Raw genomic sequence first — 236,468 nt, forward strand, 5'->3', positions numbered from 1 at the left:
ACTGTATTGCTACAGTGCTGAAAGTTCCCTGTTCAGAATTCCAGCTATTCCTTTCAATCTCCCATTCCCTGTCCCTCCCCCCTCAATTTCTATTTTGAGGACACTGGGAAGAGAGGTGTATGGACACACAGGTGCCCAATGAGTAGAACTTACTTTCCAGTAATCATGCTCAGGATCAGTCCTGATCATCATTTCCTAGCCTGTTAACATGACCTGCCATCCTGTTTGCAAACTCAAAGCAAACTGAGGGGTTTTCCAAAAGATCAGGCTTGCTTCCTCTCCAGGATCACCTTCCCGGGAACTGGCGGAAACTCACGTAGGCCTACAAATAGCTGCCTTGTCTGGAAGTCATTCTGTGTACTGCAAACTGTTCGCCATGAAGCAAGGGGTCAGGGAAATTTACCACTGTGCTAGACTTTCTATCACATCTGATTCATTTTAGATGGCAAAGGGGCGGGGGGGATTCAGTTTGATCCTTGATATGGCTCCTTGGACATAAGTCCCACTGAGTTCAGGAGCACATCTCAAGTGCACGGAATTAGATTATTCAAAAGGGCTTGCTTCTAAGTACATGTGCCTAGGATTGATTGCACTGTGAAAGTCTTGGTATGGGGGGGGGGCTCCCTCTAATTCTTGATCAGGAACAAGACAGATCACCAATGACTTTCCTTTAGCTGACTTGTGCCTCCTTGGTATCATCCAACCTTCAGCAGTTGAGAATATCAGACAGGCTGCCCACTTAATATTAATTAATACGTAACTTCTTTGCAAAAAATGTGTGTGTGTGTGTTTCGATGTGCAAGGGCATGAAAGCCATCTCTTTTGGCCTTTAGAATAAGTACAGGGATGTGTCTATAGCAACTGATGAGTCTCAATGCTGGATCTCAAATCTTTGGGGAGGAGGGGAAGTTACAATCAAATGGTGTATAAATTTTATGAAGTGAAATGAAGCTAACTCCTAGAGGATGAGTTTATTTGTTTTGAACAGTTTACCCCACTCTCCCATTAAACAGGGTTTGAGTTGTTGTTTGCTTATGTTTTTGCTCCATCTTCTCTCCAAGGAGCTCAGGGCAGCATATAAGGTCTCCTCCCTTGCAAATCCTATACCCACAAAAACCCACCCAGCGAGATAAATTAAGATTGCAGGCGGTGGCATGCGCTTCATGAGTGAGTGAGTGAGGTTTGAACCAAGGTCTCCCCACTCCTAGGCTAACACTCTGACCACAAGCCCCCACAATACACATGTGTATATCCCACAATGTTGTTGTTCAGTCGTTCAGTCGTGTCCGACTCTTCGTGACCCCATGGACCAGAGCACGCCAGGCACGCCTATCTTTCACTGCCTCCCGCAGTTTCCCACAATAGGGAATAATAATTTAGATTAATAGAATGGTAGAATTGGATGATCCAGCCCCCTTCAATGCAGGAATCTCAGCTAGATCCTCCTTGACAGACAGCCACCCAACCTCTGCTTATAAACCTTCAAGGAAGGAAAGTTCATTGCCTCTTGTGGAAGTCTGTTTTACTGTCAAACAGCTCTTACTGTCAGAAAGTTCTTCCTGATGTTTAGTCAGAATCTCCTTCCTTGTAACTTGAAGCCATCGATTCGAGACCTACCCCCCAGAGCAGGAGAAAACAATCTTGTTCCCTTTTCCATGTGACAGCCCTTGAGATATTTGAAAATGGCTATCATATCTTCTCTCAGTCTCCTTTTTTTCCAGGCTAAACATGCCTAGCTTCTTCAACTGTTCCTCATAAGGCTTGGTTTCCAGACCCTTGATCTTCTTAGTTGCCCTCCTCTGCACACGTTCCAGCTTGTCAACATTCTTCTTAAGGATGAGGGAGTTCTCTTCCTGTGCATGCCATTGTTCCTTCCCACACTCATATTCCAATCATTTAAGAACTCACTTCACATAATGCCCACATTGATCTGACCAACAGCATACAGTACAAATCAATATAGCTAACTTGACCCAGTGATATCTCCCCCCCCCCCATGCAAACAAAATACACGCAAACAAAACTTACTGCAGTATACTGAAGGCAAACAACCATGCTCTGGGCCCACAACCTCTCTCACTGGCAATAACTAATAAATGAATAGAAAGAGAAGCTACCCACATTACTGCAACACAAAAACTTGCACATACACCATGTAAAAGAATGAATGTTTACTACCCCCCTCCCCCTGCTCTCTCTCCCCACCTCTCTTCTCCCCCAACCTTATACTGCATACATTAATGTCTCGCATTGAATATAGCAGATATGTTGAAAGGACTTTATGAGCTGAAAATAGAGACAATGTCTGTGCTTTTGTAACCCAAGAAAATCTTTAATAAAAACATTTTTTAAAAAAATCATGATGCCCACATTAGTTATACATTGTTTTCAGTCAGTGGGGCAGGACTTTGGGGCAGAGGTCAAGGTGACCCCACTGAATGAACCAGAGGGCCCTCAAATGCATTAAGGCTGGTTTACCACCTTTTGAAGTGATACATATTCCCATCTGAAGAGCATCCCTGTAAGACCACTGGAATTAAGTGAAATAATACACAATACGATTGATTCTAAGGAGAAAGTCCCACAAGCCCAGCATCTAAAATTACCTAACTGCGCCAGTGTTTTCAGGAGATGAAAGTAAGGTTATGTTGATGGTATCTGCTACACTCTCTCCCCACTTTTTGGACCCCTGGGCCCAAAATTCAAAACATTTCGTTTCAGTCCTGCAACATTCAAAAGGTCTTTTTGCAAAGGTTCCATCCCAGAAGTGAAATTCTCCTTAGGGAATCAAAAGGGTCCTTTTCGTTCAGTTTGTTTGGTGTGGTTTTTTTTCCTCTCAGCCAGTTAAAGGTCTTCAAAGAAGATGTAGTCGTAGTTATATTCCCAGGAGGGTAAAAAAAAAAAAAAGATCACTGTACAAATCTATTAACAAGCACAGGCTCTTTCCTGTCATTTCAAAGTAAAAAGATCTGCCTCATTTTTCAGGTGATTGTCTCAACAAAAACACTGACTTAGAGTTATATTTCCCCTCCTCATTTTTGTCAAGCCAACTCCTCTTAAAGTGCAAGCAGAGGGAAAGTCCGTCCTCAAGGGGACCACTACTGATGAGAACTATTGAAATAGCCCTTGTCACCTTCAATGTCCACCTCTTGGTCTGAATCATCCGAGATGTCAGTATCCAGCTCTTCCTGAGAGGCTGGTGATGGGGTGTACCGTGGTCTCCCTGGAGAAGTCTCCTTATTGTGGTCGGGACTCAGACAGTCCTCTTGTCTTGGATCCTGGTGATTGTCCCCACTTTCAGTTTCCTCTTTTTTGCTGGCTTGAGGGTTCTCCTGAAAAGGTCAGGGAGAAAATTTACAATGAAGGATCCCAGGTGAAGGAAACACTGGGGTGGTCAAGTAGGAGGGAAGGGAGGCAAGGATAGAGGTGTTTATTTATAGATACTATTTTTAACCCTTCCACTATCTCACAGAGATACCAACCAATTAAAATCACAACTATTTTCCTTCTCACAAGTACAGAGGTGGGAGGGTGTGTCTGTGTCTGTGTGTCTGTGTCTGTGTGTCTGTGTGTTTAGGTAAAAACCCTAGGATCACTTACTTGGTTGCAAGCCCAATGGAACATGGTGGAATTTACATCTAAATCCATGATGATCAGAAGGGTTACAGGATTAGGCTGCAATTCTATAGAATACTTGCTTACTAGGAAGCAAGTTCCATCCATCTCAATGGGGTTTACTTCTGAGTAAACATGCATAGGACTGGGCTGCATAGTGTCTGTTTTGGATTGTGGCTGACCATGCCAAAAACTTCGTGGTACTGCATTAGAGATATTTGTTTTTGACTTTCATTAACAGATTGTGGAGTTTGTTCAGAGGATGTTGTGTTTTTTTTACTCTTTCCTTCCTTAAAGCAAAGAATGCAGCCTGCCATTTTTGCATATAAGCTATGTTCACAGCTCCAGGGAGCATGTTCTATTTCCAGCATTGCAGGGGGTTGAAGCAGATGACCCGGGGGGGGGTCCCTTCCAACTCTATGATTATATCTTAGCACTTCTAAGGGCCACTTTGTCATCTGAATCAGAGCCCCACTGGGTTTGTCAGTGGGAAATGACGCTTATGCATACTGAACCTCAAGAAAGCAATGAGCCCATTGACTTGGGCTGCATCACTGGTGTGATCCTAAAGCCGGTTATGATGGTGAAGGAGTTCTGCCTATTTCACTGGGGATGCTCAGAAATAAATGACTGGAGGATCACACTCGTTTTCCTAACACATTCAGTTCATGGGTCAAAGCCAGACGATCAGTTCCTCAGGGACAAGACAGGACTAAGTTCTCTATCCCTCTCAACCTCCAGAGAGCTGTTGCACTCAGATCCTACTTGTGTGCTTTCCATATGAAAATAGGATACTGGAATAGGAGGGCCACTGGCCTGATCCAGCAGGGATCTTCTTATGACTCAGAGTGGCTCCTTTTCCTTTTGATGTGGCCATGTATTTTTCTAGGGCTCCCAAAATAAGTAACACAATCGGCACCCATTGCAAAGACAGAAAGCAGAGCCAATTTTGGGGTGCGGCAGGGGGAGGAATAAGGTTCATGCTAAACAGCAACTCAGAGATCCCAACGGGACTGTTGGTCATCTTAAGTGTAGTCCTGCCCAGAGTAGCTGGGGCAACCCAGTTAGATGGTTGGGGTACAAATAAAATAAAATAATAATAATAATAATAATAATAATAATAATAATAATAATAATAATAGCTGAAGAGGGTAAACAGCCTCCTCAGGACTCTGTGTGTGTGTGTGTGTAAAATGAGGAGTTGATTTCTTATAGGAATAGAAGCATCTCTCTTACCTGCTTTAGACGCCGCCATTTAGCCCGACGATTCTGAAACCAAGTTTTAACCTAAGCAATCCAACAACAGCAAAAAGAGAGAAAAGGGGACATTAAAGAGAGACCGATGAAAAGACTACAGTCCTCAATACACCCACAGTGCAATGGCAATCATGCCTACTCAAGAAGTAGGACCCACTGAGTTGACTAGAGAGCTTATTTCCAATAAAGTTTATACAGGATTACAGCTTTAATTCCACCCCTTCACAGTGGGACTCGAGACTGCAATCCTATTCCATGGGCTCCTGTTGGGAGGAAAAGCATGATAAAAAAACCTATGCACACTTGCATGGGAGTAAGACCCGCCGAAATCAATGAATATTGTTTCCAAGTACAGCAGGCATGTGTTTGTACTCTTGCTTCAGAAAGAAATTCGGAGAGGCCAGACTGCATATTGGGTGTAAAGTCTACTCCCTACTTCAAGAAATTGCTCCAGATCTTCCTTTATTGTGATATCAGGTTTTGTTTTGTTTTTAAAGGGAGACATTTATTGGAATTTAGCCTAATTCGAACCAGTTAATCGTTAGCTGCCAATGTAAGGTGGCCAGGTTAAAAAAAAAAACTGTTCCTAAAAACTAAGGTATGTCAATAATATAATATAATATAATATAATATAATATAATATAATATAATATAATATAATATAATATAATATAATATAATATAATATAATATAATATAATATAATATAATATAATATAATATAATATAATATAATATAATATAATATAATATAATATAATATAATATAATATAATATAATATAAACCGATCGGGCACGATCACTAAGGAGGTGAAGGGAAAGTTACTGAAATTTAGTCGGAATCCGTCTGGGAAGGGTCATCCCCAATTGCCTCCCTCGCGTCGCCTCACCTGCCTCTCGCTCAGCTGCAGCATCTTGGCCAGTCGCTTCCTCTCCGGCGGAGAGAGGTACTTCTGCGTCTCGAACTTCTTCTCCAGCTCGATGGTCTGGTCGTTGGAGAAGCGCACCTGGCCCCCTTTCCGCTTGTGCAGCGGCCTCTGCATGAAGGGGCTCCACAGCAGCGGCTTGCCTGCGGGAGATGGAGAGACGGTCGCGCTGTTAATATTGCATTGCAAGGGTGGGGGCAGGCATCTCGGCGCCCGTGGGGCCTCCGGAGCGCAAAGCTTCCCACATCCCCATTTATGCCAAGATCGCAATCCCCTCTTCGCCGAAATTGATGCCCTGCAGCTACAATTCCTACCTGTAGTCCGCGACATCTGGAAGGCGCCCTCTGTGGCGAAGCCTGATTTAATCCGAATTTACCTCTACTTGGTTCAAGCCCATGGAACGTCCAGTTTACCCCACACGACGTTCAGTTCACCGGATGGAACGTTGACTTCACTCAATAGAACGCTCAGTTGGTTCAAAACTCCAGGGATATTTAATTTGGAATAATTTCCAGCTCTCTCCCACCACCGCCGCCCGCAAAACCGTAGTGCCCTTTCTGCTCGGGACTTTGGAACAGAAGTCCAGAGGCGGGTTCAGCAGAATGCGCAGAAGGGCACCCTAAGCGCAGCAGGGCTAGCTCACCGTATTTTGACAAGTAATGTGCATTGCCAACTAAAGAGACAGAGAGAGAGAGTTGAGCGGGGAGGTGTACCCCATAAAACCAGAATCTGAAAATACCTAGAAATAAATTCCCACGGAGCTAACTTGTACTGAAATGCCCATTTGATACATAGGCAGGTGAAGGAAAAGTGCGAAAAACCTTAGTCACCTTTTCTTCACTCTATTTTATTATTTTGGAAATCCGTGCAAACGGCATACATCGAATGAATTCTCCCAAGAAGGTTCCGAAGCCAACACATGCTACAATTTTTTATCTTTTATTTTATTTTAATTTTTATTTTATAACTTCAGCGTGAGCCTCTTCGACACTACGGTGTGAAGCGGTCTATCAACCGCTGAAATGAATGAATGGACGAATGAGCAAGATTCGTAAAAAGACGCTTAAGAGGGGCCTGAAGCTGCAATGCCTATTGAACTCCGTTGAGCTCAATGAGGCTGAGTTCCCAGCAGGTGCAGAATGGATCATTTCTTCGCAAAGGCTAATAAATACACCGTCGTTGTTAGCAAACGGGTCCCACTTTTCGTCCTTCCTTTCACACGAACGTCGTTCGTTCACTTTTGCCGAAAGAGAGAGCTACGTTCCCATACTTTAACCCTCTCACTCCATTCAGGCGCCACTCCGATTTCTGGGTCCGCTCGCCCAAGGAACATTTACACGAGCAGCGCAGGCCGACGCAAGGAGCAGCCGCTGGAGACCCCGCCGACTCTTTCCTGTTCCAAGGACTGTAGTCCCTCCAGCGATGCCGACTCAGATAAAATAAAAAGGGATCTTGCCTTGCCTGGGTTGTAAAAGAGTTTCTCACCGCTTTCTAGATCCATGGTCCCGGTCACTTCGACTGAAGCCCGGGACATATCGAGGAAAGGGCGGCGTTTTCAGATTGGGCCAGCTCAAACACCTCTTTTCCTGCACCCAGCCTAATCGAACTGGCATGAATTGCCCCAAAGTAATCCTCCATCCTATGATTAGGACCTGCCTTTTGCGACGCAGCTAGTGTTTAGTTGACTCCCTAACGATGAAATACTTTTGCGGTGCTACCACTATCCAAAAACAAATTTAAATCGGAGTCAGCCCCATTGAGTGCAGCCGGACTTTCTGCTGAGTGAAAATGTTCAGGATCGCACCGTCAATTAAATAATCTAATTGATCAATTCATTAAGAAACTTAAAAGGGGAATGAGCCACCACTGAGTTCTTTCGGAATTCCTGCTGAGTGCAAACATTATCCATCAGCAATTAATAAATCACCGGTCTAGGAGACGATACCGCAATACAGTGCCTTTTTGAGACATTGAAGGAAGTTCAAAACAGCTGACATGTTAAGAAACAAAAGTCATCATCACTTATTATCAGAAGAAGAAGAAAACACCTTCTGTGTTTCATTCCCTGTTACGGTGACATACCTGAACCAACATTTTCTAGATTGATTCAGGTGTTACTGTAGGAGGGAATGAAAAAAATACACCTGTACATTGCTTCATATGCACACACTCATACATTTGTATGTGTTTGTACATACATATATGTGTACACAAACACACACACACACACACACACACAAATAAACGCAGACTTCCTATACACTATACCTTTAAAGTGCATTCAAACCACATTACCACCACCACCATCCAAAAAAGAATCACGGGAACTGTAGTACCCCCAGCTACAATTCCTAGCACCCTTCGCTTCCCAGAATTCCGGTCGGAGTGAGTTTATGTATTTGTGTGCTTTAAAGGTATATAGCGTGTACATACACTCACAACAAAAGCATCCAGAAATCGATTGCCAAGGGGCTAGTAAATGCCTTTTGGGATTCAAATAGCCCTCTGAGGTTGAAACCCACCGGGATGTGGGTCCTTGACTGAAATCTGGGGGCGGGCAAAGTGAGTCACAAGAGAGCCAGTGTGGTGTAGTGGTTAAGAGTGGTAGACTCGTAATCTGGGGAACCGGGTTCGTGTCTCCACTCCTCCACATGCACCTTGGGCTAGTCACACTTCTCTGAAGTCTCTCAGCCCCACTCACCTCACAGAGTGTTTGTTGTGGGGGAGGAAGGGAAAGGAGAATGTTAGCCGCTTTGAGACTCCTTCGGGTAGTGAAAAGCGGGATATCAAATCCAAGCTCTTCTCTTCTTCCAAACCGGAGTCACTAATCCGGGGCGGCTAATCCGCGGATGTGAGGTCGGCGCTGCTGCGCCCGGAGCCGCCTGGGGTTCCTCGCGGCTTCACTTTCCGCTCGAGCCTCCCCCGATTTGTCACATCAGCCAGAGGGCAGTTTAAGCCGCTCTCCGCAATGGGCTGATGGCAACATTTCCGCCAATGTGTTTCCTGTTGGTCTCTCTTGCTCAGAAGAAGAAACACCCAAGGCTTCCTCTCGGCTCTCTCGCGCCCAAGGAAGCCGCCTCCGAAGGCAAATCAAGGCTCCCCGTAAGCTGAGCGCGACCAGCGCAGCGCAGCGCAGGCCGGAGCCGGAGACGCGCAGACCTGGAGGCGGCGCGCCCACCCCTAGCCAGCCAGCCTGGAAGCCGGACTGCCCGGGCCGCGGGGGGGTGAAACCCCGAGGCTTTCCTCTCTGCTCCGTCCCTATCAGAGAGGTCTCGGAGACTTCCGAACGCGAAGTTTCCATTTAGCGACCGCATTTAATAGCTGTCCGCCATTGCTTAGTAAACACCATTTTTAGTTGATTAATTCGATGTTTTATTATTACACGGACACATGGGCGCACCCGCCTTTCTTCCAAGGGACTCAAGGCGGTGCACACGTTCTGTTTGCCCCATCCCCGTTCTGACCCTCACAACAACCCTGTGAGGTAGGTTAGGCTGAGGCGGTGGTTGGCCCAAGGTTACCCAGTGAGCTACAGTGACTGAGTATGGATTGGCCCGCTGGTCTCCGAAGGTCCTAGTTCAACGCTCTAACCACTACACCATATTGGCTTTTTATTTTATTTTATTGTAGATCGCAGCTAAGATGGGGGCATCTAAACCCCTTCGAAAGTCATCTGAAATGATCTGCATTTCTTGTAACATTTCGCACAGTTAATTATACCTCGTGTGCACTTTTTTTCTGCAGTTCTTAATCCAGGTGAAGGGAACCTTTCGAGCTCCAGATATTGCTGGACTACAACTCACGAGTTCTGTATACATGAAGAAAAAATTATGTTCACACGCTTAGAAAATTGGCATCATCTTCTTGATGGTCTTTTTCTCGGTGTTTATTTTATTTTATTTTATTTTATTTTATTTTATTTTATTTTATTTTATTTTATTTTATTAACAAGCTACTCCTTTATCCTACTCTTTCATCGACTGCATTAAAAAAAAGGTTCCTGAAGCAACTTGAAGAATAACGAGTTTATTATCAAAACTCACACGAAAGCTCATACCAAGAACAAACTTAGTTGGCCTCTAAGGTGCTACTGGAAAGAATTTTTAAAATTTTGTTTTGACTATGGCAGACCAACACGGCTACCCACCTGTAACTGAGTTTATTATAGTTATCCGTGGATTTAAATCCAGTTCCTCAGATGCATGCAGTCAGCTACATAAAGGAAAAAATTGTAAGGTGGGAGCTGAATGGCAATTAGATGCGAACATTACAGTCCGTTATAATCACAGCTTGAATGTACAGTATATTTAAACATCTTTTACAGCAGGCATGGCCAAACTTGGCCCTCCAGATGTTTTGGGACTACAATTCCCATAATCCCTGACCACTGGTCCTGTTAGCTAGGGATGATAAGAGTTGTAGCCCCAAAACATCTGGAGGGCCACGTCTCTGTTTTACAGAAACAGATTGGTGATCATGTGCTCAGCACATAATCATATCAACACCCTAGTGGGGGTCTGGGAACCATTCGCAAGGAACGGCAATAGGTAGCACAGATACCCGGGCAGATGGATAAGCCTAATTAACACATGTAGTGTGGTTTAACAACAACAACAACAACAACAACAAATCCTTCGTTTCAGTTTTCACCCACAAGAGGACTGAAGGACGGTCCCGTAGGTATTCCAGATCAACAGCACAATCCTGGGCGCTTACTAAACAGGCAAAGCTGCAATCCACTGCACACGAATGTGGGAATAAGCCACAGACGTGTTAGAGAATTGCACTGCCAATGCAAACATTGTTTAAGCCGGACACTTAAACGTTGGTGTGTTTTTTGGGTGGGGGAAGTCAACATTCTAGCTGTTTGGTCTGGTCAAAGCATTTTGCTGCTGTCATTGGGGATTGCTTTGTGGATTTTTAAAGGAATCCGTATATCTATATCATCTATCTCTGTATCTAGATTTTTCAAAACTGATGCTTATGCTCATAAAAATGGTTTTAAGTAGCTCTGAGCTACTTACGTGTGTGAAACTCATAAATAAATTCAAGATAAGTAATAAGAGCATTTTTAAAGTGGTGCTTGTACAATGCGAGGGAAAGGAAGGGTAGAATATGCTTTGCTTCCATGGAGCGCGCTCGCTTGCATTTAGACTTGGTGCCACAAATCCTGATGTGCACGCGCTTAGTCGGGGGAGGGGGCCCCACGGGCCTTTGCCACTAGAGCACGTCATAAATTTGCCCTGCAAGGACGGGGAGTCCTTATTGCTTTAACGGAACCCCGGGTCTTTAACGGCCAAGCCCGATTCGCCTAGGCAGGAATGAATGCGCGCTTGAACGGCGTCCTGACGAGCTCAGCGATGGGAAGAGGCAGTTTTCGGTGTCAAGGGATCCGAGGCACCTGATACGAGCGACGGCAGATTCTCTTGAAATCGCTTGAAATGTCCAACCACGTAAAAGCTAGACCGGGGCGCTTAGTCAAATGTAAATTTCATTTTAGCTGGTGGGCTTTCCCACCATCTAAATGAGCTACAAGGCCGAAACCTTGAATGAGAAGGAATTTGCTTCCCGATTCTAAACTCATTGACCTGGATCTCATTTTCAGCTTTAAGTTCCGCAAAAACAACGTGATAAACATAGAACCAGAGGGATTCCTTTCCAAACAATGAAGATCGAAATAACAAGAATAATCATTCCTAGCTAGCTAGCTATTATACAACGTTTTCAGCGTGCAAAGTCATATGTATTATCATGGGCGTAGCCAATATTTTTGTTAGGGGGAGCAGGCCTTTTGTTGGGGGGCAGAACCTCAGTTAGCTATGTATTTTTATTGATTTAGGGGGATCAGCTGCCCCTCCCTGCCCCCCTTGGCTACGCCCATGGGTATTATATATAGGACATCCGTGCAACGAACCTATAGACTTCCATGAACTGGTTGGTTGGTTTGAGTGGGAAGGTGAGACGAATTATTAAAAATATGGTATCACGCAAAAATCCAAATACTTTGGTTTGTTGAACGAGATGTAAACCAGTTTAAGTGGAAGCACGGGAACTCCGCCCACGGAGCCCGTGGCATGCCCTGTCCCCAAATCTTAATGAAGGCACCTCCGTTCAGTTTCCTCTGGATTAAATTCGAGGTGACTTCGATTCTGGTGCACAACAACACCCCATTTTTTAAAAGATTTTTTTTTAACCTGGTTTTTAGGCAGTGCAATTCTGTACAGGGTCTACTCAGAAAGTAGACTTACTCCCAAGGAAGCGTGTGCAGGACTGCAGCCTAGTCTCGTTTAATTCAATGGAATTGACTTCCACGTGGTTTAGGGCTGCTGCTGCTGCTGCTGCCTCGCGGAAGCGGAGGCCAAGAACTGTGTAAGAGGAAGCAGAGAAGAGCCTTTAGTTCAGCATCTGCTGCCAAGCGAGCATGGGGGCAAAACTCCCGTTGAAACACATGGATTTGTTTTCGTCCCCACGCAAACTGATTTGTTTTTTGTTTTGTTTTTTACTGTGGCAGGGTGGTGCAATGGTTAGAGCACTTGACTAGAACCCGAGTGACCAGGGTTCAAATCAGCCATGAAGCTCACCGGGTGAGTGACCCTGCCCATGTCTCTCAGCCTAACCTACTATACAGGGTTGTTAAGAGGATAAAATAGGGAGAATCATATCTCTGCGGGGGGGGGGGGAAGCAGGATAAAAATTGTAGCAATTAATTGCTACATTTAATTAATTGGTACGTTCTGCATCATATCGAATAATACCAAAAAAAAAAGTTTGTGCGTGTATAAAAAGAGAGAAAGCATGGGCCTTCAGAAACAGCAGCAGTTTCCCCGTTAGTATAACGGGAAATCACTATTTTCTGAGGTGGGCTCCTTATTCCAGTGTTGCAGCAAGAATATTATTTGACACTGACTCTTTTAAAAAAATTTCCACGAAATTAAGAGCGCACTAGTGGCCGTGTTGAATCAGACCAAAGAAAGTTCCACCTAGAGCTGCGGATCTGGGGCCTTTACAAGTGCCGCATAATTAGCCCATCAGCAGCAGAGCCTACACTGTGGAACTCCCTGCCGATTGAAAGAAGGCAGGCTCCTTCGCTGTTTTCAGCGCCTGCTAAAAACTTTTTTTTTCTTTTTTGTTCCAGCAAGCCTGCTCGGGCATGTGATTTCAGTAGGCATAAGGTGTTTTTTTAATTACCGATTTGTATTTAATTTTTTAAAAATATAACTTACTTCATTTCATTTTTAAGTAGCATTTTTAAGGTATATTTTAGACTTGTACACCGCGCAGAGGTCTTTCGTTCTACTAAGCTGTCTATAAATTTTGCTCGATAAGAAAGTTAGAACAACCGTTCCATCCTCAGCAGTGGTCAGACTTCCGAGAAGCAGGACCTCGCCTTGGTTTGTTGCTGGACCCCAGCATCCCCATAACCAGCTTCGGTGCATCAAGGGCAGCCATACTGATGGCCTCCCGGATGTTGAGGACTACAACTTCCATCAGCCCCACCCAGCATGGTCTAGAACGATGGGAGTTGTAGTCCTAAAAAAAATCTGGCGGGCACCATGTTGGGTGCTCTTGCAATCTATGGCCACCCTCACAAGCAACCCTGCAGGTAGGCTGCTTGTTCCATTGCTGACCATTTCTACGGTGCTGTTTTCCGTGCATGGCTTCTGTGGGATTTATCGGCTGCATAAGATCGCAGCCCGGAAACAATTACAGAGCAATCCTTTGCATGATCACTGGAAAGAAGCTCTATACATAATCCACTCGGATGTCTATAATCCACTCGGAAATCGGAGCCACGCAGACTAACCCGGTGGGGTTTCCCTTAAATATATTTATATTTATATATATAATTCATGTCTAGCGCGATCCTAACGACGTTTACGGAAATCAGTGTAATCTACCATTGCTACTGTGCAGTTTAGGATTGCAGCATAAGGACGGAGCAATGGAAACGGGAGGTGGGAAGTTTATCTATAACTTATTGGACTGCGCGCACAATATACATTTAAAGTGCATTTAAAGCACATTACTTTTCCCCAAAGAATCATGGGAACCGTAGTTTAAGGGTGCTGGGAAGTGTAGCTCGGGGGCAAACAAACCACAGTTTCCGTGATTCGGGAACGGAATCTATGTGACTTAAAAGTACGCAAGCTAGTAAGGTCATGAAATACATCACTTCAGAAGGCGACTGCCCCTTAAGACACAGAAGGCTTACTTTCAAGTAAACAGGCCCCGCATCGGGAGTTTATCCTACGCCATAGTAAGGAGAGCGGGCGCCCGAGTTTCAAAGGGCCCCACACCCTCTCACCCTGTCGGTCGGTGTTTGTGTTTCTGTCTGGCCGAAGCCTTTGAAAAATGCAAAAAAAAAACATTGTTATTCAAGATTTCTTTTGCGTCAGGCCTTAGTAATTCTGGTGAAAACAGGCTTCTTTTTTCTGCGTGTGCTGATTTTTTTTTTTTAAGGAAGCAACGAGTTATTTTAGCTGTCATAAAGCCCCATCCCACACAGAGGAAATGAACAATATCAGAAAAACGGATCCAGGCTATCAGAAGCCGAGTGTTTCCTGAATTTGTCTGTATTGAGGATGTCGATAAAATAATCAGCAGTGTGCACGACTCCCGGGGAAGAGTCTGCTCCGGGCGGCCAGGAAAACACTTAACAGCTTCTGAACCCAGATTTACTCCTATCAAGAGCTCAAGATATCCTGTATGAACGGAAAGGGTCAGCCAACCCGCTCTCAGACAGCACGAACTCGAGCCAATCCTGCAAATCTTAGACGTTGCAAGGTCTGCTGGCGGCCTGCGGTGACAGGGGGGCGGGAGGGGGGGAGGGAGAGAGAATCGGGGCCCTCGCAAGCTTCAGTTTTACACCATATGGAGCACAACCTCCCCTCTTCCGGTTCGAAAGAGAAACAAGCGCAAATATAGATAAATAATCGAGAAATCGTAAATCCGTTTCGCCTCCGGAGCGACTCCGCTTTTGCGTCAGGCCGGCCTGTATCTGAAGCCGACAGTGTTACCGGCAAACCACCTGAACTTCAACCCGGTAGGCTGGATCCCTGCTTGGAGGAAAGCTTTTTTTGAAGTCGATGGCACTTAAATTAGCCATGACTAAGGTAGGTCAGTCCCATTCATTTCAGCAAGAAACGAATCTGGAGCAAGACTAAAAGCCCGGAGGATCCCGCGCCTGTAAAACGGGACGAAGCGAGCAAATCCACCAGCGCGAGAGAGATCGCAGCGGACTACCCGCGCACAACCCAGCTTCAGATCCGAATTAAAACCTAGAGAAATGCTTTTGAGTCGAATCGGTGCCCATAAGGAAGAAGCAGCGTTCGGCCTGCGCGCTCCCTCGTCCTAAGACCCATCCGACGCCGCGGAGCTGACTTCCGAGTAAGCGCGCCTCGGCGAAGGAGGAGTGACAAGATTCGACGTTTTTAAAAGCACGTACTTAATTCCCAGCAAATCCTCCTGCACTGCAGATCGGATCGTGGAAGAGAATAGCGCGGACACACCCTGCGCGGGGCTGGCTGCTGCAGCTGAGCGCCACCCAGTCCCGGCTGCAGCGGTGGGGCGCCTAAGCTCGCTCTTTCACTGCCCCGCCACAAACCATAGTTTCTCCTTTGCAGCCTCGTTAATCAGTTGCAGGTAAGGGGGGGGACTTAAAAGGTTTAGTACGACGATGACCCCTTAGAGATCAAGGCTGCAAAGTCCTCGGAGCCCCCAGGAGAAAGCCACGGGGACTATGAGTCAACATGCACAAGCTTGCACGCTTCGAGCAAAAGCAAGAGACCAGCTGGGGCTTCATGCTTCGTCCACTTCCCTGGGTTCTCTGGCCCACGAAAGCTGGTGCTGCAAAACCCGGGTCCTTTAAGGGTCCACAAGCACCCGCATCGATTTCAAAGGCCCTCCAAAGGCCACGGAAGAAGTGGAGCGTGTCTTGTCACATTTGCTGTGGAGACGCTCGATTCCTCTCGGGAGGCCTAAGGCCCAGGAGCTGATTTTTCCTTTTCCTCCGGAATCGTTTGCACCCTTCAGTGCAACTTCTATGATGCCCAACCTACTCAGAAACGTTTGGGGTCCAATAGTCACTGGCTCGTTCCTCGGTTATTTTAATATATAAAATCCTGGTGAGGGGAGCGGGCTTCCGAGTTGGAAACTTTCTTGGTTGTCAAAGAAGGACCAAGCTAAGTTTAAATAGTCCCATTCGGAAGCCCGCTGCCCTTACCAGGATCTCAATCATTCCTCTGGATTTCTGGGAGGGCCGGCTTAAAAGGCGCGTGGTAAGTGGGTCAACTGACCGCGGGGTAAGGGGACCAGGAGGTTAGGGGGCTGGGGAGAGGACCCCATACCTTCCCCAATCCTCCTCCCCCCCATTATTGGTCTATAAATCCCATCCCTTTTGACCATGAGCCAGCGGATCTGGGAGCGCAACCAATATGGAAACCCCCCCCTTCTTATCCCGGGATTGCGAGCGTCCCCTCCCTGCACTCCCCACCCTTCCCTTGGCCTGTGCTGCTTACCCAGCTGGTCGTGGCGGATGAGGGCGTGCGCGTAGTCGCTGACGGCGCGGGGGAACGGGTAGAGCGGGGCTCCGGCGGGCGCGCCGTAGGGGCCCGCCCCGTATGTGGCAGCAGCGGCCAGGTGGTGCGAGAAGGCCGGGTGGATCGGGGTGGGCTCGTAGATCGGGGTCCGGTAGGAGGCCCCCGCCACCAGGCTGGTGAAGGACGAGTTGGGTGACGGCAGCGTGGGCGGCGGAGGCGGAGGCGGAGGCGGCGGAGCGGGGTGAGGTAGCCCCCCAGGGGCGCCCCTGCCCAGGATGTCCTCGATGTAGAAGGGCGTGGGGTGCACGGGCTGCAGCAGCGGGGTGGGCGCGTACAGGGCGGGCAGCGAGGCCGGGCCGGGCGGCTGGTACTGCATGGTCGCGATCCGGGTCCCGATCCTGGCACCTCACTCTCCCGCCAGCCCTGCTGCCCCAGGCGCAGGGAAGTTTCCTCTGAATCTTCCCTGCGGGCCGCAGGTTTCAATCGGAGGGGGCGGGGCCGCCTCATGTCAGGCCGCCGGCTAGCCAATGAGGGCGCCGGGCAAGAGGATAAGCCACGCCCACCGCCTGTGGCCAATTCTCCCCCACCCTCCCCTTCTCCAATCTACAACAGCTGATGGAGCGGCCGCCGGGCGAATCCACAAGGGAACGTGGGGCGGGGGGGGGGGGTGTTGCCCGAAGGATCTGCTCGAGGCCCCCGCTGCGCTCCTAAGTGGTTCTTGACAGCAAGTGAAGGCGAAGACCCGCTGGCGAAGCTTCTGAGACTCGGAAGTTTCTGAGACTGGGTGGGTGTTGTTGTTGTTGTTTGGTGGGGGGGGGGGGAGAAATAGTGACTGGCTTTGCTCAGCTTGGCCTCCAAACCAGCCGGTGGGCTCCTTCCCAGGGCTCGCTTCTGGGGTGTGAGGAACGCGGACCCAGAGCAGCCGGCTTCTCTGAGGATGTATATACAGTGCCACGCCGATGAGGGACAACGCTTCCCAGTATTATGGGGGTGATCCAGGCTCCGAAGGCAAATGGGCGGTTTTCCTGAGCCCGGGCATCTCCCCTTTCATTTGATCACGGGCTTCGAATCCCGTTTTAATCGCCGGGGACATTTGAACCCTTGAAGGCGACAGCGCCTCTGAGCATAGGCAAAGCGCCGTTCTGTTTGCACGCAACCAATAACCACAGCAAACCCCTTCCCCGCTTGGATGATCTAGCTGGATGATCCTGCCCGCGACAGCCTTTTTGAAGGGCTTCCCTCCGCCTCCTCTGCCTTCTTTCTACCACCAAGCTTTGCCCGGATCCTGTGTGCTCATAGAGGTTGGTTCAATGCCACCTGTCACCTGAACAGTCAGAATGGATGCATTTTGACCTGGGAGGTATTCTAGCTGAGTTCAATGGGACTCCTAAGTAAAGGTGTACAAAATTCCAGTTGGATTTTGGCAGCACGGTTTGGGAACCAAACCTTCCCCCGGGGGTTCCCTTCTTTTGCACCTCTTCAGTAACAACCTCGAGAGGGGAGGGAAAATATGTGTCCGAGACACATTCTCTTGCCTTGGAAGCCGCTTCATCCTCTAAAGCAGCTTACTCCGATTACCGTAGCAACGCGGGAAAGGCGCTCTGCAGTCGCGCAGGGGAACGCTTGCCTTCCCGCTCTTTTCACAGCTCATCCCGAATATTGCAGAACAGGCTCCGGGACTGAGCACAGGTTGGGAAAGTATTAGACTCCGTTGTCCAACGGGCCCTTGTTCGTTCTCTCTTTCTTGCAGATGAGTTTGTTTAAAACAGTTTCTCCTACTCTCCCACTAAACAGCGTTCGAGTTGTTGGTTGCTTATGGGTTTTTTCATCCCATATTTTCTCCGAGGAGTTCAGGGTGGTCTTCTCCCTCCCGAATCTTATCCCCACAAACACGCACCCAGGGAGGTTGATTAAGCCTGGAGGTGGTGACCGGAATACACTTCAGGAGTGTGTGATGATTTGAACTCGGGTCTCCACACCTCATAGGCTAACACTCTGACCATATGTGTATAATCTTCGTGCAATATGGAGGAACAATTTAGAATCATAGAATGGCCGAGCTGCAATGCAGAAATCTCAGCTAGACCATCCATGACAGGTGTGGCCACCCGACCTCTGCTTAAAAACCTCCAAGGAAGGAGAACCCGCCACCACCTCTCGTGGGAGTCTGTTCCACTGTCGAACAGCTCTCGCTGTCTTCCTTATCGTTTCCTCTCTCGCTCTCCTGCAACTTCTTCTCTGCCTATTAATTATTCCGTTCGTTCGCCTGCCTTTAATCCGACAGATCATTGTTTGAAGTTGTCGGCTCCTCCTTCCAATTTAGGAAGAAGCTGCGGATGTCTTTAAACTAAGATAGGCTCGTTCCTCCCCACTTATCTCCTGGCTGGGTGCTAACTGAGCCGCGAGGACCTTTCACCTCCTGCTCCTCCTTGCACCCGGGCCTTCCGGAGCTGGCGGGGGGCGTCAGACACGGATCCATACACCTGGGATCTCCGCTATGCCAAGCGCAGAAGTCACCGTCAGATCCACGCGGGGGTGTATTGACTAGCAGCAGGATAAGACCAGGCGCGAGACAAGTTGGATCAAACGGGAATGCCAGGGACCGCAGTTACCTTCCTCCCTTTGCTCCCCAGGTGTTCGTTCTAAGTATATTTTTTTTATTTTAATCCCCGGAATATTCTCCAGGTCCAGCGTCCTCCTTCCTGCATTAAAAAAAAAATCACTATCCCAAAAAGATGTTACAGATGTCAGGGGCGTCAACTGCCCGATCACACGCAGGCTTCTTTTGGAGTTAAAAATCCCTTTATTTGGGAGACCTTCGCTTTCAAGTGAAATAGCCCTGAAATAGCAAGATGTCCTGACTGCGAAAGGATTCTTTCTGAAGTCCATTCTGGCTTGCTTTTGGTCAGTTGCAGGCAGACGAAACCTCGGCCAGTGAAGTCGCCTGGTTCGTTTCCAGTTTGCGCATCTAATAGAGGGTGGGTGGGGGGTAAGGAAACGCAAAGAAACGTTGCCTTTCATGCTGGGCCAACTTCATTCAGAGAAAGGAAGGCTCCTTCTCCTGTTCCCCACCCTCTCCAACACGCCACGGTTTTGCTGGTTTGTAAACCAATTTCCTCCTCCAGCCGAGAAGGAAAACACGCCCTTTTCGTTGACTCAGAAGACTTTTCCCGCTGCTGATCGTTGGGAAACTGACTTTTCTCGGCTATGAACATTTAGGGCTGGATGTGGGGCGAAATGAATCCTGCTTTATTCCCATTGCAATCAATGGGACTCGCTGGGCCCATAGATTTCGATGGAGTGTGCTCAACTCGCGAGCCCAACCAGGGCTATTCAGAAGTAAGTCCCGCTGAATTCAGTGGGGCTTAAGCTCCTAGGAAAGTGGGGCTAGGATTGCCGCGTCCAAGCCCATAGTTTCTTTTCTTGCCGCCACCCCCATTCTGCCAAGACTTGGCTAACTTGAAGTATCATGGGGAGAGGGGGCATTTCCTTCCCTTGGCTTCATTCATGAATATATGAACATCTATCTAATCTATCTATCTATATCTATCTATCTCTTCATCAGAAGACAAGCAAGGGCAGCTGCTCCGTTTGTAGTTCTTCTGCGTGGCTCCTATATTAAATCCAAGAGGCTCATGACAAGAGAGCAAGCGAAGAACCTACAAACCGAGATGCAGAACGATCAGAAATCGTTGCGTTTACAGAAGCCCCATTGAGTTGTATGGAGCCAGCGAGGCTTCATCACGCGCGAGAGCATCCCCCCACTGCGTTTGCCAGGGTCTTATAAAAATCTGGCATAGGGAACCGAATCCCTTTATTTGATGACTTTTTTCTGCCTACCTTAGCGAGCCCTCAAGGTCTTGCCTTGTTGCCCACCCCAAGCGAACTGGCTAATATTTTCACCTGGAAGCATTGGATTTGCAAATTTAGTTTCCTTAAGACGCGGGCCGTAAAAGAAAAAGAAAAAATAGCATCCAGCCACTCACCCCAACCTTGCTGCCCTTTGGGGATAAACAAACAAACGACGGGTATGATCGGATGAGAACTAATCCAGCGTCAGCCCCCCTCGATATTTTTACAAGCCACCCAGTTTTTTTAAAAAAAATAAGGCGAGAGACCTCAAGATTGAAAGAGATTCAAGCTCAGGTTTGTTGTACTTCTAGTGGTGGGAAGCAAATAAAGAGCGAAGTACGGGGGTGGGGAGATTATTCTTCGCTGACTTTTATACAGGCAATAGGCCTTGTTAAAAGGAAGTTTCAATAGCCAAGTTATTGCATTCCTGGGCTGCTGCATAAGCCCTAGCAAGAGAAGTAGGAGTGGGGGGGGGGGGGAAATCGGCACTTAATTTTTAGTGCCCCCCCCCAAAACCCACCACCATCTCCGTTCGCGATCCCAGCGCCCTTTTTCTAGAGGCTGAAAGCGATTAAGCCCAACTCTCCACAAAACGCCGCATTTATGGAGCTACATAATTTTTAATATCACCCTCGCAGGTTTTTATAGTCGATTGTATTATGTTTTTACGGCCATTCGGGGCTCCAAAAACCCTGCTCTCCCCACCCGGCTCCCTTCCTCCCTCTAAAACTGTCCCCGTCCGTTCTTTTCACACACTCAGAACTCATAAAATGGAACAGTTGTGACTTTTTAATGCAAGAGGTCTTGAAGTTTCAATATTTCCACTCTGCTGGATACTCGAAGCAATAAAAAATACAGGAGATTTTAATTATTTTCTGGATAAAATAAAACTTCCTCCCTCCCTCTCTTCCCCTCTCTTTTAAACAAAAAAGAAGAAGAAAAGAAAAGAAAAAGTATGGGGGAACATATGTTTGGTTCTGTCGTGGTTGGGAAGGAAATTTGCAACGCCTCCTCAGGCGGCCGCCGAGCGGTGCAGGAAAAGAGGCTGCAGCCCAGCGCGCAGAGCCAACGTCGCGCGAGGCGGGTCTCTAACCCCTGGGAGGCTAATCCCCTAAGTGAAAGCGCAACACAGACGCTCCCCCGCGTGGTAGCCAACCAGTGTACAGTCTCCCGGTCCCCTCGTTATCGGCATTCATCGCCTCAGTCTGCAATCAGAAGCAATAGCCACTGATTACCTAGAATTTGGCTACCGGGCCCCGAGAAGGCTGGCTCTCTTTGAGCAGAAGGGGCCTGGACTCCTCAGAGTAAAACTCAATGCTTCAGGATGGGTAGATGAAAAGGAATGATCGAAACACCGTGGATTTTTGCAGGCATCGTGTTTGGGATGGGATATGTCACAAAAGCGTAGCCAGTTTTTTGCGGGGGGGCAGGCTTTTGTTAGGGGTGCAGACATTTGGGGGGACCAGAACCTCAGATTTGTATTGATTTAGGGGGCAGCTGCCCCCCTGCCCCCTGCCTACGCCCATGGGGTGGGGGTGGGGGGTGTTATTTTGCTTTTCAAGCAGACCACAACACAATCTGCACAGGAATTTCACACTCTTCACCACCACTTCCTTTTAGAACAATAAAATAGGTTTCAGGTTTTCCCCTTCCCCTTGCTGGTCTGAGCTTGTAGCCATTTTACAGACGTTGGGATCTGTAAGATAGTGAGAGGTGGGCAGGAGAGCAGAGTGAGCCTGTAGTGTTGTTGTTGTTGAATTTGTATGCTGCCCTATACTCGCAGGTCTGTAGTTACAGATAATAACAAATATGGGAAAGACAGATGATGCTGATTAATAATAATAATAATAATAATAATAATAATAATAATAATAATAATAATAATAATAATAATAGATATGGGAAAGACTAGTCCAGAAAGCAGTAGCAAATAATAAAATTGTTATTCTTAGTTATTGAGGGAGGGGGGAAATGAGAAATACCTGCTTCCAGTCAAGTAGGCAGCTAGTGAGCTAGCTGGACTAATGGTGTGCTTAAGGCAGCTTCTGATGATGAAACCATCCTTCCTAGCAGCCCTCTCTTCCCCACCATTGCCCCGCCTCTTTTCTTCTCATTTGTCCATCCTCCTTCATCACTTAAGTCGCTAATTTGGAAAATCCAATAAATTTTTACTAAAGAAGAAGAAGAAGAAGAAGAAGAAGAAGAAGAAGAAGAAGAAGAAGAAGAAGTCGCAAACAAGAGTATTGGATAAACCAGGGATGGGAAACTTAAAGATCTGGCACTCCAACCTGTGACACACCTTGGCCACTTATAGGGTGGCTCTGGGAAATGAAGATGCCCAGTGGCTGGGTCTCCCCAGCAGGGGGCCTTGCGGTGCACCCGACTGTCCTACATGCAAAGTTTTGCAAAGCAGAGAAGGGACCAATGGGGCCTCTTACAAAAGACTCATCACTCAGTGCCCCAGGCCCACTCCCTAACAATACCCCCACAATAAACCCATGTCCTGCACCCTGCGACTCAGTGTCAAAGGTTTTGCATGCTGCTTGGGTATTTAATTTAAATGTACAGCATCTTGCAAAGTTATCTATTTAAAAATAAGTAAAAGGTAACCAGGAATGGAAGAGGCAAGATAAGATTGCAGCCTGCCCATTTAATAAAACAATAGGCTATAAATCTAAAAGCATTTTAAAAAATTGATTTATTGATATATTGAATTTATATCCCGCCCTTCATCCCCCAAGGGACCAGAACGGCATGTCAATAGAGGGGCAAGTGGCCCTCTATGAACTTTTGGAAAGAAGGTGGACTAAATGAAAATCAAATCAATTAGCAATTGTTGAAAGCTGGTGTATTTCCACAGGTTTATTGAGCGGAATGTCCATTTATCTTCTCAGATCATTTTAGCTGCAGCAGGGGCTGTAGTCAAAAGGGAAACCTCTTATCTCCGCTGTTAGGGGCCTGTCTTGTCCAGAGAGACTGTCTCCCCTCCTCTCCAGTGCAAACAGTTCACCTGCCTGGGTGGTGCCATCTCACCTTGTTGACTTTCTCCTGTAATTGCCAGTTTATCAGCTTTGCCCCTTAAGCACCCAATCCGCCTGGAATTAAAAGCAACAAATAAACTAAGGCACAAGTGTGCACGCCAAGATAATAGAAGGTTGATATTGGCCATCTTTTGTTGGAATAAGCAGGTAATTCCTTCAGCAGGGGATTGCTTTTGAAGGTATCACCCAATGGAACAGGTCCCAGTTCTGAAATGTAGATAGGATTCCATTTTCCTTCTGCCATCTTTGTAACAGTAAGCTCCTGCACACTCCCAAGTTTCTGCAGGAATTTTCTTTGTGTTCCCAGTTGCTTTCTATTCCAAATAATAGGAACTAGAGTTTGTTCTTCAGCTCCTGCATATTAGTATCAAGCATGTCCCTGTCCCATGTGTATTTGTGAAGTGTTCAGAGGGGAAACATTAGTGACTGTCTTTCCCAACCTGGTGCCCTCCATATGTTTTGGAGTACAGTTGACAGCTAACTGGGGGCTGATGGGTAGGGCTATGCATGGATACCCAGCCAGATGGGTGGGGTATGTATAAACAAACATACATTATTATTATTATTATTATTATTATTATTATTATTATTATTATTCCCCCCCATCCACCCTGTGCCTTCCCTATGTCAACCCCAGAGGGCATCCACCCTATACTGAATGCATCCCTGAAGCAATTTAGGAAGCAGGGCTAAAGGTTTATTAACCCTATTTTACCATCAAGTTAAAATATGGTCTAGAAAATATCAGGGGTTGCACTGAGCAATAGATCTAGAACAAGCAGAAACCTATGAAACATCAGAGGACAGAGGTTGCACATGATTGTGGTAATGTCAGTTGCCCCTTGGCCAGAAGAAAGTTACTTTCACCTTGCAGGTGCTCCCTTATGAAGCTTTGCCTTTGCCTCCCAGGTGGATTGGGTGACCTCTTGTGGTGGGTTGAATTACCACGCCAAAGCCAAGAAGAATTAAATGGGGATGGGGCCCCAACATAGACAGAGCTACAGGCATACATGCACCATTCCGTTTATCATCTGGTGTCTGGAAACAACTAGAAATAATCTGGGTTTTGTCCGCTTTGAGTGCTATTTTTAGCAGATATCAGGCGAGGCGAGGACACTTTATATTCAGAATAATACCACAATGGGAGATCAGTTTCATAATCGATTACTCCCTGTGTATTTGGTAGATTCGTTTGAATTTCTTTACTTAAGCAATCCAATCTGGCTTTGTCCAAATTGGGTTATTCCTGGTAATTTCCCCTTTTATCCCTCTTAAAAAGAATAAAGACACAACAGTCTTCTTTAAAAGTAATAAGTTTACTCACGTTCAGTTCACAGTTGGTTCCTTGAAGGCAGGCTTAAGCTTGTAGCTACAGAACAGAGTTTGAGTTCATCCCATATGGGAATGAGCCCATGTGCTCAAAATACGTCAGTATCGGCATCAGAAGAACAACAACAAGGGAAGATGGCTGCATGACTGGCCTTTTGATCGGGTCTCCCAAGGTCACGCCCTTCTACCTGGTCACACGCAGGGGGAGGAAGCTCCAGACTAGGTGTGACAGGAAGTCCTTCTGGCTGGAGTAATACCCTCCCTGCGTGTCCACTCTGGGCAAATAGAAAGTGTTGTACTTGACTGCTTATGTTACATCTCACAAATTCCACCAAAGGCACAGCAAAAAGACTGACTATTAATCCCCTACCATTGTAAGCAAGGGCATTCACCATTCTTCTCCACAGGTGGTTACTACCTGGAATAGCAACTTTGGTCATTAAATTTATATCCTGCCCTTTATCTGAGGAGCTCATAGTTCTTCCACCTTTTTTTTCTTCTCACAACAAACTTGTGTGGTAGGCTAGTGACTGGCCGAAGGTCACTCACCGAGCTTTATGGTCAAATGGGCACTTGAAACTAGGACTCCTGGGACAGACAACCTTGCTGTGTATGATATTTGTCCTTCCCACTAATGGTGAACCTGGAGGCATTCAGAAACAAACCCCTTAAGTTATATCTACAGCTAGCACACACTGGGCTTTGCGGATATACCGGTATATATACACAGGTGTTATTTCACTACATCATATGTATGTCCTAGAACAGCACCAACTTTTTTCCTAGGTGACAGAGGTTAAAGAGCCTGAACTAAACTCTGGGCAAGATAATGAGAGAATAACTAACACAGACAATCAGCAGATCATTCAAATTAATTGATTCGGTTTTGTCTGGCGTCTTTTTCTCTGGCTAAAAGCAGCATGAAATCTGTAGAAGGGGCTGTTATCTGTCTGTCTCTTCCTGTTATCTGGACCCTGCAACATAAGAGAAGCAGAAGGAGGAGGCAGGGGAACACTGCCTTTGAACAGGATCCTGGCTGTTCACTTGAAGAGAGTACAAAATGGCATCTGAGCAATTAGAGACCATTACAAGGAGGATAACTGACAATTCAGTTAAAGTCAAGGACTAAGATTTAAATGCCAGCACCTTTTAAAGATTATGGGGCAGGTTAACCTGGGAGTACAAGGCAGTTAAAATATATATATACTAGGGCGCAAAAAAATTCTGCTTGCAAATCAGATGTGCATGATGCAAGTCAAGAGTGGTACATATTCTCTCCATAGCTGCATTCTTGTAATATTACAGACTTTCTACCAAACCATTTGTATCCTTGTAGTACATCTTTTTCATGTAGCCTTACCATCTTCATACTTAGGAGAGAGACTTATATTGCGGTATAGCAGCCAGACGACCTACAATATCATTATATATAACCTTCTGATGCCAATCCTTTTGGTGAGCAAAACATGTGTGCTGTACTAATTTGAGACTACAAAACCCATGATGCAGAGATTGCAAGCGAAATACATGCTCAAATATTTGATGATTTATCCTTAAAATGATATGTAGCTAATAGTGAAATCACTGATGGGCAAGCAGAACTCGGTGTCATTTAAACAGCAGCCTGATTTTCCGATAATTATCTGTTCAGCTTTACACCTATCCCAAAATATACTGCCTACGTCTCCCATACTTCAGTTTACTTCCTATCAGCTTGCTGTGCCTCTTGCCAAACCACCTTTCCTTTACAAACAGCAGAAAAACAAGCATCTCTTCCGCTGCTTAGTGGGACTGCTGAGAAGATTTGCTAGCTCAACAATTCTGGACTGTGCTCCACAACTCTTGCTTTTGAAAATGAGCAGGGCTGTCCCCAGTGCCCATCCCAGCTAAACAATGTTTCCTGCCACCGTGGGTGCATCTTCTTTTACCTCTCGGCATCCTTACTTCAGGCTTGGCTGTATCTGAGTGGAGTCAAGGATTTCCTGCGTTTCAATCTTTTGCCCAGCCGATGAACAGGCGTGTCTTCAAGTCAGAGGTGAGGAACCTGCAGACTATAACATTCATCATGTCTGACTACTGGTCATGCTGGCTGATGCTGATGGGAGTTGGAGTTGAATGACTTCTGATGGGCTACAGGTTCCCTACTTGGCTGAAAGCCTTTCATTATAGCCCCCCATTATATATTGCCACTGTCCAACCTCGTGGTCCATCTATCCAGGTCCTGATGCAAATGCATCCTGTCTGCCCTCAAGTAGTTATGCTGTAACATAGCCAAAGGATGGTCATTGTTAGAAGCCTTTAAGTTCCAGCCCATCAGCTGTTAAAATCAGCCAGTGTTTTTTTTACTTGGTAAAGTTTCCAGAAAAAAAAGAACCATTTGCAATCTTTTCTGCTCTGTACAAAATGATCCATAAGAGCAATTTCATGATCTGCAAGTACAATCTGTGTTTAACAAGCAAGGAGATGGAAAGTTGAGCCAATGACATCTCGGAAGAGTTCACCAGCCCAGTAAACCAAGCCTGAACAGTTTTATTAGAGCCACTAGTAGTCCAAAGTGTATACTTAGATCCTACAAAAATATATTGGGTAGAAAACACTAGCTAGAAAGCAACACACATCTCTCCAACCTGGACAGCTGAATCGTTTCTTTCCTTTGTACAATTTTGCAGTGGTGTAAAATGGCAAGACTCATTTTATTTAAAGAACAATGACAGTCCCTGAAGAAGAACAAGAGGGACAATCATGTATCAAAAATAAGTTTTAACAGGCACTGTAATAACCTGTGAAATCAGAGTCATGGCAGAGAAGCTCAGGGGCCATTAAATGTAATGAAAGCAGCTTTCACTTTCCACATTTCCACTCTTACAGCAGTTTTACGCAAGCATTTCACAGGCATAACATTTACAATAGCAACTCTATATAAAGCCAATTTAATTATCTTTATCAAATGGCAGATAATAAATTTCACTGTTCAACAATGAAAATCAATTGTCAACATAAGCTATGGATAACAGCTAATAAAATGACGTTCTGTAAACCTGGGATGAAAAAGACTGGCTTCCGCGTTAACAGATTTAATAAAATTTCCTTCCCTGCTTTCAGGCCACCTATTCAGATGCTAGCTTGCTGGCTTGAGTTACATTATAGATAGAACCTAATATGAACAAATATCTGAGCAAATGCTTAATATTTGTTGCTACAGATTACTGAATCAGTGCTAAATTTGGAAACTATTGGTGACCCTGGACCCGAGAAAGAAAGAATGAACTGAAAGGACACATGTAGCACCTTCCAATGCACGGTCAGAGTGCATAGTTGCAGAAAGATTGGTTGAAACCCCAATGAGATTTGATTGTGTGGGATGTGATACATAAGTAGCAGTCAAGTACAACGTTCCTTGTTTTCCTAGTGGACATGCGGGGGAATGTTTGATCCAGCCAGTCAAAAACTTCCTGTATCCTCCTGACCGGGACATACTTCCTTTGCATGTGACTAGAGGTGGGCGTGACCTTACCTGTCCAGGTAACAAAAGGACAAGGCATGCAGCACTCTTTTTGACTTCCTCCGTTGTTGGAGCAGTTTTTAGCTAGAGATGCTCTGTTGGCCAACAGAGGACACTGGGAGTATCCCCATATGGGATAGCTCCACTTGTATATACTTTGTAACTAAGTCTGCCTTCAGGGATCCAACTGTGAACTGAATGTGAGTAAACTGCAACCAGTTATCCGCTGTGCATTTAAAAGGGGAATGTGAAACTCTGCTAAGTAAAGGAACTTGCTAGCGCAAGCTAGGAAGAATATTAATAAACAATATATCCTCTCCTGCCTCCCTGAACATTCCCCCAGATTGGGTTTTCAGTATCAGGTAAACTTTATTCAACACCGATGTGCATTTTTAGCTAACAGCACTTTTTTTTGCCGATACTACTTGACTCAGTCATACCTAATGATTCCTGCACTACATTCCCAGCACATTGCACTAAATATGCTGGGGTATTTACAGATGTTTGGCTATCCAGCTTCGACTTACAAGTTCAGTATTCCTTTAAAAATAAAATGTTATGGTGGCTCACCATTCCATAGTGCATCAGTGGCACAATGCCAGCTTCTTTACTATCTTACAAAATATGGGTGATGAGAGCCCACTAATTTAAAAGTGATTGGAGCTTGATAATAAAGACAGGCAGCATACATGCTTTTAAATGTTTTTAATTGTTCTTAAATGTTCTAAATAGGTTAATACCATTGGAGAGTGTTTGCCTGACAGCAGGAGCATAGGAACAATTCTGTAAGAGCCACACCCATGCTCTGCTGTAGGAGGCAAATGTCCTGGCTTAGCTTCAGGTCTCAGTTGTGGAGAAGACTCACCTTCTTGTGCTATATAGAGTAAGCCTCATGAGACAGAGCTCCAGGGTTTGATGACTCTATATTCTGCTGCTAAGGACGAGTAGTGATGTCAACAATAGACCTCGAACTTTAACCCCAATGGAACGATAATAGTTAGCAGAGACCAATGAATTTAAATTTTAAACACTAAAAGGCTGAAATTTGGCTTGGGTGTGGGCGTCGGTTCCATGAACTGGCCCGCATTCCTGTTTTTGTTTGTGGCATAACACAACTTACACTACTATGTACACTACTATGTGGTTTTATAAATTGCTTTCTGGTCCTTGACCGTAATAAAGATTTTACTTACTACTGCTGCTAAGGAATCTAGGATCCTTAAGATACAATAGGGTTAGCCGAACATCTACTGGGGCTTTCTTCTGAAATGGAGATCTGTTGAGTTCATCCCCATACATCTTCACTTAATGAGTTATGTGTATGAGGATTGTATCCCTGAGTCTGGGAAAGCCCATCAGAGCAAAGGCCAATCCGGGGAGGAAGGCTTGATACTAGAAGTGCTTCTGGTCATTTGTTAGAGAAACTCAGGTTAATTCAATTTACAAATAAGGCACACGTGTTTGATATGTTCAAAAGGCCTGTTGATTCCTCTTGCAGAAAAATAAGCTTAACGATGCTGGACATTTCATGTATTTATTGGAGAACAAAGTTAAAAATTCAAAAATAGTGAGTTAAAGCATTTATTAAAAGACTGGTATTTTCAAACTCTCTTCACAGCTAATTTGGGACACCGACATTATAGCACTACATACAGCTGTGAAACATTGAAGAAACAAAGACAAATGCTGTACATCCTTAGTTCTGTACTCTAAATGGATATCTTGACTTTGAAAAATTTGGGTCTCCTTTATCTTCCTCCCTGGTCTTTTCCAGGATGAATGCAGATCTGTTCTCTTTATCCTTGATACTCCTTTTATGCTGTAGGGTTAAAGAGCTCAGCTGATCATTTATTCCACTTTATGTTTTAAAATTTATGATACGCACTACAGTACACAGTTCACTGACTGGCAAAACCACACAGAAGATGACACTGGAAATTTGGCTCTTTTGAAAGATAGACATCACAATTTTAGACTGGCCTAGCAACTTAGTGATGATTTAAACCTGGGTCAACAAATGCAAAATATAATAATAATAATAATAATAATAATAATAATAATAATAATAATAATAATATATTTATAATCCGCCCATCTGGCTGGGTTTCCCCAGCCACTCTGGGCGGCTTCCAACAGAGCATTAAAATGCAATAATCTATTAAACATTAAAAGCCTCCCTAAACAGGGCTGCCTTCAGATGTCTTCTAAAGGTCTGGTAGTTTCCCCCCCCTTTTGACATCTGGTGGGAGGGCGTTCCACAGGGCAGGTGCCACTACCGAGAAGGCCCTCTGCCTGGTTCCCTGTAACTTGGCTTCTTGTAGTGAGGGAACCGCCAGAAGGCCCTCGGCACTGGACCTAAGTGTCCGGGCAGAATGATGGGGGTGGAGACGCTCCTTCAGGTGTACTGAACCAAAGCCATTTACGGCTTTAAAGGTCAGCACCAACATTTTGAATTGTGCTCGGAAACGTACTGGGAGCCAATGTAGGTCTTTCAAGACCGCTGTTATGTGGTCTCGGCAGTCGCTCCCAGTCACCAGTCTAGCTGCCGCATTCTGGATTAGTTGTAGTTTCTGGGTCACCTTCAAAGGTAGCCCCACATAGAGCGCATTGCAGTAGTCCAAGCGAGAGATAATTAGAGCATGCACCACTCTGGCGAGACAGTCTGCGGGCAGGTAGGGCCTCAGCCTGTGTACCAGATGGAGCTGGTAGACTGCTGCCCTGGATACAGAATTAACCTGTGCCTCCATGGACAGCTGTGAGTCCAGAATGACTCCCAGGCTACGCTTCTAGTCCTTCAGAGGCACAGTTATCCCATTCAGGACCAGGGAGTCCTCCACACCTGCCCTCCTCCTGTCCCCCCCCCCAAAACAGTACTTCTGTCTTATCAGGATTCAACCTCAATCTGTTAGCCGCCATCCACCCTCCAACTGCCTCCAGACACTCATACAGGACCTTCACTGGTTCCAATTTGAAAGAGAGGTAGACCACTTTCGTTTTGGACAACTGCAAGTACACATTCAAGTTCGCTTTACCTCTTTGTGAGAAGCCAGACTTTCTACAGGACAGTCCTAGGCCTGTATACTCAGGAGTCAGTCCCAGTGAGTTCAAGGACTACATCCCTAATCTTCTACATTTCCAGTGTACCTGTTACACTGAACTATGCCTATCTCCTAGCTATTATTAGTCCTGACAGAGCTGTAGATTGTTACAACCTTGTAATTTTCTTGTTCTACAGAAAATACAGCAGTTACCTGGAAGAAAGGCACACCTCCACTGATACACACACTTGTCTCCAAGAAGGAATCTTCACTTAGCAGGCTCCCGTTTGTCTCTATTATTTCCTCCTCCTCCAAATCATCCTGGGAACACAACAGTAAGCCTGCTATACTAGTGAATACAGATAGAAGCCCCGTCCTAAAGTTAAATGCACAGCTGAATGTTGCAGGGGCACCCCTCTGTACAAAGTCAGTTTGCTCTATAGTAGGGATGCAGAAGCTCAGTCCTGGGGACCACATCGCTTGCAAGCTCTACTTTGCAGCCTCCTTGTATGTTTCTGCCTGTCTCAAACATGTCCCAGGACTCTTGCTTGCCTGGATGGAGCCGGAAGGAGGTGCTTATGTAGCAGGCTAGTTTCATGAGTACATGACAAATGAAAATTCCTTGCTCTGCGCACTTTTGCCTCCAGCCCTGCCCACCACTGGTATGTGGCCCTTAAAAAAAAGGTTTGCCCCCTTGCTCTACAGCTACTTATCAGCCCTAGACCTGCAGGTATAGGGCGGTATGTTAAATAAATAAATAAATAAATAAATAAATAAATAAATAAATAAATAAATAAATAAATAAATAAATATCTCACTTCTGTTTATGTACCTCTGTGTCCCTGCCATTAATTATTACACATTTGAAGAAGCGTCTTTCCTCCCTCCCTCCCCCCCCTCTAAGCTTCCACAAATACCTTTTTAGGAGCTTTGGGCGTAGCAGCCTCTTCTGTCTGCTTTTGCCTTAATCTTTCCAGCAGGACATCGCGAGGTTCTGTTTTCACAACTGTCACAGGGTACTGGTATCCTCTCCTTTTTGGGGTGGCTCCTTCAGGAGAAAAGTAAGTTTAAGTGACACCTAAAATAGCCGTCTTTTGGCACAGAAAAGCTGCTAAATTCCACACACTTTTGGATCTCTCCATGACTCATCGTTTCCCTCCAAATACCTGTCGGGACATCCACTTTAAGTTCCTCCCTCAGGAAGCCATTAATGCGGGTTGACCCATCCTCGGTTTCTTCAAGGAGTATCTCTTTCTGCTTCAGCAGCACATTCTTATCATTCCTCATCCTGTCAAGGAGCCTCTTCAGGGCTTCCGCTTCAGTATCTTTTTGTCCGGCAATATGGTCCGTGACCTTAGCAACTGACGTGCTGCAATTCTCATCTAAATCCTGAAAGCAAAATGCAAGTCTTAAAACACTCCAGAGTTGTAGCAACCGGTAAACCTTTTCATTTTTTTATCATATGGTTCCTAATAACCACTGTAATAAATCTAAACTCCACGCATACACATGGCACCCAAAACCCAGAAGTGGGAAGCATCCTGTAGAGTCCTTGTGGCTCCTGAGGAGACCCTCCCCAGAGCCAGAAGAAGACATCCTCTTCAGGGTCAGAGAAGCATCTCCTCCCGAATCACAAGGATTCTCCACTTAAACACATTTCACTTATGCATGGGGAGCCCGGAACGTAATCCCCACATAAGTGGAGTTGGCTGTAATCAATCAAATGGAAACCAAGGCACTCAGAGGGACATAACAGGTCTTTTTAAATGGCAGCTATTTTTTTTGCTAATGAATTCACAAAAACTCCTAGATGAGCTTAATACTAGGAACTTTCTTTACAAAATGTGGAATTAATAAATATAATGCTGGACAAAAAGGGCTTAAGCTTGGTTTCATACATACAAAGGTCCATGTTCTCAGAAAACCAAGTTAGCTTCCAGGTAGCAAAAATATTTAAGTCTTCTTTGCCAGTTCTCCTCTACAAAGGCTTCTAAAATTCTAGAAAACCACTAGTGGCACTGCCCAGACAGACATCTCCTGACTTCTTTGTCAAATTATAAGCAACAGTGTACAGCGTAGTAGTGAACAGACACAGAAATTGGGCTGGGGCAAAAGGGAGCCGCAGCAGGTGTGGGGAAGGAATGAAGCACTCCAGTTTCAGCAATGTGCCCCAGCATGCTGCGTGCTCACCCTGAACCACCTAGTTTGCTTTAACTATGCTTTAATGTATCATGTGAACCAGGTCCTGTTGCCTCGGCAGGAAGGTTGACTAGAAAAAGTTGGTCCAGAATCAGGCCAGAGGGTAAACATTTTCTAAAAGTGCTATATTGTGCTTGAAAGCACATTCCACTGCACACAGAAATGATCATTCCATTGTACATCCTGGCACAACCGGAGCTCAAAGCAAGGGTACTGCAACTTCATTTGCCTTCATCAATATCAGTTAGCCAAATCTGATATTGATGCCACTTGTGATCAAACTTTCAGAAGGCCTCATCTGTACTATACAGTTAAAGCAGCATTATACCACTTTCACCGCCATGGTTTCCCCCAAAGTTTGCTAAGGGTGCTGAGAGTTGTTAGGAGACCAGAGCTACAATTGCCAGTTTCCAGAGAAGAGAGATTAACTATTAAACCACCCTGAGAATTATAGCTCTGTGAGTGGAGTAGAGGGTCCAGCACCCTTAACTAGCTAACATTCCCCAGATTCATTGGGAGAAGGCATGGCTTTTTAAAATGGTGTAGTGCTGTTTTAAATGTATAGTGCAGAGGGAGCCAAAATGTGTTTGAATTCTTCCATGTAAAGATAGGCAACTCTCCCCAACCTTGGCCAAATACTGGATGTTGAATAGGTCCAGCTTTTCCAACTGTTCTCGATTGAGAATCAAGCAATTTTCATGCCCAAATGTTACCCAGTCCAAGATGTTTTATATATGCTAGCCACAGACCGGTCTTGTCTATCTAAAGCAAGAGTGGGCAACCTACAGTATTTGGCCTATTTTGTGGGTGGCAAGGGGTGGAGAAACAGGAAGGTACACAACAACAACAAGAAGAAAAAACAGGAGGCCCAGCACACCGCTGCCCCTGACCACCCAACGCATTACCCCCAAGAGATTCTTCACCCATGGCCTAAAGTGGTACAGTACTTTTAGGAAGTCTGTCATTAGGCTGTAAGATGCTAAGTAACCTTGTAGATTCTTTGTAGGTGTTCCTTTCTGGTGCTGAGGAAGGCTGCCTGTTGATCAACAATGCAGTCCATCTTTGTAGCTGCAGTTTCTGCCCAATTACTTGTTTCCTGGCACATGTCTTTCAGGAGTCTGTCCAGGTCCTTGCAGTGGCTGGCTGATTCCAGCAATATCTGAACGTTTTCATCGTTGGATTGCCTGATCTCTTGTGAAAAATCATTCAGAGGCAGCATTAATCTGCTGTGCTGGGAGGTTGTAGAGTTGACAAGGCCAGTAGTCTGCCTGTATTAACAGATTTAGTAATAGATTATTAAAACTTTTGATCCAAGTACAGTCGTACGTTGGTTTTCAAACAGCTTAGTTCTCAAATGTTTTGGCTCCCAAACCCCGAAGTGACAGTTCCAGTTTTCAAACGTTCTTTGCAAAGCCAAAAGTCCGACTGGGCTTCTGCAGCTTCCAATTGGCTGCAGGAGCTTCCTGCAGCCAATCAGAAGTGGTGCTCTGGTTTTCGAACAGACTTCCGGAACAGATTTTGTTCAACTTCTAAGGTATGACTGTACTTGCTTTTAATGGCACACAGCAGGGTTAATTGCGTTGGCTATCACTTCCTATGTGTTGAACAGGTCACATTATTACTGTGAATACTTTCCTGCATTTATATTGTGTTTGAGTGCTCAAAAGCACTGAGCTGCAGTCCTTTCTTGATAGTGACTAGTAATTTTGGGGGCACTCTGCAGGACAAAGCCTAATCATAAATACAGTGTTTCATTGTGACAGTATCAATGAGTATCCTTAAGGATAGCTGAAGAATGTAGCAAAAGAAACAACCTTCGGGAACTCTGTTACATGAAGTTTTATTTCAGTGTTTTTCAACCACTGTTCCGCGGCACACTAGTGTGCCGCGAGATGTTGCCTGGTGTGCCGTGGGAAAAATTGTGTTTGATTCCTATTCAAGAGAATTACTTTATATATAGTCAATATAGGCACAGAGTTAATTTTTTTAACATTTTCTAATGGTGGTGTGCCTCGTGATTTTTTTCATAAAACAAGTGTGCCCTTTCCCAAAAAAGGTTGAAAAACACTGTTTTATTTAATTCATCCAGCAGGCACACCACAGCTTACAACTACCAACAGCTCTCTGATTTTATGTTTTATTAAATATATAACCTTTGAACAAGTAACCACAAAAATAGGTCAGGCACCCACCTTGTTCAGAAACTAATTTAGACCATTTGATAATAGTTTGGAAGCAGTCCTAAACTTAAGTTTTATTCATGCAACTCCCACAATAATTACTCATTACTAAGTTCATAGCAGTCACAACTTATTAATGCAAGTCCCCAAAAAATGTACAATAAGTCAGTCAGTTATTACTAGGTGCTGCATTCAAGCATGCTTAGGTAAAGGTAAAGGGACCCCTGACCATCAGGTCCAGTTGTGTCCGACTCTGGGGTTGCGGCGCTCATCTCGTTCTATAGACCAAGGGAGCCGGCGTTTGTCCGCAGACAGCTTCCGGGTCATGTGGCCAGCATGACAAAGCCGCTTTCTGGCGAACCAGAGCAGCACACGGAAACGCCGTTTACTTTCCTGCCAGAGCGGTCCCTATTTATCTACTTGCACTTTGACGTGCTTTCAAACTGCTAGGTGGGCAGGAGCTGGGACCGAACAACAGGAGCTCACCCCGTCACAGGGATTCGAACCACCGACCTTCTGATCGGCAAGCCCTAGACTGATTTTTAGACTCAGACTTCTACATTTAGAAGGCTCACACATTTGAATTCTTACGTAGCCTACCTGCAAAATTATTGCAGGGTAAGCCTAAGGAACATGTGTGTAGCCTTTAAAAGACTTTTAAGTGATAAGCAAGTTGAAAAGCTTCCTTACAAGGATATGCTTTCTTGGGCAGCACTGATACTCTTCTTGACCATTTCACCTTTCTCTAGCACTTCACTTAGATTCTGCTGGGTTTCTTGCTCTAGCAGGCCCAGAGAAGCAAGAAGCTGGGAAGAGGCCTAGAACAAATGCAGAGAATTAAAACACAAATCTACTGGTTTTTAGAGCCACAGCATAAAAAGAAAGCCAGTGTACTTTTGATGAACATGGGAAAACATTTTAAATATTCTGCTGCATGGAACTTCAGGCCCTCGACAGGTGCTCGTGGATTAGGAATGGGGACAGTTACCTGCTGCACTATACAAGTTGTACATTAGGCCGACAAGCATATTCAAAAATAACATCAGTTCCTACAGATAATGGAACCTATATTTAAGTACACTGTTCTCCAGCACTTTTAATCTCCTTTTCGTTCAATATATGACCCCTCTTATGCATGCTAAAACCTCGTTGTTTCCGTCTCTCAGATGCACACTCAGGAGCGCAACACTCAACTCCTTCATCTACCTAAACAGGGTGCAGCCAGCTGGCACTCACCTGGTTTCACTGCACACTGCTGTGCAGGAAGGTATCAGTGGCAGCAGGCAGGCATGTTGAAATTCATGACACAGCAGCAGCTAGGCCATATTGCACAACACACTAACCCTGTTACAAATTGGGGGTGGGGCAGGACAGTGGTGCAGAGGGAACACAGCACACGAGAGTGAAGTGCACAGAAACAACCCCCCCCCCCCCAGGTGCAGGGTACACAAAAAAGTGTTTATTTCTTGAATGAACCCTATGAAACAACAGATAAACTTCCAGTTCCCATACAAAGAAATGTGGCTTGTATGCACTGCTCAACACAAAAAGGCCAAATATGCTGTGTTATATGCCCTTCTCCTGCATATTGCGGCATTTAAATGGAACCTGAAGTTGAGAGCTGCAACTTGACTTTCCCCACCTCTACAGGATGGCAAATGCACAACTTCAAACATAAGACAAAGGGCACCAGAACCAGCAACCCTCACCAGTCCAGTCTGCCTATCAACCATAGTCACAGTTCTGCCTGCCTCTGTCTGATTGCATTGAGGACCTGCAGAGACTAACTTGGCCTATACCTTATTGTGCTGCAAAAAGCAGAGATACCTTTTTAAGGGCCACCTTAGACAACACCACTTCTTCCTGTAAGCTCTCGCAATCATGTTGAAGTTGAGCCAACTTCTGGGAAACGTCGTCCTGTAGTTTACTCAAAGCAAGAGAATGGTCTTGGAAGAATATAGTCATTTCCTCTCTATAACCTGTCATCTATAAACAAGAAAACGATAGATCAAAGTTCAGAAATACACCAATGTTAGGGCTTTTAGTAGGGTTTTAAAAAATTACTTCAGCTACACAATCTCTGTACACATCCACACACAATGCAAGATCAATTCACAACGCCAAAGCATGGGACATTTCACTACCTGGCTTAGATACTTTCTTAAAATATTATTGATGTGGCTGTTATATATATTTTATATCAAAGAAACTTTCGCACACACTTGAGTACAATAGTTCAGGATATTGCAGAAGCTGTTCAAAAATTACCTTTTCAGCCAGGGATGAATATTTATGCAAATTATCATGAACTTGAGAGTTCAGGTTCAGAACAAATTTCAACACAGGTGACAGACTCCTCAAAGCTTGGTCCAATCCTGATGTGTGCTCTTCCTAGAACCAAGAGTAGATTGTGGGGTATAAGACGACAGTTCTTCTACTTTAAATCATTTGAGTTCAGTAAGAAAACTGATTGTTGTGGAAAGTGGAAAAAGAAATGTTACAGCTCAAAACCACCTATGGCTTCTTGTTAAAAAGCCATGTCAGCTCAAAAATTAAGGTGAGGGCAGTTGTAATCTGGCTCCAGAAAATGGCTACTATACTACTGTCTGGTAGAATGGTCAAGGATGTACAGAAGGGTGGCAGCTGATTGAGCAAGACCAGGGGTCAGCAAACTTTTTCAGCAGGGGGCCAGTCCACTGTCCCTCAGAACTTGGGGGGGGGGGTTTGAACCAATTCCTATGCCCCACAAATAATCCAGAGATGCATTTTAAATAAAAGGACACATTCTACTCATGTAAAAACAAACTGATTCCCGGACCGTGCACAGGCCGGATTTAGAAAGTGATTGGGCCAGATCTGGCCCCTGGGCCTTTGTTTGCCTACCCATGAGCAAGACTTTGCTTGAGAGCTAAGGCAACTCTCAAGATGCCCAATGACCAAGTACCTCAACTGTCGCAATGAAGTAGATAGGTCATTTCAGCTGATCAATTGCTGTATGACTATTATTTGTTTTCTGTTACAGCTGAGAAGCATTTTCCCTACAGCCGCTGGCTATATTCTTTCCTAGCTTCTTCCCTCAGGCCACTCTGCCAAGGAACAGGGAATGGCTAGGGAGACGGTTAATGAGGCTAAACGAGAACCATTCAAAATATCAGTAAGTGGCTTCTACACGTCATCTCTTTTGCTGACTGCAGAGCCCCTCCTTTTCTGGTTCAGAGAGCCATTATCAGTTACATTTCCACATAGCTATGCATTTCAAGCAATCACGATATTTTACAGAAACAATTCAATAATTATTTAGAAGTGTTACTGCCAACGGCACTTATACTTACTAAGAGTTTCCGGAGATCATTTTTATTTTGAGATGTCAGTGACTCCTGATTCAGTATCTTTTCAGAAGCTAGAGAAACTTCAGTGGAAACCATCTCCTGCAGAGAGCCGAACGCTGAAATTATAGCTGATGCAGTAACTCCAAAAGCTGAAGAATTGGCAGACAGAAGATCACCTACCAAGAGAGAGACAGGTGCCACAGTTTGAGTGAGTCACTTCTCAACAGGACAGTCTTCCCCATGATTTCAGGAACAAGTCTGACTACAAATTCAGTTTCAGGGGAAGGGAGGTCTTCTGAATGACTGCTGCACAGAAAGATGAACTGAGGCACTTACCAACCGAAGAAGTGTAAGAGTCCAGCATTTGTTGGTGTTTCCAACAGTTCTCATTGATGGAGTTCTTCATATCACAGAAGAAGGCATTCATGTGGTCTGCAAATGTCTTTTGGACCTCCACATTATGCTGTTCGACTGCTTTTTTACGATCCAATTTTGCATGCAGACCCGAAACATCTGTGGTTGTTTCTTTAACAGCACTAAGCAGCTAAGGCAGAAAGGTTTTGACAGCTTTCAGTTCACATCACGCTGATTACAAAATCAGTACAGATTAAGTGATGTTAAGCCACCTTCAAATCAAACAAGGAATTATTCCAAATTGTAGTAGATAGCATCTAGTATGAGCACTCAAAGGAAAACCTGTGTATGGACAGTTGCTCACACACGGCTTCCATGCAGTCAGGACTCTCGCACAATTGTGTTCTCGGTCATATTAAACCCCTACGTTTAAGCAGTTTAGTGTTTGGGAATCAGGGGCAGACTCTGTAGTGCAGTCTCACACTCAGTTTTTAATCTAGTGCCAACATGCAACACAAAAAAAGCTAGTGCTGTAACTAGAGGTGGCCCAAACTGCATGGAAATCTGGGCTCCAGAAGTGAAAGTTGAAGAGAGCTACTGAGTTCAGATAGCTTGCTGGGGAACACACTATTTCCTAGCAACTTCAAAGCTTCATTCCAAGGCAACCCTGTGCCTTTTGCTGCGGGGCATGGTGCTAAAACACACTTGTTGCATAAACAGCAGCAAACAAAATAAAAGGAGAGATAGAAGGGGTGGGATGTTGAAGCTTCAGTCACTATGTCAATGGCTAGTTTCTATGCCCAAGGTTCAAGCTACTTCAGTGAGGAAAAGACAAAGCTGAGAGGGTAAAAGGCTCTACAAGCCTTGCCTGAACACATGAACAGTGCATGCCACTGCCCTCTGGATTCCCTTCATGAGAGAAGTAGACCATTCTCTCCCACTTCTATCCCAAATCATGAACAGATCATTCTTATGGTCTGGTATGCACTTCAAGATTTTGAAGGCGGCCTGAAAACATATGCAGCGCTGTCAGCGTAAGTTATAATCATGACGTTGTAAACGTATTGCCCATTCAAGTGCTAGTGGGGGTGGGACACCTTGGAGTGAATTTTGCTAACCTTAATTGCAGTGCCATGAAGTTTTTCTTCTGTGTTCTCCAAAGCTGATGCTATATACACTTCTTCCTCAAGAAGTACCTTGGTTGTTTCCAAGTGCTTCTGTGTGTCTTCCAGCTCTTTTTCCCTAACCTGCAGGTTTGTCTTGCACTTCTCCATTTCACTTTTATGAACTGTGAATAACTCAGTAACCTGCATTGAAAGTAATCCAAAACAGTTAAAATACCCTTGAAAGAAATACTATGATCTGTTAGAGCAGGAGTGGGGAACGTCTTTGACCCAACTCTTTATTTCTCCCCATCTATGGGTGAACTTTGTCAGGTGGGCAGGATCACCTGTGAAGGAAGGGAGCCAGGGAAGGAAAAGCTTGCTGCTAATGATTATCAGAACAAGCCATGGTTTGTTGTTGCATATGAATGGAGATATTGTCAGACTGCTTTGTTATAGGAAACCAGAGTTATTTGTTACACTAGCTTCAACAAATTTAATTTGCATCTCATGGAAAAGCTTTCACATGAACAAAAGTTGACAATGCTTTAAATATATTGCATCAAGTGAGTAAAGTACATTATTGTCTCCTTTTTCTTACCAACATTGTCCATTCCTGTATATGCTGAACGCTGTTGGTTAGATGGGAACATGCTTTATTTTCATCTAGATATTCTAAAACTTTTTCAGAATGTAAACGCATTACCCCTCCTTACTCCTCCCAAAAGGAGCCACGTAGAGTAATAACAGTCTACCAACTTACTCTTTTCAGTTCTTCCTCCATTGCTCCAATTTTCTCAATATATTCTGCAATTTGTTCCTCTTGAACTGTCAACTTCCCATTAAGAGCACTAAAATTAAAAATAAATCATGTATGGTGAACACTGAACAAGTTAACTGCCTGTGCAAGACAATTAAATATTTGTAAGAGCAAGGAAAGAAAGACATATCTGGAAATTCCCTGTTTAAACGCTATTATGATTTTGAATTTCTTCTATCACTCATTATCGATACAGATTTCTTTTTAAGATATAGGAGCAGCCTGTTTACAATGAAGTCTCTGAGATTAAACAAGTGCAAGTGGCCTGTAACTTATACAATGGTACCTGTAGTTACGAACTTAATTCATTCCGTAAGTCCGTTTTTGACCTGAAACCGTTCTTAACCTGAGGTACCAACTTTAGCTAATGGGGCCTACCGCTGCTGCCAACACGCAATTTCTGTTCTCATCCTGAGGTAAAGTTCTTAACCCGGGGTAGTACTTCCAGGTTAGCGGAGTCTGTAACCCGAAGTGTTTGTAACCCAAAGTACCACTGTACTTTAGGCATTCTAATATATAGATAGGAGTGTGGTACTTTAAAAACAAAATAATTATGTAGAGAAACGTTGCCTGCACAACATATTAGACAAGCAGAACCTGCAACAAAACATTGTAAATGTATGACCCACACGCTCCTTCAAGATGGTACTAACTGCAAAGGGGTTCATGGTGGTCGATTCACACTCCCCCCACCCTTCCTTTTCCAACTGACACTCAGCAATCTGTGGCTGTCAAAGGCCACGGAACACGTTCGGTCATCATTGCATTGCTGTCATTTTGGGGAATTTTTAAAGAAGAGTTTTGCTCTTCTGCACACTTCGGGTTTCACCAGACCGTGCGGATGCCTCAATGGCACTGTTGCAGCTCCAACCCTGTTGGCACTCAATAACCTGAGTTCATTAATAGAGGATATAAGCAGCACCTGAAACAAAGCATCTTAAGGTATATTCACCTTCTACCATTAGTGCTCTTTACTCACAGTTCTAGTTAGCTGTGCCCTCCTCAAAAATATTCCATTTCATTCCTTCCCACGTGTTCCTATTTCTTCTTTTCTAACCAATGCTCAATATCCATTAGCTACTGAGCATGGCCTGTTCTCACTGGGCTATTGGGGGGGGGGGTGCTCTTAATTTTTTTTAAAAAATAGATTGGATTTGTATAAAATCCTCTCATGTTGAAGCCTCCCTCTTGGCTTTTGGCACCAGTCCTATTATCACTAACCATCTGAGTTCACGATTAGAGGAAGAAGCGAAGATGCCATGCTGATCCGCAGTGGCCAAGCTTTGCTGTTTTCAAAGTACCAGTACTCACTCATAGTTTTCCACAGAAATGTAGACACCATTTTTCTCTCGTGCAGAAGTAAGATCTCGTTTCAAACGTTCAATCTCTTCTGTATATTCCTGTTAAAACATCAGTACAGTGTTGATACGTATCCTCCAAGCTGACTGGCCTTTGCAAACCCCAATCTCAAGAGATCTTGCACTGCAACAAATTGAACTAGATCTGCCCTGCAATGCAGTAGGTAAGATCTGAAGAGAACTTATACATAATGAAAGTATACTGAACCTTAATGAGTGCCCGTTTCGTGAGTTTCTGGTTCACTTCAGGCTTATTCATGATATTTTTAGCCCTGTGGGCATATTCAAGAGTACTCAGAGTTTCCTGTTGTACAAAAGATATAAAAGTGACAGATAAGTGTTTTCTGTTTCAGCAAGAGCAGGCCTATAAATATATAATCAATCTCCACTAGTCAATCCCAATGGGGAAAGTTGAATTTCTGTATAGAGAAATGGCATCTTACTCTGTGATCTGCTGTGCATCCTACCAACTTTAATCAGTCCTGTCTACACCAGGCTCCAGGGCTGTAACTTGATTTAAAATAAATCATGGTTGACCAAACATTTGAGTTTTAAAGTTGACAAAATCTGCACATTTGTATATGTCTTAAAAACATGCATTTTAAAGAAAATTGGTATACAGATGACACAGTGCAGCAACCACCAACTCAGAAGAAAAAGGAGACTTGTGGCACCATTTAAAAAAAACAACTTTATTATGAAATTTGTTAGCCTTTAAGGTGCCATGTGACTCTGTTGTTTTTGCTTTAACAGGCTAACTTTCTCGAAATCCTCTTGGAGGAGGCATTCCTGCTTGTGTCAGAGAGAAGGTGGTAGAAATCGTTAGTATTTTCTAATACAATGATACAATTCTGTGATAGTTAATTTTTTTGTATTTTTTTTAAAGCCTGCTGCTCAATAGAGACGGAATCTTACTTAATTGAGAATTTTCAAATTAATGTAGCTCGTTAATTAACTAAACACTGTAGGTTTACCAGCATCCTATCTCTTATCATCCACAGGAATCTGTATGTTCTCAGCCACTTTTACAATGCTTTAGGAAGGCTTAGATTAGCACCCTGCAGCATACACAGAGTTTCCCTAGATTAGGTTAGGAGTCCAGTGATGAAGTCTTGGAAGGCCACCCAATCACCCAAGTTATCTTTGAAACAAGGTTCTTTTCAGCCACTAACAGAGTCTGAAGGCAAGCACCTTACCTCCAGATTGCTCGATGCTGGAGAAACGGTAGCAATTATGGAAGTTTTTGTGCGCCCTCCAAGGGAGTCCTGCAGGATTCTAGTGAGCTTAGATTCTCTGTATGGAATGTGAGGGGTTCTTTCAACAAGTGCAGTAATGACTCTTCCCAGAGTCAATAGGGACTGGTTGATAGTTCCAGCTTCACGAGCTCTTTTGTCAACTGCTCCAGAACGACCAATATTCTCACTTCCTGCCAAATCAACCTGGAAGAAATACCGTGTCTAGGTTAATAAGCTGTTACAATCATAGGTGAGACCTTACTTTCAAATTGTATAATAAGCCAACACAAGTAGGTAAAGTGTGGCCTACTTTTTGCAATGAGCCAAACTCTCCTGTGCTACATGCCTATCTGCTAGGGGTGCGTGCAGATCCCTGATCTGCCTTCTGCTGCCCTGGGGGGTCACCCACCCTGGAGCTGCTCCCAAAACAATTCCAGGGGCAGGACTAATGGTTTTAAGACCCAATTTTAACACAAATTTAAAATAGGTTTCAAACTAGAGACAGGGGATGCAAAGGCAACACGCAAGATCAAATCCTGCTGCTTACCAGCTGACACATTCAATTCTGTGTGGCATCCACATGCCACAAGATTGATACTGCTGCTCCAACAGCTGTGTGGCATGGATCCTCAGGGGTGTCAGGCAGGAGAGCTGCGGCATTCCTTTTGTTTCATACCTTCTCCCATGAAGATGCAGCCACTGATCAGAGAAGTCTTGGCTCTTTCCCCATGGTTTTTCCACCTTGCTTGCCTCTCCTTTCTGCCTGATGTCCTGCCCATTCCTTGACACCCACAGATAATTCTGGGCCCATCCAACCAAACTTGCAGTGATCAGTGGTTTTTGTGCCCGACTTATCTGAGGCCCTCTTAATATGCTCCATTGGGCTCTGGATTCAGGCCTTGGGCAAGTCTGGTGCATTGCCTTAGCACCTATGGTCTCTTAAGACATGCATTTTAAGATCACTTTGTCAAAACATTCAGTAAGAGTTTTCATGGTTTTCAAAACAGCACTGTGTCCCCCACCCCACCCCATATTTTTTGTTGCTCCTATATATAATCTCTTCTTGGGCTAATCCAAAGTATGGGCACCTACCAAGTTTAGCTTCCCAATTTTAACAAGCTCTTCACCATCTGTTGTTGTTTCTTTCATGTGTAGCGTGACAGAGAACACCGAATGGGAGCGACTGCAAATGGAGTGAAGTATTTCAGATAAATATTCCAGTGGACATTCAAAACACTCTCACACACACAGGTCCAGCATATTCACTTACATCAAGTCAACTCAAAGTACTGTAGAAGCTAAATTGGCTCATTTTACAGATTTTCTTCAACTTAGAATATGTGCTGCCACAAACAGCAGGACAGAACTGTTCTACCACTGCATTTTCCAAGCTCTGCAAATATCCCAGCTACAGTACAGCACCTTCTCTTTCACAAAGCTTCATTAATAAAGCCTTTTGTTTCTTATTGCAAGTAGGACTGCAGGAAGTATTCTGTGTTGGTGGCTCTGGCGCCACCTGCTGGCTTCCTGCCTCCAATGCATTCTTCCATATAAGTGGGCAGAAGGCCTGATTCAAACTGTTAGATGGGACTCTTCTGGGGGCATAGAACCTGGAAAGGGAGAAGGCTTATGGGTGATGGGGAAACAGCATCTAAGGGCAGCTTAAACCTTCTTTCCCCACTAGCCAAAACCTGGGTGGCTAGTAGCGGACTCCCACTGATCCACACTGGATTTGTGAGGGTGAAATGAGCTTGTGTTGTCGCCTCAATTCAAATGCAGTTTTCAAAGAAGAGAGTTCAGAAGGAGTTCTTATGCTTCCTTGTGAGAAAACAAAGAAACATGACAACCAAACTGTCGTGAAAATGAAGGACTGTAAGCTCAATAGTATATAGTACATACTTAATGCAAATGCTCCCAGGTTTAGTCCTTGGTATAGCCTGTCTAAAAACCCCACAGAACTGTTTCCTTGCACTGAGCTAGATGGACCAGTGGTCTGATTCTACATAACGCAACTTCCTATATTATTTTCTACAAAAACTCAACCAAATAAGACAGATGTAACACTAAGTAGTGGAGTACTTGATTGTTCTGCCTGCTGTAGCAACTGCAATGCACTATGCTAAATGCCCTATGATTTTTAACTGTATTTTTATTGCTTCTTTTATTTCTTATGCGGAATTTTATTGTGTTATAATTTGCATTCCACAGAATTCAATATCAAATATATTTTCCTTGGAGGACAAGGGAGTACATAAACATACAAAATAAAAATGAATAAAATAAATAACTATATGTTATATTGTTGTAACCTGCCCTGGGTGCTTATGGTAAACCTTATAAATGAATAACCTCCAAAGGTGGAGGTAACTGGAGCAATGTGTTTAATGAAACCTGCAGCAGACAAGGACCTCATAATCCAAAACATCTGGGGGGGGCTTGCCTAAGGGAACTATTGGATATAATTCTTACATATTAGAATCATAGAATTGTAGAGTTGGAAGGGACCTGAGGATCATCTAGTCCTGCAATGCAGGAATATGCAGCTGTCCCATACCAAGATCAAACCTGGCATTATCAGAATTATGCTCTAACCAACTGAGCTAGCTAGGTGTTTTTCTTTTTTTATTTACCAATACTATGAACGAACAAGACTTCTCATCGAGAGAGAAAGACATGTTTCTTACCTGGAATACTGGTTCATTAAAGTAGCTGCAGTGGTTCTTTTTGCTGCTCCCCTTTCTAAAATCTGATAAACTTCATCCTTGTTATGTACTGTTATCTCTTCCAAACCCTTGATTATGACACCTCTCTGTCACAACAAAATGCTAGGTTAGCAAGTAATTTAAAATCCCACAGCCTTCAGGAGAAGCCAAATCAGTGTTTGGGGTTTTTTTTTTACCTTGTTACGTGGGTCATCAAACATTTGCAGCTTTTCCCCAACATCTGGAGAGGGATTCAATAGATCAAAGAGCTCCTCGTTGTAGATTTCCAACAGAGATACTTTCACAGAAAATTCTGTACCACTTTCAGCAAGCTTTTCAAATATTTGATGCAGTGTACGGGGAATTATGCCAGCTAATGGATCCTATAATTGAAAGTAAAGAAATAAAGCATACTAGCATTAACTAGTTTTCTAGTTTAGGAATCTGACACTAGAATGCTAGCATGAGCATACATCTTTAAAATGCAAGTGTGTCTAATACAATCCATTACAGTGGTGCCTCGCTAGACGAAAATAATTCGTTCTGCGAGTGCTGTCGTATAGCGAATTTTTCGTCTTGCGAAGCACCAACGAGAGAATAGCGGTTTGACGAAAAAAAGAAAAAAAAAATCGGAAATTTTTTCGTCTTGCGAGGCAAGCCCATTGAAAAATTCGTCTTGCGAGAAAGCCTTCCGCTAGCGAATGCCTTTCGTCTAGCGAGTTTTTCGTCTAGCGAGGCATTCGTCTAGCGGGGTACCACTGTATATATAGTTTTATGCTGGAGACACTGAAAATGTTATGATTTTGAGGTGGTTAGGCTATAATCCTGAGCCCCACATCCAATTCCTGGATCCATCACAGTTCAATTAGCCAGGCCAGGCTGGTAATGGCCTGCTAAGTATGAGCTGTTAAGGGAACAAAGGGAGTGGCTGTGTCAGAGGGCAAATGTGTGTGCCTCCTTCCCTGGATACCAGTAATTAGAAAGACAAAAGGCCTGAGTTTAGAGTTGAATTGCAGTGATGTGATCTAGACCTAAAGCAGCAAGATGGAGAGAGAGTCAGAGCAATGTTTGATTTTTTGTTGGAATCCAAAACTGTGGCTATGAGAGAAGCAAGACTTTATTTGGGTGGTAATGCTAGGAAGCCCCTCAGGTTCCTATATGTGTACGGTAAATAAACCATATATCAGAGTCTCCACTATGCCTCATTCCAAAAGGAAACATAAGTGCCTAGAATCTTGCACCACTCAGAGAAGGGTTTGTGCGTATTTTCCAGGAAGACTTCCTTCCAAATAAACATGCATAGGATTCTGCTGTTTGTTAATTCCTCATATTTTACCTCTTCCCATGTGTATTCTTCATTAGGTGATCTCTCCCCTTCCATAGTGAAGGTCTTTCCTGTTCCTGTTTGACCATAGCTGTATAAAGGAATTTGGAATGTTAACTTCAGGAACAGATATAGATGGAGTTAGAAGAAAAATAAATATGATACTCACGCAAACACTGTACAGTTGTAACCCAAAAGAACTTCATTCAAAATCGGGCACACTACACTCCGGTACACGTCAATTTGTTTAGCCTGAGCTCCAAAAACCTGCAGAGTTCATACAAGGCATCATTGCTACACGTTTTTCAGTTATGAAACAGGAACTCTCCAACTTGCCACATAATTTCACCAGTGTCAGAATTATATTCTGATTTAGCTACAGATTCTCATCTCCCAGTCTGTCATCTCATGCCATTTGCACCTGCTTCCCCCCAAGAAGAGTGGTAGAAGTTCCAATTGTTTTCCAATCAAGGGAAATTTTTGTGGTGTAGTACAGTCAGTGTAGTGGTGTAGTAGTTAGTGTTGAACAAGCACCTGGAAGACCAGGATTAAAATTCCCACTCTGCCATAAAACCCACTGGTTGACATTGGGCTACTCACAACCTTGAGTTACCTGAAGAAAAGATGTGAAAAGAAAGTAATAAAAGGAACTTTTTCTTATTAAAGTTCGTTTTTGTAATAAGAAAAAATCTGCCCTTATTCCCTTATGGGGTACACAAGAGCCCTTGCAAAGTCCTTTGAAAGTTCTCCATTGGTAAGAGGAGGTAAGCACCCATTGTTTAGGAAAGATGTTGGCCAAATCAAAGGTTTTCAAGGAAATGGGTGTTTTGGAAAATATAGGACTTTTCTAAAATAAAGCTGAGGTTTTGTATTTAACTTTTAGTTTAGTAGGCACTGGCTACCAGTAATTCCATGCAGACATGTGAGCAAGATGGTGAAGGGGGAACAGATCACTCATCTGTCCTCTTACTTTCTATAGTAGGCATGGGGGAAGGGAGTGGGAGGAAATACTTTTCTTCCACAATCAGTAAGTATGCTGGCAGAGGAGATGGAGTGAGCCATCCATCTTCCTGCAGTCCAGATGGGCAAAGCACTTTTTGGGCTTGTTTAGAAGGCTGTGCTAGGAAACCATCCTCTCCCCCACGTATCTGAAATAAATACCCGTTTTCTATGGACATTTCATGTTCTATAGGCAACTTAAATAAGGCTGATCAGATAGGTTACCTGTTACATGACAAGAGACTTGCCACTCCCACCTACCTGTTAATTCTTCCCAGCGTAAAAGACTTATAAAAACCCCACTTCCTATCCATATACTGTAGTATTTGCAAATTATTTTTAAAGCTAGTTCAATTTATATTATTCCACAATTGAAAGTGCTGCATACTAGCTCAAGAAGTATGCTCATTTAGACGTGACATTCACTTAGGGCTCAGTGTTCTGCGAATGAGCATCAGCCTCATATGCTTCTCACATTTTCTTCCTCTGGTGCAACTGTGCTGAAAACTGTTGTCTCCATTTTTCACTAAGTGTGGTTTATGATCATGTCTGAACCCAAAAAAGTCATGAGTCTTAACTATAGTTTAGAGAAAGGAGCCAACTTCAAACTAAAGTTTATGTTCTGGCTTGGTTCCCTATACCACCGTTAAGACTAACTTCAGTTTCATAGTTACCGTACTAGTAGAGTAGAACAGATGGGAAACACACAAGGGCCAAGGTAGGCAACACTAAATCAAATTGTTAATTATGTTCAAATCAGATATGTCCATCTGGTCCTAGTATTATCTTGTCTAGTATCTATTCAGTTTGGAAATGAATCCTTAGGGTCTTAAGGCAAAGGACTGTCCAACCAGTTGTACCTTATCCCAATGTCAGGGATCGAACCTGGACTCTTCTGCATACCAAAAATATGCTCTGTTCTGAGCTATGATTCCTGCCCTATAGTCTCAAAACTGGTAAGATAGCTAAGACGTGCTAGGAAGCCAACAAAATAGTGATACTTACCATATCAAATGTGTACGTTTTCTTCGTTGTTTTATCCATCACCCCTCCAGTGCGAACTGAAATTTCTTTCTTTCCATTTTCACACTCTACCACAGAATGGGAGTTAGATTTGCGCTCAGCTGCATTGAAGGGCCTTTAAAAAACGTTAAAAGAGTTGTGATGTGGGATTCTTGGAAAATCTGGAGTTGTGGAAAGTTTTCCAATGCCCTAAATCTACTGAGATTCAATACAGCATGTTTACTGGGGCTATATTTAGAGACAGTGTTCTTGAAGCGACTAGCATGAGTTTGGCCAAACTGCGGGAGGCAGTGAAAGATAGGCATGCCTGGCGTGCTCTGGTCCATGGGGTCACGAAGAGTCAGACACAACAGAATGACTGAACAACAATATTTAGAGAGGATAACTAAAAAGTATGCTATGCATTTAGGTGATGAATCAGCATCTCCTCCTGTCCCCCAACATTATGTATTTCAGTATTATGACTGAAATATATGATTAAGAAAATATCAAGCATACAATTTGATTTAAATGTTATTGGTAAGCATATTTACACTAAACTTGGAATTAAATTGTCACAAGCAACCAGATAATGGAAACTGAATTGCTGGAGATTGTCAAGCTAGAAGAAAAATGACTCATCTCACCTCTTTAACCTTGTTCTTAATAAACAGATAGCTTTTCTATTGACATGCGCTACTTAAACCTCTTGGGAAGAGGCAAGAGGGAATAAAAGATGGCATAACAAAAAAGGCACAATGCTTTTTTTCTTTTTTAAGCAGATAATGGAAGACAATCATCACCACTGTCTACAGCAGGCTGTTTAATTTCAGCTCCCATTATTCTTGTCCACTGACTATGCTAGCTGGCAGGGGTGCCAACTTGAATAAAATATTGGGGGAGGGGACAGGCAAGCTGCACCTGGCATAAGAAATCACATGTCACGGTGCATACAGCATATGAATGGCAATGGGGGGAAGCTTGGCTCCTATGCTAGCTGGGTTTGATAGGAGCTGCAATCTAATAACATCCGGAGGTGCATGTGTTGGCCACACATCAGCCATTCTTAGGTCTGACATATGAAATTTACAAAGCAAAAAGATCTGGGGACTTATTCCTACATTATGATTAATATGCATCAAGGAAGAAACAGGATCTACAAATCCCAACGCAACTTAATGCATAAAAACTGCAAATGTGTAGGTTCTGCCTGCAAGATCAAGGATATTGCTATCTCCCCACAAAGTATCCAGTAATTTCTAAGCTAAAGTATAACTGATCCTGAATATACACCCTCTTGTTTAAAGATATGTAAGTAAGCCCACTGCTGGATCAGACCGAGGCTGAACATTCTCCGCAAAAAATGCCAGCAATCAACAGGAGATGGACCTGGACCAACCACGGGGAAGATGACCAGCTACCAACCCGAGGACCACCACCAACCTTCTGCCCAAACCTACAAAACACTTGTTGGTCGTGGTGGGGTGTTTCTTCGACAACAACAGAACCCTGTATGCATATTCAGATGTTCCACTGCGCTGCCAAGCCAGTGTGCCCAAGACCTCAGCCTTTAGCATCCAACCTCCTTGAATTTCACCATCGCCGACAACGCCTAGAAAAAGGATCTCTTCGGTACCCGAAGCATCCACAACACCATCGCGGGGGGGGGGGGGTCAAGTCTAGTGAGAAGTCAGCGAGGCTTACATGCACAAGATCGAGAAAGGCGCCCAATTTGGCTTCCGCAGCAAACCCCCCCCCCCAATATTTATTTTCGTTTTTGTTTTACAGGACCCGACCCCGCGCTCACCTGCATCTGACCACCACTTGGATGTTTTTGCCCTTCTCGTCCTTCTTGCCCCCATTCCCCGCTGCACTCATGTTCAGGCCGCCGCAGGCAAGACACCGACCCGGGCGGAGCGGAGGAAGGGAACGGAAGGGAAAGGAAGGGAAGGGAGGCGGCCGCTCGAGTCCCGTTTCGTCTTCAACGGCTGGGAGAGGGGGGTCCGCGCACTTGCAAGCTCCACCGGCTGGCCAAAACGCCCGCGAGAGACGGAGAGGAGAAAAAGAGCCGCCGGGTCCCTGAGGATAAAGAAGCGCTTCGGACCGGCGAATGTCAAGTCGAACCGCCTGAAACGGGACGGGCGCCTAGTCTGCCTCCACACTCGCCTAGTTTGAACGACTCGCTCCTTCGCGCCTCGGCCAATCAGCGCGAAGGGAGGAGGCGCGCAGGGCAACACGGGACGTTTTTGACTGCGTGATTCGGAGACGCAAGGCTCAAAATGAAACATAGACCACTAACGTAAGAGCAGTCCGTTCCCGTATTGTAGAAAGGACTCTGGGCTACTTCTGACGCCATCCTCATTAGTCTAATACAGATATCTCTTCCTCCCACCCCACCCCACGCCCGGCAAAAAGCCTGTGGCAAGATTTAAAACAAAATAAAATGTCAGCCTGCGATTTGGTGGCAAAGTGTTTAGAGCAAAGGCAGGAGTTTGTGCACAGGTCTTTACGTTGTATGAAAGTATGTATGTATGGGAAGCGCATTCCAGCCTCTGGAACTGAGCCGCGGTAAGAAGACCATTTCTCACATTTCAGAGTGTTAAAGGAGAAATCTGAGGGCTCCCTTGGACAAAAAAAAAAAAAAAAACAAGGACACCAGCCAGGAATGTCAGAGCAAAACAGCAGCCAGTAGGCTTGGTCTTTATTGAAGACTGTCGCGACAGGGCCCCCACCCGCCACCAGGTGGAGCAAAATGGAAGCCCTGAACAGGAAGAGACCCCAACTTTTATTATCTGAAGAAGTGTGCATGCACAAGAAAGCTCATACCAAGAACAAACTTAGTTGGTCTCTAAGGTGCTACTGGAAAGAATGTTTTATTTTGTTTCAACTTTTATTAGTTACTAATTTCCCAAGTAACACCCCCAAACTACATCATTACTACATCACAGATACATCACAGATTGGGAGGGTCAAGGGAGGTCCAGATCTGACATGGTTGAATTTAAAGGAATTTATAACAGAAACACCATATATAAAAGAATATTTTCACTAAAGTGTGTGTGTGCGTGCGTGTCGTGCCTGTGGAACTGGGTGGTTCGGGGAAATTCCTGTAACGAGGAAAAAAGATTCGGGAGACGCATCTTTGCTGGAAATATTCCTGTATAACACCAGGACTAGCACGTGTGGACACTTGATCCCAAGCAAACGCTCGGTTATTTGGTACTCCTGTGCAGAAGCTGAGCAGCATTACTTCTGCAGACAGACCCTTCTGTTTTAGCCATCTGACGGAGTAAAATAGAAATTCCCAAATAGGGAAACTACTGACAATTGCTCTACTCTTTTATCTCTATGCTTAGGGATTTGTAAAAGGCATGCTGGGAGTTGTAGTTTCCACTGCCCTTTTCATTGGGTTTTCCGGCTTGCCAATCACATTCATATTAGCTCTGAAGCGGTGCGACCTGAGTCTGCTGTTACACGGTTGCTATGCAGGATTCCTTATGGTGGAAAGTAGAGGGAGCGTAGTTATTTACATATGACGTGTCCAGTCAGTCACCAGGTGAACGGTTCCCATTCCCTGCCTCCTTGCTGTGAGCAAAGGAAAACTGCAAAGAGGGGAGACTCTTCTATAGGGCAATTCATTTGCTGGAAGCAACCATTTGTCCTCTGTGGTGTGAAAGGACCACCTTTAGGGCCTATAAAAAGGCATTTCTTAAGTATCCTTGGGAGTGACACAAAGAATTTTTAACGACCTAATGACAGTTCACTAGGACCAATCAAAACGTGACAAAATTATGAGCCAAGTTAGGCAATAGTAGTAGGCAATAATATAATTACTAGGCAAGCACCATAATTATATTGTTTTCCATGCCTGCTATAAGCTTTTCTGTTTATGAAAGCCTACACAGATATGTAATTTTATCATGCATATTTGTTTTTTAAAACTTGTTTTTATTTAAATTTTGAAAATTGTAATTTGAAATTTTAAAGGCTGCTTTTGTCACTATTTTAATTAATATTTTGTACTATTTTACCTATTTTACCTAAACCACCTAGTTGTTCTTAGTGCTATCTAAACCTCACTAAACAAAATTTTAAAAGGCTTTTAGAGTTCAACAGAACTCAGTGACTGTGCTGTGAAACCGATGGATCAAGAACTTTACAGCACTACCGTGGAATTATGTGGCTTGGATGTGGCCTGTTATTGTACGGTGGAACTGTGTTAGGTAAAGGTAAAGGGACCCCTGACCATTAGGTCCAGTTGTGGACGACTCTGAGGTTGTGGCGCTCATCTCACTTTATTGGCCAAGGGAGCAGGCATACAGCTTGCGGGTCATGTGACCAGCATGACTAAGCCGCTTCTGGCGAACCAGAGCAGCGCACAGAAACGGCGTTTACCTTCCCGCCGGAGTGGTACCTATTTATCTACTTGCATTCTGACATGCTTTCAAACTGCTAGGTTGGCAGGAGCAGGGACCAAACAACGGGAGCTCACCCCGTCACGGGGATTCGAACCACCGACCTTCTGATCGACAAGCCCTAGGCTCTGTGGTTTAACCCACAGCGCCACCCACGTCCAACATGGGGATTAGCAGCTAATAAAAGTTTGGGTTCTCTTTGGTACGGGGCTTCCATCTTGTTTCACCTTGTGGCAGGTGGGAGTCCTGTCGTGACAGTCTTCAATAAAGACCAAGCCTACTGGCTGCTGTTTTGCTCTGGTATTCCTGGCTGGTGTCCTTGTTTTTTGTCCAAGGGAGCCCTCAGATTTCTCTGTTAACGGGGTGTGTGTGTCATGAAGTCAAGAAGTAAAAGAAGTAGCTACACCCTGTATGGGAAATGCACCAGAAGATATACTGTACATCGAGGTGGTGTAGTGGCCTGTCACAATTGTTCCTTCATGCCAGAGACAGCAGTTAGCCTTATTTTGGCTAGAAACACACTTATTTTGCCAAAATGTGTTACTTGTCTGCTTTCCAGCTTAAACATTTGGAAGAGATAGTGTACAGCTATACCAGACACAGGGAGAACATCAGTGCAGACCTGCCGTGTGCTGTATCATTTGGTGACTACCTGTGGGGTCCTATCTGTTGCTGTCCCTGTGGAGCTCCCAGCAGCTGAACAGAGGTATTGCTTACTTGGTGTAGTATACTCTTAAGTACAATCTGCCTGTTTCTTAATAAATCTTAAGACTTTCTTCACCAATTGTGCCTTGTCTTGCTTCTGAATCCCAGAGAAAGAATCCCCTTGCCTTTGGCAGGGCACCCTCCCTCCCAAGAATGTGTAACAAAAATATTATTTCAGCTGTGAATGGAGCTGCATTACTGTCTTGTTGTGTATACTGCAGCTCTCATCAGAACTTATTTGGCCTCTTATGTTCTTGCTTGAACATCTTCCGCAAGATGCAGAGCACAGAAGACGGGGCATTCCAAAACTTTATGGCGGGGTCAAATTTAAATTAGCTGTTGACCTGGCTTCTGAATATATTTAACAGCCTGTTAATGCAGATTCATTGTCCTACTTGGGTTTGTTGGGTTGATGCAAATGCCTCAGATTTGTTTGGACATGGGTGGATGACTGACAGCAGCAGGCAGTAATAACCAGGGAACAACAAAGATATTGCAGCAAGGATCTGCCAGGTCACAGACAGTTCCACCTACTTGAACTACAACTGGAGACAGGTAAGAAGATTGTGTGGTTTAAAATTATTGCCTATTTCTGCACAGGTGACTTCACTGCGTTTTAGTGAGGCTTTCTCTCAAATGAGTGGGTAGAGGGTTATTAACTATGAACCCCCAAATTTGGGATCCCTTCCAAACCTCTGGCAAGGTTTGCAGTCATTTATTTTTTTGTAGCAAACTTAAATCCAGGCCTCTTGGTGCCTTACAATAATTTAAAAGCAGACACAGCGAGTCTTGGGTATTTGGTGAATGGGCTCCCCAAAATGCTACAGGCTCTCAGTCAGAGGGTCTGTATTACTGCTGGCCTTTCGAGATCAGTATTTGATTTTCTACCAGTGTGTGTTTGAGTTGCCAATGTGGTGTAGTGGTTAGCATGTCAGGCTAGGACCTGGAGCCAGGGTTCTGTTCCCCACTCAGCCATGAAATTCACTGGGTGACCTTGGGCCAATCACTGCCTCTCACCCTAGCCTACCTCACAGGGTTGTTGAGGGTATTAAATGGGAAAGGGGGAGAACCATGTACACCACCATGAGCTCCTCAAAGAAAAGGGTGGAATATGAATTAAATGAATAAGTAGCACTTCAGTTTATGAGGAATTCATCCACTGGTATCTATTGGTCAAAGAACAGCATACAGCACAAGTAGCTTGTGCAGTGTGCTGTAATTGACATGATTGCAATTAGGCATTTCCTCATATATATCATTACGTATAAGGCTTAATGAAAGGAGGGTGTGTATATAATTGGCATGACATAATCACATTCTTACTAATTACTTTTCACCTTGACTATATCTCACGGGGAACTGAGTATGTCATACAGTATGTCTAAAAGGATCTGAAAAGCAAAAGGCAAAAATATGTACACTGCATGGTTTGAGCACATCAAACATATCCATTTTTAAGGAAATCAACCCTGAGTACTCACTGGAAGGACAGATCCTGAAGCTGAGGCTCCAATACTTTGGCCACCTCATGAGAAGAGAAGACTCCCTGGAAAAGACCCTGATGTTGGGAAAGATTGAGGGCACAAGGAGAAGGGGACGACAGAGGACGAGATAGTTGGACAGTGTTCTCAAAGCTACCAACTTGAGTCTGACCAAAGTACGGAACTGCGGGAGGCAGTGGAAGACAGGAGTGCCTGGCATGCTCTGGTCCATGGGGTCACAAAGAGTGAGACACGACTAAACAACATCAACAACAATAGCAGAGCCATAGCTACTGGAGGCGGGCAGGCAGGGAGCTAGCCAGGTTTTTTGCCCTGGGTGAAGCTTCTAACAGATTACCATTGGGGCTCCCAACCTGTGTGTGTGTGTACACAAATGTGCATGGAGGGGGGGGTCTTCAAACCAGATTAAATGAAGCATAGTTTCTCCCCTGCCTACAGCTGATGAGTGGTGGGAACTCACCCTAGTCCTGGAGGGTCAACAAGTGGGGCTTCAAAACCCCATATCACCTCACATCATAGTGACATCAGGTGACTGACAGGACAGTCCCACCCAACTGTCAAATTGGTCTAGCAGAGGTGGAAAGATAAGAATCTGTGTCACTAGCCAGGAAAATTTCCTCCACCCCTATGGTAGAAGGACTAGGGAGGTCAAGGAAAGAGGGAAATGTTTACAGATTCTAAACAAATAAAGCAGGAACTAGCCTGGATGAGGATGTTTACATAAGCTGTATTCCATCGGGGTGTCCCAGTCCTGTAATACGGTATGTTGCGAGACTTGTTGGATTCACTGAGCAGGTCTGGTACAACAACAGGGAACACATTAAACATTAGGCTTTCGGTGTAGGCTCTCTAGAACAGGTATGGGCAGCCTGCAGGCTCGCAAGATCTACCGTATTTCATGGGTAGGCAAACTAAGGCCCGGAGGCCGGATCCAGCCCAATCGTCTTCTAAATGGAATCAGCATGTTTTTACATGAGTAGAATGTGTCCTTTTATTTAAAATGCATTTTTGGGTTATTTGTGGGGCATAGGAATTTGTTCATTATCCCCCCCCATATAGTCCGCCCCCCCAAGGTCTGAGGGACAGTGGACTGGCCCTCTGCTGAAAAAGTTTGCTGACCCCTGATCTATTTTGTTTCCATTAGAATCTCAAGATAGACTTAGGTGGACTTACGTGCAAAAGTGGCACATTTAGAATAAAAGAATTTGGAGCCCAGTAATTCATTTTGAATACCATAACTTAGCCTGGAAAGAGGAAACTGAGAGGAGATATGATAGCCGCGAATAATAAAATAAAGCTTTTATTGGAAAAAAAAAAGAGAGAGGAGATATGATAGCCATTTTATATTTCAAGGGTTGTCACATGGAATAAGCTTGTTTTCTCCTGATCAGGAGGGTAGGGCCCAAACAAATGGACTAAAGGTTTAAGAAAGGAGATTCTGACTAAACAGTCATAGCTGTTTGACAGTTACAGGTGGGTAGCTGTGTTGGTCTGCCATAGTCGAAACAAAATAGGAAATTCTTTCCAGTAGCACCTTAGAGACCAACTGAGTTTGTTCTTGGTATGAGCTTTCGTGTGCATGCACACTTCTTCAGATTCTTCAGGTATCTGAAGAAGTGTGCATGCACACGAAAGCTCATACCAAGAACAAACTCAGTTGGTCTCTAAGGTGCTACTGGAAAGAATTAGCTGTTTGACAGTGGAACAGACTCCCTCAGGCGGTTGTGGACTCTCATTGAAGGTTTTTTAAGCAGAGGCTGGATGGCCATCTGTCATGAATGCTTTAGTTGAGATTCCTGAATTGCAGGGGGATCCATGGTAGATCATGGTAGATCGCACACACACCCCACTCAAAAAGGAAAGAAAAAAAAAGGCTTTGGTAGATCACTGCCAGTATTTTTTTTAAAATAGTGGGAGTAGATCTCAGTCTCTTGAAAGCTGGACATGCCTGGACTAGATGATCCTTGGGGTCCTTCCTTCTACAATTCTCTCATTCCACATGTGTTTAATATTCCTGGAAGTCTGAATTATGTTACTCTAATTAAACTATGTCAAATGTTGTCTGTACAACAACTTTGGAAGAAGAAATTAACAGTGTTTTTTTTTAAATTGTACATCATCAGCAAAACAGAACAAGCTTGAAAGCTGTAATTAAAGTTAATGGGAACTTTTGTACTGATTTTATAGGCCTGTATAATTCTTCCAAAGATTCCTGCCTTGCAGAAATACCCTGAGATCTTCATGATCTACCTCCATTATCACAGCATTATACAGTACTTCAGGATGATGGACTAGGAAGGGGTATTGGCCTGATCCAGCAGGCTCGTCTTATGTTCTTATGAAGTTTGCCTAATACAAGCTTGCATATAGTTTGTGCTTTAAAACGGAACAACAACCCACTAACACCAGAATTTTACACCAAGATCAATAAAATTCTGTGAAAAAAGGATGAATTTTATGACCAGGTGCTGGAGACAAAGAACAGGAAGAGGCTGTTATCTTCATGCTAAGCTTGTAAATTTTCAACAAGTACCGGTAGCTGGCTAGTCATAGTTGGAAATGTAACACTAGACTCCTAGATGGACATTTGGTGTCATCCACACAAAATTAGTTATATGAATATGTAAATTCAAAACAAGGTATTTGTACTTATTTGCATAATTTGTTTTGCTTTTAATATCAGGGAGAGGCAAACATGAAAGTAGGAAGGAACCTATATTTCAGACTACAGGGTTAGAACTTTGCTTTAATAATAAACAGAAACTCTTAGGATGCTGAAGTTTGTGCCCAACGCTAGTTTTTGCCTCTGTGTCGAATACACGTGCGCCTTGATCATTTAGCTTGATTTTACCGTTGACATACACATATTATTTCTGAAGCCCTTTTTGTCCTTAGCCCGTAGCCCATCGAAATCAAAAGGCATAGGCGCGCCTATCTGCATCGGATCGGGCTGTTTGAAAAAGGATCCCACACAGGAGACAAGTGATGTTGCCTTCCAACTGCTTCATTACTGGGGCAGCCGATTTCGCATACGTACAACCGTCTAGTAGGCTGTTGCCTGCCGACGCTCGTGCCAAGCACGCCATCCGCCTGCAACAGCCCCTGCCGCAGATCGCGTTGTTCTTCAGGAATCGGAAGGATGCCGGGCTCGAGCGGTGCTGTCTCCTAACCCATTTTAATCGGAAGCAAAATCCAGTGGATGGTGGCAAGACTCGCTCCCCTCCCCACCCCGCCCTAGGTAAGTGTATAGTGAGGGTCCCCCGGAGAACGAGAATGAGAGCGAGCGCGCTGGGGCGTTCCACCCATGTGCTAGTTCCTTTCGCACGTGCATGGTTTTAACTCGGAAGTTAAAACGGGGTCGACTGTCGAAGCAAAGCGTGCAAAGGGCGAGTGTCTTAGATACCAGACTGTCATCATTCTCCATAACGGGAATCCCTCCACCCTGCGATCGAAGAGAGCAGCAGACAGCTCGGCGGCCTTTTGCTCCTTTTATACCGCAGCAGCAGCAGCAACAGGCGCTTTGCCGCCGCGTCGCTTCTACAACCGCCGCCGCTGCCCTCGGTCTCTCTCTTAGCGGTTCCTCCGCAGAAATACGAACTGGTTCCCCTCGGCCCCAGGTAGGAGTAGCAGAAGTGCTTCCAGGCCTCGGCGCGGGGCTGAAGGGAGGGGGAGGTGGGCGAGGGCAGCAGCAGCGACACTCCGCCGGGTAAACGAGGGCAGAGAAAATGGCGCCTCCGCCGGCCAGAAGCGGCTTCTGCTGAGGGAGGAGCGGCGGAGAGGTAGGCCGGGCTTGAGCACCGGCGACAACAGGCAGGGCCGGGATATAATGCGGCAGTGGTTCCTCCGGCTTACTCCTCTCCTCAGCAGGACTGTGCTACTCTCCTGGGGCTGCTGCTTCGCCCGGCCTCTCGCTCCGCCTCGCCTGCTTTCGCTGCGACAGCGGCTCTTCGTCTCCGGGTATCGTGTCTCCTTCCCCACCTCCTCCGCCACGCGGCGCGCCGTTGCCCCAAAATGGGGGTGTTGTGTGCCAGTGTAGTAGTAGTAGCAGCAGCAGCAGCAGTAGCATTAACGGTGTGTGTGTGGGGGGGGGGGGGAGAAGTGTGTGTGTGTGCGCGCGCGCCCCACCTCCCTCTTTCCGTTGTGTAAGCAGTTGAGGTGGCGCGAGGAGGGGGCTGGGGGTGGGATATCTCTTTCCACCCCCCCCCCCAGGTTTCTGTCCTGGTTGCGTAACAGGCGGTTAAATGTGTGTGATTTTTTTGGAGGGGGACCTCTACCTGGGAGCGGGTGAATCAGCGCTAATGCGAGGCTGTGGGGGAAGGGAAGGTGGACTCTGGCACTGAGCTGTTTAAGGAGGGAGGCTTGGCTTTGAGGGGAGGAGGCGGTGTAGCGGCCTCTTTCTCCGAGTCTGCGAAGTGACACTGGTAGGAAAGAAAGGGGGTCGTACGCGGCTGCGAAATAGCCTCCAAGCGATTGAGTCGGGTGTAGTGGTGCGAGTAGGAGTAATCAAGCCGTAAACAGCTGGCGCAAACAACGCTCAGTGGTGGTGGTTGTTTTCTTTTCCCTACCCTTCCACCCATCCCTTGTATTTTTTGCTGGGAGTCATGTTTTTAATGGGAGGAATTGAACGTCACATTGGTCGTAACAACCGGTTTACTAAGGGGAGAACCTAGCAAGCGGCGAACGATCGCTGAAATTCGAGCGAAAGAATGTTTTTTTCGCAGAACGGTCTGGGAAATCGAGTTTTTTTCTTCGCAAACTGCGATCGTCTTTAAATATTGTGTCGCCGTTGGTACTCGAATGCTTTTCTCCTCTCTTAGTGTGTGTGGATGTCAGAAACGAGAGCACAAAATATATGCATGCAGGCGAGGGTTTTACAACATCGTGTTGCTATTTTTTAAGGGCGACTGTTTTGCATGAGTTGGCAATATTAGTTGTTTACCTACAGGGCTGATGGAAAGTACTTCCCTGCAAGTGTGTACGTAACAGGTTTATCAGATCCCCGTTGTCTTTGAAGAGGATTAGCTTTTAATGCTCGCATGGCTTTCATGTGGACTTAAAAACACAGCGCAGACAACTTTGTTTAGAGCAAGAATCGGAACCGTGTTAGCCCAACATTATGTAAGTTAGGAACACACTAGACCAGGGGTCAGCAAACTTTTTCAGCAGGGGGCCGGTCCACTGTCCCTCAGACCTTGTGGGGGGCCGGACTAGTATTTTGAAAGACAAAAATGAACAAATTCCTATGCCCAACAAATAACCCAGAGATGCATTTTAACTAAAAGGACACATTCTACTCATGTAAAAACACACTGATTCCCAGACCGTCCGCGGGCTGGATTTAGAAGGCGATCTGGCCGGATCTGGCCCCCGGGCCTTAGTTTGCCTACCCATTCATTAGTCACCTTTATAAGTTGTTCTGCATGAAGGAAGCTTCTCTCCCCACCCATTCAAAACTGTGGTTTTGGCACTGTTTAACTGTTAAACAGTGGCACTGTGGGTTAAACCACAGAGCCTAGGGCTTGCTGATCAGAAGGTTGGCGGTTCGAATCCCCGTGATGGGGGGAGCTCCCGTTGCTTGGTCCCAGCTCCTGCCCACCTATCAGTTCGAAAGCACGTCAAAGTGCAAGTAGATAAATAGGTAGGCTACCGCTCCAGCAGGAAGGTAAACGGCGTTTCCGTGCACTGCTCTGGTTCACCAGAAGCGGCTTAGTCATGCTGGCCATGTGACCTGGAAGCTGTACGCCGGCTCCCTCAGTAACGCGAGATGAGCGCTGCAATCCCAGAGTTGGACACGACTGGACCTAATGGTCAGGGGTCCCTTTACCTTTGCAACTGTTTTACTTCATAGATATGCAGCAATGCTAAACACACTTACTTGGGAGTAAGCCCCCACTGAACTCAGTAAGACTTCTTAGTAGACAACTGTACAATTGCACCATAAATCATTTTGAATTCAAAAGGTATGCCATAATTGAACAGAGTAGGATTTGGCTTGTACTCAGAAAACATACTTAAATACAAATGAGGCAACAGTTTAAATAGTTTAAGTACAATATACTGCAGGTATATAGGGCATCTGTTTTCTGTCAGACTGGTCTGTATGAGGAAGAACAGCCACAGTGCTGAACAAAGTGCACCAAGAACTCTTGGTGCACTTTTTTCTTGGTATATTTAATAATAAGAACTCCAATTTATTTAACGACAGTGCTGAACAAAAGCATGCAAAGCTTTGAAAATGTATACACTTAGGTTAATGTTGTAGTCAAATGGTATGATGAAGCGCAACAAAGTGCTCTTGGAATTAAGCTCCATTGAACTTGGTGGGAGTTGCCTACCACTAAACATAAATAAGATCAGGTTGTACAGGTTTCCAGTGAATGTGTCATGTAGTAGCAAGATTTTTGAACTTAAGAAGTATTATAAAAATAATTTGATGCTATTTATTAAATATAAATCGGTTGCTAACCTATATTAAGAAAGGATGATTGAGAAGCTTTCACTAAAGGTAACTTAATACTCTGATATATGTTGGAAATAAATGCACCCCTTGATTCTGTTGGACTTAGGCCCACATAACTGCATCAGTAATTTTTTTAAATTAGTGGGACAAAGGTTTCAACAACACAAAACATAAAATGAGTTGGCAATACTGCAGATTATTTCATGCTTTAATTATTCTTTCCTGCCTGTGTGTGCACCACATGCATGTACTGTACACAACATCAGAAGGAGGGCTATCTCCCATTTAAAGAAATCTTAATTTTTAGTTGATATGCATACATTTGCACATTAAAAGTTATTCAGATGATTTGATATATCAGCCCTCCTTCCGTGTCTTCCTGGAGGAAATGGTACTTCTAAAATGTTCTTTGAACTTTTTAATACATTATCAATACTTATTTTTTAAAAGGTAAATGAAGGATACCTTTTCAGTTGGGCACAATGTTTAATTCATCGATCAATTAGATGCTGAATCCCACAACAGAAGATAGCTTCGTTTTGCTGGAGCAATAGACAGTAGTTGGATTTTCTATCCCCCCTATGAATGTTTGGGCATGGCCAATGCTAATACAATGAGATCATCCATCCAGGCTCCTTTCCTCTACACTGTTACACCTTTTGTTCACTTTGTTATTTTTTGTTATTCACAAGAAATGCTGTCATCTCCGGAAAGCAGTTTTTTTAACTTCTCCCCCCCCCCCCCACACACAATTTTTTTGGGCTGTGGCTCCTGTTTGCTAACAGAGTATCTCCATTTTAATGTCAGAGTATGAAATTATGTGTCACAGTTGTGGGCTACATTGATGTCAAGAACTTCTACCTCAAATCCCTCGGCACAGTTCTTGATGTTTCAGATCTTGTCTACTGAGCAGGGTATAAAACCAACCCTGCAATGTAGTATACTACCACCGCTCCTTAAGTCCAACCAGCCTGGGCTGAGAGACCCTTACTGGATACTTCTAGGATAGAGAAGCAGAAGTTAAAAGCAGGGCACATAGGAACTGGATTCAGTACCAAGGGTTTATCCAAAATGACGGACACCCATCTTAAATGAGGTAGCTATTCAAAAGAAAAGGGGGAAGCATGTGAAAGTCCCTTAAAAAGTGCAGATCTTAAATACAATTGACAATTATGAATGGAATCATGAAACTAACTTTCTAAAACAGTGACCTGAAAGCTTCCCCAGCAAAAAAAAAATAGGATACTGCAGGCATTACAAAGAAATGGGTACAAGCAATAGGAAAGAAGAGACAAAGGGGTGAAGGCAATGACTAACTTATAGTAAAAAGGTATAGCAACTGATATGAGTCCCCTGAGCCAATCAAAATGCTTAGAAGCTTCCTGAACTTGGGCATATGTGCATTCTCACAGCTGAAGCCAATTCTCAAATTAGCAGGCCCAATCGCTGACCTTGAAACACAGGAGGGTGAGATAACGCAGGTGCTTCAAACTGATGAACTCGCCACAATTACTGAAATATACAGTGGTGCCTTGCAAGATGAAATTAATTCGTTCCGCAAGACTTTTCGTCTTGCGGAAATTTCGTCTTGTGAGGCTCCGTTTAGCATAGGAACGCATTAAAATTTAATTAATGCGTTCCTATGGGAAAAAAATTCCGGGGGCGCCAGTCGGAAGGGGCGCCGGCCGATTGCGCCCCTTCCGACCGGAGCCAAAAGGTAAGACTTTACAGCTATGGCGCCACGCCACGTTTTAAAGCTGCAGCAGGCGAGCAGCAGCACTGCTGTTCGCCCGCTGCAGCTTTAAAATGCGGTGTGGCTCCGGTCGGAAGGGGTGCCGGCCGATCGCGCCTGCCCACCCAAGATGGCGGGCGTGACCGGCCGGCGCCCCTTCCGACTGGCACCGGAGCCGCACCGCATCGCATTTTAAGGCTGCAGCGGGCGAACAGCAGCACTGCTGTTCGCCCGCTGCAGCTTTAAAACGCGGTGCGGCTCCGGTCGGAAGGGGTGCCGGCCGATCGTGCCTGCCCACCCAAGATGGCGGGCGCGATCGGCCGGCGCCCCTTCCGACCAGCACCAGAGCCGCGCTGCGTCACATTTTAAGGCTGCAGCGGGCGAACAGCAGCGCTGCTGTTCGCTCGCTGCAGCTTTAAGGCGCGGCCCAGTGCCGGTTTACAGTGGTAATGCGCAAGACGAATTCGTCTGCCGAGTCAACTAAAAACTCGCAAAACCCTTTCGTTTTGCGAGTTTTTCGTTGTGCGAGGCATTCGTCTTGCGGGGTACCACTGTAACTGTTTCTCACAGAGGCTTAAAGCAAGAGATCCATTTTTCATGACAGATCAGGCCCTATGTTGCTGATTTTATAAAAGGTTAGTATCTTGATAGAAAATTTGTGTAGCATGTTAATTGAGTCTTCTCTCTGTAAGGCAGGGTAGCTTTCTTTGACTTGAGGGATTCACTTAAGGGCCACATTCGAGTAATAGGCGTGGCTGCCACACACTCATTAATGTACTTGCATGTTGCATACGTGCATACACCCTTACACAGAATATCCACAGGCAGACAGCCTCCCCACCCCAGCTGATCCATGCTGAGGGGGATTATCATTCCCTCTCTGCTCAAATGATCAATCTCATGACACTGGAGAGTGATTTGCATTCCCTTTGGGGCACTAGGCTCTTTCCACTCCAGCACTGTGTCTGTTTCATTTTCTTTCTTTTTGCTGCTGCAGCAAAAATCAAGAGTTCTGGGAGGGCCAGAAAAAATTGCTTAAGGGGTCAGATCAGACCTGAACTGAGGTCCTGTCCCTGCTTCTCACCACCTGGCCCAGGGCGGGGCCTGACAGGCCTCATAAGGAAGGTTGCTGCTGCTGCTGCTGCTGCCCAGGAGGACTCCCCTGCTTGAGTGCCTGTGTGTAGTTTTTTTGTTTTTGTTTTTATATAGGTTTTATTTTGTTCTTAAGGGGAGGGGTCAGGGCTGCCTGGGAGTGGGTTCCAGCCAACAAAATGACTGGGGCAGGTTCCAAGGGGTGGGGGTGCACTGGGACAACCGGTCTCAGTGATCACGGGTAGGAGGAGGAGTTATGCTAAGACCAGACCATGTCATTACCAAGGAGGCAGGTTTAGTCGTTGTTTGAGGACTATCCCTGCCTCTGGGTCTGGTCTTGACCGGACGGATACTGGAATCAGCAAGGGATACCCACATGACCTGAAGGTGCTGCTGTGCAATGCCAGGTCAATGATTCATAAGACCACTGCCATCCATGACTTGATCGTGGATGGAGGACTTGACCTGGCATGTGTAACAGAGACTTGGTTGGATGAAGCAGATGGGCCTGTCCTTGCCGCTGCTTTTCAAACCAGGTTTCTCTTAGGCACAGCAACCCAGGTGTTGTGGGCAGGGAGGAGGGGTTGCAGTGATTTTTAGGAAGTAATTAGTTTTCACCAGGCGACCTATTGGGAAGACCCAGTTTCCTGAGTGCATGTTCTGGAAGTTGGGCAATAGGGGCAGTACAGGATTCCTTTTGGTGTACCGACCTCCTCGGTGCACCAAGGATTCCCTGCCCGAGCTGCTTCAGGTCGTGGCAGATGTTCTTCTGGAGAACCTAGTTTGGTTGTCCTAGGGGATTTTAACATCCGTGCCGACACAACCTTACAAGGGGCCGCTCGGGACTTCGTGGAAAGCATGGCCTCCATGGGGCTGTCCCTGAATATGTCTGGCTCAAATCATAGCCGCGGACATGCCTTGGACCTGGTGTTCACCTCTATGGATGTTGGTGATTTGACACTAAGTAAAAGGGAAACTAAAGAAGTGCCATGGTCAGATCACTTCCTGGTGCAACTGGACTTCTCTGCGACTCTTCCCCTCTGCAGGAAGGTGGGACCGATTTGTATGGTCCACCCCCACCACATAATGGATCCAAATGGTTTCCAGAGAGTGGTAGGGGATGCTTTATCCCATGTTGATGGCCTTTCAGCTGATTCCCTGGTGGCCTGCTGGAATGTGAAGTTAACCAGGGCTATTGACTGTTTAGCTCCAAAGCGCCCTCTCTGATTGCATGGAGCCCGGACAGCCCCGTGGTTTTCCACGGATCTGAGGGCAATGAAACAATTGCTGAGATGGCTAGAGCGCCAGTGATAACTCATTCTGAAGCCGACCGGACACGGGTTAGAGCTCAATGTCGAGCCTACCAAGTGGCGGTAGCGACGGTGAGGACTTTCTTCACCACCTCTATTGCATCTGCAGAAAACAGCAGCAGGAGACTCTTTCAGGAGGTTCACAATTTGGCTTCTTCCTCCTGGGCTGTGTTCAGAAAGTGGTGATGGGGGATGGGAGTTCAGACCCTTGGGCTCTCGCTTGTGGGGTGCCTCAGGGTTCTGTCCTCTCCCCATGCTTTTCAACATCTACATGCAGCCGCTGGGAGAGATCATCGGGGGTTTTGGGCTGGGTGTTCATCTGTATGCTGATGATACCCAGCTCTACCTCTCTTTCAAATCAGAACCAGTGAAGGTCCTGTGTGAGTGTCTGGAGGTGGTTGGAGGATGGATGGTGGCTAACAGATTGAGGTTGAATCCTGACAAGACAGAAGTACTGTTTTTGGTGGACAGGAGGCAGGCAGGTGTGGAGGACTCCCTGGTCCTGAATGGGGTAACTGTGCCCCTGAAGGACCAGGTGGGCAGCTTGGGAGTCATTTTGGACTCACAGCTTTCCATGGAGGCGCAGGTTAATTCTGTGTCCAGGGCAGCTCCATCTGGTACACAGCCTGAGACCCTACCTGCTCGCAGACTGTCTCGCCAGAGTGGTGCATGCTCTAGTTATCTCTCGCTTGGATTACTGCAATGTGTTCTATGTGGGGCTACCTTTGAAGGGGAGCCGGAAACTACAACTAATCCAGAATGCGGCAGCTAGACTGGTGACTGGGAGCAGCTGCCGAGACCACACAACACCGGTCTTGAAAGACCTACATTGGCTCCCAGTACATTTCTGAGCACAATTCAAAGTGTTGGTGCTGACCTTTAAAGCCCTAAACAGCCTCGGTCCAGTATACCTGAAGGAGTGTCTCCACCCCCATTGTTCTGCCCAGACACTGAGGTCCAGTGCCGAGGGCCTTCTGTCGGTTCCCTCGCTGCGAGAAGCCAAGTTACAAGGAACCAGGCAGAGGGCCTTCCTGGTAGTGGCACCCACCCTGTGGAACGCCCTCCCACCAGATGTCAAAGAGAAAAACAACTCCCAGACTTTTAGAAGACATCTGAAGGCATCCCTGCTTAGGGAAGCTTTTAATGTTTAATAGACTACAGTGGTACCCCACTGATCTGTTCTGGATCGTGCTACGTAACACGGGCATGCGTAACGCGAACGCCCCCCCAAAAAACCTGGAAGTAGCGCAATTTGAGCACTTGTGCGCATCTGGGGGCCGTGCACGGGCTGCGCGTGCTCCGGAAACGCTTCCGGGTTGCGGACGTTCTTAACTCGAACGTCCGCAACCCGGGGTTCCACTGTATTGTATTTTAATATTCTGTTGGAAGCCGCCCAGAGTGGCTAGGGAAACCCAGCCAGATGGGTGGGGTATAAATAAATTATTATTATTATTATTATTATTATTATTATTATTATTATTAGCCATCCCTGTTATAAGGTGATCATACCGGAGCAAATATCAAATAGAGGGTATAGGTTGGTTTCTTTTATATTTCTAAGAGATACCTACTAGATAAGAATTGATTACAGGAAACGACAAAAGTGATTAGGAAAAAATTGTGTTACTTTTTTGGTTAAAACAGCTGGCATGAGTGCCATCCAGTTTTTGTTTTTGTTGTAGTATACAGGGTGGCTTAATTTTTAAAATATTGGTTGATATATTTCCCAGATATAAATAGGAACCATGTGACAAACTGGTATCTGTTTTTAAGTACCCTATGAAGTTAAATGAGTAGAACCCTCCTAGCATTAAACTACCATTGGGATCAATCTAAGTAGTTTTCCCATGATTAGTAGTCTGTATCCATCCTTTGTCACTGAAACATTAGATTGTGTGGGCCATTGTGAAAATGGAAGGGACAGTGGGAAACAAGCCAATTAGAGAGGAATACTGTTGGAAGGCTAAAAGAAATGTGATCTTAAACTACAAGGGAAATGAAGGAAAAGAGGAAGCAAGATAAAAAGCTAGTTTCATTATTTTCATAAGGTGGGGAGATAATACTAATAAAATGAGTAAAGAGGTTCTACAAAGACTAAAAAGAAGAGATAATTATGCAGACCAGAGCAAGGGCAGGGAGTGTTACCTGGTTTTCTGGGATAGGGATAAAAATTATACTTCAGGTATATCAAAGGTTGAAGGCATTGACAAATAATCAGTAAGATCAGGAGCTCTTGACCTTTTATTTTGTGAGGAAAGAGAGGTATCAGGTGAATATATCTGGTTATTATATCTGCTGAATGGAGTTCACAATTCTGTAGAAAAACAGTGACCTTTGAGTGATGCAAGATAGTCAGCTAGGTATGTAGCTGAATCATTTTGGGCATCCTACTTGTTTTGATATGAGATAGCAATCTTTCTCTTCATTGTGCGATTAAAGCCCTACATGCTGCTGTAAATTAACCTTTCAGTTCAGCTCTTGCAGACACCTGTGCACCTCACTGATATTTTCCCATTAAGTTATTGCCAGAGAACTTCAGGCTTTGTGAGCATCTGCTTCTGTGTTGCTGCACTGTGCATGGTATGAAATAACATCTTTTTGAAATTAACTCTTGTGTATTCTCACTTCAGTGAAACTTCTCTGTTTCCTCTTCTAAGCATGTTAATGCCTGTTATTGCCACCAAATAGTCTTGTATATGATGACTGAAGGGGGGGGGTGTCTTGTAAGCCATTCAGCCCAACCCCTTGCTCCATACATGAATAACAGCATTTATTCTTCCTGTTATTCCATTAGAATCACTTCCTGTGTGGCTACCCTTTAATGACAGCACCTGAAATGCCAGAACTTTGTACACCACTTGTGAGGGTTCTTCTTTCAATTAATGTCATTACGTTCATATTTTAATTTTAGTTTATTGTGTTGTATACCACTATGGGTCTTCTTTATTTCTAGAAATTATAAACATAGTTTATCATTACTGAAAATAAATGCTTATGACAAAAGCATTCATCTAAATCACTCTAAAAACCTTTTTAGCTTGGGAGTATGTGTTTTTGTGTGTATCCTTTCTGTAACTCCTTCCCACGCAATTGTTTAGATCTTAGTTGCAAGCCACTTTCGTCATAAAAATGTTCTGTTGAAAGCAACTCAAACTTTGCTTCCGTGATGTGTGCCATCGTACAACATTTTTCTCTTTGATAGTACAGTATTAACTATTTCAGAACTGGTTATTATTAAGAAGCCCCAGGAATGTGCTTTATATATATAAAGATACGCTTTATATATCTAGATATATAAAGCAAAAAGATATACAGTACAAGTGTTGAGTTGGAGGGGGTGTTCATATTCTTGTTTAGAAGAATGCTTATTGTTAATGAGCTCTGGTTTTCCTTGCAGAAGCTTAGGGACTAATTTGATGAAAGCCATTTCCCTGTTGAGGTTGTGAGAAGTGTCACTAATATATGGCATGTGAGTAATGCTTTTCTCTATAAAGAGATCCAGGAGGCAGAGAGAGAGAGAGAGGAATAAGCCACCATACATCCAAACTGTATCTCCATAGGCAAAGTCCTGTTTAGAAATTAATTGATCTCATTATCTGGGTTATTCCAGGTCAGTGTTTAAGCTGCTATAAATATAGATTACTCAGACTGTCACATGCTAGTTCAATACTTGTTCCCAGAAGTATTATTAGGTACCACCTTAGCAAGTGCATTTAGCTTCTATTGAAAGTATCTTCATAATTATGATGAGTTTTTTGTGCCTCTAACAGCTGCATAACAGGTAGGATTTCAACAGATGTAGCTTTCTGAAGACTATGTATCAATGCTTGGCAAATTTGTTACATGTTTTACTTGCCTGTCAGAGGCCTAATAAAGACACAGAGCCCTTGCCAGGACAAAAAAAGTAGGAACTGTGAAAACTGAGGTGTGTGTTAAATTAGATGCGTAGGAAGCACAAGTAGGGATGAGTCATGCCTTTGCTGTAACATGCAGAAGGAAACAGATTCTTACCTACAGTGAGATCTATCAACTCTAGGATTCATTTTCTTTCTTTGCTTTTATGTAGCATTTGAACAAGAACTAAACTCGGGATCCTAAAATAAAGCAGAAAGTTATCAATTTAAAAATAACCATGACAAAAGCGGGGAGATGCCATTTATACATTTCTGGAGGTACTTTTGACTTAGATTTATGAATTAGGTAGAGTAGAGATATTTGTAGCGGAGATTGTCAACACCTCGTATATATAAGTCTTTAAAACACCATAATTCTTAAAGCACTTGTGGCAAAATCATTTTTAATCCTGGAAAAAAGTGACAAGTCTGGCCTGTTGTTCAACGTCTGTTTAAATGACTTTGATGAAGGAATTGAGGGGATGCTCATCAAATTTGCAGATGACACCTAACTGGGAGGGGTAGGTGCTGCAGAAGACAGAATTGGGATTCAAGATGACTTCAACAGATTGGAAAACTGGGCCAAACTAACAAAATGAATTTCAATAGGGACAAATCTAAGGTTCTGCACATAGGCAGCAATAACCAGCTGCACAAATATAAGATGGGGGACACCTGGCTTGCCAGTAGTACATGTGAAAAGGCTCTAGGGATCTCAGTAGACCACAAGCTTAACATGAGTCACTGGTGATTTCTGCATAGCAGGGGGTTGGACTAGATGATCCTTGGGGTCCCTTCCAAACTTACAATTCTATGATCTATCTCACTTCCTTGATTACTAGATATAGCCAGTGACTTCCAAACAGTGAACTTAGTAGTTACAGAGATTTTTAAATTACAATACTTGGGGTAAGTAGCAGGTGGTGTGGTGCCACCACTTACCTGCCCTCATGTTGCTGCTGCTTAGCTGGAGGAATATTGGGAGGGGAAAGGCAGCAGCAAGGGCAGCATGGTACAAACACACCAGTGAGAGCACTGTACCAACATGGCTTCACCTCCTGGTTAGAGCAACAACTAACCAGAGGTCAGGTGAGTGATGGTACTTTACCACACCACTTGCTTGGGACATGAGTGATGATGCAGATGTGGTTGAAGTCTGACTCTAGAGACATGGGGGTGACACTGCTAGATATTTTCCAAGTACAATGAACTTTTGTGTTGTATCACACTGAACAATATAAAAAGTGTGACTTAAAACTACTGAACAGTAATGTATTTAAATAGATCTGTACATTGATGAAAATGCCTCTTTTTCATTACTGAGTAATATTTTTTTAAAAAGCTTGTTATTGGCTGATGTGCCTTTAAATGTCACTATTACTTTAGGAAATATGTCACAATATCAGCCCCCAGTTCACTCCCTGTCTTTAAGTGTTTTTTAAGGTCAACAAGCAATGTGTATAAGGAGGACTAGGCTAAAAGCTATGTTAGGGAATGGACTTTGTTATTTTTTATTTGTATATGATAGTAGTGAGTTTTAATGAATTCCTCCAAAGCTCTGAATGCTGTCTTCATTATAGAAGAGGTGAGAAGTTACCATATTAACCTGATTGTCATTTGGCAGGAATTGTGCAGCTGGTGGATTTTATTTAATGGAAACATTGGCTTCTGTGGGTGTCATACCTGAATTTGTCAGTTGCGGGAATTTCTGACATTGTAGCCATTTGAATCCTTCTTCTCTACCTTGTCATTACTTTGCAACATACTGTTCATTACAGGCTTTATTACTCTAATTTAGGAATCATCCTTAACTGTGGATTGAAAGGTAAATGTTGTTAACTGTTCCTTAATGTCAGCATTCAGAGGCCAATCAGCCAAAGCAGTACTTTATATACTGCTTCTTAGTTCCAGTATAAATTGGGAAAGGCCCACAGCTTAAATGCAAAATGCACTATTCTGGTTGCTATCTGAGTGAAAAACTTGACTTTCTTATTTGTGGACCCTTTCCTCTTACTTCCAGTCCAGTTTCTGTGCCTCAAGACATTTGTATGCAACTTTTACTAAGCTTAGTGCACTTTACATTGAAATGAAAAGCAATACTTAAAATCTGATAGAACATAAAAGCACAAAAAATCACAACCTAATAATAAAAGTTACAGCACTCCAAAGCATCCTATTTATCTTCTGTCTGCTTCATGTAAAATAGTTTGCAAATCCCTCCAGAATGCCATCAAGACACACTTTTTTAATTTAAAAATTTCATTTAGAAAGTTATTCCAGAATCTTGGAGTGAAACAAATGAAAGACTGGCTTTTAGCTGCTGATTTCACTTCGTGAGGAAATACAGAGCAGGACTTGTTCTTTTATCTTTATACCATAATAGGGTTAAATACAGAGAGAGGTGGTCCCTATTGATGAATGCTGGGTCCAGGGATAGGGAGCTTGTGGCCTTCCAGATGATGTTGGTCTCCCAACTCCCATCACCCCTAGCCAACATGACCCATAGTCAGGGATGGTGGAAGTTGTAGTCCAGAAACAACTATGGGGTCACAGGTTAGCTTTCTCTGGTTTAAAGGTAAGTACCATGATATTGAATTAGGCTCAGAAGTTCTCAGGAAACTAGTACAGCTCCTGCAAAATTGATTATATGTTAATCGCCTCCCCATGTTCATCAGGAAGTAAGCAGTGATAATCTGTACTAGCTGTAGCTCATGAGTCATTTATGAGGGCAGCTGAATATAGTACACATTGCATTACTTGATTTTCAAGGTGATAAAAACATGGGGCAGTGGGGTGAGATCTCATTGATTTAAATAGTTGCAGATTCTGTCCAAGACTATGCCTAGACTCCAAACAACCTTAGATGATTATTTGCATAACCTCCCTCTAAAGCTTTAGGGTTATTTACTCACATAACTTCTGACTTGTCTGGATACAATTAGTTTGGCTGACCACATCCACACCTATGTCACAGAGCAAGCCAGTCAGTAAATCACACAGCTGAAGTTAACTCTTGGTTAGAGAATCAGTCTTCACAGATTTAGCTGAGTACTCCTTGTCTTAAGTCTCCTCCTTTCCAGGGCTTCTTGCAAGTACGGTAATTGGAGACTTTGCCTGTCTGCAGTCTGTCTGCTCTGCCCATTTTATTCCTCTCTTGGTTCTGTGAGTTGGGGAGGGGGAACTTGTTGCAGCAGGAGAGGGAGACACCCATGACTCTTCACCAGCCTGACTCATCTCTGCCTTTTGACCTCCCTTCTACTCTCCAGTTTCAGCCTCTGATTCTTGACTTCTTTCTGCCACAGACCCTCCCAACTCACTGAGCCCTGTTACCCCTTCAGCTTCCAACACCTCAGCTTCCCAGTCTTCTCCCTCTGACTACTCATCATTGTCCCACTACCATTCTTTGGGCTCTGAGCCTTCTTCCCTTGGTGGCTCCCCAGTTGGTTCCTCCCAACACTTGGCTGTGACATTCTAGTCACTGGTTCAGAACTAAGCGATTCCTAGACTGGGTGGTATCAATATATGAATGATGTCTCACTTCAAAGTCCTGGATGGTATCCACCAATGGTTTCATATAGACGTTAAACAGCATTAGTGGCAGAGTGAGGCTTGTGGAACACAAGTCAGTTCCTTTTACGCTCCACTGGTGTCTCCAATTCTAGGTCTCAGATCATGTCCACAATCTAAGCTAGGAAAGTAGCTGGGCACTGTTGAACTCCCAACCTTAATCTGAATCCCAACATAAGCTCCACAGAGTCCGACTGCTGTCTGCACTGAATACCTATGTAACTCTCAAATATGACATGTGTGTATCATATTGGCTCTATTTCCTGCTGTTCTTTTAAACCCCGCTACACCCCTACTTTTAAACTATTATTTCTTATTAATTTATCCTAATCCTCTGTTACTGGAGCAGTTGTTCCTCTTACGTACAGGCTTTCACTTCTACAGCTGCCTGACCCCTCAGTTTGATTCTTACCGTAATTACCGGTATGCTTGACTGCAACTTTACCTCTGCTCTTTAGCATGGTGTCTTTGGATAGCTATTTTTTCTTTTGCTTGTCTTGCTGACATCTGCTGTTTCATAGGTTAGCACAGTTCTCAATGAGGGATGAGGAAGTCTATACAGAGCAAGAGGAACAACCTTGATTTTAGAAATGCAGTGTGCTGTAGCTGAGATCAAACTGGTTTGCATGAAACATCAATGTAAAATGTTTAGTATACAAGTGAGGGCTATGGACTTTGATAGTGCCAGTAGACAGTGGAATTGTACTGTGGTTTAACCCATGGTCAGTATGAGATTGATTGGAGAACATAAAAATATTTATGCAAGTAAGTTTATTTATTTTTATTTACGTTTCTCTATTAAAATGTTTAAAAATATCCACCATTCCATATGGATTGATGTCCTCTGCACAGTTGCACGAGAATTGACTGTGTGAACCCAAAATGATTTCTGTAGACCTTGCTAACTATTTGGGGTGTGCGATTGTGATGGCTGAACGTAGTGTTTAAATATGTGGTCTGATTTTGGCCTAGATACGTAATAATCCTTAAACACACAATTCTCTAGTACTGTACTTATTTTGCCTTCCTCTAAGCCTTAATTTTTCACATTCTTCTGTTACCTTAAAAAAAGTAAATAGCACTGTTCCCAAAATTCTATGCTGTTATTTTTCCTTTTGAAGTTTCTTTACTTTTGTGGCAGTAACAGTAATGATGAAATAGCTTTGTAGTTTTATCAAATGAATTATTTAGAACAATCGTAATGTGATGCTGTTCTGCTCCAAATAGCTAATACACTTTGTATTTGTCTTCAGTGTTTCAGCCTGGTGGTGTAATTGCCAGGAGACACTGGGAACAAATCATTCAGCACTTTAGTTTGCAGAGTACAAGATATTTGGGTGAAAGAGGCAAGAATGATCTAGGAACTGAAAAGGGATGTTGTTAACAGGCTCATCTTGTATCTTTCTCTACTCAGAAATAAGTCTCATAGTTTTCAGTTTGGCTTGCTCTTGGGTAAACGTGGATAGAATTGCAGCACAAAAGCATTTTTATTTGGCGGGTTGAAGAAGGCATGCTGTTCCTTTTAGGCATATATTTTAAATATATATTTATATGCTTTACATGAAAGCCAAGAAACAAGAGACTGTATGCAAAGGCATGACAGAACAAGAAGCTCTTGCAATGATGCCTGGTACCCAGAATATGTGCAGGGATGGTTTTCTTATTTTTCTATGCTTCTTCTTTTCTTTTGTTCCTATCTTCTAGCTAGATCAATGACGGATCAGGAATAGGGTGTATGTAGCATGAACAAATACAGGAAATGCAATTATATTCAGTTCTGGATAAGGGTGTAGTCAGGTAAATAGCCCAGCATGAATGACTTCACCTTTCATGTGGGCTTGAATTAATTCACAGAATCACAGACATTGAAGTAAACTGTTTTTGGCTTGTTATTGGGAGTGTGGTTGTGACATTTTGAACCTGCTTGGTCAGTTCATTTTGGCTCTAGCATTCTGTATTCATTGTAAAGCAATTCATCATGGATTTTAAGAGCTATAGTAATCTACTCTTGGCAGATGAAAATGATGTTATAAACTAGGCTTTACTGCATCATAACTGAAATAATGCTTTTATTTAGGCAAGCATGTGTTGATTTTACATTGCACTTTTTTCCAATACATAGCCAATATTATCAATTAGTAAAGACTAACAGCAACTATATTGTTATAGATAAAAAGGAAATTAAGTATAGGCTTTGAAATATTATAAAAAACATATTAATAAACTGGATTAATTGTGACCATTATTAGGCCAACTTGTTATTGAAAGCACTCAGAGCTGTTCTACATTTGAAGGAAGTAATATAGCTTTAGTCTATTGATTTCAATGAACTTAAGTATGCTTTACAGTGTTGGACTGTGGACAATAAGTTTTTGATCTGGACCTTCCACAGTTGAGCGTTCTTGAGTTGCAGATGCATCTACCCATTTTCTTTCTTAGGCTATATTTGAACTGAGATACGGCTTTAACTTTTACTGCTTTTTTTTTTAGGCTTCAGCAAGCAACGCACAACAAAATGAGTCATCTTGTTATTAAAAGAATAGCAAATGATATTCTCAAATCACCTGAAGATAAACGAGAGTATCGTGGGCTAGAACTGGCAAATGGCATCAAGGCAATGCTTATCAGTGACCCCACTACAGACAAGTCTTCAGCTGCACTTGATGTACACATAGGTATATGATCATCTATAATATATTGTAACTTGGTTTTGCATTGTAATCTAATTAAAATGCAATAACTTTGAAAAGAGGGTTTACAATCTACATACTACGCTGAGGCTGCAATCCTAGTTTTGCTTACTTGGAAATTAACATTATTTGGAAGTGCACAAAACTGCATTGAACTCCCAGGAAGATGTGTATAGGTTTGCAGTCTTACAGTGCTGGCTAAACATTTCTACTCAGAAGTAAGTCCTGTTGAATTCAGTGCAGCTTTGTTCCAGGTAAATGGAAGTAGGATTGTAGCCTTAGCCAGATTAGCCTCAGAAGTTAGGTTTGTCATAAAACTGGCTGTATAAATTACTTGTTCTAAAGCAGGTCTAAGTTTTTCAAGGATGAATGATGGAAGAACTCAGTTTATATGCTCCATACCCTTATGCACTTAAGCTCCCAGTGTGTCTGCTGGGGAATGCATGGAAGAAAATAGTTTAATTTCCTGGTCTAAATTAACGGCATATGGAATGGCATATGAAAATTATTACTTTTGTAATATGTTTGAGAAGTCAGATAGTAGGCCTGAAAATGATGTATTTGCATGTTAAGCAAACATGAAATTAGAACATGGTTGTTACCTAGATGTTCTGATTTAAAAACAAAAAGCAAAGCAAAATTGTTACATATGTAGGTCCTTTTCTTTGTAGTTTGAAGTGCTTGGGGTGCTCACATAAACCACTTGCCTCTGATTCCAGCTAACACCTTTCCTATAGCTTCTCTACGGTTTTATATTAAAGTTAGTATGAAGCAGCTGCATACTAGCAGGTGCATTCCAGTCTAGCTTTTCTGCAAAGGGAAATGGAGCTTTATAATTTCCTAAATATTTGCAGTCATAATCAGTAAGATGATTTCTCTGACCCACAGAAAAGTGTTAAAATGTTGCTTGATTTCTCTGACCCACAGAAAAGTGTTAAAATGTTGCTTGTTCTGGATGATTTGATTGCTTTATACTGAATTTGTGTATCAGCTTTTAAAGTAAGATTCTATTTCTGCCCATTTCTCCTATTCATAGGGTCATTATCTGATCCCCCTAACATTGCTGGATTAAGCCATTTTTGTGAACATATGCTTTTTTTGGGAACTGAGAAATACCCAAAAGAAAATGAGTACAGCCAATTTCTCAGTGAACACGCAGGAAGTTCAAATGCTTTTACCAGTGGAGAACACACCAACTTTTATTTTGATGTATCACATGAACACTTGGAAGGTGCCCTGGACAGGTGAGCATATCTGTTAATGATTAAATATATTAGTTTGGTTTTGTCTTTCCACCAAGCACAATTAACATGAGAGTCCTACCAGGTGGTAACATTATTTAGTGTATTTATTACTTCTGCTTTTTCATAATAATGACTTTAATACAATTGTAAAGACTAAATTACTGAAATAAGACTTTTAACACCTTGGGTATAACAGTGATAAAAGAAAACATATGGAATGAACCCTTGCGGTAGTATATCAAAATAGGTTTTTAGTGAGAAGAGACTCATCAGCAGTATGGCGAGTGTCTTGAAAACTTCATATGGTTTAGCATTTTGCTGTTACTTTACATAGCCATGAAAGTGTTGCATAGGAACCTCACATATGTTTGTTCTATAAATATATTCTGCTTACACTCTCAGCATATGTTGCATATTTATCAGCTGACTCTCAAAGGCTCTTCTCTCTGTGGAATTTTATATTTGGTGAAAATAGGGATATTCAGGCGACTGCTGCACACTGTATATTTGATTTTACTTCAGAGTTAGCAAAAATAACAGTGCAATCTCTGGTATGTCTACTCAGAAGTAAGTTGAATTTGGTGGGGCTTACTCCCAGGTAATTTAGCATGATTTTTTTTCAGAGACAAAGTAATTAACAGTTTGCACAACCCTCACTCATGTCATGGTCTGTGTCCTTTTACCTTTTAAAAAACAAGTTATTTAGTTCATGTTGAGGGCCAAGGGGAGGCTTAGTAACATTAGATTTGGTGATTTTGGAAGGGCCCTCAGTACATCTGTGTAGAGCAGGTCCCAATAGCTCTTTTTTCACAGACACACAGCAGGCCACTGCTAAGGAAACTTTCAGGGGCTAGTTCATAAGACAACAGCAAGAAGCAGCAGATCTGAGGTCGCAAACAAGGCAGCTGATGGTATCTTGCTAATAGATTGTGTCCTGTCTGCTAAAAAGGTCATTATAGTAAATTGCAATAGATTAGAACATCCACATGGTAATGAGACTACTTAGCAACAGAGTGGCTCCAGGTGAACAATTTTTTTAATTAAATTGTGGGCATTTGTCCAGAACATTGAAGACAAAGGCTCAGACCTGGTGGGCAAATCCTATCCTGGACTGGTGATAAATTGTGGTGTGCTTCTCCACACTGAACATGAATTTCATGTGTTAAGCTATCAAAAATGAAATTTTCGACACATTGATTTGGGAAATCTGACTTTTTTTTCTTGCAGGTTTGCTCAGTTTTTCTTGTGCCCTCTGTTTGATGAAAGCTGCAAAGACAGAGAAGTGAATGCTGTTGATTCTGAGCATGAGAAGAATTTAATGAATGATGCTTGGAGACTGTTTCAGCTGGAAAAGGCTACTGGAAATCCCAATCACCCCTTCAGTAAATTTGGAACAGGTATTTAATCTTCCATTACATTTGCACATGATCTGCTTTAGATTGGAGAGTTTCTTTAAACTATGCTGTGCTGTGAGGCTCCAAGGCATTATTTTATATTGGAAAAATTATATTATGAAGCAGAATGCCTGTTATGGCTGAAAGAATGGATCACTTTGGAAAAAGCAGATTTATTAGACCTGGAGGGCTTTAACAACAGGTATGGATGGCATGCCTACCTCGCATATGAGAAGATTAAAGCCCATAAAGATTTCAACAGCCACCCAATTGGAAACGTATAATTTAAAGTCTGGAGCAAGTACAAAACAAGACTGGAGTCAATGACACCATGGTGGCTCTCACCTCTAGAAGCCCATGCCATGAAAAAGCTAAACATGAATAAGGAATGGGCAACATATAGAGATTTGCTAATGAAAGATCAAGGTAAATTAAGAATAAGACCATATGAGGAAATAAGGCATTATGTCTCCGACAGATGGCAATATATACAACTTGGAAGTGTCTTTAGTTTGGACTCGAAAGGCTTTGCTAAAGAGAATTCATTAATGTATGAAACTTTAAAAACAACAAAAAATTATCTAAAATGTATATATTTTTGCTAGATCTGGACATAATTGACGAGGAAGTGAAAGAGCCAATGATTAATTGGGCATGAGACTTGGGCCACACAATATATGTAGAGCAATGACAGAAACTTTGGCAGGAAGATATAAGATTTACCACCTGTAGTACAATAAAAGAAAATTTCATCAAAATGTTCTACAGGTGGTATTTAACACCAGTCAAATTAGCAAAAATCTGTAAACTGAAATCCAACCTCTGTTGGATATGCAACACGAAGCTGGAACAACAATGCATATGTAGTGGAGCTACACCCCGATTAAGTACTTCTGGGGAGAAATACAGGAGGAGTTGAAAAAAATGCTTAAAATCCCACTCATGAAAAAACCAGAGGCTTACCTACTGGGACTATTAGGGAAAGAAATACCGAAATCGAAAAAAAAGAATTGTCTTATATGCGACCACCGCAGCTAGGATAGTAACAGCATCTAAATGGAAAGCTAAAGAACTACCTACCAAGGAGGAATGGATTCTCAAATTAAATGAATATGTAAAATTGGCATCCATACGACAGCAGTCAAATCAAAAACTAAAAAATGAATGGCAATGCTTTGATGACTATATGGCAAACTACTGCTCCAAAAAAGACATGCTAATATGCTTAGACTAAGAATGTAAATGAATCAAAACATTAAATTATCAATGACATATGTATGTACATAGAGAAAATAAAAACAAAAAGGGTAAACTTGATTCTAGAGAAGACGAGTAGCGGTGGAGGGAAGTTAAACAGGGTGGTGGGTTCATTTTATTTTGTTTGTTCTTTTCTTCTTTTTTGATATTGTATAATGATTTAATGTATAATGATTTAATGTATCTTTTCTGTTATGTATTTCTCTTTTTCTATTAAATTGTATGACGGAAAATCTAAATAATTTTTTTTTAAAAAAAGAATGTGTTAAAATAAAAACATGTTGTATGGAAATTATTTGATGATGTAGCCTTCACACATGGTGGTTTACTGCATTTGATTCACCTTTAAAAGCAACTGAGAATGTGTCACATGTATTTAACAGAATTTATATACCAGTTGCTAATTACAAAGCCTATAAGTGGCTTACAAGAAGTATTAAAATTACCAATAAAAAGCAGTTTAAGAATAAATACTGTAATTAAAAACATTTAAAGGATAATTAAAATTAACAGTAGACTGAAAAGAGATTAAAGCATGTCAACATCTACATGGATGGGCTTGTGTAAACAAAAATGTTTTAAGCAGGTCATAAAAGAGTACATAGGTAGAGAGTTTCAAAGTGTGAGTGCTGCCACACTAGAAAAAATATTTCTTTTTCTTTTTCTTTTATTCCATCCGTTTTTACTACAGCGGTATTACCTCTGGTGAACATATTAGGTTTAAAATGGTGTAGCAAGATCCCTTTCTGATAATGGTCACTTTCTGTCTTAAACATGATTTCAAAAACTATTTTCAAATGTAGTTGCAGTCTTTAAAATAAAATAAGAAAACGGAAGCTTAAAGAAGTATAGCAGCACCAGATACTCTGCCATGTGAAATGCAGGTGTTGAGTCAGATTCCACTAACCCAGTGTGCTACCAGAAGCCAGTGCAAGGACTCCCATTAGTGCAACAGGGCATTCCTCCCACTCCACAACCCCCAAATCTGCTCTGGAGGGTCAGGATAACAGGGCATGGGGGGAGAGGGGGGATCATTCTGTCTGGCAAGCAATCAGGAAAGTGCAATGTTGAATTTTTCTGTAAGGGTGGTAATTCACAATGAAAGTGTGTGGAGACCTGAAGTACTGTGCATTCATCATAAATTGAATAAGACCATTCGTTTATGTATCTTGAATGGTTTTTCTTATTTGTGTTTGTCTATACAGTTGTACTTTGTGTTGCGTTCGCTGCGGGTTGTGACCGGCGCAGGTTACGAACGCGGCAAACCCAGAAGTGTTTACTTCTGTGTCTCGCCCTGCGCGCATGCGCAAAAGCGTTCTGTGCAGGTTGTGCATGCGCAGAAGCACAATATCGCCACTCAGGTTGTGGACTTTTCGGGGTGCGAACGGCACCCCAGAACGGATCGTGTCCGCAACCCGAGATACCTCTGTATTGATTGCTACAACGTATTTGTGAATTGAGCTGATCGTTCTGTAAATCCTTGTTCTCGTTATTTTTAGAACATTATCATTTTTAAAAAATTAAAATACTGGTAATCTTTATTGAAAAATTAATTCATAACAGATAACAAAAATCACACACATAAACAACTACAACATAAAAATAATAGTGAAGAGAAAATATCACAGATTCAATGTCCTATAATGCATTATTCGATAATATTTCTTCCAATATTACTTAGGCTTCCCCCCCTTCCTCCCTCCCTCCTTCCCTACCTCCCTACTTCCCTCACCCATATGCGATCTTAATGATGTTATCCTAACCTATTCTGCTGTGTTATTTATTGTTGTTCTTAATATACACATTGTTTACATAAATACTATCTAGTAACCTTGCAATTAATGGTCCATTATCATACTGTTGCCTAATTATCTATTCCATATTTCTTCATATATAAATCAACACATTCCCATTCATTATTAACTTTCTGAGTAGAGCCTCCTCTTACCGACGCTGTTAATTTTGCTAATGTCATAAATTCACAGATTTTTGATCTCCATTCCGATAATTCTGGTATTGTTGTTTTCCAATTTTTTGCGACTAATAATCTTGCCGCTGCTGTTCCATAGAGGAATATATTTTTCTTATCTCTAGGGATGTCGTCTGTTAACAAGCCCAGCAAATATGCTTCAGGTTTTTTATGGATTGTGGTTTTAAAAATCTTTTTTAATTCCTCGTGAATCTTAATCCAAAACTGTTTTATTGGCGTACACCCCCACCACATATGAAAAAGAGTTCCTACCTCTGCGTTGCATCTCCAACATAAATTGGAGTATTTCTTATGCATCTTGGCCAGTTTCACTGGAGTGAGGTACCAGTGGTGACACATTTTCATGATGTTTTCTCTTAACAGATAGCATGCAGTGAAATTAATATCTTGACTCCATAGCTTTTCCCATCAATCTAAATCAATTGTTTTGCCCAGATCTTGCAACCATTTTATCGTTGCTTCCTTAATCATTTCATCTTTTAGCTCCCACTCCAATAGTAAATTATACATTCTCGATACTATTTTTAAAATCTGATTTTAGCAATTCATTTTGTAATTTTGTTTTTTTTTTTATAAGAATTTATTGACATTTTTACTTATAACAACATACAACCTTAACCACACCTACATTTATACACATACAAAACAAATACAATTACACATCTAATACAAAAATTGCCATGATTTTTCTTCTTAATTAGACATCTCAAAAAAAAAAAATTCTTTTTCCAATCTTGACAGTTGACTTCCCCTGCCTTTTCACCTTCGAGTTTATATCCATAATCTACTTTTTAACCTCTTCATTTAAAAAAATTAAACTTAATTATATATATAAAGTAAAACATTCATCTTAATCTTCATCTTAATCTTAATCATCTTAATCTATAAACTTAAACCACTTGAAATGACTTCATTTATACTACATCCTCATAAATCCTCACAAATCATCCTCATCAAATCTATCTCTTCTATCCTTTGAACTGCTGCTAATAACATAAAAACTTGAAATATCTCTTTTCATGTTCGAACAAATAATAAAACAAACTATTGTTGACAGTGTTCACCCTCCAATTTCAAAATACCATAACAGATTGCTTTAGATTTTACTTAATACTTCATATACTTACCTGGCAGGGGAGACACCTTGATCATTTTGTAATTTTGAGGTTCCTTGTTCAAAGGCTTTGAATGGCTTTATTTTTAGAACATTATCTTCAGCTCACTTATTGCTTGCATTAAGCTTGTTTTTATAACACATTTCGTCAGCTCAGAATGCCGTGTTTTAGCTTTATTTTGCATAGCAGCAATGTTAGAGTCAGCTTACTGGAAATGGAAACTCTAGTCTTGATTTTCCTTTTTCACTGCCAGAAAAAGTGAAGTAATTTAGAAAATTATTGTTGAATAATAAAAACTGGGAGATAGACACTGGCAGACAGCCCATTTGAAGTTGTCACATGATGTCAAGTGACTGACATCCACCCTGATTTAACCACAGTTTCCTAAGTCAGGTATCATGGGGAAACTATTTTAATTATCCCGAAAGTCTTATCTAAGGCCAAGGGTGGGAGGAGAAAGCGCTTGAGCTAACTGCTCGTTTCTACTTCAACAAACCATGTTTTGTTGACTCAAGAACACTATATCTGACATTGGCCTGAACATGTCCAGGAACTCTGAGGATATACACTGCATTCATTGTTAGGCACAACACTAATTGTATGATTAACATACACAACCTTTATATTATGAATACCAGAATAGGATTTGCCTGTTATCTTATTAAGGAAAACCCAGAAAATTAGTGAAAATGTATAAAAAAAGGTCTAATTTATTCTGGAGGTGCCACGAGGTGGAGGGAACCCTGATCTGTATGTGGTGGTCATGTAAATATGCTAGAGAGTGTTGGGAAATGATCTGCACAGAATTAAATAAGATTCTAAAACTCGCATTTCCCAAAAGACCAGGGGCCTTTCTGTTAGGGATAATAGGTCTGATATTCCAAAAAAGGCACTCAATATTTTTCTGTACACAACCGCTGCAGCTAGAACAGTATATGCGAAAAAATGGAAGGAAGAAGAGATACCCACAATGGAAATTTGGCAAAACAGATTGATAGAATACATAGCATTAGTAATCATGACTGTGAAATTAAGGAAAAAGGATGAGATAAAGGTAAAAGAGGAGGTGTTTTGGAGATTATTTTAGAGGGTATAATATACAATTTAACCTACAAGTAGGAGTTGACATATGAACAGCAGATAACATCAAAAGAGGAAGAATTGAAATGATAATGGGTGAAATATCAGGATATGCAGCAGATCAAGATTTCCCTAGAATGTCACAGAGAAATTGATTGGGAAGTCTTAGGAAAAGAGATACTGTACGATGTGTGTATAAAAACTGTTAAAATTGCATAAATAAAAGTTTAGAAAAAGGATTTGTAGAAACAGTCCCTTGAGAACACAATTCTAGATTTCAATTCTTCTAACTCCAAGCTATTCAAGCTGAACTACAAATGGTCTTGCTGAAATCATGAAAACAGGAAATTTGATAAACATCTTGCACTCAATAGAAGTACCATCATGTGATAGAAATATAAATAGGAACTGCATGCACAATGCCCATCATTTGTTGTGAGAATAAAGTGAGGGGGTGCGGAGAACCATGTATGACACTGAGCTCATTGGAGGAAATGGAGAGTATAAACATAGTAGTAAAATAAAACAATCCAGATGCTGTAATCTGTTTGAGAAATATGTGCAGTATTGCCTCTTGTGATTGCAGAGATTAACAGAACTGAGCACATTTACCCAGTCATGGCTCTTATTGTAACACATCCTTCTTTTTATTTATGTTCTGTAGGAAGCAAATTCACTTTGGAAACTAGACCAAACCAAGAAGGGATAGATGTAAGACAGGAGTTATTGAAGTTTCACTCCACTTACTATTCATCAAATTTAATGGCTGTTTGTGTTCTAGGACGAGGTAAGAATGCCAAACTTTTTGGGATCTACTTTTAATATATAACCAATTTACAATGGATTAGCACTGGAACTTAACTCTGTGTGTGTGTGTGTGTGTGTGTGTGTGTGAAGAATGCAACCACTCTCCAAACCCTAAACCACAGGTCTACCTTAAATCTGCAGCATTTCTAATATCTACACTTACTAATTTGTAGGATGACTTTAATTTTTTTTAATAGGAAGGGATGTATGTACTCTGCAGATTTGTAGTAAAAGTAAAAGATTGTGTGTCTGCTGCAGAATTTGTCATTCTGAAAATGTCTGTTTTTATATAATGTATATGTTTCTAGCCATAGTATTTTCTTATAGATGAATTTTAAAATACAAACATGCAGTGATGTTCCAGAACTCAGAACATGGAGAGCAGGCTTCAGTGGCATTCATTTCCTAGCATGCTCCAATCTCCATATCTTTCTTCGTCTCACTGCTATCTGCCTCCCAGTCTAGACTCCATAGTTCTAATTCCTTAGGAAGATACTTACTGTATACAGAATACATTGTGCTGCATCAACAGACAGGTTTTATTCTGGGCACAGAATTTTTATTATTGAAGAATGTGTAAAATGCATTCAGATTTTAGATACTGGCTTTTCTGAAGACTGTGCTTATCAAGCCTTTCTCTAAAAGGAGCAATCAAGGATAACATCTGTGAAACTTTTGACCATGTATAACTTTCTTTTCCTCCCAAATATATGCATACAGAATCCTTAGATGAGCTAACAGGTTTGGTAGTGAAGCTATTCTCTGAAGTAGAGAACAAAAACGTTCCATTACCAGAATTCCCTGAACATCCTTTCCAGGAAGAACATCTCAGGGTGGGTTTGTTGCATTGTGACTTCTTTTAAAATAAGTTTTATGATGTGTATTTGTTAAGATGCCTTTAAGCAAGGCCAGAAAACTACTGTGATAAGTTGAGTAGCGTCATAGCACATCAGAATTACTGGTACAGCAAGACAAATGTGTGTTGAATGTAAAAGGTGTGGGTGTAGGTGTAATCTGTCCCTTCCTGAAACTTCACTAATTGTTCTAATAGAAAATGCAGTTGAGCAATATTAATTTTATGTTATGGCCTAAGCATGAAATGGGCATATGTGTAATGAACTGTGGGTGGTGGATTTGAGGGGGAAAAAAGTAGCCTTGTAAAGGAAAAATACTGGATTCAGTTTAAATCAGATTTATTTTGCTTTGTTTGTTTCACAGCAACTTTACCAAGTGGTACCCATCAAAGACATTAGAAATCTTTACGTCACGTTTCCAATACCAGATCTTCAGAAGTACTATAAATCAAACCCTGGCCATTATCTTGGCCATCTTATTGGTCATGAAGGTCCAGGAAGTCTTCTATCAGAACTCAAAGCTAAAGGTAAGGTGTGCAGTGAGTTGACATTGAAGCCTTGGGGCAATTGCTTCCCTACAGCTCAGCCCCTGAAAAGTAGGGGTGAAGTAAACAAAATTAAGTTTCAGTTGTAATGATATTTCAAACAATCTTGCATTATATTACTGATGCTCTTTTTGGTGTTTCCTGTCAATGGCTTAGTGCTTCTTATATGAAAGATTATAAGGAGTCATATGCAGTATATCCCCCCTCACCAGTATTCCATCAACAGGATGAGTGTTTGTGATGCCCAGGGCATGTTTACCAATGTGTAGCATATGTCCCCTTTGCCCTCAAAATGCCCCCTTTGAGGGCCTGCACCAGCTCCAGCTCCACCAGGAGTGGTAAGGGGGCATAGGCATATTGTCAACTGAGCTGGGGATGGGGACTTGGACTGACATAGCCTAGCTGCATTGGGAATCTGCAGAATTCTAAGCTGCTCATTGCAGAAGATCTTTACAAAGTATTGCCCCCAATGCACTTAGATTTTGTGTGCATGCAATGTCTTTCTGTCATTTGGTTCTTTCATAGTATTTATTTAATTTCATAGATGTTAACCAAAGACGTGTGTGTACATGAACAACATAACTAAGAAAAATTAACTATTGTGTCAGAGTTTAAAATATACTCTATTTCACAGGCTGGGTAAATACCCTGGTTGGAGGACAAAAAGAAGGTGCTAGAGGTTTCATGTTTTTCATCATTAATGTTGACCTTACAGAAGAAGGACTTTGTAAGTGGATCCCTTCTTTTATTCTGTTGAGTTTGGATTTGGAGCACATTGATCTAAGTGGGCTTCTCTAAGTAGACTTTTTACATCTCCCAAAGTGAGAAATAATTTGATGGAAATCCATACTATAATAGCTAGGTCAGGGACAAATGAATTGGCTTCAAACTAACCTCCCCATCACATGCAAAAATTTAGAGTTAAGAACAACCTCACTGCCAAAACATTTGTAATTTTAAGATTGTAGGTGGGCTCTTTTTTTTAGAGGGTTGAACAAATGAGCTATGTGCTCATTCTTAATTCTACAGATTTGAAAATTATTTTCCTGCATCTGAATACTGCTAGTGTTCGCCCAAATATGAAGAAAGTTCTTAGCCCGTCTAATTCTGTTGAAATTATCAGGAAGCTAGTTGGAGGATTCCTAATTGCATATAAAACTAAGGCATATTATGGCTTGGTACAAGGAAGCAAATGTGGGTTCTCTGAGATAAGATAGTGGCTGTTTTGCTTTTCCTCTAGTGCTACTCCTACTACATTGTTTGCCTTAGTGCTACATCTGAACCTGGGCTTATGCTTTATTTTGCTCAAAACAAGCCATGAGCTGTGGGCGAGGTTTGTTCTATGGTTTTGTCACTCGTAGTTTGTGCAGGGAAAATAGAACATGAACCTGGGTTCAGACATAATGCTAAGGTCACAGCAGTATAGCAGCAGCAGGATCAGAGGAGGAACAAAGTGGCCACAATCTTCTATCTTTGGTTACTCACACTGAGCCATGGTTTGGTTTTGTGTTATGTGCAAATTGGGCCACTGTTAAGATCAGGGGTTGACAAGGTTTACCTTGCCTGGGCTGATTCACTCCAGCGGAGATCCCTCCGTGGGCCAGATTGTGTGTGAGTGCATGCGCCCACGATTTCCGGTGTCTGCGTCTGTGCAGATGAGATTCTCGGCATCTGCGCATGCACAGACGCAATTTCCAGCACCACGGAAGCGAGTCCCCACACTGTGCTGCGCTGCTTTAGCGCAGTGCGTGGGGACTCGCCAAGCAGGCAGCTCGGTTCGGGGGCAGCTTATGGGCCGGTTAAACGTCCCCCGTGGGCCGCTTGTGGCCCATGGGCCTTAGGTTGCCTACCCCTGGTTAAGATCATAACTGATCAGCAAGTTTATATCTCTGGAAATTATTTGTATATCTAAAGGTATAATGTGCATGTTGTTTGCTTGATACTCTATATTCTTTTACATTAGTCAAATAGATGTGTGAATACTGCATGCATTTGGTTTGTGCAACTTTGTATTAGTTTAGCCTCTGTCAGACTGAGCTGCTAGTTTTAAGTATAAGGGCTTAACTAGAAGATTGATGATCGGCAATGCAGCCCCAACCATATCTACTCAGCCGTAAGTCCTGCTGAATTTGATGGGGCTTACTCTCAGTCAAGTGGGGTTAGAATAGCAGCCCTAAATGGCTCACACACTGGAGCAAATAAATCGGGGAAGGGCATCGGATAAAAGCATTTCAAACATCCCAGGCTTCAAAGTGCATGCATGGAGGTGCTGATTCGTTTTTTAAAAGCCTTGTACATGCATACAGGAGATTCTAATCGTAGATCTCTTGAGTCATGTCTAGTCTTGGCCCCAAGAAAACTAAAAATGTTAACTTTGTGTTTCCCTGAGAAATTGCTTATGCATGCAATATTTTATCTTTTTCTTAAAAGTACACGTGGAAGATATTATCTTGCACATGTTTCAGTATATACAAAAACTACGTACAGAAGGACCTCAAGAGTGGGTTTTCCAAGAATGTAAGGTATGATAATTGCAACATATTTGGGGTTTTCTTTCAAGTAGTTTTAGAGATTCACACTGGATCTTCTCTTATTTTAGATACCTTAATTAGAAATAGATGCGTCTGTTAAATGTTCTTGTTTTTAAAATTAATTTATGAACTTATGAATATACAAACACATGAGCTACCTAAAATAATGCTGTATCTAATAACCCATAACCTTATAAACATAAATTCATCTTATAAAAGATTAAAATTATTATATCTTCCATTTTCTTTAAATCTGCTTAGTTAAGTTTCTAATGTTCTTGAATGCAATCAATTAGTTTCTAATGCTTTTGAATGCAATTTATTATATACATTGTTTACTTTGCCCTAAATACATTGTAATAACTTAAAGTGGTTTTCACTTATTTTCTTATGTTTCATTAAACCACAGTGCATTTATTCAATTGATTGCTAAGTTCAAAAAACAAATAAAATTTATGTCCAAGCTTCATTTCTCATTATCGTTTAAAAATACCATTCTGACTGATCGTTTACAATATGATGAGTGGCATTGCAGAATAACTTAATTTTATTTCTTGTTTTAGGATTTGAATGCTGTAGCCTTCCGGTTTAAAGATAAGGAAAGACCCCGGGGTTATACATCAAAAGTTGCAGGGATTCTTCATGTAAGTTATGAAATTGGACTGAATTTAATGCTGAAATATTTCTTAACATTTCTGAAATGTGTCAAAAGTTGGGCATCAATGTCATTAGGTTGGGGGTAAAGCACACACAAAAAAATTATTCATGTATAATGAACAAGATGAGTATTGCAGGCCAAAAGATGTTGATATGGCATACAGTTACCACTATAAAGTTGTAGTGACATCTAGTTGTCTCCTCAATGGAAAGACTAGTTACCAATTGTGGACTGGGACCCTGACTGGTGCTGGATATAGCTGAATAATTTGCACTGTTTCCTTCCAAGTATAACTGAACTGATTACCTGTATAGTGATTAATCAGTATGACTTTTACAATGCGCAAACATGCTTACTGGTTAAATGATCTTTCCTCTACCAGGCGTTCTTAGGGCCTGGTCCTAAACATATGGTATTGTCTTATTTATCTGTAGACCTGCTAGGTTTTAGTGTCTTCACATCTAAAGAGCATTGGTGACAAAGATCGAAGGCAGACTCACCAAAGGTTCCAGTTTGCAAAGCAATCTTGGAGAAACCTTTGCTTCTACACTCTTTTTTATTTCCAGAATGAATTCATAAGTACTAAATTCTTTGCTTTTTGCTTGTGGGGGCGGACAGAGAATATATCTTTCTGTTAGAATTTCTGAAAGTAGGTGTTTGTTTAGATACTGCTACATGAACATGTTTATGTTGCTTCCATTCACTTTGAAAACATCCTCCAGGGGTCAGCATTTACTTCTTTTTATCCCTTATAATATCAACAACGTAGTACAGATAGCTTTTATTTTATTAGCTGTGTAGCTAAATGACAGTGATTCTTTCTGTACTGTGGGTGACATCTAACATTAGTCATAACTCTGAGAAGATTTATTGATTTCAGTGAGTCTACTTAAAGTGTTACTTACAGTGATAGCCAACTATCTTAGTAACTATATTTTATCACTTTAGTATTATGCATAATGTCTTCGGTTTAAACTAAAAAAAATAACCACATTTTTATTTATTGTAGTACTATCCTATAGAAGAAGTTCTTGCTGCAGAATATTTACTTGAAGAATTTAGGCCTGATTTAATAGAAATGGTATTGGATAAGTTAAGACCTGAAAATGTCCGGTAAGCTATATTGCCACATCCAATATTTTGTACAGATTGAGATGGAAATATTTTGCAGGTTAAAACTGCTAATAGATTGTAGATTGTACTTTTAAATCCAAAATAACTTTACACGTGCAAAACTCCTTGAATGAAATATTTACGTTTTCCTATTTTATACAAAGAAAAATATTTAGCACAGCATGGAAGGAGGGAAGAACACTGCATAATAATGTTAAGAACTGATATGTGCCTTTGTCATATTCATGTAACTAATGTGCAGTTCTTTTGAATTATCATACAATGTTGATAGACTTCATTGAAACTTCACACCCATGTCATTGACTCTTCTGGATGCTTTCACACTAGGGCTCAATTGAAACAATCCTCCAACCCATAGGTGAATAAATGAAAGAAACAACAGGCATGCTCTTCCCCTCTAGCATGATGCTTTTCTTTCTGTTTTCTATTTATTGCAACTATAGTTTGCCATGTTGGCAAACTGGTCAGTGCTTGCCCTTGAAATCAGAATCTGAAAATGTGATTTGAATTAGATATCTGATTCTGGTTGTGGCAGGGTGAGGGGCGTAGATGACACAAATTGATTATTTGGGAAATTGTAAAGATGATAGTTGCTGCAGAATAGGGACCAACTATAGTTGCTGCAGAATAGGGACTGAGAGGGAACTTGTGCTTCGGGCAGTGGGGGGTGCAGGAAGTGCAGAAAGGAAGCATGTTATTTTCACTGTTAACCAGAAAAATAGGCTTGAAGGATTAACTGGACTGAACCCAATGCTTCTACTTAAGGAAAGCACACTCTTCTTTGTGCAGCTTGGTTTCTACCTGTGATTGTATGCTCACCCCAATTTTGCACTTGGCCCACATACAGGGTCCATGTCAGCAGACAACCTTGACTGCTGCTTAATTCATAGTAATGTATTGACTTGCTCTGTATTTGTCATATGATTTGTAAAACAAGGTTGTTGCAGTGGAGTGGAAACACAGTTGTCCACTGGCAACAGAGAGGTTTTTATTAGTGGCAGGTAAACTCTTCCTGCTATTTTCAATACGATAGACTTTCATACTTGGTGTACATAATTGACTCTTATTTTTTTTGCTGAAGCCATGATTCTCTGCCAGTGTATGCTAGAAACACTGAGATAAGTAGTGTTCTCTCATTGCCAGTGACAGAATTGTTACCATAGTAACTAATTTCAAAGGGAAATAAAGCTTCCCTCATACTATTGTATTGTGCCTTGTATTCATACATAGTGTGAAAGAAGGCTGAGTGGGGTGCTTCATTTATAGCACAGAATCTTCCATCTTGAGAGATTATTTGGCAGCCAAGGACAAGGTTAAAATGAAAAATTGCTAGTTATTTCTGTCTCTGATTCAGCCCTATCCTTTGTTTTTAAGGTTTTGTTTGTACTAAATGTTCTGATTAAGTGTTCCATAGTTCCAACTGTCCTGTAGTCTTCTAATTAACTACGAGTTGGCTCTGAGGTGCTAAAACAGGGTTGATAGTAAATGTTTTCTCTCACATATAATTGGCCAGAGAGATGCTAATTACTCTTGCTATTCTGCATTATTTCTCCTTACTTACCCCCCCCCCCCAAAAGCATTTCTTTAAAATTCTAGACAATTTGAAACCTGGAAAACTGTTAAAACTAATTGGAAACAGTTGTTAAAATGTTGCAGAGAGCATGATCAGAAAAGTATGTTGTAGTATTACCCATGGATGACATTTGTATGGCCTTTTCCTTTGCTTCAAATTTCTGTTTAGAAATGGTAGAAAATGAATTTAGGAGCACCTTGGGTGTGTTATATATGCTCTTAATTGCTGGTAATTTTTTCAAATATTCTGTTAATGTCTTTTAAAAAATACTTGTCATGAGAGCTAGAAATCTTTTATTTTAATGAAATTTAGAATGGCATAGCTGCAAAAAGCAAACTGAGCTTAATATATTTAATCCTGTAAAATATATCCCCATATATGCAAGTTCATTGTATAAACTCTGTGTGTGTGTGTGTGTGTGTGTGTGTGTGTGCGTATCTTATATGGCAAAATATAATACATATATATTTTAAAATAACAAGGCGTCATTTAACATAGCCATTTTGATATGAATACATGTTGCTTTTTTACTGACAGGAGGATTAAATGCAAAAATAGAATAAGACATATAGAATTTATAGTATTAATAACAGAATCTTTGAACTTAGTGACCAAGCAGAATTATTTGAATAGCATTTTGGGGGTGGGGGAGGTAATATGCTTGTTTACTTACTATGTTTTGGTTTTATTTTTTAGGGTTGCAATAGTTTCTAAGTCTTTTGAAGGAAAAACTGATAGAACAGAAAAATGGTATGGAACCCAGTACAAGCAAGAGGCAATTTCTGATGAAGTCATTAAGGTGTGGTGAGAAAGTTGGTGGTAAAATGAATATGTAACCAGTATTTTCACACTTCTTACAATCAGGGGCGGAGGAAGGGCGGGTGTGATGGGGGTGGGCCACTGAAGGGGGTGACAAGATGCCGGGCGGCACTCACCGCAGGGCCTGCAGTGTGCCTGAGCCACATGTCTCTCCTGGGAGTGACGCGGTGGCTTGAGTGCCCACAGGCTCTGCACTGCCCCAAATGGTACACCTGCCATCTCCCCCTCAGCTGTAGGGCAGCTGAGTGGGAGGAGGCAGGCTGACTCCTCGGAGGCCCCACGGAGCGTCCTGCCCCGGATTGCCACACACTTGCAGGTGGCTGCCTCTCCCCTGGGCGCAGGGCACGCGTGCCGCCCCAAGCGCCTGATTGGCTTGCTCTGCCGCTGCTTACAGTAAAGTTTATTTTGTATTGTTTACAAAAACAACTATTACTGTTGCTTGTATAAGTGTGTCACATTGGTGTAAGTTAATTTCAACTGGTGTTATGGGAAAAAATAGATTTCACTTCAAAATGTGAACCAAATCCTTGAACATCTCTTTGTGGTTCAGCCAATACTATACATGTTGGATCCTTAAAACACACACACCCCAAAATCCTGATTGATACGCTTTAGTGAGAGAGAAACTATGTGCAGAGCACCTAGCTGAATATACGGCTATGATCACACACGCAGCTGTGTTTGGGGGATTTGTGTAATATTTTCACATATTGCTAAGAGTGAAAACCAGCTGCTCACATGGTGATGCATATTGCAGAAAGCATTTCTTAGTAGTTCTACACAGTGGTTAGAGCATGCAATCTAGTCCTCAGTCAGCACTATGTTCTAAGTGTTTATGGAACATAGTTAAAAGCAAACTTAAATGGTATTATGTGAACTGCAAGGAATCGTACAAATTAAATAATTTGAAACATTAGTAATAATTTTTTTTTTGTCATGAATTTTGAAGAAGCATGATTCATCAGAGGTAGATAATCCTTCACAGAGCAGCACAATTGCAGCACAATTTTTTTTTAACGCACCTGCTGGATAATAACAAAACTATCCTCTTGCTTGCACCTTGAATGTAGAAATGGCAAAATGCTGACCTCAATGGGAAATTCAAGCTGCCAATGAAGAATGAATTTATCCCTACTGACTTTGAAATTGTACCTTTAGAGAAGGATGCACCACAGTACCCTACTCTTATCAAGGTAAGCATATGTATTTAATAGTTGTGGGTGGAATTTCATGAATATGTACCATACTTTCCTGAATTGCTTTTGAAATATTAAGGTCATTGAGTAGGCTGCTTATAATATGAACAGTATTGTAAGAATAGATTGTAAAAAAGAATGAAAATTGGGTCTTTATTTTAAGAGGGGAGTAGCTCCTGTCCAGTTGGCTTTTTGCCCCGTATTCAAAATATATAAACCTTTAAGTTTACATAGTGGTGGAAGTGAGTTCAAATTGCGGAGTTTGGAGATGAACTCCTAATGGCTCATCCCAATATCAGGGAAGCCCAGACCCTGCCATAGCTGTCTCTTCTTTCCAGACTTACCTGGCAGTGGTGCAATAAAATGGCTTATGGATTTAGTGTTCATACATGCAAAAGTCACACAGGGCTTAGAGGCCCTCCCTCCATCTCAGAAATGTTAGCATATAGGCATGTGTTTAGACAGCACGAGGGAACATTGTAGGGAATAGGTCTGCATCACTGTGTGCTTAATTGGGGTGGGGTTGAGAAATTTGGGCTCTGTTAAACCCTGTTGGACTACACCCAAATTCAGATGGCCTGCGCTCTGTATGTTTAAAGAATATAAACAGATTAAAATGATAAAAATACAGTTTGTAATTTAATAATAATAATAATGATGATGATGATGATGATGATGATGATGTTGATGTATGTTTTCTTAAACTCAGGACACTGCTATGTGCAAGCTATGGTTCAAGCAAGATGACAAATTTTTCCTACCCAAAGCTTGTCTCAACTTTGAATTTTTCAGGTATGCAAGCATTTTTGTCTTTAAAATTTATCTTTCTAAGCAGAGTCATTCAAGAAAACATTTTATCATTCTAGACATGCTTGGGGCTGCTATAGTGAAATAACTGAGATTGTCAGTTCCCACTTATTGCTGCAATCCAGCATTATGGATGTGCAACAGTGTGCACAGGTTTTCTGCTGGCTGAAGAGTATTGTCCATGTTCCAGAGGAGCAACCATGTTAATCTGTTGCAGCACAAGCAACAAAGTTTTGTAGCATCTTAATTTGTTACTGTTAGAGTGCCACAAGAGTGTTTTAAACATAATCCAAGAGCTGTTAATGACTCTCCTCCTTCACCACCCTCTTACACCAAACATATCTCTGGTGACAGGTAGGTAGCTGTGTTGGTCTGCCGTAGTCAAAACAAAATAAAAAATAAAAAAAATCCAATCTGTGAGCCTCTGACCCTTGACTCACCATCCCTATAGTATAAACTTACTTGTAATGTTAGCAACAACCAGGGTGCCTTTCTACAAAGCCTCTGTTTTCTGTCATTTCTGGAATGTGGTGTGTAGTTTTCCCAAAGCAGCTGAATATTCAAACAGAAAATATATGTTCCAGAGCTTCTTATGAGCTAAATATGCTCATAAGCCTGATAATTTCTCAGTGTAATGCTGCTCAATTCATAAGGAAGGCTGAGCATTATGAAATTTGTATAGACCAGTTAAAAACTTACTTTGGTGAAATTGCTAGGTGCTGAAGTCAAATTACCTGTTAAAGTTGAAGCATACATAACATTTTACAGCATTGAAAATTAATTTTAAGATAAAACCAAGTAAGCTAGGTTTTTACATTTAATATAATTGCTAGCTACCGGTAATTTCATGGTCCCATTTTGATTTTTGAGGAAGCATGTGAACTGCAATACTGCTTAGTTTTGTAAGAGAGTTTGTAGATAGAGAGACAGACAGACAGACGGACAGACAGACAGATATGAGAAACTTGGGTGGTTATGTATCTTGAAATGATAATTCCTATATTAAGTAAAATGCAGTCCCCCCACCAGAACTTCTTTATCTTCTGATGAGTTATGTATTGAAAAGATTTTAAAAATGAGGTCTCAGCCTTTTTTTTGATTACGGTATGTTGTTTCTGCTTGTGATGGGTCTCTACAATAATAGCCTTGAGATAAGATGTATATGAAAATGCAACAGTGAGTTTTAACATATATTGAGGCCGCATACATTTCTGGGAGTGAGTCCAATTGAGCCCAGTGAAACTTAACTTCTGAATAAATAAAGTTGGTTTGCATGTCAGAAATCATCGTGCAAAGGGCCACTTTGCACATTATTTAAAGAACACTCCAATTTTTCTTTAAAATGAGATGCATGGTTTTAATTAAATGTTTTGTTCTTTGAATCATTATTGTGCCCCATAATTATTATTTTGCTTTAACATGCTGAATATTGTTGTACTTTCATATTTTACTTGATAGAATTCTTCAGTAAGAAATGTTGCTTTGTGAACAATTTACTTGTGCGATATTGATGATTTCATATTTTAAACTGCTATATGTATATATCAATAATAGATATTAGACCATACTGTACACAAATTACTTCTGCTCTTAATCTGGTTTGTCACTCTTAATATGTTGGTGTGAAGCAGTATTGTTGAAACATGACTTGAGTCTTTGAGTTGTCTTTACCTTTGGAAGTCTGTGCAGCTTACTCTTCCTCAGGGTAGCGTTATGTGCTATAGCTAAATACAAAACCTTGATATTTTTGTGCCTAATATAGAAAATGCCAATGGTTTGGTAGCAAACCTATAACTGCACTGTTTCCTGATTTTGTGAAACCAGCAGCTGTGTTCAGTGAGGTTTCATCCTGCGCTGTTTACTGATTTTGTGAAACCAGCAGCTGTGTTCAGTGAGGTTTAATCCTGATGACAAGCAAGTTAAGTGTGAGACTGTCTTACTTGGCAAGCTTTTAGATTTATCCATTGTGGCGATTTTTAACTCATTGTATATTTTAAGTGTTTTACATATGCTTCGTACTTGTTTATAAGCATTTGTCTTTGTAACAAATTCAGAATAATGTGGGCTAAAAACAGTTTTGTGTAATGTTACACAGTAGATTTAACATAGATGTAATACATCTGTGTCTGTCTGTCTGTCTCAGTATGGAATTGTTTAATCAATCTTTCTCCCTTTAGCTGTGTGTTTGTGTTCACATACTGTCTTAATATTCTCATAACAGGAAGCAGGATTTTCTTCTTTACTGTGTCCTTGAGATCCAGTATGGAGGATCTAGCAGAACTGGGAAGTAATTGCAGCAGATATTTTACTTTCAACATTTTCTTCCAGCCCATTTGCTTACGTGGATCCCTTGCATTGTAACATGGCCTATTTGTACCTTGAGCTACTCAAAGACTCCCTCAACGAGTATGCATATGCAGCAGAACTAGCTGGCTTGAACTATGACCTCCAAAATACCATCTATGGGATGTATGTAAGTACCAAATCAAGGAGAATCTTAAAAGCCTTAAATTTACTTCCACTAATCAGAAAAAAATTGATTTGCTGGAAGCAATTTTTCAATGGCTTTTCCAATTAAGAACCTGTTTTTTCAGTTTCCTTTTCAACCTTGATTTCTAGCTATACTTTCTCATAATTTGAAATTTCTGGAGTCTTCAACATTTCCATTCACATTTAGCAATTTTTGCACTTCATTTTACGTCATTCACCCAAATATTTGCAAGATTTTTTTTTTTTTACTTAAAACTCAAATTTACAGTCCGAATTGGAGTTGAGATACTGCTCCATTCCACTAGAGTTCCGAATGAGAAATCAAATTCCTCAGTGTTTCATTCCCGAGAATATTGGTTATGAGGCTGCATATACATACTCTTCAGTCATGTTTCTTCATCCATTACCGTGTCGCTCCTTGAAGTATCAAAGCATCCTTTTGTTTTGTTTTTCTTTTTTGTTAGTCGCTACCTTTATGCTGATCCTCTCCATTGCAACATGACATACCTGTTAATCAGGTTATTGAAGGATGATTTAAAAGAGTATACATATGCAGCACGCCTCTCAGGTTTGGTCTATGCCATTGCATCAGGAATGAATGCAATACTTGTAAGTAAGATTGGGGGGGGGGTGAACAAGCAAAAATTAGATGGCGTGAGAGTTGAGTGCTGCTTGGAAAAATGACTACTGGTTTTTTCCTCCTTTGCATCCCTATCATAAGGGAATGAGTCTTGTGCAGTTTTATAACCGTTTATTGAATGGTTTGGCCATGATTGGAATGGATTTTTTTTATGACTGAGAAGTGTTCTGATGCATTACTGATCTGCATTTCTTACTCATTTGTATAGTATAGTAACCTTGAAAGAGTTGATATGTTTTCAGTTAAACATGGAGTTCTGCTGGCTTTCAGTCATTTAGATCCTAATATATACTTAAAAAACAACAACACCCAGCCGGCACCAAAGTACTGCAGGGCATCTTGAAGACTAATACATTTATTGCAGCATGAGCTTTTGTGTGCCAGAACCACCTTCATCAGACATGCAATTTACTAAATATTACTAACTGCATTATTGGTATGAGAAGTCTGCATTTCAGGATCAAGGTGACTTGTGAAACATGGTCCTTGTATAACAAATGAGTACATTAAAAAGTGATCTCTAGTACATGACTATTTCTTCCCTAAACTTTCCAAGAACATTGCACTTACTTTTAAGACTCCAGTAATCTCTATGTAGGTCGTATATTTTCTTTATCTGATGAAACATGGGGCTGCTAAAAAGCGTGCTTTTTAATGTGCTGGTTTCAGTGCTAAAATTGGCTAGTGGGAAACAGCACAGTTTTATAGTATTTTTGCTTATTTACATTTGTAGCTTGCCATTTTTTTCGATCATGGAACTCAGTGTGGTTTACAAAGTATTGTTCAGCAGCCTCTCATCTGATCAGACCTAATTAGCACCAGCAAGGTTGCCAAGGTGTTATGTTTTCAGACTGCAACCTGGAATCGAGTCAGTATGAGTCAAGTCCATTCTAATTTCTTTCATCATGTAGCACAGGGGTTGGGGAGCCCTTTTGACTTTATTGGCCAGATCCTTATTAGGATCTACCTCAATAGCTTAGTTTGCAAGGTTGGCAGAGCCTGCCACATAGCAGTCACCAGACATCACAAATGACAGGTGAGTTGGTGTACCTTGCGGGTAGCAAGGTGCTACTAAAACAAAGGTTTTATCCTTTATATGTGCAAGGAGCTTTGCAGATGCTGCTAGTCATCAGTACCTGCAAATCCTCTTTCCCCCCCTCCTTTCCCCTCTAGCTCCCTATACACCTTCAGAGTAAGCTCCAGAAGGTTGGGGGAGCCTATGCAGCATGTTTGGCAGGGGGGGGGGCGCGGCGCCACGGAAAAGGAAGAGGAAACTGAAGTCACATTGCACAAGCAGAACCTAGTTGGCATTGCATTTGATACAGCCTTGTGTGTATGGTGGTCAACTGAGTTATGCAATCATTTTATGAACCTGTCATCTTGATGTCTTACAAATGTTTAAGATGCTACTTCTTAAAAATCAGTATATAATGGACTCTTCTGCTTTATTAACTATGGAACAGAAGTTTTTCTTTCCTATATTCTTTTCTAGATTTGGTTTCCTAGGATACTTTTATTCTTCATTTGGAAGAAGAATGATAAACTACTTCTCTTTTCATTCCAATTAGCATATTGCCTTTCTGATTTTAATCCTGGGAAATAGCAACAACAATTCATTCCGTTTTCTGTTACCTGATGTTTGAAGCATTGCTTTGCACCATGGAACAATATTTGTTTTCCACCTTAATTTTGCTTTGTAATTATAATAGAAGATGTTAAGCCCCGGGAAAAAGTAAAGCAGTAGTAATACCACACATGGACTTTCACGCAGTAAAGGGCAAACCTTAGGATTTCTGATGAAATAAGAGAGAATACTTCCCAGTGTTAAGAAGTTGCTGTTTACTGCTTTGATGGACAATCTAGAATTCTAGAAAACAGAATATTTCAAACACATAACAGCTTATATATCCTTTTCCTATAGCTTTCTGTAAAAGGTTACAATGACAAGCAGCATATCCTGCTCAAGAAGATTGTTGAGAAAATGGCTACCTTTGAGATTGATGAAAAAAGATTTGAAATTATCAAGGAGGCGGTAAGCCATCTTGAATTTGACTTTGATCCTTATAAATCAGAATAGCAAGTAGCCCATGCTATCAAGCAGGGGAAGACACCATACATGCAATATTTCATTCCTTGAAGGCAGGAGGGGGTGTACAGAAGCCTAAAAGTTCAAACAAGTTATGAACAATGTGTAGGGAATGTACATATACCTGCAGAAAGGTGTAAGACTGCAGGGGGCAATGATTGGTGCCACACTTGGACTGTCGTCATTTGTACACTTGCCTGAGAGTAAGCGCCATTTGAAAATAATGTGACTTCAGAGTAGTCATTCATAAGATTTAAGTCAATTAAATTTAGTGAAGGCTTTTTCAGCAATGACTCTTGTCTTTCTGTAGTTCTCTTCCTCTATCCAGCACATATATACTGTTCCCCATCCCTTAGTGATGGTTCAGAGATTAGGAACAGACCACAGGATCCCATTCTTCTTCTCCTCCACCTGCCAGCTGCTCATCAATTACAGGCAAATTCCTGATGTGTTTTATTGGCCCCAGTATTGGTTGGAGAATGCTAGTCAGGGTAACCTTTTAAATCATGGATGGATAATGATTTGCCAACCAGCTTCAAACTATGGTATGAGATCTCAGTTAAGAGGGAGCCCTGCCCATCTTGAAGGGCATTTATTTCTTTTATCTGACCATATAATTTGAATATAGAACATCAAAAAACCGGGCAACGTTCATCGCAAAGCTTCATTAACCATTATTTTATTTTAACCTTGTTAGTACATGCGATCGCTTAATAACTTCCGAGCTGAACAACCACACCAGCATGCCATGTATTACCTCCGACTACTGATGACAGAAGTTGCCTGGACCAAAGATGAATTAAAAGAAGCTTTAGATGGTGAGCTGCTGCCAGTTTATATATTTTGCCAATTTTAATTACATCTTTGCTATCTAATGTGTATTTTTACTTGTTCTAATTTTATAATTGTTGTTTATTAGTCAAGCATTTTTTATCTCAACTGAACTTAGAGCAAAGCATTTTAATTTCATCTCAGTCTTCAATAGTATCTGCATTCATACTACTGTTCTATGGAGGGTATGGAGATTTTTTAGTAATTTAGATTGACTTAGTGGTGGTGAGAAAACCTTTTAAATACTTTATTGTCATGTTCTAGGTTTTTAAGATCGAAATTTAGTATTTAAATAATCCTTAATGATAACCAAAACCACATTTGTTACAGAGGGAATATTAAAATAACAAAGCTTTAAGCATTTAAAATAAGTCCATTGTGAAGAAGCTTAGCAGAATCATCAAAATATCTTTCTCTAAAATATATCTAGTTTAAAATTCTCCACCAGCAATAACTAGTCAATCCAAGAAGATCGTAAGCTTCCAAACGTATGCTCAGATGTGAAGTTTGAAGTCCCTCACAGAAAAGCCCCACAGTTTTGGTGCAGACAGATTTCAAGAGCTTAATCCCCCTAACTGGGGTTTCATTTAGTTCAAACAATCTGCCCTTAAAGAGTGCCTTTTAAATTCTGGGATCTGGACAGCATAAAAAACACTATAAGAAATTAATTCCATATTCCTGTGGAAGAAGTGGTTATGCAGTATGACCCATGGATATATAATTTGCCTCTTATTTATCTTTTTTACAGTTGCAGTTGTGCAGTTCTAAAATTCTGTTTGATAGCCCTAGGAGAGGGGTCGCCAATATTGTGCTCCACCCCCAGTGTTTGACTCTTAACTCCCATTAGCCCCAGCCAATATAGTCAGTGTTCAGGGATGATGTGAATTGTAGTACAAAACACCTAGAGGTCAGTACATTGAATATTCCTGTTTTCAGATGAGATTACCAAATACTTTTCAGAACCCCAGCATGCTAAATGCCATTCCTTTCTTCCACTCTCAAGTCCTGTTTCCCTATTACCTTTTAAAAGTCTAGAGATGCAGCTGTTCTAGCTCATCAATTTTCTTTGAGTCTAGGAAAAATCAGAACATTGGAGAAAGGTACAGGCACTGCCACTTATCTGCTCACCAAGCATAGTTGGTGTTTTTCCAGGTTGGCAAGCTGAACCTCCGTCATATTAAGTCTGTGAACTCTGTAAACACTGTCTCTTTCAAGACAAAGGCAAGCACAGTAATATTTGTTTTATACTCTCAGCCAGACTAGTACAATTTGCTCCACTTTGTTCAGGAACATTGCACGGGGCAGGGCAGGATATAGGTCTCGGGAAGAAAGCAGCAGATATTTAATTCACTCACTCAGGGATCACGCTGCTCCACTTAGAAGCCCATGTTTGTTATCAGACAAATGAACTGGGCCAACACAAACTCATGAGTGATTCTAATGACAGCAGCAGAGAATGAAGCAAAGGGGAAATCACTATCCACTCCAACCTAGTCTCCATTCCCATCTTCAGGGCCAGATGTAGATTAAATGGTTTTACGGATGAATTCAAACATTCTTCTAGTTTAGCATTCTGTTTGCAGCAGTGGCCATCTATATGCCATTGGAGATGCTCACAAGCAGGACATGAAGACAAGAGCTGTCCTCTGCAGTCCCCCTCTGTTGTCATTGCAGTAATGGGACAACTTCATTGGATGCAGCACTGTCTTTAAGCGACACTGAAACAACAGCACCATCCAGACAATATAATCTCAGTTGAGAGGGGGTTCCATAAGTGGAAGTCCATCACTGAGAAGGCCCTGCTCCACTTCACCACCCACGGGCCTTGCCCTCCAGTGGCACCCAAGCAGGACTTCCTTCACAGGTCTTGGAGCATAGGCTGGGCTGGGAGTTATCAGGGGAGGCGCTCCTTTAAATACTTGGATCCCAGGTTGAAGAGGTCTTGTACACCAGTACTAATACCTTGAATTGGACTTGGCAGATAACCATCAGTCAATGCAGAATTTGTTGCAATATGATTGCTTCTTGCCTCCCTGTGTAACAGCCAGCATAATCATTCTGCGGTAGCTGAAGCCTCTGAGCTGCAGGCTTAAGAACAACCCCAAATACAGCATTCCTATGTTCTCTACCATCAGTGATATCAGAGATCTTATTTACACAGCATCTATTTACTAGTGATCCATATGCCTGACTGTAGACAGGCAGGAAGAAGAAATTTCTTTCCAACATTCTCTCCTCACCCCCTGACCCCTATTAAGTTTCCCACCTTTCCCTTTGTACACCTCTACAAGGGAGTGGAGGTGTGAAATCTAGGTTCTGTTTAGTTTCTAAGATTGATTGCCACAATCCACTCTGGTGACACTTAAATTTGTATTCACTATTTACATTCATCTACACTCACGTGTGTTTCAGTGGGTGTTTGGATGTGCCTGGAGCTAAAGACATTAATCCTACCATACATATCTATGAAAAGTTTAATTACCGGTAATTTCAAAATAACCACCAATCTCTGAAACTGCCATTCAGAAATAATTGCTGTCAAGATGATGGGGAATGATAAACTACATGTTCTTTTATGTAGTTAACAGCTTAAGCTTTATCTTAAGCCACCACCTGAATGACTGTTACTATTTTTGAGGCTGGATGTCTGTTTAGCCTAACTGCAGTGCAGAATCTGGGTCAAATAACATGTGAATTCTAAGCAAGGCAAACTACGCAGTGAGCACTGCAATTTTGTCCTGGAAACTTTCCCAAACCTGAATGTTTGTGAAGAAAACTCCCACTGACTTTTGTTGATGATTATAATTTTCTTCGTCATCTTTCTAAGACATGTATTGCATTTTAGGATGATATAGGCCTTGTTTTTCGAAATGGAAAATGTGATTGATTTTAAACGTCTAAATATCTATTGCAGATGTCACTCTTCCCCGTCTCAAGGCCTTTATTTCTCAGCTGTTGTCACGGTTACACATTGAAGCACTTCTCCATGGCAATATAACAAAACAGGTTGGTTTGCTATGTTTTTCATCAGAAGCAGATTTATACCGATAAGTAAACCCTTGATTTTAAGTACAATTAAGTTTCTCTATCTTTTGAACCATGCTTGCTTTTTAAATCTTCATAAGCTTTTCTGTCAGTGAGTCTCTCTTACAGGTTTGCTTGTCCAATATTGTTCTGTGGGTGTCTTTAACTAGAGAAAAGAGTATAAAATAACACAGAAAGGCTATGATATCTATTTGAAATGAAATCGGCACAATGCTGTATCCCAGACTTACATTTCTTTTTCTTGTTGTATCTTGGGGGACAGTACAGGTGCACAATCAAACCTGTGATGTCTCTTTAAGCTTACTTTTCACGTTCAAGATTGAACTGTTTGGCTGTGTGATGCTTCCTTTTTGTCCCAGATAAGTAACTGACCCTGTTAAGTAATTTCTTAAAATCAAGCAAAACTACTTGAATGTTCAAGGGACTTGCATTCCAACATGAATTCCAACATGAATGAGCTTTCAGGCAGCTTCATGGTATCTGTGCAGTCTGCTGCAGTGATGAAATAAGGCTGTAAAATTGAATGCTAGATCCACACACTTAACTTCTCAAACAGGCATATAATTTGAACCAAGAGCATGTACAGTATTTAAAATAGCTGAGGATGAAGTCAGTGGCTAATGTTAAATGGCAGTCTGTGAGCTGGAAATAATAGACATTGTGACATTAATGTTACAGTATAAGATTGCCTGGTACAGCTTTGTGAGATGTTTGAATATCTTAGCAAAGGAATTTCATGCAGCAATGTTAATGGTACTTTATAGAACTAGTTTGCTTCCATACCTGCTTGTAAAATGAGACTAGAGTCTTCCATATTTGCACTAAGCATGACAGGTCTGTATTGAGCACCAGTATATTGGTTGGATAAAATAAGTAAGAGGAAGGTACCAACAGCCATTTTTGTAGAAAAAAACTTTTAAGGTACTGTATCTGTAGAAACTTATGTATATTTTATGTTAAGAGGCAACAGTGAATGAGCATGTCCAGCTCAGTTATTTATGAGCATCTTAAAATAACTCTTAATGCCATAGTAATGGTAAAATAATTTGACTTAAGGCAAACCAAAAGGGCAAGGTCTCAAAGTCCTCCCACATGAGCCATTAAGGAATAGTAAAAACTATTTGAGTCTCCCCAGATAGTGAACTGCGCAGTGAACAATGACATCTACCACACCTGGATATTTGGTTTCATGGAAGAGGAAGTGACTTTCCTTGACATTATTTGTTTAATCAAACCACACCCTTGTTTAGCTTTTTAAATGTTGTCTTTTCTATACAAGGTTACTTTTTGTGATGTTAGAATCCAAAAGGTTTTGGCTTACTGAATTTGAATTTTAAAGCACATTTTAAATGAGATTTTCTTGAGTTCAGATCAGTTGACCCAGCCTTGTACTGTAGTTTTCATTTTGAAGTTGCATATCTGAATATGACTGTATCTTTCAAAAAGGCTTTGGAGTTTTGCATCTCTATAAGCACAGTTAGCTTTTAACAGCCTTTATTATTTTGGATTTAATTTCAATGCATCTTGATGAGTTTGTTTTCTGCTGTTAATACTTTCCCTAGAAGGCACGACCAACAGGTAGATCGTGATCTACTGGTAGATCACTGGATATCTATGGTAGAGCACTGGTAGATCAGTGGTTCCCCTAAAAAAAAGCTCAACATTTTGGCCCTTCACCCTTCCTTTTTCCGTAAAAAAGCTCAACAACTTTGACCTGAACCCCCCAAAAGGGGGTAGATCACTGCCAGTCTTTAATTCTGTGAGTCGATCACAGTCTCTTGGGAGTTGGCCACCCCTGCGAGTGACTTCAGGCTTTTTTGTAGATTTTTTTCTCATTATTGTAAGGTTTTCTTTGGTACTTTAATGCATAGTGAGTTTGATATCAACTCCAGAAAGTAAGACTCCTCTCTGGAGATGTCAAAGGGTTTTATAACATTGGCTTGTCATAGGCTTTTTTGCTGTTTGTGCAGCTGTATTGTTTTAGCCCCATGAAGCAGACACATCTCTCGTAGTTACAGGTTTAAGAGGACCATGAACTTGGACCATAATCAATGCATTTTAAAGTAGGAAATGAGGGGGGAACTAAGGAATTGTGTGGTTTCACTAAACTTTCAGAAACCAAATGCAGAAGTGTAGGAGACAAGAGTAATATGGGGCCCTTTGACCCATGATACAGCAGATGCTGGCTGTGGAGATCAAAGTAGCAATGAGTTGACATATTTTCTGTAAATAAAGAGGGGAGGCAGGGAGGAAAAAACAATTCAGCCTTGTGTGCTAAGATGTAGGGCACAGGCATTGCATATAAAAAGTGTATTTATTTATTTATTTACTTTAAAAAGTTGATCTTGTTTTCTAAAAGTATTTAAAACATAATGTAGAAACAGAGATTCAGCCTTTCAGTTTTGTGTGCTGCATAGCTGTCACACGTACTAACTCGGCTTTGCATTCCTAATGCTTGCATCTGCTGAAATTAGTCATCTCCTTTTCCTTTCTAATTTTGCCATTTTTCGTAATACCTGTTATCCTTCTGTGTGCTACCACATGGACAATTGCCAGGAGATGAATAAATCTCCGATGAATTTCTTCTCTTCCAGGCTGCATTAGGAATTATGCAGATGATTGAAGACACTCTCATTGAGCATGCTCATACAAAACCTCTGCTTCCGAGCCAGCTTGTAAGGTATAGAGAGGTACAGCTGCCTGACAGTAAGTTGTCCATTTGGACATAAGCTATAAAACTCATATAGCTGAGATTCATGGTGCTTACATTTGCAATAAGTCAGGATGAAATATCTTGATTTGTTTTTAGAAAGTGACTTGCTTTCAGTACTGCATGGCAAATATTTCAGAATCAATGCCAAAATGATTTTTTTTTTTTTTGCAACAATAATCTAGTTCTGTGTTATGAATCTCTCTGTTAGTTTTGGAGGAAAAGGCCTTCCTCATTGAATAGAATGCAGAATTACTATACAAATGAAATCACTCAAGTCTCAGTATTTGACTTTCAAATATATATCCTGAATTTATTCACAGCGTGCAAAGAGTTAAGCACTGCAGAGTAGGAAAATGGATAGCAATGTGTCAGGAAACCCCCCTCCCCGCGGCTGGTAGAGTCGCGGGAGCGTCTGCAGTATAGAGAACCACCTCCACTATTTACTCATGAGCAACCACTGAACGTCCTTACACAGTGTGTAGAGGTGCATCATGGGCAGATCATGCACCATTTTGGGGCTAGTTGCTTATGTGGAAACGGGAACTACTGTTTACCAAACCACTCACTGCCATTGTTTGGGGTAATTATGCACCTGATTATAATATAAGCTGAAGTTCTTTGCTCATGGAACAAAGAAACCATGACTAGAAAAAGTAATTCACTTCAGTCCTCCAGCCTCCAGATTGCATTTATATACAGTACTTACATTTTCTTCTCTAAACTAGTGTACATCGCATAGAGAGTATATTTCCCCTTCCATTCAAATTCTGTTGACGATGGATGGTTCCCTGTTTGACCATCTTTCAAAATGACCATTTGCATCACTTTCATGTTTTTTTAGGAGGTTGGTTCGTCTATCAACAGAGGAACGAGGTTCATAACAATTGTGGCATTGAAATATATTATCAAACAGATATGCAAAGCACCTCAGAGAATATGTTTTTGGAGCTCTTCTGCCAAATCATCTCAGAGCCTTGCTTCAATACCCTGCGCACTAAAGAACAGTTAGGTAAATAATAGCTTGCCTCTCTCCATAGATCACCTAAATATTGTTATGGTGAGCAGAATTTGGATTGTATTCTTCTGCCACTATAGTTCAATGTAACTTGCTGACCATGTGATGGCTGTGGAATCTTACTGCTGGGTTGGGGCCCTTTATGCTCAGTGACAAATCAATGAAATCACTTTTTCAAAGAGATACAGGAGAATCATGAAAGTGATTTATACAATTTAAATATATATGCTGTTTTCTTCATGGTCAAAATGCATAATGTGAGATCCCTCCATTAGCTTGCAAGAAAATGCAATTACCTGGACATAGTTGGGGCTGTTTTTTGGGATAGGGGAAAACTGTATTTGATTGCTTGTATTTGATTATATGTTGTTCTTATATTCAACAAATAAAATATTCCAAAAAAAGAAAGAAAGCTAAAACCTGAGATTAGTTACAATAATTATATCATCTATTCACTTGATTTAAGGCCATTTAAGGCACTAATGGTCATGTTAGAATTTGGCCAGAATTCAAGGGCAGAAATAAAAACCCCTTCTGTCTTTTTAAATTATTTATTTAGTGAGTCTAATAGAATGAATTATTTGGGTTTTTTCAAGGTTACATTGTGTTCAGTGGTCCACGGCGGGCAAATGGTATCCAAGGACTACGGTTTATCATCCAGTCAGAAAAGCCTCCACACTACTTGGAGAGCAGGGTTGAAGCTTTTTTAAAAACCATGGAAAAGAGTATAGAGGACATGTCTGATGAAGCCTTCCAGAAGCACATCCAGGCTTTAGCAATTCGCCGCCTTGACAAACCAAAGAAACTGTCTGCCGAGTGTGCAAAATACTGGGTCGAAATTATTTCCCAGCAATATAACTTTGACAGAGGTAAGAAGCACTCCCAAGCTGGAAATGGTTTTGTTGTTGTTTCTGTTTTGATGAAGGCTTAACAAAAGTAACAATTCAGACCATCTAAACTGTACCCACCATGCATGATAAAATAATATTATTTAGTTCTAGAAGATTAATTAGTGTCAAAGTCACAATGCTGGGATGCTGCACATAACCGGGGCGACCAGGTCAGATGGGTGGGGTACAAATGATATTTTTTTAAAATTAAATTATTATTTGCTGTTTCTGTGGTATTACCTATTTCTTTGCCCCATCTAGACCACATTCCATTTTTGAAACCTGCCTGGCATGTATTCTTACAACTGATTATGTGATGAGGGATTTGCATTCTAGAAATTCCAGCGCTGCCTTATCCCTTCCTTTGCATCAGACTAAGAACACATGATGCTTGATGCAGATACTCCTGATCCATTAATCATAGTTAAGGACATGGAATGTCACATGTGCACAGGCTTCAGAAAATGTCCTGATCCTTCAGGATAGCAATATTTTCAGTGACAGGCATATCCCGGGTATAGGGCGGTATATAAATTCAATAAATAATAATTATAATTACAATATGCTGAGGTGTTGTGATTTGAAGGAAGTGTAAATTGCATAACTGTATTTATTATAAACTTTGTCGTCCAGATAACATTGAAGTGGCATACCTCAAAACTCTTACTAAGGATGATATTATGCACTTTTATAAGGTAAGCGGATCATAATATTTCTGATTGGTTTAGCTTCTGATTGTAAAATTGTGTAAAATTTAAGGGAATATATTCATAACAGTTTGAGAACTTGATAATCATTACAACTAAATCTAAATGGAGTATACATATACCAGATGTTAAAATGTTGCTGTGTGCTCTGAACGTGACAATAGAGCCTGCGAGTACATTCTTCTGTTTTTATTTTATTTTATTCCAGATTCTTTTTACCAGGGTAAAAAGTTGCTCCCCAATTATTCCCTAGTCACTCAGCAGAATACTTGCAAACTTCATTCTGTTCATACTGTCAGCATAATTCAAACATGTAAATGAATAGTTTTTCTCTCTTTTTTGCCTGGACAAGCCAAATCTCTTTACAGGAATTATACAGTGGTACCTCAGGTTACATACGCTTCAGGTTACATACTCCGCTAACCCAGAAATAACGCTTCAGGTTAAGAACTTTGCTTCAGGATAAGAACAGAAATTATGCTCTGGCGGTGCAGCGGCAGCGGGAGGTCCCATTTGCTAAAGTGGTGCTTCTGGTTAAGAATAGTTTCAGGTTAAGAACGGACCTCCAGAACGAATTAAGTTCTTAACCCTGAGGTACCACTGTACCTGGTTTGGGTTAAAATTGTGACCCTATATTCTAAAAGCTTTTTAAAGTAGATGGGGGTGGGGAAGAACAATTTTTTTTGTTTGTTCTTTAGCCAGATTCTACAAAGGACATATTGTCCTTGGGGACATCTCTGCAGCTACTATTGTCATTGTTACATATAACACCTGAACTGTTCGTATACTGTATTTAAGGAGTTATAGGGGTTTAAACCTTGCTTTGAACCTCAGCTCTGTATGTATAACAGTAATTGGTGATTTTGCAAAATTAATAATATTGTCTTATTGAGAGCTGCTTATTGCAATACAAGTACGTAGCAGAGGAGTCCTATAGTCCAACTCGCTGGTTTTCAACCAGTGGGCCGTGGCACCCTGGGGTGACTTGAATGATGGTCACGGGTGCCGAGGACAACACTGGCCTCTGTCTCTCTTTCTTTCCTTCCCTCCCTCCTCTGATACCCTCTTGCATCTCTGCCTCCCCAAGGCTTGCACAACTGTTTGTTGCAGTAGCCCTGGCTATGAGCTCCCCAGGCAAATGATGTCTCTGGGGCTGGCCAGGGGGTGCTTCCCAGGCCTCTGTGGGAAAGTGGGATGAGGCAGCTTTCTTTGGGGCAGGGGGTGCTGCTCAGAGACCAGGGGCGGCGGCTACCCACAGGATTCCAAAGGAGAGGGGAGAAGAGAGGAGGCTGAGGGAACACTCCACAAGGGAGGGTGTTTGAAAAGGGGTAAAGGGCTGTTAGCTCTGCAGGCAATGGGTGACATAACTGGGCTCCAGAGGCCCACAGGGGTGCCACAGACAGAATGTTGTTGGTCAAGGGAGCCATGGACCCAAAAAGGTTGAAGACCTGGTCTAACTCAAGCCCAGCTTGGAAGAGACGAGGAGAAAAAACAACAGGAACAGTATAAAAGCATGCATGAATTTGTCTGAGTCACTTCTTCAAAACTGTAATGACCACGCCATTTTAAATAAGCAACAGCTATTAAGGGGGGGGGAATTAGTTCGTCTGAACTTGAACCAACAGCCCTGGAATGTGTTTAATGTATTCATTTTTACCTGCCTTGCAAGCTGCACAGATTGCACCCTTGCTTGTTACTGCCACCTGGTCGTATTGCTTTCTTCCATTGGCAGTTTGGAAGGGATAAGCAAAATGTTTTGCATGTGTGCTACTGCTTTGGCAGACAGCACTGTGCCTTTTGGCATTGTTTATCTTTCTGTGTTTCTTGCAAGTTGTGGGCATTGTGACCTGATGGTTGCACACCTCTCTTGGTATGCACAGATTGGCTCCCTCTGTGTCCATGTGGCATGTGAGTGTTGTTGCAGTCTTGTCCCTGATTTGGGGAGGCTATTCCAGGGACATTGTGAACATTACTGCTGTTAATATCGTACACACACACACACAGCGAGAAGGGATGCAAGAAAGGGAATGAAACATTGTGCAGCATTTCTGTTGAACAGATTATAAGGCAGCTTCTTTGAAGTGAGGCAAACTTCTTTCTGCCATCTAAAAAAGTAAATTAAAAAATATTTTGGAATTGAAGCCTCTCTAAAAAAAATAATTGTGTAAGGAGCTTGCCATTAACTGTCCCTCCCCCCCCCCCCGACTTTGGAATGGAGATGCTTTTTCTAGAACCACTTTAGTTACTTTTAATTATGAATGCTTATTGTGTTCAAGTCAGTGCTAATAGAACTTGACTGCGCATTGCATCATGGTTTTCAGTAGACTTGTCATTACGGCCGATTAAGAAAATGTTAATTATTGATATAAGTGCATTGTAGTTAAATTATTTGATTACAGTTGTGGACTGATTTACTCCCCCGCTAATTCCATTAATGAAACTTTTAAAAGATTTGAGCAACTGACAGCTAGATCGACTTTAAATTGCTTACTCTTGCCATACATTTTAATATTGCTCTTAAGCATTGCTGGTGTTTTTAGATTATTCAAAAATCATCTCTCATCTCTACTAAGTGCACCTACTTCATCATTAATTTTATTTACCTTCCACAGTATGTGGAAGAGATTTTGGCATAATTTGAGGTTTTCTTGGGCAGGCCACAAGCACTATGTAACAGCCAGGGTGTTAATGGGGTGGACTCACTGGCATAACTGAAATATTGACAAGCCAGCCCTGCTCAAGATCAGGGAGGGGCCCATTAGGTCAGTTGTGTTTATCACTGAACAGGTATTTTCATGTTTGTAAAAGAGTGACTTGAGATTGTATATGACAGCATAAGAAGCAGCAGTTGGCTGCATAATCACAGTGTGCATAGATTACATATTTCTCTTCCTTTTTGGACATTCCACCCTACTTGGATAAAGTGTCCTGCTTGGGTCAGGCACATCTGCTCAGGGCTGGCAGACTTTCATGCACACTTTGGTCTGCAGTGCAAATGTTCTCATCTCTCTTTCCTCTGTCTTTCTGTAGGAGATGTTGTCAGTTGATGCTCAAAGAAGGCACAAAGTATCCGTGCATGTACTGGCACGGGAAATGGATTCCTGTAAGTACTGAGTGCCTTTCTTTGTTTCCAAATAATCTTTACTCAAGTTTGCACAGAAAAACACTAGGTAGAACAAACAGAATCTTTTGCAAAGGATGGTTATGACCTCTAGTGGATTGGTGGGAGTATATTCACTCTCGGGAGTCCTGGAGAATAACAAATGTGAGAAAAGTTTGCAAGTGTGTAGATTTTCAAGCAGTACAAAAAGCATTTCAATCCTTGGCTTTTAATGGTCTGTTTAATATCTGTGTATAAAAGTAGATGTTTTCCTAGATGTTTATGAACTGTTGTTGTTGCTTTAAACAGGCCCTGTTGTGGGAGAATTTCCATCTCAAAATGATGTAAACCTGGCACCAGCTCCACCACTGCCACAGGTAAGATGTTTTTGTAATCATTTATGAAAAAAATGAGAGTGCCCAATATACGCTCCAATATACTTGTCCAGCCTTATCATGTGAGAGTGCCCAATATACGCTCCAATATACTTGTCCAGCCTAATCATGTTTAGAACTATCCCTGTGTTCAAATGAGGCTGGTGGTGCATATCACTTCCAGGAAATGCATTGCTCATGGGACCTATCTGGCTGCTATGCTTGGGACAGTTTAACCACTGTGTGAACAAGCCTTTAGAAAAATTGAATAGTATTTGGGGTGTGGCACTTCTGGTACATGGAGCTAATAAGGCTCAATTAGGCTTCTGTATTTGGCCATTTGAAGCAAACCACACCTACCTGTCAGGCACAGAGAGATGTTCCTGTCTTAAGATTGTCATCATAAAATACTGGATGTATAGTTTTGTAAGAAGCTACTTTTTAGGCAATCTTATCTCGTAAATTTTGCGTCTGAAGGAAGTTCTTATGTAAACAAGGTTTGGATCTTAGTTATATTTTTTTTTTTGCTATTGGCTTTTTAACTGAGACTTGAGGACCTGGTCACCCTTTGGCTGATGATTTTAAAAATGAATTTTGCTGCAGTGAATACATATAGGCATGTGCTTGATTCTCAAAAGTTTCTTTTTCTAAAATGTTTATTTGCAGCCAGACGTGATTCAGAATATGACAGAGTTCAAACGCAGCCTGCCACTCTTTCCTCTGGTGAAGCCACATATCAATTTCATGGCTGCAAAACTGTGAAGAACCTTTGCTGGGTGAAGAACTGGAAGTGGAAGAGTCTTGTATGACTTCAGTGGATTTTCATAATGAACCAACATCTTAAACTGTTGTTAGGACAAACAATCCTGTCCATTATGAGGGTTCCTGATTCCTTCTAGGTTCATTCGGCATTTCTGGTGTGATAGGGTTACAGCAAATTAGGCAAATAGGCTGTAGTCATGCGTCATGTTTATTGTAGAGCCACTCTTGGAAACCAAAATCAAGTGGTATATTCAAAGGTCTGTGTAGGTATGGTATATTTTACAATAGTGAGGCCCTTTTAAAGGTTTTGTTTGCATAATGGAATATGAAGAAGCTTACGGAACAAACTGGTGTTATTTTAAAGGCCCTTCCTTTTCTTATGAAAAGTCATTAAGATTAAGCAATTTATTGGATGTGGAGGAACGAAACATGATTAAAATGCACATACTGATATTTTTAAAGAAAAGACTATGGAATTATACCTTAACCATATTGATCCTCAGAGCAGCCAACCATTTAGGTTCTATATAAATCAGTGGAAATGAGGGGAAAACATCAACAGATGTATTTCGGATGAGTTACCAGGCATATTGACATAGTTTTAATCTTTATACACATTTGGGGACATTTTTTAATATTCAGACTAGTAAAATGCTGGAAACACCTGGGTAGACACCCTTTTCTTGCCCAGAGTGTTACCTTCTGCTTGTAACCCTTGTGTTTTCTCAGGGTTACTTGGAAAATGTTTCATTTGCATAAATAAAATTGTTTTGGCGCTTTTTCTTCCGGTTGTTCATGTATTGTTTTTAGATATCTCATCAAACTTGCCCTCTCTTGTTGGGTGTGTGTTGGGTGTTGTCAAAAAGGCTATCAGTGACCCTTAATAGGTGTTTAAGCTGTGGACATGGGGCATACTTCCGTGAAAAGGCAAAGAATGGAAATCTTAGTCTTTGTCACAAAGACACAGCACAGTGTGTGCCTAATTCCACAAATGCACCATTTGAATCTCCAGGACAAGGTGGCCCTTCAAGGCACGTGATACAACAATACCTTAATCTGACCTACCACTGTTTTTGCAGATCTCGGTGCAAGCTTTCAAGCATTATCAGGCTTAGATGTTTTAAAGTGACAGGGAAGAAGAAATCCCAGAACAAATGGCAGGTTAGCATTTGCTTAGCCATGCCAGCAATTAAACGTCAGCTCAATAGGACAACATCACATTGAACCTGACCAAGGCAAACTTCCATGTGCATAAAAGCTTGCGGCCAGTTTTTTTAAACACAGTTTAAATGCTTATCCTGGATCATTTTTATTTGACACTTCAGGCATCTGCAATGCAATAATAGCACAATTTAATAATCAGGATACAGGAAGTTGGTGCCAAATGCTTTCTAGGAAAACAGCACATAGCAGAGATTTGTATGCAAAATAAATAGGAATGATAAAATAGAATAATTTTTTCATCTCTAGCCTATTGGTTTTAGTGGAGGTTGTGCTACTAAAAGCTCATAGGAAGACAGGGGAGCCAGGTGCTGAAGTTTTGCTTAATCTGGTTTTTGGAGAGAAAAGGCATACATTTACCAAAGTAATATGTCTTTTAAATGCTGACTTTTTTCAAGTTTGTTATATGGATTCTAAGTCTGAAGTATTTCAAAGATCCCAATGGATTTCTAGTCTCAGCTTGGTTTTGTAAGAGAAAATGTGCCTCCTACTTCAGAAATCTGACCTGCATAGCACTAATCATATTAAGAGCACTGGTTACATGCTTTGCAGCTTGAGGCTGGAATCTGAATGTCTTGGCTACCCTGTCCACCATTTTGTTTTATTATTACTAGTTTCAACGTTGATCGCCTTGTGAATTGTCAGAATAAAATTGTGTGTTGCATCTTCCTAGAGATACGATACATAACATCCAAGTAGGAAGTAAACAGCTAACCTTGGGACATAAAATTAACCTGCCTATATCTTTAAAGGGCGCAATGTTTTATCATTGCTGTATTTTACCTTGTTAATGTTCAAAACCCCTCCTGCATCTTACAGCAATGCAGTGAGTTAAAAGAAATACGACATAATCTCTGGGAGTGTTAATGCTATTCAACATTAACCCTTCACGTCCAACAAATTCATTACTCATTATGGCTGGCATCATGGTAAAGAGGTCATTCAATTGTTTTGTTACACAGAAAGCTGTAACTTTTTATGTGATACAGATGATAGGTTTTCCACTCCCTTCCTAACCTGCTCAAAAACTGAAAACATGACGAGGAATCAGATGAACTCTTCATGTGATAAGTGACATTATGTATTAGACATCAACACACACTCCGTGGATATTGTCACATCAATATACCTTGATACTTAATTATACAGCAGACTTTGTTTACAGGATGCAAGCTATGACAGAGGCATCATTGGAATTTAATTATGCTAGTATTGTTGCACATGCATGCAATCTGTTCAGGGATTTCCTCATCCAATCTAAACAAGGTTGCGCAGGAACAAGACTTACAGAATTTTATCCAAGAAGCTTTTAATTCATTATCTGGGGGGGACTGGACGGGACCCTGTTTGTGGCAAATAGTGTATGAGAAAAATAACCATCAATAATTTCTGTCCTTAGGAATATCCTGGCTAAGAGATGCACAGGATTTCAGTAGTGGTTTATGCTATTCACACCCAAAACATTGGCATACCCATGGTGATTCCCATTTTGTGTTAAACGTCTGTGCTGGTAACTTTCTTCCAGCAAGAACACACTTTGGGAATTGTATGCTTAGTTTCCTGTAATAGAACATTGGGCATGAGTAAATGTTTGGTCAATCCCAAGAATGACTTCAGAATGCTGCAGTGGTCTTAAACTCATTTCCCCCACTCTTCCCTCAATAGTAAAAAAAAACACATTTTGCTGGAAATCTTGGAGGAGTGGAGTAGGCCTAAACATGTTGGAAAATGTGCCATTTTACTGTTGTGTTGCCAGCTGTCAACAAAAAAATGCTACCTTTTCCCCATTCGTACATACTATATTTCTCTCCACTGTGCTTTTCACAAATATTTAAAAGGTTTTAGATTTTTCCTCACAAATACCTCATTTTTGTAAGTTTAGCTTTCCCCCCCTTTTTTGTTAAAATCGTTTGCACAACTATTTTAAAGAAATTGGAACGCACACTACAAAATTATATATTTTGAGACTTGTTAAAACATGCACAACTTTCAAGAACCCAGTGACTTTGTGTAGAAAATCAGTTCATGAAATAGATAATTCCTAATGCAATATTTTTGAATTTATATCACAACTTACACATTGATGGAAATTGCTCCCCTTATTTTTGTAGAGCAAGCATGAAACCACTTTCCCATGGAACTGGTTGAATACAAGTCTGTTCACTACATGCTCCAAAGTGATTTCATGATTGCCGAACTGAATGTTTTTTTTTAAAAAATGCTGGGGTTACAACATAAGCAGAACATTCTTTTTTGTGGTGTGATATTGGTCCAGTTTGGACATAGCACCACTAAACCATGGGCAAGTCTCAGTGAGCGCCCATGCACCCCACTTTGCTCCTCCACAGCCAAGAGGAGGACTTCTGCCGAGTTTGGTTTCACTTCTAAAACATACTGTCTTCGTGTTACCTGCCAACCAGGATTGCTGGTTTAAAACATTGTGTCTAATTTAATTAGCCAGCTGCATAACTCATAGTTTGAAGTTGGCTTGTTATGAAACTGACTACAGTTTCATGTGTGCATGCAGTTTACCATTTGTGGCCCCTCGGCATCCCGAACTATATTTATTTATTCACTACTTATAGGAATGGCCAGGGCGGCTAGCAGAATATATCAACAGTATCATAAAAAAAAACCACATCCATTGTACAATGAACCTTTATTCTGAAATATCATGAAGTCGGTGTGTCCACATGCTGTGAATGCCAATGTGTCCAGTAGAGAGACTAAATTTCTTTTTAAGTGTTCTCCAGCATTTTATGATTTCTGAGTTTGGTAGAACAAAATGCAGTTTGATAACTCAGGCATATCAGTGGATTCTCTCCAGTAGATCCAAAGCTGCAGTGTCAACAAGCAATAACAGACTACCTAGACTACACTGTAATTCAGTTTTAGTGCTCGTTAACAAAAATTATGTAACAAATCATAAATTATGACTAGACTACTGTAATTTTTGCAAGTGCTATTTTGAGCAGTTAATGTGGAATTGGGTGCATGTTGAACACAATATGACAGAGTGCTTGTCATACTCTTGACAATAAACAATCTGAATATAACCTCGAGTCCTGAAATGGTTTTATTTTTAACTTGTCACATTCTGGTAGCAATGCATTTGTCAGCAGCTGACTTTGCTGGGCACAGGACGTCATTTTAGGAATCTAGATTACAGTTTTCAGCGAAGTCTCCTAACGCATTTCACTTTTACCTTTTAGGGTCCACCCTGCTTTTTTAAAACACTCAGAGTATGGCAGAAACATTAGGAATGAATTAACAGCTGCACTATTCAATTTTGTTTTAAGCTTTCCAAAGTATTTGTCTCCGAAACATGGTTTGAAGTAGTGCTTTTGCTTCACTAGAAAGGGATTTGCTGCTCCAGTCTTAATTTGCACCAAGGAGATTTCTGTTTCCTTTAATTCCAGCCTACTTTCTCTAAATCCCAGAGCCTCTGTCTATAATCTTGGAGATTTCTTGGAGAACAGGCAAGATCCCTGCAGACTTGGAGGTAGGGGGAAAAGGAAAACTCAGGTAACTAGCGACTGGCGAACTTGATAATACCAGAAATGGTCATAGAACAGATAAACAGTCTGTGAGCACTGAGAAAAGGATGCTATAATTACTAAAACCCAGTATGGGTTTATCAAAAACAAGTCATGCCAGATGAATCTCATTTCCTTTTTTTCTTTTTTTTATCTTGAGTTACTATCCCCACAGGGGAATGCTGTGGGCATAGTGTACAAACCGTTTATAAGCCCCATTTATTTCAGTGCAACTTTTTTCTAGGCAGGTATATCCTGTATGGATTGCATCCGGGCACTATGACACTCAGAAGTCCTGTTCTGAGCCAAACCTGATCAATAGACACAGAACTGCAAGTTAAAGAAGCTAAAGTAGACTGAAATAACAGACTTTTATTTCCTGGTAAGTACACCGAAGATTAACAGCCTTGCTTGGCAAAGCCCCTTCCGCCCATAAGAAGGAGGGGGGGTTGCAGGCAGGTATCACGAGCCCTCCACGTGCACAGGGGATGGGGTCATCCCCTGGCACAGATTGGCTGAGCCCTGGGCGCGTTGCCCAGGCCGCCGGCCAACCGGCGCGGCGGCTTTGGGCGTGCCTGCTGCACTTAAGCAGGGCGCTCCCAGGGCTCAGCCTCTTGCTTCCTGCTCCCTTCGTCGCGTTCCCCGGCCCACCCTCCCGTTAGTTTGGGTAATAGCCTAGGCAGGATTGACGCTGCTATGGACCACGGTTGGTCGCCGTTGAGGGGCCTGGTAGGAATTTTCCCACTTGGCAAATTGGGTCCGCCTGGTGGTTTTTCGCCTACCACGTAGCAATTCGTCACAACTTTGGTCTGGCGGTTAGGCATTGGATCTTAGGGTAGGTTGGAATGGTGGGGGGGAGGACTGGCCATCACCTCCCCCCAAAGGGGCTGAAGGGTACTTCGATAAAGGAGTTCGGTGGGGCGTGACCACTGTCCGGAGCCGTGGAAGGTGAGGGCCCCAGGCACGCCCCAGGCCGGTGATCGCAGGGTGAGTTCCTAGCTGATGTGCAGCAGCAGGGGCTCATCCATCGTGGTTAACCCTTCCCGGACTGCCAGCACTACGTACTGGAGTCTGATATAGTCGGCTGATCCAATGCCTAAGCCAATACCGCTCCAACATCCGTAACCAATAAAGTTGTGGCCATTTATTTCCCATTTGAACCTTACTTATGGTGTACTGTGTCTTATTTCACCGGGGGAGGGATCGGGTCCTTGACATGCAACAAGTGCCCCCGGGGATCTATGAAGCCTTATTCTCATTCAAGTATAGCTCAATCTCAAATATGCTGAAATAGTGTTGAATACTGAGGGATTGGACTACAATCCTAACCTTACCTCCTTAGAAACATAATAAAAAATAAAAAAATCCTTCCAGTAGCACCTTAGAGACCACTTAGTTGGTCTCTAAGGTGCTACTGGAAGGAATTTTTATTTATTTTTTATTTTGTTTTGACTATGGCAGACCAACACGGCTACCTACCTGTAACTGGATCCTTAGAAACACGTTCCTCTGAAATCAGAACTTCAGATTGTGTTGTACATAGTTGTTTCCTATCGAAGGTGGACCATTCCCAAACCTGGAGAACGTTTAGAAATGGAAAATGCTTGCTGCACATGTAAGGATAAAGCTCTGCTTTTATTTACACAGATTCTAGCAAATCACCTGCTTGCAAGGCTGTGTAACAAGAGAGGCACTTAAGCAAGAAACACTTGCACTGGAGTTCTAGGCCGTGCTGTTTGTTCTCTAGCTGAGTGGGTTGTCTAGATCAGTGTTTTTCAACCACTGTTCCGCGGCACACTAGTGTGCCGCGAGATGTTGCCTGGTGTGCCGTGGGAAAAATTGAAAAATTACTTTATATATAGTTAATATAGGCACAGAGTTAATTTTTTTAACATTTTCTAATGGTGGTGTGCCTCGTGATTTTTTTCATGAAACAAGTGTGCCTTTGCCCAAAAAAGGTTGAAAAACACTGGTCTAGATAACCCTTCACAATTAACCCCTGGTCGCCAAAGGAATGATTACAAGTGCAACACATCTGGAATTTTCTCAGTTGTCCTTTGCTGAAAGAGAACTGTGCCAGAAAATAATCCTGCTGGGACATGCCCTGAAATGTTACCCTAACTTTCTCCCAGTACTTTGTTCTGGGTCAATATTTCAAAATTCAAGTTACGACTACAGTCTTGAGGAGGGCTTGTGTTCAGATGTACTTAGCAGAGAGAAAAAGTGCAGATCATGATGCAGTTAATTAATTTTAGGCATCCTACATGCCATACAAGAAGGCTGATCGCCAAAGAATTGATGCTTTTGAATTATGGTGCTGGAGGAGACTCTTGAGAGTCCCATGGACTGCAAGAAGATCAAACCTATCCATTCTCAAAGAAATCAGCCCTGAATGCTCACTAGAAGGACAGATCCTGAAGTTGAGGCTCCAGTACTTTGGCCACCTCATGAGAAGAAAAGACTCCCTAGAAAAGACCCTGATGTTGGAAAAGATGGAGGGCACAAGGAGAAGGGGACGACAGAGGATGAGATGGCTGGACAGTGTTCTCGAAGCTACTAGCATGAGTTTGGCCAAACTGCGAGAGGCAGTGAAGGATAGGCATGCCTGGCGTGCTTTGGTCCATGGGGTCACGAAGAGTCAGACACAACTGAACGACTGAACAACAACAACAACATGCCATAGGTTTGTAGCACCTCATTCCCTCCAACTAACACTAGAAATGTTAATGTATTTTTAAATATTTTGTTGGAAGCCACCCGGAGTGGCGGGGGAAACCCATCCAGATGGGCGGGGTATAAATAATAAAATTATTATTATTATTGAAATTAGTTTGAAGATGCTGAGAATTGTCGCTCTGTGAGGGGTGAACTACAGTTCCCAGGGCAAAAACTAGCAGTCATAGAATTGTAGAGTTGGAAGGGACCCCAAGGGTCATCTAGTCAAACCCAACAGACCTAACTGACCTGACATGAGAGATCTGTGATTGGATTCCTCAGTGTTTTACCTTTACCTTTTATACCCAGGGGAAGTTTTGACTTTTCTTGGAGAGGTGGTGAAGGAGGTTCTCCAAACCCGAACCCCTGTATTTCTATTCTGTTTGTATCTAGAAACGCTGAACAGTATACAATGGAGCAGTTCGGCTAATGCAATGAGCTTTGGCTGTGCTACTGAACTTTCCCTCCCTCACCAATCCCTGCTCACTCTATAAACCTGAACAGATTTGGGGAGATTTCTGGGACAGAGGGCAAGGGAAGTTCTGCTGCACTAACAGAAATACTGTTTTGGACTTCACCCTATGTTTGCCTTGAGTGAGGAATACAAAAATCAAAATAATGTGTTGCTAGCATGGCAGCCTATTTTGCATTACTGCTTATTCTGCGTTACTGAACAATTTCTAGGAGCATTAAGTAGCAACCCCCTCTTTTTCTTTTAAAGCTTTCTGTTGACTTTTAAAGCAAAAAGGTTGAAGAATGATGTGACACACTCGTTTGTCATGTGCGCTGCCGACGCTAAAAATAATGTTGACATTTATAGAAGATGCACATTTGAGCCAAGTTTTCCCCACACATGACTCTTCTTGAGCTCAAAGAGGCTCTGCGGGTGTCAGGATAGGCCTTTGAAACACCTTCTCTCCTCCGCCACCACCCTGTCAATTTTTTGGTCTCCCATTCCCCCCCCCCCCATTTTGTGTCTTTTCAGGCTGCTGCAAAGCAGTGAGAATTGCCAGTCACCCAGAAGAGGGTTGGTATGTTGTGTACTGCCCTGGAGGGAGATGCTGTCAGCAATACATTATGTACATAAAAGGCACTCTGGAGGATCAGGGACAAGCTACGTGGCATGAGCTCAAACCAAGCTGGAGAGTTTGTTTTGTAAAATTATTGTCAGTTGTAGATTTGCCACCCTGCACCCACCTGGAAGCAGATGTTGTCTACTTGGCTGCCTTCCAACAGTCTTGCTTAGGGCTGATTCTGTTCCCGTGGTGCTTGAGCAATGGTTTGTTTATTAATTACCTACCCTTCACCCTAAGTTCCCAGGGCAGGTTACAGCATTAAAATACAATATTAAACACTATTTTAAACAACTTAACAGCCCTAAAGATAAGCTGGGTCCTAAAAACATACTCCTTACGTCCCAGAAGCCACTTTAGCATTAGCTGCATAAGGAAGGTGCCAGACATGTGGGAAGGGGATTCCACAACCTAGGGGGCCACCACAATAAAGCCATCTCCCAGACTGCCCTTGTCCCGAACCTTTGGGGACAGAGGAACTACCAAAAGAGGCCCCTTTTCCAATCTCAACACCCAAGAGGGTCTGTAGGGAAGGACGCAGGCTTTCAAATATTGGGGGCCTGGGTCATTTAGGGCTTTAAATACCAACATGAACGCCTTGAATTGGGCCTGGAAACAAGCTGATAACCAGTGCAGCTGTTTTAAAACAGGGTGGCGCTATGGTCTAAACCACTGAGCCTCTTGGGCTTGCCGATCGGAAGGTTGGCGGTTCAAATCCTCGCAACGAAGTGAGTTCCCTTTGCTCTGTCCCAGCTCCTGCCAACCTAGCAGTTCGAAAGCACGCCATTGCAAGTAGATAAATAAGTACCGCTACGGCGGGAAGGTAAACAGTGTTTCTGTGCGCTCTGGTTTCCGTCATGGTGTTCCATTGCGCCAGAAGCGGTTTATTTATGCTGGCCACATGACCTGGAAAGCTGTCTATGGACAAACGCTGACTCCCTCAGCCTGAAAGCAAAATGAGCGCCGCAACCTTTGACTGGACTCAACTGTCCAGGGGTCCTTTACTTTTACGTTTTATATATATACGATGCCATACAAGCTGTCTTACTCTCCCATGACTCCTATGTGATCTAAATAAACAAACCTGATAATGTACAGGTCCATCATGACTCTGACCTATGGTGTCACCTCAAATGAATGGAAATACCATCTGTTTGAAAAGAGTGTCAAGCTTTGTACATTTTCACCATTTTTACTGGTGTAATAGACCATCTATACATCATTTTCATATAATTTTCCTTCAAAAGGGAACAGTTTGTAAATTTCAAATTACCTTCCACAATTTTTTCCAATCCTCAAATTGTATATTATGTCCTATATCTTGTGCCTATTTAATCATAACTGATTTGACCTCCTCATCTTTAGTTTCCCATTCTAGCAGAATACTATATGCTTTCTTCAGTAGCTTCAAATCTTCTTCTATAACTTCCCTTTGAAATCTAGAGGTTGTATAACTAAATCCTTTTTTTATTATCATCTTTGTACAACTCATTTAATTGTCTGTAATGCAACCAACTCTGAAAATGTTCTTTAATTTACTCATAATCTTTAAATTTCCATGAGCTATGCGGAGATGGCAAAGTTAACATACAAACTACATGAGAAGGACAAGCGTGACTTTTTACAAATTATTTAAAAAGACAACAAAAGGATTTGGACTCCTTGGCAGGTTTTGAGTAGACATTCACAATTTTATTGGTAGAACACATGATAGATAAAGTAATGATATGTACAAACTTATAACATGCAGGAAATAATATGTACACACAAATCGGAGAGGGGAGCTGAGGGAAGTCTCGGGAGGGTGGAAGAGGGAGGGAGGGAGGGAATAAAAAAGGGGGAAATGTAATTGATTATACTGATTGATAATTTGTTTTGCTAAATTTGTTCAATAATTTTTTTAAAGAGTGTCAAGCTTTGTCCAGATTCCAGGAAAGAGGTCGCCAGCAAGATGCTACTTTGATATGGAAAGTGACTGAGCTCCATTGTGTATGTGTGTAGATCAGCTGCTTAGAGACAAAAATAAATAAATGAATACATTTAACATGCTTCTTACAATCGCAAGACATTTTACAGGATTGTGATATTTCATTGTGATTTGACTACTGAATTTCTAGTTCAGTCAATCTTTGTTGTTATTTCCCCCCCCCAAAAAAAAATGTCTGTATGTTCTGAAACACCCTAAAATGGATTGCTTTGGCCCTGTTTTGGCAGATTTCGCCAGCACGGACCGCTCACCCATATGAATCATCACATCTCATCTGCTGAGTGTCATGAGGATGTGCCTTAAATAATTCCCCAAAAATCTAAGAGGATACAAGAATGGAAAGAGAACTGATCGTAGAAAATCAAAACCCTCACTGTTGCGGATTTCACATCCTAAAAATGCATAGGAACACCACCGATTCTGAGACAATGCAGAAGGCACATCGATTTTAAAGTTCCATAACAGATTACATAATTGTAGATACTTTATAATTTCCATGTGTTTTCATACAGCTATGTCAGCAAAGAAATTGGTCTATAAGGATGAATATGAAATATTTTAGCAGCTTCCCTCCCACTTCAGGTCACCAAAATGTAGGAAATTAAAATCACTGATGTTTTGCCAGCTTTTATGTCACCCATATATGCTGCCTGTGATGGTCACATTTCGCTCTGCCCCATGGTAGGATTGATCCTGCAGTGCAGTCAGCATGAACTGACTAACAGTTCATTCCACATGGGTTCCTTGATAGCAAAATCATTTTATTGCGAATTATGACTGGTGCTGACAGCACTTTCAAAATTCAGTGTGCCCAGTAGTCCAAAAAAGTTTACAACCTCTATCATAGGTAATGAGTGTTTTTATACTAAAGTGCAAACTAATATGTTGGTTCTATAATCTGTGATCCTGTGTATTTTGTCATTGGAGTTTACCTCTCAAATTGTAGGTAAGTCACTAACACCAGATCCAGTCTTGGCCTTGCTTTTGATAGAAAGCAATTCAAATCCCAGATTGGGAATATGGCGACAAGAATGTCAATAGCTAATCACTGGGAAATCTTGCTCACCTTCCTCAGTTGATTACTGGGTAGAGCCTGGGATATAGGTATCTCTGAGCATCTCACAAAGAAAACTAACTATGGAGGAATCTAAATCAGATCACTTTTATGCTTCTTGGTCTAAATTTTTTATTTATGTCAATACAACAGAGACAGAACATGGTCCAATTAAGTTTGTGGAGAGGATATGTTTCAGAACATTAGGATATAAAAGTGATCAGTGTCTTGGATTGTGATGATAAAAGATGCACCACATGATTTAATGTAGGGTATGGCCTTTCCCGCGACGGGGTGAGCTCCTGTTGCTTGGTCCCTGCTCCTGCCAACCCAGCAGTTCGAAAGCACGTCAAAGTGCAAGTAGATAAATAGGTACCACTCTGGCGGGAAGGTAAATGGCATTTCTGTGTGCTGCTCTGTTTTGCAAGAAGCGGCTTAGTCATGCTGGCCACATGACCCAGAAGCTGTACGTCTGCTCCCTTGGCCAATAAAGCGAGATGAGCGCCGCAACCCCAGAGTCATCCGCGATTGGACCTAATGGTTAGGGGTCCCTTTACCTTTATGGCCTTCCCTTTTCTTCCCTTCCCTCTTATCCGTTCTAATTTTCCTCCCCACCTTTTTTATCAGTACGTTTGATGTTGTTTGTATATTGTCTTTAATATTTTCATTTTTTATTTTAAAGCAAAAGTATATACGTTTGTGTGTCTCTGTGGATTCAAACTGGAGCCACAGGGCTGAGGAAGAGCTATTTGACAGTGAAATGGGCTCCCTTACAAGGTAGACTCTCCTTCATTGGAGATTTTAAAACAGAGGTAGGATGGCCATCTGTCAGGGATTATTTAGCTGTTATTCCTGCATTGCAGTGGGTTGGACTAGATGACCCTTGGGAATCCTATGATTCTATAATTTTTTAAAAGCCCGCCTCAACACCATTTTTATTATTCACATGGCTGCTGTTTGTTCTGCATGTGGGAGGAGAGAGAGAGATTCTTGCAAATACTGATAGAAAAGCAACCTTGCTTTGCACAAGGTTTCCTCTGCTGTTTTCTTTTACTTCTCTTGTTTGCATTTCCCCCCATATTTGACCCCTCCCCTCTTTCCCCTGCTACAGCTTAGAAATCCAGATATGCTTACAAGGCAAAACGTGTGTGCAGAAACTGTGAGGCACACAGATCAAAGGGTAGGAGAGGCGGTGTCTCCCCCCCTTTCCCCCCCCACCTGCTGTGTGTACATTTTCTTTCTCTGCTTAGCTCTATAGAAAACACTGGGGATATATTACATTGCTCTGAGCCCTCCAGGACAGTGTGGCCTGTTTCTCTTATTTAGATAGATACAGATATCTGAGAGATGACTGTTTCGCATGTCTACTAAATATATATTTATTATCCTTACATTGCCGAGAACAGAGGCCTGAGTTGTGTCTGCCTTGGTTTGTGAAAGGGCAAGTCCATATAGAAGTCCTCAAGGATAGACTACTGTGATGCGCTCTCACAGTCCAAATACAAACCACAGAAAGAGTTTATTTCACTGATATTTTATTTCTTCCTTTCCAAGGTCTTGTCATAAAGTGGGACGCCAGCTTCCTTTTAAAAAGGTATAAAAGGCGGTACCACGAACCAGAGCCTTCCTAAGTGTTTTGCAGCCGTTCTCTTGTATGTACCGGTATTATGTATTTCATTTACTTCCCACCTTTCCTCCGAGGAGCACAAGTGATGCCTGAAAGAGAAAAACAGGCACTTTTTGGGGGGGGGGTGAATTTCTACCCCCATCGTTCAGTCCGGACACTGATGTCCAGCACCGAGGGCCTTTTGGTGGTTCCCTCACTGTGAGAAGTGAGGTTACAAGGAACCAGGCAGAGGGCCTTCTTGGTAGTGGCGCCCGCCCTGTGGAACGCCCTCCCATCAGATATCAAGTAAATAAACAACTATCTGACTTATAGAAGACATCTGAAGCAGGGGCGGAGGGAGGGGGGCGATGGGAGCCCACCACTCCCATCAGTGCGATCCCAGTGGGGTTCCATCGCGGCTGCCCCCCCCCCCCGTGCTGGGTGCCTTGCGGGCGGTGTGCCCCGGCCCAGTATGCGTACCCTGCGCCTTTGGGCAGTGCGCCCCACCCCCAGGACACGTGCCAGCCCCCTCTGCCCCCCCCACGTGCCAGAGAATGAAGCACTGCCACTGATCTGAAGGCAGCCCTGTTTTTTTTAGTGTTTGACCTTTTATTATGTTTTTTATATGTGCTGGAAACCGCCCAGAGTGGCTGGGGAAACCTAGTCAGATGGACGGGATATAAATAACAACTTTATTCTTATTCTTTATTTTCATGCCAGGGAAAGGTCCAGTATGTTTGTAGTGAGAAATCAGGGGGCCCACCAGGAGTTTCGGTTTCCTTCAAAAGCAGCTCTCTGCATTTTGTGCGCAAGGGAGCCAGAGCTGTAGCCTCGGCGTTGCTTTTTCTGCGGCTTAGCTGGCCAAATAGCTGGCATTAAATTATGAGCTCGTAGGGAAAGGTTTTGACAGGTGCTGCAGGGCTTGTTTGGCTAGAGCATTTTGAATCAACATCTGACTTCTGAACTTTGGGGGGGTTGATTTTTTCCACCCTGCTACTTTGTGCCGCTTAGCACAACCTCAGCAGAAATGGTTCCCTGCTGCCTGTGGCCAAGTGCGTCTTAGGCATGGGTAAGCAACCTAGGGCCCGGGGCCCGGATCTGACCCAATCGCCTTCTCAATCCGGCCCACGGACGGTCCAGGAATCAGCATGTTTTTACATGAGTAGAATGTGTCCTTTTATTTAAAATGCAGCTCTGGGTTATTTGTGGGGCCTGTCTGGTGTTTTTACATGAGTAGAATGTGTGCTTTAAAAAAAATGCATCTCTGGGTTATTTGTGGGGCAGAGAAATTCATTCATTTTTGTCTTTCAAAATATAGTCCAGCCTCCCACAAGGTCTGAGGGACAGTGAACCAGCTCCCTGCTGAAAAAGTTTGCTGACCCCGGTCTTAGGAGTGCTTCTCACAAGCAGGGGGCACAAGGTGGGTTTGGGGATGGAGATGAAGTGTGAGGTGCTGGAGCGACGGGGTAGGTGGTGTTTATGGGTGCTTGCGAGTTGTGAGAGTAGAATGGGATGTGTAGTGAGTGCTGTATTATTTGTGTAGAGATATAAGGCAGAATTTGGGTATACTGTGTCTATGGTACTGGGGTGACTGTTGTATACTGGGAGTCAGGATGTGCTTTGGCAAAAGTATTTCCAGTGTGGTGTAGTGGTTAAGTGCGGTAGACTCGTCATCTGGTGAACTGGGTTCGCGTCTCTGCTCTTCCACATGCAGCTGCTGGGTGACCTTGGGCTAGTCACACTTCTTTGAAGTCTCTCAGCCCCACTCACCTCACAGAGTGTTTGTTGTGGGAGGAAGGGAAAGGAGAATGTTAGCCGCTTTGAGACTCCTTTGGGTGGTGATAAAGTGGGATATCAAATCCAAACTCCTCTTCTTCATTGTATAGTTTATTACATATGTTATTTCTGTAAACCGCTCAGAGACATTAAGTGATATTAAGTGACATATAAATATATGAAATACTAGAGGCTGCCAACCTTGCTCGCTCCACTCACCAACCCCAACTACTTGCAAACCCCCTTCCTCCATAGCTGTTCCTTCTCTCTTTATACCTCAGTGAGTGTCTATCATGCTTTTAAGCGTTTTATTGGTTGGTACTGATTTTATGCGGACATGGGTGCCGCTGTGGGTTAAACCACTGAGCCTAGAGCTTGCTGATCAGAAGGTTGGCGGTTCGAATCCCCGCGATGGGGTGAGCTTCCGTTGCTCGGTCCCAGCTCCTACCCTCCTAGCAGTTCAAAAGCACGTCAAAAGCAAGTGCAAGTAGATCAATAGGTACTGCTCCGGCGGGAAGGTAAATGGCGCTTCTGTGCGCTGCTCTGGTTCGCCAGAAGCGGCTTAGTCATGCTGGCCACATGACCCGGAAGCTGTACGCCGGCTCCCTCAGCCAGTAACGCGAGATGAGCGCCACAACCCCAGAGTCGTCCATGACTGGACCTAATGGTCAGGGGTCCCTTTACCTTTACCATTATTGATTTTATAGAAGTCACTTTGGGAGCCCTGTTAGCTGAAGACAAGGATACAAATGTCCAAAAGAAAAAAGAGGATGTGTGTTATTTTTAAAAACTGCACTTACATGCAAATTGTAAAATAAAACCACAGTGACAAAATAACAGGACAACAGCAATGCGCTCATGCCGTTTTCACTAATATTCATTTTTACACACATTTTCCCCAAATATATGCATTTGTACATATTTTTTGGTTGGAGAACTTCATTGCAAAATCAGGAGAAGGGTGAATTTTGGAAACTAGCTGTGTTTCAGAAAGTGTGAATTAGGTAGGTTTGCATCTAAAGGCGAACTGAACCAAATTTCTTCCCATTGCTGGAACAGGCCACATGATTTCTGTGTTCTGTACGGTAATAAACGCAACATCGCAATATCAATACTGGATTCAGGAACTTATTTCTGGACTGCGATATTTCATCAGATATCCTTTTATGGAGGCCCTTGAATCTAAACTATTGATTGTGCAATTAAAGCTCCAAATCCTCACCTTTGTGCTTCTGCTGCAGGGGTATCACATTTCCTAAGTGCTCAGAGCACAATGTTTATGCCTGATAAAACATAATACCTCCTCTCATAAGCACTCAATAGCACCAAGTGATTGTTAGACCGGAATGTGGCTGGACAAGAGAAATGAGCACATCAGCTTTTTTTTTTTGGTGGGCAACAGAATTCATGTTCCCAAACCTAAACATTCTGTGAATGTCTGCTGTTTTCCCCATGTCAATTCATTTGATGCTGTGCACAGCTGGAGTGTTAAGAGGCAGCTCTGAACATTACAATTACTTGGTGCGTTTAACACCAGTATTTTCCCCACAGAAAATAAAAATACTTAACCTAAGACATGCACCTTGAAATCCATCTTAACCCAGCAAAAAAGATATGGTGTGGTTTTTTGTTTTGTTTAAGTTGCTGTAGGTTTTTAAGCATAAATTGGATGGCCACCAGTCATGTATGGTTTAGTTGAGGTTCCTTCACAGCAGGGGGTTGGGCTCGATCACCCTTGGGATCCCTCCCAACTCTACATGTTTATGATTCTATGACTAGGGGTTAGCCTGGTTGTGCTCTCAGGATTACCCTCCATTCCTGTGATCTTGTAGCTGCTGGCTGCAAGAGTGGATTCTGCAGAAAGGGAGACCGTGAAAAGTGGTCGAACCAGTCTGTCTGTCACGTTAATAGCTATAGCCAAGTCTGCGATAAGAACACCCCCACCCCCCCAAAAAAGACCTCCTCCCGCAAACACATTTAAAAGGCCATAGATTATTTAGCAGCCAAGGGTCTGGTTATAAAATGATGGCATCACACATGCTTCCCACGGGGAGAGCAGTCTACAAATGGGGAGCCATTCCTGAAAGAGCAGGTTCTCAGGTTGCCACTCACCTCACTTCCCTCGCAGAGAAGAGACTCTGATGATGTCCGCAGGGTTTGGGCAGGGTCACGTGGGGACAGGCAATCCTTGAAGTACTGGGGTCCTGAGGTGCAGACGGCTTTAAAGCTCAAAAACAGCACTTTGAAATGAGTTTGGAAACGGAGCGCCAATGCAGTCAAGCCAATGCAGACATACCACAATGGACTCTGGAAATCCCCTTGAGATTCAGCTGGTCATCCATTATTGGGGTGTGCTGTTTGGGCTCATGGTACTTGTGCTTTGATCCTTTGGGATACTGGCAAACCAGTAAATAAAGGTAAAACAGCCTGTTAGCAGTTTAGTCTTGGTAATAGAGACAGAAGATAATACAAAGCTCTTAACAACTTGTGTCCAGAGTGCTGTAAGGACCACTTTAGCCCTTATGTCCTGGCTTGACCACTGAGTTTGCCCCCCATGTTACAGAGGCCTGGCTGGCCTCCATTGAGAGTTGCACATTTTGTGTCAGAAGCCCCGAGCAACCTTTTTGATCAGTCATTTTAATCATTTTATAATGTTTTTATGATGGTTTTACACCACCATGTTCTATTGTCTAAATTGGCAGCATATACTTTATAAATAAATAAGAATTCAAAGTGTTTATTGAATAGGAGCAAGAACACATGAAATCTATTTAGGAACCACCATCCTCCAGTAAGCCTTTAATTGAATTGCTGTTGGTCTAACTGCATTCAGTTCAGGTTTCGATGCAGCAGGGAGTAGACAACTCATAAAATTCTGTTTTTACTACTGGCTTCCATGCTGTTGTGCTGTCTAAATGATTATTGCTTTGCAATAAAGCTGCCTCCACAGTCTGCAGGCAGTATTTTCATAATATAGCCAGGATAAATGCTCATACCACGCTCAATTATTTACTGAAGAGCTTAATTAAAACAAGTGTAGATTTAAATAAAGCAGCAAGCAAAGTTCAATGATGTGTAAGAGAGATGTTGCAGTGTTAATGCTTTCCTCTCAACATAAATGTAAATTGGTTGTCCGGGTGTAATGTGAACATGCCCTGGTCATTCCAGACACAGAACTTGAATTTAACCCTTAAGGTCTCACTCCCAATGTCTATTTTATACAACCCACTTTTAAAGCTATCGTCTGTCAGATTAACCCTCTTACATCATTTGTTTTGACATCAATCTTCCTTTGAGGTAAATTGGAGCACCTTATTAAACTCCCAGCTAGCAATAAAGATATGATTTATTTCAGTGTGACTCTGTGTTTAATGTAATAAATTTATTGGAAATCAGTCGAAAAACATTGCTAAACACACGTTACTAGGGTACATTGGCCTCCACAGTGTTGTTGTCATGATTATTTTTTAACAAAACTGCTACTGAGATTCATTAGAGCAGTTTTGTGTTAAGCAACTGTGAGTCTCAAGCACTTTAGCGTTGAGTATTTGTTTATTTAGAGACAAACCAACCAGCTGGGAAAAGATGCAACCTTCCAATGAGGCATCCTTCATTAGGAATCTCTGGAGGAGAAAACCAAAGAGAAAACAAAAAATGCCTAGGTAAATTATGGAAGGTGTTTAATAAACCCCACTAGATTAATAAGAAGAAATAATACAAATAAAACATCATTGCTAACAACTTTGCTCTTTGAGAGTATTAACTCCTGTGTCAAGACAACTTGGTGAAGAATGAACATCCTAAGGTTAAGCTTAGCCTGCAATCCAATGGATGCCTGCAATGTTTTATAATGTTGGTTGTTTTTTTTACATAAAGAAATGAAATATAGTTATTTACAAAAAGAACCCAATTTTGATCAGTTGCTGGAGATAGGTAGTGCCTTTCCTATTCAATTTTAATAGGGGTAAATAGGATCCCTTATTTTTGCAAGTTAAACAGAAATTTTCATTTTTTTTAAAGGGTGGGGAAATGAAACACCACAGTGCAACTAGCCTCAATTGTTGAGGATTTAATGGAGCATGAAATGGTTCAGGGTTTTTTGTTTTTAAATTGAAAACAGTGACTTAAAAAGCCACCCCAACTTGGGCAGATGAATCAGTCAAGTTTCTGTATTTGCCACTTTTCTTTTCTTTTTTATGTGTATGTGTGTGTGTGTGGGGGGGAGAGATCACATGAGCCATCCTTGCTATATAAACAAAGGTTACTTGAATACTGAACAAACTCCTAGAACCCATGGATTTTACACATCTTTTGAAGAGACACCTAATGCATCTGCTGGAATTTGTAAAGCTTGGGTATGAGCACTCTTAATGGTGATCTAAATGGAAGACGACCGGGATTAGCAAAGGCTCTGCAATTGCAATATAGAAGTTGGCACAACACAGCAATTCCTTGTGGACAAAGAGATTTTGCTGTGTACACAGAGCTGCCTTGCACGCAATAGTTTCCTGGTTTACTGCACAAATGGGCACAATGCCAGTGCAATGGTGGATCTTCTGTCTGTGCATGGGAACTTTTGCTGCTTCCTTGTGAAATCTAAGCTCCCCCTTCCCACTGCAACCCCTGAAAAGCCACTCCAGAAACTGGAGAAACCCTCTAGAATAGCCACCAACCCAATTTTGAAGCAAGCATTGATTCGCATGTGACAGTGCTTCCCTATATCATGGGGCTCTTTGAAGCCTTGATTCCACTTTCCAGTGCCTAACAAATTCAAACCCCTCTTTCCAACACCAATGTCTCAACTGCACATTGAGGCTTTCAATCTCCTACATAGCAACAGAAATATCACTTCCAGAACCACACAACTTGCATTTCCCAATGCTCATTTAGCATAAAGCAATAGGTTAACTAATTTGGGGTTGGAGAAGGTGGGCTCAGCCATTTTATGAAATTAAGCAAAGCAAATGGCATGGTCCAAGGATCTGCAGTGGAAAAGAGAAAGGAATCATAGACAGTAAAACATAATCCTGCATAACTAAATCTGGGCAGAGTTGAAGATGCTCTCGTAGAACTGGGATAATGAACAGCAAGCTCCTTTATGGGAGCTAAAATCTGATGTCGCTAGTTGATGTATGCTAGTAGAAATAATCAAACTAGGGTAATATATTTGTTGTTAAATTAAGCAATGGATATAGTTCAGTGTTTAATAGTTTATTCCCCCAAACATTTAAAGGAATTAAAGCAATCTATGTTACTATATTTGACACCATACACCTAAAGAATATAAAAAAACTTTATTCAATCTAATCCAGTATGTGATCGTAAATTGCACTACTAAAAACATGTCAACAGCACAGTAACCAAGGTAATGCGTTTTGCTACTGCATTTAAAATATAATCCCACATTCTTCACAGTACATTTGTAGTGATAAAACAATAATTTCAGCAATTTTACCATAGAACAAAATTTTAGACCAACCAATCTGTACTTTAAGGTTTTGTAAGAGATAGTTTAAAAACCAGCAGGTATCAAAGAGCTGGTGTATATAAAGTAAAGATCACCTAGAAGGCTTCTTCTTACAACAGGAATTTCTGCAAGAAATGTTTTTTAGTGCTGAAAACTCATAGAAAGCCAACATTCTGCAGGATACTGCTGAATATATAAATATATAGATATCAAAAGTCAAATTGACTTACAGTGGGGGGTTTTAGTACTTACAACAAGAAACTAAAGTATTCTGTTATGCTTTAGGTTTTTCCACATATACCAATGCTGGAATACTAGCTGGTCATTATTACCTTTTAAAATATTACATTTTTATATTTAAATTAAAGCTTGCTATGGAAATAATAATATTTCTTTAGCATACGTTATTACAATCAAACAAAGACTCTTTTTTTCATTTGCATCACTTCTGGTCAACAACTATTTACCAGTACTTAAAAAAGATGTGTTTATTACCTTTTCCATGCATTAGATATTTGAATTTGAACATAATTTGAGAGTTTAAGAGACACTCAATGGTTCTTTAATCCTGCCAAAGCAAATACCACTTGTAAACCCAGAATGACTGTCATTTGTTACATCGCGACGATGTGACTTGTACAGAACCTAATATTTAAACACTGATACACTAATTTCTACTGTTAAGAAAAAGTGCAATTTAAATATCTCCCTTATCAACTTCAATCCTGCCATGTACTAGGAAATCCATCTCATTGACTGGAATGGGACTTGTGCACACATGTCTAGATTGGAACCTATGCTCCAATCCAAAGAATTTACTTACAGGTGCCACCAAAATCAAGGACACTTTGAAAATAGATTTCAAAAGAGATACAGTTAAGGTGAGTGCCAGATAAGTCTTAAAAAAATAAAAATAGAAAATAGAAAACTTACTTCAGTAAAGCAGGATTTACTTCTGTAATCAATAGTCTTTTAACATTCACAACTGAACATACTTTCTTCTAAACACAGCTGTGTGTTTACCAGTGCTTGTTTTTGAACCCTTGCTTCTTGATTTAGCCTGAATAATGACTCCACAATTTGGTTGTGCTTCCAAAGCATACTGGCACTAAGCAACAGTCTAATATTGAAACGAGTCACATATAGATTGTAATTCAGTTTTTCAGTTTTACTGGTGGCAGACAGGAGTTAATTATATATAATGCTACTTGCATTACAATGAAAGAGCCAAAAGACAGCAATCTGTTGATTTATTTTTTTTTAAATAAAAAAGCAATTTGCTGGTGTTCCAAGTAATCAGACCCAGACAGGTTTTTCTATATTTAATGAAACTTCTAACAATCTGGGCTGTTGTGATGGACTATGTGAACTAGCAAGAAAATGAATTGAGTTCTGCTATCACTAATTTGAAGCTTATTCTTTAGCTTCCTCTATGAATACGGGAACCCCTATTAACTGACATTCCAGAGTTCCACTTGGCAATAATAAACTATGCATATTTTTAGAAGTTTCTTATATTGGCCCATTTAGCAAAGTACTGTGCATTTACTGCAACAAGCATACAAAATATAATTCAATACAGTCTGCACATAATTTATTAACTTCACAACTGTTTGGCTTCTGTTTCGAAAGAAGGCAACATTTGCCCATAGGAAAATGATTCAGATGTCTTCCGCCTCAAAGTAAACACATCAGTGAAAACAAATCACATTCTTAGGATCAACAACTAAGGAGGATTTGCCCTGCCATAATAAGGTATTTTATTATTCTATGGGGGTAGGGGGTGGGGGGACCACAAAAATCAGCAACATATCCTCCAATCTCAGCTCCTTTAGCCAAATAATAGTATTGGTACATTGCTGCTGAATATAGCAGATGAGATTGTAAAAGTCTGACATCCACAGTCATTTATGCACCTTCTTGCTCAGGATAGTTTAAAATTTTCCGATGAGCTTGTCGCAAATATTGCTGCTGTTTGAAATAGACCTTGAAAGCTCCTTTTATAGCAACAAAAGCAATTCCGCCCTAAAATAAAAGGGAACAATTATTCAAAACTGACAGAACATGTTTAACACCTAATTATTATTTTTTAAATGGTTACACACACACAGGATTGTCAAGCCCCATTTCCTTTGAAGTTTGGCTAATTAGAGCAATTCTGTACTAAAACCCGAAGCATACATTTCCCTGTCACAATGGGGGTAATCTAATGTTTCTGGTATAAAAATATCTATGCTGAGTTTGCACATTCTTTTGAAAGTTTTCATTCACTTAAATGGGATGGGGAGGGTTATGGTTTGTTCTAGGGCTGAATCTCAACCTTCTCACTCCCCTGTGGGCCATTTTGACAGGTGGGTGGGGCCACTGACACAAAAGAGGGAATTTTCAATCCTTCACAGCTCATGCCCAGTCCTCCAGTCCATGGTTCACAGGATTGTGTGAATACAATCCTACAGCAAGGGTGGGGAACCTCCATCATGTGAGCCTACTTATGGGTCCCAATTTGGCTCACAAGGCTGTTTCCTAAAAAAACAACCCACCCACCTGCTCCATACCTAATGCTATATGTGACATCATGTGCAGTTAAGGATGCATTCCAAAGGAACAACCAGAAAGTATCCTTAGACCCCAAGCACCACCACTAACCCCCATACCCTATGCAACAGGACCTACTGTAACTCCAAAGTGCCATATAAATGCTATCTGAATATTTTAACCGATATTACGTAACAGTAAATGTAACAAAACACATCAAGCATGTTATTTAACAGAAGTACTGTACGACAAAGGTGAAAATATGCAGAGAGAAGCCAAATGTCCTACACGTCTGCAAATCTAGTTCTGTAAAGGAAACTTTACACAGTCTTACCAAAATTGTTCGCTGAAGATTAGAGTTAACACTGCTGAACATCAACTTGCCAACTATCGTAGCAATAGTGGGAAAGACAAGAGCTCCACAGAGAATACGAGTAGCAGAGACGTGATCTGCCAGAGGGTTGGCCTCAGCTGGAATACGAGGAACAGGACATCCAATCCCTAAAGAAAAATGCCATTGCTAACCAAGAATTAGAGTGCACTAAACCAGATTTGTATTACAAATTTAACCTCTTGATTCCAATTAGCTTTCGATTTAATGGTTTTGAGTACTCCTAGCCAGAAAACTTATATACTGCAACACATTCTAATAAAATTATTTATGGCATTTACTTCTAGTTTCACAGATTAGAAAGTGCTGCTCACAATTACACTGTTTTCAGTCTTTATACTGCAATACCTTCTTGCAGGCTGCATTTGGGAGATGGAACTCCTCTAACCAAATATTGTGCTGGACAATATATTTTTACTTAGCACCAAGGAGAGAAAAAGAGAAGTGCTGTATTTTAGATACTAACATCTTACCACCCCTCCCCACAGAAACAGCCAAGCCTACATATTCTACTCAAATTTTGGTAGCATTACCTGGAAATATGCTGTTCAGAATCTGTAGTTTGTTAGAATATTTTCGCCACAATCTAAGCACATAGTCTTCCCAGCGAATCATCTTTCCCAATATAAGCATAACTGGGATGGTGGGAAGTCCAATTAAAAGGAATAAAGGATCAGCTCTTTCCATGACATCGAGGCCTTCTTTATGACCCACAACCTGATGAATAAAAAACACATTATTACATTAAGCACAGCACCATTCTAAATATAGGTAATGTGACTACTTTACAATGGCTTGAATCCTCAAAGAAACTTCTGCTTATGTATTTTAATTTCTAGTGTTATTAATGCAGCACATCCTGTCAATAAGGCACCATTTTCAGACTCTTTAAAACTAGTAAGAGAGAAAAGCACTTACAATTCAAGCAGCATGTATCAAGACATGATTCTACTTCAATTTGTTATACCAAAGAAAAATAATTTATACTAGGCCATTTTGTTAATGAGGCACAAGTTTATGCCCTTAGATACCTCAATGGAAACCTAAAACTATGGGTCGACTTCAGGAGCCACAGCTATGTTGTTGTTGTTGTTGTTTAGTCATTTAGTCGTGTCCGACTCTTCGTGACCCTATGGACCAGAGCACACCAGGCACTCCTGTCTTCCACTGCCTCCCGCAGTTTGGTCAGACTCATGTTGGTAGCTTCAAGAACACTGTCCAACCATCTCGTCCTCTGTCGTCCCCTTCTCCTTGTGCCCTCAATCTTTCCCAACATCAGGGTCTTTTCTAGGGAGTCTTCTTTTCTCATGAGGTGGCCAAAGTATTGGAGCCTCAGCCTCAGGATCTGTCCTTCCAGTGAGCACTCAGGGCTGATTTCCTTAAGAATGGATAGGTTTGATCTTCTTGCAGTCCATGGGACTCTCAAGAGTCTCCTCCAGCACCATAATTCAAATGCATCAATTCTTTAGGGTCCAGCTCTCACTTCCATACATCACTACTGGGAAAACCATAGCTTTAACTATACGGACCTTTGTCGGCAAGGTGATGTCTCTGCTTTTTAAGATGCTGTCTAGGTTTGTCATTGCTTTTCTCCCAAGAAGCAGGCGTCTTTTAATTTCGTGACTGCTGTCACCATCTGCAGTGATCATGGAACCCAAGAAAGTAAAATCTCTCACTGCCTCCATTTCTTCCCCTTCTATTTGCCAGGAGGTGATGGGACCAGTGGCCATGATCTTTGTTTTGATGTTGAGCTTCAGACCATATTTTGCGCTCTCCTCTTTCACCCTCATTAAAAGGTTCTTTAATTCCTCCTCAATTTCTGCCATCAAGGTTGTGTCATCAGCATATCTGAGGTTGTTGGTATTTCTTCCGGCAATCTTAATTCCGGTTTGGGATTCTTCCAGTCCAGACTTTTGCATGATGAATTCTGCATATAAGTTAAATAAGCAGGGAGACAGTATACAGCCTTGTCGTACTCCTTTCCCAATTTTGAACCAATCAGTTATTTCATATCCAGTTCTAACTGTAGCTTCTTGTCCCACATAGAGATTTCTCAGGAGACAGATGAGGTGATCAGGTGCTCCCATTTCTTTAAGAACTTGCCATAGTTTGCTGGTCGACACAGTGAAATGCTTTTGCGTAGTCAATGAAGCAGAAGTAGATGTTTTTCTGGAACTCTCTAGCTTTCTCCATAATCCAGCGCATGTTTGCAAATTGGTCTCTAGTTCCTCTGCCCCTTCGAAATCCAGCTTGCACTTCTGGGAGTTCTCGGTCCACATACTGCTTAAGCCTGTCTTATAGAATTTTAAGCATAACCTTGCTAGCGTGTGAAATGAGCACAATTGTGCAGTAGTTGGAGCATTCTTTAGCACTGCCCTTTTTTGGGATTGGGATGTAGACTGATCTTCTCCAATCCTCTGGCCACTGCTGAGTTTTCCAAACTTGCTGGCATATTGAGTGTAGCACCTTAACAGCATCATCTTTTAAAATTTTAAATAGTTCAGCTGGAATAGCATCATCTCCACTGGCCTTGTTTTTAGCAGTGCTTTCTAAGGCCCATTTGACTTCACTCTTCTGGATGTCTGGCTCAAGGTCAGCAACCACACTACCTGGGGTGTACGAGACCTCCATATCTTTCTGATATAATTCCTCTGTGTATTCTTGCCACCTTTTCTTGATGTCTTCTGCTTCTGTTAGGTCCTTTCCACTTTTGTACTTTATTATGGTAATCTTTGTACGAAATGTTCCTTTCATATCTCCAATTTTCTGGAACAGATCTCTGGTTTTTCCCATTCTGTTGTTTTCCTCTATTTCTTTGCATTGCTCATTTAAGAAGGCCCTCTTGTCTCTCCTTGCTATATCTATCTATCTATCTATCTATCTATCTATCTATTTGGAAATCTGCATTCAATTTCCTGTATCTTTCACTTTCTCCCTTGCATTTTGCTTGCCTTCTCTCCCCTATTTGTAAGGCCTCATTGGACAGCCACTTTGCTTTCTTGCATTTCCTTTTCATTGGGATGGTTTTCGTTGCTGCCTCCTGTATAATGTTACGAAGCTCCATCCATAGTTCTTCAGGCACTCTGTCCACCAAATCTAAATCCTTAAACCTGTTCCTCACTTCCACTGTGTATTCATAAGGGATTTGATTTAGATTGTATCTTACTGGCCCAGTGGTTTTTCCTACTTTCTTCAGTTTAAGCAGGAATTTTGCCATAAGAAGCTGATGGTCTTAGCCACAGACAGCTCCAGGTCTTGTTTTTGCTGACTGTATAGAGCTTCTCCATCTGTGGCTGCAGAGAATATAATCAATCTTATTTCGATGCTGCCCATCTGGTGATGTCCATGTGTAGAGTCGTCTCTTGTGTTGTTGGAAAAGAGTGTTTGTGATGACCAGCTTGTTCTCTTGACAGAACTCTATTAGCCTTTGCCCTGCTTCGTTTTGAACTCCAATGCCAAACTTGCCAGTTGTTCCTTTTATCTCTTGACTCCCCACTTTAGCATTCCAATCCCCTATAATGAGAAGAACATCCTTCTTTGGTGTCATTTCTAGAAGGTGTTGTAAGTCTTCATAGAATTGGTCAATTTCAGTTTCTTCAGCACCGGTAGTTGGTGCATAAACCTGGGTTACTGTGATGTTAAAAGGTCTGCCTTGGATTCGTAACGAGAACCTAATTTGAACCACCATCCAGAGAACCTACATGCCACTGCCCTGTACACTTATAGTAGTGCTATTAGCTTCTCTTGCACACTGAGATCAGAGTGCCAGACCTTCTGGGCTGGTGAGCAACTCATACAATTAGGCAACTGTTTGTCTCTCTTAGGCTAGATATCCATTTAAAACCCACTGTACCATCAAGTCAAATAATCCTGTTTCTGAGTATACATAATTATTGCATATGAGTTTGGCAGCACAGAAAACAATCTTGAACTGAAACCTGACAAACCATTGTAAATAGATATAGATACGTATCTGAAATGGACTAGATCTGAAACAAGGAAGTATTTTTAAGCAGCTGTTTTCGGTATTAATTTCGCTATATATGTCCAAAAGCATCTTGATATGAGTCACAAGGAGTGTTGCAGTCAAGAAAGAGCGCTACTCCACAAAAACTTCAAAATAAATGTTTGAGATATATATGCTACGCAAGAATGATGTTCCTGGAATCATGTATCAAGAACAGAACCCATGAGTAAAGCTAACTTTTTAAAATGTCTGATATTTTTCAATCCACAGTTGTGCTGATAAATAACCACAATCTATAAATAATTGAAAACTGTTATGACAGCAGTAGTGCATTGAGCACATCTGTGCAGTTGTCAAAAGCCTGCTTCAAGTACTATATATAAAGTGAACAAATGGGTGGTGAAGGTACTGCAAGTGACTCCATATCTATACTATAAGGCAGAAGCGCATCAGAAATGAGTCCTGTCTTGTATCTTTCCTCCAAGTATTCCTCTAGACAGAAAAGATGAAAAATTGGGAAGAGGCTGAGAACAAACTTGTTCATTGAAACTATATAGGAAGTCTATATCCAGGCTGAGGGCTTGCTCTGAGCATTCTCCCTTTGCTCTCAACTAGGTATTTCTTTCATTTGTTTCCCAGCTTTCTCTAAGAACAGAATACACAAGCATTTTATCATCACAACAGGGGGAAGGCTAGCCCAAGCAAGAATAACTGGCCCAAGGTCATCCAATAAGCTTTATGGTGAAACAGTGACTGCTTCCTTCCCGACCCCCACCCCCAAAAATTGGGAAAGGTGAGCAATAAGCAGTGAGAGAATCATGGTGAGCATGAGAAAAGCAAGAGAAAAATCTCAGATCATGGGTAGAAGCAACAGGAATTATCAAGCAATCTGTTTCTCATTCAAATAGCAGCAGTGACTCCACGAGTGCATGTGAGCATATGCAGATTTACAGAAACAGGCAGAAATGGACCGATGTGAGGCTCTGCAGGATATTTATGATTAAATTTATTCAAACAGATGCTTGTGTGTGTAGCGGGAGGAGCTGAATGCAGCTGTGCCTGTTAGATGGGATTTGTCAATCTGTAAGCACAGAGTTACATGAAATAGCAAGGCGGGTAAGGAAAAACCACCACACGGGTAAGGAAAGAATATGGAGTCATGCTCTTGTAAACTGTGTTTTCCAATCCTCTCACTGAATTTTCTTCCTTACAAAAAAAACAAACAAACTTCTTCAGCAACTGTCTAGAAGTTTCCAGCTTGATTAAAATGTAACATTTAGAAAGTGCATCTGAACCTGCATCACTGTTACAGCTCCATAAGTGACAGCTGTCCAGTAGATAGAGCCCACCATTATTCCAGCTGCAGCAAACGGACAGGCTTTTGAGATAAGGCGATCTGCCAGGTCCAAGACATAAACAACTGGACCTATAACATAAAGGAGAAATAAAGTTTTATAGCAGAGATGATGGATCAAGAGTATATAGCATGACACTACTCTCTGTTAACTCTATCACTGTATTTTATGATTGGATGCTATGAGCTGCCCTGAGAATCTCAGGGCAGGATAATAACAGAAGAACAAAATCCATCCCCGAATGTTACACTGTCCCTTGCACCTCACTGTACATCACCTTGAGACAATTGCACATAAGGCAAATGATGATGGTATCTTCCTTTTTACATAAGAATGTAAAATGTCACCACCCTCGACAGTTTGCATTTCTTATAGGCAGATGGGAGTTCGCACCCAGCCCCGCACATCTCCTTCAAGCCCCCCTGAGACTTGAAAGGCCTCATGAGGATGTTTACAAAGTGTGGTTTTAAATCCCTGTGGTCCACTTTGAAATCCCGACAATTGGGGCATCAATATGGCATAAGGTGATTGATAGGTGGGCAGCATATGGGCGGAAGGAGCTGTGAGGGTTAGGGGGTGAGGTGTAAAAGATGCAGAGTTGCCAAGGCAGGGTGAGGGGGTTGGCGAGCTGAGTAAGCAGGGATGCAACCCCTGGTTAATATTAGTAGTAATGGTGGTAATGTAATAATATTCCAGTTGTGTGCTCCCCGCAACCCAATCTTCATGGAAGATTCACATGCGCATCTTACCTAGTTTTGGAAATACTATTAAGTATTCTGCATTGCACTGAGGACAGGCAACACGAGCTGTACTGTTCCCTCTCTGTTTTTCATCCACCCAGCGCTGTAGACAAGTTTGGTGAACCCATTTCGTAGAGCCTCTACACCTGCATGGTCTCACCCACTCTGCTGTTCTGTCATCCTCATCAGTTGCAAAACACACCCAACAACTCCTGAAAGTTAAGCACAAGTGACACATCAGAAAGCTTTAGCTGTCAATACTATAAGAATAAAATCTCCCCAACCATTTTATTGCTAACTTGTTTACCTAGAAAGGGCATTTCTTAAATGCAGTGCTACTAACTCAAACTCATCAATACCATAGTCTAACAGCTAGATTAAAAAAAATGTGTGCTTAATCCTAATGCTATTTCTTAAAATCATATTTTGCATCATTCGTGTCTGAAGTAATTGAGGTCCATTTGCAATTTTTTGCTTTATTCATTAAGTTAATGTATTCCAACAAATGAACAAATTATTCTACATATAATATTGATATTTTGGTCTTTCCTGAATAGGGAATGTTTACATCCTGGAAACACTTACAAATAAAGAAAAATGTGATTGTAAAATTAAGGAAGGAAATACACTTAATTCTCTTGTAGATTGATTATTTTATTTTTAGTTATAAATGTGTTTGACAGTAATCTAGCGAAGGGAAAATTGCCCTCATGCAATTTATCTTTCCCCTCCTGTTCAGATAACGGAGTGATTGCATTATAAATATATCTAATTCTGTACAGCCCTTTGCTTTCCACAATCAATCGTAATCACAGCGCTATACAGAAAATGCACAGCAAAAGAGACATACATTTTCTTTTCCAATATGGAGAGAGAGAAAATTCCATTATTCTTATCATGTCACATCTACATAGCTATGGCACTGCAACAAAGCAGAATTCTACCTTCATTCACTTCATTTCTTTCTTCCGTCAATAATATTGTTACTGGGCACAATAATAAATACAGCAAATAAATAAATACACAAATTTCTAAGAACTGCAACTATTAAATGTTATTCAGGAAGAGTAGAATGATCTAGAGTTCAGAATAGGACGGTAAGTAAATCCACAAAGAAACTGTAGTTAATTACAACTTTCCCACATTTGCACAGGAAACATTTCTGGCTGATAGTGCTAAAAAAATCCTGCATAGAAATGAATAAATGCTTATTTATGTAAACTACCGGTATTTTAATCCATTCCATATTTATAATCACATGATAGGGCAGAAAATAATTGTATTTCTTATTTCCAAAATGCTTATCCTGCCTTTCAATGGCTAATTTGCATTCTCAGGGCATCTGAGAAACGCAAACACAAAAAACCCAGCCTCATCCGGGAAAGATACACAAATAGTTGTATCAGGAGCAAAAACAACAGTAGACAATTTACTGGGAAGATAATCAAAATTGAATCTTAAATTGAAGGCAGGGTGGACTGATTTAAATCAAATCTTTCATCTTGAAATTCATCTATTTTCTGAAGCAGCATGCATACCAATTGGGTGCTATAACAATTAAACACATTTTTCTGCAAACAAATGCATTTTCAATGAACCTCAGGCTTCTGCTTGTGGTATAAGGCCTTTACCGGGTACTTCTTCAGCTCAAACTACAACATAGAAAATAGGCCTGCATTCCTGCCTACTGTTCTGAACCACTTTGGTGCCTGCCACCAGGCTCAGAATAATGGAGGCAAACCAACAAGATTTGATGGGGCACCCCTGCACATGCATTATTTACCACTGATATAAACCGTTTGGCACAGGATTTCCAGAGTTTATTCAAATAAATATTTAAATATTTTAAAGTAAGCAGCACCAGCTGATGTGGCTTTTAGGAATTTTATAAATTCATGAATAAGGACACAAGGAACTTAATTACTACCACCCTGCCCTCAATAGCAGGGGTCAGCAAACTTTTTCAGCAGGGGGCCGGTCCACTGTCCCTCAGACCTTGTGGGGGGCTGGACTATATTTTGGAAAAAAAATAATGAATGAATTCCTGTGCCCCACAAATAACCCAGAGATGGATTTTAAATAAAAGCACACATTCTACTCATGTAAAAACACACTGATTCCTGCACCGTCCGCGGGCTGAATTTAGAAGGCGATTGGGTTGGATCTGGCCCATGGGCCTTAGTTTGCCTACCCATGCTCAACAGCTTCAGACTTGGCAATCAACAAATTATCTTGGAAAAGTCCTCTAACAAAAATTAACATATACTCTTTCTATGGTGTATTCCAGGCACATCCAACAGGTAGGTCATGGTCTACCGGTAGATCACTAGTAGATCATTGGCTCCCCCCAAAGAAGCTCAACAACTTTGGCTCCCCTAAAGAAAAGCTCAACATATTTGCTTTACCCAAAAAAATGGAGCTTTCCTCCTCCCTAAAAAAAACTCAATAACATTGACCTGAACCCCCCAAAAGGGGGTAGATCACTGCCAGTTTTTAACTCTGTGAGTAGATCGCAGTCTCTTGGGAGTTGGCCACCCCTGGTGTATTCTATCTTAAATACCCAATCTTAGTTATTATTATCATTACTACCTTTATTTCACTATAGCTCTGTCCACTATTGTGTATGTGTCTTTTGTATTCACATCTAACAAACCGTATTCCCTGTTTACTTTTAACTTTCCATTATTTAGGCAACCCTCTCCCCCCAAAAAGCTATGATGAGACAGTGCTAAGATGTTGGAACTACATGGCAATAGAAAAGCATTTATCTGAGCTTTAAAAAAAATGCATACAGGAATTAAGTTGAACAATTCAATCTTTCTTCTCACTATTACAGAAGAACTGGAATTTCAACACATAGACACACACACACACATCAAAAAGCAAAACAGAAATAAAGTCGCAAATGCAGAAACTACTAAACAGCCTCACTGAAATTTGAGGAGCCTTTGGAACCAAAAATAATATGAGACTGGTATATCAACTCTTTTACCTAGAAGACACATACATGACATATTTCATAGCTTGCTCAAGTTACAATGTATGATGGCTACCTGTTAATGAGTGCAAAACTGGGCCACACAGATAAAGTTGTGACATGCCTTGGGGCAACCTGACACCCCAAGAGGTCTAAAGTTCATTTGGATGACAGGAAAAAATGACTTTGCAATCTTGCAAAATAACACCCTTGAATTAGTTATTAAAGACTATACTGTGAAGTATTAAAACATGTTTAATACTAGGTTATATGCTTGAAATATAATATATATCATTAAGACTATCAAATTCATTTTGATACAGAGAAATGGATCAATGTCACATACATTTTTTAAACAAGAAGTTTCATCCAATTTATTGCTCAACAGCTATATTTTAAACAAAGGATGGCCTACAAAAAGAATCACATGATATCCTTTATATTCTTAAGCCTTTAGCAAGTTATGAATAATGAATAGTAAATCCCTTGTTTTCTGTCATCAGCTTTATCTTGCTATTGACAGTAGCTACAGCAGAAAGAGCTAAATAAAACCATTGACACAAGGATCTCAGTTCTTGCCAGATTTTCCATTTTCTTGTATTGAATAAAACATTACCCTGGTCTTAGTACAGAATCAGGTCGCTACTCAGACTGCAACCTAAAATAGAAACAGCTAGCTAGGTCAAACAAAACATACTTTCTGAAAACTCAACATTACTATCTCTATAAAACCAAATGAATTAGCAATAGTATACTTTCCCCAACTCTTTTCTACTTTAAGCATTTCAGAACAGACTTATTATTTCAATCTTGAAAATAATTATGTCTTTATTCTAGCTACTATTAGCATTCAGCTTCACTGGAGATCCACAAGTTCTAACATAATGAGAGAGGATCTTTGCATTCTGGATTTCAAGTTTCCAAAAAATGATATTGCTGTTAATTTTGAACTGCACATCTAGCTTAGCATCCTATTCTCACAGTGGCCAACCTGCTGGCTACAGGAAGTTCCCTCTTTTAAAGTCAAATGTGATTATGTTGGACTTCCTTGGCAATTGTCCACTTACATATATGTTGGAAGTTACTCATTACTACAGCACTTTCTTCTTTTGGATGCTTCCTTGATTTCATTCTCCATCTCAATATCATCTTCACATTTTGATCAGTGGCAAGATAGTAAGCCCACTTTTGGGGCCAGGTCCACGGCAACTGTGTGGAGGATTCTGCCCCTTTAGGGATTTCTAGCTTGGGGACTCTATGCTCGGTGTAGAGTGATGCCACCTCCATGATGTCCTTCCTGTAGAGTTTATATCCAGAAATAACAATGTCCCACTGGTTCTCTCCGTTCCACCGGGTTTCCATTATGCCCACTATACCAATGCTGTCCTCTAAGACCAAACACTCCAGTTTGCCCATCTTGCTCAGAGGTGTCTAGTAGCATTAGCACAGAAACACGGAATGTGTTTTACGCTACAACATTTAGCAAGTCAGAAATGTCAGCCATTTGCCCCCTGCCCTCTTAATGCTTAGTTCTACACCCCCCCTATTTAAAACATTTTTTCTTCATCTGGTGGGGAGGGGAACACTTCTTCTGAACCAGACCCTGTTTTGTTCCTGTCAGCTTTCCCCCCCACAATCAGTTTAAAAGCCGCTCTGCCACCTTTTGATTTTAAATGCCAACCGTCAGGTTCCATGCCAGTTCAAGTACAATGTATTCAAGTATGTGAGGGAAGAGCCTGTTTTCCAATATAGGTGTGGCTCCATTTGCTCTGTGCCAGAGAGCTGGCTATTACTTTGTGTCTTAAGTTCAATTGATAGGGATTTTGAAAAGTAAAATTTCAAGCACCACTAGATTATACCACTTTTCAGCTGTTGTGCACATAACAACTAATTTCAATATTTATGACCCTGTAAGTGATGCTCTGTGGACAAAACATCAAGAAGATAGATACTCATACCTGCCTTTTCTTAATTTCTGTATAAATCTACTACAAAGCTTATCTTAAAGCAATCTGGGGCGTTAAAGCAGTGTGAGCAACTAAATTTTACATGGATGGTGCAGGAAGAATAGATTCATCTAACTAGTCCTGCCAGGGGAAGCCCACATAAGGACATCTGCTAGCACAATACAGCTTCCCCCCATCTCCTCCCCCTGGTATGGAGGAAATCCTGGAACAGCACATTAGGTGGGAAGGAGAGGGCAAATTGTTCCATCAAGCAAACAGAATTGCTTGCTCTGATGGAGTGTTCTGCTTAGCACAATGTTGAATTCTTCCCTGAGCCTTTTCAGAAGACACATAATCCTAATTGTAAAATATTGACCATTCTGTTGCACACAGAATGTATAGCAAAAAAATGCTCAATCTTTTTTATACAGAATGAGTGGCACGCTACATTTCTTCTAGCATAAGGAATTTCAGCTGAGCAGTAGAACTTTCCTGCCCTCATCTCTCCCCCATGGACCCCAGAAATGTGCTCCAAATGGTTGAGGAAATATCCAGAACAGATTTAGAGGGTGCACAGAGAAAGAGGGGGGAAGTTCTGTTGTATAGTTAAAAGTCCTTCTACTAGTAGAACTATTTTGCTGGATACATCATTTGCTTTTGAAAATTAACGTTGTTCTAAACTCTCAACATTTTCTATTTTCTGTGAGATTACAGTACTGACCTATTTGCCTGACTTCTGCAGTTTGACACGCCAAACGTCAAGTTGTTTTAATTAGATACATAACTGTTCAGTAAAGGGGAAGAACTAGAAGCAACTTAGGAAACCAAGGTAGGGTTATTACTGGACAAATTTCACAAGATCTGTATGAAGATATTCCAAACAAGTTATTCTTGATTAGATTGAACTATAATAATGAATGTTTGCCTTTAGCAGAATTACAAAAGGTCATATGTAAACAAAAGGTAGGTGTGTATAGGATTGCACTGTTAAGCACTTAATCTTGACACTATTTAAAGACTCTACAATGTTTCCTTATCATATTGCACCACTAGGCTAGAATTTTATGCCTTGTCACTGCTACTAACACAACTTCACTAATCAGCTACTCTTCATCTGTGTGTGGAAAGAGGAAGTAGAAAGTACCGGTACCTTTTTTGCACTTAAATAATTCTGCCACAGGGAAGCAGACCTTCTTCTTTGTGACCGTGTAGACAAATAATTCAAATACTACTGGTTGAAATACCTTATTTGTTTCGCTGATTGTGTAAAAGCCTTAGGGTATTTATTTTCTCCTTCCGTGGGTGGCAATTAATTCTAGCAACTGCAGAACTGCTACTCCCAATAATTACATTTTTTCTTTCCACATACAGAAACTACTTCTAGTAACTGCAATTGTGCATAAAAATCCCTTTCTTTATTGAGCACACAGATTGTTGTTTAAATTAGCATATAGAGAACAAAAAAATGCCTCCAAATTAATTTTTTAAACAAGAGCCACTTTTTCTGGAAAAAGAACATTAAAATCAACATAAGAGCATATACAATAAAGTTAAAGTATTTATGCCTTGTACTTTAAAAGATTTATTAAGATATATTTTTATAACGAAAAACATTTATCTTCAATATCATTTACTATCCTACAATAATATGAGAAGAATTAACATGTCCTTATGACATTAATTATCCCTGCAGCTTTGTTGTTGTTCAGTCGTTCAGACATGTCCGACTCTTCGTGACCCCATAGACCAGAGCATGCCAGGCACGCCTATCTTTCACTGGCCAAACTCATGCTAGTCGCTTCGAGAACACTGTCCAACCATCTCATCCTCTGTCGTCCCCTTCTCCTTGTGCCCTCAATCTTTTCCCACCACCACTGAATTTTAATGTGAGTGATCATTGCCCCCTTTTTCCATTGTATAATAATTTTCAAACGCACAACTTCTGCCAACATTTACAGATGAATGTCTATTTAGAAGCAATTCTCCTAAAAGTCCACCAAGCTTACTCCCGGCGAAGTGTGTGCAGAATGCTTAGCTAACCAATACTTATTCTCTATTGAATGGCAAATCTTGTTTTTGTTTTTTTAATGAAAAAACACTGTCACTCCCATTTTGGAGATAAAAATGCTATTGTGCCTCTATATGTGTAGGTATCCATGGTACATTACAAACATGATGGAAGGGCTGCTGAATGTCTGCACTTCCATTAGGAAACAGACATAGGCAAACATCTGAACCAGGCCAAAAGTCACCAGGCGGAGAAAAGTAACCCAAGGCAGGTTTCCCCAACCTGGTGTCCTCCAGAAGTTTAGGGGTCTACAATTTGAGCATGGCCAACAGTGAGGGGATGATACGGGTTGTAGTATAGCACTTTGTATGGGGCAGGGGGAAGAACCAGGTTGGGGATCTTCTCAGTTTTTCTCTATGTCACAGGAGACTATTTCCACATTAGAGAAGTCAATAAAAGATGAAAAAGGGCTGCAGAAGAGACAGATGTTAGAATTTGCTGGCAAAGCATAACTCCTGAACTTTGGTTCAGTCATCATCCATTGCATTCAATGGGGCATTCTACATTTGTGTATAGAACTGTGGCCTAAGTAGCCTTGGACAGGCCACTCTCTCTCAGCAGCAGTGATCCATCTGAACTATGGAGATACAACTTTTGTCCACAGGCAGCTTTCCGGGTCATGTGGCCAGCATGACTAAACCGCTGCTGGTGCACGGAGAACCACGACAAGTGCCAGAGCGCACAGAAACGCCTTTTACCTTCCCGCCGCAGCAGTACCTATTTATCTACTTGCACTGGTATGCTTTTGAACTGCTAGGTTGGCAGAAGCTGGGACAGAACAATAGGAGCTCACCCCATTGCACAGATTCAAATCGCTGACCTTCTGATCGGCAAGCCCAAGAGGCTCAAAGGTTTAGACCACAGCGCCACCCGCATCCCTTTATCCGGTTACATATATCAGGTAAATTAGGATAGTTTGCTGCATGTAATGTAAGTTGCCTCACTAACTCCCAACATTCATTTAAAAAAGGCATTCCTACTACAAAGATAAGCAAGGCAACAACTTTCCAAAAGAGAGTGATTCCCATGTATTCACCAAGAAAGACTCATTTCTAAATACGAAATGAAGACCAATTACATTGCAGTGCTTCCTCCCCAGGGGGTACTCAAGGATACACAGTACCAGCATCTCTTTTGTTGTTGTTAAGAAGTGTGGCACTTACCGTACTGTAACAACTTCATGGTGAGTACCGGCACCTATTTTTCTAGAAAAAAAGCACTGGTACATTGGCATTTGCCTCTCCAAAATTTGATTTAGCATTCTCTTTGTTTAGTTAAGTCAATGCTAATTAAAACTTCAGGAGTTTTGCATGACGGCTAATATGAACTAAAAGCAAGCAGGCAAACCAATGCATTTCTTCAGTCTTACAAATTCTATTTTGCTATACTATACAGTGGTACCTCTGGTTGCGAACGGGATCAGTTCCAGAGGCCTGTTCGCAACATGAAAAGAGAGCAACCTGAAGTGCTGAATCTGTGCATGTGTGTGGTGCGATTCAGCACCTCTGCGCATGCGCAAAGCGCCAAACCTGGAAGTAACCCGTTCCAGTACTTCTAGGTTCGGCACGTTCGTATCCTGTGACGAACACAACCCGCAGTGAACGCAACTAGAGGTATGACTGTATACTATTTAGCCTAAATAGTATGAACTTAAAAGTCTTCTTTAAAAACCAGTGAAACCATTTCCATCAAGGTGGTACAATAAAGAATTATCCTTATGCTGTATCTCTCATTTTGTGAATACAAACCAACAGCAATATCCCAAGCAACTATTATGGTACACTATACAACTTCTGCCAATAGCTCATGACAATGTTTCCTCTTGATTTGTTAATACACTTCAAACAATGTGACCAAAAAATCCACTTATCTATTAAGTTGGCATCTGTCTTGTCTCGAGAGACAATGGAATGTGTCTCCAGGGGTGAAGTCAAACCACTGGAGAATCATAGTGCCTGTTATGGCTGCAGAAACCAGTAACTTGTAACTGCAGCCTTCTGCATGGTTTTTGCTGTGTTAGCAGCACCTAAGTGACCTCTCTGGGGCGAAAGCCTGGGCAGTGTGTATGGAGGTCCTGGGCTGCCCAGATAACAAGATCCCCCTCTTGGCCTCGCTGATATGGTCCAAAGGAAAACAGAGCAATACATTTGGCATCAGCTTGGATGCAGGAGTTGCCGGAAGGATGCATACAAGACGCCATCTAACTGTCTTAGGGACCCCACTCCGGATTTGTGTAGGGTTGGCTCCTTGGCCTTTTCATCTTTCAAAGACGTCCCACAAGGCAGCGGGTACAGATTTTTCCTCAGGGTTTACTCCCAAAGCCTTTCTTACGGATGAGTATAGCTGCAAGGCAACGTAGGTTTGGATCAGATTTTCCTTTTCCTTAATGGCCTACCTTACCAGGTTGATGAGCCATCTGCCCCTCACCTCCCACTACAGCATGTGCAGAAACCACCTTCTTGACTGTTGGATCCACTATTCGTCTCATCCGCTCAATCCACTAACACCTGTCTTCACATGCAGAGGAAGTCCTTAACACACTGAGGGTTTGAGACCCATTGGCTACCCTCAGCTGTTTTAGCCAGCCAGTTGAAGCCATTTCCTAAGGTGTGGCCACTGCTGCATGCTGAGAGCTTCTAAGAGTCACAGGTGAGAGCTGTTTGAGTGCAGGATGGGAACCAAAGGTGGACAAACCACCCCAGACAGCACGATGTGTCCCCCACCAGAGGTATTACCCCTCCTCCAACAGTCCATATCAACACCCAGTATCAATCCCTTATATCCAGTAACTACAATACAGGCAACACCTGATTTGTGTGGGAGTTGCATTCTGGGTCATCACGTGCGACAGCAGAGCATGCATATGCCTGCTTCACTCCTGCCCCCTTTCCAGCCACTTCTAGGTTGCTGCAATGCTGCAATGCACTATCATGGTCGTGCATAAGTTGGACACACATAAATTCATTGTTGGCATTATCAAGTTAAAAATACTATTGCAAATGCCCAAAGATTTACCAAAGCTATTATAAGGTTTTTTTTTAATGGAAAAGGGGGCCAATATATTCCAGCAGCCTTCCAGGTCTTTGCTGCAAAAATATTAAAACAACTGACATATGGCTCTCAGAACTGCAGCTTCTTAAACCTTGCTCCCTTAGAATCATTCCAAACTCAGTTCTATCGCTGCCTGCTAGGGATCCCTTCTTGTGTGTCTAACATAGCTGTCCACCTGGAGGTCGGGAAAATCCCTGTTAGCGCTCGGATATGGATTCTGAAGATCCATTATTGGTTAAAACTTATCTTTTTCCCTGTTGGGTTGGCACCCTTAAGCCTACTGGATTCCTACCAATCCAAATGGAAAAGCTAAGAGGCTTGGGGTTTCCCCCACAGGCCCTGATAGCTGTAGGTTGTGAGAAAGCTAGAGCAGTAATCCGCCAACGAATTTGGGATGTGGAACTGCAATGCCACGTGAGCGAGATGAATAAACACCCAGCAATCAAAGATAATGGGAGAGGATTTACCCCAGCAAACTATTTGTCAAAATTACAAATACCTAAATACAGACGGTCATTTACCCTTGCTAAATTAAGCATCCTGCCATCTGCCTTATTGCAGGGCAGATTTGAGGGTAAACCATAGGCGGAACGAGTCTGCCCCTGTGGCTTGATGGAGGTAGGAACTGTCTCTCATGCTTTGTTACGCTGCCGTTTCTACGGGGATATACGCTCGGTATTTATTACCCCTGCAATGCAAAAATCTCCAAATGAATCCGAACTTCAATGTCTAAAATCCCTGGTAGAGGACAAGGATCCTCAGATCACATTAAGGGTAGCCAAATTCTGTGTGATTGCCACAAAACTTAGGGAACAAGCTGTGCTATCATAATGATTAAGGCATTAAATGATAATTTTAGGTTATATGTTAGTGACTAAGTTACTAGGCTCCAGTACTTTGGCCACATCATGAGAAGAGAAGACTCCCTGGAAAAGACCCTGATGTTGGGAAAGATGGAGGGCACAAGGAGAAGGCGACGACAGAGGATGAGATGGTTGGACAGTGTTCTCGAAGCTACTAACATGAGTTTGGTCAAACTGCAGGAGGCAGTGAAGGACAGGTGTGCCTGGCGTGCTCTGGTCCATGGGGTCACGAAGAGTCGGACACGACTGAACAACTGAACAACAACAAAGTTTTAATTTATATAATTTTAAACTGTTGCTATATCTGTATTGTCCCTGTTATACCTAATTGCACATTCAAATGTATCCCTGTCGTGTTTTATGACTTCCTTGATATTGTATGTGGGCTGGAACTGGTCTGTGACCGAAATAATAAATTCATTCATTCATTGTTGCCTGTATTATTGGAATGCAATTAAATGAGACTGTGGTTCCTCAAACTACTAATGTAACCATTTTGCCTTACTCAAGTCAATAGGGCTGTTCTCAAAGATGGGAATTTACTTTCTGTCACTAGGTGAAAAAAAGCCCAGACTACGTCTGGGTTATTTCCATATTATACCACCCGCCACAACAGAAATGCAATATACTTTATATAGAATTACTAAAAGGACCCATCTCTTACACGTTATTACTGTAGATAAAAGGTAAGCCAACAAAAACTGTGGAACTATAGTGATCACTGCAGCAGTACACATTATGGAATGAAAAGATCGTACAGCAACCCACAGTCATATAGCTGCATCTCAACTCTACAAGAATCCTTTGAAAAGTTGTCCCAACACTCCATATACTGTACTAGGTTTCTAACTTAATCTTTATTCTCTGCTTCTCACGAAGCCAGAACAGTAGCACTCCTGTCCTTCTGGGCCGCAGAATTCAAACTCTTTTGGAATGAGGGCCTGGGGACTCTGAAGTAGTCAGTGCTGAAGGATAGTGACAAAGACAGAAAAGGTTACTCAAACATACAGTGGTAGTATGAGCACAAGGTTGCTCCATGTGGTGGAAACATCCATGATCACAACTCATTGTTTTATATGCAAGATCCATAAGCTACTAAAATAGGAGTTGTGGGTGTTGACATAGATGTTTCTAACAGCATGTAGGGGCTACTACTTTTAAGATTACTGCAAGGTGAACTTAGCAACGATTTCTACTGGAATACATTTGACAGCAAACGGTGTGTGTGTGTGTGTGTTTTTCTGTGATTTGGGCCCAAGGCCTCATTAACCCTCAGAATGCTCCTGGTGGGGACACAGCAGCAACTCTCCACACACACCCCGCCCCCCAAAAAAGACACAAACAGCCTGCGTTTCTTTTTGAGCCCCCGGTTTCCACATCGGCTCAGGCCTAGGGCAAGCAGCTACCCTCAAATTCCCCCCGTGACTTTCTGCACGCATATATGCCGTCGCGGTCCAGGATGGTGCAGTGCCTCCACGCGTGATTTCCCTTCGACCCCGTTCCTGCTTCAAAATCATCCCCTCAGGGCGCACTTGGAAACGGGCCCGCCTTACCTCCCGCAGCTCCCCCCTTTCCCCCGTACCTGTCCAAGGTCTGCGGTATCAGCAAGCCCGTCTGCTCCGACATCCTCTCCGGGTGCGGGGAGCCCGGGGGCTCGGCTACGACAGGCGCCAGGAGCCGGCCTGGGGAAGCAAGGCCCAGAGTCTGCCGCCAAGGAGGAAGAGGAGGAGGAAGCGGCAGGAGGATCTCCTTCCGAGCGGCGACGGGCCTATTTGACTAGACGACGACCTAGGCCGGTAAGGAGGGGGGGGGGGCAAGGAGAGCGAGAGACACAACAGAGCCACAACCTCGGAGCGACCGAGGGGGCGGGGAGGAGCGAGGGCAACTGCGCAGGCGCGGGGCCCTCTTACCTCACAGAGGAACCGCCGCAGCGCTTGGTTCCCTTCTCGCCCACTCCGAGCTGAGATACCGCAGAGCGCGCCCAAGGCACCATGGGAGATGTAGTTCCCGCTCTTCGCCGGCCCTGAGGGGGGGATTTAAATTCCCCTTTCCCTCCCCCTCCCAACCCCCTCGCCCCTGCCGCCTTCTTCTCCTTCTTCTAACGGCGCGCTCGCCCGCGACAGTTGCTCGTTGCCCTGCTCCTCCTCGCCCGCCGCCGCTGCGTGAGAGCGCGGGCCGGCCGGGGGTGGGGTTTTGCCTTCGGCTGGGGGAGCGGCGAGATGGCTACGCTCGCTGAGGGAAAGGTCAGCACACACCTCGACGCTGTCAATTCTTGCTCCTTGCTACCCACCCTCCCTTCCTTCCTTGGGGAGGAGGAAACAGAGAGAGATGGGCGAGTGTTTCCACAACTCTCATTTCCCCTGCTCCCTATGCGGAGACGGTGGTGGGGTGAGCTGGGGTGGGGAGAGGTATTTTTCGGTTACATCATCACATTGAAGCTCCTTCGGCCCCCTTTGCCTTGCCTTGCCTTCCCCACTGGTACAGGTGCGCCTCCTTTGTCCCAGGGCATTCAGCGGGGGGGGGGGGGCAACTCTCCCCACTCCCCCCCCTTCGTCACAGACGTCCTTTTGGGGCAAAGGGGTGGCTGGGCTGTGACTCCTTGACTGACTGTGCTCGCTTAAAGAACTTCATGTACAGTATACTTGTTTGTTACCTTGATCTCCTTAGCTTTTCCTCCAAGAGGCTTTTTGGTCGCGCAAATGGTCTTCCAGCTCCCTGCCCCACACTTTTATCCTCCCAACTCCCCTAGAGAGCCAGTGTGGTGTAGTGGTTAACTGTGTTAGACTCATAATCTGGTGAACTGGGTTCGTGTCTCCGCTCCTCCACATGCAGCTGCTGGGTGACCTTGGGCTAGTCACACTTCTTTCAAGTCTCTCAGCCCCACTCACCTCACAGAGTGTTTGTTGTGGAGGAGGAAGGGAAAGGAGAATGCTAGCCGCTTTGAGACTCCTTTGGGTGGTGATAAAGTGGGATATCAAATCCAAACTCTTCTTCTTCTTCCTATGAGGTAGGTTAGGCTGAGAGTGGGGTGACTGGCCCATGGTCACCCAGTGAGTTTCCCAGCTGAGGGGTTTCAGCCCAGCTCTTCACTGTACTAGCTAGAACCACTATAGAGAATGGCTACTTTTCTTGCCAAAAGATGACACAATTGCCACCACCACCACCACCCTGCCACAAAAAGGTCACCTGCTTCAACAGAAGGAAATATGCAAATACGTTTTGAGTAGCCTATGTGTTGCGAGTTGGTTAATAATATGCTTTTCATGAGTTTTGTGGCTTCTCCCAATCTTTTTTTTTATTGGGGATGCTGTGGCTGTAATTGAAACCAACATTTTATAATGGCTGTGTTTCTCATCCTCAATTTCTGAGTCAACTTCTCCTGGGAAGAGGCTGCTGGAGCTTGGAGTCATTTTTTTTTGTAAAAGATTGTTTGTGTACCAGTACTGTATTCATGTTGAGTAAAGGGCACAAACACCCAGGCTGTAAATTTATCTGAAAATGTTACAAATTGGGGCCTACTTTCTAGAATGTTCTGTAAAGTAGCCAAAGGAATGCTGCCACTTTTTGACCTTTTATCTTCTTTTTCAATATTTTGATTAAACATGCAGACTAGCATATAGACAGTGATAACCAAATACATAGATATGATATAGAAATAAGTAGCAACACGTCAAAAGTGCAAGTAGATAAATAGGTACCGCTCCGGCGGGAAGGTAAACGGCGTTTCTGTGCGCTGCTCTGATTCACCAGAAGCAGCTTTCTCATGCTCGCCACATGACCAGCTGTATGCCGGCTCCCTTGGCCAGTAACATGAGATGAGCGCCGCAACCCCAGAGTCAGACATGACTGGACCTAATGGTCAGGGGTCCTTTTATCTTTTTAATTGATATTGGTTTTGCAGTTGTTAAATATGGCAGAACTACAAAGTGGGATGCAATAATTTGTATAACAATTTAGCTATTTGGGTTTATAACAATTCTTAGGGAACTAGTTATTTCTGTCTGCAGATTGGAGTTGCTTTGGGAGTCATGGTAGTGGTATACTTCTACAGAATGCTAGAAGTGTAACCTTCTGATACATTGTTTTGCTCTGTTTAAAGCTGCTTGTTAGCATTCATTTGTTTTCCTATTAACTGGTAGTTTTGTATACTTTGCATATTAGCATTTAGCTTGCAGCATTGAGAATGAGTTGTTGTTGTTGTTGTTGGCACCTGTCTGTCTCGAGAGACAATAGAGTGTGCTTCTGGGGGTGAAATCAAACTGCTGCATAAGCAACACCAAAGTGACCTCCTCGTGGCACAAGCCTGGGCTGCTGAGATGACAAGATCCCTCTCTCAGCCTCACTGATGTGGTCCAAAGGAAAGTAGAGTAATACATTTGGCACAAGCTTAGCTGCAGGAGTTGTTGTAAGGAGGCATAGAAAGCACCATCTAACCATCTTAGGGACTGCACTCCAGGTTTGTGTAGGGTCAACTCCTTGGCCTTTTCATCTTCCAAAGACGTCCCACAAGGCAGGGGGTACATATTTTTCCTCAGAGTTTACTCCCAAACTACCCCCAACGGAGCATGATGTGTCCCCCAATAGAGGTACCATCCCTCCCCTAATCCCCTCACACCCCAGAAGTTGTCCTCTTATACCTTTTTGTCCACTGTTCCGGGACTTGGAAGATAATTAGGAAAAGACATAGTGGACTTCCTTTAACCTGAAAGAGAGAAGGCATACAAACAAGAGTTATTTCACTGCTGCTGACTTTCTTGGATGTTCTGTTCAGTGCAAAAATGGTGCTGTGGTTGGGGCAATTAATGCTTTCTTGTCTTAGGGTCTTGGCATAAGCTTGCCTTGGAGACAGCCCCACCTTGGGGTGGGGATGGAGACAAAGGCTGATTTCTGTTCACTTCTGCATAGTGGAGGCTGACCCATTGGGGCAAATGGGGCACTACCCTACCAACCCAAGTCTGCCCTTACTCAACTCCTATATGGCCATCTTCTTACAAACAGTCAAGGGTGGCTCGGTCTGCTATTCACTTTGGTTCCTCCTACTGTTGGTCTTTTTGCCTTCCACCCTACCAGTCCTGTTGGGCACCAGCCACCACTGCTCTTGCAGACAGGGGAGAGAGGTGGATTAAAGGACTTAGGGGAGGATTGGGCAGAAGCAGCTGCTACTATGTCTCTTGTTTGATCCCTACACATAAAAATAAACACCTGTTTTTCAGGTTACAGTGTTGCTCCCTATTATTATTTTAGTTCCAAAATAATATGAATGGGGAATCAAAATATAAATACAAATAATAAAAACAGCATAGAAAACAGCTGCATAGAACAATGAAGCAAACATCCATATTGTCAAAACTAAAGTGCCAAATCAGAAAAGGAGTGAATCTAAGAAGCAAAAGAGAAATAACGAAAGCAGCTCTTGTTCAAAAGGCCTTTCTGAAAAGCCAGGTCTTGACCTGATGTCTAAAAGCGTTCCACAGTGAAAGTAGGCAGGTCTTACTAGGGATGGTGTTGGTGCCAAAAACAACCAGGCACTACAAATTGGGTCCAGAAATTAATAGGTAACCAGTGAAGATCGAATTGCACTGGATTGATATATTCAAGCTGCCTACTCCTGACAACAGCCTTGCAGGAACATTTCCTATCAACTGAAGTGCAATGCACTTTAAAGGAAGCTCCCTACAGAGCATGTTACAATATTTTAGTCTGGAATTAATATATACCGACCGGTATATAATTTTTATACCACCCTTCATCCAAAGATCACAGAATGGTTTACAAATGAAGCAAGACTGACGTGGTTAGGCATGCCCTCTCTAGGAAAGGGGACATGTGTTATAGTAACCAAACTTGATAAAAGGCATTTCTAGTCAACTGGCATGATCTGATAATTCAGAAGCAGCATGAAGGAATACCCTCTTGGTGTGATTCTGAATTTTCAGAAAGAGTGCAGCTGCATCCAAAACAGGTTGTATTTGTAATCCTAGATCCTCAGTCACTTTATTTCAGCTTTAAGCTCATATAAAACAAAACTAAGATAAAACACACACACACAGTTAAATTTAAAAATTAATGACAATAAAAGCCTTAATAAAGATACAAAATTAAATATGGAAATTATAAGGAAATTTCAGCCTAGATCCTACAAACAGTTATTTCATCTTATCTGAATTAGGTTTGTTCATTGGCATCCAGCTTCTCAGTTTCCAGGCACCAATTCAGGCTTTCCACTGCCTTCCTCAGATCAGAGGCAGATGGAAGATGATAGTTTATAAGGGAGAAAGGCCCTATTGTACTTTATGGAATTGACATCTGAATAAACAATTGGTGGCTGAGATCTAACATAGCCAAATTCCAATTTGTTTTAAAACCCTGTATCTTATTAACAGCACAATATACATAATGCTACTTAAGCATAGTAATCTTTGGTATTTGTCTTTCTAAGGTACTACTGTGAAGTAAAATGCTCATTGGTTGGTAATTGGGAAAACATGCAGTTCTGTACATTTAACTTGGCTTATTAAAGTCACACCATTCTATTATTATTCATGACTCAGGAAGAGAGCTAATTAAAGTGATTTATGATGATGCTGTACTTTGGTTAGTCAGACTGACCTGACAACCTTTGGGACTGTGGGGTTGGGAAGTAGGTATCTAGAGCACAGTACAGTAAAGGAATTCTGATGCATGTGATGTGTTGTAAAATAAGGCTTTCCATTTCTGCCACTTTTGTTGCAGGAATATATGTTACCCAAATTTATCCCTGCCCAAAAGCTACATGTGAATCCAAGGCATTTGACTAGGATATGCTTTAAGAATGAAGGACATTATAATAACTTAAACACTAAGCATATTTTGAAGAAACAGATATGAAACCTGCTTCCCATTAATAAGATGAAAATAAAACTTTGTGTCAATTACCTTCCCCTTTTCAGCAGTGCAGTATACAAATCTGAAGCACACACACACACACATGAACATGGTGTGTGTGTGTGTGTGTGTGTGTGTGTTGTCTTTGCTTGTAATCTTCTCAATGTTGTATGATGTGCACTGTTGGAGAAAGAACAGGATAGATTTTTTTATTTGATCCATTATGACAACAATATGTTTTTGTCATATGCTGTGCCTTTTAAAATTGAAAAATACCCAATAATTAGCTAGTATTAGAGTTGCTTACTTTGGATCACTATTACTGTGTTGGATCTTAATTTAGATGCGGCTCAAATCTCTAAAAAATTAAAAATAACATCTTGACCCATATCTAAATTAAAATCAGAGTGACCCGTGCCTAATAAAATGCTTGGCTCCAAAGGTACCTGTTAAACCAGTTTTGCCTCCTGAAGAGTGATCGAGAGGCTTTCAGCCATGAGAGAGCTGCAAGCTCTTTCAGTTTTACAAACGTGCCTCGATGCTTCGAGCACTCTTCTCCCAGCTTGCCTCTGTTCAAGGAAAGACTTCAATCCCCACAATTCCGCGGTTGCACATGCGTCTTCTGCTTACAGTTGTCAAAGTGCTCTTGCCAGAGCAATTTCTATTTGTCATATACCAAACCCGAAAGAAGGAAATAGACACACTGTCCCTTCCTTTTATTGATCTTTAAATACAGAATACTCAAAAGGTAACTGTTATCGGCGTCTAAGCGGGTTACTGCATGCAAACGAAGTATTATGGGAGTATTTGATTTTCATGTACAGTAGTTTAGACGGGCACAAATACACGGGGGGAAAGGGGGTGGAGGAAACAGGAGGCGCCGCATACCAGCCCAATGCTAGGTATTTAGCTGCCTTTTTCCGAGTAATACCCAATTTGTCTCTCTTCAGTTTGCCTGCGTTCACGTAATGGTTAGGTATTGACCTTGACAGAGGGGCAGATCTGTAGTGAAATCTTACGTATAAGAAGCGATGGGGGGAAATATTGCAAGCTAGTGTCTCAATCTCAATATGAAGTTGATAAAAAATACCTTAAAATTTTTGTAGCACAGCTTATGTGCTATATTGGAAGCAATAGTTTTACTGTTACTATTGGCTATTGTTTAAATGATTTCCTAAACTAGCCGTTAAAACACAGGAGGAGAGCAATATATCTGATTGTCCCTGTTTGTATGAAATGTATTGTATTCATTTTTCTTCCTTTACTGTTGTGGTGACTTTGATCGTAGCGCAGCTAATGGAAAACTACACAAAGCCTTTTATATTATGGCTTGCTGCAGTGCTGCTTTAAAGGTTTCCCTGCACCCCCTACAGCAGCAGCAAAGCTGCGTGCTACAGATGCGCTAGTTTGCTCCTTTTCGGATTAGGAATTTAGCTTAATACTCTCTTTATGTACTCCCTGCAAGGCATTATTTTTAGATTGTGTGCACAGATCAGCAATAAAATAAAGTAAAAAATACTGATTGAATATATTTCTTCTACGCCCATTAAAAATGTTGCTGTTTTCACCTGTTATGAAGAGGGGTTTTAAATTCAGGAATGTTTTGAATTTAGTGGATATGAGAGAGGAACTTACTACCTTCATATTTCTTTACACCCTTCTCAAAGCAATCTCTGTTTAAGTATTGGTTATTTTGCTGATGCAGTTAAATAGCGTTGAGAGATACATTCGATTTTGAAGGTTGCAACATTATTTGAGAAAAGTATATTGTTAAAACAAGCCTGTTTAATTTATGAATTTGTTCAGCGTCTTTTCCAGACGGCCGTCTTTTGTTTGGCCTATTTAACTATTTGCTGTTCCTCTGATAGCGTTCTCATAGGTGCAGAGGTAGGGAATGCTCTTTAGTAACCATAGATAGAAGAGAAAATGGTCATTATTACTATCTGGTGATTTATATTGGCAATATAAATTAATTAGTGTTTTATGCCTGTGCGTGGAAAAATCTGCAGTAGGAGGATGCCTACAAGGAAGTGTTAACGCGTCTGAATACAGTACTTTCCCCAGTTTATGCGGGATTGAAGGCTTCAGTATTTTTTGCTCAAAGCAATTTAGTTCTTGGAGTATTAAATGCCATATTTAACATGGGAGACAAAAGGACTATTAAAACAAACAAAACTGTACCCCCTAGTTACGTGTAAGATGCCTCCCACCCCTTCAGTATCTTAAAAAAATACCGTTTGGCTTAGTTTTTTTCGTTTATTCAGGGCTTTAAAATTGTGGATCCTGATCTGTTTTTAATTATTTGGTTGAACCGGTTTGTTGATTAAGCGAAATGGGTATGCGGCTCCTTTAAAAAGTCTATTCATAGGAAAGGGGGTGGGGGAGAGTAAAGGCTGCTGTCTTTTTAACCTTGCTGAAGGACGCAGCAGTATTTATTGACGTATGCAAATAACAAGGAAGGAGGAGGGTGCACGGAAAAACAGGAACCAGAATCAGTTTCTCATTGCAGGGCGAGAGCTCTGAGTTCCGGTGTAAGAGAAAGAGACGTGGCGAAATTGCTGTATATCTCTGCCCTATAAGCATATCTTTCTTTTACACTGAAGGGAACCAAGACATCAAAAAGGGTGAAACATCTTTAAATGTATTTTTAGAAGCGACGTGGAGCGATTACACTGATTCAAACTGTTACTCCTAAAGGGGTGGGGGGTAGGGATTACGTATTAGTCGTGCCTTGCAACTTGCGGCAGCGTTACGCTAACAGTGGCATTCTTGCAAGCAGCAGAGGCGAAGGCTAAAGCAGCCATATGAATGTTAACAGTCTGTCTTCTGGGTTTTTTTCCTTCTTCCTCTCGTTTCAGCTGCACAAACCATGCAGGATGATTTACTGATGGACAAAAGCAAAGCCCAGCCCCAGCAGCAGCGGCAGCAGCAGCAAGATCCAAACGCAGCAGAAACCCCTTCTACGCCCATCACGTCAGAGACACCCAAACAGGAGGACAGCGGCTCAGTGACTAGCATCGGCTCAGCAGCTCCTGCCCAAAATAGCAAGGAAAAGATGCAGATGGAGTCCCCCATCTTGCCAGGCTTAAGTTTCCACCAGCCTCAGCAGGAACCTACAGCCGGCACCTCCTTGTCTCCCTCCTTCGGAAGCACCTGGTCTACTGGGACCACAAATGCAGTGGATGATAGCTTTTTCCAAGGGATTACCCCTGTCAATGGGACAATGCTTTTCCAGAATTTCCCTCACCATGTAAATCCGGTTTTTGGTGGCACTTTCTCCCCCCAGATTGGCCTAGCTCAGACTCAGCACCACCAACAGCAGCAGCAGCAACAAGCCCAGCAGCAGCAAAGGAGATCGCCAGTCAGCCCCAATCAGGCATCTTTTGCCCAGAGAAATGCTGCTTATAGCCATCAGCCCATCATGACCAGCAAACCTTCCTCGTCCTCAGCTTCCACCTCTTCTCCTTCCAGCTGGAATAACCACCAAAATGCCGCCTGGAGTACACCTTCCAATCCTTGGGGCGGGCTGCAAGCTGGCAGGGACCCTCGAAGGGCAGTAGGTGTGGGTGTTGGTGTAGGAGTGGGAGTTGGAGTGCCATCCCCACTCAATCCCATTTCACCTCTTAAGAAGCCCTTCTCTAGCAATGTCATTGCCCCACCAAAGTTTCCACGGGCTGCTCCCCTAACCCCAAAATCCTGGATGGAAGACAACGCCTTCAGGACTGACAATGGTAACAATCTGTTGCCTTTTCAGGTAATGTCTTCTATTTGAGTAAAGAAGGGGAAGTGATATTTCAGTATTTGTCTCATAATTCTATGTTACATCAAACACCGCTTTTGTCATTCTAGCACATGCCTGACTTCTTTAGCTATTTTCACTGAAATAATTCAAGCTATGTAGTAGCTGAGGGCACTCACATATGTTAAAAATCTCGTGAAAATTAGAGTCAAGTTGTGATTCAATATTCTTTGTTTCCCTTTAATTTTGACTTTAAGGATCAGAAATACTTGCTTCTTGGTGCTCCCTTCTTTCTTCCTACCCCTCCTCCTAGGATGTATCATGCTCCATGTACAGTACATGTATTTTAATTGGTACAGTATTTTTTATTTATTTTTTAATTGAAATATAGGAACATTAATGGATCCATTAAAGTAGTTGGCTTCAAATTTGAAATTAAATGGCTGACTAAAACCGAGAACAGTTGAGGAATCTAGTTAATTACCTTCTGCATATTAAAGGGCCAAACCCTTTCTGCTTTAAAGGGCTTTACTTTATTAGTGCTGAGAAATGAGGTTCAGCAGGATTGGATTTGCAAAATCAGGCAGATGAATGCAAATAAAATGCTGAAATTGCTGAAGTGTAATCATGATACTGTGTTTAGGGTGTGGGTTTGAAGGAGTTTTGGATGAGTGTTGACTTGAGTATCATTTGCTTTCAATAAGGAAATATCTAATGGCAACACACAAGATTAAGAAATACAGGGAAGGTATTTGTGTGAATGAATTTCTTAAACTTCAGTTTTATGCCTTATCAGAGAAAAGATACAACAGGACATGACCTTCACAACCATATTGCAATGGAGCCTATTTACTAGCTACATAAACCCTGAAATATTTAAAGCAGCAGTGTCCTTCATTGGTTTTGTTATCTAAGATGTCAGGGCAGATCAATTGCAACAACTGAAACTGGGGAAAATAGAAGCCCTGAAATTTTAATGTAGAATGGAACTTGTCTTGGTGTTAAATGCCGCCTCAACTGAATAATTGGCACATGCACTTTACCTTGTATCCTGTATCAGATTATGAAGATAGAAGCTTTTTTGTTTTATGTTGGTTGCCCCAAGTTGTTGCTTCTAAATGCATAAATTGGACTCTCAAAGGGCAGTGAAATCACTTTGTTTTCTGGTTTCAAAGGAACACTCTTTTAAAGTTACATTTTCCAATTCAGGCAATAAAATTACAAAAACAGTTACTGTTGGGATTGATTTTAAAATCCAGTACTGTATATTCAGTAGTTCAGAATAAAATCTTTTAAGAATACCTGCTTAAATGGAGCTTTGAGGAAGCAGCGCTTTGCTGCATGGCAACGGTGAGGTTCTGGGCCATCCTTCCTGCACTGCCATTGGGGGATGCCAGAGCCCCCCCCCTTCTGGCTGCATGATTTGGCACGAAGAGTCCATTCCAATGGGCCAATCAGAGAGTGCTAGGTTGTGTCAGCAGCCTGTCTTTAACCTGCTGATATCCTATAAATTGCGGCTGCACCTGGGCCCCCAGTTCCTTTTTGGGGTTTCCCACCTTCTCACCCTGTGTATGTGTGGACATGCTCAAATGTGATCAGGCAAGCCAGTGTGAAGACCTTGCTATGGAACACTTAGTCACCATTCTCAGAGCCATGAATTAATTTTTCCTGCAGACAAATTGGCCGGTCTGCAGACTTTCGCCTACCTCATAGCAAGCGTTACAACTTTTTGCAGATGGCACTGGGTTGAATCTTTAGCCTATTGGGTACCCCCTAAAAGGGTGTGGGATGGGGTGTTTCTTGCCAGGAGCCTACATGCGGGGCCATGATATATGTCAAGGGGTGACTCTCATCCCAGGAATGACCCATCCCATTGATCAACCAGTAGGCAGGTTGATTACCGGTAATTCCGGATTCATACCTAGTGCCTTTGCCTATGTCTGTTTACATCTGTAATCAATAAAAAGTTGGGGTCTATTTCAACCCATTAACATCCTGTATGTGTATATATATATATATATATATATATATATATATATATATATATATTACCACTTGTTTGGCCCCATACCGTGCTGCACACCACCTGCTCTTGAGCATGCAATGCTGCTTGCCTCCTTCCATTCAAATAAGAGGATTGGTTTCATATTTCATTGTGCGGCTTAATTCTGTTAAAGGGAGAGTTGCTTAGTTCCTACTGGTTCTTCTGTGTGAAAAGAGCTGCAGGCTTCTTGCCAGTTGGTATCTTAAAAGTCAAAGAGGTGGACAGAGAGACTTCTCTTGAGACATTTACGTCTGTTAATTGTAGTCTATTACTGCATTCCATGAAGTAAGTGTAAAGTATAATTAGATGCTTCTGTGGTGCCTAATGACAAATAGGGTAACCTATATATTGCTATATAGGTTACCACATTGACTTTCTGAAACATAGGTGTTAGACTGACATGTGTGACAAGTTGCTTTTTCCATTAAAACAATGAAGACAAGCTAACATACAGCATTTTCCTTCTAAATAATGAGTGACATTCAGTTGTGGCTGCCATGGAATGGACTTCCACTGGTGCAACAGTATTTCCCCTTCCTTTCTTCCCACTTGTTACTCCCCCCACCCATGTTCCAGGAGTCCTCCAGAGCAGATTTGGGGAGAAAGTAGATAAGAAGGAAGTCCCCTCATGTATTATTTGGATGTTGCCCAATGTTTTCAGTACTGTACTCACATTCTAAACATTGACATATCTTGTGTTTATGTCAAGAGTAAAAGTAATTTATAATGCACATATGATTTTGACTCAAAATAGATACCGGTACTTTGTACAGGAAATATTGATTTAACATATTGGTTCTAAAATATGATTGAAACCTTCATTTTCTTTAAATACCCTATTAAAGTAAAAGCCAACATAAGAAATACTTTTTTTGTAAAAAGAAATGTGATTTTTCAACCAAGAAATGGCTGATATTGATGAGGGATGGATTTATGACATGAGAATATTATCTGAGAGGGGGAGCCTAGTACTCATTCCATGGTTCATTTAGTGGATATGTTAATAGTACAGACTTGTTTCATAGTTTGTGCTTCTGGAAGTTGGAGTGGCTAATAATTTCTAACAGAATTCTTAGCATTGTCATCAAATGACAGTTCCAGATTTATTGGGGAATATGCATTGATAGTTCCACTGCACTCAGACTGGGCTATTATAAGTCAGACCTGTTTGGGGTTGCTTTTGAAAATGGTTCAGAAATTTCAACTTTACAAAATGCAGCTGCCCAGTTGCTTGACAGGATCAGGCATTTGGAACACATAACACCCGTACTGTACTATATAACACTGGCTGCCAATTCATTTCAAGACCTGTTCTAGGTTTTATTTTGAAATGCTGCTGCTTTGTTTTTGAAATTCTAATTAAATAGCTTTCATCATTATGGTTGTTTTGAGCCATATTTGTATTAAGTTATGCCATGTTGTGAAGGCTTTTTTAAAAGAGCAGCATATAAACTAACTCAGAATAAAGCTAATTTAAGTTTGTAGTATGATTATGCCAACCATACAAGTCCTTGGCACTTGGAGCTTTCACTAAATACTAAGAACACTAAATGGCATGATTATTATTTTAAAAGATATGTTGCTAAGTATTTTCCCATAAAAAACACAATTAGGCAAATTTGTCACACCGTTTGCTATTTGGTGTTATTTGAAAATGTTTTCATTTTGTAGCTTTAACTTGGCATGTTTACTTTAAATGATGTTGCGACTAGATAAGGTGGCAGTTCTAAAATTACATATACATTGCAAAAACTCTTTAGCTGCCTAAATTAAATATTACATTTAACTTACCCTGTATGAACTGTGAAAACATAAAGATGCTTGTTAATACCAAGGTGAGGGTGATGATCTTAAAGGAAGACATTGTTTTTCATCACCATCAATACATGCTTTGCAAATGGTCTCAATAAAAATTTAAAGAATATGGGGTGACGCACTGAAAAATTGTGGTTATTCAGTCATATTCAGAATTTGTTACCTTTTTATGAGAATTCCACAATCTGCATGTGACAGATTTTAGTCTTCAAGGCACACAGATGTGAAAGTCAAATAAGTGGTCCTTCCTGGAAAAAAGTTTTGAATCCTGACTTATATTTGTATGATGTCCTATTTAAAATTGGTGCTTCAGAATATACAAAATATTATTTGATAGTGTCAGCTGCAAGCACTGAGAGGGAACCTCATTTCTCTACCTTTCCCAAATAATCTGTTTGTGATAGCTGACTGCTTCTCTAAATGAAAGTCAAGCTGCTGTTCCCAATTATTACTTTATTTAGATGTTGCATTATTGACATCATTAAGTATCCAATTTGGCTCAAATATTATGTATTACAGGGCAACATTTCTTGTAATGCTTCTGCTCTTGAGTTATAGCCAGGATATCCTGAGCCTTAGATCTTTTAGATTAATCTTAAAGTTGGAGATCATTTAAAATATGTGTGGCTACTTTAGTGTCATTTTCATTACTTCTGCATATATCTTTGAAAACTATGGATGCAGTAAGTTTCTAAACTGGCACAACAGATGTGAGCTGGAACTAAATTTCAGTAATGTTGACTACAGACTCTTAATGCTAAGAGTGTATATTTAAGAATTTAAAAATATTTTGTATTATGATTTATGTACTTTGAGGAATTAATGCTGTGCAGCTCTATCCTAGACGATGTTAGTATTATGCCATATGTTGCTCTAAAAATACCTTGCTTATCAAACAAAAAAGAGAGCAAGCAAACACAATATCTTGGCTACCATTTGCTACTGAGCAGCTTGGTTCAGCAGGAACTCTACACATGTCCTGGCACTAAAACTATTTTGCTTTCACACTGTGCATGTAATATGTTATAACCTTTTTTTAAAAAAAAACCTGGCTAGTGTTTGAAAGTAATAAGAGAGCTATCAGTTGTTTTAAGGTGAATAAATTCAGTATAGTGTAGAACAGTGGACTTAGAACCAGATTTAAATTGCTGCTCAGCTGCAAAGCTACTAGCTGAGCGTGGGCAGCCATTGTCTCTTAGCCTAACCTACCCCACAGGTAATAAAGTGAGAACATCACGTGTGTTGTCCTGAGCTCCTAGATGAGAGGAATCAAAATGTACAGGCAGGCCTATCATTCTGGCTTTTAAACAGTCCTTGAAAACCAATTTATTCCAGTTTGCTTTTATTTGGGGAAAAAAATACCTGAGATCTTGGGCTGCTTTTCTGATTTATTGCTGTTGGTTTAAAATTCTGTTTTTACTAATGGTTTAATTAGTTGTATCAGCTATAGGGCTGGACTCCGAGTTGGTTTTAACTGCTGAAATCATTGTATTCTATGAGAGCTGTAGCCTACTGTATATTTTAATGTAAACTGCCTTGGGGGGCTTTTTTCCTGAAAGGTGACCTCGGAATATTTAACAAAACTATTAGTAATAAATAAATGTGATAATTATATTACTATTGTTACTTGTTACAGATACAAAGCAATATTTTGGATGCCTTCAAGCTACAGTTGATTATTGATTATTAGGAAAAGGAAGTCAAATGTTTAGGATGATGGCTTTAACACCCCTTATACAATAGTTCTGTTGCTTCTTGATGATATACAGTAGTAGCAGATGCTGTTGGAGTAGTCATCATACGGAAAAATGATGGATGGGTGGGTTAGAGTGCGGGTTGAATAATTTTTCATGTTGCTTAAACTCCAACATAAAATTAATTCCATGCTAATTTTCACAGTTCATTTGTTGTTAAGACTAGAATATTAATTGATGCAGCAGCTTTTAAAAAGACTAAAACATTTAAATATAAAAAATAAAGAATTGGATGCAGCTTTTAGAGAACACTACTTGTTGTGAGAGAGATTTTAAGTACAGGCAGTGACCATTTTGCACGTGTTCTATTGGCATGCAACCGCTGATGCACACCCTGTTTTTGGCCCTAAAACAGGGCGGGCTTATTTGCACTCTGCCAATTCATGTGATGACCAAGAATGCAATCCCTGCACAAACGAGGAGTTGCTTGTAATGTTAATATGACCCTTGGTACAGATGTGTATCTTAAAATGTTATGGTATAATAATAAGCACTGTTCTGATGTCAAAGGCTTGTAATGTGGCTTGTGCATTAGTTCTAAAGCCAGAAATAAACTGGTTATCATACCATACAATACTGTATTGTATCCAATCCCAGTTTGAACAATATGTGCCAGCTGACTTCCAGCTAAGATGGTGATCTGAGAGGTAGTGATGCCACAAAATCCAGACCTAATTTTTAGCCAAAGATATCCTGCAATGGAATTGTTTTTTCTCTTTTCCCGTAGCTTATAATTTTTATTTTGTCCTTTTGCTGTACATAATCAACTTCACTTGGAGTAATTTATTGTATGTGGGGTTGTTTCCTTTGTGCTTGTGGCCTATGCTGTGAAAGGAGCCTAAGAAACTGGTGGACTCACAGCACATGCTGAAGAATACACCTGAAGAAGCAACCAAAGGCTCAACAAGTTCCACTGAAGAAATTATGGATCTTAAAAAACAAAACAAAAACATTTGAATGAATGTGACATCTATCAAATCTTCAATTCTGATGCTGCACACTTCAGCACATCAGATTCAATAACATATGGTCACCACTGAGTATTGCCTTTCAGATGTGCAAGGCTGAGAAGATGAGATTGTATTCCCCCTTTATATCCTTAGAGTGGAGAATTCAGCTTTACATGCTAAATAGGTGGACTTGGTGGGTAGGTCTCATAGTAACAAGTTAAGAATTATGGGAGTGAGGGAGAGATTGGTCCAGGGGGAACCCTATGATTTTTGTGGCAACCCTACTAACAGTTACTGGATTTCTTGAATGGTTCTATCTTAGATAGAATGTGCAAAGCACAGCCCAGTCCCCCCCCCCCTCCAGGAAGAGAATATGTCGATATTTTAAGATATCTAATCAAATGGGATTTGTTGTGGAGTGCATGTGAGAAGTGGGTGATGAAGTGGGGGCCAAATGTGGATGAGATGGTTTTTTCTGGATTATGTGAAGGAGGATTTTGAGGCCTGGCAGACTTTTTCCAGTGTGAAGTACATGGCCCAGGAGTGTGACATTACCTTCTTTATTATATTTCCTGCTATTTTCTGTATGTGCATCAATGGGCAAGTCAAAATTTCTATGAACCAGCAGTGCTGAAGGACTTTCTGCTTACACTTGATCTTCCACTGGAAAATCCTGTACAGGAATAACTTTCTGTGCAGGCCTAGCCTTTAGTTGCTGTCCGGCTGCCTTATTTTACCCAGGTTGATTACGGTACATCAGCTATTTCTGCTGAGAAACACTGTAGACCTGGTTCCTTCAAACTGTACTCTAGCCTAAGTTTAAACAGTTCCTGAAGTTGTCTGTGACTATGGACTTCCTCGTTTTGAACACAGGCATTGCATGGACAATAATTCTGTTTGTTAGATTTAAGTTTGTTTTGGATCACCATGTTGTCTCCCACTCTTTCTTTAGTGTGAAGTAACACATTCTGGCAATCCCCATTGATCTTCTGGTTTCCCCTTCCTTCTCCTTCATATACACAGCAACACGTTTGCTTTACAGTATTTTAGTTATACTATACTGTTTTGTTTTACCCTGTGTAACTGTTACAACATAGGAGAGAGTTGTTGTTGGGCTTTTACTTAGCACACTGTGTAGCTATTTGACAATCCTGCTATCCCTGTTAATAAACAGGCTCTTGGAAAAGAATCATTTATTGGTTGGGAAGGGCCATAGCTCAATGGTATAGCATTTGCCTTGCATGTGGAAGGTCCCAAGTTTAGTCTCCATCATTAAGGAGGTCTGCTATGCTATGCATGTCATTAAGGAGGTCTACTATGCATGTCCTGTCCTGTGGTGGTGCTATTTTGGTCACAGGTTATCATTCTTTTTAATGTGCTCCTGGGAAAATATCTAAAATTTTCAGATGCTGGTCTCATACTCAATTATATCCCAGCAATGTGGAATCTGACCAGGGGCAATGCAATTGGGTTCTCTGTCCCCTTTTGGTGGCCAAGAGTATTCAAAGGAATTCACCACAGCCATAATCATTCAGTGATCACAAGACTTGTCAACTCTTGCAGAGCATGAAAAAGTGACCTTTGGCAGTAGCGACAGATACACAAGCACACGTACATTTGTTCTTCATATATAGTACTGTTTGAATTAGGCAGGGCTCATCAGCCTTTTTGGACCAGTGGACACATTTTTAATTTTGAGTAGGTGCCAGTCACAAAATAGCTGTCATGGAAGTGTAGCATAACAATAAATTAGACAGTACAGTCCTGACGAAGCTTTTCCTATAACTATATTTCCATACTCAAGCCATGACTGTACTGTTTAATTCATACATGAAGACCAAATGTCTGGGTGCCTGTGCACCTGCTCCTACCTGCCCAAGGCCACTTTGGTTAAAGGCACTAGAATAGGGGTCAGCAAACTTTTTCAGCAGGGGGCCGGTCCACTGTCCCTCAGACCTTGTGGGGGGCCGGACTATATTTTGGAAAAAAATATAAACGATTTCCTATGCCCCACAAATAACCCAGAGATGCATTTTAAATAAAATGACACATTCTACTCATGTAAAAACACACTGATTCCCGGACCATCTGCGGGCCGCATTTAGAAAGCGATTGGGCCGCATCCGGCCCCCGGGCCTTAGTTTAGGGACCCCTGCACCTAGAACCTGGTTTTTCTCCAATACCAACCCCTAAACCAAAGCCTAGACTGCCCCATTAATCACAGAGACTTACTTCTGTGTAGACAATTCACTGTGCACTGAATTGTTACTAAGTGCCTGGTCTTTAGCTTCTGTACAGCATGAGACATCCTAATATTCTTTGCAAAGTTTTTGTAAAGTGCACTAAAGAGGAGGGTAAAACAGCAGCTCTTTAGGACCCCGGGGATTCCTGTTGCCTGATGTCCAAACAATTATCAATCCCAGCTGTGACTTCTTTGATTGGCTAAAAACACTGACAGATGGGAGCAGGCAGCCTGGGTCATTTCACAGAAATCACTTAAAAAGGTAGCTGCATATTTTTCTTCATAACTTCCTTTCTAGGAGGGCTAGATATTTACTTCTCTTTAAAAAAAGAAAGAAAAGGGGGGCAGTAAAACTCAGCCCTGCCCCCCACCAGGGCACTAATGATGGCCTTCACAAATAACAGAGTGCAATCCTTTGACATGGAGTGTATAAGTAGCATTTCGGTTGGAGACCATTCCCCACCCCTTGCCTCTTCTCTCCCCCATTTTATAATTGTATGACAGTATATTTATGATTTTGCTTGGTTTAATTGCTGCTACTGTTTCTTCTTGTGTTCATTTGTATTGTTATAATATGAATACCAAAAAAACCCCTATGCATTAAAAAAGTGTGCAAGCTGTCATTGCTGGGATAACAGCAGCAGAAATACTCAAGGATGCTATTATTAGTTTGGTTTGTGGTCCTCTTTTCTGTTTGGTTAGAATTTCTGTAGTATATTTGGAGGGTAAAAAGTGCTTTACACTTCTCATCTTCTATTAGCTGATGAGATAGGTCAAGCTTCAGAAATGGTGACATGCCCAAGGCAACTGAGATTTGCAGTTGAGCAAAGACTTGAGCAGGGGTCCTCCATAGGTCACTTGTCACTTGTCCACTGCACTGCAGGGTTAATTAAACTGGAAAATGAGTTTTTATATTGTTTGTGCCATTTGTGCCTATTGCACCAAAATTCAGTGTCACATTCTAGTATAGGTAGGCCAGGGTTCTCTTATAATTTTGTTACAATAAAATATTTATTGTTCACATTTTCCTCATTGCTCAAAGACTGTAGGTTGCTATGTAATTCATTTACTTCTATTTAGCTGAAAATTGTCATAAAATTAAAAAGTATTATATACAGTTTTATAGTTCAGGTGGTTTTAAATTGCTCCTTTGCAAACTCTTTTTTTCTCATTCCGTGTTAAAATAAGGAATATCTGAAGCAGCTTTCAAATGTTTTCAGAAGTCAAAATACATTTTAAAAATATGTGTGATGTGTGGAATTTCATCTAGACTCTTGCAAGTGCAAAAACAGCCAAAGGTAATATCTGAATACCAAAATCTTCATTGGATCTCTTCCATGTCCAGAGGCACAGTCACTTTCTTCTGTTTATTACTGAAATAAAAGAAAGATCTATTGCAGCACAAAAGCTTCAGAAGCCATGCAGAAGATGAGCAATTGCTAATTCCTGGATCTATTGTCACAAACCTCATCTTTATGAAAGGCATGTGTGATAAGGAAAACTACTCTCAAATAATATATAGTTTTTCTCTTGTCGCCTAAAAGTGTTTCAGTCACCGATTGGTTACTGACTTACAAGTAACAGAATGCAGTAGAATCTGGTTTGGGACCCTTCCTGTAAACACACTTCTCATATTCCTAGAGGTGTATACCTTTCCTATAAGAGTCTCTAACTCAGGCATCAGCAACCTCCGGCCCATGGGCCGTTTAACTGGCCCATGAACCGCCTGGTCACCGAGCCGCCCGCTCAGTAAGTCCCCCGCGCAGTGCACTAAACTGACGCAGCGTGGTGTGGGGACTTGCTGAGTGGTGCCGGAAATGGCATCTGTGCATGCGCAGATGCTGAAAATTGCTTCTGCGTAGGTGTCTGGGCATGCGCATAAGCGATTTCCGGTGGCGGGGGCATGCACAGACGTGATTTCTGGCATCGCGCTGCACATGTCCGGCCCATGGCCGGATAACCTTGCCGACGCCTGCTCTAACTTGATCAAGTAGGATAAGCTACATCTGGGTATGTTGTTGACTTAAATGGGGAAATGGACGTTGAAGATGAGATTAAATCCATGTTTATGGGGCACAGTGTTCCTTTATGTACTGCATCCTCCAGATAGTGCAAAGTAGATGGACTAGGTCACATTACTTTGTAAAGAGTAGTTTATATCATAAATGAAAACATTATAGGTCGGGGTAGCCAATGCAGTGTCCGCCAAATGTTGGTGGTTTATAGTTCAATCATCCTTGATCATTGACCATGCTGGCTGATGCTGATGGAAGAGGGGAATCCAACAAAATCTGGAAGGCACCATGTTGACTGTACCTAGGCTAGTTATTTAAATTGATCATACAGTGATAAAACTGAAGCTTTCAAAATCTGCTCTTTGATCCTAGCGCAATTTCTTGGGTGTGTGTGGGAAAGCATCATGGTTAACTGACATTGCAGATGTTCTGGTTGTACTTACTTAAATCATACTGTTTCAGGATACAGACTTGTGTGTACTTGTAAAATGTTAACAGATATATTAAGAGTAGATATATGTTTGAATTCAACACTTTTTAAAATTGTAGGTTATAACAATAATAGCTAACCAGAAAACGATGTATTATTTTTCACTGTTTATGTTGATAAACTCTTCTGTCTCTGTAGCTTTTGGGATTTCTCTTCTGGAGTATTTCCTGTAGTTTGTTGACTTGTAGGAGTCTTGGATGTTGCTACTAAAATAAGAATAGAATAAATTAGCATTATGTTGAATCAGAAGGGTTAGAGGTCTTAAGATGTTCTGCTGCTTTGCCATCATAATAAAATATAAGTAAAATGTACAGCAAAAGTTTGCCCTGGTGTCTGCTTTTGAATGGGGAAACTTCTCATAAGGAAAGACTTATGATTACTTCAGGGTGATCCAAAATTTACTTCACTGGGACTGCATTTGAAGACTGATTCAGCTGAATCAAACTTCAAATTCTTAACCCTGTTAGTTTTAGGACTGTAATATCCTCATTATATTGCCAGTTGTCCTGTGACATTGGAGGTGATAATTTCAACTATGTTCTACATCTAGTTGTCACGAAAGACTTCATGCAACTGAGCTGCTGCAGAAGAAAATGACTTCTTTGCTCACAAACTTCATCATTACATGAAATTATCACTTCCTTTTGTAGTTCTAGCTTGAACTGTGATTTTTCTATAAATTGCTTAAACACAATGAGAAGATGGATGCTCACATAATGAGTATTTACTCACCATGAAAGAAAGGAAAAGCAGGCACAAAGCCCTAAACTTTCCAGGAGTTCTTACCTCCTCAGGCTATCCTTAGAGCTCGTCACCTGCTACAATATGGGATGATATTGGAATACTAAGTGGGTGGGCTACAAAGAGGGTGACAACTCAGAGTTCCTGAGTGTTCATGAAATAACAATAATGTTCACATTATTAGGCCCCAGGTCAGAGTTAATAAGATGTGATGGGAGCAGATCCACAACTGTACTGTATAGGAAAAGGTTAGTGTGTTTGATTGTAAGAGCAAAATGGATGTGTGGATGTTAAATAGAACACCCCAACCTGCATTTCCATATCCTCCCTCCACACGTAACTTTTCTGTTGGCTGTACTCTGAAAACAAAAGTGAGACCAGCTGAGAGAAAGTGCTTGGGGAGGAGAACAGAGAGTTCAATGGCTGGCAACAGTAGGTGCAGTCATACCTCGGGTTACATTCGCTTCGGGTTGCGTTTTTTTGGGTTGCAAACGCGGCAAACCCGGAAGTGTTTACTTCTGGGTTTCACCAGGCGAATATGCGCAGAAGCATTCTGTGCGGTTTGCGCATGTGCAGAAGTGCCGCTTGGGTTGCGGACTTTTCGGGGTGAGAATGGCACCCTGGAACGGATCGGGTCTGTAGCCCGAGGTACCACTGTATTTGCAGTTGTCACCTGTATTCCACCTTTGCTCTTTAAATTGCTCCCAACTCCTGCTTTCTACATATATTGTTAGAACTTTGCCCATGCAGCCTACTTAACTCTGAGTCTTCTGAGTATTGAGAATCAACAGAAAAATAATTAAATAAATGAGTTTGCTCAGGGCAACTGAGCAAAATCATTTGCTTGCTGAGTAAATTTCCAGAAGCAGAACATTTCCAGAAGTGAGATACTGTAGTATATGTTTCTATAAATTTCCCCCACTACCACCACCAATGAGTTGGAAAATAAATGTTGGGAGACAGCCATGAATATTCATAATTTGAGGACAACATATTGTTGAGCTTGCATAATTAAAGTCTGTAAAATAATTGATATGAGGTCACCCAGACAGGCTGTGAATGATCACTTGAAGCCTATTCAGGGTCAGTCTACAATATTTTAAGCTCATACCAGTGGCTTTGTGGTGGCCAAAACCCATTTGGCTTGTAATTCATGTTCTTGTTAATCACCACCACCACCACCCTGCTTATTTTTATTCATTTTAAGACATTGTGGCATCATATTTTGGCACAGGGCCATTCATGAGACTCATTAATGTGCTGCTGCATCCCAGAAACTTGCCACATTGGCTTGGATTGTGACCTAGTTGTATGATTTGTGACGTGTGCCTAAACTGTTGTAGTAGCATTTCTTTGCTAACAAAATGGGTCACAGCTTCGCCAGCATTAAAGATCAGTTATTTTTAAGCCAAGCTATTTTATAGTCCAGGAATCTACAGATTCAAATAACATTTCTCCTTCCTTGTCTTTTGAGCTTTTTTAACTGATGGCCAACTTTGGTATGACTTGTTCTTAAATTTTTGAATATAGAAGTAAATTTTACCAGTTTTAGTCAATAGAAGTAGTCATTGGCTTTTTAAAATTGATTCATAAAGCAGAATGTGTGAGCAGATTTTTATCTGAAGCTTGGTGCTAAACAAATTTAACTGTAACCTAAATGCCACAAGTTCTCAGTCGATCGTAAAAATGTCTGCAGATAATTTGCCGGAGTGCAGTCATAAAAGTAAGAATAATGACTTCCACTTTCTCCTTTGACAAAAAAGGAAAGTACTCTGTAATAGCTTTTTAATCTCTTGCAGAAATAAGTGGTGTTCATTTTTGAACTGCTGGGTTAGGTGAGCTAGGTTAACTGTAGGTTTCTGTGTAGTGGTATACCTCTTAATCATGGAATGGAAAAACATAGCTTTTTCAAAATTGTTCAGCAAGCATATTATGAAACTGTATTTGAAATATTGTAAACATTCACTAGAATGTAGTGCTTGAAAGATCAGTTACAAAAACCTGCAAGCCACAGCTCCTACAGACAGTAAGAGGACCAAGGAATGTGTGTATAATCAAAGTCACTTTGCTCCTAGGCTCTAACCAGTCCTCCTGATTCCTAGGCCTCTGACAACACTGTTTCTGAGAAGCCCGCTGCTGAGATAAGCATTATTTAAGTTTGCTAATGGTGGATATTTCACCCCCTCTCTTCTGTCTAAGTTGCCAGGTGAATTAAACATTTAAATTGACTGCTAGGCTAGGTCATACACAGCACAGATACACTAATAGAGCTTGAAGAATAACTGCTAATGGCTTGGGGATCAAAGAAACAGACTGACAAAAGAAAACATTTATTTACAATGTATAAATTACTTCCACAAATTGGGTTATAATAAAATGAGCTGTACAGATTGAAATCTCAAGTTGCTAGATCTTGATGAGGATTTGCCTTTTACTTCCAGTGCCTTAAAATATCACTGTCACCAACAGGAGGTTGGAGAAATAGTCAAATGTTCCTGTGCATTCTCATATGAATGTGTGAAGCCTTCCTTGCCCTTGGGTTACTGCTATGAGCTAATTTTTCTCATTTGATTATGGTGCAAAAGCTTCCAATTCCTGGAAACTTCCTCTGGGCTAAAACAATTATAACACAGAAGGGTTTTTGTTGCTCTTTTTCTTACTATGTACAGCAACATAATAATGAAGTGTGGTCACATAGCAGAAAATCCCCCTGCATTTGCTGGATTGCTTTTTAAAAGCAATACAAAAATGATTCTACTGAAAATTACAAATAATCAAGTAAAATTTTGTATTTAACTCACTCATCGGTGAAGAAAGAAAGAGAAGGTATAAATGTTAATTTTCTCCTTATCTGACTCCAATATTTTATAAAGGGTAGGCTAATATACAATGGCTATACTGAAGACATTATTCTTTTAGGCCTTGTTGAGGAAACTTTGGGGCTTGTGTGTCCTTAGTCCATGGGTGGGCAGAAAGTAGATCAGATGTAGTAGTAGGTATCTAGGCCATTTCCAATACACCTCCAAGTGTTTCAGAGCCGAATTGTAGCAGCAACAAGATAACTTTTTGTTAAAATAACGTTTAACACCTAAATTAGGCTTCTGAAATGAATACATCTTGGGGTAGCCAAGAGTGAACTTTTGTGTTGGAGGAGTGTGTGTTCAGTTCACTTCTGCTATTGGTAGATCTTGGGTTATAGCAAAAGACAAAGTAAGTCTGACACGCCTGAAGTCTGCTCACCCCTGCCTTAGTCGCATCATGGGCTTTTGGTGGCTCAGTGTAGATTCTTTTTCTCTCTTTTTTTAGTATACTGCATTTTCAGGAGTTTTAGGAATATATGTGTCCTCAGGAAGCACATTCTGGTGTGTGGGTGTGTGTGAGAGAGAGAGCAAAGGATCTATCCCTACTGTCTTGCTTCTACCTACTTATGTTTCTAATAAATTCTGTGATTATAGTCTACATGTCTCCAGTCAAGTAGTCATTGGAATGCTAGTACTGTAGCATAGGTAGTTAGAAATTGGGAATCTTCCAGTTGCTATCCTAAGTGAGGTCTCTTGAAACTAACTTGCCATTCAGTTGTGTTAAACTAGCTCCAGAGCATAGACAATACAAAGTACATATTAGTTAAAATAACTGTAAGAACGTTTCCTCAGATCACTTCAGGGTGAATTTTATTTTATTACAAAGCAATTAGGCAAATTCATGGAGGACATTGTTAACCACAGTACTGTAGTTCAGTGCAGATGCACTATGCTTCAAAGTACGGATGCTGAGGGAAACAGAAGAGGAACATAACTTTCTTGCCTTGTTTCCAAGTACCTAGACATCTGGTAGACTATATGCAGAATATTAGATTTAGATTACTGTACTTTAGTCTGATTGTGCAAGACAATTTGTACATTCTTAGCATGATATTTGATTGTTGATTATATTATCCCCCCACTTAATCTTCAAAAAGCCCTTAATTGCTTACTTAATAGATATGGTTGAGCGGTGTTGCTTGGGCCCCATAAAACATTTGTATTTAAGTCAGGTTGGCCGGAGGCTTTTTGAACATTTAACTTAATGCTTGAAGGTGCATCAGCTCCTATACCACCCTACTCCAAAAAAAATTATATCTATCTGTCTGTCTATCTATCTATCTATCTATCTATCTAGACTAGGGGATTATCGGAAGGAACAGAGTAGCTGTTGGCAGATGGCTCCAACACAGAGTTGACAGTTCCAGTGGGCTGCCCATCTGGCAGCAAGTGACACATAAAGTACTTCTCCTGCCAGGAAATCATGGGGATGGATTACAAGCCTCTCCATTTTGTGCCAGATAATGACTTTCTGAGCATACTTTCTTGCATGTAGAAACGCCCACCAAAACCTTCCAATCTTCATTGGAGCCCACTGCCCATTGCCACCTCTTCCCCCTTCCCCAAAGTGAATGTTTTGTTCTGGGTGTGTGTGTGTGGCAGAGACAGGAATCTGTTTGAAATGAGCTATGCCTTTCTTTTGTCTGCTTGTAACAGGCCAAACATGGGTGTTAGTAAAGTTGAGCACTCTGGCACTGCATGTTTGCCCTGTTCTGGTCTTTATTATTATCCAGGGGTTTAAGGAAATCTAAATGGTTGGGTCCCTTCTCTTCCATTTTTAAAGAGACTACTGATGATTAACGTTATTACTGGATGTTACATTTCTTTGTGAAGTTCCAGAAGTGTTAGTAGGCAGAAAAGCAGTACAATATGAATGAAGCCATTACCTTGAATGAGAAATTTCTTAAGACATGAGTATTGTTTAAAATTATTTAAACTTTATCCCTTGTATATTCATGCATTTTATCCCTTGAAAAGCAACTGAAATGATAATATCCTTGAGGAAAGGTGTTGGGTGTCACTTTATCGCCCCCTTTAAAGTGCACATATTTTAGATCTATTGGGAAGGGTGTGGATTACGTAACTTTTGTTGCCACTTCCATCCCTGTACTATAGGTCTGTGTAGTGCAAACTTTCAAAGAGTAGGTTTTAGAACCTCAGCTATGTGCCCAGGCCTGCCAGGTCTGGCATCTACAAAGGAGAGTTTATGTAGGAGTTTATGTAGTATAGTAGTTAAGAGACCTTGTTATAAACCACAAATTCACCACATATCCTTAAGTAAGACTCTGAAATAGTGTCCATTCCTCTGCCTAGCCCTGCAGTTGTTCTATCCAACATCCCACTCTGGGATTACTTTACGTAAATAATAATGAACTTGGGTGGTGAGTGCTGAAAGAAATTGAGCCAGAATGGGGCCATTTGAGAAATGATACATACTGTATCAGCATGTTCAGGGAAATCAAAGCCCTGTAAAATGGGAGGAATAAATCTGAAACAACCTGGATTGAGCCTGTACAGTAGCTAAACAATGTTGAATGTAATGGAATGGTCTGTTGGAGGCAGGTATGGCTAGCTGATGGAACCCCGAACTGGAGCACTCCAGTTAGAAGGTGAAGATACAGCACAACTTATAGTTGAAGGTCCTACTTGTAGGGTCCTAATTGTGTGGACATAAAAGTGACCTACTTCATAGGTGTCAGCAAATTGCTGAGAATTTATGTAAAGCAGTTTGAGTACAATGGTTAATATTGCTCTTCAGTGGGAAAACTGAGTACAAATTCCCATTAAACTGTGAACCTCTTTTGGTGATACTGGAACAGACACACATAATGAGCTTATCCTATTTGAATGTTAGGAAGTAATGGAATCACCCCACATTACCCTTCTGATCATTATCATAACTGTTAATTAATGCACTTGCAGAAGAGAGAAAACGTGCCATATTCTTACTGAAAAAAATTAGAATATTTTGCAAGCAAATTTTCTGAGGCACTGAAATTACTGGCCCCTCCTCTCCCTCTGTGTCAAGTCCTTGTGTGCACAGGTTACTGTGTCTGGATCATGCATGTGAACAAGGCCTACTTTTAGTTCTGCAGCCCACTCATGGGTTTTCTCTCTCCAGTGGTGTAATGCAATCACTTGTCACATTTTGGCTGTGCCAGGGACACTTTGTCTGAGACTACATATTTTGCTGCTCCACTCAGTCAAGAGAGCTAGGTTACTACCAGCTTGAACACACTCGGAAGTCAATTAAAGTATATCTCTGTTTAGGGTTATTGTGAGAATTAGGTTGTCATCTAATATTTTTTTCTTACAGGTTGGTCTGGGTATATATGAGCTACCCCTCCCAAATTTCTTTTGGGTAAAAACATAATTTAAAATACTGTATCAGTACAGAAGCTTCCATAGGAAAGAAACAGTATTTGTTGTCATCAGCTTAATTTTAAACGGTCTTCAAAAAAAAAAAAAGAGTATAAAAAGGCTCTTGGATATGGATTAATAATTGATTCTTCGTGCAATGCTTGCTAACACTAAAATAAAAAATAAAACTCAGCTGAACCTGGCAAGGATTTTAGAGAGGCCACTGTGTGCTGCTTAGTCTTCTGCTGTGCTTCACTGCTTTTATCTGTTCTCAAGTTGTTTGCACAATCTTGCTGTGCCCAAGGGTTTTGTGTCAGAATAATTGCCTTATTTTTGCGAGCTGGCAATGCAGAGCGTCTTATTGGGTGCAAATGGTAAAATTTTCAGGGAACGCTGTTTCTGAGTGAGGCTGATCTCCTCCTCGCCCTGGCTACCCTATCTCTTAGTTTTGTGTATTAAGATACCAGGAAATGTAAAAATCCACCTTGTACTGATACATTATTTACCTTCCAGCAATCTTAATATGTGAGCAGCAATGGGATTAAAATAAAATTAAGGGAATTTTAGCTTTGAATCTCAAGAACTACAGTGTTCCAGTCACAGAACAGACCCTTTCTATCTACTCCTGCCTTCTGCAGCCTACTTTGCCCCACCCGCAAGCTGCGCTTGAGTGTCAGAGCGGCATCTGGAATAGGATTTTTATTTAATTTGCACATTTGATGAGGCTTGGGGGAAGGAACAACAGGAAAGGCACGTCAGCATAAATCCAAGAGCTTGCAGAAACTCATATGATAATAGAATTTGCTTTAATTCTAGATCTAGGGTATATAAAATGGATTTATTTATTTATTTAGTGCAAATTATGCTTCACATAATTTGGGTGCCAATTTCTTAATCTCTCCAAATCTGAAACAGTTACAGCACATCTTCTTAGTTCTAGGTCTTTGTGGCTTAATGTCTCAATTTCTCAATCTGTGGGGGAAATGGAAGGGATATGTGAAAATCTTTGTCTTAGATGTGGATTTGGTTCCTTCCAGATAATGTTGCAATAGAAGAGGAACATTCATTATAGTTTTATTCCAGCATTGATTCTGACATTCTGAGACCTTTCTGGTTACTCACTTCAATAAGCTGTCAAGTTAAAACTGTGTCCTTTATTGCAACATTCACACTTGCCATGATCAGTTGCATTTATAGAAAAGAGGATCTTTCTCTTTACATGTTCTGCACTCAAAATGTTCTGAAGGACTTACCATATTTAGCTTTGCATATTTTGCTAATTTTACAATAAATTTGTGGTGAGTGGGAAAAGTGTTAAGTGTTTGCATTATTTAGTGATGACATTGTAACGGTCCTCTTATTTTTTGTTTTTTTCCTAGGACCGGAATCGGCCCTATGATACTTTTAACTTGCACTCTTTGGAAAATTCATTAATGGATATGATAAGGACTGATCATGAGCCTCTTAAAGGTAAACACTACCCTCCCAGTGGCCCACCAATGAGTTTCGCTGATATAATGTGGAGGAATCATTTTACAGGTTAGGAATATTCATATGTTCATACTCACTTTAAAAGAAAACATCTTTTTTGCTGCAGTAACATTTATGTTATACTTTTTGCTAGTAAACAAGTTGCTAATATGTTTTATGCTATTCTTTGGCTTAAAAATCTCAGTTAGCTAATTAAGCATATAGTGTGGTTGATGGTGCAACTGGATGCTAAATAATCATGATTTCTTTAGAGGCCGTTTTTTCTTTTACAAAAAATATCTTAGGCTTTCAACTTCTAATTTTTAAATCAATGAAACCTACAAAATTGATAATCCAGTTATTCTGTTATGAAATGGGTTGTTAATATTTTCAAGTGGTTGTTTAAATATCTACCCATAATTATCATGTTTCCAATGTGGATACAAATCTCAAATGGTTCGGAATTAGGGGAAAGAACGATTACATTTTAAAAAATCACTTCTTTGGTTGATGTAATGAAATATTGATATCTCTTCAGCTGAGCAGACCAGGCTGTTCTTTCAGCTCCAGTGATAAAGATTAAACTACTCCTAGCACTCATCATAAACTATGTGAGTGAGTGGTTTCGGCAGCTTTTAGTTTAATAATTCATACTAATGTCTACTTCAACATCAGTCTCTCCAGTCTTTAGCTAAATGTGCCATATAGCTTTCAGGAATTACTTAACAGAGAGCAATGGATTTTTGTTGAAAAAAATATTATCACAGATATTTAGTGCACAAGTTTTGAGCAATATCTAATTGCTTATCAAACTTTGGAGATCAAGCAGTTAGTCTTGAGCATGGGACAGGATGTCTGGGATCTAGGCAGATCTTGTATTTAACTGTCCAGATGGAGCAGAAAATGAATTTGCATTCATTCCAAGCTCCATGGGACACCTAGGAGATATTGGAGGTCAAAATAATCAATTTAGGTTGGTTGTAGGAAGGCTGAAGACTGGGCAAGTGTATATGAGAACTGGTACTCAGAACAGTGAAGCGTTTTCATCTTTTAGCCTTTTAATTCCAGTGAAGTTCAGAATGCAAGCCTCAAGTAAAGACCCTGTTAAAATGATTCACTTCTTTGGAATTGCTTGTTTGGCTGAAGTGAACTATTCCTGCAATGCCATTTGGACCAAATGTTTTATTTACACTTGTTTCCCACAATATTTGCTGTTTCACTTCACAATGATATGCCATGAATTTCTCCCTAAACCTAGTAATTTTACTTGCAAAATATCATAGAACTGAATTCATAGAATTGAATGCATAAACTTGTTTGAAAACATTTACTGTATTTCTGTGATGTCACATAACTCAAGTATAGTTTTAGGACATGCCAACATAATGACATTAAACAATATTGTGCCAATGCAGTCTGTATCGGTGGCTAGGGTGTGGTGGTATTTGCTAATCAGTGGGTTCTAAAATCACAAGGAGCACACTCTACGCTATTTGAGATGAGCTACAATGTGGTAGCTCAACTATCTGCTTCTTCAGGTGGTATATAACACCACCCAAAGAAGGCAACTGACCAATTAACTGGCCTCAGGAAGTGCTCACCTACAGTGCCTTCACCTTGCCAGGATTCAGGCTGATTCTTTTTCTTCCCAGCCCACCACTGAGTCCAGGCACTGGTCTGGGCTTGTATGTCCTTTTCTGATTCAGATAGTAAATATGGGGCACTAAAGCTAACTAACCTAATTAAAAACATGGCTGTGGGGAAATGGCAGCCTGAGTCAGCAGACTAGTTAGACTGTGAGCAAGCTTCTATGACATTATTTGGGAGTCCAAGTGTAAGTTCTTGTGTTTGAATGTCACTCCCCCCAAGCTTTGACTGATAGGTTTGGAAGGCCAAGTTTGAGGAACTTTCACTTGCATGCGTTGGCCTCAGATTGGATAATTATGATGCTGGAAAGATGTAGCTTTAACCATCTCCTTGTTTTCTTACAAACCAGCCACCCAAATGGCACCACATGGGCCTGTTTTATTTCTATACAACATTATGTGCTTTCTGTATGTTTCTAAAAACAATTGGCTAGCTTTCTTCTTCTTTTTTTGAGGGAATAACTGGGGTGTGTGTGTTGGTTCCTTACAGAAGAAAACTATATACCTGAGCTTAATGGGAACTTAGACCTTTACAGCATACCTGTGCCTCTGAAATGCTCCCCCCCACACAAAAAAACATTCCTACACAGACAGCAAGTGTGCCAAGAAAAAGACCCCTGGAAATGGTTTCCTGTGGACACATACATATGAAAGATTTGAGTAGTGTACCCAACCTCCTATCAGCCCCAGCCAGCATGACCAGTGATGATGGGTGTTGCAGTCCAGCAACATATAGAAGACCACAGGTTTCCCATCCCTGCTTTTGTCTCTGGTGCAGTATGGCCTAGGTGCTGCTGTGTCATAACAAACTTCATAACAAGCAGCCCTCCTGTGTATCTTGTAAAGGCAGTACAGTACTAGAAAAAGTAACCAGAATTAACCTAAATACTCAGTCTGAAGTTGCAATACACTTATTTGTCCTTGAATATAACCATGTGACCTGTCTCTGCAGGGATAACATGAGATGTATTCTATGTCTCAAGGACTAATTTACTTCACATATATGTGTGCCAGATGCTTGAGGCAGCTTTTAATGAACTGTTATGATGTCAAACTCAGTAGATATTTGTACATACAGTGTTCCAGTACTCCCTATTAGGCATAAAAATGCAAATGCATGTTTGAAGAAACATGGAAAGTTGATAAAAACCTGTGCATATACATTCTAGTCTCCATCCTTTTCTAAAGGGGTGTCTTTTAACTTGTGAGTTTGCTGTCTTTCAGAGAGACCAGTTGCAGAAAGGCAAGAAAAATGCAGTGTAGGCTTGTGAATTGGAGGATTAGTTTTGGTAGAAAGGTGGGATAAAAATAATTTGAATAATAAGGCTGGCTTTAGTATTGGCCTACCAACTGGACCTTAAACAAGTATCTGAGATGTTTTGGAATTTTCATAGCAAATGTATCAAACTACTGTATGATGAAATAAGAGGTATTTGGGGAACGTCTGTAGCAGTCTGTGCAGTAAAAGTATGCTGGTCTCTTTCTGCTAAAATGAACTATTGTGTTTGAAAATAGAAGATATGAATGTGTGCTAGCCAGTTCAGTTTTCCTTCTGCCAGATAAACAAATCTTGGAAGGTCTGCTTCACAGCCATTAAGTCTTTTCAGATAAAATGTCAGCTTGCCACTGGGCACTGTGAAAAGCTCTCAACACCTATTCTTCTATGAAGTGTCCTTCTGACTGACTTCTGGTTCTACTCTTTATACAATTGTGCCTGAGTATAGCACTGATCTTGCTGAGCCTTTTGCCTTCTCTGGAACACAATTCCCACTAGTCAAGTTTACATACTGAGACAGAATCTTTGCTGCAACTTGTGTTAACTGTTGTGTTAAAGACCTAGAAGTCATAGGAAGCAGCTTTGTATGATAACATATATCACCATATAGAAGCTTTTATTCTTCTGGAACTAAAGGTCTACTCCAGCTGCTTGGCAAACCTAATTCAAGCACCATATGTGTCTTAATAATCTCAAAGGCCAGAGAAGAGCAATTAAGGTCTTATCATAAGCTTAGCAGTTATGACATAGGTAGTTTAGACAGTAATAATTCAGTATCTACTATTGTTTTTAATTTAATAATTATTATTTATTAGAAAAGACTTGATCATCATCATTGGCCACCTGCTGATGGAAGTGTGTGGACCACTGGTTCCACATATGAATCTGCATTTGTGAAGGGGGAGGGGACTGAGTATCATGTCCTTGATGTGTATGCTTTGTTACTTAGTCCAGTGGGCACATTATAAATTGCCCTTTGCTCTGAACAGATGCAAATGTCTACCAGCCATCACTATTGTTAAACTGTAGCAGATAGGTTTTCTAATGAACTATAGATTCTTAAAATGTATGGGGTTTTTTTTTTTTTAAAAAAAAAAGTCTGGTGGTGTTTATTTTCATTTTCGCTGAGTCATGTACCGGTAGTTGTTTTGCTCAGCAATATTGACACTGCTGGTGATTATTGTTTATTGTAGTTCTCAGCATTATTGAGAACCAGGCAGCTGAAGGGCATCGTGATAAAGATAATGTTAAGGGAATGAAATTCAGTCCCTGTAGGAGTGCACAAGTTCTCTAACCCAGATCCAGTCAGCTGAGGTCACGTGGCTGGAATTACACAGTTGGCTGCTAACCCTTTTTGGCTCAGTACCGCTGGGACTGCCTGCTAAAAAGCAAAAAGAGGACATTGTGTGCTGCAACATAATGTTTATGTAAAGTGTGTTTGAAGTCTCTCTGTTTAGAATATTTCATTTATGAAGAAGAATGACCTCTTAGAACTTTAAAATATTTGGGTTTTTTCCCCCAGGTACTGTGAGCCAAATACAAGTTCAGAGGCAGTCAAAGTTTTTTTTACCTTCCCTATCTATGGGGAATCTGAAGTCCATTTAATATTCTACACCTTTTAGAACCAGTTTGCATACCTTGTTTAAGCCATTTAAAATTTTTTTCTATTTAAATATAAATATACTTAAATTCCACATAGATTCCTTTAAAATATAAGTAGTAATGTTTAAATTATAATATATATAGGCGTATTACTGGTCAACATATCAATTTATTTTCCAGAATCTTGAGTTTTTCAAGGTTGCACCCTTCATGTTGATGACAGAAGTTTAGAACCATCTTGTTGATAAAATTTCAGATGCAGTACTTGTACCATAGATTTAATCAGAATATTTTTTTTAATCTGGTAGGCAATGTATGTGTAACTCATTCGTTGACATTTTTTAAGAGTAGGTGGGTGGATAGATGTTATTTTCTTTTATTTTTGAAGAATTTGCAGTCTTTCTATCTGCTTTCTCTTACGTTGTTAAGCACAACAGCTATTTTCATACCATTGTACACTGGCATGAATTATTTCTTCTTCCTGTGCTTTGAGCCGCTTCAAGCCTTCAAGTAAAGTAGAAGTGGGATTTGACCAATTTTACCATTACTGCTTATGTTCTCTTAAAGTTAAACATAATGAGAAACTTGATGCACATGAAATTGTTCACTCTCACCTTAGTGCCTCTGGAGTGGAGAACTATGGTCCGACTTACAGTGCTAATACTGCAGCTTCTCTTGAGCCATGCTTATACTGAATAATAGTTTTCACCATAGGAAGTTTTGCTATCTGAGTAACACACTCCTTAGTCAAAGAAAAAATAGAATATGTGCTCTATAGTAGAGGACATCAGCTAATACAGATATCTATAATCATTTTCAAAAAGCAAATTTTCTTCCCTAGTAGTTCTTGAAATAAATCTAATGATCTAAGTAGGGCTACTGATAATAATAAAATGTTCAAATATTAAATTGGCAAAAATAAGTTCTGTTCTCTACTGGATATAAATGTCTGCTTATAACTCAGCACTTGGTTCTGGCATCATTTTCTAATGGATCTCCCTCCTCTACCTTTTCTCCTCACTTCCCTTATTTATCATTTTTAAGCTTGTATGCATGATGGCAGGGCTTGTGTCTCATTTTGCCAATAGATGTGAGCTTCTTTGGCAGACCTTTGTCCGAAATGTGGGAAATAAATGATTCAGACTTGTTGCAATTAAGCACTTGCCTTGTGGTGAATTAAAGTTGCCCCAAGTAACTGCATGCAGGCCCACCCCTGAGGGAGAATACAGGTGCTGTTGGCACAGCTCTCTTCTATGCTTTCTTGGTCAGGAAAATCCTGTCCCCACACCTCCTCCCTGGCCATAAAAATAGGGAGTACCTAAGCCAAAGAAGTCGAATGAGGGGAAGAGTAAGTGTAATGCACCCAGTCAGGGTTGGCAGTAACTGCCCTGTCATGATTTGCAAGCTGAATACATGATGCAAACATTTCAACTGGTATACTTAAAGTTTTGTTGTTGTTGTTCAGTCGTGTCCGACTCTTCGTGACCCCATGGACCAGAGCACGCCAGGCACACCTATCTTTCACTTCCTCCCGCAGTTTGGCCAAACTCATGCTAGTCACTTCGGGAACACTGTCCAACCATCTCATCCTCTGTCATCCCCTTCTCCTTGTGCCCTCCATCTTTCCCAACATCAGGGTCTTTTCTAGGGAATCTTCTCTTCTCATGAGGTGGCCAAAGTACTGGAGCCTCAACTTCAGGATCTATCTTTCCAGTGAGCACTCAGGGCTGATTTCTTTAAGGGTGGATAAGTTTGATCTTTTTGCAGTCCATGGGAGTCTCAAGAGCCTCCTTCAGCACCATAATTCAAAAGCATCAATTCTTCAGCGATCAGTCTTCTTTGTCCTTAACCACTTTGAACTTGAAACTGAAAATATCAACCAAAAAAAAACACAGTTGTATTTGTATTAGTTTCAGTCAGACATTATTACTACTGTAGTCTTCTCCCTAAAAGTGAGATTCTTGGGTACAGCTAAACTAAAACACAGAATGCTGACTAATATTATATGTTATTGAGATATTTTTGAAACAGCAGTAATTACTAATTCTATTGCTGATCAACTTCTCACACAAAAATTAATGCAAAGTATTTCAGTTTTAAGTTATTCACTTAAGGAGCTGAAGAATGAAACTATCATGTGTACTTTTCTATTTAGAGCTCTTAGTATTGTAAGAACAAGTATGCGTGACTACTCATACAATTTGACATTTTTTCTTTTCTGGGAAGGTAGTTGTCAAGAGAAACTTAAAAATAGAAGGCAAAGGGCAGGTGACAAAATGTCACACAGGCAGCACCTGGCAGAGTGACTGAATGAACACATACACACACCCCAGATGTCACACTCTTGATTCTATTTTTATATCTGGTTGAATAGCACAATTCCAGCCTCAGCAAAGGAAAGGAGGAGAGAGATTAAATATGCATTGAGAGCCATAATTCATAGCATGCTCATTTATTCACTCATATCTAACCATAAAACAATTTAAATGGTTGGGTAACCTTTTATTGCAATCATTATGCTGATAACTATTTTGGCAGACATTTGTGTGCCATATGGGATTCTTCTGCAGACATAGCTAGAGATTAGATTGGATTCATGTGCTGTTTCTTGCTTGGGTAGTGTTCACACCTCCCTTTGATGAATGGGTGATTGATTGCATATTGGGTATAGGGCTGCCCCTGCTATACCACAGTGAGAAGTCAATATATAACTTGCTTCTTATTCTTGGAACTGGATATCTCATGAATGAATATGAAACATGAATGTGGGTAGCAAATTCCAGTGAAGGTGCCTTTTTTCTCCTTCCAATCTCAAGTGAGGCTTCTATTAAGATTTTTTAAACTGCCCTGCATTGACTTGAGTTCCTGAACAAGCTATTTAAGAGCTTGCTATAACACTCAGGGTGGTGGTAGAATGGCTGGGCTGATGAAAAGTGCAAGATCTAAGCCTTTATCTAAGTCTTAACCTTTATATTGTCCTTGTCTGTTGAGTCTGTATTCCAGAGTTTATGTAACTCTGTGTAAACAGTTTGCTATTTATTTTGGACTAAGTTAAAAACAACAACACTAAGATTGAACTAGCTAGAATTCATTTAGGATCTCAACTGCTATTTGGGGGCGGGTAGTTTATAATTAAAACAAATATTGATATACAGCCCTCTGTGGTGCATACAGCAGCATGACCACACCCAAGCACAGTCTCCTGAATATGTTAACCATATTCTTATTACTTCGTTTTCTGGTTCTGGCATGCTACTGTTGTCACCTTGGGTAGTAACCAAAAATTATTTCACAGGCTGGCTTGATCATGTCAGCCTTTCAAATAAGTTCACAAGAAGTTACAAATGTGATGGTGGATGGTAGTCCTCTTAAGGTGAATTAATTGTGGGGGTTTGGAGCAATAGCAAGCATTTATATAGCACTTTAGAGTCTTCAGAGCACTTCACATACATGATCTTGCTACATGCACCCAATAAGGTAGGCCAATATCCCCATTTTGTAGAGGAAATTTTCAGATTTAGGGAAGATGGTTTGGCTTGCCTAAGAACAGCAGCTGAGTTCATGGTAGGCAAGATTCAAACTAGAAAATTTCTGGTTTAACAGTCTCTTTAATTTGCAGAAATGCAGTGATTTGCAAAAATACAGCATACTGCTATTGCAGTCCTCTTTCAATCACTACACAAGTTTTAGTGAATCAGAGAGGGTCACAAAAGTTGCCAGAAGCAAGGCAGAGAGAGGATTCTTTATACTAACATCTTAATGGTCTCCAAGCATTTTCTGCATTGCAGTGGGTTAGACTAGATGACTCTTGGGGTCTCTTCCAACTCTTAAGCTATGTGCCTCAAGGATGCTGCTGCTTCATTTCAGAAAAATGGAAGAAGGGATTTATTTCTGTCTTAACTATCAGCATCCCATTAAGCAGGCACTGAACACCTGTGGGTTGTCTTCTTCTTTCCAGTGATTTAGTAGTGTTGGAATTGACAAGAACAAGCAACAATCCAATAGACTGAAATCATGAGAATTCTTCAGGTGTTCCTTTCTCCACATAATTAGCATTGCATTGAGGAGGAAATGGGGGCCAACCACACTTGTCCTTTCCCTTCAGTCATCTCTCTCCATGAGTTGGAGGGTGACTGTCTACAGCAGGGAGCCTACTCTACTTGTGTAGGCTCCTTTGCAGATTTTAGAACCAGTGGGAAGTCCACGTGAATGAATGGAAACACGGCTGTAGACAGTTGCCGTCCAGCTCACAGAAGGGGATGGTGATGGAGGAGAGTGCTTTTCCCTACTTCCTCCTGAGTGCAATGTAGTTGTGTCAAGAAAGGAACACTTGAAGAGGGCTTTTGTGAGAGTTTTCATTAGCAGTTTTTCTTGCTGAGCTAGTGAGGAGGGACAAATACTTTCATTTCTAGGGTTCAAGATTTTTCTTAAGGTGTTAGTTACTTGCTATAACTAAATAATTTAAATTATTGAATTGCATAGTTGAAGAATAATAACAATATAATAATATTACATGAATATTTTATTTAGCAGTGGAACAGCCCTGGTTGGTCTGATGGCTGTCACCTTTATCAGGAGAGAGATGGCAACAATGCAACCATGTTGGCTCTCCCTGATGTGTTAGCACGTTTGACACTGCTGACCATGGTGTCCTTCCGCAACCACTCAGGGGGTTGGGAGACACTCTGTTAAAGAGGTTCTGCTCCTACCTGTGGGGTCACTATCAGAAAGTAGCATCAAGGGTCTGTTGCCCTGCCCCATAGTTTTGGGACTATTTAGCTATGCTGATATTTATGAAATGATTGGGAGTTGTCATCTGTGTATTTGGATCATGGTGTTATCGGTATGCTGATGACCCACAGCTCTCTTCCCATTCCATCTGAATCTGGAGAGGCTGTGAAGGTGTTGGAGTGGTGCCTGGAAGCATGATACACTGGATGGAGGCCAATAAACCAAAGCTCAGTTTTAGTAAGGCAGATGAGCTGTGGGTGGCTGGTTCCTATGTCTTGTAATTAAGTGAATGACCTGCTTTGGGAGGGGTTGCACTTCCTCTGCAGGCACATGTTCATAGTTTGGGAGTACTCATGGATTCCAATCTGTCACTGAAGTATCAAATACCTTCTGTGACTTGGAATGCTTATGCCCAGTTTAAACTACTTTGACAGCTGTTGCCATTCCTGAATGGTGATAGCTTGGTCTCAGTACTTCATGCTGTAGTAAACTCTAGTCTGGACTACTGCAATGTGCTCTACATGTGACTGCCCTTGAAGATAATCCAAAAGTGGCATGTGCTACAATAAGAACCCCGCCCCCATATATGCTTTATAATGTTTTTTATAATTATTTATTGTTTTGTTTGCTGCTCTGGACTTCTTTGGGGTTGGTTGGGATAAAATAATACTATATGATTAACATAGGTCTGTCATGTTAATAATTTAAAAAGTGTAAGTCTGAACTGAAATATTACATTTAATTAAATTAATAAAGTGAAATTGGCAGTGTTTAAAATTCATCTGATCTTCCCCTTCCATTTTTTATTGTTTTTTTAGCAAATAGAATGCATAATTAGATAATTACTATTAAACATTCTTATAGAGAAGTATGTCAAAAGCAATTTTTCCCAGTTTCATTACCATTTTTATGTAGTTGTGAAATCTAGCATTGAAAAGTAGCCTAATGAATATAAAATATGATGCCAGAATGTTCTATTTTTTAGGTCGTATGGGTATAAATTTTCATCATCCAGGAACAGATAACATTATGGCTCTCAATAGTAAGTTTACATTTATCTTCTTATAATGCATTTTATATAATTTGGCTATACTCAATATGCTTTTAAATATTTGTCTTTTGGGTACAGTGAGGAGAAAGTAAAAATAGATGAAAAGTCTATGTACATTTAATCAGTCTCTACTGCTACTATAATGTGAAACAAATCACAGAACACATCTATGGACACAGAGGTAATATTTGATCAGATGCTGATTTTGTGGAGATCCCTTATAAAATCATGAGGATCCATAATAATCTGTGCCTTATATCCATGTTCCCATGACAGTGCTGGAAATACCCAATCTGTGATTTTGACAATGCAATCAGTGGAGATGGATGTGATTTGAGATTTAATGGTGATTATTGGTGGTGTGTAAAATAAAAATGCAGCTTTGAGAGGATGTTTTGCTGAATCTCTCATGCATGTCTCACCTCTCTTTCTCTGACTCCTGCAGAGCACCATTTTCCTGCTCCCAGTTTTCCAGATTGTCCCCCTTTATACTTTATCCATTCTCAGTCAGTCCACTTTCTATTCTGCTGCTCACCTGATGATTGAAAAGCATATAGAGCTAACTGACGAAGTAGAAGTGGCCACTGTTCTGGCATCATCATCACTTTGAACATAACTTGCAGAAAGGCTGCATGCAAAACTTTATAATTAAGAACAATGCTCCTTCATTTTCTTGTACTTTTCAAATGTGGGGAGGGGGATAGTCACCTTTGCCATCTCACGACAAATGGGGAGTGGGGGAGGGCTCAGAGGCTTTGCAGGTGCCAGAGGAAGTCATAATGGGTGTCGTTGTGCCCATGGACGCCATGCACATAACCCCAACTTTAAAACCTCTCCCAAAACCAGTAGTACGGGACTGTGGAATGGACTCCCTGTCCTTCCCCGGCGGTTTTTAAGCAGAAGTTAGATGGCCGTCTGTCATGGATGCTTTAGTTGAGATTTCTGCTTTGTAGGGGTGTGTGTGACTAGATAACCCTTCCAACTCTACAGTTTTATTCTATGTGAGGCATAGGAGTGTCTTTCTACTACTGTATGTCACCTCATTCACTTAGTCCAGTATATGCAGATCCCGCTATCTGCACGCTTGCTATCTGAAAGATCAGTTATCCACACTTAAAGGATTATGCCCAAATATCACTCAGCAGGTTCACCTGTCTGAACAGCTGACTTCCTTACTTACTTCCTTGTTTGTTTGTGCTTTGTTGGTTGGAAGCAGCCATTTTCCAGAAGAAACCATGGAGAGAGGAAGAGGGGAGCGAGATCAGACAAATCAGAGAGCAGGAGAGATTGGACAAATCAGTTTTGTTTTTTTATAAAAATAAAAAACTTTATCTCTCTTTTGCTGATTGGCTGCAGCCATTTCAGGAACAAACCATGGGGGGGGGGGGGAACAAGAGCAGACAAATCCTGCGTTAGAAATATTTCCATAGGAAATAATAGAAATTGTGGACATGTTATGTCAGGGGTTGGCAAACTTACCCGGCCTCGGGCCGGTTCCTCCGGTGCCGATTGTGTGGCGGGCCAGAGGGCGGGGAAGCGTGCGCCCATACACGTGCGCACACACTATTTCTGGCACACTTCTAGGTTGGCGGAGCACTGGAAATAGCTTGTGCGCATGCGCATGGGCCTCCTCTGACCTGGAAGTGCACCGGAAATGATGCTTGTGCATGCGCTCAAGCTATTTCCGGCTCTCCGCCAACTCGGTGATGGGCAGCCGCACCACGCCAGTAAAAGCAGGCCGCGGGCAGCGGGGGGCATCGTAGGCCGGATAATTGGCTCACTTGGGCCGTATCTGGCTCACGGACCTTAGTTTGGGTACCCCTGTGTTATGTGAACAGTTGCTGAATGAAAAATTTCCAGGTAATGCATTGTGTTCAGTAAGCAGGACCTGCATGTACAATGCAGTGCCTTTTTTAATGTAGTGAAACATTTTGGGCTTCAGCAGCCTGAGAATTATGCCCTGTTCAGGTCTTTAACTCTAACACCATATGTTGGGAAGGCAAGAACAGTAGCTTTACAATACTTGTTTATTGATTAGTGAAGGGCATTCTGCATATGCTCAAAGGCACACATTTCTTCACACCAGAATATTGCAGCATGATGGTTTGCAGTGACTAAAGGAAAAACATGGCTGATGCTTAAATTCCTTCTGGCCTTCCTCTTCCCTTGCTTAGGGGGTAGCTTTTGTGGTATGTCTAGATGTTGTGGCACTACAACTCCTATAAGCCATAGCCAGAATGGCAAGTTTTCAGGGTTGGTGGGAGCTGTAGTTCAACATCATATTGACTATCCCTGTCTTAACATAGTTCTGAGGTAATTCCCCACTGTAAACAGGGACAGCAGCAAAATAGTATCCAAGAGATGTCTCTCTAATGTTCTGCCTAAAGGTTACCTAATAGAACCAATATCACCCTGGTGTAGCTACAGGCCACATATTAAATGTTCTCTAATTTTAGCTAAGTTCAATTGTGAGAGTAAATATTAAATAAAACTGATCCGTTTGTGCTTAAACCTACTTCAGAATCCAATGCTAGACATGGTTCAGGGAATGAGGCCCTTGCAGGCTGACCTCATCATTTGAGAACAGAGTCACACTAATATACAAAATCTCTATTGCAGGATAAATTTTAGTAACATGAATGTGTTCTGTAACTATACACAGATCTGGTTAACTTAACATGTAATGCTAAGCCAAACCAAGGCTTAGCACAAATGAGCAAACCTGCTGGATCTCAGAGAGATTGCAGCTGCTTTGCTCCTCTGGTCCTGCTGCTGCCCTGCTGCGAGTTAATGCATGGTTTGGCTTAGCATTATGTCTGAATCCAGGCTTGTGGTTTATCTCCCCTAGACAAACCACAAGTGGTAAGCCATAGAACAAACCTTGGCTACTGTTTGGGGTTCATTAGGAGCAAGATAAATGTTGGAAAAGTTGGCTTTTAGTGTAGTTGACTTTTCCAGTATAACTGGAAGTTAGACTCTGGAAAAATCAGCTATTAACAAACATAAGACATGCTATCCACAGCACTCAGTTGATTTTTTCATAGGAAGTTACTTCAAACCAAAGAATTAGATTTAGATGTGGTTTGTGCACTTTTGCCGTGCAGTGACTTGCCAACTTGCTTCTTTTCCCTATTCCAGTAGACAAACGGAGGAATGGGTTGAAATATATTTTTGATTGATAGTATTTAGTTGACCGAGATTAATTAGCATTTTCATTATCCAAGCATTTTTTGTCCTTCCTTCCCTAGTTCCATGGAAACATTTTACTAACATATTATTTTCTTTATGGTATCATTTAAATTTTTTGAGGGGGGGGAGTTATGGTTGTAAGTTGTTTTTAATTGTTTTTAATCTTGTGTTTTAATGTTGTGATCCACCCTACGACCTTAGATTGAAGACTGGATAGTTAATAAAAATTATTCATCATCATCACCATTATTCATTTCATTTCTATACTGCTTTATATTGTTAAGAAAAAAAATCTCATTGGTTTACAAACCTACATTTAAACACCAAACAAAGCAATCCAGAATAAAACATTATTGAAGAAAGTCAAAGTATAAAGTATACATTCAAAGCAACATAATTACCAGGAAACTAAAATATTACCTTAAAGATTTAAAACATTACAGAGGAGAGCAACTACAGAATATACATTTAACACAGCAGAATTAACAAAAAACAAAACAAAACGAAACCCTTAAACATTACAAAAGAAAACTTTACTAGAAGGCAAATAAAAATGCACTCTTAAAACAGCATAATTAGCAAGAGAATAAAAGACAGTCATACCTCTGGTTACGTTCGCTGCGGGTTGCATTTTTGCGGGTTGTGAATGCGGCAAACCCGGAAGTGTTTACTTACGGGTTTCGCCATGCGCAGAAGCGCAATATTGCCGCTCGGGATGTGGACTTTTCGGGGTGCAAACGGCACCCCGGAACGGATCGTGTCCGCCACCCGAGGTACCACTGTATTATCATAAGCATAGAACATACTTGCATCTGTTGCTACCAACCACTGTTCATGGCAAGTGGTGGCTGTGGAAGTTCAGGTTTGATGACCTGGGTTTTCCCTAAGAGGCAGCCAAAATCATCTCTCATCTCTCAACTTTTGTAGCTGGAATGAATCAGGGCCCCACCCTCCCAGGCCACGTAGAAAAAGGCCTGCAGGCCAGGGAATGGGCTGTCCAAATCAAATAGCCAAGATGGTCTCCGGCCACAGTTTTCTGGTACTTCTGAACCAGTGAACTATGGGCTCATCCATACTGTTGTCTAATGTGGCTAGTGTAAGCTTCCTATTCCTTCATTATTTCTCTGTTGTCCAAATGACATTCTCCTCCAAATCACTGCCTTCCTGCACTTCCTTTTCCTTAAGTCTGGATTTTCTTATACCTGGGATACTTCAAAAAGTGGAGGAAAGGAATGATGAGCTCTGGAGTGGAACAGTATTCAGGGTCTCAGATAGTGGCTGTTGAAAGGTAAACAGGATCTTGTGTAAGTTCAAGGATGGATAGTGGTGAATGGTTGGTGGATAGGAAACAGAAGCTGTAGAGGAAACGTTTGTTCAAAGGATGAGATCCAAGATGTTCAGAATGGAAGAGAGAATAGAGATAAGATGCCATTGGGTGTTCAATTTAAGACCCATGTGATGCTCATCTTGCAGAACCAGTAGGCATGGGGAATCAGCTTTGGAAGGGTGAAGGCACTTGTGCAAAAACCAACTGGTGGACCTCTTCAACTTTAACATGATAGAGGTGGAACATAGATGATCTGTGTGCCACTAAGATGATATAAATCACCTCCCTTGACAAACAAAATTTTGATTTTTTGATTAAGTGGTTTATAAAATTTCTTAAATATTATTGTGGCTTTCGTGGGTTTTTTTTAATTGCATTTAATTTTTAAAAGCTGATGCTTCTGAATGATGATAATGTAGCATTAGGTTGGTTCTGGAGGCAAGTGCCAGAAGGTGATGGTGGGAATCTATTGCTCTGCCCCTTGGCCCTTTCATTAATTGGATACCACAGGATTCCAACTTCTTTCAGTCCTTTTTTTTTAAAGTTGGCACCTAAAGCACAAAGAAATGCGATAAATAAAAGCATTTCAAAACTAGCTATAATTTCTTCCCTCCCTCATCCTATCCCTTGCCAAGGGGAACAATGATCAGTGAAACAAAAGAAATAACACATTAAAAGAAAAGTTACATAACCTGCCCCACCCCATATTTATGCAAACATTAAATCACATGAAGTTTTCTTAAGAAATCTAAGACTTTGGAAAAACTCAAGGAATCTTTGCCAAATACTTTGAAATTTTTCCAGATGGTCACACTTAAGATAAATAACTTTCTCTTTCACAGCCATGTTGGTAAAATCTTGTGTCCAAATTTCTGGATCTGAACTAGCTTAGCACAGCAGGACCAATTGTGTTTAGCTTCAGTTTCTGCACATTGAACCCAAGCTTTCAGATGTTTGTTTGGCCCCGATAGATGCGTTAAGTATCCTAAAATTTCATATATAGAGCATAGATTAAATGGCATATTTAAGACTATGTGAATGAATGCCAGTGCGGCATTCCAAAAGTTGAGGCTGTGAAGTATGTGCGTCCCTCCCAAACTGCAACCCTGCCCTGTTTCTCAATAGCTACATGAAATCTCTGAGTGAAGTCATGTGGAGTTCCAGGCTGAAATATTATCAGAGCAAAGTATCCTCAGCATACTATCTCATTAGTTTCTAGGAAGACTGTGGGCTTATGAGACCTGAGCATAATACTCCAATCTTGTGTGGTCTTTGGGCTCAACTCTGCAGGTTTTTCTTTTAAACCCCTAAACTGCTCAGAACTGGAGCAGTTCTTTTTATATGTTCCCTTCCATGCACGCCAGTCACGCCACTTAAAGCTAGTGATCACTGACTTCCTCTGCTGCCTGATTATTAATGTTCATTTACTGCTGCTATGTTTTGTTGCTATTGCTTTTTATTGCTGTTTCAAAAATATTTATTATATTTAAATTTCTATATTTCTATTTTATTTGTTTGCTGTAAGCTGCTTGTGCTTATTAAAGGACAAGTGGGATAAAAATTTCTAAAATTTTACTACAATTGATTAGGTTTGTCTTTGAGGTAGTAATTAATATTTTTCAAGTTTCTAGAATGAGCAACCACTTTCAAGCAAATGGAAAGTCACTTTTCTTGCCAGTTTAGTTCTTACACAGCCCACTTTCCACCAAGGGTTATGGAATCCATAGCTGAAACAGTAGAACAGCAGAACATACCCATTTAAAAAATAAACAGAGTAAGTCATATTGCAAGTAATCCCATTGTCATTATTAAATTAAGCCATTTGATTCATTGGGCCTCCTCTCTGAATGTGGCTCACTTGGCTTACAACCATTTGAATTCTGTTAAGTTTATCTATGTTGTGTGAATGTGAAAATGAGCTACATATTGGCTAGAAGAGTCAAATCTCCTTCAGCTACAATGCCAAAAATGTTCGTTTTGCAGTCATGAGCTATTCACTATTTTTATTTGGGAAGTGCTTTCTGTTTGCCACATAGATTAGGATGTCCATTAAGCTAGCTCCATAGAAAGGATTATTAGTCTGTCTGAATTCCATAAAGTTCTGTGTTTAAATTATGCCCCCCTCCGTAAATATAAAAGCACCTTTGGACAGTATCCCCCACCTACCCAGCCTGCCTGCATTTTTCTCTGTGATAGAAGAGAAATACACAGAGAATACAAAATTCAGAGATTGCTGCAGCAGGGAGGCAGCAATCAGAAAATGAAAACTGTATCCATTTGCTGTTCTCAGTGTGATAATAGACACTGCATTTCTAGGACACGGGTCGCGCTGTGGTCTAAACAACAGAGCCTAGGGCTTGCCGATCAGAAGGTTGGCGGTTTGAATTCCCGCAACCAGAAGGTCGGTGGTTTGAATCCCCGTGACGGGGTGAGCTCCCATTGCTCGGTCCCTGCTCCTGCCAACCTAGCAGTTCGAAAGTATGTCAAAGTGCAAGTAGATAAATAGGTACTGCTCCGGCGGAAAGGTAAACAGCGTTTCTGGCCAGTAAAGCGAGATGAGCGCCACAACCCCAGAATCGTCCACGACTGGACCTAATGGTCAAGGGTCCCTTTACCTTTACCTTCTAGGAATAGTCTGTGTGACTAAAATGCAGAGATGCTATGTCAGGTGCTATTGTGGGAGCTTCATAAAGATTCAGCTGCATAAAGCAATGTATAGAAATTCACACTAACCCATTTAATTAACTCAGAGCTTCATTTACCAAATGGCTTGCTTCAGTTGTCTGCCTCAATCAGATAAGCACCCTTCTGCTGTTTTTTCTACTACATTTAGTAACTCATGTACTATTATCATAGCTCAGTTTTGTCAAGGTTTGTAAAAAACAAACAAACAAACAAACCCCACTTTGGGGGCTGTAGTTTTTTTCTAAAAAATAAAATAAAAAATACGTTGAACATTTTTATAAGAATTAGAGTTTTCTAGTGTGTTTCCTCATTGACATTATTTCACCAAGATCTGAGATGAAAACTGAAGATAAGTGTTGCTGGGAAATACAGATATGCGTGCGCACACAACTTTTAGTTCTATGTCTAGCCATTTAAACAGATACTCACAGGTTTTGACAATGCACATGGCTGAGTTTTCAGTGCTGTATATATTTATTTATACTGAGTTTTATGAGGAACTCTTTTAAAAATGCTTTCTACATAAAAACCACTAAAGACAGGCATCTGGATAAATCCTCTAGACACCTACTACAGATTCTTTGCTATCAGGGAAATGTGTTGCCCAGACAGTGCTTCTCTCAGTCACTAACACTAGGACTGTTTGAATTACTTGAACTACTTTCTTCAAAAGCTGAATTTTACAGAAAACAATATATATAGTAATTACTGTTATGCCAATACCCACTATATTTTTCTGTATTTACATGCAGCCAGGAGCTATGGGCGGAGACGAGGTAAAAAAAATATTTTAAATTTTACTGAATATGGTGATGGGAACAGCAAATTGAGGCTATGTACAGCTGGTTATTTCTGTGGGGCAACAGGAGTGTCTTCCTCTTGCTGCCATAGTGGCACTAGTCCCAATACTGAATATATAGCTTTATAGTTATATGAACATAGTGGAGAAGTGTTTTTGAAAGGAGAGAGATTTTGTTTGTTTCTCTTAAAAACAGGGTGGATTTGATTCAAATCAAACTGATTTAAATCACGATTTAAATCACTAGTCAGTAAGGCTCAGGGTGGATTTAAATTAAAAAATCTGATTTAAATAAAAAAAATCCACCCTGAGCCTTACTGACTAGTGATTTAAATCGTGATTTAAATCAAATCCACCCTGCTTAAAAAGCACAGTGCTGTAGTGGTAGACAGTAGCTGCTGAACTGTCCAAAGAAAAATATTCAAGAAATGTTGATATATTGCTAATGGCAAACAAAGTTGAACTATTTTCAAAGACCTATGTGAACAGGTGTGGATCAACATCTATGATCTCACATGCTTTCACAAAAAAATAAAAAATTGAACTGTTCAGTTTTCTATTTTTTTTAAAAAAAAATCTGTTACTTTTAAGCATGTGAGATTATAGATGCTGATAAAAAATATCAAACATTTGCCTAGAAGAGGCACACCAGAGTATACATGTATTGTACCACTGTTTCTGTGCTTTTGGGGACTTATGGAGGTTTTTACTTTTTCCCAGGCACAGCTCTTAAAGCTATGACCCATTTCAGTTTTCACCAGAGACTATGATAGGCCTTAATAAAATGTGTATATACTGTGGGTAACAGATTCTGTTTCTGCAATCATGCAATAAAGATTTCTAATTGCTTATGATTAATTTATCACAAATCATTGTTTTGCTGCCAATTTTCAAAGTTCTTATTTAACACTTGAAACTGAACTTGAGTCATTTAACACATGCACATATTCTGCCTTGATGGTTTTTCAGTGATGCAGTATGTTTTATTACATTGTTGACGGAGCAGCTTCAGTTTAAAGTTATGCTGCGTTATTTTTAAAGACCAGGCTTCTCATTTTAAATTTGAGAGAAAGGTTTCAGCTGAAATTAGCATGTTAGTCTTGAAGTTTCCTAGGAGAGAGAGAGAGATGGGGGGGGGGAGGGCTACTGTGGCCCTTTAAAGGAGAACGTTAGTCTTACTGGTTTCTGTGCAATCCCACATAAGGCTTTTGTGTTTACATACAGCCAACTTCAGCACCTAGGTCAGCAAACTTTTTCAGCAGGGTGCCGGTCCACTGTCCCATAGACCTTGTGGGGGGCCGGACTATATATTTTTGGGGGGAGGGAATGAACAAATTCATATGCCCTACAAATAACCCAGAGATGCATTTTAAATAAAAGGACACATTGTACTCATGTAAAAACACCAGGCAGGCATCACAAATAACCCAGAGATGCATTTTAAATAAAAGGACACATTCCACTCATGTAAAAACACGCTGATTCCCAGACCGTCCGCGGGCCAGATTGAGAAGCCGATTGGGCCGGATCCGGCCCCCGGGCCTTAGTTTGCCTACCCATGACCTAGAGCATAGATAAAGAACTTTGTGACCCTCCAAATATTGTTGGAGTCCAACTCCCACCATCCCCAGTCAGCATGATCAATGTTCCCCAAAACTGCTGTAGAGCCAAGGGCCGTCCTTGGGGTACATGCTTAAGAGACCATTGGCTGTACTTTTGTGCTTGGATACTTCATGATGAAAAGAAAGTCACAAATGTTGATTTTCATAAGCCTGTTTGACAGCACAGATGACCACTTCAAGAAATGTTGTTACAGGTATCAACCTCCTCGCTCCCTCCCAAAATATTGCCATGCTCTCTGTCTCTAACCAGTCTACTCAGTCACCAATTCCAGACTTGAATAATATGGCCAAACACCATATCTGCCAATCATTCCAACGATGTGCCACTGACTGGCTGACCAGTGAGGGCCTACAGGATTTCATGCTTCTCAAATTTCCATATCAGCCATGACATGGCTGCAATCCTAAACACTTAGCTGTAAGTAAGTGCCATTAAAATCATAAGTAAGTCCCGTTAAAATATTTCTTCGTAGACATATTTAGCAATGCAATGTTAATATACTAAGGGCTAGAGTAAAAAATATCTTAGTCTCGTGTGCAACCTTCTATTTTAAAAGGCACAAATATTATCTCTCTTTGAAATATAAACACTGAAGAAAACTATGTGGAGCAGGGAACACCTTAGCAACTGGATCCCCCACCCCCGCCCCCAGCTAAGCAGAGTTTGTTAGTTAATCAAAACTATTAGAAGGAATATTCTCATAGTTCATATTCTAACTTGAATAGGGAAGTTTTCTGATTTTTGTATCTGCCTCCTTTTTCTCTCTCTTACGGCAGTGGATACCTGGCTTTTCCCATCATTTCTAAGCAGGGTTACATGATGGTGCTTGAGCCTGGAGGGGGGAGTATTAGATCTGAGACAACTCCCATTTTCTACTTATATTTCATTGCTATTGTTCTGCATGCATGTTACACTTTTCTGTCCTTTTCATTTCTGGTTCTTAACTAAATATTGAATTGTTTCACTTTTAAAATTAGAGTTGTGAATGCAGGATAACTGTTCCCAACACCATTATCTAATTAAGAGGGAATGCAAGAACACACACATTTCAGTTCACCAAATGAGAAAGCAAAACAACCAACGCATTATAGAGTCATTATCCTAGTCTCTATTTTCTTTTACTGAATTTTAGAGAAAATAATAGAGAAATTTTGAGTCATCTTGCGCGTCAAACTTCTGTTGTTGTTTTACTCACATGTAAAATGCCATTTTGAAAAAAACTGTTTCCAGATAATGAAACTTTGGGAAATTGTATTTAAAATGATAATAAAACAGGTTTATTAAGAATGAAAAAAGTTTGTAGGTTGACATTTTCATGGAATAAATGTTGCAGTTGTCTTTGGGATTGCTGATGCATCAGTGCCATGGATACTTATTGGTTAACGATGCACACGCATGAAGCAAGATGCCTTCTATTTTGGCACCAAGTCTATGGAATAGCAAAATGTATTTAGAGTGTTTTTGGGTGCTGATGCTTAGTATTGTGCTAGAAACATTTACAACTTTTGACCTACTGGATTTTCAAGCAACTTAAATGATTTTTGTTGCTTATAAAATTGTTTAGCTAGTATTTATTATTTTAACTGTCTTGATAATAATTTTTGATAGAAAGGGATACAAATACCTTAAATAAACAAAAATCTAGAAAGACCCACAGGGTTAAGACTATCTACAATTCTGAACTAGTGTAACATTTTAAAGTGAAAGCTGAGATGACCAGCATTCTTTCTAACAAGCTTCCTTGTCAAGATAAAATTTCACCGAGCAGCGCTGACACATGAACAGGGATAGACGGAAGAAACTAATTATTGATGAAAATGTTTTCCAACATGGACTTGGATCCAAAGATAAGTTAATTTAACCAAAGGAAGTTTACAGAAGGAAAATTTCATGTTCCTTACAGCCACCTGAACCTCCCAAAAATCTTTTTCAGAGGTTTTGGCATGCGGCATTGGGGGCACTGCAGGAGGTGAGGAATTGAGTAGAACTCTGTCTGATTTGGGGCAGTCCTCTACTCCTTTTGCACACCCCATCCATACCCCTTCCTACATTTTTTAGGAAGGCCCTCTGATCCTCTGGAGTGACTCTGGAGTGGGGCACAGGTGGGTATTTGAGGAGAGGAGGGTGGGCATGCAAAACTTTTCTTCCATGCACTTAAGTTTTTATCTTGCGATCCAACCCATAGTTTTTGAGTGTATCCAAAATAGGAATTACAGTGTGATTGGATCTTGCAAGGGTGTTATGTTCTGCAGTGGTGTGTATACACAAAAACATGTACAGTATACTTGAACTGCTCCCACATGACCATCCCTACCTTCCAAGCAAGGCAGAGAGCATCCCAGAGCCCAATAAGCAAGTCTGAAAACCAAGTTACAAAATGACTTTTTAAGCTCTCTACCTTGCATGCGATTAATTTGTGGGCTTTGAAACAGACAACTTTCAACTGTGCAAGGTTGAAATCATGCAAGTTAATTGTGCGTAAGATGTGATCATACTATATTGGCTACTTACATTAATTAGGACTTGCTCGTGCTTCCACATTATTTCCTGCATTTTAGGATGAAATTTTCTTACGCATCCAGCATTTCTTCAAAGCAAGCACCTTAGCACGGAGTGTTCCTCCAAGTGTTTAAATTTGTTCAGGTGTTTAATACAGCTGGCCCTTTAAAAACTGTTTAGTTTCCTAAATTTATACTATATTGCCCATTATAATTATTATGAACATTCCAGGTGACAGAATAAGAGATTAATCTTCTGTGTTTGATTTTTCTTACAACAACAACAACAACAACAACAACAACAACAACAACAACAACAACAACAACAACAATTTCCTAGGCAACTAAAACATAGATGCTGGACAAAATACATTAACATTGACAAAATCCTACCTGCAGGCCTACATTCTAATCAATGCTATAAAACATGAAAATGGCTATAGATAAATTTTGTGATCTACAAACAGAATGGGCTACTTTATCATCTTTTATATCCTCTTTCCAAGCTAGCCAGAATTAATTTCTGAACTCACTTGACCACTGTGTGTATTGTGTGCATCTGGATGAATGAGTAAGGGGGTCCCAACATTACCCTCGTCATCTGCACATGTTCAAACCGGTCATTGCTGGTAACATGCTTGACATGTACAGTATTGATATCAGAAATGACACTTATTCACATGTATGGTTGGAGGATCAAGTACATATTTAAAAAATTGTGTGGCGGTTGGTTGGTTGGTTGGCATTTGTCTATGCCATCAACTCCAAGGCATGTGGTAAAGCCCCAGGAAAGGACAGAATCCCAACAGAAGTGCTGAAAGCAAACCTCAACTCGTCCCTCATGATGCATGGTGATCATATAATTATTATTCACAGCATCTGAACCCACCTATATTTGACACAGGTGTCTTACATCATTAATTTGACACTTGTAGACGCTTATCTAGAGTAACAGTGTATTATTGGTTAGTGATCTGTTCAAGTCATGGTGTAGTATGTGGTAGAGGTAGGCAAGAGAATTTTTTTGTACTCATCTGCAATATAGAATTCACTTACCTCTGGCTACAACAGTGATAGCATAGCATGATAGAAGGGATTTTAAAAGCCATTGGGGGGGGACGGACGGACATGAACTGCAACATTTTAAAACACTCTTAGTTTGTTTATTGAATATGTCTTTCCAGAAAAGTGTAATGTTATGACTTCTAATACACTACAACATTTTTTGCAGGTCGTTCTTCACTCTTTCCATTCGAAGATGGCTTCTTAGATGACAGTCATGGTGACCAGTCTTTATCATCGGGTCTTAGCTCTCCAACCCGCTGTCAAAATGGTGAAAGAGTGGAACGTTATTCTAGGAAGGTGTTTGTTGGAGGTCTGCCTCCTGACATTGATGAAGGTACTATGAAATAGTAATGTGCCGTGTGGTGGGAGGAAGGGAATTGTCATTTTCCTATAAGTTCCTTTTCTAAAGGTCTTTACAACTTTTTTTATATATAGATGAAATCACTGCCAGCTTTCGTAGGTTTGGACCTCTTGTAGTAGACTGGCCTCATAAAGCTGAAAGCAAGTCATATTTTCCACCTAAAGGTAACCAGGTTAATATAAACCTTCTGGTGCATGAAAATGTTCCTTCTATGTGTGAATGTTATTTTTAAGTATACATTTTTAAGTGCTTGAAGTATTTTTAAATTAAGCTGCTTCTGATTGTAGAATATGGAATGAACATGAAAAGGTTGTCCTTGTAACAGTATATTTTGTAGAAATGAATTTAGAATTTCAGCACATGGGGCTTTGTATGTGAATAGTTTCTTTCTTCTCCTCTTTTCCTAAAAACATATGTGGTTCTTGGCTTTTTCTTTTGGCTTTTCAAAGTTCTTTAATCTCTCTTGAGCATGTATACACGGAAACTCTAACAAAGTGCTAGATGCAATATCATGGTGTTTGCTAGTATTTTAGGACATAAATTCATAACCATTTACATGAGTGTCCAGCATCTGAATTGTTTAAAAGAGCTTAAAGTTGTTGCAATGCTAGTCCATACAAGACTTCATAGTCACAGGCATACTGTATAGGACAGGAGTAGCCAGTGTGGTGCCTTCCAGATGTTACTGGACTACATTTTCCATCACCCCTGATGATTAGCCTAGAAAAATGTATGCCATTTCAATAGGTCGTATTTTGGGCTGTGAACATACATTTCTTCTTCTCTAGCTGGGTTGAGCTAATAGTAAGTGCAGCATCTCTAGCAGTAATATTTTTGAGAGCATGCTGACTAATAAGATTCACGATTCCTATTCAAACTATTGGGCTGATCGCTGGAGAATCATCCACTTGGTAATTGTTTATGTTAAAAACAGTTGTATTTTTCCAAAATGATTTTTAACTATAGCAAGGAATGATGCAATGGATATACAATATAAACATGTGGATGAGAAAACCAAAATGAATCAGTTAACCTGCCAGTTTGATTGCAAAGTTTAAAGATGCCTTTCCCCCAAAGAGCATTTGCAGAAGGCTATGATTTTATTTTAATTTTATCATACAGGCCTAGGGTAAAGTCAGTTTCTGCTTTACCAAGTGATTCCTAATAGTGTGTGGGTTTCAGAGTTGCCTTTGAGCTCACATAAAGAATTGCAGTCCAGGAGAGACTCCTTCCTGGGGGAAGGGTGGGGTTTATTTTTGCCTCTTTCCCTCCCTCTGTAGCATCTCTTTCACCATTCCACAGATTTCTGCATCCCCATAGGGAAGATTTTCAGAAGAGACGGGGGTCTGAAGGAGCAGGGGGAGAAGGAATTGGCAAAAATCACTTCCCTTCTTTTTCCAGCAGAAGCATCCCATGAGTACATGGGAACTATGGAGCCAAGCCAGCATGTTTCCTCTTGCTTTAGTTTTAAAAAATACCTATTGCTGAACTGCAAAAGGCTTTAATTGTTACTGTTGGAAGCAGTTTAAACTACCTTTGAAGAAACTAAATCTTCTTGAGTAAGATCTATTTTAGCAGAAGACAAGGAAACAGTCTTTTCCTATTTTTATCATGGTTCTAATGTGGGAAACAGCTTTCAAAGCCCCTGCCAGTTGCCCTGAATGTCTGTCTGAAAGTGCTAAAGAACACTCGGTCACAACTGTTCCAGATTATTTATAACTGACTTCTGAGCTGTCAGAGCTTTCAGCACAAACCCTGTAGCATGAATATATTAAACTCTGTTGGTCAGGTAAACTTGGAAACAGGTACTTGACAACTGCAGTACCATTCCTTCTGTGTTCAAAAGGCTGGTGCCTTTGCAGGTATGTTCACATTCTTATGTCAATAGTCTTTGTTATCATGTTTCTAGCTCCTCTTGAGCGCTCTTCTCACCCGTCACTGGTTGTCAGGATGCTTAAAAAATAACCTTGCCAATGTTTCCTGCGATAAACATCTATGCCAGCTAGCTAAGAGTACTTTTTACTGTATCCTTTGCAGCATTTTGTTTTCTCGAGGCTTGTAAATATTTTAAAAGTTTATCTCAGGCTTATAACTGTAGTTGTGCAACACCATGGGTCACACCCCTTTTCTGTAAGTGTTTTGAATCTTCTAGTTAACCCACCAAATCTTTAACCATCCAACCAGCATTGTCATATTCCAACTCCCTTAAGTGAAGGGGAGTGTTTGTGTTTTGATGGCACAGAGACACTTGGCAAGTACTGCTCCTTTTATTGGCTGTAGTGCCATAGTGTGAAAAGCTTCTTCATGTCACCCAGCAGCTTTTTGGGTTAAAGACTTGGAATCCTACCAAAGGTCTGCTTGCCATCTAAAGTTGTATGTTCCCATTTCCGCCTTAGTTTTGGAGTGGTCAACATTAGGGAAGTCTTTGGTTGTATTTCTGGAATTTCCACCCACAGCCTATTATTCCCATTGCTTTGTCACCCCCACACTTTTTAATGTGATGAGTATGTACATCTTCAGTCAATTATGTCCCTGTAATTGCTGGGAAACTCCTCTGTCACTTCTTGGTAATGATGGTTCCAAGGTAATTGTTGACAGAAGCCCTCCTGGCAGCGCCACTGGGGCTAGTCAGAATGGAATAGTTGACATAGTTGCAAGGAATACCTGAGCTGCACTGGGAAGAGGATGTTTGTTGCTCCCAGGACAGCAACATCTCAACAGTAGACATGAGATCAACTTAGCCAGGAATTCTGCCATGTAAGAAGTTGTCCACTACATCAGCAGAATCACCACTCCTTGTGGATCTAATTAATAGGAATTTACATCCAAGGTTGTTGAAGCTTTGCATAAGATGTCAGGTAAAGGAAAGAGAATATATACAAAATATTTGACAACTTTCCCCCTGGGTTAGTGGTCCTGTACTGAAAAGCACAACTCCACTCCTTTGGTGTCTTCAGATTTAGGTAATGCATATTGAATCAGCTGCTTTCTCTACTACCAAGTTGTGAAAAACTGCCAACAAGGCATTCAACAGCTACAAACAGCTCAAAGATTTCACTAAAAGAAATCTCATCTTGGCAAGAGGCACAGGGATTGAAAAGTGCCAAAGCTATGGAGCCCCTTCCCCCATTCTTTGTCTTTTCTCCACCCTACTTTTTGACTAAGTTAATTTAAGTTAAGTCACATTCCTGAATACATACTGGCCAACTCTCCCTGCGACAGTGTTAATCAAGAACCCCACTTCACTTTGTTTGTTTTGAATACCTTGCCTTCCTCTCACTATAGTAGCTTGATGATGATCCACCCTGCTTCCAAGTTGAGTTTATTTTACCAGAGTTTTGTGTCTTGTATGAGTTCTGCTGTTTCTTTTCCACATAACATCTGACCTAGCTAGACAATCAAAATCCCCAGATCTTCCCCCAGTGCTCTCCTGTCATTCAAATTCTAAGCCTTACTTACCAGTCAAGTCGCATGTTGCCGAAATACAAAGTTTATTGATACTTCTCTCGACCCCGTTCTTCTTTGTGATCTTTCAGGTACATTGTTATTATTCTACACAAACTCTCGGAAAAATCATCAGGCACTACTACCTACAGATTGCCTCCTTTTTTACTCCTTCCAATGCTTAGGAAGCAGTTGCATAGATGCTATATGTTCCTATTCTACTGATTTAACCAAAAGACCTCTAACTTGTTGTTGAGCACTGTTACTCTGAGATGTTTTACTCCTGAGGTACTAGGAAATGATACCTTAAAGTCATCACTCAAATGTATATGTAATTACTGTTATTTAAACAATCACCACAAATCATTTAAGTATTCATATGGTTTGTATCCTAAGCTAAATGTGCTGCTTATCAAACAGCAATACTATGGATTAAATATTAAATCAAAAAGCTGTAATTGCAAAGGCCAACCATCTTCATACTATGTTAATAAATAGAGTCTTAGAGTGCTAACAACATACCGGCAAGTGTTTTCACACAGTTGACTTCTCGGAATTAAAGCTGAGTCCCTATAGTTGAACAAGAGATTGCTATTTCTGGTCTCTGAGACATTCAAAAAATGGCTTTCACATAGCATTTTACATTCTCCATATTCTGAAGCAGTTCACTGTGAGTGATGTGTGTGTTAGTTCCATCCGTGATTTTGCTTTTGAAAAACTGAAGTAGCATTTGTTGTTTGGAAGATTCTTGGAGTGTACAGTATTATATATTGCTGAGGAATGGGATTACAGTACAGTATGTCCAGGGCAAATGGCAAAGTACTGTATTTTTCTTTGTATAAGAAGCCCCCATATATAAGACGATCCCTATTTTTTTAAACCCAAAATTAAGAAATTGGGCCAGAGCCCAAACTTGAGCTTGGGCTGCCTGCACCAGAGCTCAAACTCAAGCTCGGGCTGCCCTCACCAGAACTCAAACTCGAACCCCTGTGCATTCACCATCTACCATATGTATAAGACAACCCCCCAATTTTTGACTATTTTTTAAGCAAAAAACATCATCATACACAGAAAAATATGGTTATAGAGTTCATAAAAGGTATAACTTAGTTGATGCAGTTGTTCAAATCAAAGTATTTAGTTGCAAACAATTGAGTAAAGTGCATTTTGTGGTTATGGAGATTATTCTGAATACTTTGTGCATAAATTTTCTATGAAGTTATGAAATGCCTGTTCTATTACTTAAAATTTGTATCTCACAATTATTCCTAGAAGAGACTCTGTAGAAGTTACTGTAAAAATCCTAATAGTATTATTTAACATCTGTATAGTGTGTTTAAAATGCTTTATATGCATTATTTTGTTGATGGGGAGAAGTTTGATGAGAGAGGGTTGCTTACTTTAGGCCAGTTAGGAAGTTTACAGCAGAAACAAGATTTAAAGCAGGGATGCCCTGATACAGAATTCATTCTCTTAGCCACTATGCTTCATCATGTAAAAATACATTTGAAAATATAATTGGGTACATTAAATAGCAAGCACAGAGAACATCAAAAATGGTAACAGCCAATAAAAGTAACTTGCATGAGTGCATGATAAAATAAGAGCTTGGTCAGATATGTTTTAGTAAAGATTTGGATTGATCAGTTAATCTAGGTAAGAAAGCAGAGTAATGGAATAGGATAACCAAAGCTCTTTCCTAATGTTGCCTTAAGGGGCATGGGCACAATAAATGTGATTGCTGCAGGGTTTCCCTACTGGCTAACCTGCAGCTGAACTCTTCAAATGCACATGCTGTGAAACATAATCCTCTTTACTGCTGTTGTCTTTCTCCCTACTTCATGTGCCAGGTATGCAAGTGGCACTGTCTAAATAAAAAACATAAATAGATTGGATGACAAAAAGCTTCTGAGTTTTAATTTTTTATTTAAAAAAATGCAAAATTGGTAAAATGAGTTTTGAAGAAGCCTGCATCCTTCAATTTGCATATTACATTATCTTTAAAACCACACAACTCAACTTCAGTTACGTATGAAGTAGATAGTTGTATTTGTCCCCTCAACTTCATCCTGAATGTTATGTATATAAATGTGTGTGTATGTGTGCATGCATAATATATGGGATGATAGCTCTTTCTGTCATCTCTTTACACTTTTAGAATACAAAACTAAAACTTCCTTTTACTATGTTAATGCTAAACTGGTTTCTGAAGTGGTTGGTTGTGTTTCATTCACAGAAATAGAAATGTTATTCTGGAAGTTATTCCACCTATTGCTACCAAGTGCCAAATCTAAATCATACTTTAGGTTTGTTTTTTGTATTGTCTATGAAAGACCATATACTATCTTTAATGTAACACAGTTCAACCTTGCCTCATTGAAATCTTTGTTGTTGTTGTTGTTTGCTAATTCATTTGACTTTGACAAATGCCCTTTTAAAATTGAATATAGCACCTGAACTTTTTACTGTGTTCCTAGTCTACATTTTGTTGCAAATTGTTATGGACTGTACTAGCAGTTAAGTCTGATGCTTTAAAGTTGATGTGATTTTTTGAAAGAAGAGCTGCCTTATAAAGCTAAGGAGAAAAATGTGATCAAAACAGTAATATGAATATGTGTGCATTGATATTTCTATGCAAAAGGATGTAGTGCCAAGAATAACCAAACCATAACAGTTGTTTGTAATGATGGGTGCACTGATTAAACAGTGCTTTTTGTCTTAAAAAATGTTTAGGGGTACTCTCATTCTCCTACTCATATTGAAATACTGCCCCTCAATGAGGCCAAACTTAGATTCACAAAATGTTTAGGGGTATGCGTACCCCTGCATCCCCTCAGAAAAAAGCACTGGATTTAAATCAAGGCAACTCAAATTAATGATTTAAATCAACAAGAAAAATTGGTAATTTAAAGCACTGACTTGAAAGAAATAATTTTGCATGCTTTCTGTAGATGGCATATATTTTAATATTCCCATGTAAGGTTGGTCTTATGACCAGCATCCATGACAGTCTGCAAGGTTAACACTTCAGACATATGCATGTTTACTCAGAAATAAGTCCTCTTGAGCTCAGTGAGGCTTTCTCCCAAGTCAGGAAAATGAAACGGAAAAAGAGAAAAGGAAAAAAAAGAGAGAGAGAGAGATGATCTCTGGTCTGCTTTGATTCACCATCTCATCATTCCCTGCTCTAATCATTTTTACTTGCTCATCAAACATTTGCTGAAGGATGGCAACAGTCACTGGAATGTCCACTGGTGTATTTGCTTGATCTTATTAACAATTCGGTCTCATTACATCTCACATCTCCACTGTAAGATAATCACAGCGTTTATCTGTCTTATCAAAACACATTCCCTTCTCACAGAGGAAGCATGTAGTGGCAAAATTACTTTCGATTTCAAAGCAACACTTTTCGTCATGAAAGCAGAGAATTAAAAATGAAGAAATAAAAATTCTTAGCACTCTGATCCTCCCTTAAACAATTATAACACGCTTTTAGTTCTGCCTTAAGCCTTTTAACAATTGACCCTTCTTAAAGCCAGAAAGGAACCAGAGACCAAATTGCAAACATGCGCTGGATTATGGAGAAAGCCAGAGAGTTCCAGAAAAACATCTACTTCTGCTTCATTGATTATGCAAAAGCATTTGACTGTGTCGACCACAGCAAACTATGGCAAGTTCTTAAAGAAATGGGAGTGCCGGATCACCTCATTTGCCTCCTGAGAAATCTCTATGTGGGACAAGAAGCTACAGTTAGAACTGGATATGGAACAACTGATTGGTTCAAAATTGGGAAAGGAGTACGACAAGGCTGTATATTGTCTCCCTGCTTATTTAACTTATATGCAGAGTTCATCATGCGAAAGGCTGGACTGGATGAATCTCCAACCGGAATTAAGATTGCCGGAAAAAATATCAACAACCTCAGATATGCTGATGATACTACCTTGATGGCAGAAAGTGAGGAAGAATTAAAGAACCTTTTAATGAGGGTGAAAGAAGAGAGCGCAAAATATGGTCTGAAGCTCAACATCAAGAAAACTAAGATCATGGCCACTGGTCCCATCACCTCCTGGCAAATAGAAGGGGAAGAAATGGAGGCAGTGAGAGATTTTACTTTCTTGGGTTCCATGATCACTGCAGATGGTGACAGCAGTCACGAAATTAGAAGACGCCTGCTTCTTGGGAGAAAAGCAATGACAAACCTAGACAGCATCTTAAAAAGCAAAGACATCACCTTGCCGACAAAGGTCCGTATAGTTAAAGCTATGGTTTTCCCAGTAGTAATGTACGGAAGTGAGAGCTGGACCATCAAGAAGGCTGATCGCCGTAGAATTGATGCTTTTGAATTATGGTGCTGGAGGAGACTCTTGAGAGTCCCGTGGACTGCAAGAAGATCAAACCTATCCATTCTCAAAGAAATCAGCCCTGAGTACTCACTAGAAGGACAGATCCTGAAGTTGAGGCTCCAGTACTTTGGCCACCTCATGAGAAGAGAAGAATCCCTAGAAAAGACCCTGATGTTGGGAAAGATGGAGGGCACAAGGAGAAGGGGACGACAGAGGATGAGATGGTTGGACAGTGTTCTTGAAGCTACTAACATGAGTTTGGCCAAACTGCGAGAGGCAGTGAAGGATAGGCGTGCCTGGCGTGCTCTGGTCCATGGGGTCACGAAGAGTCGGACACGACTGAACGACTGAACAACAACAAAAGCCAGAAAGTAGCTCACACACCAGATGTAAATTTGCACCAGCAGATAGAAAACCCCTCTCAGTGATAACTGTCTCAGAGATAATTAGAGAAAGGAAGGCTTTTGCAGACCCTACACCCATTAGGGCTCTTATGTGGGTTTTGGGCACTTAAATCACTCACTCCCATCCGAGTTCCCAGGAGCTGACAACATCTCAGTCTCCTGGCATAGTAAATGGCTTTTTCTGAGCACCAGAGCTTCCCACAGCTCTGAATACCTACACACTCTATGGCAGTGTTTTTCAACCACTGTTCCGCGGCACACTAGTGTGCCGCGAGATGTTGCCTGGTGTGCCGTGGGAAAATTACTTTATATATAGTCAATATAGGCACAGAGTTAAATTTTTTAACATTTGCTAATGGTGGTGTGCCTCGTGATTTTTTTCATGAAACAAGTGTGCCTTTGCCCAAAAAAGGTTGAAAAACACTGCTCTATGGAGCAGCTGCCACAACAGCAGACCACTCCCCCTGTACCAGTTTATCTACTTTCCCTGATGGGCTTCATGACAGAGGCTACACCTGTGTGGAAGCTTCCTCTCCTAATCCCTTTTCAATCCCCTCCTGAGACACAGTGGTGCAGGAGAGGGTGCGGAAGCTCCTAGTCCTTCACTTATCTGACCTGCCTTTTCCTCCTCTTCTTCCAACACATCCTGTGCTACACCTTCCAGTTCTGAAAAGTCCCCTGCTTCCAACTCTTGCCTCCTGGCCTGTGCAGTACCGCACAAATCATTGGCCCCCTCTCCTGAGTCAGACTCCAGCCCCCCTTCTCCCAATCCACACTTGTCAGCATCCTGCCAGTCCTGGACAGGAAATCCTTTTACCCTGACCCTGGTTGTGTTGGGGGCAGCTCTTCAAAGCTCATTGAAAATGGATCAGTTGACACAAATTTCTTCCATGTTTTCAGTGGAGTGTTAAGGCAAAATAGATTTTCTTTATCCCTAGCAATAATTATGCTCTCTCCGTGTTGATTTGTCCTTTTATAGATTAACTTTCATTCTTTACAGAGTACTTCTGTATTTGTGATGCAGAGCTGCTGTTGCTGCATAAATTAGTTTAAAGCTTTAATACAAAGAAGTCCAATAGCAATAAGGAATAATGTCTTTTATGTGGCAATTTTCCTGTGGCTTTGTGACAGGAGGGTACTACATAGGAATCAAGCTGTAAAACTATTTTTTTTTACCTCATCTGAAATGTTTATGCATCATTTCCTTGGCTGAATGAGTCAGCTGGCACTGCAGTACATTGCCACTGCCTAAAGAAACTAGCTTCATAGCCTAATATGCAATATCACTCTTCTGCAGTAGCTAAAGTAAGATTAGTCTCTTCTATTTTGCAATTTCTTTAGCACTAATGCCTTTGATGTTTTTGGAAAGCAAGTCACAGCACAGCAACGCTTTAAATGAAACTCTGCAGATTTTTTTAAGTACCTCTGGGTTCGTATTCCTAAATCAGCTTCTTTGACTTTTCATTTCATCCTTGGATTTTGAAGTACAATTTATTAGTGTTCAAAGCATACAGTTATAAAGTTATAAAATATGCCTGATTCTATAGCAATGACTATTTATGCTAATTGTAACTAATTAAAATAAAAGTTGCCCACATTTCTTAAGGGTTGTATTCAAGTAAGTTATATTCAGAGTAGCCCAATTGAAAAATGTGGACTAACTTAGATGCACTGATTTCAGTGGGTTTACTCTGGGTACGGCTTGGATAAAATACTAAATGTTTTTCTCATGTTTTTCATAAAGAGGGGCCTATATGTCATCTCAATAAATATCATTTTACCGCAGTGGAATTGGGAGCAACCCACTGCTGTGACATTATAAAGCTTGAAAAACAGTTTTAACACACTTTGCAAAGTGTCAAATGTCTGTAATTTAAATGTATTTTTGCTGAATAGCTATGGTCATAGAGTTTAAATGTGTTCTTCCCCATTCTGATCAAATGCAGTAGCTGCCTTGAATAGGAAATTCTATGTAAAACATTTCTGAACAGTGCCTGTGCATATCTATAAGTGATATGTTCTATTGCTGATATGCTATTAACAGTTTAGAAAGATTTCCTGAATTTGCAAATTCAATCTACCGTTTCCCAGTAGAAAAACGCCTTATTTTTTATTTATCTTTATCTGTTTGTGTCAATTCAAATATTAATATTTAGCTATGGATCCAATATATGTCATAGGTACACTTAAAAGAAGGGCTTTTCAGATGCTCGCTTAGCATAGAATTATTGTTTATATATGGAGAGTGGTCTGTCTTTTAGCCTGATCCTTTACCTATGAAGTGGCCAAGAGTGTTCTGTTTTGTTTCATCGTTTGCATAGGATCATATCTAATGGTGAGATACAAATGGAGGAAAACCAGCAAGAGTCTTGCTGTCTTCTGCAGCTCTTAATACTTACTGCAGGGGGTATGGGTGCTGAAATGCTGGTTCAGCTGCATATACAAGTGCTTTGGAGCACACAACTTAAGAGTTACCGTAACACCAAGCCAGCCCTTCTTGCTGCTGACTTTTATGCTGTTGCAGAGGAGGTAAAGTGGTGAGGCGCAGCAGTCCAACATCCTGCAATCACACACTCTACATCTATGCTAGTCCATTGTGATGCTGGTGACAACCTGTGCATGCTCCAGGGTGAGGGAAGCCTTGGAGACACGCAGGTGGTGGGGAGAGTAATCGAGTGGAGGGCAGAGTGGGCAAGTAAGCTGGTTGTGCAGCAGCGAGTGGGTTAAGTGGGAGGAGAGGTGCAGTAGCACAGGCGAGTGTGTGGGGCCTGTGGCAGTTGAGCAAGAGGAGTGGTGGAGGCGTGATGGTCAGTAAAATGAGCAGGGGCATGTGTGTGTGTGTGTGTGTGTGTGTGCGTGCCCGCGCTATTTCTTCCTACAGCTATCAGGCCCACTTTACTTTTGCCTTTACTTATGCCCCAACATAACATTTCTGCTCGTGAAATTATGCAAATACAGCAATAATTAAACCCCATCCTAAGCCTTCATGCAAATAATGCCTGAGGTCAGGTGTAAACAAAATAATTGACCCTGTTTGCGTCTGGAATGTTTGTATATGCCTTGTTTCCACAACAATGTTGTGCCGTGAATCAACTGTGTCCACGGCACATCTGTCCTACAGAATCCATGTCATGCTTTCATTTTAATATTTGTGTATTTAAATGTATTGCTTTCCTGCAAGAATTTATATTTTCTGACTTTATTCCTGTTTTGTAATTTTGTTCTCTTCCAAGGTTATGCCTTTCTGCTGTTCCAGGAAGAAAGCTCTGTGCAAGCTCTAATAGATGCCTGTCTGGAAGAGGATGGGAAACTTTATCTATGTGTATCAAGTCCCACTATCAAGGACAAACCAGTAAGCAAATCAACATACTACCATATATATATATATATATATATAGAGAGAGAGAGAGAGAGAGAGAGAGAGAGAGAGAGAGCTGAAAGTCAACTGCTGTCGTGCAAAAATAGCTGCCTCTGTCCTGTTATTTTGACTGTTATAGTGGCATACAGTGGTACCTTGGGTTAAGAACTTAATTCGTTCTGGAGGTCCGTTCTTAACCTGAAACTGTTCTTAAAGCACCACTTTAGCTAATGGGACCTCCCGCTGCCGCTGCGCCGCCAGAGCACAATTTCTATTCTTATCCTGAAGCAAAGTTCTTAACCTGAAGCGTTATTTCTGGGTTAGTGGAGTATGTAAGCTGAAGCGTGTGTAACCTGAGGTACCACTGTATTGCTTTAGCATATATTGACCATGTTAAACTTCAGTAAATGTCAGAACAATTTAGCATTCAAAAGTCTTTCCTTTGAGATTGTATAATAGATTAATGCCCTGGTCCAAAAAACTGATCCATGTACGAGAGCTTTAGTGAGCACACAAAGCAGCTTTATCATGCGTGTTAATGTACTCTTTATGTGCATCCCTTTCCATGTGCTGGTTAGCTCCTTTCATTTGAAATGTAGATACTCCAATGTAAAAGAAATTATGTGGAATAGTATATGGCTCTTTCGACTGGGTTGTGAGTCAGTTTGTGTATGGGATGTTTCAGCTTGCAAATAACGATTCACCTTACTGTATTTTGCTTAAGTTCCATTGCTGCAGACATAACAGTACTGAATTCTGTAGAGTTGTAGGCAGCCTAGCAGTACTGCATGAAAAGTAGAATATCACAAGTGAATGCTATGTCATGGTGTAAGGCAGTGTATAGGTAAAACACATGAACTGATTTTTCTTCTTAATAGCCTCATCCAGTGTTAATATTTAGTCTAACTTTAGTGAACAGGCTTTTGCTTTGTGTGTGCTCCTGCCGCCACCCCCGTAAGTATGACCACAGTGAGACTTTTGCTTCCATTTTTAAAAAGCCATGGTTATTTGTATCTGAACCTGGACAAACTGACTTGTCTTGTTTGCCTAAACCATAGTTCAATTAAAACTACTTATGATCTTGATTTGTTTCGCAAAATTATAGTTCAGTTTCAGGTTTGGACCTAATGGTGAACCACGGTTACTTGAGAAAAGAAGGTGTACATAAGCCTGAGTCTCATTTGTATAATGCAAAACTGTGTCTGAACCATTGTGTCTGAAGCAGTTCAATGTTAATTACCTAGTATGTAAATTGGAAATTACTCCAAAATTCTCGGTGTATTTGCCGCTATTCACAAACTGATGTGGAGCAGCCTCATCACTGTGGCTAAATGGGAGAAGTATAATATGAACTAGGGGTCAATGTTTGATTCTGAGGAGAATCTAACTCGCCATATTTCCCTCCTTTTAAAATGGGGTGAGGATTGTATGAGTAGAGGGTCTTCAGGGGAACTTGGCTTTGTCATGAATGAAGGTGTGGTGATGAGGGTGCTCTCAGCAGAGAATTTTAAAACAAACCAAACAGGTATTAGAATATTTAAAAATTCTGACTCGATAAAAAAATGCATAGATGTGACAAATCCAGATATTATAAACACCTTCCCAAAGTTCACATGGCTTATAAGGCTTATGAGAATGACTTTTTTGTTGAAACAAAATAGGAAATTCTTTCCAGTAGCACCTTAGAGACCAACTGAGTTTGTTCTTGTTATGAGCTTTCGTGTGCATGCACACTTCTTCAGATAACTGGACTTTTTTGTTGATTGCTTGGTTCAAAACAATTCAAAGACTTTGTCCCAAATTCAGCCATCTGGCTTCTTAAATGGACACAGTAAATGCTTTCTGTTTGGGCAATCCTCTTAGTCTAAGCAAAGGAATTAAGTTCTCTACCAACCACCTTTTCTTCTGTTTTCAGAATGTATGAAATGCTTATTAAATGAATCTTGGCCTGTATTCTACTGTGTAATTGTGTATTAAAAGAAGCAAATAGGAGGAAATACTGTAGATTTATGTGAAAAAATATTGCTCAACCTTATTTCTAGAGGCAGTAAATAAAATAGAAAATTACCATAATTAAGATTAAATTCAGAGACTGTATATGTGGCATTTAAAGGTGGCGCTGTGGGTTAAACCACAGAGCCTATGGCTTGCTGATCAGAAGGTCGGCGATTCGAATCCCTGCCACGGGGTGAGCTCCCGTTGCTCGGTCCCAGCTCCTGCCCACCTATCAGTTCGAAAGCACGTCATAGTGCAAGTAGATAAATAGGTACTGCTCCAGCGGGAAGGTAAACGGCATTTCTGTGTGCTGCTCTGGTTCGCCAGAAGCGGCTTTGTCATGCTGGCCACATGACCCAGAAGCTGGCTGCGGACAAACGCCGGCTCCCTCGGCCTATAGAGCGAGATGAGCGCCGCAACCCCAGAGTTAGACACGATTGGACCTGATGGTCAGGGGTCCCTTTACCTTTACCTTTTATACTCATTGTGGAAGGAAGAAATACAACTGAGACTTTTTGCATGAAATGATTTCCTTTTATTAAGTTTGTAAGAGATATGAGTGAGCAGACTAGATTTTTATGTACGAGGTAAATATTTTCTTAGGCAACATTGTTAAAATAACATGTACATATCTTGTTCTTATATTTTATTTCTGCAAGAAGCTCTGTATGTGCTGCTCACCAGTTTACTAATCCTTAACAATGTTCCATTCAGTGATGAACACCCTGATTGTAAGTTTAGACAACGCTTTTTGCTGGCAAGTCAAATTAGCACGATTTGCTACGCCTGGATGGAACCCAAGAGTTGACTGGATACCATGCTTTTTATTTTATTTTTGTCAGTTTAGCTGTCACATGTAAGACAACCAGTGTTTGGCAATATCTGAACATATTTGAAATCCGGATGATGTAATTTGGGAATCCTAATGGAGGTTTTCAAGCTTACTTTGTATCTTCAAAATTAACAGGCCAGTTTGGTAGACAAAGGTGGTAGTGAGCACCAAGGAGATACAGCATTGGTTAGAGGCAAGCCTGCTGCGTGCATCATTTTGTATAGCTGCATAAGTTGATGCTTTTATGATGGTGCTTAAGTGCAGCATATCTGTTCTGATAAATTCTAGAACCCCCATCTTCATTGGTTTGTATTTATATGGAATTAACTTTGGTTATACTGCAAACTATTAGAAATGGGAAAGGATTAAAAGGTGTCCCTTGACTTTTGTTGCTTTCAAAAATGAAGTTTAAAATGAAGCTAATCTTTTGGCTTTTTCAGGTGCAAATTCGACCTTGGAACTTAAGTGACAGTGACTTTGTAATGGATGGCTCTCAACCTTTAGACCCCAGAAAAACTATTTTTGTTGGAGGAGTCCCACGACCCCTCAGAGCTGGTAAGTGAATATGTTTAATGGTTACCAAAACCATGAACAACGAAACATTCAAAGATTGATGCAGTAATAAGTCTCTAGAGCTTTTCATTATATTTCAAATTGGCAAGAACTTCGATGTGGTTTCTTCCTCTTAAACAGCAAGATTAAGGAACAGACTACACATTATACAGTATTATGTCAGTCTAAAGAATTATCTTCATTAAATGTTTCTTGAAAAAGCACTTGCGATGAAATACTGACTGCTCTGCATTTTAAACAGTGAAATATAAAACTCATTTTAAAAGTGTAATCAGTTGAGTGTCATAGATAGGTAACTGATAAGAACTTGTTTACATTTCTGGTATTCCGTTTGTCTTGGTTTATAAAGTTTGTTTTCTGTTGCATTTGGCTTTGTTTGCTTTTTTGGGATTTTTGTCTTTTACACGGTCAATCATTTCCATTTCCTGTTTTAGATTACTTGGGGCTAGAATTTTGGTTTTTTATATATGTAGACTAGTCACAAATTAGCTGCTGGAAGCTGAATGAATGTATAGGTCTTTTATAGTTTAATATTCTTTTACAGTTGAACTAGCAATGATTATGGATCGTTTGTATGGAGGAGTCTGCTATGCTGGCATTGATACGGACCCAGAGCTGAAATACCCAAAAGGTGCTGGTAGAGTGGCTTTCTCCAATCAGCAGAGCTATATTGCTGCTATAAGTGCTCGCTTTGTCCAGCTCCAACACAATGACATTGATAAACGGGTAAGCAAAATGTCATATGACTGATTGACACGACTGACAAATTGTACAGGCATCTTAAGTGGGCTCAAATCATTTGCTCAAATCAAGTGGGCTCAAATCATTATCCACCACTGTCTCCTCTGACTAAAATTTGCTCTCAAGAATCTTGGGCTGTGGCTTTTTCAAGTCCTATTTGAGGAGATCTTTTAACTGGAGATACCAAGGAACCTTTTTCATGTAATGCATGACCTCTACAGCAGTGCTACGAGCCCTCCCATGAGTTTGTGATTGATCACTTGAAGTCTGTTTTAATGGCCAAAATTTAGTGTTTGCTAGATTTTAAAATGTAAATTCTTTCCAATCTCAAATGGGTTTCAATAACAGTGTACAAAATCAATATTGTCTTCATAGGTGAAGACAAAGTACAATTTCCTTGTTCCTTTTTTCTCCTGGAAATGCCCTGTTTCTGTAATATACTTTTGGATATAACAGTTGGGCTGGAAAATACACTAGACAGTAGTGTTGCAAAAGTGCTGTGGTTAAATGTGGGAAGGTGGAAGAATAGCAGATATTCAGAAATATGTGAGGTCAAAGCAACAATACCCTTTCCTTTGAAATTGATTTCCTTCATAGCCTTAATTCATCCCACAGCAAAAACTGCTGCTGTTGGTATGATTTTAACAAAAAATGTTGTGAAAATGGCACACATATATTTGTACGGGCTTGACCTTATTTACATAGAAATGTATTTTTATGAAATAAAATAGGGAATGTGAAAAAAATCAAAAAATTATAGATTTTTAAAGCGCTAATTGAATATCCAAATGGCACTGCCATCCCACCCAGGAGAGACCAAACTCTCTAGACTTTACTTAGAAAAAAATAACCCACATAGATTTTAATGAGAAATATGTAAGTAAGCATGTTCCATTGAAACCAGTGAGATATAAGTATGCTTAACTTTGGCTGACTCATATCCTTACAGATTTATAATTTTTAAGTGTGATAAATCTGATAGGGCTTAATCTATAAAGCCATTAATTCTTGCATGACTGGAACCGTCAGTGTTAATCCTGAGTCATGCTGTCACTTTGGCTCAAATGCTGAGCTCAGAATATAATTACCTTGACACTGAATCATTATAGACTTATTTTGGCAATAGCATCTAATGTTATGAAAAGAAAAATGGGACAGGACAAGAAAGACAAGGCTTTTTCTACTCCGATCACTTTTCCAGTGATCATGACAAGTTAATGTTTTAATGTGGTTGTTTTATTGGGCTTGAAGCTCTATGTTTAGGTCAGTGCACTGTCTAGTACTTTAAACTTGATCCTAATATAAAGGAGATCCTAAACATTTGCTATTGTAATAGGAGTGGGGTGCTATTAATACGTCAAAAGGATTTAAAAGAGCAGATTTTGAAAACACTAGACTTTTATGCTGATGTATGAAGGCTCATTCATGGGTTACGTAATGATGCAAATGGAAGTTCCAGCAAATGCTTTGAAGCATAGCAGACTCCCTAGGTCGATGATGACTGACATTGTCAAGGACTTCTAGTTCCTTCCTCCTCCCGCAGTCTTCCTCCCCAGACTTCTCTTGTTTTCTGTGCAGTTCTCCAAATGCTGTAGGAGAGCTGTGGCCAGGCAATAACGAGGGTTAGTTTTTGTAAGGTTTCTGGGTAGACTTGCTCTATCTGAAATTGGAACTGAGAATTTTGATACTATGAACCTGGAAGGTTAATTTAATAGTAATGAAAGGAGGACACATTCTTGCTGCTCTTGCCTGAGGCTTGTCTTGCAATATGGGTGTCCATGTGGAGGTGGCAATTGTCCCCACTCTAGCCCTGATTCCCATCTTTAAGTTTACTTTGCCCCCACCCCAGAAAGACTCCTGTGGACACCCATGATGGTAATGTACAATTGTGGGAGCTGTGACATATCACTTTTTAAACTCATGCACTTCTGTGATGTGACAAACTGTACCAGCCAGAAGCACCACATTGTCTCTGATACTGAAAAGCTAAGTGGAGTGTGTTGTTACTGACTATTCTGGCAAGTTTATACACTATACAGGTTTGTCCTGCATTCAGATGAATGAGATGAATTCACAGAACCTTCTTTATATTTTGAGTTATTTTGTGTTTCCTCTCCCCTTCTGTAGGTGGAAGTGAAGCCATATGTGCTTGATGATCAGATGTGTGATGAATGCCAGGGCACTCGCTGTGGTGGAAAATTTGCTCCATTTTTCTGTGCCAATGTTACCTGCTTGCAGTATTACTGCGAATACTGTTGGGCCAGCATTCACTCTCGTGCTGGGCGAGAGTTCCACAAACCACTCGTGAAGGAAGGGGGAGATCGGCCACGCCACGTTCCGTTCCGTTGGAGCTGAAGTCTGGGCCTAAATCCAGCAACAAAGAAGTACTGGAACTGAAGAAATTGAAGGGAGAAGAGAGTGCTGCCTCAGGGCTTTAGTGTTCTGGAAATCTGTGCATTCATCCTTTACTTTAATGAAGAGATGGGTCTTTTTATTACGATTACTATTATTATGATGATGATTATGATTATTTACAGTCACATTACTGAACTCTGTGTCCAGTATAATACAAGCCTAGCAGAGTGTAACTATACTGATTTTGCACTTTGATTCACACAAACATCTGCTTGGTACCTTAATTTCTTACACGAGACTTGTCATGTCTGACAATAAGTAGACTGCCATTCTCATCAGCCTTTACTGAGTTGGTGTGTATGTGAAAAAGACTTTTAAAATTATAATTTTATTTTAAAACTGGAGCATGCACTTATTTTCAGAAACTTGTAGACTTGCCCCTAGCAGATGACTTACCAAAGGTAACACTCACAAGTAGGTAGGTGGCAGATGTAGCAAAAACTTAAAATGGATATTCAGCAATCATTAGTTTGGGTCATTTAGAATAGGAATAACCCTGAAAAGCCTTTAGTTGCTCTCCATTTTTACTGGTAAGGTTGATACCTCATAAGCTGGATCACATTTTCTCCACCCCCACCCCTTTTTGGTTTGCTGAGGGTTTCCTATTTGGTTAGGTCGTTTAGTGTTATGTAAATGTATGCTGCAATAGCTTTTGCTGCTATTAAGATGGTATTACTAATACCACAATACTCTATTCAAGCTAGGGTATCTATCAGTTTAAAAGATGATTATATGATTTAAAACCGTGATGGCTGCTGAAAGGAGATCTGTATAGCTTCCAAGGAAGGTCAATAGTTTTGACTGCATGTTTACTTAAATCAGGTTGCTGCATGCAATAAATTTTTTTTATATATGTCTCATATGAAAATCTGCCCACAATGCACCAATTAAGGGTTTATATAGACTACAATGTACTTGTTATTAAAAACAAAACAAAACCCACACACAGACTTAGCACACCAGACACAAATTACTGACTGGAGGAAGGCATGCCTCAGTAAATGTAAATGCTTCTGAAATTAGGATCAGCCCTTTGCAGTATGACCTATATTACAACAAATATTTTTTTAAAAAACTAGATGTAGAATATCCTTAAAACAAATTTCTGAATGATAGACGAAGTACTTTGCGGTGCTCTGTTATATATTGTGCAATTTATTTTATATAGTAAAAGTGATTATGTCTAGTACTGTGATCAAACTTAACTGTTTAAGCCTCTATATCTAACGTTCAATCACTTCTGAAAGATTCAGATACATATGCACACTCACGAAATGAAGTTTGAGCTCTTTAATTCCAATCTCATAAATGCTTGCACCATTTATGTAGCTTCAGCCCTTGTCCAGAAAACCAAAGAGCTCATGGCAGCATATGTACACTACTAACTTCACTAATAGGCTGATAAACTAGGCACATTTTATGAAAGGTGGGGGAAAGTGGTGCTAAAGAAATGTCTGCATACAAAAGTTAACTTGCAAGATGTCTACTCTCTGGGTGTGACATTTAATTTCTTGAACCCTGGATGTATCCTGTGAAGCTTGAATATATTTGAGATCTACTTTATAACAGTGGACATTTTTTTAGCATGTATTATGGGCGTGCAAGACAAACACATAAGCACACATTAGTGTGCTAACTATAAGAAAGTGAGGACGTGTACACTATTCTTTGGCATTTTTTTGTGAGTTCCCTTCTCCACCCCCCACCCCCCGGGAGTTCTGGGGACAATCTGACTGGATCTGGCACCGCATAGTAGATTTAAATGTTACGGATTTTGTGTGTTGTGATGGCCTTGTTAATGTCTAACTTTGTACGTTTTTCTTTCAATGTTTAGTTGCAATTACTGGCTCTGAAAGAAACTTTGTGTTTAGAAAAATAGTTTTTTACTGGTTTAAAAACAAAACAAAACCATTCGTAGTATCCCTTCACGTTTTCTTCTGGGCATTTTTGTGATATTGCTTTATCCAGCCCAGCTGTCTTTTTTCTTCTGTTTGGGGTTTTCTTTTCTTTTCATCTATACAAGATTTGTTATGCACTACTTTTTGTATCTAGACAGTTTTCAATAGTTGGCAGATTATTCTTTTTTAAAAGAAAAAGGCATGCTTTCTGACTGACATGATCTTTTGCAATACCTCAATTTTGAAATATAGGAAAGAAAATATTTTCTAAGTAAGTTTATTCAGAAAAAAATATATATTAATTTAATTCTGCGAGAAAATGATTTAACAGATGGGTAACTTTATTTTTTTCATGCTTATTTGCGTTTTTGAAAATGAAGAAGTTAGAGCTTTATAACTGTAATATTGAAGATCATAGCTAATCTACAGAAGTCTACCTAATTATGTGAAACAATAATACACAGTTTTGAATATATATCCCTCTTTCATTGTACAAACACCCCGGAAAGAAAGGAGGGAAAGAGCGAGAAAAAGTGATGCTGGAAGTTATATAAGTAATAACATGAAAACAAAAACACAGCAACGAAAGGTGTAAAACAAACTGCATTTGGTGCTGGAAGTTGTGAATAGAAGGTGAAAAAATATTTTCCCCTTAATTTGTATATTTATAATCAAGCAATTATGCACGACTGACCAGAATTGTGAGAGTTCTTCTGTTTGTATTTTTTTAAAGATACTTTTTTAGTTTATTAAATTATAACATGGTCCCTTTTTGTTTTGTAAATGAATGTGCCCCCTAAGTTGTTAATATGTTATATTATTATGAGAGGGTCCTTCAAGAAAAGAAGTTATTTTTTAAAATAAGGTGTTCTGAACTGCAACTTGACTAAGAAGTCCCTGGGTACAACAGGTCCTCTCGTGGCCTTCTCTTGATGTGAGACTTGAACTAGTCGATTTTTTTTGAAGGCAACTTAACCTCGACTATTTGTTGTTATGTGCAATACTGTTTGTACTGTTTGTATAAAAAAAGAAAAAAGAAAAGAAAAAAGGCATAAATCTTTATTGCAGATTTATTTTCATTGCAAACTTTAGACATTGTGATTCACTAAGATCATTTTTCTACTGTCAAATATGTACCTTTTCTTCATGCTGGTATTTTTTCAATAGTAATGTAGCCTTTGTACTGAGACAAAATTTTCATTGTTATTTTTAGAAAGATTTTTTGCTAAGAGAAATTTAAACATTGACATATTTTTCATTTTTATTTCAGATTTTCTTTAAGGAGTGCTTTCTCAACCATTAATATAGTTGTTTCTGGGAGAGACTTTCATATCTGGTCAATGTCATTAATATTATTTTGTATTTTTACTTGGAATAAATTAATTTTATGATGCTAATTCTTTAAAAGTTTATTTTTTTCATTTTCAGTTATTTTTGAAGCTAAAAAAAACCTTTGTAATATTGTTACTAAAAGTGTCTAGTTTTTTGAAATGCAAAGCTTTATGTATTAACTCGCTGTTGTGGTTTACAATGGTGTGAAAATGGTTGGATATGTAAAATGATTGAAAAACTGTAATGAATAATTGGGCAATAAAATTACAGAATGAAGCAGGAAAATGATGTGATATTTTTGAGAAGCCTTTTTTTCCTTTGTCAGAATGATTTAGGAAGATATTAGGGATGTCACAGTACCAGTTCGCTGTCTAGATTTATACAACACCAATGCTGATAAAACACTATTGCTGTTGTAATTAACTCCAATCTACAAAAATAACAGGCATACAGCCATGGCTGTTTAGTGTAATGCAAATTTGCTCCCTCCCCCCCATTAGCATAGGCCCAGTCAGCAAGTGCCGAAAAAATAAATGGAGACTACACAGCATTAATGCTCGGTCAATTCCCTTCCCGTCCCCCCATCCCGTCCCCCCCCCCCCGGCAATACTCTTTACAGTCTCTTTTGGACTGTAATTTTAAATCTCTCCCAACATGCTTCAGTGTGATCTGCCATTATCTTATTTATTCCACTCACCCCTCATGCTGCATTATTCATGCACTTCTTTAAGTGGCAACCCAGAACAAATGGAGGAAGTTGTATAGTATCTGCATAATGTTACAGTGCAATTACCATACAGTGTAATTTATGACATAGTTAGTACTAAGTAATGCATGTGTAGCAACCGTTATTACTATATATCTGAGCACTTTTTTGAGCTTCTTGTATATTTATCCCTTTGTGTTCGCCCTTTTTAAAAAATAAATAAATATCACAGGTGCAACGTCTGTTGCTGCTATCAAAACACTGCTTCACTTTATGTAGTTCATCACCACCACCCTTTGCCTATCTAATCCTTACCTTTTTGCTGTTATCCTGGCAGATTTTTTTGTGCCGATGTTAGAGGTACTATTATCGACCCCTTCTGATCCTGCAAACCAAACTAGTGTTATATAAACAGAACATCCAATGGCCATCCCTAGATAGATCAGTTACCAGACTTGATCTATTCTCATGCTGGTTTCTACCTAAGGGGGGTAATTTATTGATCTCTTGTAGAAATGTCTAGAGTTGGCCCATTGTGTCCTTTTTGTAAGAAATGTATAGGGGGAAATAAAATAGTAAAATTTAGACTCTATAATTAGGTACTACTACTGGTTGGGATGTACACAAATTGTGCAAGTAAAATAGAAGTGGAGAAGAAATTTCTAAATTTCCTGCAAAGTGGTACAAAGTGTGTGCTTAGATTCTGCCTACACACTTGTCTTTTAGGAAGGCAGGGGCTAAAAGACAATTGTATTACAAATATGCAGTTAGCAAATAAACTTTGCTGATTTCATGATCTTTGTTAGAGTAGTACAAAAAGTATAGTGCTTTACTGGGGGAAATCCCCCATGTTAATATTTCAGTATTGTGACATCTCTATTTGCAAGATATGAGTGAAAGATTAGTCACAGATTTGTAAAACAAATAATAAAAAGTCTTTTGTTAAACCTGGCTTGTATGTAGTTGCTTTTTACACCAGTTTGTATAATGTCAGCTTAACCTTTTTTTTAACCAGAAAACTTTTCTTCTCAATCTCTGCTGTTGTAGTGTTTCTGTCTTACCACAGAGTATTTTATATTCATGCTGATGGTTTGCTCTATACCCCAAAAGGGTAGCAGATCAGGAGCTTGTTATGTCATTCTGCACATTTTAAATTTACCTAATAATAACGTTTAGCAACAAATAGAAATCCAGGGTGCTAATACGGGATAATCATTTCTGCTATTTTTTTTTTCTGGATGTAGCTCTGTTTGGGTATAAAGTATTAGGTATTTGTAATTTTGCTGTCAAAATAATGGACATAACTTTTAGAGTGTTCACAGCTAAAATCTCTGTACTTGTTTTTTCAACTAACTAATTTTAAATGTACCATATCTTTTACTACATGTTCTCTTAGACTGGTTTTGCTAGTAACCCTAAAAGGCTTTTACCTTTTTTTGGCTTGGACTAATGCTTTGTATGGAACTGCAGTACTGTGACTAAACATGGAGCTCAATGCTGCTATTGCTTACAACTGCTTCAACTTTGTAGTTTGGACAATTTTTTCCCCTGTAATAACTTATTAAATCTAGTTGTATGAAGTACTGACACTTGTCATCCTTTGCACATTTAACAGAAAGCCATGGGGAAAACCCTTCCTACACATTTTTCGCTTTAACAACATGCATGCACATTCTCTTGTCCCCTCGTTCTGTTAGTCAATTGTCTACTTAATACGAAATGTCCATGTTTCAGGGTAATCAGTTATATACACATACACCTAATAAAGTCCTTTTGTTTATTCAGTTAGTTTAATAGAAGTCTTATGAAAAAGGTGGGTGCAAGCAATCATTTACAAAATGGTAACTTGCCCTTGGTACGTGTAACACTTAGTAGCCACTTCTTTAATCCTGCTAAAGCCATAATGCCAGTTTTACTATATAGTAAGCCCAAAACCTATGCAGGGGTTATGTTCCGGGGTTCACGCCTAAAGTCAAAATTGTGTATAGTCAAAACACATTGGATTCATTGGTGGCTGGGATAGCAGTAATGTGCATTGAAGCCTTTTGTGATGCTTTGGATTCATGTGGGAAGTTTGCCCAAATGTTGTGAACTTTCACATGGAAACCCTCCTGAACCAGAAGCATTCATCTGCTGCTCTCACATGAGGGATTGGGGTAGGCATTAGGTGAGACTTATTTGTTAAGCTAACACAGCTGTGAAGTGGCATGGAAGACGCCTATAATTTGAAGTAGTGGCTGGGAGGGGGCCGCTCCCCCTGCCTGTTGCTGGTCCTCGGTGCCTTCTCACCCTTTTCCTCAGCTGCTTTTTTGACACGTAACAAACACACCTAGAATCCCGGATGGTGGTTAAGTGATTGCTGGGAAAAGTTGGCTCACAATTGGTAGTCTGCTGCTGCTTTTTTTAAAGCATGGAGCTGTGCTTTATCTCTCATGACTAAAAAGGATCGAGACATCCAGTTAAACAAGCAACACATGTCAACCTCAATTACATTCTAAAGGAGAGTATGTGAATGCAAATTAATGACCCAGCAAATGTTTTCATAGAAGCAATAACTAACTGAAAGTTCTCTTATTAAACGTTGCTTCCTAAGAGCCAAACGATATATGATGCGGACGATCCACAGCAAGTTCTGCTGATGTGTCTTAGCTTTACTTCAAAGCACCACCACTGATTTGATTGGGAATGTAGCACTAGGGTCAGGCCTACCCCTCCCACCAGCAACACATCACACAGCACCGTTTCCCCAGTAAAATGGGGAATGTATCTACTTTTGCAAGTAAAGAACAAGAAGTTGGGAGCACTGGTTAGTTCAAACACCTCAAACCTGCTTCAGGTTCACTTCTCTTTTAATTGGTGCTACTCTCCTGTTTCCCCAAAGCTACCTAATTTTGTGGACCCAGGTGGCGCTGTGGGTTACCGTAAACCACAGAGTCTAGGGGTTGCCGATCAGAAGGTTGGCGGTTCGAATCCCTGCGACGGGGTGAGCTCCCGTTGCTCGGTCCTAGCTCCTGCCCACCTAGCAGTTTGAAAGCACGTCAAAGTGCAAGTAGATAAATAGGGATCGCTCCGGCGGGAAGGTAAACGGCGTTTCTGTGCGTTGCTCTGGTTCACCAGAAGCGGCTTTGTCATGCTGGCCACATGACCCAGAAGCTGTCTGTGGACAAACAACGGTTCCCTTGGCCTATAGAGCAAGATGAGCGCCGCAACCCCAGAGTCGGACACGACTGGACCTAATGGTCAGGGGACCCTTTACCTTTACCTTTAACTAATTTTCTAGCCACATCTTGAGCTAGAGAATCTCATTGTTTCAGTTGCTTTGTGTAATGTACAGTATGATTATTTCTTATCTGTCCTGAACCTGCTATCAGCTGCCTTCAGTGGATAAACCCAAGTTCTGGCAAGAGGATGCAATCTTCTCTCAGTGCAGCTTATGATTTTATAAATTCACAAAGCCCAGCTATTTAGCCTTTTGTTGTACAAAAGATCCACCAACCTTTGATAATTGTAGATGGCAATTGCCCTTTTCCGTGTATTTCCCAGTCTGAAGAAGTGTGCATGCACACGAAAGCTCATACCAAGAACAAACTTAGTTGGTCTCTAAGGTGCTACTTGAAGGAATTTTTTATTTTATTTTGTTATGCTCCTTTTGAGCCAAGATGGCCAGAGCTGTGTGCTGTATTTCATATCTAGCTAAAATTTGTCTCCCCACTCACCACACCAACTTCAACAGCACACTCTGTGTGCTCAAGCTCACTGATCCCAAAGTGGCTCTGCTCACAGCCACTTTTGAAAGCTGGGATTCCTTGCACTTGTTTACATTACTTTACATTCACATTAATGTTAAGTTGCTTTGTCAGCCCATCATTCCTTTTGGAGCCATTCCACATGTTGTTTAGAATATAGGTAGGGAGCATGTGGCCTTACAAATGCTGCTGGACTACCATTCCCATCATCCATGTCTGTTGGCCAGGTGGATAGAAGCTGATGGGACTTGGTGTCCAACAACGACCTGGAGGATCTCAGGGTCCCCTACTCCATCCCTGACACCAGATTGCTTCTTGTAAATTAATTAGTACCAATCCTGATCCAGGGGAGTCTAGAGCTTTCATTTGTCACTATGAAGGAAAGTAAATGTATTCTACCCTCATCCACAAAAAGGTATATCTTACCCCATCACTGCTAAATTTATATTGCAAAGTTGATCATCAGAGAGATTAGGATGTTGCACTGCCAAGTGCAGCAAGTTTTGGCGTCTCTCCTTGCTTTAGCCTGCTTCCCAATCTTGCTTTAGCTGTAGCAGTAATACGCACACACTCTCTGTGTATGTCTCCGTTACCACATCTAAAGCAGCCTCTTAGGCTGCCTATAAATTTGGATTGTGACATGAATGCCAAGATTCAGCCAAGCTCTTTCTAGAACAGTCCAAGATCTTTTAACAGCTTGCGTGGCAACTTGCCAGCGGGAAGTGGAAAAGCAGGCAGGCACTGTAAACCCTGCTTTGTCAGCAACAGGACAGCAAGTGTGCATAAAAGCTGACTAATACTAATTCTCCAGCAGTGGAGAAAAAAGAGCCCCACCAGAACACTCTAGTGCAATAAACCAACCAGCTTCTGCGAATCTTTAGGGAGGGTTGGGGGTAGGGGTGGCAAAAGTCTGAGGGCCAAACTACACATGACAATCAAATGTGTCTTTTTGAATTTAATGTGCAAAAATCCATGTGACGGAAGGGCTGCAAGTGAACAGGATTGCATCTGTTGCAAAGGGAAAACTCAAGCCATTCCTTCCCTGCTGGAGTCAGCAGGCAAATCCCCTCTTCTGAAGTTGTTTTTCGCTTTGGGGGGAGATCCGCACCACCCCCACCCCCCGCTTTGCTTCAATCTCCCAGGACATTCTATACAAGATCTCAAAGTACAGTCGTACCTCGGGTTACGTACTTTTCGGGTTACGAACTCCACTAACCCGGAAGTGCAACCCCACACGTGTGCGATATGTGCAGAGCATTTTTCACGGTTTTTTCGGTCTGCGCATGTGCAGAACAAATTGTTTGGGTTACATACTGTAACCCAGAACAGATTAAGTACATAACCCAGGGTACCACTGTAGCTGTCTTATTACAAAGGAATTTCAGAAATAGACTGGAAAGAGAAGTTGCTGAATTGCAACTT

The 236,468-nt window shown here is 41.0% G+C and overlaps 5 protein-coding genes across 17 annotated transcripts; 2 read left to right on the forward strand and 3 right to left on the reverse strand.

Annotated features, from left to right (window-relative positions):
• Window positions 1-2,902: 2,902 nt before the first annotated feature.
• On the reverse strand, window positions 2,903-16,775 carry HHEX (hematopoietically expressed homeobox). The gene is made up of 4 exons (XM_033149281.1): window positions 16,317-16,775; window positions 5,764-5,942; window positions 4,852-4,902; window positions 2,903-3,332 (listed from the first exon to the last, which is right to left on the reverse strand). The coding sequence occupies exons 1-4, from the start codon at window positions 16,711-16,713 to the stop codon at window positions 3,099-3,101; spliced, it is 861 nt and encodes a 286-aa protein (XP_033005172.1). The 5' UTR covers window positions 16,714-16,775; the 3' UTR covers window positions 2,903-3,098.
• A 12,936-nt stretch (window positions 16,776-29,711) lies between these two features.
• KIF11 (kinesin family member 11) lies at window positions 29,712-51,614 on the reverse strand. The gene is made up of 22 exons (XM_033149282.1): window positions 51,512-51,614; window positions 49,708-49,840; window positions 47,873-47,970; window positions 47,716-47,794; window positions 46,577-46,762; window positions 46,362-46,486; window positions 44,770-44,860; window positions 43,639-43,881; window positions 42,651-42,746; window positions 42,396-42,484; window positions 41,028-41,115; window positions 40,280-40,468; window positions 39,144-39,351; window positions 38,811-38,983; window positions 37,747-37,869; window positions 37,306-37,464; window positions 36,169-36,296; window positions 34,287-34,566; window positions 32,266-32,488; window positions 32,004-32,147; window positions 31,313-31,431; window positions 29,712-29,880 (listed from the first exon to the last, which is right to left on the reverse strand). The coding sequence occupies exons 1-22, from the start codon at window positions 51,580-51,582 to the stop codon at window positions 29,758-29,760; spliced, it is 3,168 nt and encodes a 1,055-aa protein (XP_033005173.1). The 5' UTR covers window positions 51,583-51,614; the 3' UTR covers window positions 29,712-29,757.
• Window positions 51,615-59,922: 8,308 nt separating this feature from the next.
• Window positions 59,923-115,510, forward strand: IDE (insulin degrading enzyme). 4 transcript variants are annotated; one of them, XM_033149285.1, is made up of 25 exons: window positions 59,923-59,943; window positions 76,871-77,055; window positions 78,107-78,314; window positions 79,542-79,711; window positions 85,815-85,937; window positions 86,678-86,790; window positions 87,176-87,338; window positions 87,991-88,083; window positions 89,787-89,878; window positions 90,451-90,531; window positions 91,555-91,658; window positions 93,949-94,051; window positions 95,142-95,264; window positions 95,977-96,059; window positions 98,403-98,547; window positions 101,126-101,236; window positions 101,988-102,108; window positions 105,036-105,127; window positions 107,761-107,872; window positions 108,721-108,888; window positions 109,491-109,763; window positions 110,418-110,479; window positions 113,522-113,594; window positions 113,901-113,968; window positions 114,632-115,510. In XM_033149285.1, exons 2-25 carry the CDS (start codon window positions 76,896-76,898, stop codon window positions 114,725-114,727), a joined length of 2,937 nt encoding a protein of 978 aa, XP_033005176.1. In that variant the 5' UTR covers window positions 59,923-59,943; window positions 76,871-76,895; the 3' UTR covers window positions 114,728-115,510. The 4 variants fall into 4 exon arrangements, with proteins under 4 accessions (XP_033005176.1, XP_033005177.1, XP_033005174.1 ...); XM_033149286.1 differs by lacking the exon at window positions 59,923-59,943 and adding an exon at window positions 60,039-60,105; XM_033149283.1 differs by lacking the exon at window positions 59,923-59,943 and adding an exon at window positions 60,112-60,283.
• Window positions 115,511-134,890: 19,380 nt separating this feature from the next.
• MARCHF5 (membrane associated ring-CH-type finger 5) lies at window positions 134,891-157,090 on the reverse strand. 2 transcript variants are annotated; one of them, XM_033149299.1, is made up of 6 exons: window positions 156,966-157,090; window positions 144,160-144,362; window positions 143,351-143,481; window positions 138,622-138,805; window positions 138,032-138,168; window positions 134,891-137,187 (listed from the first exon to the last, which is right to left on the reverse strand). In XM_033149299.1, the coding sequence occupies exons 1-6, from the start codon at window positions 157,046-157,048 to the stop codon at window positions 137,071-137,073; spliced, it is 855 nt and encodes a 284-aa protein (XP_033005190.1). In that variant the 5' UTR covers window positions 157,049-157,090; the 3' UTR covers window positions 134,891-137,070. The 2 variants fall into 2 exon arrangements, with proteins under 2 accessions (XP_033005190.1, XP_033005189.1); XM_033149298.1 differs by having other exon boundaries at window positions 138,032-138,198; window positions 156,966-157,086.
• Window positions 157,091-157,168: 78 nt separating this feature from the next.
• CPEB3 (cytoplasmic polyadenylation element binding protein 3) lies at window positions 157,169-230,807 on the forward strand. 9 transcript variants are annotated; one of them, XM_033149289.1, is made up of 11 exons: window positions 157,169-157,298; window positions 164,778-165,673; window positions 185,310-185,469; window positions 195,641-195,697; window positions 203,660-203,683; window positions 209,059-209,226; window positions 209,328-209,417; window positions 220,684-220,802; window positions 224,076-224,190; window positions 224,753-224,934; window positions 227,077-227,304. In XM_033149289.1, the coding sequence occupies exons 2-11, from the start codon at window positions 164,789-164,791 to the stop codon at window positions 227,302-227,304; spliced, it is 2,028 nt and encodes a 675-aa protein (XP_033005180.1). In that variant the 5' UTR covers window positions 157,169-157,298; window positions 164,778-164,788. The 9 variants fall into 9 exon arrangements, with proteins under 9 accessions (XP_033005180.1, XP_033005181.1, XP_033005182.1 ...); XM_033149290.1 differs by lacking the exon at window positions 157,169-157,298 and adding an exon at window positions 162,545-162,667; XM_033149291.1 differs by lacking the exon at window positions 157,169-157,298 and adding an exon at window positions 164,392-164,543.
• Window positions 230,808-236,468: the final 5,661 nt, after the last annotated feature.

The sequence above is a fragment of the Lacerta agilis genome, chromosome 5 (genome assembly GCF_009819535.1).
Source record: "Lacerta agilis isolate rLacAgi1 chromosome 5, rLacAgi1.pri, whole genome shotgun sequence".
Taxonomy (NCBI): Eukaryota; Metazoa; Chordata; class Lepidosauria; order Squamata; family Lacertidae; genus Lacerta; species Lacerta agilis.

Bases quoted from the DNA above. Each gene is read 5' to 3' on its own strand.
- MARCHF5 (XM_033149298.1), bottom strand. From the start codon at position 157,048: ATGGTGCCTTGGGCGCGCTCTGCGGTATCTCAGCTCGGAGTGGGCGAG. The intron at 143,482-144,159 runs GTAAGATGCGCA...TTTATGTTATAG, and splicing joins AATAGTATTTCCAAAACTAG to GTCCAGTTGTTTATGTCTTG. The intron at 137,188-138,031 runs GTAAGACTGTGT...CTTTTATTTTAG, and splicing joins ATCTTCAGCGAACAATTTTG to GGCGGAATTGCTTTTGTTGC.
- IDE (XM_033149283.1), top strand. From the start codon at position 60,153: ATGCGGCAGTGGTTCCTCCGGCTTACTCCTCTCCTCAGCAGGACTGTG. The intron at 86,791-87,175 runs GTGGGTTTGTTG...TTTGTTTCACAG, and splicing joins TCCAGGAAGAACATCTCAGG to CAACTTTACCAAGTGGTACC. The intron at 95,265-95,976 runs GTAAGCATATGT...TCTTAAACTCAG, and splicing joins AGTACCCTACTCTTATCAAG to GACACTGCTATGTGCAAGCT.
- CPEB3 (XM_033149289.1), top strand. From the start codon at position 164,789: ATGCAGGATGATTTACTGATGGACAAAAGCAAAGCCCAGCCCCAGCAG. The intron at 203,684-209,058 runs GTAAAAAAAATA...CATTTTTTGCAG, and splicing joins GAGCTATGGGCGGAGACGAG to GTCGTTCTTCACTCTTTCCA. The intron at 220,803-224,075 runs GTAAGCAAATCA...TGGCTTTTTCAG, and splicing joins CCACTATCAAGGACAAACCA to GTGCAAATTCGACCTTGGAA.
- KIF11 (XM_033149282.1), bottom strand. From the start codon at position 51,582: ATGAGTGCAGCGGGGAATGGGGGCAAGAAGGACGAGAAGGGCAAAAAC. The intron at 49,841-51,511 runs GTGAGCGCGGGG...CGTTTTTTAAAG, and splicing joins CAAGTGGTGGTCAGATGCAG to GCCCTTCAATGCAGCTGAGC. The intron at 39,352-40,279 runs GTTAGCAAAATT...TTTCTGCCTTAG, and splicing joins TTCATGGCACTGCAATTAAG to CTGCTTAGTGCTGTTAAAGA.
- HHEX (XM_033149281.1), bottom strand. From the start codon at position 16,713: ATGCAGTACCAGCCGCCCGGCCCGGCCTCGCTGCCCGCCCTGTACGCG. The intron at 5,943-16,316 runs GTAAGCAGCACA...CATCTCCCGCAG, and splicing joins CATCCGCCACGACCAGCTGG to GCAAGCCGCTGCTGTGGAGC. The intron at 4,903-5,763 runs GTGAGGCGACGC...TGGATTGCTTAG, and splicing joins TGCAGCTGAGCGAGAGGCAG to GTTAAAACTTGGTTTCAGAA.